The 288358-nt window shown below is 35.8% G+C and overlaps 1 protein-coding gene and 1 pseudogene across 2 annotated transcripts; one reads left to right on the forward strand and one right to left on the reverse strand.

The window, feature by feature from the left end:
• Positions 1-21439: 21439 nt before the first annotated feature.
• Positions 21440-231865, reverse strand: IGSF11 (immunoglobulin superfamily member 11). Of its 2 annotated transcripts, XM_051985330.1 has the most exons (8): positions 231530-231865; positions 60125-60288; positions 56271-56478; positions 53481-53636; positions 37942-38064; positions 35408-35558; positions 26978-27105; positions 23657-23902 (listed from the first exon to the last, which is right to left on the reverse strand). In XM_051985330.1, exons 1-8 carry the CDS (start codon positions 231579-231581, stop codon positions 23739-23741), a joined length of 1146 nt encoding a protein of 381 aa, XP_051841290.1. In that variant the 5' UTR covers positions 231582-231865; the 3' UTR covers positions 23657-23738. The 2 variants fall into 2 exon arrangements, with proteins under 2 accessions (XP_051841289.1, XP_051841290.1); XM_051985329.1 differs by lacking the exon at positions 26978-27105 and having other exon boundaries at positions 21440-23902; positions 231530-231860.
• LOC127553369 (protein cereblon-like) lies at positions 204660-208268 on the forward strand (annotated as a pseudogene).
• Positions 231866-288358: the final 56493 nt, after the last annotated feature.

Below are 288358 nucleotides of genomic sequence, written 5' to 3' on the forward strand. Positions count from 1 at the left end.
CACTCCAAGGAAAATCATACCTTCTTTGTGATAAGCTGATCACCTGAAATTTCATCAGTATGCTGATTAACTCAGTTTCTGAGACACAATCCCTTATCTCCCCTAGCTGCCTCTCCCCTTTGATTGGAGGGTTCCAGGGTAGAGCTTTCCAAAGCTTTGCTTTATACTCAGAACTTTGCAGGTAACTCTCCATTTCCTATCAGCAATTCTACTTGATTTCCATTCTATGGAATATTATGCCCCTCTCCCAGGCTTCTTTTTTGTGTTTTATCTTCCCCAATTAGATTGTAAGCTTTTTGAAGAGAGGAATTATCTTTCCTTTTCATATTTGTGTGTCCAGTGGTTAGCACAGTGCCTGGCACATAGTAGGCTCGTAATACATGTTTATTGAGTTGACTTGAATTGAACTGAACTTCAGGGAGAGTTGTTTTGACTGTCAATGGGCTCAGTTGTGAATCCTTTGCAGCAAGCACAGTTTTGGTAGGATGAAATAAAACCTGTTCTGTATTTAATTATTGATCTGTTTCATTGGAATAGAATTCTTGGCCCTAGGTCTTCCAGACTCTGAGGCTAGATCTCCATGCAGTATGCCACAATAGGAATGAATGAATGGATGAATGAATGAAGAATGTATTAGGCACTTATATTGTGCTAAGTGTAGAGTACAAAAAGTGAAAAGTAAGATAGTTCTGCTCTCTAGCAGCTCATATTTGAATAGTAGAGATAATACATACCAGTATATACTACATGCACTTTAAATATGTGAAACTGTTCTGCAAGGTTAATGGGAAGAAAGAAAGAAGTATTCCTTACTAGAAATATGGAACATAAAAAGTTTAGTAACATTGTTTGGGTCTTGCCTTAGAACTTTAATTTATTTATTTATTTTATGAAAAGATTAACAACTTAGTATTGAATATCAATGCAACTAATCAAACTTCTCTGATAATTATTTACATTTAAATTAATTTAAAATGTAAGGGCAACTTTTTAGTTACTTAAGTCCCATCAGCATTGTTCGTCTATTCATTTTTAGTCATGTTCCCTCTTATATAGTGTGTTATTCATTCTTCTAATTGTGATTTTTTTACTTCATATTATTTTGTAAAATATATATATATTCCAAATATTTTATATTCCTCATCTTTTCTTGTCTTGATTGTATTATGATATTCCATTACATTAATGTATATGTAAGTAGAGGCAGTAATAGATCAATTCACTCAATGGCTCTCACCCACCCTTATATTCAGAACCTACACTACATACATAATTTAACCATTCCCCAATTTTAGATATTTAGGTTGTTTCTAGTTTGGAGCTTGTTTTTTTTTTTTAAGTGCATACAATCTTGTCATGAAACATTGTTTAGATGGCTGTCTTTTGCTTTTAAGAATACTTTCAGTATTCTGTGTATGTGTGTATATATGTATCTCTTTGTTTCTCTGTCTCTATTTCTGTTTGTCTGTTTCTCTCTCTCTCACTTACTCTGTGTGTGTGTGTATGTGTGTGTGTGTGTGTCTCTGTCTCTGTCTGTCTCTGTGTGTGTGTGTCTCTCTCTCATTCACACACACCCCCACAGTCCTAATAATTAGAGCTGTCCAAAAATGGAATGGGTTCCCTCAAAAGATAGTTCTTCCTTTTATTGGTAGAATAAATTAGAAGTTTTTAAAACAATCATACTTTTTGACCAAATAATTCCATTGTTGTACACATATACACACACACATGCATGAGACATATATATGTTGTATGAGATGTGTGCATGTCTACATATGTGTAGGTATGGTATATATACATATACTATATGAGATTGCATTGTGTGTGCACACAATGAAATTATTTAGGCAAAAGGTATGATTGTTTTTAAATTTTTATTTCCTTCTGTCAAGAAGGGAGAACTCACTATGCCTTGAGAAAACCCATTTCACCTTTGGATACCTCTAAGTATTAGGAAGTTTTTCAGACATCAAGAATAAATTGATCTCTTTGCAAACTGCACCCATTGCTCCTGGTTTCCCCCTAAAGATAAATAACAAATCAAATGCACTTCAACATGACAGCCTTTCAAATACTTGAAGAGAGATATCATGTGTCTTCTGGGTCTTCTTTTCTTCGGATTAAATGTGCCTGATTCCTATAATAGATGACATGGACTCCTGGTTGCCTTCCTAGGAGCAATCTCCAGCTTCTTAAATGGTGATTCATAGAACTGAACACAATACTCCATATGAAATCTTTACAAAAGTCAGAGAACAGTTGGACTATAACCTTCCTATTTAATCAATCAATCAATCAACAAATATATATTAGTCACCTACATGTGCCAGGAACTGGGATGGGTGCTGGAATCCTGGAAGTTATGGAAACTTTCGTGCAATTCAAAATTACATTAACTTTTTTAAGATGCACATCACACTGCAGACTTTTATTGAATTTGCTTTCGACTAAAACCTCCAAATCTTTTTAAGAGTAACTGCTCTCCAGCCATGCCTCCTCCATCTTCTGCTTGTAAAGTTGATTTTCAGGACCCACACAGCAACAAAACAAGAAACTAGAGTTAGCCTGGCTCAAGTCATCATGGTAATGGAATCACCTGTCACTGTAGAAGAATAGGACCAAACCATATTTATGTCAAGGAGTGAGAGTTATCTTATCTGTAAGCAATCAGGTGTCAGCAGCTCAGCAGAACAATACACAGTGCCAGGTTAGTTTGTACAGCATTAGTAAGGTTTCTGCTAAAGAAGGCTCTTTTTGCCAGAACTAGTACCAAGGAGAGTTTCAAGGGCATGATTCTTTCAACAAGGTTCCTCTATTTAAACACCTTTAAACCTGTTTTCAAATTCTGCCTTAGATACTAATTAGCTGTGTGTCCCAAAACAAATCACTTAACCTCTTTCTGAGCATCATTTTTCTTATTTGTAAAATGGGGATGATAATAATAGTACCTATGTCACTGAAATGAAAATCAAAGAAAATAATATATGTAAAATACTTTTTTATTTTAAAGAAATGTCAGTTATTGTTATGACTATTATCATCACTACTACTCCTGAGCTTCTTTCTCAGCTATATTGTCATTCCTAGGGTAAAATTCTATTAGGTTTTGGGATAATTAGAGCAAGCTCAGATCTCCTTAGAAGGAAACATTTATTTCATTTACTGAAGAATCTTTAGAAGGAAATTGTCATTTAGATGTCCCTGCCAATGGTAAGTCAGTCTTTCTCAGGGGTTTACTGGATCAGAATCAACAGTCAGTCTAGGTTGTTCAAAGGGATCTTAGAATCAGGTCTCAAGTTCAATGACTTCCATTGGACTTGGGGGATTTCTGGTCAGGAAGACTATACTCCAAGTTCACTCTTGAGTTAGAAAGATCTACCTAAAACACTAGCTTTGTAATCCTGATCAAATTTGGAATGGTCTCCCTCTCTACTCTACATTAGAGAAAAACACCATTTGACACAGATACACATATCCATACACAATATTTACATTACAGATATACATTATAAATACATCTATCCATTTATACACATACACACATATATATACATACATATACAGACACACATATTTATTATGTATTTAGTTGTATAAATATAAAACCATACCATGCATACTTCTAGTCACCAGTTCTTTCTCTAGAAATGGATAGAATCTTCCTTCATAGGTCCTTTGTAGTTGATTTAAATATTTGTAACATTCAGAATAGCTTACTCATTTACAGTTATTCTTCAAATAATATTTCTGTTACTGCAAACAATATTCTCTTGGTTCTTTTCATTTTACTTTTCATTATTTCATACAAATCTATATTTTTTCTAAAATCAACCTATCTGGCATTTCATATGTTTTAAGTTTATGGACTCCTTTCTATTCATTATCAATTTTGGGAGGTCATATATCTTTGCTGCCTGGGCCCTATACCCTGCCACCAGTGAACCATAGACCAAGAAAATCTAACCAAAAAATAGCCAATTTACTATTTACATATTTATCCCACAAAATCATAGAATTCTAGATTCAGAAGTATCGTTAGAAATCATTCCAACCAAGTGTGTAAAACATATGTCCAATAAAATAAGGTAACTTCCCCAAGGATACATAGCCAAAAGGAAACATATTTGGAAACACACTTTCCAAAACACTTCTCCACTCTAAAATCTGCCATGTCTTTCAATTTGCCTGCCAAATAAAACCCAAATAAAGAATGACATTCAGAGACTTCACCATCTCAACCCAATCTACTTTTCCCATTTTACCTGGGATAACTCCCAAACATGGCTTAATTGAAGGAGGACAACAATTCAAATGGCTTAAATTAGAAGGAAGAAAGGAAGAAAGGAAGAAAGGAAGAAAGGAGGGGAAGAAGAGACAGAGACAGAGAGAGACAGAGAGACAGAAAGAGAGATAGAGAGAGACAGAAAGAGACAGAGAGAGACAGAGACAAACAGAGAGAGACAGAAAAAGAGACAGAGAGACACAGAGAGAGACAGAAAGAGAGACAGAGAGACACAGAGAGAGACAGAGAGACAGAGAAAGAGAGAGACAGAAACAAAGAGAGAGAGAGAGACAGAGAGACAGAAAGAGACAGAGAGAGAGACAGAGAGACAGAGAAAGAGACAGAGAGAGACAGAGAAACGAAGAGAGAGAGAGACAGAGAGACAGAAAGAGACAGAGAGAGACAGATAAACAGAGAGAGAGATAGAGAGGCAGAAAGAGACAGAGACAGAGAGAGAGCGAGAGAGAGACAGAAAGAGAGACACAGAGACAGAGAGACAGAGAGAGAGAAACAGAAAGAGACAGAGAGAGAAAGACAGAAAAAGACAGAGAGAGAGAGAGAGAGAGAGAGACAGAAAGAGACAGAGAGAGAGGCAAAAAGAGACAGAGAGAGAGATAGAAAGAGACAGAGAGACAGAAAGAGACAGAGAGACAGAAAGAGACAGAGAGAGACAGAGAAACAGAAAGAGACAGAGAGAGAGAGAGAAACAGAAAGAGACAGAGAGAGAAAGACAGAAAGAGACAGAGAGAGATAGAAAGAGAGGCAAAAAGAGACAGAGAGAGAGATAGAAAGAGACAGAGAGACAGAAAGAGACAGAGACAGAGAGACAGAAAGAGACAGAGAGAGACAGAGAGACAGAAAGAGACAGAGAGAGACAGAGACAGAGAGACAGAAAGAGAGAAAGAGAGAGAGAAAGAGAGAGAGACAAAGAAAGAGAGAGAGGGGGGAGAGAGAGAGAGACAAAGAAAGAGAGATAAAGAAAGAGAGAGAGGGGGGAGAGAGAGAGAGACAGAGAGAAAGAGAAAGACAGAAAGAGAGAAAGACAGACAGACAGAGAGGAAGAGAGAGAGAGATAAAGAGAGAGAGACAAACAGAGACAGAGAGAGAGAAAGAGAAAGACAGAGAGAGACAAACAGAGAGAAAGAGAGAGAGAGACAAAGAGACAAAGAGAGAGAGAGGGAAAGAGAGACAGAGAGAGAGAAAGAGAAAGACAGAAAGAGAGAAAGACAGACAGACAGAGAGGAAGAGAGAGAGAGACAAGCAGAGACAGAGAGAGAGAAAGAGAAAGAGAAAGACAGAGAGAGACAAACAGACAGAGAGAAAGAGAGAGAGAGACAAAGAGATAAAGAGAGAGAGAGAGAGAGAAAGACAGACAGAGAGGAAGAGAGTGAGAGACAAACAGAGACAGAGAGAGAGAAAGACAGAGAGAGACAAATAGACAGAATAGATAGAGAGAGAGAGCGAGAGGGAGAGAGAGAGAGAGAAAGAGAAAGACAGAAAGAGAGAGAGAGAGAGATAGAAAGAGAGAGAGACAGAAAGAGACAGAGAGAGAGAGACAGAGAGAGGGAGAGAGAGAAAGAGAGAGAGAGACCTTTCCACTAAGTTCCCAGCTTCAGAACAAAGCGACTCCCCAAAAGGCAGCTGTAATCAACAGTCAGAGGGCTGGCTGACAGAGGCAGAGAACACAAGGATCCTCTGGAAGCTAGGACCTAAAGACGGTATCACGAATTTTTCTCTAGGGGAACATCAGAGAACTAATTTCAAGAAACTAAAAAAGAAAAACAGCCCTTACTGCTTACAGCTGTTTGAATTCTTTGACTATAGGCCTGAAAAATTTGTTATTCCATTTGTTAAGAGCCGGTTACAAAGATCCAGGCTTTGTTAATAAAGAGCTTGATCTGGCTCCGAGAATTCGGGTCTGTCTTTTGAAGTCTTTTCACCAGCTACTTCTAAAGGGATCAAAGACCATTCAGCTGACGCACTGCATAGGCGCCATCTCGTGGCCAGTCGTCCGCATTGCACGCAATACCAGGAAGGCAGGAGACGTACCAGGAATAAATACAGTGAGATGGGAGCAGAATAGCCTAGATCTGTAATCGACCTCCAGCCTGCAACCCAAGCGCACTAGGATAATTTCTCCCGTCCAAGCCTTTACTCACACTGCCTCCTTTGTCTATAATATTTTCCCCATTTCTCTCTGCCTACTCCAAATGGGCCAGTCTGAAAAAACAGCTCAAGAAATCTAAATGATGATGAAAATGACAATAATTAGCATTCATAGAGAACGTTAAGATTTGCAAAGCAATCAACACATACTATCTGCTTTGATATTTGATTTTTTCATATGTATTAGCTCTATGATTTGGACATTCCTTTATATGATGCAGAGGGAGGAAGACTTGGGGCACAATCTAGAAGCAGGTCGATAAGATTGTAGAATCATGGATATAGTTTTGAGAATGGGAAGGGAGATGGTGCTTAGAGGTCATATAGTATAATTTTCTTTTACTGATACAAGAGATCCATAGGGGCTGTGATTTCCTTAAGGTCACCCAGGTAGCAGGTGAGGTAAATTTGTGAGCAGGTGAGAAATTTGAGATTTCATCCTCACATCAACTCTGTGATTTGTTCCAAATTGCCAAAGGAGTCCCTGATACAGACACAAAAATTTAAAAACCATTCTCTAATGTAGATTTTATTATCATTCTCATTTTATCATCCTGAATCTGAGAAAGGTCAAATGACTTATCCAGACTCATATGGTTAAGTATCAAAATTTGAACTTAGGCAAGGATTAGTTGAATTTCATGCTTCCTGATTCCACCACTCTATCCCTTGCACCCTATCTACAGTTGGACAGGATTTTTTGAAATCCAAGAAATCCTGAAATAGCCAAAAGCAAGTTGGATCCTTTGTATCCTAGCTTTCTTGAGCACATCTTTATGATTTCAAATTTAATATTTCATTCTGAATATGTGAAGTAGAAAGAACCCATGAATAGAAATCAAGAGACTTATCCCTTGTCATTATCTAGTTGAATGAGCTTGGGCAAATGACAAGCTCTCTGGGACTATTTTCCAAATATAAATTAAGGAAATAGAACTTCCTCTAAGTTACCTTCTATCTCTAAACTTATATAATTATAATTGTAAAGAATTGTAACAATTTTGCTCTCTAAGGCAAGGATTTTTAACCTGGGGTCTGAGAACCATTTCTCCCCCCTCCCTCCCTCCTTTTCCCTCTCTTTCCCTCCTTTGTTCTCTATGTGTACACACATACACACATACACAACTTTAAGAACTCTCAGTGTATTCTCATATGCCCATTGCCTCATTCACTGTCACATCAGGGATATTCATCATTGACTTGAATAGACTTCCATCTCCTGGCCAAGTGAGTAAAGGAGTCATCTTATCATAAGTCAGTCTACTTTAGGTTTGTTGTTTGGTTTGGTTTTGTTGTTGTTGTTCTTTTACTTCTCTGCAAGAATACCTTGGTTTCATCCTCCAGGGGTCTCTCATTTTCAAATGTTTCCTCAGTCATTCCTAGAAAAAGGAAAATGTTGCCAGATATAGAGGGGAAAATAAGAAAAAATGCTCTGGAGTTCAGAAGATCAGAGTTTTAATCCTGGCTCGGTCATCTCCTACTTGTGTGACCTTAAGGAAGTATGGGCCTCTTGTATCAGTAAAAGAAAACTATACTATATGACCTCTAAGCACCACCTCCTTTCCCATTCTCAAAACTATAAACATGATTCTACAGTCTTATAGACCTGCTTCTAGATTATGCCCCAAGTCTTCCTTTCTCTGAATTAAGCAGAGATCCTCAAACTTTTTTAAATAGGGGGCCAGTTCACTGTCCCTCAGACTGTTGGAGGGCCGGACTATAGTAAAAACAACAACTTTGTTTTGTGGGCCTTTAAATAAAGAAACTTCATAGACCTGGCTGAGGGGGATAAACGTCCTCAGCTGCTGCATCTGGCCCGCTGGCCGTAGTTTGAGGACCCCTGTAAAGTATAAAGGAAAATTAGTATAAGAGAATGTCCCTTCACTCACATTAGTAAAGAGCAGAAAAGTCCTAGACAGTCACCTGAGGTACATAAAGATTGAACTTAGCCAAAATTATAGAGTTATACTCATAACAAGTTGAACCTAAATACAGGTCAGGCCTTCCTGATTCCCAGCCAGGCATAGTAAGATACTTCCATCAAGAGGCCACTGGTGACCCTTAGGAAAAATCAAATTACCATTATGATATTTAATCCTTTTTGTGAAAGGGGTGAGGGAAAGGCCTGGATTTCAAGTCAGAGAAACTGGAAAAAAAATTCAGTTACTTACCAGCTGTGAGTCCTCTAGCAATGTATTCCACACCTCTGAGACTCAGTCCCCTCCCTGCCCCCACTAAAAAATATAGTATTAAAACAAATGTTCTCAGGATCCATTAGAGTAGAGAGAGTAAGCCTAGTCTTTCCCCATTCTTCCAAACAAAATACTCCCAGTGAACCGTTTATCTCTTTGTTTAGAGTATTAATATTTTTCCCAGTGTAAGACTAAACTGACAAATTAGTTCATTTTTTTTCAGTCAAGATGAGGGATTTTCTTTTTCAGTCATGTAGAATAAAGTAATTAGAGCTGTAGCAATGTGAAAGAGTTCCCCTCTCTCATGTTCTATCAACTGAGAAGAAACTCTCTTTACTTCCTGATCATTCTTCATCTTGAAATCTAACATTTTTCCCCACTGAGTGTGAGGCTGAAAACAAAGTGTTAGTAATAACACATCCTAAATATCTTAAGATGCCTTGTACTGATCTAAAAAGTTCATTGCTTCTCAGTGCTTTGTGAGCTGACATTCTAACCAAAAGAAATCTTTCCCTGAATAAATAATTAAAAAAAGAAAAAAGAAAAGTGAAGGATTTAAAACAAAAAGCTGTAGAAGCACTATTAGTGTTGTTCTTTTTTGGTTGTAAGTGCCATCACAAATCCATGCATTGTTAATGAAGAATTCTCCTTCCCTGACTTCCAGACTTATGTGTAGACTTACTCATTATAGTTGTCAAGGGCAAAACTTTTTAACAATGAGAACTTTCAGACCCAGTAACATCAAAAGTTCTCTGGAAAAGATGCCCTGTGAGAAAACCAAGTTCCCAACCCCACCCCCAATTCTCAGTCTTCCAAAAATAAATCAGATTCTTGTGAACTGGTGGGGTGAGGGGGTGGAAGTAATACTGACCCAAGTTTTTCAGCTCTTCCTCTGAGCTTAAGTGAGATTTTACCTCTTTTCCTTATTACAGAAGCTTGGGCATAAGGGCAACCTACTTAATCACATTGATTAAGCTGTTCACTCATCAAGAAGTCGGTCAATCAGTCAAGGAGAATTTATTAAGCTTTTACTATATCCCAAGCAGTGACCTGAAGTCTTAAAATACAAAAATAAGCAAAAAGAAACAGTCCCTAACCTTACATTCTATTGGGGAAAGACAGCACCTAAAATAGGACATAGGAAATCTCCCCTAAGGGAAGCTGGGGAATGCATGGAGAGGAAAGGAATCTGCCTCCCATGGAAATATGGGGGTGAAATCCAGAAAATCAAAAGTAGAGGTGGGAGAAGGATGCATGGTAGCATTCCTTAAAAGGAAGATTTTGTGAAGGACTCACCAATGTGAGAGTATGGCTCCAGGCTGGAGAGATTTTCCAGGGTAGAAAGATCACAGAGAATGAAGGAACTTCTAAGGTAATAGTTATATATTATTTAATGCATGATTGCTATAGTCAGTGCTGTCTATAGGAGTGGGGTTGATAACATGGGCTGGAGGACTGGGAATGGGACTTCAAAAGGAAAAGATACTGCCTTTGGTCCGGTTGACCTATGTGATCTTGGGACAAGTCTCTTACCAGGGCTTCAGATTCTCCATCTGTAATAAGAAGAGAGAATGGACTAGATGGTCTCTAAAGTTCCTAAAAGCATTAGATCTATAATTTTATGACATTTGTAAGGGAGAGGTGAAGGTTTTGGATATGGGGTTAGGAGCCAGAATGGAAATGGCCTGTTCCAGGGATGATCAAGAGAGAAATGTGCAGAGAAAGGTGATTCTTTTAAAGGTATAAGCTAAAGGTGGATTTTCAGTCACAGAAACACAAGGACTCTCAAAAAGCTAGGATTTACTGAAGTTACTATTGAAAATTACAATCCAACTCTAAGGGAGTCTAGTCTTTTAGACTAGTTTTCTTCGAAAGGAAATGCTCAGAATATGCATAGAGCCTTTTGAATGTTTCTGAAAGTATTTATTAATTATATTAATTTTATTAATATAATTATATACCATTACTTATTTAGATATTAGTGTTAAATATTAATATATAATATATTAAATATATTGCTCTACTAATTATAAAGCCATTGCCACTGCAAAGCTACAGACTGAGGTAGAGTGTTCATATAGAAGAGTGGTGAGAAATAAAATAAAGAAGGTTATTTAGGACCAGAATTTTTAAAAGCTCGAAAACCAGTCTGGTGATTGAGATCCATGATAAATACCACAAAATATATAGGGCAAACAACTGGAGGACTAGAGAGGCTGGGAATAAAGTAAAGAGACATAAGAGAGAGAGAATACTCCACACCCACTGCTACTACTGTTGAAAGAGTTCAAGTGTTATCAGCTACTGAGCCCTAGAACAAAGTTCAGATCACCCTACCCCAGTTACCACTTTGGTACTAGGACTTTATTTTTTAAGTACTGGAAAGCCATTCAAGGTTTCTGAAAGGAACTTGAAGAAATGACTGTCACATTTCAGAAAGATTTATCTGGGGCTAGCAAAGCCAACCCTATGGGACCAATGGGACTAATAAGTCTAGAGATTACTACAGATGACTCAAAGAGACTAGGACAAATCACACATTCCTACATTCCCTCCCCCTGAAGAAATTTTTTTTAATAAAAGTTAAATCAGATTAATATGAACATGTATGAGAGGAAGATAAGTCACAAAAAGATAATATGCATCTTGCCTTGGTGAGTGTGTGTGTGTGTGTACATATATATATATATATATATATATATACACACATATATATATTATATTGTATTATGCATTTTGTATTCTGTATATATGTATATGTATTTATACACACGCACATGTGTGCGCACATACACACACACACACACATATATATAGTATATTTATGGATGATACTGATGCAGTTAGTGGCAGTGCAGAGAGCTGTGAGAATTGAACGTGAAAGAATTCACAAACCCAAAATCTCTGAATGGCAGAAAAGGAAAGTTTATTGTTCACTAAGAAGGAGCTCTCTTAGCAGACAAATTCCTAATGAGGAATTTTGCAAAGGTGTGTTTGACAGACCCCTGTTTTATGAGCAAAATGTTGGTCCATCAATAAAAGACCATCAGACAGAAATCTTCAATTGAATGAAATCATTTTGAAGGCTTTTTCCCAGAGTCTGGGGAATTTCCTGAAGGGGATCTGGGCCACCCCCAAAAGATCAATGGAGGGTGACCAAGAATTCCAACTGAATGAGACTGCTTAACTCGGAGAGGGTGTTTTCTGGGAAGGTATGCTTTTTCCCAAGGGAGAGTCAGACCCCAAATCTAGTTTCAGCACTCACCTCCGTCAATGCAGGTTTACATAAAACTACCTCTATATCCTAGTTCCCCAGCTTTCTGTCTAGCACAGTAGTGCTGGCCTCCAGACTACCATCTCTGTCTTGGGCCTCAAGTGCCAGCTTGATCGTAGTCATTCAGAAGTAAAGAAAAGCTGGGAGCATCAACCTCGAAGCATCAGCACTATAGTTTCTGAATGGCTGGTGCTGGGAGTAAGGGACTCTGAACTGCCAGTAGTGGACCAGAGAACTGAGGAACAGAAGGAGTGGGACAAGTCACCAGGACATGACACTAAGCTTGTGAAGGACTGCGCAACATTGCACCAAACCTGAGGAAAAAAGCATAGTATCCAGCTGAGGTCAATTCTGATCACCCAAATCAATTGGGACAGAAACTGAGACTGGAGAACCAAGAATTTCCCAGTATGAAGAGAGAAGGTTCAAATGCTTTGAGATCCACCCTCTAAGGAAACTACAATTACAGGGGAGTGAATCAGGAAGTGAGTGATAAGGAAAATAAGATGGGGTAGAGAGGGGGTAGAGGGAGAGTATTAAAGTACCAAAGATTTCAGAAAGAATTCTCAAAGTCCTTTAACATAAACAGGTAAATCAACAGGAAAAAAAAACAGCAATAGCAGAAGAAAATATGGCCTTTAGATTTAGTAAATGAGTTCAGGCATTCAATGCCTGAATTATTATACATAATAAAGGAAAATGACTCTGCATTTGATGAGACAGAGGATCCTAAGGAGTCTGAAGAAAATGCAGAACTACAACATGCTCTTACTGAATAATTTAAATGAGAAATGAGAATCACAAGAGAGAATTTATGTCCTGAATAGCACAAATAATGAACAAAATAGAGAAACTTGAATCTACAATGGCAAGTCTTAGCAAAGAAATAAAAGAGAAAATAATAGACTGGGAATGCAAATATACACAAGTGAAGGACAGCCTAGAAGAAGAGAAGCAATAAACAATGACATTAAAAAAAAAATACATGTTCCCTGTTCAAACTCAGTGAACTCAAAGAGAAAGAGCACAAAGATAACTGAAGGATCACAGGTATCCTAGAAGAACATGACAGAACAACAACAACAATAACCAAAAAAAAAAAAAAAAATCAAAGACAATAATGAAGAAACTAATGGAAGAGAATTGACCAGAACTTCTAAACACAGAAAATAAAATTCCAATTGAAAGAAATCACAGATTGCATCCAAATTAATACCTAGTAATTAAATTTCATAATTCAAGTTTTACAAGCCATCATCAGGATAAAGATCTAAAAATACAAAGGAAAAGACATTGGAATAATAGAAAACTATTCTGCATCCACTAGAAAAAAATGAGGGAATGAAATAATGTGTTCTAAACAGCAATGGAGCTCAGAATGCAGTCTAGAGCAGCCTATTCTATAAATCTGTTATCAATTATACAGGATAAAATAATAAAGAAAAAATTGAAACAATTTTAGAAAGAAAACCAGAAATGAAGAGATTATTCAATTCTCAAACCAAACAATAGAAATGCGAGGAGTGAATAAATGTGGCATATCAGGATGGTAAAGGCAACAAAGTGACAACAGAGACCAGTAAAAAAAATCTTTCTAACTGTACACAAGCAGAAGGATGAAGGCAGAAATACGGTAGAGATAATGGTGAAGAAGAAGACGATATTTTGGACAGAAACAAATGAGACCTTGCCTTCAGGTAAAAAACAATGCTTTTTATAGTACAGAGAGATAGTGGGTCAAAGGAGATGAGGATCTTATACCTGGGGAATTTAGCGCTTGAAAAGTTTACTAAATCTAGGAGGCAGAGTTGAAAACTCTAGGGATAACTGGCACCTTTAAGGCTAGGAGAACAGAAGGGCATTTCCAGGGAAATGTAGAAAAAAAAGATCAATGAAAAAGGGTTTATAGTTCAGTGGTGGGCTGCATAATCAGGCATATGGGAGAAGGAAAGGACAAAGGTCCCTGGGGACAGTGTCCTCTCTGACACCTATAATAATTGGCACTGTCCTAGAAATGAGGCAATGGAAAAGGGGAATCAATAGGGTAAGTTATAGGAAGTGACAGAAAGTGTGGGGGAGAGGAGAAGGGAGAAGAGAAGCAAGAATGGATACCTGAGAAGCTTTAATTGCATGCAAAAGATAGAGAAAAGAGATCAGCTAATTTAAGAAGTCGTGAATCAGAGACTAAGAGTCTAGGGTAAACAGAAAGAGAAGATGGATAATAAAAAGAGAAACAAATCCTTTTTGGAAAAAAGGGGGACAAAAAATGGAATCTGAAAATTAAGGAAGTGGATTAGCTGAAGGGAAAGAGAGGAAGGAAAAATATATGAAACAAGAAGAATGCAGGGTTGAAAAGAAAACAGCCAATGGGAACAGGGAATGGAGTTACCTTTAAAAAAGAAAAGAAAAGAAAAGAAAAAGATTGAAGTAAAATAACTGAAGGAACATAATATTGTGTTTGCAATATTATGTAAACATAAATATTTATAATATTGTTTTTACAGCTGAAGAGGGAACCTGAAAATGAAAAGCTTCTGCACAGATAACATTAATGAAAAAAGGGAAATGGTTGAATGGGGGGAAAAATCTTTGTATAAAATCTCTCTGATAACAGTTTGGTATCCAAGATATAAAAACAATTAATAAACATATAGATATGTAAAACTAATAGCCATTCCCCAATAAGTAAATGGTCAAAGGATATGAACAGTTCTCAGAAGAACTGTAAAGTATTCACAGCCACATAAAAAAAGCTCCAAATCACTAGTAATAAGAAAATGCACATCAAAACAATCTTGAGGAAATAGGCACACTAGCACATTGTTGATGGAGTGTTGAAAATAGTCCAACCATTTTGGAAAGCTATTTGGAATGATGTAAAGTAACTAAAATGTCCATACCAATTGGGTCAGAAGCTCTATTACTGGGCTTGTACTTCCCAGAAGCCATTGATAAGAAAAAAAACTATATTTTTATATAACTAAGGATTGGAAATGAAAAAAAAATCTATCAGTTGAGGAATGGCTAAAAAAAAATTGCAGTACATAAATAAAATGGAGTATTACCGTGCTCTATAAAATGGTATGTGTGGTGAATAAAGAGAAGCATGGAAAATTGTGCTGAGTGAAATTAGCAGAGCCAAGAAAAGTAATATAAACAGCAACTATAACAATGTAAATGGAAAAAACACATATACACACATAAATAAAAAATAAATGAAACAAAAGTATAAAGATTAAATGGGAATCAAATGAAGAAATATGAAAAGATACCTCAAACCTACCCCTTTGTGGCTGTACATATTTTTGGACTTTTTCAATAAATCAATCAGTTGTGCTTTCTTTTCTTTTTCTTTTCCAAAAACTTCTATTTGTCATAAGAGATGGATATCTGGGAGGAGAAAGGGGAAGGATTTGTGGGAATATAAAATCTTATTTTCAAAAAAGAAATGATGAGGGGGATAGTTTCAGAGAAATCTGAGAAGACGTGTATAAACCAATGCAGAGTGAAGTGAAGACAATCAGAAATTAAACAACTTTGAAAGAATTAGGAATTGATCAGTATAATGACCAATCATCATCATTCTAGAGAACGAATGATAAAACATGATATCAACTTCTTAGTGGAAAGGCAAAGAATTCAAAATACAGAATGAGACAATTTTTGGAATGTGGCCAAAGTGCATATTTGTTTTGCTCAATTATACGTATTTAAAACAGGGGTTTTGCTTGTGTATCATTTTCAATTTGTGAGGTGAGGGTAAAGGAGGGAAGGAAATTGGAAGTTTGTGACTGAAAAAAAAATGTAATTTTTAAAAGTAATTATTTTTTTAATTAATCTAAAAATATTTGATAACTATATTTCAATATCTAAAACTGATTATTTGGGTCTAAAATAACATTACCTAACAAAACTCACATCAGTCACTGAAAAGAAATATAATGCTTCCAAAGCCAGGGGACCAGAACAATTATTTCTATCTATCACATTTTAGGATTGATTATAGCTGTTTTGCTGCAAATAATAGCCCATCAGTGGTTGGGGAGTCAATGCAAAATCACAACATATTAAGTTATTGAATCAATTCTATATATTAATTCATTTAGAATTTCAAGGGCCTTGTGCTAGATGTTAAAAATAAAAAGACAAACATTAAATAGGCCTTATGTCTATAGGTCTAATATCCTCTCAAGTGGCTTATATTATACTGGGGGGATACAACATTTACACTGATGAATATGATACAAAGTAAGGAAAAAATAAGGCAAGGAAGAGCTAAAGTATGTTATGGAAAATTTGGGACTGGCAGAAAAAAAAATATTTATATTTGGAAGGGTTATCAGCTCACTGATTTAGAGAGCTGAATAAGCCAATAGTACTTATCTAGTCAAACCACTTAATTTTATACATGAAAAAACCAAATCCCAGAAAGACCTACCACAAGTCACTGAACTAGTATGTAGCAGAATTGGAACAAAAATTAAAAGTATTCCCACTCTACCAGGCTGCCACTTTAGGAGATAGAAACCTCTAAATAAATGTGACTAAAGGATCAGTGGTAGAGCACAAGAGCAGTAGGTATAAGAAGATAGGTCAAGATCCTAGAAAAGAGCAGACTATAATTTCTACATTGATGATAATCATAATGTACTTGGGCAGTTGAATGTTTGACCCTAAGTATATGACTTAACATTTATTCCAATTTAATTTCATTTTTTGAAAATAGTTTGAAAGAGGAAGGGAATGGACAAAGAATGACATAGGAAATTTAATATGCTTTGCCTTTGTCACTGAGGCCGTTGCAAGGCAACTGAGTTTTGTCTCAGCAATTAAAATCTGAAGGTTACAAAATTCATGCTGATTTTTTTTTAAGATTATGGAAACATAGAAAAAACAAAATGGCCCTGGTTAATTCAACAAACATTCATTAAGCACCTTGTATATTTGCTAGGAATACAAAGAAATGGCAGGAGTTAGGAAGATAGACTATACTTTCTCTTTAATACTTTCTATCCCCTAAAATGCTGCTATGCAAGAATCCTGTACTCAATAAACTTCTGTTTTATTAAAGAATTTAGTCATAATACTTAGTTACGGTTGAGATACCGGTGAATGTATAGAACTGAAAATATGACCAAAAGTAAATTAGGGTTAACAATAATCAGGTAAATTTGAGCAATTAAAGTGGAAGGCACAGAGAATTCAAAGTTAACTATTTTCCCTTAATAATAAAATTTGGTAGATTAGGCTGCCCTCCCTGATTGATTATTATTCACTGAGAGTGGAGTAGTATGAATAAATGAATGAAAAAGCATTGATTAAGCATTATGTACTAAGGGGAGGCTAATAGTAAAGGAAGACAGTATCTGCTTTCAAAGAGCTCACATTTTAAGTTGGGGATATAATACAGTAAGGAGGATAGAAAGACCTGGTGATCTTAAAGGTGTAGTCTTAAAGGCCAGGAATCTTTATTGACTTTAGCAAATTATCTGGCTGTTCCTGAGGATGTGGAGAGCATAATAGCAGGGTAGATAAAGCCCTTTCACCTTCCTTGCTGAACACTGATTCTCACTCCCACGTCCCTGAAATGCGAGGAAGACATGAGGTAAAGGGAAAGGACAGTTTCTCAATTGTTTCCCACTGGGTCTGCTGAATATAGAAAGAGGACTGGTTTGTAACTTTTATCAACAGTGTGATGAGCAGACAAGTGAATTTACTTTTCTTCAGCTACCATTCCTTCATTTGTAAAATGGAGTTAATAATAATGACATACCTCACAGTACATCATAAGAAAAAATAATACACATTCACATGGTGCCTACTGTGTGCCAGACATTGTATTAAGGTCTTTTTATAAATATCTCATGCGAAGGAATATTGCCACTTTAAAATGCCAGCAAAATTATTTCAATGTTTCATTCACATATCATATATATAAAAATATATGTATATAGTTTACCTATAAATAAAATGATACAATAGTGAAATTTTTATTACTAACTCAATGCCTAAGAACACAATAGCCACATAATAATGACTTAGACTGAACCTTATCTTGTTCCTTTGAATAAGAATTTAAATTCACCATACCATAGCTTTCTCATCAGCAAAATAAGGCAAATCATACCTACTTCACAGGAGAGTTGTGAGGAATATCTAGAAATAGTAACACTGCTGGATTTACAAGGCACCTTTTTCCTCTGAAGGTTGTATTTATCTTTCCAGCCTTGTGAAATAGGAAGAGACAGGTATTTAGTTCACTTAGCACAGACTAAGTGATTTGTTCAATGTGATACTGCTAGAAAGTCTATATCTACCATTTCAGTAGTCTTTGTACCCATTGACCAAGAGGCACTGCTTATAAAAGGATGTAAAGTAATATAAAGTCTTTGTTATCTGGGACTTATAAAGAACTGATGTTTTGGAAGCATGTGTCCCACCCTGGCAATAGTGATGGACAACAGTTGCTGGAAAAGGTGTATATTTTTCAACATGTCCAATGTGCTAAATTAATTTTGCTTCACTATACTTGTTACAAGGGACAACTCTATTATGGAGAAAGAGAAGTCACTGAAAAATCTGAGGGATGGATGGGTGGAAGGAAGGAAGGAAAGAAGGAGTCAGGAATTCAGGAATCTATCCTGATTTCAAATCCAGACTCAGATATTGTGTCACTTGACTTCTGTTTAGTCATATGTAAACTGGGAATAATAATTGCACTTACCTTCCAGGGCTGTTGTGAGGCTCAAATGAGATAATAATTGTAAAAGTGCCTGGCACATAATGAGCACTAAGTAAATAAGTATTATTATTATTATCACAATGGAAAGAGAACTAGATTTGGCACCAGAGGAAATAGGTTTGGTCAAATATCACCTATTATTAAGCAACAATCACACTGAATCTCAACACTTCATCTATAAAATGAGGGATTAGAATTAAATTTCCTCTAAGGTCCCTTCTAGCTCTAACTCTGTGATCTGTACACTGAGATCCTGTAAAAAGAACATCAATAAAACATTTTTAAAAGAAAAAATAACATGCTTCATAAATAATTAATGTAGCATTCACATTCAGAACACAGCATCTCCAAGGACCAGGTTCTGTTTCCTTAGTATTATGCCGGAGGCTAGACCTCCAGGTCCCCACTTAAATCCCTGATGAACTGTCCAGTAACACAGCCTGGTATTGTGCTTCCAGGAGTGGCTGGGCTCTCTTTCATTGTAAACATTCAATGTTATTTTGGCCAAATCAATTTGTTAATTTAATTCAATAAATATTTATTGGGAGCCTATTTTCAAGGCATTTTTCTAGCTGATGTGGGGGCTAGCTTCTAGGTATCCAATAAGGACCTATGTGTACATGAAAGCCATGAGTGATATGAGCAGTAAATGCAATAGGAATTCAGATCCCTAAAAAGTCATTTCTAGCTATATTTTTCAGAGAAGGTGCTGAGGGAGAGTATTTGGTTTGGAATCGGAGTGAGAACACTCACACAAGATTCTGTTTAAGTAAGTCAAAGTTTTATTTTGCCAAAATGGGCAGGCAAAATAGCACAAAACAGCACAATTAGTCCTGTGATTAACTGGAAATTAGGGTCAGGAGGAAGAAAGGTTTTATGCCAAAGTTTAGGCTCCAAGCCATGTTAGGAAATTAAGGCTGCAAAAAACAGAATCTTTTTCAGACAATAGTTTAGCCATAGGGTCTGTTAAAAGCAGTTAGTCAAAACAGCAACTTGATTGCCTGTTCAAAGAACATTTTACAGGGCAAATGTTCCTTCTGTGTGCCCAGCAAATCTAAACATACTTATGTTAGTGATTTTAGAAAATGTTCATATTAGTAAATTTTCATAACTAGTATAGGGCTGAGAGTTAGGATCAAGCATGTCCTTGTCAAAAGCATCATAAAACTAGACCTTTAATGATAGCTAGATGGCACAAGACCAGTTAAGTAGTCCACGGATAGAGTGCCAGGCAAGACCTGAGTTCAAATCTGGCCTCAGACATTTAAAAGCTGTATGACTCTAGATATGTCACTTAGCCCTGTCTGCTTTGGTTTCTTCATTTAATGAACTGGAGAAGAAAATGGCAAAGCACTCCAATATCTTTGCCAAGAAAATTTCAAACATGACCAAAAAATGATTAAATAACAAACAGAAAGATGAGCTGAGGAGAGAGCAACTAGTTTTTAAGCAAAATATCTCCTATTCACGTGCCCTTTATAACCCTGCCACTCTGAATTATATACTCTTCCATTTCCGTGCTTTTGCACATATTTTTCTCTATCTAGAATGTTCTCCCTCCTCACCTCTTCCTCTCAGCATCTCTGGCTTTCTTCAAGACATCTCAAACATATTATCTTCTGCAGGAAAGTTTGCTTTGTTCCCTCAGCTGACCCTTGTAAGGCCAAAATTTTGGTACAAAAGTTTTAATACTCCTGACCCTAATTTCCAATTAGTTACCCAGGCTATTTGGCCCACCCATTTTGGCAAAATAAAGCTTTGACTTGAAGAAAATGCCGGGCAAGTATTCTCACTCTGACTCCAAACCAAAGTCTCTTTATTTACATACTCTCCATTAGAATGTAACTAACTCCTAGAGGGAAAGCACTATTTTTGCCTATATTTTTTTTATTCCTGACAAACAAAAAGTGCTTAATAAATACTTGTTGGCTATCTGTTCATCCAATTTGACTGTTCTGTGAAATTCATAAGGGAAAAATGGCTAAAAGGTAGAATATACCTTGAATGTCAGGCAAAGGATGTACATTTTATTCTGTGGTCAGTGGGTAGTCTGAAAAAATATTTTTGCATTGTGAAAAAGCATGAGAATAATTTTCTTAACAGTGAAGATGACTTTTAAAAAGTAATGACAATATCACTTTCAGGTTTGAATCACAGAAAGATATAAAAAACAAAAAGGAAAAGAATCTATTGATACAAAAATATTCATAGCAGCTCTTTTAGTTGTGGCAAAAAAATTGAAAATTTAAGGGATGCCAATCATGGAATAGCTGAACAAGTTGTTGCTTATGATTATGATGGAATACTATTTTATAAAAAATGATGAGCAGGATACTCTCAGAAAAACCTGGAAAGGCTTACATGAGCTGATGCAAAATGAAATAAGCAAAATAAGAACACTGTACACAATAACAGCAGTATTGTATGATGATCTACTGTGAATGTTAGCTATTTTCAACAACAATATTCTCAATTAAATGTTCAAAGACAATTCTGAGAGACTTAAGGTGCAAAGTACTGTCCATTTCAGAGAAAGAACTAATGGAGCCTGAAGACAGATAATATACTTTTTCTGTTGTTTTTTTTTTTTCATAGATAACTTTCATTGAAATGTATTTTGCATGACCATTCATACATAACCTATGTCAAATTGTTTGTCTTCTCAATTCGGGGTGGGGGAAAGAGTGAAGGAGAGTGAGAATTTGAAACTCAAAATTTGAAAAAAAAAATTAAAATTGTTTTTATATGTAGTTGGGAAAAATAAATTTAAAAAATAATGACACTTGTATATGAATAAACTTTTATTGAATTTTAGACAATTAGAAAGAATAAAGAAATACAAGAGAAGACTCTCTCTACAGAATGACCGATACAGCTTCCTGAACAATAGCTGACAGTGCCTCCTTTACAATGTCAGAATTTCCCATTTACTTTATAAAAGTATAGACATTCATTTCATTTATTTAGATTTTTACAAAGCCAAGAGCAGTCAAATGGAATAATATAAGTAGTACACAAAAGTAAATCCAAATCCATACTGATACTGAAATATCTGAGAGGATGAGGTTTAGAGTCTGGCCTTCTTAAAAACTTTTCTGGTGGCAGAAGGGATTTTTTTTCTCCTTTTTGTGCAAAGAAGGCACAATATCACATCAAAAAATGGCCCAGGAGACCATATCCAAAGATGATTATGCTGATCAAAAAGGATGTGTGTGATAGGGAGGATGAAAAAGGGTAATGGAACAGGAGGGTAAGAGACAACCTGGAAGAACTTGCTTTAAAATGAATTATGGGTCCAGTATTCTGGATAAGCTACATATTAAGTAATCACATCCCAGAAGCAGCTGCTTGTGCTTTTAGCAATCTAGTTTGATTAAGGCTCTACAGTTAGCAAAGACATTACTTGTGGGCAAGTCTACACAGCACAAAATGATGTGGAGAGTTGGCAAATTTCCCAGTGAATCTGGGCTGTGTAGAGACCCAAGCTGGTTCATTCTGGAGAAAAGGAATACTTTTACAGTCGCGTGAGATGCCTTTGGGTAAAACCCCTGTGCAAAATGGCAACCCTGAGCTGTCACAGAGATTGGGCAGGCCTTTCTTACTGTGAGCAGGAGCATATCATAAACTGGGAAAACAGCGCAATTATCCCATCTTCCCATTTGTCTCTGCCTTTTCTCTTTGCCAAAAAATAAATTTTTTCCTTAAAAAACAAATTAACTCCCCCCTCCCTTTTCATCTAATAATATCTATCTGTCAAGTGAAAATTATGTAATCTGCCTCAATGCAAGAGGTATTATGTGCTGTTCTCCCAGTGTGATAACAAGGGAGACCCACAGACAGCCCTATATAGAGAAAGTGCCCTAAATGCTACAGTCCTGGAAGGTGGCCTTCCCTGAACTGCATGAACCACAAAATAAAACAAAACAGCTCTTGGGTGATGAAAATGTTACCTAACTTACTAAGCATAAACACTGATTCTCAAACCTCTACTTTTTCTTGCTCAGCCTCACACCCTCCTATCCAAAAATAGTCCTCTTTTCAAAATATTTTCTTCCCCAGGGAATAATGAATAAACAAACAGCTGTGATGGCCACAGGCATAAAACCAATGCTAGAAAGAAAAAGTGGTCATTCATCTATAACTACTAGAGAAATGGTCTAAATATGAGATGGTTCAAGAGAAAAGATAAATAAATAAATAGAAAGGGAAACCTTGATGGAGCTACCTCCGTTTCTCCCTGCTTCTCACTAAGTATTGTTCTCTGTGCATGCTTTTGTTGCTGACACTCTGGGGGTGGGGGGGAGGGTCAATATGAACCATTTCTGCCTCACCCCCTTCCCCAAGGAGATAGTTAGAACATCACTTTTCTAAAGGAACCTTTCCTTCCAAAGTGGTTTTCATTATTCAAACACCACCTGGCACTTTAGTCTTTTTTTCAAAAAAAAAGAAGGGGAAAAAAAAAAAGGTAAATTAGGTATAGATTAGATAAAAAGCCCATCTGGACTGGAATTTGGATTTTACCCGCCCTCTTCTTTCCTGGGCTTGGCACATCTATGATATTCAATGTGGTGATAAGAACCCCATGAATCCAAGGGGAGAATGGAATCATCATGCTGGAAGATCTCCCCCCCCTCCTTTTTTTTTTTTTTTGTTGTTGTTATTCTTGCTAATCTCAAGGTGGAATCCTATTCAGCTCTTCCCACTGTATTTTTTAAATGATGTGAGGATGAAGAAAACAATCTCCTTTCCAGCATTCTACCCCTTCTATAATGAAATGTTCTTTTCCTGAACTCTCTCAGCTCTACACTAGTGAGCCTGCTCGACTCTGGGCTGGCACCATGACGGGGACTGCGCCGATCCGCTCCAAGGTGGTCTGGCTCACCGTGTAGGAGTGAGTGTGCTGGGGCCGGGGCTTCCGGCCGATGGACCCATTGCTCCTGGACACGGCCTGTGGCGAGGGGGTTTTGTTGGCCGTCACAACCAGAGTTTTCACGGAAGGTGGGACCAGGTGGCTCCCATTGGCATAGACAGCTGGCATATGGGCACTGCCTGAGTGGAGAGAGAAGGACTGGTGCAGGTCCCCTAGGTGGCCATACACCTCCGTGGCGCGATGAACTTTGGGGTTGTTGGTCCAGTAGCGACTATTGTAAGTGTTAGACGAGGTGAGCGTGTTGTTCTCTGAAGATGAGATCTCTGCGGGGAAAGCTTTGGCAGATGAAGTGCATTTCGGGGGAAGGTCATCTTCCCTGGAAAGAAACAATGATATGATTCAGAATTTAATCAAGATTTATGTTCTGTCATTACCCACAGGGTCGGCTCACTCATGCCCAGGCTGAAATCATCTGTGTAATATGAACCCTCTTGTTTGAGCCTCCATGGTTGAAGGACATGGATAACACTTGGGAGGGTCCAGAGCAGAGTAACTAGAATGGTAAAAGGCCTTGAGTTTATGGCAGAGGTAGAATAGTTGAAGAAAGTGAAGATGATTAGCCCAGAAATATAAAAATCAGAAAGGATACACATAGTAAGCACTTAATAAATGCTTTTCCCCCTATTATTCATTTATTTATGATAGCTTTTTTTAAGTAGTGGCAATATTAAATGATAACTATTACTTGAAGGATTGTCATGTGGAAAGGGGTTTAGATTTATTCCTCTCAGCCCTAAAGGGAGCAATGAGTAAAATTTACCAAGTGATAAATTTAGCCTTCATGTCAAGAAAATACTCCCAACCAGAGCTTTCCCTAAGTGGAATGGTCTGACTGAGAGAGGTGGTGCATTCCTCCTCAGAGGTTTTCAACCACTCATTGTTTATGTTACTTTGAGGATTCCTTTCATACAAGGCTGGAATTAAATGGTTGCCATTTAATTTCAAGTCCCTTCAAACTCTCAAAATCTGTGGTTCTGGTTCAATTTTCTATAACATTTTAGACTTACAAATAAAAGGGACTCAGAAGATCTGGGTCCTGCAAAGAAATCAATGAAAGAAGAAAAGAATCTATATATAAAAAAATATAGCAGTTCTTTTTGTGGGAGCAAAAAATTGAAAACTGGGAGAATGTTCATCAAGTGGGGAAAAGCTGAATAAGCTATAGTATGAAGGAGATGGTTTCAGAAATATCTGAGAAGACCTGTATAAATTGATGCAAAGTGAAGTGAGCAAAACCAGGAGAACAATTTATCAATATTAACAGTGTTATAAAAATAATCAACCTGAAAGATTTAGGAACCCTAAGCAACACAATGATCAATCACAATTTTGAAGGATTCACAGTGAAACCAGCTACTCATCTTCCAATAGGAGGTGATGAACATCAGATTGCAAACTGACCAATGCAATTTTCTGCAGCATGGAATAATCTGTCTGAGAGGTGATCGTTTCTCCCTCCTTGGAAATTGTGAGAGTGTGTGTGTGTGTGTGTGTGTCTGTCTGTCTGTCTTGTGTGTGTGTGTGTTTTTATCACTTTTTATGTTACAATGGGAATTTCTTTTGTATCCGAGTTCAATGGCTGCCAGAAATCAAAAAATTACATTAGCAATGGAAAAAAAATGGTTTTGCCTGACTATATATGAGTGTAACAGGGGTTTTGTTTTTCTTGCTTTCTCAATTAAAGGTAATTGGGAGGGGGAAAAGAAGTAAGGAGGAAAGAAAGCTAACCTTCATTTAAAAAAAAAATTTTTTTAAGAGTTCCAGTCTCAATTGTTTTTTTTTTAATGTGGAATTACTTTTTTTTATTATAGCTTTTTATTTACAAGATATGTGCATGGGCGATTTTCTAGCACTGACAACTGCAAAATCTTCTGTTCCAACTTTTCCTCTCCTTCCCCCCACCTCTTCCTTCCCCCAGATGGCAGGTTGACCAATACATGTTAAATATGTTGAAGTATAAGTTAAATTCAATATATGTATACATGTCCAAACAATTATTTTGCTGTACAAAAAGACTCAGACTTTGAAATAATGTACAATTAGCCTGTGAAGGAAATCAAAAACGCAGGTGGACAAAAATCAAGGGATTGGGACTTCTGTAGTGGTTCATAGTCATCTCCCAGGGTTCTTTCCCTGGGTGTAGCTGGTTCAGGTCATTACTGCTCTATTGGAACTGATTTGGTTCATCACATTGTTGAAGAGGGTCACGTCCATCAGAATTGATCATCATATAATATTGTTGCTGAAGTATATAATGATCTCCTGGTCCTGCCCATTTCACTCAGCATCAGTTCATGTAAGTCTTTCCAGGCCTTTTCCAGTCTCAATTATAATATTTACTCATGTCCTCTATCTTCCAGCTCAAGTAGCCTATTTGCTAGTCCTCAAACATTCATTGCCCACCCTGGCGCTTTCTTCAAAGGCCATTGTCCCTATGCCTGGAATGTGCTTCTCACTAGTGCTTTTTAGAAGACTTGGTTTTCTCACATGACACCTCCTCTGAGTTTTTCCTACTACCCCTTCATTACTGTCTCTGTTTTGGCATTCTATATCCCAGTAGAATGTAAATTCTTTAAGGTGAGAGGCTGCTTTTGTTTTGTTTACTTTTGTCTTTGTCTCCCCAAAACCTAATACAGTGCCCTGAACATTAAGTCCTCAATAAATATTTATTAGATTGGGTTGGATTGAACCAACTAGACCTTAAAGAAATAACCTAAACAACATTTTAATTTATAAGCTGGAAGAGATGGCAGAGATCTTAAAAGCTGAGTGATCTTTATTAAACAGGTACAAACATGATCATGTATAGGAGTCAGCCTAATGCTAAAACAGCTCAATTTGGGAGCAAGAAGGAGGTTTATATAATTTTCAGGCAAAAGAAGGTGGGCAATGGGCTGATTCAAGGAGGAAAGGGGTGTCTTATGGATGTAAACTGAGGCATGAGGGGATGAAGAGTTCCAGGAACAGGGGAACTGAATTCTTGGTAAACTAAGATAAGCACAATGACACAGAGAGTACAAGATTCAAATACAGACAAGAAGATGAGCAGGATATTTAGAAAGTTTTTTTTACAGGAAAAAAACAACCTAACAAACATACTGAAGATTACAGTAATGCAGTGACTTGCCTAAAGTCACACAAGTGGTAAGATGATAAAGTCACTCAAGTCTAAATCCCAGCACTGCAAATTCATCATCACCAATATCAATATGACCTCGGGCAAATCACTTCATCCCTTTAAGCCTGTTTCCTCATTTGAGGATGGACTAGATGATCTGAAAACTCCATTCTCAGTTTAAATTCCATGTTCCTCTTCTCCCCTATAAAGGTAGGATATGAACTTTGAGAGTTGTCCAGGCTATCTCCCAATTCAAACATTATTCCAATTTACCTTGTATAAGAATAGAAGAAAGGAAGGTGTTGGCCATCCCCATTCCAGGAGCTACTTGGTAAGTAGTATCGGTTAAGAAGCGATTAACTTTTTCTCTGGCTATGGCCAAAGGAACAATCCAAGTGGACCTGCAGGTGATTAATCAGATCAGGTATGTCATGAGGAAGTGATACTCCCTTTCTCTCAGCACTATTCACATCACAGGTAGTGTTGTTCAAGGGAAAGCACTCTGGATTAAAAGTCACAGGACTCTCTTCATTCTTCTTACTACTTGTGTGACTTCAAGCACATTATTAACGTCTCTGAGTCTGAGTTTCCTTAATTTTAAAAGAAGGGGTTGAGCTAGATGATGCCTAAGATTTCTTCCATATCGAAATCTATGATCCTCTGTCATACGAGGAAGTAACCAGAATTGAGAACAAGAAGAATAGCTAGCAGCTGAGTAACACATAAAGGTCTGCAAAGCATTTCAAATATACTACCTCATTTGATCAAGAATCCAACTGGTCTTATGGACCTATCCTTATTCTTAATTGTAGACCATCTAGCCAACTGAGTAAGACCATGATTCTCCTCAGAGAAATATGTGGGATCCATTCCAGGAGCACTGAAGAGGTAATCAAATCATTTTGATTTATTAGTAATAGTAATTATAATAATACCTATATAGTACTTAACAGATGCAAATTATTTCTATACCCACATTCTAATTTTTATTTACAATTCAGTTAAATTTATAAACATTCTGTACCAAGCACCATGCAAGGTGCTGGATACAGAGATAAAAATGAACAAAAGACCCTGCTTCTCAAGGAACATGCATTCTGCTGGAACATAAAATGTGCCAAAATATAAATATATTCAAGATAATTTGAGGAAGGAAAGAGCATTAACAGCCAGAGAGGTTCCATGAGATAATGAATATGAAGACACTTTTGAAAGTAAAAAATTATTTTAAAAGGTAGTTATTATGATGATGAAGATGAAAATGATGATAATAATAATAATAATAATAATAATAGCTCCCATCTCAGAACCACAATCATCTGTATGCAGAATGGAGTATGCAGAACAGGCACTGTTACGATCTTTTTACAAATGAGGATAGTGAATTTTAAACTACAAAGTCACTGATCCTAAGCTATATGTCTAATGAGTAACGTAATCAGAACTTAAACCCAGTTCAAAGTCCAATTTGTTAAAAAAACAAACAAAAAAAACCTTATACTTTCCTTGGTGTGCTCACATGCTTGCCCTGTCTTTCCCACCTAACTCGGGCTGATGGTTTTAGCATAGCTTTTGCAGGATATAAGAACATTCTTGAGTAGAACTTTTCTGGCTCCATTAATCACTATGGCCTGAGAAGAGCTCAGATATCAGTGAGGGTCTACTTTGTTGCCACTAGAATAGCAAAATATTTATATAACAGCTCAAAGGTTTGCAAAAGCACTGTACCTACCTCTATATTATCTTATTTGGTATTCACAACTCTATGGTACTGGAACTATTATTATACCTTCTTTAAAGGTAAGGAAACAGGATGAGAGAGGGTAAGTAATTTGTTTAGGATTACACAACTAGCAAGCCTCGAGGCAGAATTCAAATTTGAAGCTTCCTGGCAACTGGGTGGCAAATCAAATAGAAAACTGGACTTTGGCTTTATGAAGACCATGGCTCAAATTTTGTCTCAGATTCTTAATTGTACAACTCTAGTCAAAGTACAACCTCTCTCAGGCTGTTTCCTCATTTATAAAATGGATAATAATAGCACAAACCTCACAAGGATATAATGAGGATCAAATGAGATAACACGTATAAAGTGCTTTGTAAATATCAAAGAATTTTATAAATGCAAGATATTCTCACAATTATTCAAGACCAAATGCTATATATTATGTTGACACTGTGAAAGTTAGTTACTTATTGGTCCCATACCCTGAAAAATCAATTAAGCTGAAGTCCACCAACCTTTCTTATTTTACTGATGTGCTTAGAATAACTGGTATTTTATATATATTATACAGAGAGAGAGAAGGAAAAAGAGAGAGACAAAGAGAGAGAAAAAAACATTTGGACATACTAGGAGAAAGGAGCTTTATTGGTGAAGAATTCTAACGATCAAGAAGTCAGAAGTTGTCTTAAGGTCATATTTTGCCAATGGAAGCCATCTTGTCTCACCTGAATGAAAAATTCTGATAGTGACTGCCAGCAAAGAATCATTGCCACAGCTACTATCTGAAGCATAAGTCTAGTCTATTCAGACCCAGAAATGTTAATCATTTGCCCAAGGTCACATAGGTGGTAAGAAGAATGGTCAGAATTGAAGTCCAAGTCCTGTGACTTCTAATCCTTAAACAATATGACCAATAGTCATATGGTCTCTAATTGAAGATCTCTTGCAATGGAAGATCCATCATTTACTGGATCATCCTGTTTCAGTCTTTCTCAGTGTTAGGATTCTAAGTCTATATACTTCTTTTGATTAAAACTGGAATAATTTAGCATGATAAGTCATCTAAGTTTGGAATATTGAGTCTTTAAAGCCGTGCATGTATGTTATAAGAAATGATGAGCTGGGTTGATTTTAGAAAAACATGGAAAGATTTGAATGAATTAAGGAAAAGGAAAATGAGCAAAAGCAGAACATTGTATACAATAACAGCAACATAGTCTGAGAAACAACTATGAACAACCAAGTTATCCTGAATATTACAAATACCCAGAATAACTACAAAGAACCTATGAAGGAAGATGTTATCTATCTCTAGAGAAAGAACAAATAATCAGAAGAATGCATAGTTGATTTACATATATTTATAAATCTATGTCAAATGGTAGACTTCTCTAATGCAAGGTAGGGAGGGAAGGAGGGAAATAGTTTGGAACTTAAAATGTGACAAAAATTAATAAAAAATTTTAAAATAAAATTGTGCATACATTATAGTGAAATCCATCAAGAAATAAGCAAACCTCTGTTGATAGTTCTATACTCAATAAAATAATACAGTTACTTAAAATGATCACTGTCCTCAATAAAGTTTCTTAATATATCAAAAGGGTACAAAAATAACTAGTTTAAGGAACAAAAGCATAAATACACAGAATTTCACCTCTTTCCAGGCTCTATCTTTGAAGGCGCTAAATCAGAGGAACAATAATCAGTTAGTTGTAAAACCAAAAAGAGAGTTCAACTAGGCCCCACTCGCTAATTGGATGATCACTGATGGCCTTCACAAGCAAAGTGAAGTGCATAGTTAAATCTGAGTTATCCCTATAACTCAAATATCCAAAACACTATTACTGAAGGAAAAAAAAAATATGTGGCCTATACTGTCAAGATCTGTTAACTCTAGCTTGACATTAATTTACCTGTAAAATAAATGTGTTCCTAGAAAACTGCAAGTGAAGATCTATTATTATAAAATAAGATTTTTCCAATTAACTTTCAACATAATGAGTTTCCAAAGAATGGGAGGTGAGGAATATGGGAGAGGAATGACTCCAGGGTATAGTAAGAATCACACTTAAGAAATCTAACATTCACTTTGAGAAAGATACCATCATTATTGGGTTACAGTCTATATTGCATTTAATTCTTCCACACAACCCTGTTAAGAAATTTTATCCAAATGGACAATTAAGTCATTTGACTTCAACACATTCATTAAGCATACTATGTTTAAAAATAGGCCATTTGCTTAATTTCCATTTCACTGTGAGTTCTCATGGATAATAATATAGTACTTTTTTTTTCTTTTGCCATGCTACATCTGACTCAAAATCTATAGAGCCCAGTATTCTGTCTCTAATAGTATTATTGAAGAATAATTTGTTGGACAGATGATAGAAACCTCCAAAATTGAAGAATATATCCTCAAATCATATTTATTTCCCTTAACTTACGACTCTACCATCCACAAATTTGTACAGACCTTCCCTGAGCCCAATTATGTTTTCAATCTAAACTACCTGAGGGGGAAAATGAATATTAATATTATCCCACTTGGGAAGACCATCATATGAAAGGTCTAGATGTTATTCTTCATTTCATACATAAATTTATTTCATCACATTTGAAACTTTCTCTGAATAGTGATTACTGTTCTCCATAAGGTCACATTTGTGAAATACACCATATTGCATAACAAGCCATACCACAGTGCCCCTAATAGCATGATGACCAAGAGCTTAGCCAAGAGTTACTACATACAAATTCTTTTTCTTCCTACGTAAGTGTCTTGAAACTACTGATACAATAATCATAATGACTCAATTATATTTGGCACTTTAGGGTCCAAAACATTCCTTACAAATTGATAGTGTATAACAGCCCTTCCTGCTGCTTGACTGTCCTCCAAGCTACTTCCTCTGACTCCCTAGATAATTCTCCACAGCTAAATCATTTCTTCCTTTCTCAGGCCCCCAACTTTTCAGTTGGGAGACACTTTCCTTACCACTCATCCCTGACACTTATAACAAATTGATTTAGCCTTCTATTTCATTAAAAAGGAGGAGGCCATACTTAAATTGTATTTAATTTATACTTTAACATATTTAATATGTATTGGTCAACCTGCCATCGGGGGGAGGGGATGGGGGGAAGGAGGGGAAAAATTGGAACAAAAGGTTTGGCAATTGTCAATGCTGAAAAATTACCCATGCATATATCTTGTAAATAAAAAGCTATAATTAAAAAAAAAAGAAAAAAGAAAGAAAGAAAAAAAGAAAAGAAGGAGGCCATGCAAAGGCAAACACCAATTTCTCCTCCCCCTAAAATATCAGTAACAATATTAAGTCTCTACTTCTTTCTTCTGGACAAAGAAGTATTTCTAAGGCTAATCCCTTTACCTCTTTACTTTAAACTTGTTTTATGTCACAGACCCTTTTCAGCCACTGAAGTCTATGGCTCCCTTCTAAGACTAAATTTTTTATGTCAACTAAAACATATAAGTTGCAAAGGAATCAAGTATGCTAAAATACAGTTATTGAAATGTTAAAAAAAATTATAAGTACATGGACCCTAGGTTAAAGTGCTTCCTCCATATCCATGACTTCTTTCCTTCTATCTCTTTCTGAAGCTCAATCCAGCAATTATTCTTTTTCTCTCATTTATCTTCAATTTCTCACATTCCATTGGCTCTTTCTCATCTTCCCCAATCCTTAAAAAGCCATTCCTTGAAACTTTTACTCAATCTAGATATAGCCTTATAGCTCGCTTCTTTAAATACAATTTTTTAAAGTTGTGCACATATCCACTTTTTCAATATATACTTTCTTAATACATACAACCACTTAACAACCTGATAACCTCCCTCTCTGCCCCCATCATGCTGTTGAAAATGTCCTCTCGAATGCAAATTAAAACAACATCGAGGTCTCACCTTACACCTCTTAGATTGACTAAGATGACAGGAAAGAATAATGATAAATATTGGAGGGGATGTGGAAAAACTGGGACACTAATGCATTGTTGGTAGAATTGTGGAATGATCCAACCATTCTGGAGAGCAGAACTATGGAATTTGGAACTATGCCTTTGACCCAGCAGTGCCATAACTGGATCTGTATCCCAAAGAAATCATGAAGGAGAGAAAAGGACCCACATGTGCAAAAATGTTTGTAGCAGCTCTTTTTGTGGTGGCAAAGAATTGGAAAGTGAGAGGAAGCCCATCAATTGGGGAATGGCTGAATAAGTTATAGTATGTGAAAGTAATGGAATAGTATTATTCCATAAGAAATGAACAAACTGATTCTAGGAAGGCCTGGAAAGATTTACACAAACTGATGCTAAGTGAAACAAGTGGAACTAGCAATACAGTATACATTGTAATAACAAGAATGTGTGATGATCAATTATGAAAGAGTTGGTTCTTCTCAGCAGTTCTGTGATCCTAAGAAATCCCAATAAACTTTGGGTAGAAAATGCCATCTGCATCCATAGATATAACTATAGAGAATGAATGTAAATTAACACATGCTAAAGTTCAATTTTTTTTCTTTTTCTTCTGTTTTTTCTTCTCTTGTGGTTTTTCCCCTTTGTTCTAATTTTTCCCTCCCAACATGATTCATTAAAAAATGTATATTTAAAACAAATCACCTCAATTTACCAATCTGGAATGTGGACAATAAAAATGTTTCACACTGATTTGATAATTCATTGTATTAGGACTATTGGTAAAATTGGAAAAATGATAAATTCTTTTTAGATCAGTATTCTTTTGATTAAATTATTGTAGTTCTAATGCTAAAAAAAATTAAATATTGAAACCATTATTTTAAAAAAGAAGAAAGAAAATGTTCTCTCAAAGGAACATCACGTACTCATCAAACCAATTCTTTGTTTTTTGTTTTTTCTCTCTCACTCCCCAGGCTTTTTCTTCCCTGACTTCTCTGTAGCATTTCCCACTAAAAAACAAGTTCTTCTCTCAGATACTTTTGGTCTCCTGATTATAGGGGACTCTCTTCTGGTTTTCCAACTAGCTAAAAGCCCCTTTTATAACAAAGTTCCTTACTTCCTCCTCTTCTTGACCTCTTGACCCCATAAGGTGAATTATCCTTGAAGAATTATTTTTTGCTTTATTTTCTTCTATCTGTTCGTTTGGCAATCTCATTCATCTCCGAATTAGCCTATATTTAAGTATCATATCAACAAAGATAACTCCTGAATCTATCTTCCAGTCCTCATTTTTTCATGAGCCTTTATGTCTAATGATGAAAAAATATCCCCTCAACTTGTATATGCTTTAAGCACCAGAAATATATGTTCAAAACTAAGATTATCCTTACCCTATAATCATTTTTATTTATTTGACTCTTTGATGTTTCCGAGAAATACCTGTAGTATTTCTGACTATTTCCTCTCCTTTACTTTTCATAACCAACTTTATATCAAGGAGAAAAATATGACCCTAACAGAGTTGATAGTGAACAGGGAGAACCAAAAGTCATGATCAATCAACAAGCCAAGCAATGAGGACACAAACCCTACTCTTAAGCAGTTTATATTCTAATGATAAGCACAAAAAGTAGCGAGGTAATCCTTGACTAGGACTAAGCATAGGGCAGGGAAAGGGTACCCTCCCTGGGATATATGCATATTGCAAAAGAAACACTAAAACTAACTTCTAGATCTTCTGCTGGACTGATTATGCTTTTTGTTGGGCTGAGGAACAAAATCTGGAATTTGTCATTTGAAAGAGAATGATTATCTTATGTGATATACTCTTTCCATTGTCAGAACCTTGTGATCAAGAAGATAGCCAAAGCCCCAAGTAATCAGGGATAGAGGCAGCAAGACAAAAGGAAGCCATAGTGTTGCTTTTGCTAAGGGATTTTTATTTTTAAATAAATAAAAATATTCATTTTTAAAGTATAGGCCTGGTGGTCAACACAATGAAGAAATGAGAAGATGGATCTATTTTAACAGAAGAAGCAGGGATCATAGGAGTAGGATGTTACAAATGCCATCAGATAAAGTTGGAAGTTCTGGTTGGTTTTGTTGAATTAAAAAAAAAAAACCTATTTGAGAAAAGGGAAAACTCACTTATGGGACCAGTGGGGTAGCATATTGTAAAGGAATTTGACAGAAGAAGAAAAGGCAAATTAAGATAATGTAGCATGGTGAATAGTACACTGGCCTCAGATCCTAGAAGAAATAGTTTCTAGTATAACTCTGAACACATATTAGCTTTACCTTTAGACAAAGCACTTCACTTGTCAGTGTTCTACACAATTTTCTTAGATTTAATTTGCAAAGAAAGTGCCAGCCTCCAATGGTATGGAGGGAATTTTCTCCACTAGGAGCTAGTTATCACAGATCTTGTCCTTATCCCTATTTGTTTAAAAAAAAGTTTTTAAAACAGATGAATAGAGTAGTCTCAATATTGTATTGTCTGACTCATGCTTTACACCGGACTTATGTCCCATATCAGTGATAGATTCTAGGCATCAAAAATTGTCCCTTCTGATATTCTGATTTAGAAAGAGAAAGGACACCAGAAAAGTTCACTTAAGCAGGATTTGCAGCCATGTTGGATAATTAAGAAAAAAATACAAATTTGATGATGACATTATCATTTGAAAATCCAACCCCAAAGCTACAAAATAGTCAGCAACATAGGATGCAGTCACAGATTTAAAATAGCATTTTTTTTCATCATGTCATGAGGTATGTGGGTGGGATGGTATGGTCTATGCATAAGAATCTTGCAAGTTTGTCCTAAATAAATCATCCTAAGGATATTGACAGTGGTCACAAAATCTGTGCTAGGACCTGAAAAATTATACACGGGCATTAATCACTGTTATAATCTTAAAAACCATCCATGGCTGAAAAACCAGTAAGGAAATTTTCATTACCAAAGCAACAAAAATATAAAGAGACAACCAACCTGTAGCTAGCTATGTCACCAAGTCCAAACTTTGACAAACCTTATCTCATTAGGGATCTCTTCCTCCTCTTCCTCTTTATTTCTGTTTCTCCAGTAAAAGAACGCCACAAGCATCAAGATAAGACACAGGATAACGACAACCGCAGCACTACTCACGACTCCTGCAATGACACCAATACTCCTGGGCTGGGCTGTGACATGCATTGAAAAAAGAAAAACAGCATTGGCTCAATATTGTAAAAACACAAGAGATGCCACCAAGAAAGCACCTAACACTCAGGATGTACAGTCTGTTTCATTCACACACACCGGAATCTCCACTAATGAGCTGTCTAGGATTTTCATTCCATCTTTATGTTGGGTCCCAAGTCAGGAAAACTCATTTTCATGGATTCAACTCTGGCCTCCAACACTTCCCAGCAATCACTGAACCCTGTGTGTCTCAGTTTCGTTACCTATAAATGAGCAGCAGAAGGAAAAGGCAAACCACTCCAGTATCTTTGCCAAAAAAAATGTAGTTATGAAGAGATGGATACAACTGAAAATCACTGAACAATAATGTCAAGGATTCATTGTAAGGATGGCAAAAATTCAGCCCAATTTCCTACATTTTCTGTGGGACAGTAGTTGAATGAAAATTAATCATCATAATGTGACTTCTGCCAGGGTGACATGGAGGAGAGAGCTGGTTTCAGAGTCGAGAGGTCAAGTCCTACAAATGACATATCCTGTCTGTGTGACCTCGGGAAAATTTCCAGACCCTGAAGAGTCCACTGACTGAACCACAAGCTTTTCAGTCCAAATGACCCCATTTGGGGTTTTCTTGGCAGGGATACTGGAGTGGTTTGCCATTTCTTTCTCCAGCTCCTTTTACAGAGGAGGAAACTGAGACAAACCGGGTTAAGATTCTCTAGGACTACAGGTTGTAGAGAAGGTGCTGACCTACCATTCTCCTCCTACTCTATCTCTCCATTCACCCCTTCCCCTAGGTGCAGGGGTGATCACACAAGTTATGATGAGATAGGAGTTACCAATTCAGTACTTCCCAGTGAGACAGAGGACAACCACACCTTACCACCTGACCTGGGTCCCAGATCCCAAAACTGTCACCTGACTTGCTGATGTAAGGAGAGGACCTCTCCCCCCAAATTAAATGCATCTACTATGCAGTTGAATTTTCCTAATTATGAGTGCAAGTTCTTTGAGAGCATTAATGTGCTCTCTTTGTCCCTCCCTTCCCCTCTCCCTCTCCCTCCTTTCTTCCCTCCCTTATTTCTCCCTTTTGTTTCCCCTCCCTCCACCCCCAGTGCTTTGCATAAGATTTGGCCTATGCAGGGGCAGCTGGGTGGCACAGTGGATAGAGCACCAGTTCTGAAGTCAGGAAGACTTAAGTCCAAATCTGGCCTTAGACACTTAACATTTCCTAGCTGTGTGACCCTGGGCAAGTCACTTAACCCCAATTGCCTCAAAGGAAAAAAAGATTTGACACATACAAAGAATTTAATATTTTTGCATGCTGCTTCTCATTCAGAATAGGGAGTTTCCCAGCCCAGGACATCTTTCCCAGTGAAACCATAGGGCCCATCTAAAAGAAAATGGGATAGGGGATATCCTGTGTAACCTTGGATAAGTCACTTAATAGTCTTGGGCCCTGGTTTCCCAATTTTTAAAGGGAGGGAGTTGGATTAGATTATCTCTAAGGTCCCTTCTAGTTCAAAAATCTATGACCACTCTAAATTCAGTTTCTTCCTCTGCAAAATGAGGGAACTGAACTAAAACAGACTCTTGGGTCCTTTCCAATGCTAAATATATGAATCCACAATGCTATATCCATACCAATGAAATCATTTGTTGTCATTCAGTCATTTTCAGTCCTATCAGACTCTCCTTCACCCCGTTTGGAATTTTCTTGGCAAAGATATGGGATGATTTGCCATTTCTTTCTCCAGTTCATTTTACAGTTGAGGCAACTGAGGCAAATAGGGTTGGGTGACTTGCCCAGGTCACATAGCTAGTAAGTATCTGAGGCTAGATTTGAATTCAGGGAGATGATTTCCTGATCCCAGATCTGGCACTATATCCACAATTCCATGTAGATTCTGTGTGACCCATGGATCATCCTGTCTATGAGGTTTTTGGGGCAAAGATGCTGAAGTGGTTGGCTATTTCCTTCTCCAGTGTCTGAGGCAAAATAGCAAGTCAGAGGTTCCTCACTCCACATCCAGTGCTGTATCCTACTGAGCCACCTAGGTGCCTATTGAAATCCTGTCTCAGAAAAATTTTCAAGGACAATTGGCAGAAAGTATATTAACAAAGAGAAGAGTTTTCTCTCTAACTCTAACATAATCATTAATTAACTTATTGCATTATATTAGGAGCTTGAATCAGGAATTTTTTTTTACTTCTTTTTGTATCCCCCAGAGCTTAGCAGACTGTCTAGTATATAGTAGATAATTAATAAAGGTTTACTGACCAACTAATCAGACTACCCTATTCTTCAAAACATCTGACTGAATCCATGCTTTCTTGTTCCAGAATCAGGAAACACTAAACATTGGGCTTGGATTGACTCACGTGAAATGACCTGAAGATCCAAGAGACAAGTACTGGTCCCAATGGCATTAGAAGCCACACACTGGTACAAGCCAGAGGAGACAGAGCTGATATTACGAAGAGTGACTGTTCCCTGGATTTGGTCTGCATGGATAATGACAAAAAGAATATTTAGGAGTGGAAAAGAAAAGGAGAATTTAGAATAGAAAAAAAGCAGCTTTGATGAGAATTCTTAATAATCCTCCTTATAGATCCTCCATTATTTAGCCATACTGTCCTCCTTGGTATTTCTCAAGGCATCCAACCTCCCTGCATGTTTCTTTGCCTTTACAGAGGTTGTCCAGCCTCTAGCATGTTCTTCCTCCTCACTGCCATCTCTAGGAATCCTTGGTTTTCTTTTAAGATTCACCTGATACTTTCCATATCAAATTCTTCTCAGTTCTCTCCAGTTGCTAGTGCCTCCCCATTTAAGATTACCTCACATCTGCTTTAGGATAAAATATAAATTCTCTTCTCTATTTGGCTTTTCAAGCCCATCACAATTTGACTCCAACCTATCTTTCCTATCTATCTGAGCAGATATCACTCTTCTTGCAATCTATACTCATGCCAAACTCTTTTCTGTTCCTGACCCACAGAACTTCATGTGGTCTACATGACCTTTATCTCTATGCACTTGCACTGGTTGGGATGCACTCCCTCTTTCCTCTCTGTCACTTCTTTCAAAGCTCAACTCAAGATCATGTTCTTTATATCTTTGCTCATCTTCCAATTACTACTTATTTCATGTTTACTTATATAAGTACATGTTGTCTCTCCTCACTGCTCCTTAAGAGCAAAATTTGTTCATTTTGGTCTTCGTAACCCTCCAATGCCTAGCACAGGTTCTTAATAAATTCGTCCTGATAGATCTGACTGAAATGCTAGTTATATGAGAAATAATAAGAAAAAAGACCGGAAAGGTAGGCAAGCAACATTAAGAAGGGCTTTAAATGCCAGGTTGAGATAATGTTTTAAAGGAGAATATAAATTACACTTTCCTTTTTTTCCACTGAATTTTTTTTTAGAAAATAAAAATCAAAACCAAATATAAACACCACAAGGAAACACCCAAACTGAAATTCTTGAAAGGCATAAATAAATAAGTGCAAAAGCAAAAATATAATCTTAAGATGTGTACCTAATAAGGAATCTTTTCTAGAACATCTAGGACTTTCAGACCTCCTTGCTATCTTTTTTTAAGGAAGCTCATTCTACTCTTTAACTGCTCCAATTGTTAGGGAATTTCTTCCTTACATCAAGCCAAAATCTGCCTACAATTTCTATTCATCACTTCTAGTTTTGCCTTCTAAGGGCAAGCAAAATAAGTGGATCTCTGCTCTCTAAAGATTTTACATGTCTCAACCCACCATTGTGTATATCAACTTGGTCCCTTCATCTTCATTTCCATCCTACTCCTCCCCTTCCCCAATTTTTACAATGTTAATATAGGCACTTTTGTAATTGATTTTCTTAAGCTATAATGTAGAGCTTTACTTTCATTCCTATAAATTCTCCTATCATTAAATTTGAGCCATCATTACAGTTAATTTAAATCTTTTATAGTCTCTCTCTTTTGTCATCCAGCATATAAGGCATCCCTCCTGCTTCCTGTCATTCACAAATTTGGTAAGCAGATCACCTCTGCTTTCATCCAAGCCATAGATAAAAAGCGCTTAACTGGACTGGAGCAAGGACACCAATCTATGACATTTCCACTAGAACCCTCTCTCCAAAAGGTCTGTGAGTCTAGTCATTCATTCATATCTAAATCCACCAATATATACTAGAATCTAGCCCATATTTTTCTACCTTGTCTATAGGAATATTGTGAAATTCTCTGCCACATACAGACAGGTAGAAAGGTATAAGTGAAAAAGCAATCCGGAGTCAGAGGGATGAGTTCAAATACAACTTCTGGCATTTATCACCTGCATGAAGTTAAGTAAGTCACTTAAGCTAAATAGTCTCAGTTTCTTCATCTGTTAAAACAAATAAAAAGCTGGAACTGGACTACATGTTTTTACAGTCCCTTACAGTTGTTATATGACCTGTAGAAACCCAGAAATCCTCTGTCCATGATGTCTACATTATCAATCAATGTCATAACACCATAAGGAAGGGGGGGGAAAGGTAAGTTCAAAATTAAATTAAATAATGGAAGAAAACTGACATTTCATAAGATGCTGCAAGTCTCAGTCCAACAAAATTAAGGCAGTAATAACAAATTTCAGTTATTAACTAAGTTATATAGAGAATGAGTTGAATTAATTATAACAATTTTCACTTGAAACATCACTATGCAAACTGGTGTTCTAGAATTCAGGATGTTACTTTGTACCCCGATACTATTATGGTATTATTATTTTATCAGTTTCAATAATGTAACATTTCTGCAAAACATCACTATTTGCATAATTATTGTCTTCCCAGTGACTGTAATGAAAATAATTTCTTTTTAGTAATAATCACTAATTCACCGGTCATAGCTTTAGGTAATTCGATTGTCTGAAGTCACCACAACCTGGAAGTTAATTTTTAAAAACTTAAAAATGACCACTAATAAAAACAGAAGACACAAAGTCTAAGCATTTTATGCCTAAGAAAGAAGTGCAGTAATGTTCTTTTAGTTTGATAGTTCTGATATTTTATTCATGTTTCAATTCCATGTTTAGTTAAGTCAAGTGATCAAAAAGCATTTATTAAGTACCTAAGCCCCAGAGATACAAATATAAGCAAAAAGACAGTTCCTGACCTCAAGGAGGTTATATTCTAATGAGAGAAGCCAACATATAAAAGGGAGCTCAAAGTACACATACTGTGTCCAAGTCCAAAGAGTCACAAGCAAGGTCAGGAAAAGATGAAGGACAACTGGCTACTGATCTTCCACAGAGAGTCTATTTGCTGTGTTGGGGCCTTCCTTTAGCTGTCAATACCAACTTCTGGATAACAGTGATTGAAAACACAAGATATTGGTCAGTTTTCCCTCATTTTCATCACATAACCAGAGGATTTCCCTTTTCAGTCATAAAGCTTCTTGATAACATTCTTTATAATCATAATTTGTGGCTGGCAATGTCTTATAGACTATTCATGTTCCTCTCTACTGCTCTTTGAGTGACTCACAACTTTAATCCTTTGGAGATCATGGTATTCAATGACTTAAAACTATTCAGCATCAGTAGGAGAATGCTCTGACAGAGTTTACTGCTCATCCAGTTTCTATCCAACATATAGATATTCATGATTAATGAAAATACCTTCTCCCTACTCAAAGTAACTTTACATACAAAACTAAGGTTTGTTTATCTGACTTCCCTTGGCAACCTTCAGTTCTTTTGTTTACCTTTTTAAAAAATTATTTTAGGTTATGAAATAAAACAAGTATTTCTATTACATAATATAATAAAAAAGATAATTGTACATGAAACTGCAAATTTGTTATATATAGCTTGCTATTCGTTTTAAATATTATTGAAGTTATCATTTAAATTTCTTTTTTTCCTTTCCCACCCCATCTATCAGACACAAACATATATGTGTGTGTGTGTGTGTGAATATATATGTGTGTGTGTGTGTGTGTGTGTGTGTGTGTGATTATTCTATACATATTTCTATTCTTTCTCTGGATGAAGATAACATAGATTATAATAGTCAAAATGACTTATTTGCTCAAAGTTGCTCTTACTATAACATTGCTGTTTTTGCATATAATCTCTTCTGGTTCTGCCCCTTTCATTCTTCATTATTTCATTCAAGTCTATCCATGTATTTTCTAAGATCATCAAGTTCATTATTTCTTACAGCCCAGTAACATTCCATCACAACCATATGCAAAAAATTTGTTTAGGCATTCTCCAGTTAACAGGTATTCCCACAATTTCCAATTCTTTGCCACCATAAAGAGAGTTGTTATAAATATTTCAGAACATATAGGTGTTGTTTTTTTTTACCCCTAATCACCTTTGGATATTTGCTTTCCAAAATGGCTGGATCAGTTCACAATTCCAGCAACAATGAATTAGTGTCCCAATTTTTCTATATTCCCCTCCAACATTTATCACTTTTCCCTTTAATTGTTTTAGCCAATCTGATAGGTATAAAATGGTATTTCAAGACTGTTCAAGTTTCCATTTCTCTAATCAATAATGATACAGAGCATTTTTTCATATCTCCAATTTTCAGTTCTATCCTGATCTATAAATGGAAAGGGGAAACAAAATGCAGAGGTCATAGAAAGCATATTGAAAGGGAAGGGCTCAGTGAAAAGCAGATTCTTGAATCTAACAAACAAGATTTAGACACAGGGAAAGAACTGAATTAAATACTAAGTAGGGTAATAGAGCAGTGAGGGAATTCAAGGAAAGGGCAAAGTGAGTATGAAGTATTTCTAAACACCTTTGGGGATATCTATAATGATGACCCTGAATCATCAAGAAAAGGTTAAATTGTGTTTAATACACTTTATTTACAAAATAAAGAAAAGGAAAAGTTAAAGTAAAGTTTGGACACCTAAAAGGTTAGACTTTGATTAGATTATGAATTCATTTACTCAGAATACCCCATTGTCCCCAGAATGCCTGATAAATAAGGTTTGTTGTACAATGGAAATATTAGTTGAATAATGCGTTTTTTTGGTGAGTTTCTCTCTTTTGTTTGAACAATGTTTCTGCTTTTTTAAAGTAGCTTTTTTCTAGGTTTTAGTGTTAGGATCCAAGTGAGATATCCTTTTCCTAAGACTAAGGACCTCCCTCTCCCAAAAAAGAAATGTGTCTCTTTCTGACTATTACAATGACCTCCTAATTGGTCTCCCTGTATGAAGTCTCTCCCAACCTTAATCTATCCTACATAAAGATGACAAAGTGATTTTCATAAAGTACAGATCTGACTACCTTGATCCCTTATTCAATCAACTCTAGTGATTCCTTATTATTTCAAGGATAAATTACTGTATTTAGTTTTTCACAGTCAAGCATTAATCTACTTTTTTTAGCCTTTTTACTTTTTTTTTTCCCTTCACCTACACTACAGTTTAGTCAAACTGGCCTATTTTCTATTCCTGATACACAAACTTCAATTTCCCACCTCTGTGGACTCTCCAGTCCTACCCCCATCTTTATTCTCCCAGGCCTAAAATCCACACCTTCTTCCACAGCCATCCAGTTTAATACTCAGTTCAAGTGCCAACTTCTATTCAAAGCATTTCCTGATTCTCCCAACTACTGTGCTTATTTCCTGTCCTATTACTTTATACACACACACACACACACACACACACATACATATATATACATATATATGTGAAAAATATATATTGCCTCCCCAACTAGATTGTGAGCTCCTCACCAGCAGTATTTCTTTTTTTGTCTTTGTAATCCATGGATGAACTCCCAAAGATAACTCTTCTTCCTCCACACCTTCTGCTTTGCAGCAAGTATTTACCCTTTTCTCTCCCACAATTCTCTTTATTTGTCATCTTCTCTCATTAGAATGTATGTTCCTTGAGGGTAAAGGTTGTCTTGCCTCCTGATAGTCATATCTCCAGTGTTTAGGACAGTGACTGGCACATATCTCTTAATCTTGTTCTATTCCTCCCACTTCCACTTCCCCTATCTCTTTTCCCTTGAGCCCCACTTCCTACTTTCTTTCCCCTTCCCAATACCTAGCTCCACAGTATCTGGCACAGAAACAAATACTTATTGATCAAGTGAATAAGAACTTCCCTGGAGCTTTAGGTAGTCTTCTCAACTCCATTTCCCACAATTAATCATCTCCTGGAAAAGTGGAAGACTTGGGGAGTCTCCATCAGATGATATGCCATTGCCTTCCAAACCAGAAAAGATCCTTTTAAAGTGAATCCAGTAGAGCCATCTCAAACAACCTTTCAAAAACCTCAATTACCAACAAGGCACTTCTGGTAGACTTATCAACCCCTCTGTCATCAACCCACTATCACTATTTTGCTTTCCTCCTTCCTCCTTCTCTTCCCTCTCCCCTCTCTTTCTCTTCCTCTTCCTCCTCCTTCTCATTATCAACATGAATTCATTAAACACTCAGTAAGGATCAGGGGATAAAAATAAAAATAGGGCCCATTATCAAGGAGTTTGCATTCTCATGGAAGAGACAGCATGCAAACAACTATACATATAAAAGATATCCAATAGATAAATGAGAGGTGATATCAGAAAGAAGGCATTTTCACTGAGGACAAGAAAAGGACTCCTGGAGAAAGTAAAATTTAATCTAAGTCTTGAAGAAAGTCAGGGAGACCAGGAGATAGTAGCAAGGAGAGAGAACTGTACATGAAGTACAGCCAGTGAAAATGCCCTTTCAGGAAATAGTGTCAGGTTCAAGGAACAGTAAGAAGGCCAGTACTGCTGGATCTTAAGAGCGTTCAGGAGGCATAAAAGACTAAAGAGGTAAAAGAGAGCTGAGCAGTAAGTGCTTTAAAAGTTGAACAAGGGATTTTAGATTTAATCCTAGAAGTAATAGGGATTGAGTAGAGTTTACTAATGAAGTAAGGGAGGGAATTTGTATGACATGGTCAGTGCTCTGGTTTAGGAAGTGACAAACAGAATGAAGAGGCGAGAATCAAGAAGCAGGGAGCCCAATCAGGAGGCTATTATAATAGTCCAGGTGTAAGTTGGCAAGAGCCTTGTACCAGGGACGCATTTTATTGAGGAGCAAGAAGAGGATTATAAAAGGGATGTTATGAAAGTAGAGAAAATGAGACTCGGCTATAGAATGTATATCTCAAGTGAGTGGATGGAAGAAGCTGGGATGACAGCTACATTGTGCCTCCTCTGGCATCCAGAGCCTAGGGATGTAGGAATTCTAGGTAGGATTAGAAAAGTTCAAAAGAAAGTAGAATTTGGGAGTTAAGTTGATGAGTATGTTCAGTTTTGGACATCGTGAGTTTGAGATGTCTATGGAACATCCAAGAGTTTGTAAAATGGAACCAGAGGGCAGGAGATAGATTATGGCTAGAAAAACAGATCTGAGAATCTTCTACATAGAGATGATCTTTGCATGCACAGGATCTGATAAATACTTTAACTCACTCAGCTTCTTTTGCCCTCTGATTAGAAGGCCAGTACAGGGAGCACTAAACTCCTCCCAAAGACTTCCTTTATCACAACCTAGAATCTGAACTTTTCAGCTGTCTACTTTCTATCAGTAGCAATACTTGGTTTAAACTCCATGAAACAAGAAAATCTCCCTCATCTTTTCTTACCCCCGTTACTCTCCCCCTTTACCCCATCCCCCTGCTGTTCTCTAGCATCCTATATAATCTTTCCCCATTAAATTATAAACTCTCTAAAGGCAGGGACTGCCTTCATTTTTCTTAATTATATTCCCAATGCTTATCACAATGCCTGGCACATAACAAACTTTTAATAAATATTTATGGAATTTGATGAGATCACTAAGTTTGTAATATTGGTCCTCCCTCATTATCTAGGATATTCCCATTGTTAGAGTCTGTTAAGAATGAATAAATAAGAAATAACCTACTGAGTACTTATTATGTACCAGGAATTATAATAAGAACTGGTAATATATGTATAAGCAAGATTGGCCTGTTCTAGAGAGCTTACATTCTAATAGAAGAATTACAACCCATAAATTAGAAGAGGGGTCGGGGTGGATTGAGACAAATGGTATGGAAGTGATTAGGAAGTGATTGTGGAGGCCTAGGTACCAGGCAAGATAAGGTGAAAATTCTGTCTATAAAAGGCCAGCCTTCAAGGAACAGAATCTAAGGTTCTTGTGGAAGGGTAATGAGGATAGTCTGCTTTAAAATCTAAAATCTAACTGTGTTTCTAAATCTAACTTCCAATGGATAACTTCTGGTTCTAACAAAGATAAATAAAACTTCAAAATGTATGGAAATATCATTGCTGTAATTCTTATTAATACTATCACCATATAACTATACCTGTTATAATTCTAATTAATCCATCATTAAGGATTAAATACATACCTACTAATAATATGTGCCATGAGAGGTACTTAGAACATAAATAAAAGAAATGTAACAATTCTTTCTCTAAAGGAGCTTCTATTCCTACATTCTCTCCTTCCCTTCACCCCAAAGCTACCAGCTGCTTCAGTTCAATAGATCTACCCAAAGGACAAACTCAAACCAGCTTTATTATTTATACCTGACTGTTCCTAACCTGATAATTCCCCAATCATGCGAAACAGTGTAGCTCCATGTCATCTACCTTCTCAATTCTTTGTCCTGAGTATATATACCAGGGTTCACTATAAATTTGTGCTATTTTCTTCAATTTGGCCCTTAATGCTATTTAACAATCTTTTTGTTCATTTCCGACAGACTCATAGAACTTTAGTTTGGACCAGAAGGTGCTACCTTAGAGATTGCCTAGACCAAGATGTCCTAACCTGATGCCTATGAATTTATTTTTAATAATTTTTTTTGATTCCTGAATTTCAATCTAACTAGTTTCCTTTTTAAGCCTATGTATTTTATTTCATGCATTTAAAAACATTACTCTGAATAACCTACAAGTTTCACCAGACTGCCAAAAGAGTTCCAAAAAAAGAAAAAATTTTAAAACCTCTGGCCTAGTCCAACATACTCATGTTAGAGGGATAGAAACTAAAGTTCAGAAAAGTAAGATGGCTTCTCCTAAGTCATGTGGCTAGTTAGTGATGGTCAAGACATGAATTCAGGTATTCTAATTCCACTACAATATTTGCTCCCCATAGCAGCTGTTTCAAACTGTCTCTTGTCCTTACAGTCTCAAGCCTACCCACTCCTCCTTTTCTTTACAAATGAGTTCTTTACTTCTTCACTAAGAAAAGTAAGGCCATCCTTCTGATCCCTTCCTCGACAAGGTGAACCTTATCAATCAGTGATCTAGTGGGGTTAATACTACCACTGTCCTTCCTAGAACACCTATAAACTTGCTCTCACTTTAGATTTCTCCAAGGGCCTTCTCTTCTCTTTATATGCTCTCTCCTTTGGAGATCTGATCACCTCTCATGTCTTGACTTACTATCACTATTATTATTTCCCAAATGGGAATATCCAGGTGTTAGCACAATCATGGAGACAGAGTAGTGATCTTTGGAGACAGCAAGCAGCCGCTGCTGTCAGTGGTAGTCACTGGCCTTCCTCTCAGACGTTTCCTTTAGTCATCAGGCAAAGGACCAGACATAAGGATTGGTGTTTGGGACACTAATTGCAAACATTGTTATTAGAAGATGGGAAAGCTAGATGACACAGTGAATAAAGCACTGACTCAAATCTGTCCTCAGACACTTAACACTTACTAGATGTGACCCTGGGCAAAGAGGAGAAAGAAGAAGAGGAGAGGGAGGAGTACTGAAGCAACCTAAGACCAATTTCTTCCAAAGCAGCACACATCTGGATTTCCTGGATGGTTTTCCCTACCTGTGTCTATGCTCCAGATATCTCTAAGAAAATTTTGCACATCAGAATGTGCTGCAAGATGCCTAAAGTTTTATTTGTCTAGAACACAATTATCAAGCAATGTTGATTCTGTTACAAGCTACATGACAAATGCATCCTTGAGCATTTTAAGCCCTTTCACACTCTCTTGCTCCTTGCACTGACTTGAGAATAGGAAAGACTATACCTCCCATATCTGAATTTCTGAAATATCTATTTCTGGATTTCCCACTAACCCTTCAAATGTTACATATGCAAAATGAATTTGTCATCCTTCTGCAAACATACTGTTTCTCTTGTTTCCCCATCAGTCCTGGTAACATTACTATCCCATACCTCATTTGAGATGATTTCTGCAACATCTTTTAATATTCCTTCTCCCCTACCACTCATTTAACACCAATTATCAATTATTTCTTGACTCTCCAATCTCTGAGCAGCTTCTCACCTATGTACCCTTATCTCTGTGGTTTTCTTTTATTGGAAGATCATTCCACTTCTGCAGTTCTATCTTCTCATGAGGTCTTCCACTCCTTGACTCCTCTCATCAATCAATCAATAAATACTTAATAGGTACGGACTATGTGCCAAGCTTCTCTTACATGTCCCCACACAAGAGAAGCACTTCTTTGTGGGGGAATACTTTATTACCGTCTATTAATATTATTTGAACTTAGCTTTATGTGGTAAGATATTGTTTAAATCCAGAATGTCTCACTGGCCTTGGAGACCCTCCAGGGAAACTGAAAACTGTTGCAAGAAATACTTAGCTTCCAAGGTCTAACCAAGATGCTTGTGATTCAGGTCTCCACAACAGCTTTTTGGGTTAGTTGAATGGGTTTTCATTGAATGTTTATACTTACCAGACAATAAACATTCTATCTTTCCTATATGCTGACCCCCTAGATGCTTTTCCTTACACCTTGCTTGAACTCTACTCTATGTAAATCTCACAGACAGTATAGAGGAGTCACACTTTTTTCTGGCTCCCTCCTCTGCTGAACCAACTTAATAAAATCTTTCTAATTAAAACATTTTTAGGTTTGGGAGTTTGTTCTCAGCTGACAATTACTGTCAAAAGGAATTCCTAATGGACTCCTTGAGTAAATGTGAAGATTCTCTGAGACCACAGAAGCTAATAAGTCTCTGTGATATGTAGATTGAGTGAGGGCAGACCAAGCAATATGGAATTAATTTGGGCACAGGAAGAACCTGGTGAATACCAAGACTGGGACCTGGGTGTTCTGAAAACTTAACTGACTATCCTTATCCTCAAAATAACAGTTCTCTGTGAGTATCTTGAAGTTCAGGCTAAATAGTCAAGTAAAATAAAAGAGCTGTGTTTAAGCTTGGCTCAGGGACTGAGGAAAGTTTGAATTAGCCAAGTTGCCCTGGTCCACAATTTAGCAGTCCCCTCAGATAGATTACTGAAGAGCTTGATGGGCAGTTCAAAACAGATTAGAAATTTGGTCAGTTCTTCAGCAGAGCTTTCTCTCTTTTTCTTTCTCTTCTTGTATTTCTTCCCTTAAACCTTCTATGATACTTAGTCTGAGATCAGGCATCTAAGCCACCCCAATATCCCGGTGAACATGCCATGATCTAGGACTCAAAAACAAAAATTGCTACTGCATAAACTTTTTGACCTGTTGAGAAGCAACCATATTTATCAGATACCTGTGTAGCTAACTGAACAACTCTGATGAACTGATTGAATTGGTGACTGACACCTTAGCCCTAGACTTTTCAGTTCTTATAAGCAATGTCGTCCCCAAATGAAATGTATCCTTGAGAGGAGAGACTGTCTTTTTTTGGCCTGTATTTGTAATCCCCATGGTTAGCCATATTTGGCCCTTGGTAAGCCCTTCATAAATTCTTGTTGATGCTTATTGACTACTTCTACAGAGATTGAGCAACAACCTGGCAAAGAGAAGTTTTAGAGACAATCAATCGTACAATAGGATGACAGATCACAGATCTAGAGATGCAAAAGTTCTCAAAGACCATATAATCCAATCCCCTCATTTTACAAATGAGGAAAGGGACAAAGACACAGAGCTATTAAGTATCAGAGCTATAATCTGAACCCAAGCCATCTGACTGCAGAATCAATGCTCTTTCCACTGGAGCATGCTGGAACCCACATAATTCAAGTCTCCATGATTCCTACCAGAATGGGTAGGAGTTCAGGATAGGAAGGGGCTTGCCATCCTTATACCACTATCCCAACTCTCAAATAACTACTGTTCTAAAAGTTTCTTCCCAAAACAATTATGGAGAATTCAGAATGCATTTTCAAAGATAAATATTAATAAAATATTAATGTTAATTAACAATTTATTAATATTAATAAAAATCCACTGATTTGGGAAAGGCTAAACAGATTATGATACATGAAAATAATGTAATAGTATTGCGCTTTAAGGAATGATGAATATGAAAAATACAGTAAAGCATGGAAAAACATAAGCAAATGCAAAAGGAAGTTAGCAGAACCAAGAAACAATAAAAATATAACTATAACAATATAAGGGAGGAGGGAGGGAGGGAGTGCGCGGGGGAGCGAGCAGGAGAGAGGAAGAAAGGGAGAGAAGGAGTAAGGGAGTGAGGGAGGGAGGGGGACAGCAAGGCAGAGAATGAGGGAGAAAGCAAGGGAGCGAGGTAGAGATGGAGGAAGGGAGGAAGAGGGAGACGGAGGGAGGGAGGGAGAGAGAGCTGGAAGGAGAGAGAGAGAGGAGAGAGAGGAAGGGAGTGAAGGAGGGAGCGAGGGAGAGAGAGAGGAAGAGAGAAGGAGAGGAAGAGAAAAGGAGAGGCAGAGAGGAGGAGAGAGGAGAGAGCGAGGGAGGGAGCAAGGGGGATAGCGAGGCAAAGAACGAGGGAAAGAGTGAGGGAGAGGGCGAAGGAGAGAGCGAGTTAGGGAGGAGCGAGAGAGCGAGCTAGGAGGGAGCAAGGGAGTGAGGGAGAGAGAAGTTGAGAGAGAGAGAGGTGAAGAAGGGGAGAGGAGAAGAGAGGAAGAGAATGAGGGAGAGAGAGAAGGAGGGAGCAAGGAAGGGAGCGCGTAGGAGAGCAAGTAGGAGAGAGGAAGAAAGGAAGGGAGGGAGCGAGGGAGAGAAGTAAGAAGCTATGTGTTTAAAACACTGAATGCACTGCTAGACACTGGTGAATGTTTTTGCTGAACTATTTTTTTCCTTCTTTCTATTTTTCTAACAAGGGACTGCTTCTCTGGATGTATGGAAGAAAAGTATTTAAATAAAAGTAAAATCAAAATTAATTTTAAAAAAACAATATAACTTGTGGCTAAGTTTCTAGGATTACCTTAAAATTTTATTGAATATATAATTCTATCAGAATACTGAAAATCTGCAATTAAAAATAGTAGGAAGCAATGCCATTTTAATAAAATTCATCTAAAATAGAATATTTACTCCAAACAATATTTTCTAATATTTAAAGGAAAAAAATTTTTTAAAAGATGGAGAAAAAAGGAGATAAGCATAATAGACTGAATATATTCTGAAGGAAACTTCTGAGTTCATTTTAGGCTTAAGACAATGCCTTATTGGTTCTATATGTCTAATTCCATACTAAATCTTAGGTCCTTCCTTTTCACTGAAACAGTCATATACCTAACACTGCTTTTACACTTATTGGCCACAATTAAGATTTTCTTTCTGACTCACAAACAGAATAAAGAGCACTTGCCAAGATAACATGGTGAAAGTCTGAAAATGGAGGAAGGATAAAGAAGATTTAAAAGGATAAAGGAGATTTAAAAGGACGTGTTAATGTGCTCAGTAGAAAGACTATCCAGCTATGAGCAATGAAAGAAGAGTACAGTGGATTCCTTAGAGAGGGGAAAAAATGGGAGGAGGATGGGGAGGGGTGCCAAAGTAAAACTGGGAAAGTTTTCTTGCCACCAGGTGGCACCATTGGCCCAAGACAACTTGTTTACTATATAAAGCACTTTGAAGGTAGTTGGACTTTTGTGTGAAAAGTTAAGTTAAGTATCCTTAATTCAGAGAGTGCCTGAAAATATTTTATGAAATATAATTGTAACAATGCAACAGCACACAAAATTAAATGGAAAACAAGATCCTACCAAACATTTTGGTTTTATTTCACTCTAAGTGCTTTTTTAAAAAGTGTATTTAATATTTTCCTTCAGTTACATTCAAAATAATCTTTTAAACATTTGTTTTTAAATTTTTTGAGTTCTAGATTCTCTCCCTTATCTCCATACACAATTAAGAAACTACATATGAAGTTATGCCAAACATTTCCATAAAAGTCAAGTTGTGAAAGAAAACATTGATTTCTTATCCTAATGAAAATTTAAAAATCTCAAGAAAGGTTGTTTTAATGAGAGAGAGACAGAGAGAAAGAGACAGAGACAAACAGAAAAATAGAGAGAGAGAATGAGAGAGAATGCTTCAATCTGAAACACAATCAGTCCCTTCTCTAGGTATGGATAGGATTTTCCATCATAAATCCTTCAGAGTAGGTATGGATAATTGTACTACTGATAACAGCAAAGTCATTTATAGCTGATCATCCCAGAACATTGCTGTTACTTTTTATACAGTACATTTCACTTTGCTTGATTTCATGGAGGACTTTCCCGGAACTCTAAGAGCCTTTGACATACTCCTGTTAAAATGAACTTTATTACCATTCTTAAATTTCATTTTGTCTTTGTCTATTTTTCTTATTTGATTTAGGCTAAACAGGATTCTCTTCTACCTCTTCCATTTGTTCATCTCCATCTGCTGAAATGTTTCCCATACTTTAAGGCCTAGCTCAGGTACTATCCTAAGACCCACCCCCAACCCCAATTAAAAGTGATTTACTTCAATTTCAAGTCTCTCAAATCATAGATTAACTCTTCTTTTCACTTTAATCTATTATAATTTTTTTTTCATTATTTGTGCCCATGTCTTAACTCTCCCATTAGACTCTACATTCCTTGAGGATAGCCATTATCTTATTTCATCTTTATAACTCTTCCTTGGGTTAGACACACTTTTCACATGGTGGGTATTTACATATTTGTTTGAGTTCAAATATTACAGTGAATTGTGACTATATGGAAAACAAATCTAAGTAATTTAGGGCCGACTCTTATTTAACCCTAATCCCAAGTACTCTAAATTACTAGAAATGGTTAAATCAATAACTCACCTTCCCTAGATGAGCTACCAATTTCCACTTCCTTTTTTGCTGTATCAGCTTGACCTGAGTTTTTTACCTAAACATTCTATGTATCAAGGAATATGCAGCAATCAGGATTGCTAAATCTTCTCTTCTCAAAGTAGCAGATTATATCCATTAATGGTAAATTCTCTCTTATTTCCATTCTATTAAAGAAACACACTTTTTAAAAAATATATCAAACTAAAGTTTCCAGGTTTAGCAGAAGAATGGTGGCTATTTTATTCATTACTACCCATTTTCATTTTACTTTCAGCAAATACTTGAGTCGCCCCTTTCAACATTTCTTTTCCAGACTCTTTCTTATTCTGAAATTTTCTTTTTCTGGATTTAAGGCCTATGAGGGCAGGAACCTGTGTCTCACCAAAATGTTATATCATTCTCAGAGCCCAGAACAACATACATGCTTGATGAATTTCTTCTCAATTTCACATACTTCTTTATTAAATAAAAATTTGTGCTAAGAGAGAGTGCCCTCTTTTGCCATGCCCCAGAAAATATAAAGTAAAGCTTAGCTTTAGATTTTCATTTCCATGGAAGGAGAAAATTGATAGGATTATAATTTCGATATCCATCTATGGGTAAATCTTCACTGTAATTATGGGTCTTAAGACATCACAGACACCAAAGAATATAGATGGTAATTTCATAAATATGACATATGTAGAGATGAAAGAATACAGTTTTTCTCAAAAAAAGGTTAAGCATATATAGAACAATAATAAAAACAGTATCTCTGTGAACTCTTATATAATATTATTTTTCAAAAACTACATGGCAAAACCAGCGACAACTGAACGTTACTATGATAAACTTGTGGTACCAAATGGTAACATTTGTGCTTATAGCAACAGCACAGGCTGTCTGCAAATACCTTGTGTAGCAGATGGAGGTAGCCTGGGGATATTATCCAGCTTTTCCCAGAGATAGGTTGGCCGGGGGATGCCTTCTTCTGAACTACAGATCAGTATGACGTCACTACCTATATCCTGGGATCCTTGAATTCGACAGAGTGGAACAGAAGGGGGAACTGCAAAAGGAGAAAAAAAAATGACATATTAAATATCCTCTAAGTCACAGTGAAGTAATAACCTGTGAAATACCTCCTAATTACATATGTGCACTGGAGCTTATACCACAGAAATGATCACTTCCAAGGTGAGACTGCCTTATAACTGGGTTATAAAATCATAGAAGGAGAGCAGGAAGAAATCTCAGTCTCACTTAGTCCAGCCCCTCATCTTACAGATCTACATCCAGAACTGAGGTCCAGGTAGTTAAATTAGGCAACAGTAGATAGAGAACTACTACTAATTCTTAGTAGTTCTAAGAATAGAACTTATTCTTTGAAAAAGTTATTTATTCTTATTTTGCATTCTACTCATAGAGTTAGGGAGACCTGAATTCAAATCCAGCCTTAAATATTTACTAGCTGTGTGACCCTGTTCAAGTCAATTAACTATTGTTTGCCTCCGTTTATCCAACTGTAAAATGAGGATAATAGAAACCTCTACTTCTCAGGGTTGTTGTGAGAATCAAATGAGATAATATTGATAAAGCACTTAGTGCAGGGCCTAGCACATAGTAAGTGTAATGGAAATGTTAGCTACGGCTATCATCATTATCATACTTGCTCCAGGTCATTTAGTAGCAAACATCAGAGATGATTTATGAATCTCATTCCTCTGACTTTTGAATGAATTAGGGCTTTTTCAAAAGTACTAAGATACTACCTTGTAAGGTAAATTTGCCTTATAATTAATTCTTTTTAGATTAGTTAACAATGCAATAGTCAGAACCAAGTGTATTTATTTGCTACCAACAACATTCTAGGTATTTTATGAACATCAAGAAAAAGGTTGGCTTTCAATCTAGATTAATTAACAAAGTACAGATGATACAAAGAAAAACAAAAGAAAATATTTAGAGAAGAAGATAAGAGATGACAGAACTGGAATAGGGTTATTAGATGCAGTTCCCAAGTCAGAGAGAGCAGGACAATACTGTTTCAAGTACAATTAATGATCACATAGCTCTACTGGCTTTTCGACAACTCTCATTGCCTCTGTTTTCAAACACCAAGTGTTCCTCTAACTTTTATCTCTCAAATTTGTGTTCCCAGTCTTATAGAACACAAGCAAGTGGGTAGATAACTGGGCACAAATCATTACCACTTAAGGAAAAACAACTCCAGGCACAAATGTACTGCCTATGCCTAATAGAGTGAGGATGACACATAACTACCCTAAGAGCTGCCATATCATCTGTGAGCTTACATCACGTTATTTACTTTCATGTTTCTTAAAGATGAAGAAAGAGAGGACAATGGGAAATTGGGCTGAGGAGGAAAAGGATATAGATAAATTCTAATTGAACTATGAGATCAGTGACATTTAAAGAAAAGTGATAAGTCTTTTTAAAATTGCATAATTGTACATTTCATAAGTATCTTGTCCATTTGGGGAGGGGGAGAACTATCATGATTCTACTTGAAAAATGAGTAAAAAGCAGTTCAGGGAAGAATGCGACAAACTGGATTTTCGTGTCACAGAACCCGGGTTTGAAACTTGGCCTTAGATATTTACTATCTGTGTGGTTTGAGGAATATCACTTACTCTCCTGAAAGGCTAACTTCCTAATATATAAAATAAGAGATGATCTCTCAGGTACCTTCTAACTCAAAATCCTTTGATCCTACACTATAGTCCCTCTCCAAAGAGGGAAGACAGGACACAGGTTGAATACAGGGGAAAGGATAGAGCAATGAAATAATACTTCCTGACTTAAAGAAACTCTAAGTATCCAGATCCTGATTTAGTGAAGTCAGAAAAAGACTAAAAGAGAAAGGGGAGTTGGGAGGCATATAGATTGAAAGAAGGAGAATGAGAATAGTCAACAAATATCCAGCTTAATTCAGTTAAGAGAACAGAGAATTTACTAGAAAGTCTCTATTCTCATACTGCTATACTCATTTAGGAGTGCTTCAGAGTTTATAGGGCGTTTTGACCCATTTTATCTTAATCAACCTCATCTGATACTCACTACCATCCTGTAAAGGGGAAAGATATCACTAAGTTCAGTCCCTACAATTAGAAAGTATCCTATAGGAACCCCACCAATTTCACCAAGCCTTCAGTGGCTCTCCCTCCTCATTCCTACTATCAGCATGCCAGATAGTTCTCTCTCTGATAATCATCAACTTGAGTAATATTTTATGTTGGTTGGAGGGAAACCAAAAGATTAAAGTATAATTTCAGGGAATTTATCAGACCTGTGACTAAAATCTATTCTAGCCAGTGGCATGTGATGGTTGTACTCCCAAAGGAGACTTCTCCTTTGGAGGTGATATTTAATCCAAGGACCCTCCCTATGCTTCTCCTTATCCTCTTAGCAGGATCTTATTTTCTGACTTAATTTTCTTCATCAGAAAGGTCAACTCTAATTTAGGAAGAACACAACTAAATGATAAGTTTCAAAGAGGCACTTGGGAAATATTATGGCACAAAATACAGGAGACACATGGGAAAAATATGTCCTAGAGATGATAATGAAAAAAAGAAGATATAGAAACTATGTATTGAGTAATCAAAGTAATCAACAGAAAGAACAATAACTAACTTATAAGTAAAGACAAAAAAATCTTTGATTTCTTTTTAAAACCCACCTAAAACAGTAAGCCCAGTGACCCCAATGTTTCTGCCACCCCTGTCCGGAAGATTATTGACTAAGCACTGGTATGTGCCTGTGTCCATCAGCTGGGTATTATTGATGAAGATTGAGACATTAGTGGCTGGCATGGTGCCTGTAAATCCTACCCTACCATGGAACCGTGGGGCACCATCAAACATCTGTCCACCCTGATACAGAATGACCTGCAATAAAAAAAAAGACAGAAAAAAATTAAATCTGCAACTGAATCTTCTCCTGGACTATGACAGAAGCTGCTAGGGTGGCTATAGGTATTAGTACATATTAGGAAACTTACTTCCTTAAAGTCAGTTCACAAAACAAAAATAACAGATTCTGTTATTTGGTTCCTTAAGGGCAGTGGTTCTCATAAACTTTTTGGTCTCACAACCTCTTTACATTCTTAAAAATTACTGTTTGAACATGGTGTGTATGGAAATTTATTTTGCTTGACTATAAGGGTTTTGTTATTCTTTTTCAACTAGGAGGAGAATAGGGAGGGAAGGAAAGAGGATAAATAATTACTAACTAAAAAGTAAAATTAAATCTTCAAAAAGTATTGGGAATGCAAAAAACTTTTATGTGGAATATGCTTTTATCAATAGTTACTGTATTAGGAATTAAAACTAAATTTATAAAAATATTTATTAATTCATCTAAGAGTCAAATAGTAAACCCATTACATGTTAACATAAATAACCTATTTTTATTTTTTAAAAACCCTTCATTTTCTAAAATGAAACAAAATAACAACTAAGAAGAATGACTATTTTACATAGTTTTAGAAATCTTTTTTTGTCTGATTTAATAGAGGACTGCTGGATTCTTCTTCTAATTTTTTTTTGTTTGATGTATATTAAGAAAATCTGTTCCCAAACAGATATACAGTTGAAAAATGGAAGAGCATTTTAATAGACAAATAAAATCTTAGTAAGTTATGAGAATGGTTTTGACCTCAAAGAACACCTAAAAGGGCTTTGAGGACTCCCAAAGACCTCAGAAAATTTTCTGAAGAATCGCTGCTCTAAGCCTCAAATACTCATATATCAAATGAAGATAACTTCTTCCAACAACACAAGAACAGAGATTAATATCCTTATGTTTACCTTAACTATAATTTCTAAAAATGTTTTTAATCGCTCAAAAAAATCAACACAACCTTTCCCAGGATTACTGGATCACAGAATCATGACTATAGTTAGAGATTGAATGCTGACTAATATCCACAGCAAGGAAGAACAATTAATAAATGTATGACTTCTGTCTTGTTCTAATTTTATGACCAAAAATAACTGTTCCAGTAATAGGTCCTTACTTCATAAGCATGTCTGAATTTCATAGCACAAAGATAGGTTCATCAAATACTTTCAGGTGCTAACATATTTGAGTGAGATAAAGATCTTATTAAAAGCAATTATTATTTTTAAGTATGGAATTATAAACAAAAGTATAACATTAATTTTCAACTTCTTTTTTCACTAAAATGAACATTAACCAGTGTGGATCTTTTACTAAAAATAGATACATCTAGTAGTAATAAGTATTAGTAACATGAGCAAGTAAAATATTAATTTAGTGAGTCATAGTTTCAATTTTTATTTGCATATATACCTTTTCTTTTTAAAAAGACCCTGCCATTTCTTTCAGACTATAATTCTAGCTGATTTTCTTGAGTGCTTTAATGCACTTTTGAGAACTTTGGAAGAAATTTGTTAAATAAATTTGAGTGGCATTATTATCACTACACTAGTTCTTTTTTATGTTATACATGTTAAAATATATGTTAAATTCAATATATGTAAACATATTTATATAATCATTTTTCTGCACAAGAAAAATGAGATCAAAAATGGAAAGAAAATGAATAAGAAAACAAAATGCAAATAAATAAAAAGTGATAACATTATGTTATGATCCACACTAAGTTCCCACAGCCATTTCTCTGGGTGTACATGGCTCTCTTCATCACAAGATCATTGGAATTGGTCTCAATCATCTCATTGTTGGAAAGCATCACATCCATCAGAATTGAGAGTTGTATAATATTGCGGTTGCTGACTATACTAATTCTTTATTTCTACTGCTATAACTAGCAATCTTTCACCTCTTTCTGAATGTAAAACCACATTTTGTTTTCAGAATAATGCTTTTTCTTGAAGGTCTTGAAACTCTGGCAAGGTCCTACAAAGTTGGACTAGTTTTGAGGAAAAGGCTGGCAAATGATTATTAGTCTGCTGCCCAAAACCAGCGTAGCCAAGGACAGAATGGCTTATCACCAGAAGGTTGGAAACTCGCAAATAATATGACAAGATCTCAATCCATATCGATGGATAGTATGACCCACAGCAATGAAATCATAGTTCCTTAAATATCATACTTATAACCTAACTTCATTGCCTGACTCCTTGAAAACAAAATGTTAAAGTGACATAAGATAGTTGGGGGAGAAGGAGAAGATAGGGGGAGAGAAAAGGAAAGCTAAAAAGGGAAGCAATTAATTCCAAAGAAGCAATGTTATAAATGTTATCATTAGGCAACCAGTCAAAACACAGTACAGTGATGTTACCATAATACTAATTGAAGTCTGATGATAATGCATTAACAATATTATTGAGAAATGACATCAGTTGGGGGTCACATTATTTAGAGATTATCTGCATTGAAATACAAAGGTCTCTTATTTATCAGTGCTCACTGGCCCCATCTTTACAAAGATATACTTTATTTTTTCTTCAGTACTCATACTTCTTACCAATTCACATGGAATACAAGTAATAAAAATTTCAGAAAGGGTCCTTTTATTCTTAATTAATTTCAAAGTTGGTATCCAGGAGAATGGGTCTATTCTTCTGGTAAAACACACACACACACACACACACACACACACACACACACACACACACTTTCCTACAATGGTTAGAGTTGCTTGAACACAATTTCCAGAAATGTTACTTGTATCAAATTGGATAGTTCATTAGCTCTTGGTAAATACCTAGGAGATAGGAGGTAATCCAGATCATATACAATGATATCATTACACTGAACAACAGTACCTGCTCAGCAATCTGGAATTATGCCCAAAAAGTTATCAAATTGTACATATCCTTTGATCCAGCAGTGTTTCTATTGGGCTTATACCCCAAAGAGATACTAAAAAAGGGAAAGGGACCTGTATGTGCCAAAATGTTTGTAGCAGCCCTGTTTGTAGTGGCTAGAAACTGGAAAATGAATGGATGCCCATCAACTGGAGAATGGCTGGGTAAATTGTGGTATATGAATGTTATGGAATATTATTGCTCTGTAAGGAATGACCAGCAGGATGAATACAGAGAGGCTTGGAGAGACCTACATGGACTGATGCTAAGTGAGATGAGCAGAACCAGGAGATCATTATACATTTCGACAACGATATTGTATGAGGACATATTTTGATGGAAGTGGATTTCTTTGACAAAGAGACCTGAGTTTCAATGGATAAATGATGGACAGAAACAGCTACACCCAAAGAAGGAACACTGGGAAACGAATGTGAACTATTTGCATTTTTTATTTTCTTCCCGAGTTATTTTACCTTCTGAATCCAATTCTCCCTGTGCAAGAAGAGAACTGTTCGGTTCTGCAAATATGTATTGTATCTAGGATATACTGCAACATATTTAACATATATAGGACTGCTTGCCATCTTGGGGGGGGTGGAGGGGAGGGAGGGGAAAAAACGAAACATAAGCGAGTGCAAGGGATAATGTTTTAAAAAATTACCCTGGCATGGATTCTGTCAATACAAAGTTATTATTAAATAAAATAAAATTTAAATTTAAAAAAAAATAGTACCTGCTCAGGTTGGTTAGCATTGGAGAGTGGGATGACCATCCAAATTACATTAAGGTTAATTAGGGCAGCACTGGTGGTAAATGTACAAGGCAGCACTGCTGTCTGTCCCCGAGCTACTTGTATACTCCCAGGGCTCTCTGAAACATCTAGAGATGAGGCAATCCCTATAAAACAAGAAACACAAGAGTCAGGTTCTTCTGTCAACTTCAAAAATTTTTTCATTAACATAATAGAGATAAGGACAAAAAGCAGAGAAGATAGTTTTGATTATATGAAACTGAAAAAGCTTTTACTCAAATAAAATTAGCATTTCTTAAGGTAAGTGATCACCAGGGCAAAAACTATTTGTATTGCATCTGTTAAATACAAATAAGGTTTTGATATCCAAGATATATAGACAACTAACAGAAAGCTATAAGATTAAATATCATTCCCAATAGATTAGTGGTCAAAGAAAATAAATAAGCATCTTTCAAAAGAAGTATCACAAGTTATTAGCAGTCTGTGCTCCCAATCATTAATAATAGGAGAAATGTCAATCAAAATTTTTTCTGAGATTTTATCTCATACTCTCGGCTAACTGACAAAAGATAACAAAAGACAAGAATGGTCCCTGTAGTGAGGACTGTGGAAAGATGGGCATAGTAATGCACTGCAATGGTAGAATAGATTGGTATAACCACTCTGGAAAGTAATTTGGAATTACACAAGTAAAATAATTAAAATGTCCATACCGTCTGAGATCTCTGCTAAGCATTTACTCCAAGAAGGCTTCTTATAAAAGCCACCTCAATCAGTCTGTAAAGATTGACTTTGGCCTTATTCACTCTAAACATAAAAACATTCTATTTCAGAAATTTTTAGGACCAGTTATTTTACTGCTTCATTAAGTAAAATATTAAGTGTTCTTAAGTATAGTCAAATTGGGGGAAAAGAAAAGAATAAAACTAAGTACAAGGCAAAATCAAAACAAAAATGTTGATTACATGAAACTGAAAAAGCTAAGATCATGAAGTTACATCATATCCAGATGACTCTCTTCTTTTCTCTTTCTATTTATGCTATCAGATTTGGTGATCTCACAAGTAAGTGAAGTCAATGAATCTTCATTAAGCAGGTACTATATATCAAGAATTGGGAATGCAAACATGAACAAAGAATGATAATCCTTGTCCTCAAGAAGCTTACATTCTAATAGAGAAGAAAGCACACAAAAGGAAACTGAGGAGAGGGTAGAATGGAAAGAAGAAATGGTACGAAAGACAACTCTGAGATACCACTACATACCTGTTAGATTGGCTAGAATGACAGGGAAAGGTAATGCAGAATGTTGGAGGGGATGTGGGAAAACAGGGACACTGACACATTGTTGGTAGAATTGTGAACGAATCCAACCATTCTGGAGAGCAATTTGGAACTATGCTCAAAAAGTTATCAAACTGTGCATTCCCTTTGATCCAGTGGTGCTACTACTGGGCTTATACATAACCCAAAGAGATACTAAAGAAGGGGAAAGGACCTGTATGTGCCAAAATGATTGTGGCAGCCCTGTTTGTAGTGGCTAGAAACTGGAAAATGAATGGATGCCCATCAATTGGAGAATGGTTGAGTAAATTGTGGTATATGAATGTTATGGAATATTATTGTTCTGTAAGAAATGACCAGCAGGATGGATACAGAGAGGACTGGCGAGACTTACATGAACTGATGCTAAGTGAAATGAGCAGAAGCAGGAGATCATTATATACTTCAACAACAATACTGTTTGAAGATGTATTCTGATGGAAGTAGATTTCTTCAGCAAAGAGATCTAACTCAGTTTCAACTGATCAAGGATGGACAGAAGCAGCTACACCCAAAGAAAGAACACTGGGAAATGAATGTAAACTGTTTGCATTTTTGTTTTTCTTCCCAGGTTATTTTTTACCTTCTGAATCCAATGCTTCCTGTGCAACGAGAACTGTTCAGTTCTGCACACATATATTGTATCTAGGATATATGGTGACATATTCAACATGTATAGGACTGCTTGGCATCTGGGGGACGGGGTGGAGAGAGGGAGGGGAAAAATCGGAACAGAAGTGAGTGCAAGGGATAATGTTGTAAAAAAAAAAATTACCCAGGTATGGATTCTGTTAATAAAAAGTTATTAAAAAAAAAGAAGAAAAGAAACCATCTTTTCATTATTTAAAAAAAAAAAGAAAAGAGAAAAAAAGAAGAGATGGTACGATGGAAAAGTCCAAGGAGTACAGTCAGGTGAAAAACCTTCCATGGATTCAATTGATCTCTATACAAATGACTTAGATCTATTTTTCTAGCCCTACAATCTCTCCAACCCTCTGTAGTATCAAATCACAAACTGCTCATTACATATTCCAAACTAGATATTGGGTAGATGTAAACTCACCATGCCCAAAACAAATCTTTCCCCACTCCCCATAACCCAAAGACTCTCCTCTTTTGAGCTTACCTACTACTCTCCAGGTCATCATCATCACCCAAGCTTGCAACCTAAGGCATCATCCTCAATCCCTTCAGTGTGCTCATCTCACAGAACAATCTATTGCTAAATTATATGGTTTCTACCTTTACAATATCTTTGACATATACCTACTTCTGCCCTCTGATAATGACATCACTCTGGTACAGGCTGTCATCTTGTCATTCCCAGATTTTTTTAATATCCTGGATTTCCCATTCTAATCCATCTTCCACTCAAATGTCAAAGGGATCTTTCTAAAGTTCAGGTTTGACTATATCATATACATACCCCACTCCATTAAATAATTCCAATGGCTTTCTATTATCTCCAGGATCAAATATTAAATCTTGTTTGACTTTTAAAACCCTTTTCAATCAGGCTGCTTTTTATCATTCTGGTTTTCTAACAATTTACTTTATTTCCTTTTACTAATTCTATCATCCAGCCTTCCTACTGTTCCTCAAACAGGATACTCTTTTCTTAACTCTTTGCCTTTCCTCTGACTGTTTTTCAAGCCTTGGAATGTTCACTCCTCTCATCTTAGCCTCCTGGATTCCTTGGCTTCCTTCAAAATCAGATTAAAATCCCATGTTCCCCAACAAGCCATTCCTATTCTCCCCTCTTCCTATTATTCATTCTTTCCCTCTCATATTACCTCCAACTTTATTCTGTATATTTCTTGTATGTACACAGTTGTTTGTATGTTGTTTCCTCCATTAAAATGAGACTTCTTTAAGAAAAGATACTAATTTTATATTCTTTTTATTCTCAGTACCTAAGAGAGTGACGGATACATTTAATGTCAAATCCATTTTCAGCTATATCCAACTCTGTTACACTATTTGGTGTTTACTTGGTAGAGGTACTAAAGTAGCTTACCATGTCCTTCTCCTGCAAACAGAGTTAGGTGAGTTGCCCAGGGTCACACAGCTTGTCAGTGTCTAAGGCTAGATTTGAACTCAGGAAAATAAATGAGTCTTCCTAACCACAGGGTGGGCACTATATTCACTGTGTCACCTAACTGCCCCAATGTGTCTGGCACATAGTAAATGTTCAATGGCAACTAATTTATTATTTGGGAGCATGGCTTTTCTTAAAATCACAAACATCATTCAGAACACAGACTAAGTAATATTTTAAAATTATTTTCAAAATATTTATATGTTAACTGATAGAACACTGAAAGAACTGTAACAGAAGAAATAATGACCTTTCAAGTTTTAGGTCAAGATCATGCATAAAAGAGAACTCTAAAAGAGACATCTAAGCAGAAGAAGAGCATATTCTAACACCAATTCCATCCCTTTCCTAAATCCAAAAATTCAATTTATTGACTTTCTTTGAAATATTTACTCATATTTGTGTTGTTAAAAATCAGCTATCCAACTTATAATAAAGAAACAAAACCCTATGAAAGTAGGACTATTGTGCATGTAATCTTACATGTGCTAAAAGCCAAATAAGAAACACTGACTTTAGAAAAAAATTTTTTAAATGCTTGCCTTTTTCTTTCTATTTCAAATTGGAACAGGTAAATTGTACTACTATGCTGCTAAATGAACTAACCATATCTGAGTGTGAGGAGATGCTCTCAGCATGCACAGAGGGCACTCAGATAGGTACTACATTAGACTGTGAACTCCTTGAAAGAAGGGAACTCCTTGGCTCTTTTTGTATCCCCATTACTCAGCACCATACCTGGCACACAATAGACATTTAATAGATGTTTTTTGATTAAATGATATATCTTTGTTCCCTTGTAAAATGAACAGACTTGAACTTGGCTAAGGTCCCCTTTAGTTCTAAATCTATGAGCTTATGATGCAGTAAAAAGGCAGCTACATTTGAAGTCAGAAAACCTAAGTTCAATTCCAATCCCAATCATTTCTATCTATGCAATCCTGAAAAGTCACTTAAATTCTGTGGGCTTCAATTTCCCCAAATATAAACTGGGGGAGGAGAAGCTAAGATGAGAGGATTAGATGATCTCTAAGGTCTAAAAATATGATCCTAGGGCTCCATTCTACACTCTCTCTAGAACTCATGCCTAAGTCTCCCAACACTTATTGATAAGGGGGCTACTGCTGCTGCTGCCACCAACACCAACACCACACTTAGTAAGGACAGAGTAGCAACCTCCTCCTCTCCATGAGAACATCCTCCTGGACCAATTTCACTTCCACCAAGTTCCAGAGACATATGAGTTAGTTTTAGTAGATATTTTAAAAAGGGATTAACACCAAGGGGGAGGGGAGAATTCCTCAAAGGAAAGTTCTAGCTTTCTGAATTTTTATGGCTACAAAACAAATATTATCTAAACTGTGTGTTTAGGTAGGTTTGGTTTCTGTTTTCAGAAACTGCAGATTCATTAATCTATCTAAGAGATTAACCTAAAAGGGCTCTTCACTGAAGAAGGAAAATTAACTGAAAAATAAATATAAAATCATTTGTGCTTTGTTTTTTGTGCCTGGGGATGTGGGGAGGGAGGTGGATTGAAAACGGTTCTATTTGTTTTCTTTTTTTTTTTTTGGACACATATAAAGAGGTACTAAAGGATATTTTTAAAATGCATTCAACATACTTTTATTCAAGAAATAATATATATCAGTTCCACAGTATATTCAGTTATGAAAAAGGACAAGCAAAGAAGAAAAGGGCAAAGGTGAGAGGCCAAAAAAAATTAAAATTAAAAAAGAATGAAAGGATGTTTAGAGAAATTTGTGGGAGCTGGAAATGTGATAAAGGTAGAGGAATGAGGGGTGAAAGGAGAAGAAAAAGGTTTGTTTTCAAGGCAACTGTACTGTAGCAAGAGTAATACTTCCCACAGTACATCTATAAACAAGTAGGTTCCTATATTTGGGATGCAACCCTTTTTCACCTCTGCTTTTCTTAAGAATCTTTAGTTTCCTTCAAGACTATCCCAAGATGCCCCTCCTACTGGGAGCTTTCTCTGATGTTGATAATTGTGGGTGCTTTCTCCTTCCTGAAATGACACTTTGCTGTGTCTATCTCTAAAAGAATATAAACTTCTAGAAGGGAGAATTTCCTACATTTTTCTTGACATTTTTAGTACCTATTAAAGTGCTGCCATGAACAAAATAAACATTTAATAAATGATAGTTTATTCAAAATTATGAGAGTTGGGAACAGAGTCAAGATGGAAGAATAAAGTAATTCTGGTTAAGCTCTCTGAATACACCCCTCTAAACTTTAAAAAAAAAAAAAACAAAACATGTCAAACTGAATTCCAAGTGGATAACCAACAAAAAAGTTGAGAGCAATGGCCAAAATTTTCTTCAGATCACACCACTTTGGAAACACTAAAAACTTGCAGGCCACCAGACCAGCTGTGAAAGCAGCAGGATATAAAATTCAGACAATCAGATCAGATACACCTCCCACCCCCAGAAGTAAGCAGAGCCCAACTCTAAAGTAAAATCCAAAGTCAAAAAATAGACTGGAAAAATAAGCAAACATTAACAACCAAAACAAACTAAAACCCACAGCTTATCTTAAAAAGCTACTTTGGTGACAGGAAAGTTTCAGACACAATTCATAAAATATCTACAAAGTCTCAAAGAAAACTGCAAAATAAAGAATTCTTAGGGGAGAGAGAGGAGAGAGAGAGAGAGAAAGAGACAGAGAGACAGAGACAGAGACAGAGAGACAAAGAGATTTTTAAAAGGTTAAAAAAATTAATCAAATAAAAGCACCAGTAAGAAAACGGGGAAAGAAATGGAAAACAATGTAAGAAAATTATGAAAAGAGAATTAACAGCTTAATAAAAGAGGCACAGAAAGGCAAAAATTAGAGCAAAAAAAAGAAAAGTAGAAATAGGAAACAAAAAAATGAAAGAAAGTTGAAAAAAGCAAAGGAGAGCTGGGAATAGGTGATAAAGGTGGGTCATGGGGTAGATTAAAGGGAAGAGAAAGGGTTTATTCCCAGGCAGTAGTACTGTAGTTAGAGTAATATCTCTGGTCACATAGAAGAAAATAATTCCTTAAATATTACAATTGGTTCATATAGACTTTTTTACAAAGTAACTCTTTGTAACTGAAGAAAGTAACTCTTCAAATATTAGAATTGATCAAGTGGAAGTTAATGACTATAAGACATCTTGATACAATAAAAGAAAATCAAGACTAAAACCATAGAAGGAAATCTGAAATATCCCAGAGCACCTGGAAAATAGATCAAGGAGAGATAATTTAAAATGTTTTTATGTGATGTTGTTAAGTTTTATTATGTGATTCTGATTGAGTCACTTAACTTTCAACAACCTCAGTTTCCTCATCTATAAAATGGAGATATTATAGCACTTACCTCCCAGAGTTGTTAGGATAAAATGGGATATTTGTAAAGTGCTATATAAATATTAGCTATTGTAATAATTCATATAAAGTTACACATTAGTGTCGAAAGAACTAATTTTAAGTATGGAAAATGTTTGGTTAACTTTTTATTTTATTTTTTTCCTCCATTACATATTGTTGGAATCCTTACAAAGTTACGTCATTAGAGTTGATAGAAATAATGTTTAAGAGTTTACACATTAGAGGTCACACATTAGAGCTCACACCTTTAAAAGAGTTTACACATTAGAGCTCACACATTGGAGTTCACAATACGGGAGAATCACAAAATTAACTTTGTAACTTTGTGAATTCACACCTGCCATAATCCCATTCTTGGAGGAGGAGTCAACCTTTGAGTTTACACCTCTAAAAAAAGCATAAAAAGAGCTGAGCTCAGTCAGGAGAGTTCAATTGAAAAAGACTGAAAGCCAGAAGTCAGTGAGTTCAGAAGATTACCAGGAGTTGAGCTAGAGGCAGAATCTGGCAGAGGCAAAAGACTAGCAATGAGAGCTCTCGGAACCAAAGACAGCTAATTGGGCTATTTTGGAAGAGACAATAAAAGACTGTACTTTAATCCCTGGCTGCGTTTGAGGTGATTATTACTTGGAATTGAAACTAAGGCTGCCTCCAGAAAACCTCCCTGAGAAACCTGCTCCCAGAGAACCATCATATACTATAGAAGAGAACACCACAACATATAAACAAAATTTTTTTACATTTGCTTCTTAAATTTTTGAGTTTCATTTTTTTTCTTTCCTCCTCCTCCCCATCACTAAAGCAAACAATTTCAATAGAATATACAAATCCAGTCATAGAATACACTATTGTAAAGAAAAACTGGAAACAAAGAAGCTATCCACCTCTTGGGATATAAACAAATTGTAGAGTATGAAGGAAATGGCATATTACTGTACTAATAGTAATGTTGAAATGAACAGCTTCAGAGGATATATGGAAAACATCTATGAACTGATACAAAATGAAGAAATAACTAGAAAAACATTTTAAAGAATGACAACAGTTTAAAGAAAAACAACCTTGAAAGAGCTCTTACCTAGGCAATGACCAATCATATTTCCAAAAAAATCTGTGATGAAACATATTATGCCTCTTCTGTCAGAAAGTCACTGGAATTAAAATGAAAATGAGGCAATATCTTTGAACATGGCAATACAGGAATTTGTTTTGATGGATTAAACATTTTTTATAAATTTTTAAATTATTTGTGCAGGGGAACTGAGAGGAAAATGTAATAAATGCTCATAAAATAAATCAAGAAATATGTTTTTTTAAAATAAACAATAGTTTTTAAAAATATCACTGTTTTAAACATAACTCTTCTTTCCCCTGCTTTGCTAGAACTGGTGCCAAATTCAAATGAAAACAGGGAGCCATTAAACTATACCCATGAGCCACTTGCTGACATGATGGTACTATTACTTATGTTACATTGTATTTTTATTTATTTTGTTAAACATTTTCCAGTTACATTTTTAATCTATTTCAGACCACACTCAAGAAGTGTTGTGGAGTGCATATTTGACACCTCTATTCTAGAACATAGAAGTCATTAAAATTGTAAGCTCCCATCACAGTTCGCTGCTATTATTATAATCAACCCAGATACCATATTCAATTATTTGTCTTTAATCTGTTACTATTACAGAAGATCACAGACTTAAGAGATGAAAGGAACATTAAAGTTTTCCTAATCCAACCCTCCCATTTTCATAGGTGAGGAAACAAGCCCAAAGAGACTATTACTGAACAATAGGTTCATAAGTGAACCTATTACAATCAGCAAGACAATTTCAGAGAAGCATGGAGATACTTACATGGACTTATCCTAAATGAAATCAGCAGATCATTATATATGGTGATTATACCATGATCATTTCTGATGGACATGACTCTTTTCAACAATGAGATGATTCAGGCCAGTTCCCAAAGTCTTATGATAAAGAGAGCCATCTACATTCAGAGAGAGGACTGTGAGAACTAAGTGTGGATCACAACATAGCATTTTCACTCTTTTTGTTGTTGTTTGCTTGCATTTTATTTTTTCTCACTTTTTTTCCTTTTTGATCTTGTGCAGCAAAATAAAAATTGTATTAATATGTATGCATGTTGGATTTAACATATATTTTATCATGTTTAACATATGTTGGATTACTTGCTATCTAGGGGAGAAGTGGGGAAAGAGGGGAGAAAATTGGAACACAAAGTTTTGCAAGGGTTAATGTTGAAAAATTATCCATGCATATGTTTTGAGAATAAAAAAGCTTTAATAAAAGATGAAAAAAAACTAGTCATTCTACAAGCAAGGATAAAGAAGAAACACATTTCAGGCACACAGGTAATCAGTAAAAATGAACAGAGATGGGAGATGAGGAGATGAGTTGAGGGAAAACAGAATTAAGGATGAGGAGAGGAGGGAGGGAAGCAGAGGATCAGGTTGGGGGAAAGCAGGTAAAAGGGGGGAAAGAGAGAGACAAACAGAGAGAGACAGAGAGAAGAGAGAGGGGGGGAGAGAGGAAAGGAGGGAGATCTTAAGTAAAAATTAAATGGGCTCTTAAATGCCAGGGAAATTTTTCTGAGCAGAAGAATGTCATTGTCAAATTTAAGTCATTGAAAGATTATTTTGGCATCTGTGTAAAAGAAATCCTAGAGAAAGGAGAGACTGGAAAGCAGGGAGATCAATGAGAAAACTATTACAACAGACCACAGAAGTGATAATGAGGGCCTGAAAGCAGGCCCTGTGAGTAGAATATTATTACTTCAGTTACTTTTAACAACATCCTTGGGAATTAGAATTTTAGAGAAAAAAATTAAATAACAGGGAATCAGTGAAATGCAAAGCATTTTATATTGTGTACAAATCCCCAAAAGTTGTGCCAATGCTTCTCAGATGCTATGTCATTTGTTTCTTAAAATCAGTCTATGACGTTGTCAGTACTGGTGTTATCATCTCCATTTATATGAGAGGAAAATAAGAGTCAGCAGATGTAAATGATTTGTCCAATGCCCAATGTCACAAGCCCAACAAAAGAAGGAAGAGAGGCCTAAGTATTGAATTCAAGTCCAGTTCTCTTTCCAGTGAGATAATATTTATAAAGTATTTAGCCCAGTGCCCAGTACAAAGTCAGTGCTATGTAAAAGGGTATTCCCTCCCCCTGCTTTTTCCTTCTTTCTACTGTGCTTTGCTGCAGTTCACAAGATCATAGGATGTAGAACTGGAAGGAGAATTTAGATTGGCTATAAACCCATATTCCCATCTTACAGATGAGTAAGTTGAGGCCATTGGAAGTAGAGGTGACTCGTCGAAGATAAAAAGCTGAAACATTGAAGAGATGGTATATAATCACAGAAAAGAGAAAGAAAAGAATGAGGAAATGAAATTAAATCTAATTGTGATGCAGAAAAATTGGATTTAAACATTTTAAGCAAGATTATGATGAAAATGGCATTGTGGGCGTGCACTGAGAGTAGACCTTAGGTCAAAATTAACAGGAACAATAATACCTTCAACCAAGGACTCTCAGTCCCTATTAATGACTAGTAACAAAAAATTCCCTTTGTGATTAAGAAAAATACTCATTAAGAGCGAAAATAGGGTAAGATCTAAAAACAAATTATTTGAGGAACTCTACACATGGAGAGGAAGACTATGGATAACAGACTTCACAATCTTGCCAAGGTCAAATCCAATCTTGTCTTCAAAAAATAAAATATCCCAGAAAAGTTGTTTTCAAAATATGGAAACATTCTTGCAGGAAAGCACCATGACTCAGAAAAACAATGACAAAGATTATCCTTTCGAAGAAGACTGGTAGAGAGGAATAGGAAGAGAAGATATTGTCTAGTAAAAGCAGGTGGACAGTAGCATGAATCTAGAGTGAACCCTGCAATTTTTACAAAGAAACACCCTATAACTGCCATACCTCCAACACCTCATTTAAAAAGAAATATTTCATATGAGAAATCTGGGGAAATCCTCAAGCATAAACAAAATTTCCTTGGGGATAGAGGAAAGGAAATAGGTGCTTTTGCATTTTATATGCTTAAGAAAAAAACAAACTACAACAAAAGCAAAACACCAGCTTACTGAAGACAACTAAAAACTATTCCTTTTAGAATAAAATTCACTCTCTAAAATTCCAGACAAGAGTTTAAATTTTAATGCTAAACAGTGGATTAAAAATTCATTGAAAATATCTTACAATTTGCAATATTTACATGTAAAATGCATAATTTAAGACCTCAGACTAGTGGCATTCTGCAGGATTGAATATTTTCTTAGTACTTTCCCCTAGAAAATTAAATCAGCTCATGAACACTGAATGACCCTTGGCACTAAATGGAAAAGACAGAAAAAAATAAAGTGCCATATTCCTTCTAAAGAATTAAAACTATAACAAGTATTATACTGTTCTCATTTCTTCTATCAATTGTTTCCAAGGTTTAAAATAGAATCTCAGATCAAGAGAACTATGTTGGAAGGTAAAAAACAAAAATGAAAAATTGAACAAATAAGCATTTTTATTTACAAAAATAAACATTTTTGTGTTTCATTTTTTAATATTTTTTTTAAGTTTTGAGTTCTCAGTTCTATTCCTTCCTCCTCCTCATTTTCCGAGAGGGTAAACAGTCAGATATAGATCATACATAGTCAATCATAAAAATATTTCCATATTAGTCTTTTTGTATGAGAAGATTTAAATGAAAGAAAAAATGAGAGAAAGTTAAAAATAGCATGATTCAGTCTGCATTCAAACAATACTAGTTCTTTCTTTGGAGTCAGTATGCTTCATCATTTGTCTTGGATCACTGTATTACTGATTATTATTGCTGCCACTATGTACAACATTTTCCTGGTTCTGTTCATTTCACTTTGCATTGGTTTATGTAAGTCTTTCCAGGTTTTTCTGAGATTATCCTGCTTTTCATTTCTTATAGCACAGTAATATTCCATTATAATCACATACCACAACTTATTTAGTCATTTCCTAATGATCAGCATCACTTCAATTTCCAATTCTTAGCCACCACAAAAAGAACTGTTAAAAAAATATTTTTAAGCAAGTAGATCCTTTTCCCTTTTTGGATATCTTTGGGATACAGATATAGCAGTGATATTGCTAGACCAAATGGTATCAATGTAGTTTTATAACTCTTTGGGCATAGTTCCAAATTTCTCTCCAGAATGGCTGGATCATTTCACAACTTCACCAACAGTCGGTTTTCCCATATCCCCTCCAACATCCAACATTTTGCATTTTTGTCATATTAGTCAATTTGATAAGTGTGAGGAGATACCTCAGAGTTGTTTTAATTAGCATCTCTCTAATAAATTTGGAGCATTTGTCATATGACTAGACATAACTTTGATTTCTTTATTTGAAAACTGCCTATTCATATGTTTTGACCATTTATCAATTTGGAAATGACTTGTATTTTGAATAAGCACTCATTAAGCATCTACTATGTGTGAGGCATCATGCTTGACACTTAAAAACACTAATACAAAAGTGAGATAGCCCCTTCCTTCAAGAAACTAACATCCAGCTAGGGAAAAATAATATGTACAAATGTAGGCATAAACAAAAGAGAGAAAAAATAATTTAAGGAAAGATGTAATAGATGAGAAAACCAAATAAGGGTCAAATAAGTAGAATGTTCTGTTTTAACTGAACCTTGAAGAAAACTATAGATTTTAATAGATAGAGATGAGGAAGAAATGGTTTCCAGGTATGAGAGCCAGCTAGTGCAAAGACAGAAGAGACGTGACAAATTGAGCGTCATGAACAAAGGACATTAACAGGAGGGCAATTTGACTGGGACTTCTGTGTGCATGGAGAATAATAAACAAAAAGTCTAGAAAGATAGGAGAGTAAGTTGGAGCTAGACTATAATAAGCTTTAAATGCCAAAAGAGATTATATTTTTCCTAGAGACAATAAGGAGCCACTGAAGTTTAGGAAGGGGAGTATCATGGTCAGATATATACTTAATGGAAAATCAGTTTGGCAGCTGTATGAAGAGCTATATAAATTGTATGAAGAGAGGACAGAATTGAGGGAAAGAAAGCAATTTGAGGCTCTTACAAGAATCCAAGTGGAAGGATCTGATCTGGAATGATAGCTTTGTGAATGGATAAAAGGGAACAGATGTAGTGAAGATAGAAATAAAAAGATTTGATAACTGAATGAATATGCAAAGTCAGAGTGAAGAGTCAGGATGGCACTAAGTCAACAAATGACTAAAAGGATGATGGGGCTCTCAAAAGATGGGTAACTGTAGCAGACAGAAGATAATATATTCAGTTTCACATATGCTGAGTTTAAGAAGCTTATATGGTATTGAGTTCAAAGTCCATTAAGCAATTAGTTATGTGGGGCTAGATTTAGAAAAGAATAAGAGAAGAAAAGTAAAGGCAACAAGCATGAACAGTTTTCTCAGAAAGTTTGATTGGGAAAGATTGGGGAAACATAGGCCTAAAGTTTTTGAGGACAGCAATGTCTACTGCGAGTTTAGGATAGGTGAAGATATTATTATATTTGTAGATAGCAAGGAAGGAATCAGCGAAGGAAGAAAGAATGAGGATGAGAGAGATTTAAAGACATAAAGATTTATGTGGGTAAGATCAAGAGCACATGTGGTGGGAATGGTTTTGGCAAGAAAGGATACCTCTTTATCAGGGACTGAAATAAACAGGAAAGAGAATGTGGAAGAATGTCAAAGAATTGTGAGATCAAGAGAGGAGAAGAAGAAGTTCGTAGAATGGCTTCTTTTCTCAGTAAAGATGCAAAGTCTTCAGCTGTGATGGTTGGGGGAAGAAGTGATATGGGAGTTTTCAAGAGGCAAGAGAAAGTTTGAAACATCTGTTGTAGGAAGTAGAACTGAGAATCAATTAAAAAGAAGTAATAGAATTTCTTTGTCTCAATTATGGCATAATTGAGATAACAAAAATTTATATTGGACTCAATTAGCATAGTTGCCAGACTTTTTCCATCCATTTTAATATGATCAGGGTAGAAAGTGGATAGTGGGGAGTCAGGCCGGAGCCAAGATGGCAGAGAAGACATACTCGACTTTCTAAGCTCCTCTTATCCCCTCAACGAACTATTAAATTCAGCCTCAAAAATAGCTCTTCACTACCAAAATTCATGAAGATTAGAAGCAATACAATTTAACAGCTGAAGATAATCTGGAAGATTGCTAGGAAAGGTTTGTCATGAGGGGCCAGGAACAGACTAGCGCAGGCAGCGAGAGACTAGTGTCCTGAGCAGACCAGGGGCAGGGGTGATTTCTGTGGCTAGAGAAGTTATAGAGACGACTCTGTTATACGCTAACTACTCTGCCTTGATTACAAAGCAGTAAACTGGCAGAGAAAAAGCCTAAAACAGAGGGTACTCTAAAAAAATGCCAGAACCTAACAAGATCTGGCTTTAACCACCCAAACTGGAAGTGTTTATTCAAAATACAAGTCATTTCCAAATTGATAAGTCAGACAGACCATAACACAGCCCTGTAGCCACATCCTGCAGTTCGGGGCTTTTGTGGAGGCAGGTACAAATCTGTACAGCAGGGGGGCGGCCTGAGCAGCCTCTAATCTGCACAGTGAGGGGCTCAGCCTGGGGCAATAGAGCTTCCCTAGCAGACTGTGCTTCCCAGGGCAGAGACACTTCTGGTCCCTGCAAGGCCATTCTCTGTTCAGCTGCTAATACCCACAACCCCAGGGTGGGATTTAGCTTGGGGTAGTGAAACTCTCACTGATCAGTGTCTAGCTCCAGGGCAGTCATTATCCCATACAGCAAGGGTTCTTTGCAGGGCACTTTGGCCCTGCAGGTCTGAGTTACTTCCGGATGGGGAACTCTTTCCCAGAGCACTCCAGTACCTCGCTGTTTTTTGTAGCCTGCTGGCAAGGCAGCTACCCGTCCATACACCTTTCATTGCTCTGCAGAGGAACCTAGTAACCTCCTGGTCCTGAAGGCAGACCCTACAGGCTTCAACAAAATGAGTAAAAAAAAAAAAAAAATCAAAAGGACAATTGATAGTTTCTATACAGAAAGAGAGCGGCTTTTCAACACTAAAGAGACTAATAGCAGACAGTCTCCAGACAATTGTTGGTCCCCAATACAAAATGCTCTCCTAGAAGAGACTATTAAAAACCTGAAAAGAGAACTAGAAGAAAAATGGGGAAAGGAAAGAGAAGCTATGCAAGAGAGCAACAACTTCCTGAAATGTTGGAATTGGTATTGGTGAATTGGAAAAGGTAAAAAAATTCCCAAGAAGTACAGGGACACAGAATTTGTGAATTGGAAAAAGAAAATAATTCACTTAAAAAAAATAGTGAAATGGAAAAAACTCCATAGAGCAAAACAACTCATTTAAAAACTCAATTGAACATATACAAAAAGAAGTAAACAAAGCTAATGAAGAAAATAACTCACTAAAAATTAGAACTGAACAAATAGAAAAGACTGGTTCATTGAGACATCAAGAATCAGTCAAGCAAAACCAAAAAAATGAAAGATTGGAAAAAATGTCAAATATTTATTTGGAAAAACAACAGACCTAGAAAATAGATCTAGGAGAGATAACCTGAAAATTATGATGAAAAAAAGAGCCTAGATACTATTTTACAGGTAGTCATAAAAGAGAACTGCCCAGAAGTAATAAAACCGGAAGGTAAAATGGGCGTTGAAAGAATTCATTGAACACCTTCTGAAAAAGACCCTAAAATAAAGACTCCGAGGAATATTGTGGCCAAATTTCAGAATTCTCAGACTAAAGAAAAAATATTACAAGCAGCCAGGGAAAAACAATTCAAATACAGAGGTGCCACAATAAGAGTCACTCAAGATCTGGCTGCCTCAACATTAAAGGATCGAAGGGCCTGGAATCTGATATTCTGAAAGGCAAAAGAACTTGGAATGCAGCCAAGAATAAACTACCCAGCTAAGCTGAGCATTTTTTTTCATAGAAGAAGATGGACATTTAATGAAGCAGAGGAATTCCATTTGTTTCTAAGGAAAAAACCAGACAAACAAAAAATTTGATCTCCAACCACAGGACTCAAAAGAAGTAGAAAAAGGTAAAAGGAACTCTTGAGAACTGTATTTCTGTTGTGAATATACATAAAAACCACATGTATAATTTCATTTTACTAATATAAAAAAGGGAAGTAGAAATGGAAAGGGGATAGTGTCAGAAAAAGGGAAAACGGGAGATAAAAAGAGGGAAACTACATGCGACAATGAGGCAAAGGAAACCTATCATATATGAGGGAACTTAGAGAGGGGGAGGAACATTGTGTGAATCCTACTCTCATCAGAGTTGGCTCAAAGAGGAAATAATTAAATATTTGTTATTACAGAGAATCTTCTCTCACCTCATTAAAAAGTGGGAGTTGCAAGAAGAAATAGACAGCAAAACTATAATAGTGGGAGATCTCAATCTTGCACTCTCAGAATTAGATAAATCAAATCAGAAAACAAATAAGAAAGAAATTAAAGAGGTAAATAGAATATTATAAAAATTAGGTATGATAGATCTCTGGAGAAAATTGAATGGTGACAGAAAGGAGTATACTTTCTTCTCAGCAGTTCACAGAACTTACACAAAAACTGACCATATATTAAGACATAAAGACCTCAAAATTAAATGCAGAAAGGCAGAAATAGTAAATGCTTCTTTTCAGATCACGATGCAATAAAAACTACATTCAACAAAAAGTAAGTGTAAATAGACCAAAAAGTAATTGGAAACTAAATAATCTCATCTTAAAGAATGATTGGGTGAAACAGCAAATTATAGACATAATTAATAATTTCACTCAAGATAATGACAACAATGAAACATCATAACAAAATTTGTGGGATGCAGCCAAAGCAGTAATAAGGGGAAATTTTATATCTTTAGAGGCTTACTTGAATAAAACAGAGAAAGAAAAGATCAATGAATTGGGCTTGCAACTTAAAAAGTAGAAAAAGACCCAATCAATTACTAAACTTGAAATTCTAAAATTAAAAGAGGAAATTAATAATATTGAAAGTAAAAAACTATTAAACTAATAAATAAAACTAAGAGTTGGTTTTATGAAAAAAAACAATAAAATTGATAAACCTTTGGTAAATCTGATTAGAAAAAGGAGAGAGGAAAGGGAATAAAGGACTCCTACCAAATTCCTTTTACAACGCAGACATGGTACTGATACCTAAACCAGGTAGGTTGAAAACAGAGAAAGAAAATTATAAACCAATCTCCCTAATGAATACTGATGCTAAAATCTTAAATAAGATATTAGCAAAAAGACTACAGAAAATCATCCCCAAGATAATACACCACAATCAAGTAGGATTTATACCAGGAATGCAGGGCTGGTTCAATATTAGAAAAACTATCAGTATAATTGGCCATATCAATAATCAAATTAACAAAAACCATATGATCATCTCAATAGATGCAGAAAAAGCATTTGATAAAATCCAACATCCATTCCTATTAAAAACTCTTGAGAGTATAGGAATAAATGGACTTTTCCTTAAAATAATCAGTAGCATCTATTTAAAACCAACAGTAAGCATCATATGTAATGGGAACAAACTGTAATCATTCCCAATAAGATCAGGAGTGAAACAAGATTGACCTCCAGAAAGCAAGCCCAGGCCCCAGACAAGGAAACTAGACTGAAAAGGAGACAATAAATAATTTGGACTTTATCCGTGGCTATTCTTGTGGTGATTACTCTGTTGAAACGAAGGCTGGTCAAAGACCTCCAGAAAACCAACCAAACTTTACATTTTGACATCCAAATGTGGGGCTAAGGATCTACATTTGTGACCCAGAAATTAGGATGAGTAAAAAACAGACAAGCAGGAAATTTTATTATGGGCTAAACTAGTATTTCAACTGAAATGCGACAACTGTTTAGAAAACAGTCCTCTCTACCACAAGGAAAGTGAGTAGAAAGCATAGTTAGACTAATAAAAAACCAAGGTTTGATTGTAACTTGGAAGCAGATCATTGGGCTTTTAGAACCATTAAAATACACATCTCCTTGGTTCTCTAAGGAAGAAGAATAAAGGCAGATAAATGGAAATTAGTAGGAGAGCAACTAATAGAATATTGCAATGATAATGGTCCTGATTCAATACCTAAAGAAATATTCTATACATATAACTTAATATAATTGGGGAAAAAGAAGAAAGTGCAGGAGGGAGAGGGTACTAATATAGCAGTTGAAAAGCATGAAGAATTAGACAAAAAAGGAGTTAAGTACAATGCTGAGGAAATTAAGGAGTGTGGTGCTTCACAGCAGGAGCCATTAGGGCATTCCCCATCTTATGACCTCCCCCTCCCCAATTAACCCTTCATGGGTGGAGGGAGGAGGAGGGGGAGGACCAGTAATACCATCAGCACCATCCATGAAGCAGCTCTGTCCACTCTCTATGACAAGATTACAAAAGGCACTAGTTAAAGCTAAAAAAGGAGGACAGGATACGTCCTGTTATTCAAGAGTTTGACTCTTCAGGTCAACAAAGGAGAAGATACACTCCTTTTGATCTGGAAAAAATCAAAGATTTGAAAAAGGGTTGCGCTCTTTATGGGGCTACATCATGTTATGTTAAGATGGTATTAGAGAATTTGGCTTATGAAATTTTAACCTCTAGTTATTGGAAATCTATAGCAAGGACATGTTTAGAATCTGGACAAAACTTGTGACTTTTAAAGTATAGTAAACTATGGAGAATACAAAACCAGTAAAATAGGCAAACTGGAGTTAATATACAGGTCACATTTGATCAACTAGTAGGTAAAAATCAGTATGCAGATGCTTTAGCACAGATTAATTATCCTTTGATAGCATATGAACAAATTGCTGCTGCTGCTATCAAAGCATGGGGCACCCTCCCAGCAAAACAAGATAGAGGAGAAGCCGTCACAAAAATAGAGCAAGGTCCAAATGAACCCTTTGCTGATTTCATGGCACTGCAGACAGCTGTCATACAAATGATTGGTGAAAATGCAGCAACAGGAATAATGATCAAACAATTTGCTAGAGAAAATGCTAATGAGGTTTGTAATAGAATTATACTAGGACTATACAAGGATGCTCCTTTAGAAGAGATCACAAGACGCTGTGCCACAGTGGTCACAAACACCTTTTATACCCAGGCTATGATGCAGAACATGGGAAGATGGGGCCCTCATGGCAAGGGACTTCCAGAGAGACTTCTCAATGCTTTCAATGTGGTAAAGTAGGAAATCTGAAAGTTCAATGTAGGTATAGAGATAGAATGAAAAGACAGGGTGAGAAAACAAGACCCAAAACCCTATGTCCAAAATGCAACAAGGGCTTCCACTGGGCCTCAGAATGTAGATTGACCCAGGGAAATGAAAGGCGGGGCCCAGCTCCAAGACTTCAAATAAAAAACAGATGGGGCATGATGGCAGCCTAGGTTACACCCAGAGAGTCTTTAGAAATTCAGTACTCTGATATGATCAATCAGCAGAGAAGCAATCAGATGGGAGAAAGGGATTATAATTGGGGAGAATACAGGCTTTTTAATTCGACAGAAGGGCAGTGTCCAGTGCAAGCAGCTCCAATGTAACTGCTAGATGCTGTGAAGAGATCCAGAAAATGGTGAATGGAAGGGACCAGATAGGTTAACTGCTTGGGGGAGAGAGTTTGCTTGTATCTCTACAGATGGAGAAGGAATCATATGGGTGCCAACAAGCTATATTCACCTTGTCCATCAGAGAGAGAAAGAAAAAGAGAAAAACCTCAAAACAAAGGAGAAGACCTAAAAAACATCTGATGCTGAAAGAGCATGGCTGAGACTGTTATAGAACTTTAAAACTTCAAGAATCATTGGATTCCTTGAGATGAAAAATTGTTGATAAGGCTATGGCAGAACTTCAAAACTTGCAGGAATCATTGGATTCCCTGACACATGATAAGACTATTACAATTCTTCAAAACTTGCAGGAATCATTGAATTTCCTGAAACATGACGTGATGGACAATAGATTGGTTGTGGACTATTTCTAGGACTTATGAACATGAATAATTCCTCATGTTGATTCATGTTCTTTGTTACATCACTACTAGCCTGTGTTACTACGTGCTTCTGTAATATCTCCCATGTTGATGGATTTATGTATACCTGTTTCAAGTGAGACCCTTCAGAAACCTGCTAATCTGGTTTGACTCCCCATTTTCCTTTGGTGTTTTCATCTCCCTTCCTGAGACATCAGGGATGGCATGATCACCTCCTTTTACGGTGTTTTCATCCCTTTTCTGAGAAGTCAGGAAGGGCATGATCACCTCCTTTTATGGTGTTTTCACCCCTTTTATGAGAAGTCAGGAAGGGCATTACCATTTCCTTTTTGGGGTTCTCACCTCCCTGAGAAGTCAGGGAGGGTGTGACCACCTATATTCTAAACCAAAGAAAGCTGGAGATGTAGAGGGCTGAAACTCTGCATGATTGATTTAAACAAGGTGTTAACTCAGTGGAATTGATAAGACAATGGTTATCTAGTTTAGCATGGTGATTAATAGTTCTCTAGTTCAGTATGATTGATTTAATCTTACAACAAATAATGGTTCCCTAGTGATATAATGATTGGTTTATACTCAGTATACTGCATATAAACTGGGACAAACTTATCCAGGGAAAGACTCAGAAAGGGCTTGGAGACAGACTCGGAGAAGACAGAAGACTGCAGGCTGGAGCACAAGCTTTTGGACTGAGACAAGACTTCAAGACAGAAACCATGGTTCTGGTCTTCCTGCCACCCCTACAGAAACCAAGACACATTCCTGAGGACCTTTAGAAAGCTAGTCTGGGCCCTGGGCAAGAAAACTAGATTGTGAAGGCGATAATAAAGAATTTGGACTTTATTCCTGGTTATTCTTGTGTTGATTACTCAGCTGAAATGAAGGCTTATCCAGAGACCTCCAGAAAAAGTGTAGAACACTACATTTTCCACACTACAGTAGAACTGCATTTTGGCATTCTCCTGAAAGATGTCAGTTAGGACACAGGCCAATGCCAGTGATTTGTGCAATTCTCCAATCCTGAACTCAGTCTGTGTAAACTTAAAGCTGTAGTCCTGGCCTATGGATAACAACTTAGTGGTTTATGCATGGTGTTTATGAACAAGTGTTCCAGAAGAACAGAATCAATGGATTTTGAAAGAGGTTTTAAAAATATGTCCAAAATTTTTTCCTCTTATTTTTGTTGGTAGTATTTTTCCATTTTATTTTGATTAGTTATTTGTGGTTTTAAATGTTTTCTTTTTGCTTTATTGCTGTGGCATAGGGACCAGAAAGCTTTCAATATCATGAATCCCTGGGTTTAGACAGCATCCCAGCAAGCACTCAGATTGGCCTGTATCTGGCCGAGCACGGCATACTTGGACTTTGAATGTGGGCAACCAGACTTATGGAAGTGGACTTTAGGAACACCTAAGAACTGTGACAAGGATTACTTATTGTGACAGTACTAAGACATTAGGCTGCTGTGGACTCTTTAAAAGGAATGTAAGATGCCCGGGGAAATGATTCAGGAAAGAAGACAATGCACTTGCTATAACAGCCCATTTACTTTGGAGCCATTCTTTGATATAATACTTTACTTACTTGATATAAGAGTGTTCCAAATCACTATTGATCAGAGAAATGCAAATTAAGACAACTCTGAGATATCACTACACACCTGTCAGATTGGCTAAGATGACAGGAAAAAATAATGATGCATGTTGGAGGGGATGCGGGAAAGCGGGGACACTGATGCATTGTTGGTGGAGTTGTGAACGAATCCAACCATTCTGGAGAGCAATCTGGAATTATGCCCAAAAAGTTATTAAAATGTGCATACCCTTTGATCCAGCAGTGTTTCTATTGGGCTTATACCCCAAAGAGATACTAAAAAAGGGAAAGGGACGTGTATGTGCCAAAATGTTTGTAGCAGCCCTGTTTGTAGTGGCTAGAAACTGGAAAATGAATGGATGCCCATCAATTGGAGAATGGTTGGGTAAATTGTGGTATATGAACGTTATGGAATATTATTGCTCTGTAAGGAATGACCAGCAGGATGAATACAGAGAGGCTTGGAGAGACCTACATGGTCTAATGCTAAGTGAGATGAGCAGAACCAGGAGATCATTATACACTTCGACAACGATATTGTATGAGGATGTATTCTGATGGAAGTTGATTTCTATGACAAAGAGACCTAACTGAGTTTCAATGGATAAATGATGGACAGAAACAGCTACACCCAAAGAAGGAACACTGGGAAACGAATGTGAACTATTTGCATTTTTGATTTTCTTCCCGAGTTATTTTTACCTTCTGAATCCAATTTTCCCTGTGCAACAGGAGAACTGTTCGGTTCTGCAAATATGTATTGTATCTAGGATATACTGCAACATATTTAACATATATAGGACTGCTTGCCATCTTGGGGGGGGGGGGTAGAGGGAGGGAGGGGAAAAATCGAAACATAAGCGAGTGCAAGGGATAATGTTGTAAAAAATTACCCTGGCATGGATTCTGTCAATACAAAGTTATTATTAAATAAAATAAAATTAAAATAAAAAAAAAAGAAGAAATGGTGATGGACACTAACCTCTGCAATAAGAGTCGAGAAAGACATTAAAGGAATTAGAGTAGGCAAAAAGGAAACCAAACTATCACTCTTTGCGGATGATATGATGGTATACCTAGAGAACCCCAGAGATTCTACTAAAAAGCTATTAGAAATAATTCATAATTTTAGCAAAGTAGCAGGATACAAAATAAATCTCCATAAATCCTCAACATTTTTATACACCACCAACAAAATCCAAGAGCAAGAGATACAAAGAGAAATTCCATTCAAAATAACTGTTGATAGCATAAAATATTTGGGTATCTACCACCAAAGGAAAGTCAGGAATTATATGAGCAAAATTACAAAAAAGTTTCCACACAAATAAAGTCAGACTTAAATAATTGGAAAAATATTAAGTGCTCTTGGATAGGCTGAGCGAATATAATAAAGATGACAATACTTCCTAAACTAATCTATTTATTTAGTGCTATACCAATCAGACTTCCAAGAAAATATTTTAATGATCTAGAAAAAATAACAACAAAATTCATATGGAACAATAAAAAGTTGAGAATCTCAAGGGAATTAATGAAAAAAAAAAATCAAATGAAGGTGGCCTAGTTGTACCTGATCTAAAATTATATTATAAAGCAGCAGTCACCAAAACCATTTAGTTTTGGCTAAGAAATAGATTAATTGATCAGTGGAAAAGGTTAGGTTCACAAGACAGAATAGTCAACTATAGCAATCTAGTGTTTGACAAATCCAAAGATCCTAACTTTTGGGATAAGAATTCATTATTCGATAAAAACTGCTGGGATAACTGGAAATTAATATGGCAGAAATTAGGCATGGACCCACACTTAACACCATATACCAAGATAAGATCAAAATGGGTCCATGATCTAGGCATAAATAATGAGATTATAAATAAATTAGAGGAACATAGGATAGTTTATCTCTCAGACTTGTGGAGGAGAAAGAAATTTGTGACCAAAGATGAACTAGAGACCATTACTGATCACAAAATAGAAAATTTTGATTATATCAAATTAAAAAGCTGTTGTACAAACAAAACTAATGCAAACAAGATTAGAAGGGAAGCAACAAACTGGGAAAACATCTTTACAGTTAAAGCTTCTGATAAAGGCCTCATTTCCAAAATATATAGAGAACTGACCCTAATTTAGAAGAAATCAAGCCATTCTCCAATTGATAAATGGTCAAAGGATATGAACAGACAATTTTCAGATGATGAAATTGAAACTATTACTACTCATATGAAAGAGTGTTCCAAATCACTATTGATCAGAGAAATGCAAATTAAGATAACTCTGAGATACCACTACACACCTGTCAGATTGGCTAAGATGACAGGAAAAGATAATGATGAATGTTGGAGGGGATGCGGGAAAACTGGGACATTGATGCATTGTTGGTGTAGTTGTGAACGAATCCAACCATTCTGGAGAGCAATCTGGAATTATGCCCAAAAAGTTATCAAACTGTGCATACCCTTTGATCCAGCAGTGCTACTACTGGGCTTATACCCCAAAGAGATACTAAAGAAGGGAAAGTGACCTGTATGTGCCAAAATGTTTGTGGCAGCCCTGTTTATAGTGGCTAGAAACTGGAAAATGAATGGATGCCCATCAATTGGAGAATGGCTGGGTAAATTGTGGTATATGAATGTTATAGAATATTATTGTTCTGTAAGGAATGACCAGCAGGATGAATACAGAGAGACTTGGAGAGACCTACATGAACTGATGCTAATTGAAATGAGCAGAACCAGGAGATCATTATACACTTCGACAACGATATTGTATGAGGATGTATTCTGATGGAAGTGGATTTCTATGACAAAGAGACCTAACTCAGTTTCAACTGATAAATGATGGACAGAAGCAGCTACACCCAAAGAAAGAACACTGGGAAATGAATATGAACTATTTGCATTTTTGATTTTCTTCCTGGGTTATTTTTACCTTCTGAATCCAATTCTCCCTGCGCAACAAGAGAACTATTTGGTTCTGCAAACATATATTGTATCTAGGATATACTGCAACATATCTAACATATATAGGACTGCTTGTCATCTAGGGAGGGGGAGGAGGGAGGGAGGGGAAAAATCGGAACAGAAGTGAGTGCAAGGGATAATGTTGTAAAAAAAATTACCCTGGCATGGATTCTGTCAATATAAAGTTATTATTAAATAAAATAAAATTAAAAAAAAGAAATGATGATGGAAACACTAGCACCAAGGAGAGAGAAAGAGACCATTTCAAAAGGCTTTCTCCACCTACTTCTGCATTCTTTGACAGAGATTATAAAACTACTGGATATAAGGATGAGGAAGGGAGAAGAGTGAAGTCAAAGAATCAACACAGAATTCAGTTTGACTGCCAGAAAATTCCTTTTATAGCAGAGGTGTCAAGCACAGAGACTGGCCTAGAATACTCCCAAATGTACCTGAATCAGGTTAAAATGTAATTGGCAAATATTTAATAAAATAAATAAAAATACAATAAAAACAGAGAAATGATACTTACATATGGTTTTCTAAGTCAATATGCAGCCCACAGAGATCATTATGTATGGTTTAGTGACCCCTATTTCCACATGAATTTGATATAACTGCCTTAGAGAATTCAACCTGTTTTGAGGAAAAAAAAAAAAAAAAGAAAGAAAAAAGCTCATGGAGCCTTCAAGCTCCAAGCTCTGTGTTTTTCTTTTATTATAACACAAGAAGCTACTAAGGTGATTACTAATAGGGATCCTTTATTATCATTATTTCAATTTAAGAAATTTGGGCTATTTCTCTGAATATGAAGGATGTTATCAAAAATGAAACTAACTTATATGAAATCTGTCTCATTGTCAACCATCTGATCATAATGTATTTCAAATGACAGAACTTCCTGTCATTTCCTGGAGAATTTAATATAAGAATAGAAAAGGATGATATTTTAATGTATAAGATTTCAAAACAAATCACTTTTCTATTTCTACTCAGACATTTTTAAATGTAAAAAAGTCACTAACCATAAACTCTAACATTATTAAAAAAAAAAAAACTTGAACATTATCTTATGGAAGAATTAAAATGATGACAATCCAATTACCTATTAAAGTAGATTTTACCTTGGTCTACAAAACACAAAATGAAGTGAAGATATTGCAATTACCTGGTTAATTTGAATAAAATCAGTGGGAGAAAATTATCATCTCCATGAATCAGATTAAAAGACATGTGCCAAAGTTCTGTTTCACGTATGTCATATAAAACAAAGTCCCTTCCAACTCCAAATCTATGATTTGAAGATTCAGAATATGTATGCAATTAGGGAATATACTACTATTTTGCTTTCTTTTCAAGTGAACATAAAATTCCTGGAAATCGAGAGTTTTTATTTTTTGGTCTTTGTATCTTTGAGATCTAGGATAATTCTTGGTGCATAAAAGGTGCTTACTTGACCAACTGATTTTGCCCCTTTTTTTTACTATCTAAATCTGTGAGCATCAAATAACATAAAAAAACAATACTTTCCATATAACCGAGTAATTAATCTTGTTCTGCCACATTAATCCTCTTATATTGCTATTTTACAATGTTACTCAAATTTCTATATGTTTATAAATCATTATTCTTCTAACTAGAAAGCAATTTCCTTGGAGGCTAGAGGATATATCTTAGGTTTATTTATATCTCACAGAGAAGACCTGAGTTAAGGTGATCATGATATGTATGGAGAGAAAGATACAAACTTGAAAAGTGCTGGAGAGGAAGAGTCTCAGCAGAGAGATGAAGTCTGGATAAGATAGACTTGAAAGTCATCTGCATAGAGATGTTAATTGAAACCATGAGAGCTGATGAACTCACTGAAGGAAAATAAAGAGACAAGGCTTTGGTTATCACATAGCAAGCAAGATATGGTTGACAATTCTGCAAGGATTTAAGAAGAAAGCCTCTCAGAGAGTTAGCAAGAAAAACTTAACAAAAAAATTCCATATATCTGTCCTAATATAGCAAAATGCAATTCCTCGTCCTCTAAAGAAGACAATAAAAGAAGGGAGACAAGTTTCCAAGATGTCCCTTTTTATCATGTACCAATCTTAATACTGCCAATCACTACCCAAATTAATTAGTACTTTTATTATTTCATAAATCTCACTCACTCTGCATACCTCAAATGGTAAGTACTTCCCAAATGTCTTCTCCCTGAGTAATCTTTACCCTACTATTTCCAGTCTTTCTTCTCTCACAATCAAGTGACAGCTGAGGTTTAACAAAGGCTCATTCATCCCAATGCAAAGGGTAAAATCTGTGAAGTATACATCCAGTAATATCAAGAGCTAAAGTGTAAATAATTATCAAAAATCAAATCTGCCTCTGCCTGAAACAGAGTTTGCCAAGATTTCTAAGCATATACTTTGAGTAGGAAGCTGACTTCATACTTAGTGACTAATTAACTAATCCAGCCCTTTCTTGTTCCGCAGAAAGGTATCTGTCTGCATGGGAGGGTAGAATAGGTCAAATAAATATGCAGCAAAAAAAGAAAAAAAAAGGAAAAGCCAGAAAAAATTTTCTAGCAATAGCTCATGGTAACGTTGGATCCCATACCAAGCATGTCCTTGGGTCAGCCCTATGACCTTTCTTCACATATCTATATCAGACAGTATAAGGCACTGCCCAAGAATAATAAGTATCTGACAAATAAGTATCTGGTCATTAGACCTGATTTATAATATCAAAGTCTTAACACTACTTGTAATCCAATAAAAAATATATATCATTTTGTCCTAATCCCCTCTACACAAAGTCCCCACCTATTATCTGAAAAAGCACTGGGATCTTGGTAAGACAAACAGCATATACCATTGTCAGATGTCTTTGCCTTGCCGCTAGATGGGCATACACTAAATGTCTGGAAACATCACAAAGGATAATTAGTAAGCATTTCTCAGAGCCCTAGGCCCTGTCACACAGAACTGCTCAAGTGGAAATGTTAAAATTTTGCACACTGAGTTGTTTCGGGTTTGGAATGGTAGTAAGACCCCTAGGGTGTGCTGTATTCTGATTGGTTGCTGAACACAAACTAGAGGGATCAATCAGCTAAATCTCCACAGTTCAGCTGAAAAGTATTTAAAACAATTATGTAATGTCAAATTCAGATTCCTTTGGTTAAAAGGGAATACTAGAACAGAGTTGTATTGGACATGGCATAAAGAAAGAGTACTGGTGACACAAGAGATTTACCCTATTATAAATCACTTCTCCCCCACCTCAGTCTTGCTTTTTTAAGCAAACTAAGGGGGAAAAAGTCAATTTTCTACACAATTTTTTTTCTTTTCCACATTTATACATAGCAATGTTCCTTTGGAGGATAATGAACTTTTAAAAAATGATTATGGCAGTAAATATTTGAGGCAAATGTGTAGCTATCAATCCAAAAATCCCTTAGAGATATGGAGCAACAAAGGACCAATCCAAAAGTCCTAGATGTGAGGCTATGGATATAGTTCCCAATCTCCTCTCAAATTCTACTACTAAATTAATAGTGTGATTAACATGATCCCCTGAGATACTATGAGGGGATCTAAGGTTTGCACTTAAATTCATATGAACTTTGGATAAGTCCTGTAAACTTATTTAATAATTCTTAAGGAGAGAGGAAAATCAAATTAGTAGTCTTAAAAATGAAAAGGGAGAACTTTCCACCAATGAAGAGGAAATTAAAGAAATAATAAGGGGTTACTTTGCCCAACTTTATGCCAATAAATTTGAAAACCTAAGAGAAATGGATGACTACTTCCAAAAATATAGGCTTCCCAGATTATCAGAGGAGGAAGTAAATTGCTTAAATAGTCCCATTTCAGAAAAAGAAATAGAGCAAGCTATTAATCAACTCCCTAAAAAAAAATCCCCAGGACCAGATGGATTTACATGTGAATTCTACCAAACATTTAAAGAACAATTAGCCCCAATGCTTTATAAACTATTTGAAAAAATAGGGAATGGAGGAGTCCTACCAATTTCCTTTTACGACACAGACATGGTACTGATACCTAAACCAGGTAGATTGAAAACAGAGAAAGAAAAGTATAAACCAATCTCCCTAATGAATACTGATGCTAAAATCTTAAATAAGATATTAGCAAAAAGACTACAGAAAATCATCCCCAGGATAATACACCACAATCAAGTAGGATTTATACCAGGAATGCAGGGCTGGTTCAATATTAGAAAAACTATCAGTATAATTGGCCATATCAATAATCAAATTAACAAAAACCGTCATGATCATCTCAATAGATGCAGAAAAAGCATTTGATAAAATCCAACATCCATTCCTATTAAAAACTCTTGAGAGTAAAGGAATAAATGGACTTTTCCTTAAAATAATCAGCAGCATTTATTTAAAACCAGCAGTAAGCATCATATGTAATGGGAACAAACTGCAACCATTCCCAATAAGATCAGGAGTGAAACAAGGTTGCCTACCACCACTGTTACTATTTAATATTATATTAGAAATGCTAGTTTTGGCAATAAGAGTTGAGAAAGAGATTAAAGGAATAAGAATAGGCAATGAGGAAACCAAATTATCACTCTTTGCTGATGATATGAAGGTATACTTAGAGAACCCCAGAGACTCTACTAAAAAGTTATTAGAAACAATCCACACCTTTAGCTAAGTTTCAGGATACAAAATAAACCCACATAAGTCATCAGCGTTCTTATATATCACTAACAAAACCCAAGAGTTAGAGTTACAAAGAGAAATTCCATTTAAAATAACTACTGATTGTAAAAAATATTTAGGAATCTATCTGCCAAGAGAAAATCAGAAACTTTCTGAGCAAAACTACAAAAAACTTTCCACACAAATTAAGTCTGATCTAACCAATTGGAAAAATATTAAATGCTCTTTTGCCCAATCGGGCAAGCAAATATAATAAAGATGACAATACTACCTAAATTAATCTATTTATTTAGCGCTATACCAATCAGACTCCCAAAAAACTATTTTGATGACCTAGAAAAAATAACAACAAAAGGTCATATGGAAAAACAAAAGGTCAAGAATTTCAAGGGAATTAATGAAAAAAAAATCAAATGATGGTGGCCTAGCTGTACCAGATCTAAAATTATATTATAAAGCAGCAGTTACTAAAACCATCTGGTATTGGCTAAGAAAGACTAGTTGATCAATGGAATAGGTTAGGTTCAAAGGACAAAACAGCCAATAACTTTAATAATCTAGTGTTTGACAAACCCAAAGACCTCAGTTTTTGGGATAAGAATGCAGTATTTGACAAAAATTGCTGGGAAAATTGGAAATTAGTATGGCAGAAACTAGGCATTGACCCACACTTAACACCATACACCAAGATAAGGTCAAAATGGGTTCATGACCTAGGCATAAAGAATGAGATTATAAATAAATTGGAAGAGCATAGAATAGTTTTATCTCTCAGACCTGTGGAAGAGGGAGGAATTTATGATCAAAGAAGAACTAGAGATCACTATTGACTACAAAATAGAAAATTTTGATTAAATCAAATTGAAAAGTTTTTGTACAAATAAAACAAATGCAGACAAGATTAGAAGGGAAACAATAAACTGGGAAAACATTTTTACAATCAAAGGTTCTGATAAAGGCCTCATTTCCAAAATATATAGAGAATTGACTCTAATTTATAAGAAATCAAGCCATTCTCCAATTGATAAATGGTCAAAGGATATGAACAGACAATTCTCAGATGAAGAAATTAAAACTATTTATAGCCATATGAAAATATGCTCCAAATCATTATTAATCAAAGAAATTCAAACTAAGACAACTCTGAGATACCACTACACACCTGTCAGATTGGTTAGAATGACAGGGAAAGATAATGCGGAATGTTGGAGGGGATTTGGGAAAACAGGGCCACTGATACATTGTTGGTGGAATTGTGAACACATCCAGCTATTCTGGAAAGCAATTTGGAACTATGCTCAAAAAGTCATCAAACTGCTCATACCATTTGATCCAGCAGTGCTACTACTGGGCTTATACCCCAAAGAGATAATACTAAAGAAGGGAAAGGGACCTGTATGTGCCAAAATGTTTGTGACAGCCCTGTTTGTAGTGGTTAGAAGCTGGAAAATGAATGGATGCCCATCAATTGGAGAATGGTTGGGTAAATTGTGGTATATGAATGTTATGGAATATTATTGTTCTATAAGTAATGACCAGCAGGATGAATACAGAGAGGACTGGCGAGACTTACATGAACTGAAGCTAAGTGAAATGAGCAGAACTAGATCATTATATACCTCAACAATGATACTGTTTGAGGATGTATTCTGATGGAAGTGGACCTCTTCGATAAAGAGTGCTAATTCAGTTTCAATTGATCAAGGATGGACAGAAGCAGCTACACCCAAAGAAAGAGCACTGGGAAATGAATATAAACTGCTTGCATTATTGTTTTTCTTCCCAGATTATTTATACTGTCTGAATCCAATTCTCCCTGTGCAACAAGAGAACTATTCGGTTCTGCACACATATATTGTATCTAGGATATACTGTAACCTATTTAACATGTAAAGGACTGCTTGCCATCTGGGAGAGGGGGTGGAGGGGAACAGAAGTGAGTGCAAGGGATAATGCTATAAAAAATTACCCTGGCATGGGTTCTGTCAATAAAAAGTTATTAAAAAAAAAAAAGAAAGAAAATCTATCCTGCAAAACTGAGTATAATCCTTCAGAGAACAAAAAGATGGATATTTTATGAAAGAGAGGACTTTCAAATATTTCTGATGAAAAGACTAGAACTGAATATAAAATTTGGCATTCAATAAAAGGTAAACACAAAAAAATAATAATTTTAACATCATAATTATTCAAATATGTTGAGCATTAGTTTCCTTATGGCTCTATGAAAGGAGAAAATGCAAGAGGCAATGGATAAGAAATCTATCTCAGCCTTTCTCAGTGCCTGAAACTACTGAACAACTTCCTCCTGGATCTTTCCCCTTCCTGGATTTTTGTAGCACTTTTCTATTATGATTCTCCTGCTATCTATTCTGACAGCAAAATGAGGCAAAAGTTTAAAATATTTATCAAGACTACAACTTAGAAAAACAAATTTCCAATATGCCTCCCTCCCATACTACATTTCCTTTAAAAAAAGAAGAAATCGTGGACAGAGTATTAGCCCTGAAGTCAGGAGGACCTGAGTTCAAATGTGGCCTCAGACATTTATACTTCCAAGCTGTGTGACCCTGGGCAAGTCACTTGACCCCAATTGCTTCAGCAAAAGAAAAAAAAAAAGGAAGAAATTGAGCATCACTAAAGGAGTTTTTAGAATTTTCTGAAGGTTCCACTACTGCCTCTAAGGGACTTCTAGTTCCTCTACTGTAATCTTGCCCTATGTCTCCTTCGATATCCAACTCCCCTTTTGGTTTTTATCTTCCCCTAGTGGAATATAAATCCCAACTCAAGAACTAGTAAAACTTTTTCTTTGATGGTTGTATTTGTATTCTCACTATTTAGTGTAGTGCCCATAGGACTTAATAAATGCTATATCTCTATATATAAAGAGAAGACAGGAAATGCAACATGGAATTAAAGTATACACAGAGAAGATCCTTGAAAGGAGAAAACATATTCATGAGGAGAATTAAAGGATCAATTCAAAAGATATCTGAAGGAAAGGAATGTATCAAATGTCAGACCACTATTAATATACACAGTGAACAAGAAAATATTAGCAATACTTACTCATATACCTACATTTCCATCTACATATAGTTTTCATGAAAATAATACATACATATATTCATGCTATCTTCAAAAAGGGTATAGTGGGGACCAGGAAGTCTTTTGCGAACAATATTCCATACAGTGTGCCTTTACCATCACCCAAATGAATGAGAAGAAAAGAATCACTACATAAAGAAAGCATTTCAGGAAACAGAACCAGTATATTCAGCGCAAGGATCTAAATCTGGAAGAGACCATGGGGATTGTCTCATCCAGGGATGGGTAATCTTTCATTCTTCCAAAGGCCATTTGGATGTTTATAACATCTTTCACAAGCCATAAAAAATTAACAACTTATAAAACTCAAGTGACAGAAAGTCACTGACATGGCTTTCAGCTGATCATCGCCTGCAACTGCCTTAGCAAATGATTTCACAGGCCTCAAGATATACACCACCACCACCCCCCCCATCTAGTCTGACACTAATTAGCACAAGGGATCGAGTATTGGGCCTGGAGTCAGAAAGGCCTGAGTTTTAAAAAATTCAAATCCAACTTCTGATACTAACCATGTGGTTCTGTCTAGGTCACTTATTCTCTGTGTGTCTTAGTTTCCTCAATTACATAGCAAAGATAATAATAGCACCCTTCCCTCAGGGTGGTTGTGAGATCAAATGAGACAATATTCACAAAATATTTGTCATATAGCTGGTGTTTAATAAATGCTTCTATTCTTTTTTGTTTTATTCCTTTCCTCTATGAAAGGTTAAGCAAGAAAGCAAGAATTTGAACCTTGTTCTTATATCAGATCTAATGATCTTTCCATCAAATTACAAAATCTGTTGTGATTGTTTTTAAGTTCTGACCACATTTAATTTTTACAATACTTGTATTTTTTAAAGTTATCCAATGTGTCATCTTTTAAATATGTAATTTACTTTGCTGAATGTAAAAATAAATCCATTTTTAGTATGTGCTTTGCTATAAATACAAGTGCAGCAGCAAAAAACAAATGGATAAATTTTTCAGCAGGAAAAAATGTTTCAAAAGAGACAAGAAATGGTACAAATGAATGGTGGAGACACCTGAAGAAGGATGAAGAAATGACACATTGTTAATAGATTGATACGGAGATGAAAATGAAAGAGAGAGAAGATAGTGTGGGAGGAACTGGCAAATAAAACTGAGGGGAGATTTGAGGAGAGGCAAAAGGAGAAAAGAAGGGACAGTATTGTTGACAGCATCTGATCTACCGATTAATGTATTTCTAAGCAGATTAACCAAATCCCAACTGTTCTATGTCAAGTCCTTCCACTAAGCTTCTCCTCCCTCTTTTCAGCAAAGAAAAAATAAATACAATTTATAAACACATACATGAAACCTATAAAAGAAAAAAACACCCATACAATACATAATTAATTTCCCAGGCTGACTGTTCACCCAAATATGCTTATTCTTTTTTTCCAATCTGTGCTTATATTCTAGTCATCAAATGTATAAAGGGGAAAGAAGAAATTCGATCTTCCATGTAATTTTTCTTAAACCTAGTATCAAGCTTTCCTCCCTTCAGCAGCATGCATTAGATTATTGAAGATCATATATCAGCACAAGGGTGAGGGGCACAAAAAAGAGCTGGCGGGGGAAGGGTAGTTATTTCGTCCCAGTTGCAGAACTTCTTCAACCTTGTTATGCTCTTATCATAACCTTCTCCATAGCAACACAGACAATGCAGTTCCCTCTCTTTGTCTCTATGTATCTCTCTGTGTGTCTCTCTTTTCTCTCTCTCTCTCATTATCTCTGGCAGTCTCTTTCTCAGTTTTTTAGTTTGAATGAGCTATGACTTCATTAATATATCTTCTTTCTACTCAGAGATTATTCTGTCTTTTTGTTCATTCTCTCTCTCTCTCTCTCTCTCTCTCTCTCTCTCTCTCTCTTTCTCTCTCTCTCTCTGTTTGTCTCTGTCTTTATCTCTCTGTTTCTATCTCCTTTCCTCTATTTTTTCTACTTTCTCCCCCCTCACATTTCTTTCTTCCCTCTTTCTCCTCTCGGTATTTTTTTCTCTCTTTCCCTCTCTCATAACATACTCTCATTCTAACATTCACACTTACTCTCTCATATCCTCTCTCAAACACACAAACTCTCATCCCACACATGCACACACTTTCTTCCTTTAAATAAGTCATGGAGAGGAGCAGGTTTAGAAGAAAGGCACTAGGGTTGAATTCTAATTCTATAATGGACAATCCTTTCCCCACTGTGAACTTTACTTTTTTAATCTTAAAAATGAAAAGTTGGATTAGATCATCTCCAAGCTCTGATCCAGGTCCAGACCTTATGATCTTGTCCTCAAGTTTACCAAAAATCTTCCACAAAACATGTAACCCTGGCATTTATGACTGTATGTGGGAGGGTATTAATCTTTTAAAAAAATGCATTTGGGTAATTTAGAGTTGAGCAGTAGGGCAACCAGAATTAATTCATTATCTCAAAAGTTAATAAAGTTGATTATAATAAGTTAAAAAATTTGTACAAACAATACTAATGCAGACAAGACTGGAAGGAAAGCAATAAACTGGGAAAACATTTTTAAGAGTTCTGATAAAGGCCTCATTTCTAAAATATATAAAGAATTTACTCAAATTTATAAAAATTCAAGCCATTCTCCAATTGATAAATGGTCAAAGACTATGAACAGACAATTTTCAGATGAAGAAATTAAAACCATTTCTAGTTATACGAAAAGGTGTTCTAAATCACTATTGATCAGAGAAATACAAATTGAGACAACTCTGAGATACCACTATACATCTCTCAGATTGGCTAAGATGACAGGAAAAGATAATGATGAATATTGGAAAGGATGTGGGAAAATTGGGACACTAATACATTGCTGGTGGAATTGTGAACAGATCCAGCCATTCTGGAGAACAATTTGGGAACTATATCCAAAGAGTTATCAAACTGTGCGTACCTTTTAATCCAGCAGTGTTTGTACTGTGCTTATATCCCAAAGAGATCTTAAAGGAGGGAAAGGGACCCACATGTGCAAAAATGTTTGTGGCAGTCCTTTTTATAGTGGCAAGAAACTGGAAACTGAGTGGATGCCCATCAGTTAGAGAATGGCTGGATAAGTTATGGCATATGAATGTTATGGAATATTATTGTTTTATAAGAAACAATCAGCAGGATGATTTTAGAGAGGCCTGAAAAGACTTACATGAACTGATGCTAAGTGAAATGAGCTGAACCAGGAGATCATTGTACAAGGCAACAACAAGATTATACGATGATCAATTCATCAAAGGTAATAAGCATCAAAGACCAAATGTAGACTGAGTTCCTTGATGTCAGGGCTATGCTTTCTCCACTGTATTATATTACCTGCATCCCTCAGCTTCTCTGTGATAGTCAGTAGTCTGAAGGTCTTAACAATAACAACAGAATGTGAGGTCCTTGTAAGGGCTATTTCATTCTTTGTGCTTAGATCCCTACCTAACACAGTGCCAAGACCATAGAAGGCACTCAATACTTGTAGACAGATTAGCTGGACTTTGACAGTTCTTGGGGTTAAAATATGAGCTATATATTTCTATAAATTGAGATAAAGGAGAGGTAATATTGGACAGTAAGATAGAACAGCCAAATACCAAAAACATCCTGAATCACTGATAGCATGGCCAATGGCTAAGGGACAGAACGGAGAGGAGACATGGAATTGTTGCCTCTATACTTCTGAGGTTTTCCTTAAAGAATCTCTTTTTTTCTTTTCCTCCCCACCTCAAAATCCTCAACAAGAAGGTTGGGCTAAATAATATAAGGGATTTCTTCCAGTTCTGAGTCCCCTGATCCTATGGAGAAAAAAGTCACTAATATGCAAGGACCTAGTATTTAGAAATCTAGAACCAATCCCCCTCAATGAATAACAGCTGGTTTTATCTACTTAGTTCATGACAATAGATGCTTTACTTAGATTTTCATTGTTATAACGGGCAAAAATACCCACTTAATTAGGAAAGCAGGAAGAAAGTGAACTTTTAAAGTCAGTTCTCAAAGACCTTCTTGTGATGTTGCTGTTAAGAGCTGTCCTCAGAATGAGATTCATTCAAGTCTTTCAGAAAATGTCAAGCTTTTGAGGTCAAAGACAAGCCACTGGGAAGCCATGCTAATTTAAGATTGTCTAGAATAATTCCTGCTTTCAGAAAGGCTCAGACTTTTGGATCTCTTGAGCTAGGAGTTCTGAGCTAAGTGGATTAAACCAATTGGGTGTCCCAAACTATATCAAGTATTAATACGGTGAGTCCCAAGAAATAAGAGACTGCTGTCTAAAAAGTCAATCAGCCCAGACAGGGAAACAGAGTAGATTAAATCTCCTGTGATGACCAAAGTAAGGACTAACCCCATGAATAGCCCTTTTAGTTCTAGCCTGGACAAGGTACTGAAAACTCAGTCTTTAAAAAAAAATCAGTAAGAAGAATAGGAAAGAAATTAGTGAACTAGAGAACTGGATGCAGAGTTTAAAAACTCTAATATGAATTCTGACTGTGTCACTTGTTACTCATATGATCCTGTACAAATTACTTCCTCTCTTTAGGCATTGACAAAAATCATAAGGTTGGACTAGGCTCCTTTCAGCTCCAAAATTTATTATAGTAGGTTTCTGTCCCCTAAAATTAGCCAGTTATCCTCTTCTTCATTATCAGAATAAATAGCCTTCCAAGCTTCCATAGTAAGGGGTAGATAATGCTCCAATGAAGACACTGGGCAGAAGATTAAAGTACTATCTTTTCAGACACTTAAGCTTGCAGAGACACCAAGGAGAACACCAAAAATGACAATGGTATACATTATACCCTGCCAAACCCTGAATCCATGAGCAAATTCCAAGTCTAACACTGGAAAAAAGCATGCACATCCCAGTAAGACAATCATAGCATTTTAGCACTCATAGATTATAAATTTCTTAAGAGTGGGAGCAATTTCATTTGTTGAACCTCTGAAACTGACTGATTGGCTTGAGCCCAGCAGATACTGCTCTGCTACCTCCTTTCCCTAGTATGACAATGTGACCAGCAACAGCTAGTCCCCAAAGGCAGTACATGAAGCAACTACAAGGAGAGGGGACTGGGAGAAGAGTACAGAGTGCAGTAAGACTAACTTTGAACTTCACAGTCAATAGAAGGTAAGCTTTTCTTTACCAGAGGCTATATGTGTATTTTCATATAAGAGATGTTTAATGTATATTTTTTGAATTGCATTGAATCCTACTGTCTCTACTGAACACCAAAGGGTCAGAATAAGAAGGGGCCAAGTGGATGAACAAGAGGAGGAAATATTTTTCCTTGTGTCTTGGAGACCATGGCTTCAGCTGAGTGCTGAGCCAATGGAAGCCTAGTCCTGCAGCCTTGCCCAGTTTCCCTACCTCTGTCTGTGCTTTCCAACTCTTATTTTAATGAAGAATTTATCAATCCGGGAAGAAGATGGGTGGACATTTATCTTCTCCTCAGTGGGGTATGGATGGATATTTTAACTTGGTCAGCAACACTGTCCTAGAGAAACAGGAGACACTCTATTGAGTTCCCAGCACTATGACTATTTTTCTAAAATAGTTCAATTACTTTCTATATGTGTGGACTGATGCCCTGGGGATAGGACTAGAGGTACTAAAAGGGCCATGTACCACTAAAAGAAATCCACACCTTCTAAGGCTCAGCATTACTTTAATTTTATAAATAGTTCAATGGAATCCTCCTTACTGCCTCCCTCTGATACACACACACACACAACACACACACACACACACACACACACACACACACAGCTTTCAGGACTGGACTGAATCCAAAGAATGCTACTGTCCTATTTCCCTCCCCCATCTCCATGCCTGCTCTTACAACTATGGGCCAGAGCTCAAATCCTCACAGAAATTCTATAGATACAAGAAGGCAATAACGAATGGCTTTAGAGAAGGGAACCAACTTTTTAGGTGTCATTGGACCTCTTTAGCAGTGAAATAGACCCTATAGATTCTTCAGAAAAAAACATTTTTAAATGCATATAATAAATATATAGAATTACAAAGGAACTAATTATATTGAAATGCAATGATCAAATTTTTTTAATCCAAATTCATAGACCCTAGGTTAAGAATCTCTGCTTTAGAATGATGTCTGGCCCACAGCTACATTCACCCAGGGATGAATAGATGAGTTAGCTAAGTTAGCTAAGTTAGCTAAGCGAGCTAAATTCAATTTACAGCACTAGAAATAAGAGGAAAAATGTAATCAACATAATGTGATAAATTTATTGGACGGAAAATGGGAGAAGAAAAGAATTTGAAAGGAGAATGCTTCCAGAAAGAAAAAAGTGAACTTTGAGCTGAAGTTCAGTTAGAGAAGAGACCAAAAATTAGTGATTCTGTTTTTAACTCAAACAGTAACATTTGTTTGGGGAATTTAGGCGTTTTGTGTGTGTGTGTGTGTGTGTGTGTGTGTGTGTGTGTGTGTGTGTGTTTTTAAGTAGGGATGAACAGATGTTATATGATCATAGATATATCATGTAATCTTTTTTGCCTATTTCCTCATCTTCTGAATAGAGTTTCCTCATCATTAGAATTTGTACTGGATGACCTAAGAGCCCTTTCCAGTCCTAAACTGATGAGGGGAGCCTGAAACTAAAGGGGGACCCTAAAATTCTCTCTCTGTGAAACTCCTTCAAGGAGAAAGTCTCCTTGAATCCTGGCCTCTGTAAAAAAAAAAAAAAAATCCCACCCCGAGGGAAACAGGACAACATCTTCATTCTATTATCCTGAGAGATGGGTACCACCCCCATTGATAATACTCCCTACTAATTAAGCTCCCTATTGAGGTAAAGATTAGCCCAGAGACACTAATTCAATTCTAAGATTCTCTATTCTGATTCCAGCTCAAACTGCACCCACCCTCATCAAAAGCAACCCCCAACTACTAGCCTTAAAATGAACCAACTTGGGGCTCAATAGGAACCTCTCTCTCCCCCTTGGCATAGCAGCAACCCTCTGCCCGCTGAAATGACATTCTCTTTCAGCATTACCCCCTCTTTATCTCTTTCTCACCTATTTCCCTAACAAGACTTTATACTTCTCTGTCAGGATTTCTCTGCTAGAAACTTTACTTCTCTGTTGGGACCTTGCCACCAAGGAATTCAGACTTTCTATTCATGCATAACTAAAGCTGACTTCCCAATGCCTGTAATAAACTTCTTTTACCAGTCTAGCTTTTCGGGTTTGTAAATTCCTTTACGAAGACCTCTGCACCACCAGAAGGAGTTCCCACAACTCCCTGTCCCGTACTGAATTTTAGGAGAATCAAGGGGACCCTGCGCCAAACCTCATCATTTGGGGATACAACCCCAAACTTCTTCATTTGACTCCCTGATCACCAGGAATTGAGGGCACTCAAACCTCATCAAAACCAATAAGGAACACTACTTGGAGATCTCCCCAATTCCAATATTTACTGACATAAATATATTATTATTATTTACTTGTCTTGTGGGTCCAGAAGAGCTCAGTGAATAGGTCAAAAATACCAGAGATTTGTATTTCAGTCCAGTCTCTGAAGCACACAAATTTCATGACCCTAGGCAAAGTTGCTAAATCTGAGTTTCAGTTCCATTATTTGTAAACTGGAGATAATAATTCAGTACTTAACTTCACACAGTTACTGTGAGGGAAAAAGCTCTACAAAAATGTAAGCCATCCCCTATGATCCTGGGTTGCTATTCACCTACATTATCACTGATAAAGATTCTAACCTGGAAAGAAACTAGGAGGAAGATAATGATCCAAAGAGCCTAGAAAATCCATAAACTGAATAATGAGTTTCTGAATAATTAAATTATAATTATAGCCACTCTATAAACATAATAATGATGAACATTCTATAGGCTTTGGGAATTTTCCTGAAAAGCATAAATCTGATGGAAGCAACTGAATGCTTATCCCATAAAGACCAAGTGCAGGGGATAAGCAATTGAGTTTAAAATTAATAGAATTTTTCCCTTCCCCCCATTACTGCCCTTAAATCAAAATTGAATATGTAATAATTGGGCTCTTTATCTTTCTGCTTTCCCTGAGAGCATGACAGTAAGGTCCTTGAACTGTTAGCCCCAAAGCCCTAATATCAGAGCAGGTTTTATAATAGATGTGGGGGGTGGGGGAGTTGGAAAATGAAGCTTAGTCAACAACCATTAGTGATGATGGAAAGAAAAGTGATCCATCCCCCAGTCCAGCTCCAGTAATAAAGAAGAGCTCTGAAAGGAATATTTTCAACATGTAGATCACCTTAATAAATCAAGCAAGTAAACAGCTAAATTATTCAATTCGCTATCCAAAATACTGCAAATATTTGCAAATCTGACCTGATCTTCAAGCCTTTACAAGTTTTCATTTACAAACAGTCTTTTGGGGAAGGGGGGGAGCCTTGAGCTAAAGGTTGCAGATGCATGATAAAAAACTCTATCTATCTATAAAAGTATCAATTACCCTCCTAGTATTCAGAAAACCAACCCAGAGACAAAATGGCACGTGCTCTTAAGGTTCTCTCAGTCTGTTTTCATTAACTTGGGACAAACCAATTTGCACCTAAAACATACTTATTCAGGATTTTCTCCAAATCATCTTCTGGTTTGAACAACTTTCTCTGACTTACAAGGACTCAAAAAAAAAAAAAAAAAAAGTCTTGGCAATCAATTTAAGGCCCTCGGGATCAAACTTGATCACAACAGTTTTATCGTGTTTTTTTCCTCCTTCCACTAGCTGCCAGATGCAGGACCCCATACATTCTTAAATAAACAGTGCTGAACCTCAGGAAATGATTATTTCGAGTGCAAATTATTCAGTCCTTTTTCTTCTTCCCCCTTCCAATCTGTTCTCTATCTCATTTCATTGCTCATTTACACATCCACCAAAAGGGAAAGGAGAAAATGAAAGGAAAGTCAATAAATTTTGTTTCTAGTTAGCAACTTCAGTTAAAAAAAAAGATACAGGAAAGGGGTTAGTATTATAGGAGAGAAATTACATTAAAGCAATTATTTGCAGATTTTACTTACCCATACTATCTATTTTAGTGCTGGGAACTGAAAATAAAAAGCTGCATAATAATGAACTTAAGAAATTGTGGAGAATTATATGACATGAACATAAATAGATCTAAGGTACATGATAATGTGGGTTAAGAAGAAATCCAGTAGAACAATTTAGAAAAATGTAAAGTAAAAGAATATTTTGATTTGGGGGGATGGCAATGGGCACAAGAATCAAGGAGGTTTTCATGAAGGTCACACTTAAGCTTAGACTTTAAACTGGAGAAACATTCACACCATGAGGATAAGAAATAAATTTCAGTTATGTTAAGGGATGGCCTGTGCAGATGTAATAAGGTGGAAGATGTCCTGCTCAGTTTCAAAAACAGGAAATATTTTGTTTTGGCTAGATATGAGGCTGGAAAGGAATCACACAGTAGAGGCCCTTATGTGCCAGTTAGAGATGTTTTATTATATTCTAGAGGCAAACAGGAGCCACACTAAGGTTCATGGGCAAAGTCTTTTTTCTCCCCTCCATTTTCCATTCTCACTAGTTTAATACACACCTCATGGATACATAAATATTCACTGAATTGAACTAAATACTGTCATTAATGATGCAGCATCTGTTCGCTTGTTGTGTTGACAAGTGCTTCAAACTGAACTTGCCACATGAAGAAGCTTACTTTTTGCAACAAAAACAGTCTGAGAGTGTTTTGGGGCCTGCTGACTACCTTCTTGCTTCCACTTGAAGAATATCAGATTACACTATGAAAAAAATCCAGAATTGCCAAATGTAAAATAAGCAGTGACTACTTCCAAAACAAATGAATTAATATTCAATTTTTAAGACCATAACTCTTATGGCAAACAATACATCTAAAACATAGTTCAAAATGTTTTTTTCCTTCAAGGCAACCTTTCTGAATCAATTTTTCATAAAGTATCTTTCCCTCCAAGAGTTCTAGATCTACATTCAAATACTGCCCCAGTACTTACTGGCTATAGCACTATGGGCAAATATCTCTTACTCTCTCAGACCCCTACTTTCCTTAATTATAAAATGGAAATCATATTTCCACTGATTACCTAGCACAATTTTTGAGAGAGAAATATTGTGTAAACTTCAAAGCACAAAACAAATGTGTTATTATTACTTGATATGTACTCATTTTACATTGCAGTTACCCATGCCTGTATGGAATCTTCATGGAGCAAGTACAGATTCTTATTTATCTTCATGTTTTCTATTGCATAATACAGGTATGCCCCCAGCATGTATTTTATAAATATTTAATTAAAAGTAGATTAGTACTTGCTTCCTGGATAGTCAATAAACATTCTTAACTCCATTATAACTTAGAGAATGATTTCAAGAGTAGCTATGAACAAAAAAATTTTAATCACTGTTCTGTGGTTAACTTAGGCTGGCTTATCTTGGACCACAGGTAGATGGCTCAAAATTAGGTCCAAAATCAAAGCCCTTCCAGCTGAGTAAGGATTTATCATGACTTCTGATTCTTCAAAAAGCCATGTGAGCATCTTCATGCCACAAAAAAACAAAAGTAAAGTACAAATATTTTGACAGACTTAGATATAAGTTCTCTACATGGGTTTTCATATTAATTCAAATCCTAACTCTAACCCTGTGTGATCCTCATTTGTAAAATGAAAGCTTAGAATAGGAAAAATGCAGGTCACGAAACAGCTAGTTAGTCACCACTAAGGTATTCCTTTCCCCATGCCCTTAAGCCACTACATTTTGGAAATGGATGTAGTCTTGTCTTGTTGGCTGGTAACTTAGAAACAGTGTCTACTGTCATCAGAAGTATTGCTTGTAAATATGATTTGTAAATACTATTTGCACACTCCTATGGCAAAGAACAGTGACCTAGAAATCAAGACCTAGCATTTTTCTTGGTCATTGAGGGGCAGGAAAAAGGAGGGGAGGAACAAATTATTATGTTCTACTATGTTCTCCTCAAATAGAGGGGGCATCAGGCTGGTGAGATTACTTAAACTTCAATGAATCAATGGAAAATATTTATTAAGTATACAATATGTCAAGCTCTATTTTGGACACTGAGAATACAATTTTTACTTTTAAGGAGTTTATGTTTTGACTCTTATCAGCAGAAAAAAATGATCATTAAAAAGCTATAGAATAAGACAACCAAAAATTTAGGAAAGGCATATATTTTTACTAGCTACTGAGCTTCATATAGCAGAAAACCTACATGAAGCTCAGTAGCCAGTTAAAATTCATAAATTTCTAACCATGCCTATTTGTATCAGCTTTGACAAGATTTTGCAGATAACACTATGTCTAATTTATTGCTAAAGCAAACATTTTATTGGATGATACTGAGATGTTGCTATGGTGATTCAGAATGGAGAAATCACTACTAAATAGTATCAAGAGCATATAATAATGGGAAAGCTAGTTAATTATAGGTGGAAAATACATATTATGAGTAATGAAGCCACCAGATGTGTAACTAGAGGATGGACCTCCTTGGCTGTTGTAGATATTAGTAAATTCAAAAAAAACCTCAGTTATCAATTTTTTAAAATGAACAAAAAAAAAACAACACCAACAAGCAGTGTATCACTAGGCTTTCTTCTTTGAGCAATCTGGAATGATTCCTAAACAGGAAGTAAATCATCATCATCTTCATCATCATCAATTCAACTGATGGCAAATCAGAAGTCCCTAGAGCACCCAGCAACACAGAAAATAGCAAAGAAGAGCCAGAAAATTACTCGCACTACTTTGTTACTGCTCAGTTCATTGATTAAATGGAAAGGAACATTCAGAACATTAGATGATGCCTATAAATGGCAATCTTTGCCCCCCAAGAAAGACAGAAGGTACAAGGAAAGTCACAGGAGACGAAAGAGATAAGAATGAAAGGAGACAAAAAGGCAGAAAGTAGAGGGGTAAGAGTGGGGGAGATTAGAAGCAATAAAGATTAGAAGTGTTGACAGGGGAGCAGGCAACAGACATTCTCTGACAGTAGTCAGTGACAAATGAGACAAAGAACAGAACCAACCACCCTCTTAGAAGAAGATGCAAAATGCCATCTGAACCAAAGTTTAGGAGAGGTGTGTGTGTGTGTGTGTGTGTGTGTGTGTGTGTGTGTCTATAAGTGTTAAATAGCTACATCTACCTCAAAAGTACCTGAAGAAACAAATAGGCAAAGCTGAAATTACTCTAACCTGTAAACTTCAGCCATCTGGGAAGGACAACAGTTATACTTTAACAAGCTAAGTCAAAGGATTGTAGAAGGCTTTAGTATAGTCTCTAAAACTGACTACACAAGGGACACAAACAAAGCTATACCTGTACTACAGAAGTCATTCTATACCCTGGTTTCTAAATTTCTGATGAAAGGCCAAAGCAGAATTGTAAGAAAATCTTGCTAACACTGAAAAAGAGAACAGACATCTTTAGAAGATTTGAAAAGGGCAAGCACAGGAGAAAGTGAACCCGTAGTTCATTAAACATGACATCAAAGCTCCTAATAGTCATTTGTTCAAATTCTTTAAAGATTGTAAGTCACTTAAATCTATTTAGTAGCACTGTCATTCATGATCACTTAATTAAGGCATTAAGAACCAGATATTCATGATTTTCAGGGTTTTTTTTTTAAATAGATCTCTGGGAGATCTCTAGCTTAACACTAACTGGAAAAGCAAAAATTTTATTTATTTTCAAAAGTAAATGTAGCGTGTATTGAGCAAGTATTGAGCAATATATAATTTGAAATTATGGCCTTGGTATTTCAAAAACCATATGGCATGAACTAGCTATATTGTAATGAAAAAGAGTTGGGGTTTTTTTTATTTTTTTGTTTTTTAAAAAGGCTCTTGATGCTCCACAAATGTCCTAATCCAATATCTAATGATGTGGAGATGAACCCTGGGTTCTGGTAGACCAGTGGAGCACAAGTTCTTTAATGCTAGAAAAAACTTCCAATATAACCCTGAAAACAAGACTATTTTCCAATGTCCAGCTGAACTAATCATAGAGAGGTACAACACCTGTAGGCTAACCAAATTAACAAAATTTGGGGGGTCATGGAAACCCATGAAGTAGGGAAAAAAATAACGACCCTCAGTTCTGTGCTTCCCTCTGTTTCTGCAAAGATGGCAGCAGAATACACTAAAAGCCATATGATTTTTAGACATTCAACAAATTTCAATTTGACTGCTGTCATTATAAACTCCTGGTCCAATGACCAAAAAGAGATCCTATCGCTAGAGAGGTTGAATCATATTATTCTGGAGAAAAAAGAAGGCAACTGTAACTATGTAAAAGATGATTCTTAATTTCTTCTGGGAGAAGCAAAGAAAGGATTAGGTAGAATGTGCTCTATCCTATGCCTAAAAGCTACACAAAATTGGGCTATCTGATCATCATATACTGAAATTCTAATAAGAAACAGTGTAAAAAGTTCACCATGAAAATAGTTGCAAATTAAGCACAAACCTTGTAGAAAACAAAGTGGTAGAGAAATCCTATGAAGAATTTGATAAGACCCTCTAAATCAATTAACATGCAATTTGATAATTTCATGACAATTGTCAGTGAATAGTAAAACTATCAACTTACCAGAACTAAAAACCAAAATTTATAATAAATAAGAATAAATAGTAATAAGAAAAAAGTTGATAATTAAGATTTAACCCTGAACTATTTGAACAAGTTATTGAAAAATCAAAAATATAAAACAGACAACATAAATAACTGCAATATCAATAAAAATATTTCATCCAGAAGTCAAACTAGTCTCCCCTAGCTCTGATAGGTAAGCTTTTGCCTTATCTTTTCCTGGAACCATGTTTTCCATACCACTTTAAGGATATCTATAAACTATATCTCTCTATACACAATGCCTTCCCTTTCCATTTTCCTTTTATGTAATGTCTTTTTCCATTAGAATATAAACTCTCTGAGGCAAGGGCTATCTTGCTTGCTTGTATTTATATCCTGAATGCTTAGTACACTGCCTGGCACATAGTAAGCATTTAATAAATATTTTCCCTATCTAGTTATTTAAATTAATTATTAAAACAGGAAGCCAAAAGATCACACAAAGCACTTTAGTCAGCAAACATCATCTGACTTACCTGCCAAATAGGGAGAAAAAAGCTGCCAAAATACAACATTATTCCTACTGGATTAGGAATATAAATTCATTTGTAAAAATCTTACATAGACTCATGGACCTTTATGAACAGTATCACCTCATAAAACAACGGGAAGAAGTAGAGGTAAAACCAGTCCAAAAAAAAAAAAAAGCTTGATGATAGCCAACTAAGCAAAATCATTTCAAAGACAATCAAGAATGAAAACAGAGAGCTGTGAACAAAAAATGGAAAAGATTTGTTAAATTTTCCCCTTCAAGGACAGAGGAATAAGGGGGCAGCTAAATGGCTCAGTGGATAAAGCACTGTCCCTGAGGTCAGGAAGACCTGAGCTCTAATGGGACCTCAGACACTTAATATTCCCTAGCTGGGTGACCCTGGGCAAGTCACTTAACCCCAATTGCCTCTCAATACAATGAATAGAGGAATAAGCATATTTAAATCCTAACACTATAGTCTTTGAGGTCCTTATAGATTAACTGTACTACATAAAAAATGGATCTAAACTGGATCAAATTTATAGAGAGGAAATCGTATTCAAGATTATATGATTGTGGGGATACTAGGAGATTTCACAATTTACAAAGTAAATACTAAAAGTATAGAAAAAAAATCTTGGACTATGTTGACCCTAAAAAATAAAAAATAAAAAACTGAGAAAACTATTAACCTATATATCTATTCTTCCATCTAAGCAACATCTTTATAAGGGTAATATGCACATTAATTCACAACATTCTGAATGAGGATTATTAAGCAAAAAATAAGGTATCACAAATAATATGTAAAAACATACCATAATTTTATCAACTCCCATAAAATCCCACTGTGATGATTGTATTTGACTACAAAAAAGCATTAAACCCTGTAGGAAAAAAATGACACATTAGTCTCTTTTATAAGAAGTTATCTCCCATCTTTATATTGAAATAATTACATATTCCTTAAAAGATTTCACAATATAAACAACCTATTCAGTGATTTGCCAATAAAGAGCATTAAGCAAGGCATAAAACAGGGAGATATCTGCTTGCTAGAAAGATTCACTACTGTGGTAGAAGAGCTTTAACTCAGAGTCTATATTGATGGATTCTCCTTTGATGGTGAAATCCTTCAGATGCTTCTATCTGGTGAATGATTTTATGTTGACTGCATAAAACCCCAACACACTGTGGAGTATCCTGTAAGAGATCTATAATCACCCAAAAGACTTTGGTCTGTCCATCAACAATAGAAAAAAACAAATGGACATTTTTTTAAATGTCCAAAGCCTAAGCATGATAATTGTGTAAATATCTATAGAAGAATTGCATGTGTTTAACATATATTGGATTACTCACCAACTAGTGGAGAGGGTGGAGGGAAAGGAAGGAAAAAATTTTCAGAGGTAAGTGTTGAAAATTATCCATGCATATGTTTTGAAAATTAAAAGCTTTAATAAAATACATAAATAAATATTAAATTACCAAAAAAATGTAGGCAAGATCAGAAAGAAAGCAGAAAATTAGGGGGAACATTTTTATAAACAGATTTGCAGTTAAAGATGATATCTCAAATAATTAATTTTATTAAATCTCTAAAATATTGTTCTATGTCACAGATTTTTCTGTATCACAGACTCTCTAGGTAGATAATATGATACAATCGATGTGAGCATTCATGCCTTCAGAATGTGACAAACTCTACAAATCAGACCTTGATTTATTGTTTTACTGCTTGTCTATGCTTAAGAAAGTGATGGAGAAATTGTTAATAAAACAGATTAATTTTTTTTAAAAATACTCAACACCCAGATTTCAGAATGTTTCAAAATCAAGGATCCTTAACCTGGAGTCCTTGAATGTGTATGTAGTATTGTGTTTTTTTAACATATATTTTGTTCACTATATTTGAATATAATTGGTTTTCTTTGTAGTACTGTTTATTTTATGCATTTAAAAACATAATTCTGAGAAAGATTCCAAAGACTCCGAGGGGTCTATGACACAAGAAACATTAAGAATTTTTAATCTAAAAAGACTTCTGCAGAGTCTATCTAATACTAAAGTGTAGAGGGCCACAGATAGCGGGGGAACTCTGGATAAGATATAAGGCCCTTAAGTCCAGAGAGAATCTGCTGACAATGTCTGGTTCGGCTCCCCATCTCCCCTAAGGGCTCCCAGCCTTCCTGAGAAGTCAGGGAGGACATGATCACCTGTGTTCTACTTGAAGCAAGGGATACTTACAGTAAAGATGCATTTACCTATCAATACCAGGATGCTTATAGTCAGTACTTACATGGTGTGCTGTGGTGATGTAATAGTTCTACAGTTGGCACATGCTCAGTGTACTGTAGTGATGTAATCCTACTAAGGTATTTAAGGGCTGAGAGGACTTGAAATAAAGGACTCCATCTTTGACCATCCTCTTGAGTCTTCTACCTTCATCACTCCTCCACTAAGTGGGCTGGTCCTGAGATCCTCCAGAGAGCTAGTCTGGATGATATATTTTGGCATCCTACCATGGGGGCTCTAGAAAGCACAATACCCTAAGGGACAATAAATTCTCATGGAGTTAAAAGAGAGAGAGAGACAGAGAGCAACAGAACTCTAGATTGCTTTCAGGAAACAGAAAAGCATCTTTACGGATCTCAAGCATTCTAGAACAGCAAAAGCCCATCATTTCAATACATGGATTTTATCAGTTTTGCTATACTGATATGTAGCAATGAGACCTGAAATACCACTGCCTCCAAAGAAATAAAGAATAAGTATTAGAGAATAATGGAAAGGCACATAGCTGGGGGGAGGGAATGGAAGAAGAGGGGATAAAAAGATTGCAACATACAACCAAGAAGGAACCTTTGAGAATATCAGTAAAGGATGTTATTAAAAAAAAACCTGTATGACAGAAAAAGAAGTTGGGCTGGACATGCAGTAAGAGTGAGAGAGGAATGACAGGTAAAAAGCTGGTGTTCTAATAGGATCACTGGTGATGTTAGAAGAAAGCAAGAAAAGCTTCCAGCACAATAGGGGAACTCCCAGTACTAACTTTTGTGAAGACACTGACAAGAGTTATAAAGGATTGGTAGACATGCCATCATTAAAGGAAACACCTGGATTAAAGTCACAGACCCATTTGAGTACTTGAGATGTTATGAAACAATTTTGTGGGGTTTTTTAGGGAACTCATTTTTGAGCTTCTGAACAGTTTTAGAGTGCTAATAAAATAGGACAAATGCAGGTGAAGGTGAAGTCAGGGTCCCCAAATTTAATCAGAGGATGTAGAACCTCATTGCCTTCTGTGGCCTTAGGCTGCAACAACAATCTTATAAAATAGAATCTAGGCTTCCTGTATTTGTTGCTTACAGTAAAAGTATGAGTAAAAAAATTTCACCCTTCATATCTTCAGTGAAAACAGAGACATCAAAACAATCCTCTTCTGGATGAATAAATGTAAAGTCCGCCATGAAGAAGCAGTATTATAGTATGCTGACATTTTTATTATTTTTCTACTTGCTAATATAACCAATATGCCAACTGTGACATGCAATATTATTATAGGAAAAAAATTCAGAAGACATTGTACAAGACTTTCAACCTTGTTATAACATTAAAGATCCAACTTTTGATGTTGTTTGTCCCTGGAATTAAGTTAAAATTCAGACATTAAGAAAAACCTGAAAGGGGGCAGCTGGGTGGCACAGTGGATAGAGCACCAGCCCTGAAGTCAGAAGGATCTGAGTTCAAATCTGATCTCAGGCACTTAACACTTTCTGGCTGCGTGACCCTGGGCAAGTCACTTAACCCCAATTGCCTCTGGGGGAAAAAAAAACTTAGAAAAAAAGAAAAACCTGAAAGAAAAAAAAAAAAACAATGACTAGACATCCAATCTATAGAAACATCACCTTTTCAGGATGAAGAATTTCAAAATGAAAAATATGATGAAACCGTTTAAAACTGGTTTCCTTACCATTATGTCAAGATTTAGAATAACCAAGCATTCTAATTCTTTAAACAGTCTTGATGGATTGTAAGTAATCTAAAGCTGTTTAAGAGTAGCATTATTTACAATGGCTTTACTAAGACATTTTGTATGATATATGACCACAAATCAAGGCAGATTCCTAATCCCTCTAAGCCCTGTGGAGTTGCTGTAGCCAAAAAAAGATTCATTACTTACAAACAGACTAAAAATGAATCTTTCTAAATCAGTAGTCCTTAGACAATTTTTTTAAAGGCACCTAGTTCATCATATTTCATGAATGTTTAAAATGTGGAAAGATCAAAACCCTCAGACTATTCAGGACATTCGCTTCTCTAGAACGAAGCATTCTCCACAATTCTAGATACCAGATTTCACATTTGAGAGATGGTAAAGAAATTAATTTAGTTCTCATAGTGCAACTTTAAGAATAACTTTGATAAAGTTGTGACTACAAACCATCAGACCTAAAAATCACAGTTAGTAATTAGCATTTATAAGTACCTAATATGTTCCAGGAACTGTGCTAACAATGGGGACACAAAAGAGGCAAAAAAAAAAAAAAAAAATAGCCCCTGTTTTTACATATAAACACAAAGCTATTTGAAAACAACTACGACAAATAAGATATATGTGAGATAATTTGGAAAGAACCAACAGAGAGAAAGCATTGGGGGATCTGGAAAGCCTTCTTATAAAAGATGGTATTTTATCTAGGATTTAGTCCAGATATAAGGAACTAGACCAAATCGAAAGCAATGTGAGAGAGTGTGAGACACCAAAGTGATAGCAATGTGAAGAGGTGGCCTACATGAGAGATGTTTAAAAAGGCAGAATCAATAAGATTTGACAATTGAATGGGGGAAGAATGAGAATGTAAAATCAATGATGATGACTAGGGCACTAGTGTGGATAACAGGGAGGATGGTGATGTCAACAGTAATCAATAATAGGAAAATTAGGAAAAGGGCTTAGAGGAAAAATGAGTTCAGTTTTAGATATGTTGAGTTTAAGGTGTTCATCGGATTTAAGATGTTCATTAGGCACTTGGTGATAAGAGACTGGAGGTCAACTGAGAGGTTTGACCTAGATAAATAGATTTGAGAATCAGCATTTGGATGGTAATTGAATCCCTAAGAGCTAATGAGATCACCAAGGGAAATGGTGCAGTGGGGACCAGTCAAAGCCTTGAGAGAGATCCATGATCAGTGGATGTAACCTAGATGAAGATCCAAGTAGAGGGAGAAGAGGGAAGATTGAGAATGAATGCTCACAAAGGTAGGAGTAGAGCCATGAAATAATGTCAAGAAAACCTAGAAGAAAAAAAATAATCAAGAAGAAGGGGGAGATCAATAATGTCAAGGTGAGAAAAATGAGGCCCATAAGAATGAGACAGGCCCAAGATCATAAAGCCAACAAGTAGGAGAGCTAAGAATCACATCTAGACTCTGAACTTAAATCTATGGCTCTTTCTACTATACCAAACCATTATGGTTAAAAGGTAGATATATATTCAATCTGTTAATCTAAAAAGAAGTATGCATGTTGATCTGGTTATCAACTAGGTGGCACAGGGAACAGAGCTTTGGACCTAGATACTCCTCAGATACTTGCTGTGTAATCCTGGGCCAGTCACCCTCTCTCAACTTCAGTTTCTTCATCTATAAAATGAAGATGACAGTAGCACTTCACAGGACTATAACAAGGATAAAATGAGATAATGCTTATATAAAGAATTTGTACAAAATTTAATATACTATATAAATGCTAGTTGCTATTATTTTTGTCCCAATGGTAGAAACATTGTAAAAACTTTGTGAAGGCACCCTCATTCTCCAGTGGTACAATACTCAGGCACCGAGAAAAATCTTTTGGGTAGAATATCATATATGGATCAAGTTTCCTACTACATAGCCATATGGGTCAGGATCAGGATTATTCCTAAACAAAATATCAAGGGGTAAATGTTGTCTTTGGATCCATCTCATCTTCCCATTTTATGTCTTGCTCAAACCATCTTTTTTTTAAATTAGATCAACTATCTTCACTAGTGCACCTTATCTTGTGGAATAATCTACTCTGAGAACCTTTTCTCTTTTTCTACCGTCACTAATAAGTTATCTGGTTTTTATCTTAAGTCACTCAGAGATATGCTGGGCTGTCAGTTCATTAATCTTTGATAAATTCATCTACTAGAAAGATATTGATGGATAACAATGGCTAGATGTGTTATGGAAAGTTTGAAAGGATATTACTAGAAACAACATCTTAATCCAAACATCCGATTACCATTTGTGGGATATGTTAAAGTAAACATGGCCTGAACTCTATCACCAGTGGGATCACTTCCAAATCTAAAATTCTGTCACTTTGTAAAATTTTAAGTAGTACAGCAACAAGCTGGGAAAGGATTAAATTTAACAAGAAAACTAATTTCACAGCCCTAAAATGTTTTTCAATGACAAGTTGGCAGGAAATAGAATCAAGAGAGTTCATGGGGACCTTTGAGATCTTCATTCCAATTCCATCATTTTAATGATGAGTGACTGAGACAAGATCCCAAAGAGATGAAGTTATCTACCTGACCCACAGAATCAATGAATGCTCTTTTCATTATGCTTATTCCTGGGGGACTGCAATAACCTGCAACATGAACTGCCATCATACAATCAAGAATAGATGTTATAAATGTGACCGATGCAAAAGAAACAACAAAGGCAACTTGGGTCAGATAATTTCTATAAATTAAATTATTGCAAATAAAAAAATTGTTCTAAATAGGTCAAATTTTCTCATCATTGTACCTTCATGCTTTAAAAGAAAATTTGCTTTCTCCTTTTTAAAGATAGATACTAGTTTAAAAAGCACATATAAAAATTAAGCATTAAATCTGACAGAATTACTCATATGTTCTTGTTGAGTCACTTTCTATTTTAGACATTCCTGAAGAGGAAATTGCCAGGCCTAGAAAGATATATCCAGGGATGTGTTGGAATAAGCTATAATGGACTCTCCAGCCAATTGTTAAATTTTCAGTATAAGCATTTACACCTCAGAACTGGTAAATATTACAAATCAGAACTTGATTTATTGTTTTGTTGATTTGTCTATATTTATAGAAGTGATGGGAAAATGTTAATTTGTTCAGTTGTTTAGTCATACCCAATGCTTCATATCCCTATATGAAGTTTTCCTGGCAAAGATACTGGAATGGTTTGCCATTTCCTTCTGTACCTCATTTTACAGATGAGAAAACTGAGGCAGACAAGGGTGAGTGACTTGTCCAGCTACTAAGTAGCTGAGTCCACTCAGGAACTCAGGAAGATGGATCTTCCTAGTTATCTACAATCTAGTTGTACTACCTGGCTTTTCCCAAATGCTATTAAACTTAAAAGTGTGTTATGTGGGTATTTTTTTTTTCCAGAGAATGAATTGTTAAAACATTTACCATGACATTGTTGGATGCACCTATTTGGATGTAGACTATTTGTCTAACATGTGTTAATAAACCACCATATATGTAATGGAAAGGGCACTGGGATGACCTGAGTCTGATCCTCCCACTAATTACTATGAGACCCTGGGCAATTCTGTGAATCACAGTATTCTCATGTAAATTAAGTAGTCTGAACCAAAAGATCTATAGAATCACTTCAGTTCTCAATTTGATAATCTCTTCCAGTTCTAATGTTTTCTGAATCTAAGCCTCCCACTAAAGTTCTTCTAACATGAGGTTTAATTTTGTGTGGAGTTAGACTCTAGGAGTCCAGTTCAAGATAAAGGTTAGACTGGATTGGAAAAAGTAGTCTAGGATGAACTGAGCTACAGAAAAGATTTATATTTAAACCCATGACTAAATCAAGCTACAAGAGAGACCTGTATCTCAATATGAGACTGTCAAGCCACTTTTTCTTATAACATTATCCTCAAGCTGTTTCTCCACAAATATGACAGCTGACTTTGCCTTAATCCTCATCCCCATTTCCCCAGTCCTAATCCATAATTTTATTTTAAGTAAAACGGTTTCTCTTAGGGCAACAGTGGGTTTGTTAGTTTGTTTTTTATTTTGTTCTGCTTTGTTTCGGTTTTTGGTCTAAATCTATTGCTCAAGGGATCAGACTCTCCATCACGCTTCACTGCCAATCTTTTGCTTAATGAGCCATCCCAGAAAGGTGATGCTGTTCCTCCTGGGAATGCTAGGCTCCAACAGGCAACATATTTTCTATATCAAGAATGTAACACACGGATTTCAAAACAATTTCTACTAATTCCTAACCACTGGTTAATAGTAAAGACCCTTATGCAACTGGTATTTGCAAGAATAAATGAGAATCTTGCTCAAAAGGAGCATACAAAGTAGATTGGGACACAACAGAAAGATCATGCAAAGACCTGGACAGACTTTGTCACAGTTGTATTAATACTGGACAAACTAGATGCTATAGGAAATTCTGCAGCACTAGCACAGAAAATTCATATAATTAACTGGAGTGTTACTCCTCAGAAGTATTGCATACACTTTTACAGGTATGTTCTCTTTTATATTCCTTCCAGGTAACTGAGCATTGGTACCATTAGCTCCTCCATTATATATGAGGAGAAAGTTAGGAATAGATTTTTTGGGTAGCTTGCCTACAGGCAGATTTTACCTATTCCTTTTAATTAGTTCTGCTAAAATAACAATGCTGGATGAAAAAAAAATTACTGGGGCAGTTAATTACACCATCTGATTGGCAACTTAGGAAGTCAGTCCAATGGTATTACTACTATCAGCATTTTACAAGAGATGGCTTTGATTAAAAAGTATTAATGATGACTCTTTACACTTAGTAGCCATATGGCCCTGAGCAAATCATTCTCATTCTATGAACTATTTTTCTTCATCTATAAAATGAGGACAATGAGACACAATATATGGAAAACTTTCTGTAAACCCTGAAGCACTATCCATAAATACCATGTAGATATTGGCTGGTTCAGCATCACTCAAGGTAAGAAGACTATAGTTCAGGACCAACAAACTTCCATCATATGATATTTAATGGGTTTCTCCCCCCACCAAAACACATGACTACATGGGATTTTTTTTTTGACAGAACCCATGCCAGGGTAATTTTTTACAGCATTATCCCTTGCACTCACTTCTGTTCCGATTTTTCCCCTCCCTCCCTCCACCCCCTCCCCCAGATGGCAAGCAGTCCTTTACATGTTAAATAGGTTACAGTATATCCTAGATACAATATATGTGTGCAGAACTGAATAGTTTTCTTGTTGCACAGGAAGAACTGAATTCAGAAGGTATAAATAACCCGGGAAGAAAAACAAAAATGCAAGCAGTTTATATTCATTTCCCAGTGTTCTTTCTTTGGGTGTAGCTGCTTCTGTCCATCCTTGATCAACTGAAACTGAGTTAGATCTTCTCTTTGTCGAAGAGATCCACTTCCATCAGAATACATCCTCAAACAAGATCGTTGTTGAGGTATATAATGATCTCCTGGTTCTGCTCATTTCACTTAGCATCAGTTCATGTAAGTCTCTCCAAGCCTCTCTGTATTCATCTTGTTGGGCATTCCTTACAGAACAATAATATTCCATAATGTTCATATACCACAATTTACTCAACCATTCTCCAACTGATGGGCATCTATTCAGTTTCCAGCTTCTAGCCACTACAAACAGGGCTGCCATAAACATTTTGGCACATACAGGTCCCTTTCCCTTCTTTAGTATCTCTTTGGGGTATAAGCCCAGTAGAAACATCGCTGGATCAAAGGATATGCACAGTGTGATAACTTTTTGAGCATAGTTCCAAATTGCTCTCCAGAATGGCTGGATGTGTTCACAATTCCACCAACAACGTATCAGTGTCCCTGTTTTCCCACATTCCTTCCAACATTCCGCATTATCTTTCCCTGTCACTCTAGCCAATCGGATAGGTGCTACATGGGATTTTCAAAGATAGGATCACATAAATTCATCTATAAATCATAATGTCTATGATTACTTCAACTTTAGAAAAATAACGTCTTTTTTAAATCTATATCAAATAATTGAAATTAGTTCAATCATAAAAACCAGACTCAGTTCTCCAGGCCAAGGCTTAAAATGAATTAGCTCAAATCTAAGGGGAGAGGGGAAGAGGGAAGAGCATTCTATGGCCAACTTTAAATCTTAATTTTAAAAAAAACTGAAAAAATGACCTACATTAGTGACATTATATCCATCTGTTCCAAAGATGAAAATAAGAGTTTTCCTAGGGCAAATGGAAACCATTACCACCATCCCCAATGCACAAATATTTAACTGCTGAATAAGCAATATGATGATAGTACTTGGTGAAACCACAACTGCTCTTCTCTGCCATCTACTGCCAGCTTCCTACATGGGAAGTAAATCTGTCCATCTCTCCTCCTCTGTGTCTCTGGTGTCTCTTTCTTTCTCTCTCTCTCTCTCTTTCTCTTTTTCTCTTCTCTCTCCTCTCCTCTCTTCTGTCTGTTACTCTGTCTCCATGTTTTTCTCCTTCTCTCCTTCTCCTTTTCCCTCTCCCTCTCTCCCTTTCCTCCATTTCTTCTCCTTCCCTTCCTCCCCCCTCCCCTTCTCTCTCTCTCTCTCTCTCTCTTCTCTCTCTCTCTCTCTCTCTCTCTCTCTCTCTCTCTCTCTCTCACACACACACACACACACACACACACACACACACACGCACGCACATACACACTCATATAATTTTTCTCTTTGTCTCTATCTCTCTGTCTCCCTCTCACACACACAACACACACTTGCCACTCCTCCTTGCTCCCTTTGATCAGAAAATATAAGTGTGAACTATGTTAGGAACAGCCAGAGTTGCAAGTCTGGCTATTCATCACCCAGGTGGCCTTATGTGACCTAATCTGTACTTTCACCCCCTTTAGTCCATATCAAGCTCCTAATAGGCCTTACCAGTCAGTTTCTTCCTCTGGTCGACCATTCACTCCCTCAAGATGCAATTTAAATGCATGTAGACACCAATAATACATAGTTCTAAAGGTAGTGCCCGGGGTAAGATTTGAATAGGAAATTGCCATAAGGTTTTTCCAAGTGTGGATAGTGTGTTTTTCCTTATTGAATACAAGAATTTTGTTCTGTAGTGTCTCCTCCAATTTATATTGAAAAAAGAAGAAGAAATGCATAAGACAGCCTAATTCTTCCCTTCTTATATGAATCAGGAAATCAGTCATCAGTCATAACTAGGGCAAGGTGAATAGGGCTCTGACAGCATTTGCACTCTGACAACAACTCCCACTCCTACAGCTGTGGAGAAACAACTGAGCTTAGCACCTAGTTAGCAAAAATAATTGGTTAAAATAGGAAGCTACCAAATGTCTCCCCCATCCCCCAGGCATCTTTTCCCAAATGCAGTCTTAGTTTTAAATTACCCCCAAGTTCTATGCTCGTGGATACCAGTGTCTCCCAAAATGAGGTGGTATCATGGGGTCCACCTAAATCTGACTCTTAAAGTGGATTTAAGAGTACGTTTTGTACTAACTTTCTCCAAGTTTCAAAATTGCTTGTTATAGGAATGTCGGCAACACCAGGGTCTCGGATGTCAGGAGCTTAGAGGAAAGGGGAAATCCTCTGTCAAAACCTTTGCTGAATTCTTCCCTGAAATCAATGTAATCCTGGTGGTAAGACCTTAGGAAGCTGCTCCCAAGGAGTATAGCACTATCTGAATTCTGTGATCTCTGAAATTAAGAGGCTAGGCAAAGTAAATCTCAGCCCCCATCTTTAACACACATTAGCAACATCAAGGCATGACCTTATATAATAACTCATTGATGCATCCCCAGTCAGTGGATATGGTGACATACTAATGTGGGAAAGATTCCTTTCTAGATTCCCATCCCCTCCTAGTGATGAATGTAATTATCCTTTAACTCACAAATACCGGTCCCTTTGAATTCCAATATAAGATCTGATCTGTTCCCAGCCCCACCCGGATCTGAGCCAACTTTGGGGCTACATCCCAAAGCCCCTCGAGCTAAGTCTCCTATTATAAAAAGGCCACGCTGGGAACCTCTCTTTGCAGAGATTCCAAACATGCTAGCCATGTGAGGACCTCTGTTCACTGGACCCTCTGTCTGGTGCCCTCCTTATCTCTACCTTGAAACTTTATACTTTACTTACTTTACTATACTTTTACTATACTATACTTTATACTTTGTATACTATGCTATACTTTACTTTATACTTATACTATACTATACTTTAATTTTGCTTACCCAATAATAAACCTCTTTTATCAATCTAGCTCTCGGGCCAATAAATGCTTTTATTGGGGACTTGTGCCACTACGAGATCCCATTTACCCCCGTATCCTTGTGCCGAATCCAAGGGGGTTGCAGGGGAGCTTTGCTTGCCTTCCTGTACCCCAAACCTGCCACCAGACCTCATCTAAACCCTAATTTCATTTAGGTACCCCAAATCTAGACCCCAATAATACCAGAATGACAGACAGCAGGCACTAAAATACCAAAGACTTCAAAGTATACATATTCTCATTGAAGCCATGACTTCATCCACCATTGCAGAGTAATCCATACAAAGCCTTCCTATACAATTAAAAACACAGTACAGCAGAAAAAAAAAATTGGCTCTGGAGTCAGGAGGAACCAAATTCAAATCAAACTCTGATACACCTTACATGCTTTACACAAATCATTTATCCTCAAGGGCTGGTTTAGATTAGCTATGATCCTATGATGATTTCATAAGTCTTCCCATATGAGACCTTCCCATTATGCATCCTTTGGCTTTTTAAATATTTTAGGGAAAGTGGTACAACATTCAAGTTGTTCATTCTTAATTCTCAGCAAAAGGTAGGTCCAGAGAGCCAGTGTGGTGTAGTGGGTAGGATACTGAACTAGGAGTCAGGACAAGAATTCAAATCCTACTTCATACACTTACTACCTGTGTGTCTTTGAACAGGTCACTTGATCTTTCTCTGATTCATCTGTAAAACAAGGGACCACTAAGGTCTTTTGCATCTCTGAATCTATGACCATATGACTTGCTCTTCCAGCTATATATTTCTGATAATGTCTTCTCTAAAATGCATTTCCTGCATACAAATCATCAGGTAATAAATTATTACCTATTATACCTGTTATATATCTTTCTGCAATTTTTATTTTAGTAAGAACATAATGTTCCATGAATTGTCGTCCTATAGCACCTTTAGAAAATCACTGTTGTTGTTGCTGTTTTAATCAAAATAGTCTTGGATGGTAAGATCACTGAGAGATCTACACATTTTCCTAAATGTTATTCAGCCCAATTTAAACTTTCTATTCAACTCTAGATCAACTGAACACACTTAATCAAAACAAATACATATTCAGTGAAAGAATAATTCAACAGACAGACAATTAATACCAAAGAAAGTTTTAGAGACACTGTAATTTTTTAATCAATTTCTAAGCTAAATTATTTATTATCAATTTACCCCTCTTGTAGCTCCTCATTTATTGGTTTTAGTAGAGGGGAAGTGGCCAATGAGGCTCAGCCCAGGAAGTGTGTATACCATGTTTCCCCGATAATAAGACCTATCCCGAAAATAAGCCCTCCCCTGACTGTGTAAGATTTCTCTAAAATAAGCCCTCCCCCGAAAATAAGCCCTATTGAGATTGCTACTGTAGTGAAGGTGATCCCCTGTGCTACACGCTACATTACAGTACCCTCTGTATGCACCATCCCTCCCCCTCCCTCCCCCCAGGGTGAAACGCACGCCGCGCTCCAAGCTGCATCCAATCAGAGCTGCAGCAGTGAGCGCGTCATCCTGTTCTTCCCCAGTGATTTGCTTGCTGGCGCCATTGAGAGCAGTGCCACAGAGGAGAGCTGAGGCAGGACAACATAAAAACCCGGTATGTAAGTGGGAGTGAGGGGGCATGATGGAGGATAAAAGAAGAACTCAGGGGGCATCATGGAGGATAAAAAAAGAACTCAGCCAGCACTCATTGCGCTAAAGAAATGAAGAACTTCCTTGCAGAGAGAAGAATAGATCAAGTAATGATTCCTGCAGGAATGACTGCCTATCTCCACACCCTTGATATTGCAATAAACAAGCCATTCAAGGACCATTTGCGCATGGAAGTCAATGACTACATTGAAAATAGAATGGGAAGAAATCAGCGTGGAAACTTTGTGAAGCCCTGTCCGCAAGAAGTCGTGACTTGGGTAAAGAAGTCATGGGATAAAATTACTGACAGCTGTGTCGCCAAGGCACTACGAGCAGGTTACCTGGACAAGACATGTTCATTTAAAGAGAGCTATATTGCTGGACATGACAGATTGGGTCCACTTCTTCTGAAGGAAATAGAGGCGCAAGACATGCAGGACAGAATTCAGGGTATGGACACTTATGACAATGTTGTTGAAGAAGATGACATGATCATTATTGAATAAAGGTACTTTTTTTTTTTTCACATTTACCCGTTTATAAAAATTGCTGTCGATGTTCATTAAAATAAGCCCTCCCCTGAAATTAAGCCCTCTGGTGTTTTTCTGTCCAAAAAAATTTTAATAAGACAGTGTCTTATTATCGGGAAAACACGGTAGTAGAGGCAGCTAAGTGGTGAAGTACATAGAGCACCAGCCCTGAAGTCAGGAGGACCTGAGTTCAAATGTGATCTCAGACACTTAACACTTCCTAGCTTATGACCCTGGGCAAGACCTCTAATAGCCTCAGCAAGAAAAAAGAGAAAGGAAAATGAAGCATGTACAATCTTAACTGAATGCTACAAAATATAGAAATGTTTTTTTTTTTTTCTTAAGATCCTTTTGATAACTTTCATACTGGCAAAAAATTAAAAAAAGATAACACATTCACATATTTTAAACCATGGGATTCTTTTTTTGCATATTATATCTAGCAAAATATGTTCATCCTCCCAGATATGACACACAAGAATAAACTCATTGATTTTTTTTAATGTTTTCCCCACATGACTAGTCCCATATCTTTTTTGTTTGTTTCTTTTTTCTTCTCAAATTCAGAAACAGCAGTTTATTTTTTTTTTTTAAGCACAAAAGAGCTTTATCTTTTTTAGGACATTTAGGACAAGATGGAGGAAATTTGATATAACAGAATCATTCCATTTGAAGGAATCTCAGAGGTCACCTAGTTACCCACTCAGGTATTGTCTTTTCAACATACCTAACCAGTAATCATCTCACCTTGTCATGTAAAAAAGAGAATTGTTTAATCAACCAGAACTTCAATGTGAGGCAAGAATAGAAAGCATTTACTATTTAAAAAAAAAAAATCAATGGAATCTTAAACTGCATTTAAATAAACCCAGAATAAAGGAGAATAACTGGCAGATTGGGTTCAATTCTATATGACAAATTTTACAGGACACTGGCAACCTGGGAACTTGTCCTAGATGACTAGGCTGGTTAAGGATCTCAAAGCTGTATCATATGAAAAACTAGACAAGTTAATCTGGTAGGGGAAAAAAAAAAACTTCAGGAATACCAGCTGTCTCCAAATATCTGAAGCTTTGTCATGTGGAAAAGGGATCAGAAAAGGTTTTTTTTGTTTATTTTTGTTTTTTGCTTCAGGGGAAAGAGCCAAGTAATTAAGTCATAAAATTTGAGTTTGAGTTCAAGTTTAAATTCTGCCACTTAATAATGGTTTAACTTTGAGCAAGTAATTCTATCTAAGTTTCAATTGTCTTATCTTTCCTTATCTGTAAAATGACTTTGCTATCCTCCTTGACAGGGTTCTAAGATTAAATTGAAACACAGTGTACAATCAGGTGCTTTGTAAACAGCAGCACAGTATTTATTTCTTTACTGTCAGACTTGTGATTTCCTTGGCTAAAAAACTCCTAATGAAGAAACTCAACTCTTATCAATGCAGACAGACAAGTATGTAGCATTTGAGGGTCTTTAACTGGGGTTCTTAACATCTTTAACATCATTAGTGTCAAATTGAAATTTAATATTTCTTCCAATTATCTAAAACCATTACTCTTAGGAGTCATTAAGTGACACAGTGGATACAGCACCACCCCTGGAGTCAGAAGGGCTTGGGTTCAAAGTCTATCTTTACATAGTTACAAACTGTGTGACCCTATGCAAGTCACTTAACCATGACTGACTTTAAAAAATACTATCCTGAGAAGTTCACAGACTTCATAACTTCCAAGAGTCCATGACACAAATAGGTTAAAAACACCTGTCTTAGTGATCTGATGCACTGAAAAACCATGTGACTTACCCCACACCACAAAGCCAGGCTATATCAAAGATGAAATTTCAACTTGGTTCTTTTTTATTCTAAGACTAGCATTCTCTCCATTCTTCAGTGCTGCCTCACAATATATTACATGCACATGAACTGTTAATATTATTATTTTTATCATTATCTGAGTAGTGCCAGAGAACAGACCAGGGATCAAAGGATGGGAGTTCAAGGGACACAGATTTGAGCTCAATATTAATAATAATAATTTAGATAACATGGTGACTATAAAACTTGTGAACTCCTATTTAGAGTATTCTACAATTCTAAAGGAGCAACTTTCTCTTGGCCATAGTCTAGATAGGGAGAAAACTAGCCCTTACCTAGTTTTTGTTTATTACATTTTCCCTACATGCCTTGAGCTAAAATACTGGCCTTTTTTAGCTTCCCAACATATCTCCCACATAAAGGAAAGATCAATGTAGCACCTTCTCAGAGATGCTCAGGGGTAGCAAACGCCTCCATCAGGTATCTCCCACCAAGGAAGTGTCTATCCCAGAAATGGGGGCTAGAGATATAGGTGTCTGTGAGATCCTACTTTCCTTGCTCTTAGCCTCCTTCAAAAACACTTTTTTCTAACAGTAAATCTAAAAAGGAAAAAATAAATCTGATACAAACACTCCTCTTCAGTCATTCACAAATCCTTCTTCTGAAGATCCCTTTAGTCTTTTCCCTCTATATAGTTTCCTTTTTTTTTTTTCAAGAAATATTAAGGCAAAAAAGAAGTGTGAGGGCCAAACTTCAAATACCTGTAAAATCAAAAATGACAATCTCAAAAATTCACAAGGAAGAAGTTCCAAGTGTGGCAATAAACCTTGCCCAAATACATAACTTCCCCACTACATTCCTACCCTTTTTAAAGAGTAAAATTGGGGGAGAAAAGGAAAGAGAGGGTCAAAGGGAAGGGAGAAGACAGGGAAAGAGAAAAAAGGAAGAAGAAAAGGAGGTGAGAAAAATGAAGGGGGAATAAGAAAGGGGAAAGAGAAAATTAGTGTTGAACAAATAATGGGGGGAGAGGGGACATATATATCCATAGAGTGACTTTCGTGAATATAAACATTCTATAGCTAAGACTATATCCTAGTGCTTCCATGACTTGAATTGGAAAAAAAAGTCTATATTTAATTGTACTAGGCAAAAAATGAAAAAAAAAATCACAAGACTGGTAGGAGATATGCTTTTCAACATTGGTTCAAAATGTATTACTGTAATAATATAATGAAAAAGATACAAAGACATTCATTCCATCAATGACCATTTACTATATTAAGGGCTGGTCTATTCTTAGCACTATGATGGACACTGAAAGGGATATAAAAGTGGTACAGATTTTCTACATTGAGGAATTCATTATCCTTCATTTCAAATATTTCCTTTGCCAAGCCATGATATCCACCCTAGTAATAGCTTGGTTTCTACTGAGCCTCATAGGGTAGTGTCACTTGCAAAGGTAATTAATGGGGAAAAGGGAGAGCAGTTCAGCTGCAATGATGAAATAATCTTAGTTCTATATATTTAACTCCCTAGAAAATTAGAAGAGGGGAATGGGAAAAGGAAGGAAGAGGCCACTTAATGACTGCTATAAAAGTAATATTTTTTTCTTTGTTTTTCTTTAAAAACAAAACAAAACAAAACAAAACTAGATCTCCCTATCTCACCATGGCAAAAAGTATAGTGGACTCTTACAAACCTGTGGTATAAAATCTTTAACCTGTTCCATTTTTCCAACCTGGGCTTCTTTATCCTTCCCTAAGACAGTTAGGTAGTGTAATGGATAGTGCACTGAACCAAGAGTTAGAAAGACTTGAACTAAAATTTAGTCTCAGACATTTACTGGCTGTGTGACTCCAGGACAGTTCCTTAACCTATGTTTGATTCACTTTCCTCACATGTAATATGGGAATAATAATAGCAGCTATCTGTCAGGATGGTTTTGAGGATCAAATGAGATATCTGTAAAGCACTTAGCATAGTGCTTGGCATATCCTAGGTGCTCTATAAATGCTTGTTCCCTTCCCATACATACCCTCTTTGGATAGACTGGGGAACCTCTGCTCAAGTGGGATCTTCATATTAATGCTGGGATAAGTGCAAATACCAGTTTCAGTCAACTTGCAGCAATCAATGCAGCAAAGCAATGCAGCTACAATCTACCCGGGCCATAAGGGTTATTAGACATAAACTACCATCCAAGGTCCCCCAAGTAATAATCTTAAAGCACAGGTCTGATCCTATCATTCTTCTACTCAAGAAGGTCCAGTGATTTCCTGATGCATCTAGAATCAAATATCAATTTCTATTTGGTCCTACATGAATGCTTTCAATCTACTATCTTTCTAGCTTTGTAATAAATTAGTCTCTTTTATTCCAAGCAGAGCTGCCCTTCCTCAAAACTGATATTACATATTGTTGTTCCACATGAGTGTTCCTCATTCATATATCCTCTGCATCCTTCAAAGATCAGCTCCAAGGATATCTCCTACATGAGGCCTTTTGCAGTGTTCTTTCCCCAAAATTATCTAGTGTTGTTTTCACAAATATTTTGAATATATAAAGGGACATTATGGAGTAGTGGATAGAGAACTATAGTCAGAAAGAAGTATACTGAAGTTCTACCTCTGACACACACAGACTCAGTAAATACTCCTTCTAAGGCTACTTCTTCAATTCTTACTCATACTGATATGCTAAATATCTGAAGGATAGCTAATATTAGTGCTACAAAAGTATTTTTCTATATAATTTAAATAACATAAAAATATAAAATATTTTTCTTTTGAAAATTTAAAAACAAAATAAAACAAAACTCTGCAGAGTTCTAGTGATAGTTATAAATGGCCAGAATTTCTAGTACTGTTGTTCACAAGCCCCCACCAATGTCTTTCTCCATTAATTATAGGCCAGATTGCATTAGTTTCATCAAGATTATTTACTAACTCAGTGGAACAAGGACAATGAATAAAAGAACAACATAGACTACCATCTGCCTCCTCTCCATCCCCACAAAGAGACATACTCTCTCTCTCCTGACAAATATAAAATCCTTTGGGAGAATAGACTCAAACTTACAAAGCATATGTAGCCAGAGAGCAAAGCCACAATTCACAACTGCAATATCCATGAAGTTCCCTACAAATGTGGGCTTCTATTGGGCTCAGAGGGTCTGTGCCCTCATAGAGTCACAAAATTGCTTTTCCTCAATGTATCCAATATGACGTCAGTGTTTCTCAACCTCCAAAGCAGATGCTGTTGTAGAAACACTGCTACTAGGCACTGCAACAGATAAAGATCTGGACCGGGAGTCAGGAAGATGAGAATTCAAATCTGACTGCAGATATATAATTGTTGTGTTATCCTGGGCAAGTCATTTAACCTGTCTGCCTGTTTCTTCGACTGTAAAATGAAGATTATAATAGCACCTACTTCACAGGATTATTGTGAAGATCAAATGAGATAATATTTGTAAAAAGCAATTAGCAGAGTGTATCACATAATAGATGATACCGTGTTTCCCTGATAATAAAACCTATCCCGAAAATAAGCCCTCCCCTTACTGTGTAAGATTTCTCTAAAATAAGCCCTCCCCCGAAAATAAGCCCTATTGAGATTGCTACTGTAGTGAAGGTGATCCCCTGCGCTACAGGCTACATTACGGTACCCTCCGTATGCACCATTCCCTCCTCCCTCCTCCCTCCTCCCCCACCCCCCCGGGTGAAATGCACGCCGCGCTCCGAGCTGCATCCAATCAAAGCTGCAGCAGTGAGTGCGTCATCCTGTTCTTCCCCAATGATTTGCTTGCTGGCGCCATTGAGAGCAGTGCCGCAGAGGAGAGCTGAGGCAGGACAACATAAAAACTCGGTATGTAAGTGGGAGTGAGGGGGCATGATGGAGGACAAAAGGGGCATGATGGAAGATAAAAGAAGAACTCAGGGGGCATCATGGAGGATAAAAAAAGAACTCAGCCAGCACTCATTGCGCTAAAGAAATGAAGAACTTCCTTGCAGAGAGAAGAATAGATCAAGTAATGATTCCTGCAGGAATGACTGCCTATCTCCACACCCTTGATATTGCAATAAACAAGCCATTCAAGGACCATTTGCACATGGAAGTCAATGACTACATTGAAAATAGAATGGGAAGAAATCAGCGTGGAAACTTTGTGAAGCCCTGTCTGCAAGAAGTCGTGACTTGGGTGAAGAAGTCATGGGATAAAATTACTGACAGCTGTATCGCCAAGGCACTACGAGCAGGTTACCTGGATAAGACATGTTCATTTAAAGAGAGCTATATTACTGGACATGACAGATTGGGTCCATTTCTTCTGAAGGAAATAGAGGCGCAAGACATCTAGGATGGAATTCAGGGTATGGACACTTATGACGATGTTGTTGAAGAAGATGACATGATCATTATTGAATAAAGGTACTTTTTTTATTCACATTCAATGTTCATTAAAATAAGCCCTCCCCTGAAAATAAACCCTCTGGTGTTTTTCTGTCCAAAAAATAATAAGACAGTGTCTTATTATTGGGGAAACATGGTATATAGATATTTATTCGCTTTCCCCAGCCTTTCCACCCTATGCCCCATCTTGTTCCCATTTCCTCGTGAACAGTTATCAAAGTAGCTTTAGGAAATCCAGAACTTCTGACCTTTCAAAGTTCACAAGGTTATTAACAGATCAAGAGGGAAGCAGAAGAGAAAACAGGACCTCTTCTCCACATCTCTACCAGGGTATTCTCTCTGAAAAGTCCTTCACCACTGGATTCAACTACCACTCATTCTACTGTGTGACATGATCTGACTTCAACCAATGATCAAAGCATGCTATTCCTCATAAATTGAGGAATTCACTAGTAGTTTGTGATTCTGATCAAACTGAGTGATTCAATCTAGGGTCTGTATCCCATCTATTTTTACCTTAATAGGAGCATATATATTCTGACACGCTATTTACCATAACAAAAAGGAAAGGGACTGCTTTCTTTCTGAATTTGATTCCCCAGTGCCTAAAATAAATTAAACACTTAATTAATTAATGACTATTAAATACCAAAAATCTTTCTATGAGACATGAATGAACAAGATTCTCTTCAGAGATCCAAATGCCCCCTGGAATTATGAAGCCCATTCTCATTCATACTACATTATTTATTGGACTCTCTCTGTTCACAGTTCCTCCTGAGCACAGATCTATTGAACACCAAAATCTTCCATGCAACAAAAGCAGATCACTCAACACCTAACTAACAGCCTCAGATATTAAAAGCTTTGATGGGAATAGTAGGAGTAAAGGAGAAGGGGGGATTAATTTTAGAGTACAGAATCAAGTATAACCTTTGTAAAATGCAAAGAATAGTATAGGGATTTGTATTTTACAGTAGTGAGAAATTAAGTGGTAAAGGCAAAGATGTTAGATCTGGAGGGAAAAGTAATGGACTTGAATACTTAGGTGAGCCCTAGATCTGTCACTTACTAGCGTGTGGTCCCAGACAAGTTGATTCTCCTCTCTGGGCCAATTTCCACAGCTATACAATGAAAGTAGCCTAGGTGTTCTCTGAAATAGTGATATCAGAATCAAAAAGAACAGTACTACCAAACTACAAAAGAATCACTATAAATTACAAACTGACTTAGAAAACCATGTTAATATTATCTCTGTTCTAGGGTACTTTATTTATTTTGTTAAATATTCCCAATTTACATTTTAATCTGGTTCTGGCTATATTATGGAGCTTTGCAGATGTTTGGCCCATATATCTGATACCACTATTATAAGGTTCTTTCTAGTTCTAATACACTATAATAAAAGAACACCTAATTAGGACTGAAAAAATGGGTTCTGGGCTTCCAATGAATGCTCCACAGATCAATGTGGCAAAAACTATACATAATAGAGTAGAAAGTGGAAAATTCATTTTAGAGTCAAATTCTCTATGGGTAAAATGAGGTGGAATATGAGTAAAGCTCATTTTGAGAGTATAGCTGCCCCTATTCCTCAATGTCCCTGCCAACAATGTATGAAATTAGCAAAAGAAAGTCATCGTGTTTTAAAGTCACACTAGAATCCTGGGAGAGATTGTACTGATAGATCCTACATGACAGAAATTGTTTCATTCTTTACTTTGTATCCTCAGCCCCTTGCACAGTATTAAGCACTCAGAAGGTACTTGATAAATGTTTGTTAAATGACTGATTGCCTATTTAAAAAGTTGGAATAGACAATACCCCTTTTCTGATCTTGGGATTTCAGCCCTTGCTTAAATGTATGAATGTAAATTTTCCACATTTTATCCTCTTCACAAGCTGCAAATTTCTAAGGGCACATTTTAAGAGATGTAGAACCAGACACAGATCAGGAAAATGTTTTAAAAGGGGAGCTTTCTCTCTCAGCTCATTCTCTTTGGAAAGTCCTAGAAAAGAATCAACGGCGATAATATACACCCAAAATGGCTCTAAGGCTTCCCTTGGCTTATGTAATCCTAGAATCCACAAAGAGCTTCAGGACTCTTTCTAAGAGATATTGAATAAGAAAATATCAGTGAAATCTTGGTGGGGAGCACTGAATATGTAACAACTAAGAATAAAACCAAAGCAAAAAAATTACAACAGATGAACCAATGGACAAATATCTCAAGCAGAGCTTCTATCAACTATGCTCTTAGTTTGATTTTATTTGGTTTTCCTCCGCTTTAAACAAAGAGGCCAGTCAAGGGACAATTTTAAAAACATTGCTCTGCATATTTATTATGGACCTGTATAAGTATAATAATTGTCAAAACTTGGGCCAGCTGCGAGGGGAAGGGACCTAAGTGGCTAAAGAATATGGAAGCTACATTCCTTCATAGCTGAGGAAGGGAGGCATCATTGCAAGAAAAAGAAATAGAGACAGAGAGAAAGTCAAAGACAGACATTGAAAGACAAAGACAAACAGAAACAGAGAAAGACAGATGGAAACAGAAAGACAAAGAGAAATACACAGAAAGAGAAGAGATATACAGAAAGAGATAGAGACAAGTACAGAGACAAAGAGAAAGAGAAGGGGACAAAGAAGGGGTAGATTAACAGGCAGTCTTATGTGGCTTTTTCTTTTCCTGAAATTCACCAGAGTGACTGAATTCTGCCTTCTCAAAAAAAAAAAAAAAAAAAAAAAAAAAAAAAAAACCCTGCTGGAACAATGTCCTATGCTATAAACTTCTTGAAAGCAAGACTTAATTTTTTGTCTAATCTTTGTATCTTCACTATCTGGCATGTAGTAGGCATTTAATTAAATGCAAATTGACTGATAAGGTTCAATCTTCTCAGCTCTGTTTTTCCCTTTTACTGATATATCCAATGGGAAGCTGGATTAATTACTGAGAATTTTTTCACTATTTTACATTTTGCTCCCTAGTTATTAACATTTTTAACATTTACTAGATAAAGGTAATTGTAATTGCACCTTGCTTTACACCAAAAAGTAAATTCGTGTAAGTCTTCCAAGTAATATTTTGTAAATGAAACAATACCTTAGATATAACAGAGGAATTCTATAATGAAACTCTAAAATGAATCCTTTTCAAATCAAATTCAGACAATTTCTCCTTAATTTATCTGTTTTATAAATGTGAATTTTCATATATTAGATCCAAAGCATAGTTCTATTATCTCCAAGTGCTGCATAATTAAATGTATCCTCATATTTTATCTTTGGACCTTAATACATATTAATTTTCAACTACCTTTTGGTAGCTACTATAAAAAGAAAAAGGAAAAATCATTTGAATAAAATAATTTTATTTTTAAAAAATTAATTTCCATTTCTAAGAATTTTTTTTTGTTTTAATAAAATCTTTGAGTCACTTCAACCTTCCCTGGATCCATCTTTTTATTTTTAAACTTTCAGTATTTCTTTTTTTTCCGCTCAGTTTCAGGCACAAAAAAACTTTTTTTTGGTTATACATGTTCATTCTTTTTTTAAAAAAAACATATTTTCTTATGAATCATTTTGGGAGAGAAACATCAAAACAAAAGGAAAAACCAGAAGAGAGCAAAAAATAACAGGAGGGGGAAAAAAAGAGGAAAAAAGTGAATACAGAATATGTTGATTTACTTTCAGTCTCCATAATTGTTCTCTTTCTGGATGTAGGTGGTGGTTTCCATCCAAAGTTTATTGGGATTGCCTTGGATCACTGAATTGCTGAGAAGAAACAAGTGTGTCATAGTTGTGGAGCCATCTTTTTTTACATGATTGTACAAGAAAAATCTCACTATTTAAAGCAAAATTGACATGAACAAATTCAAATTATGGAAGATTTAAACAAATATAGTTCAAATGTATTCAAGTGTACAAAATAATAACTCAAAGTAAGTTAACATACTTTCTACATTTTCTCCAAATGTTGCCAAGCAGGAGTCTTTAGAGTATCTATTTTAATAAACATGAAAAAAAATCTAACTTTCAAATTGTATAAGTTTAAAATATTTAATACAAATCCAGGTCAGAAGAATAAGAAGAGAAAGTGTCAAACGTTAAAGAGTTTCCTAAACTTGTCTTTTTGAGTTACCATATGCTATAATCATAGTTTTTAAAGCAAAAAAACTACAAATATGTAAATGGATTCAGAGGGAAAGAATAACATTTCAAACTTTATATTAGATTATTATTTTGTTTATCAAAACATAAATTGTTATTATTCTAGAATTTTATTTGTGGCTTTAAAAAACAGAAGAGAAGGGTTTAAAAAATAAAAAATTAGCCTCATTATCAGAAAAGACCTAAAATCAAGTCCCACCTCTGACACATACTAGCATGTAACCCTTGGCCAATCACATAACCCCTTAGAACTTATTCAGGAAACACCCTAAGACCCTAAATTGCAGCAGGAATATCAATCCACAGTGATAGAGGGAGTTTCTATACTGGGGGCTCTTCAGACTAAAGAAATCACAAATCCAAATCCCTTTACCCTCCAAATTGGAGAGATTGATAACATATGTTGAAAATGTGTTATATATGTGTTTTTAGTGTTATATTTAGTAACAATTTTTAATCACAAGGAAGAATTTATTCTCTTAAAGATAGTATCTCTGCAGTCCTTAAACTATTAAGTGTGCTTTATGAAGAAAGAGCTTCATAAAAGTTAAGTCTCAGTCAAATAATTGTTGCAAATTACAAATTAATGGAATTCAAAACAAGTTTTCCATTATGTTCAAGACTACATTAGATATTCATATACTGACCTGTATCAGAAATAATGTCTACATCATGCAAGCCTTGAGATTGTTTAAATCTTTCATTTACTGGCATTTAAATCCATCCTCTGCATTTGAATAATACTTTTGAGAAAAATCGAATTTTCAAGAGTTTAACTCCAAAATTGTTCTAGTTTAATGTCTCAAATGAACATCAAAAATAAGAACTAATATAACTGAATAACTCCCAAGCTATCTATAATACTATGTAAACACCTGTGCTTGCAATTACACAGCAGGAATTTAAGTACTGTACACAACCAATTCTGGTAATGTTTTCTGATAGCTGTCATCCAGAGAATTATTTGGAAACATAAACTAGATCAATTAAACATCTGATCTTTGCTTGCCACTTGAGGGCCTTGGCAAACACTATGTTAGCAATTATATAACTATAGGCAATAGGTGTTACTTTGCATGAATCACCTGGTACAGTTTGCATTAAATTAAATGGTACATTTTTAGTATTCTCTAAAATTACTTTGAAGCTGAATTATTATAGGACACAGAATGGAGGAAAGGCATCTTGGCTTGAAGTATTTTAATTTAAAAGTACCAGTAGAAGAGATTGAATTTAAGGATAATCAGTTATGAGGCTTTTCCTGATGCCTCAAATATTGAGCATTTCCTACCCCCTGAAATCATTTTGCATTTTTGTACCTTGTACACATTTTGTACATGCTCATCTGTATTTGTGTGGTATCTTCCCAGTAAAATGAATTCCCTTTGTGTAAGAACTGTCATTTTTGTTTGTCTCCCTAACACCCTTTTCCTCTCCACCACCAGCAACCATTGTTGAGTAATTGACAGATAAACACAAAGAGCACCACTAGACCACTGACCCAGCCCTAACAGGAAAAGGGGGGAGGGAACAAGCATTTAATAACCACCTACTATGTGCCTGGCAGTTTATACATATTATTGCATTTAATTTTTCCCAACAATCCTGCACTGTAGATGCTATTATGATTCTCTTTTTACAGATGAGGAAACTGAGGCAGACAAAAGTTCAATCTCTTACCCAGGATCACAAAGTACCTGATGTTACATTTGATCTCAGGTCTTTCTGATTCCAAGCCCAAGACTCTATCGCACTACCTAAATACCATCATCACAGCCATCATCCACAGAAGCAACTCTTAAAAGAAAAAGTACTAGTCATCCCCACCAATTGCCCATTTCTTGCCACTCAAAGGAGGCAAGCCAGCCTAGCAGAAATAGCTAGACATCTCAAGGAAGAGATAGAAGACAGCATGCACCTGCTAAGTCAAACCACTGCAGCATCCCCTTTAGACTCCCAATGAAAAGAGCCCCAAAAGAAAAGAAAGTTCTTGCCACCAAAGTCTTTTGACACTGTCACATGGTTCAACAACATTAAAAGCTAAATAAGATTTTCTATGTATGTCTATGTAGCTTGTACACATTTTTGTACATTTATCTGTATATATATAGATATATAGATATAGTATCTTCCCAGCAAAACAGTCATATTTCCCTAACATATTATAACCCTAACTTTGTATCTCCTCCAGTATTTCACATAGGGCTATGCACAGAAGTAAGTATATAATAAATATGAAATGAATTACTGAATTGAATCTGGATATGAAAATTAAGTCAGAATCTAGAAAAAAGGCTTAGAATGTCATATTAATGGAATTCCCCAAGAAGGGCAAAGGAGATTATTTCAAGGTTTAAAGGTTCCAGTAGAAAAGAGATTCAATTCTCACTTCTCTAACAAACCAAGAGAACAGGGGTAAAACTTTTAAGAAGCCAGAGCCAAAGTAACTTTGAGAGGGGAAAAGAAACTACACACAAAACCAATCAAGCTGACCCAGGAAAGGAATTGGGGAGTAGAACTAAATAGAGTAAAGTATAGAGATTCAATAGGGGGTCCCATTCCTGGAGAAAAATTTCGCAAAGAGAATCTAGAAGGCTTGCTGTTACTGTTCAGTCATTTTTCAGTCTTGTTGAGGTTTTCTTGGCAAAAATACTGTAGTGGTTTACCATTTCCCTCTCCATCTCCTTTTACAGATGAGGAAACTGACAAATAAGGTAAAATGACTTCCTCAAGGTCACACAGCTTGTAAGTATTTAAGGCCACATCCGAACTCAGGAAGAGTTCACGACTTCAGATTTGGCACTTTATCCACTGTGCCACCTAAGCAAGATAACTTTGCTGATGGAGATCAATCTTAGGGAAGGGACTTCCAACCCACACAGAATTGGTGGCGGGCCAATTTTAGGACAAAAATTTTAAAAGCAAATCAATAAAAGTCATGGCACTGCTACCTACTAGGTGATTACAACTTTAAACAAGTCACTTCACTTTTGAATCTCAGTTTTCTCATCTGTAAAATTAGAATACTAAACTAGATGATCTCTCAAGGATGTTCTGACTTTTTCATAAGTCTACAACTAAAAATTAGGCCTACCAACTCCAAAAATTTTTAAGATGTCATTTAGTTTTCTGAAGTGACTGTCACTTTTTTCTATTGTTTACCATTTAGAAGTTTGCTACTAGCAATAAAACCCTTAAATCTACAGGGATCCTTTACCTTTTTCTATCACAGACCCCTTTATCTGTTAAGTTTATAGACTCCTCTGCTGAAGAACTGAAGTAGAGAAGGAGTAAAATTGAAAGGGAAGAATGATAGACTGATGTCCATGCATCTCAAAGAAAGCATGTAAGTGGCTCTATGTTCACTATATAGAAGAAAATTGGGCACTATTTGCTGACTATGTCTGAATCTGCAAAAAGTCAATCCCAGAATGTCCAAACTATAAGGTTTCAGAAATCACTTAGTTCATCTCCTTTACTTTACTTTATAGCTTTAGGAACTGTGGCTCCAAAAGGGGAAACAATTTGCTCACTTAGTGGAGATCATCATTAAGTGTTAGAACCAGAATACTGAGGCTGGACTTGTTATGATCCATTTTTATTATATTACCTATTTACTTTTCCCAGGAATAAGAGCACTAAGACAAGTTCCAATGGGTAGTAGAATTCTTTAATTTAAAAGGAGCCTGGTTATAGCTGACAAAACTAAATTTTTACTCATTGTATTCTTTTCACTGACATTTATTAAATGAAATCCTTAAAAGGAAAACATAAGAAGTTTAAAAAAAAAAAAAAGGTACCTTTCAAAACTAAACTATCTGCACTCCAGAATCCCCCTCATTTTTCTCTTCCACAAGAACTCCAGTTTTGTCTCTGAAATGCTAGGTTCCCAAAATGGAGTTTCCACTCATTATTTCCACTCATTTCTTGTCCACGGGAATACCATTCCTCCCACTTTCCCTATTTCCTAGCTTCCCTTTGTGTATAGTCTTCCCTCTTTAGAAGGCAAACCCTTCCAGGGAGTGAGGGCTTTGATTACTTGTCTTTGTATATCCAGGTTTTAGCACAGTATCTGGCCCATATAAGTACTTAATAAATGTTTTATCATTTATTCATAAAGTGGGATGGGGGCACTTGTTTCTAGGTTTTAATGGTAGTATTAATTGCTAAATTCATGAAACTTTAAAACATTACATTTATTTCTTCTAAATACACTTGTTAAGCACCTAGGGTTGATTAGGTTGTGAGTTCTTCGTAAAGAAAAATATATTTCAGTTAGTCACATGCTTTTCTTTAGGGAAGCTGTCGTTTTAATTAATATTTCAGTAATTGGTATTGACTTTAATTGACTGATGATGGTCTTATGATAAGTCATTCCCTGCCAAATTCTCTTTATCTGTATGCCTGAAGGCTAGGAGCACCAGCCCCAATTAAATGAAATCTCTTATTAGTTTTGTTTTGTTGCTGTTTTTTTTTTTTTTTTCTCTTCTCTTCCTGAACCACATATTGTTATTTCATAGTATTTTGAAACTAGAGTTCCTTGAGAGGTCATGGAATTTGGCCTTTTAAATCATTTTCTAAGACTCTTAATGGGCCAAAAAAAAAAAAAAAAAAACTAATTAACCCACTCAATTTGCCTTAGCCTTCCCCACCTTTAGTTTATCCTTTAAAAGAGAGTTTCTTCTCTTTTTTCACTTTATTCCTCTAATTCAGAATAAAACATTTTAAGGGATTGTGAAATCCTTTGCCCATTTTGGGGCAAGAGTAAAGGAGGAGATAATCTCAGTAGAGAAGGAAGTTGAGGGACAGAGACTAAGATATATCTATATACACACATATTCATACATATATATGTGTGTGTGTGCATATTATACATATATATATGGAAGTATCTATATTAATATAACCTTATGGCCTGAAGGTCCAGCCCTTCTGCTTGGTGACTACCTGCTAGGAATGCTTTCCTCTGGATACTCCAGCAATGTTCCACCCCACTTCTGACTCAGTTCTCCATATTTTACATCTGAGGAAACAGATTCCAAGAAGTTATGAGTGGAAAAGTTCCAGGGCTAATAAGAATATGAGGCAGAATGTGAACTCAGGTCTCCTGATTCCAAGCCCCCATTCTTCCTCTCATACCATATCTTCATTGTAGAGAAAGCTTTTACTATGCAACATAAAGGTCTTCAATTCTTCCTTCTCAAAAGCAAAATCACTACCAAAGCACTTATTTGGGGGGAAGAAAGGGATCACCATTACTTCCAGTATTATATAATTTGGAATTATAACAAATAGATAAACCCTGTTTCCTCCTCCACATTTTGATAACCCGCAGGTAGCAATTATAGAAAGAAAAAAGGGAATTCAGGGAAACATGGGCAAAAAGGAGAGTATTCTGAAACACACAAGATATCATCAGCACAGGAGAATAGGTAGGAAAAGAGATAATCAGAAGAAAGCTAGAAGACAAGAACTTGCTTATAACAGGCAATTCCTTATGACTAACAGACTCAAATATATTAATCTGTCCTTCAGATTTTATTACAGGAGAGGAGAATCTTCACCCAAAGATTGAAAGAGCTCTTAGAGAGAGTGTTATCTGACCTGCAGAGTGATGTTGCTCTGGTTACCTCCTGCAGCCTACAGAATGATCTCTCCATTGGGAGGGGAGGGGGGTATTGGAGGTGACCCTTCAGAATCAGACAAGCAGAAGAGCTTCTAACAGTGGTTAATCGGCTAATTAGCATTTCAAAGAGAAATGATAAGAGGTGTTAACACTGGGAAAGTCAAAGCCCAAGTGAACTGGCAGAATCCCAAAGGTCTTTCAAGTTGGTCAGAAGCCCAAAAAATCCCAAGGGAAGGCCAACTCTCAGAACATCCATATATTCTTGTACTCTTCTCTATCTTGCCCTATTCTAGAATTTCAAAATAATCAACCAAGCTTAAATATAATTTATTCATTCTACATTCATTTTTTTGTTATTTCTTAAATTTATAATAAAAAAGAAAATTATCTTTGTCAAAATTTCTTAAATTTATATTAAAAGAAAAAAAATTTTTAAATAAGCATTTATTCCGCACCTTCTATCTGCCAGGCATCGTGCCAAGATGCTTATCAGATTGCAAAAAAAAAAAAAAAATTGGGCCTCAAACCTCTTGAGTGGATGGAAGAATAGGACAGCTTCAAATGTAATGCCAGAGAAACTGAGGCAAGATAGAGATTAGAGAGTATTTAATAATTTATTTAAAAGGTAGAGATTTAGTGGGACCAAATGGATCCATGGTTTGGTCCCCAGACTATCATTTCCAAGAATTCAGAAAACAATGTGAGTTCTCAAAGACATATATACATGGCTCACATATAGGAAGTAGACCGAGGCAGGGGCAGAGTCAGGTTGCTAAGAGGGGGAACGGGACGCTAAAAGGGGGGGAAGGCGGGAGATGACTTAATGGGGGGAAGCACCCTGGAGATAGGAAGAGGGATAAGATGATATCTGACATTCTAGTAGCTTGGGATGGGGAGAGGCACTCAGATATTCTAAAATATAAGATCTTTTATCCTTATCAAATATTCTGATGATTAGGAGGGGTGGTTTTGCAGGATTGAGCAGAACAATTTTGGCAGAACAATTCAGGGACAATTTAGGGAAACCAAGTCAGGACAATTAGAGAACTATGGCACAACATTAGGACTATATGAAGTTGGCTACATGAACAAAGTACATAAGCAAAATAAGTATAAAGGGGAGAAAGTCATAAAAGCTAACAAGGGAAAAAGCACTTTGCTTGGAATAAAGATAAGGATTCTAAGTACAAAAAGGAGGAAGTGCATTCCAGGCACTCAAATCAACTAGTGTTCACTAGATCCACCAAGATTTAGAGCTAGAAGAGACCTCAGGAAACATTTAATCCATACCCCTCTCTAAAGAAGAAACCCAGACAGCAGAAGAGACTTACCTGAGGCTACACATGTTATCTTGTGAGACATTTCAGCCACACATGATTGAGATTTGAACTTTGGGAATTAAATTCCCAAATTCCTCAAGTTCTAAATTCTCAAGGTCCTCAAACTTGGGTAACTCCAGTAGCCTGCTGGTCTATTTACTTCAAGTCTTGGTCCATTCTAGTCTATTTTCCAGTTAGTTGTCAAATAGATTTATCTAAAGCATCTGGCCATATCTCTGTCTCTAGCTCTCTGCCTCTGTCTCTCTTTTACACACACACAAACACTTCCTCAATAAACTCCAGTGACTCCCTATTACATCCGGGATCAAATAAACTGCTCTAGCATTTAAAGTCCTTCACCACCTAGCTCTGTCCTACCTTTGTAGTTTTTTTTTTTTTTTTTTTTATGTTATACCACAGCCCCTTTCTCCCCATATACTCTGCAAGTAAGTGATAATGGCCTTTTTTGCTAATCCTTGAATAAGACACATTTCATATCCCGACTCCTAGTAACATTTTCACTGGCTGTTCCCCGGAACTGAAATTTTCTCCCTCTTCATCTGTCTCCAGGCTTTGCTAACTCTCATCTAATGCAAAAGCCCTTCCCAAACCTTGTTAATCTTAGTGCCTTCTGAGACTACCCCTAATTATCCTGCTTATATTTTCTTTGTACAAAGTTGTTACATGTTTTCTTCACATTGTGAGTGCCTTGAAAGCAAGGACTAGTTTTTACTTTTCTTAGTATTCCCAGTACATAGCACAGTGCCTAGTATAAATGCCAGTTGATTGACTGATCGTTCTTTAGATCCAGGATTTGGGGCAATGTTGAAAGAGAAAAGGAATCACAAAAAGCAATTGGTAGTCTCAGGAGGAGGTGAGGATGAGAAATGGCCCTATATTAGCAATGGAGAAGCACCGAGGTGATGTGCTTATATAAGCTTCCAGGTTTATTTATTGTTGTTGTTTAATCCTCTACCTTTTGGAAGGGATCAAAGCCTTTTTTCGAAGTCTGATGAAGTCTATGCAGCCTTTCTCAGGATGTTTTTAAACACATAAAATAACATATTACAAAAGAAATCCATCATATATAAATATAAATTCAATTAAAAAGTTATAATTTTTTAATTTATTGGAGCCCTGAGACAGATTTATATAATTTATATTTACACATTTTTACATATTTATTATTTGTATATATTATGTTATATTACATATATATATTTATTTATTTATTATATCATGAGCTCATGATATCAAAATTCCTAAAACACCTTAGGATGAGAGTCCTTAATCTAGGGACACTATGGAAACATTTCAAGGGATATATAAACCTGAATGGCAAAACAGAAAAAAATTACATCCTTATTTTCACTAGCCTCTAAATGAAATTTAGCTTTCAGTCATGAATTTTTAGAAAAATGTCTCTGAAAAGGGGTCTATAGGCTTCACTGCCCAGAGTCCATGACACAAAGATAAAGAATCCCTTCTATGAAGCATCCTTATGAGACACACTACCACTTTTAAAAGATTAGTAAGGGACACAGAAAAACTTAGTAGATAAGAATTTGTATTGCCTAGACTTGCAGGGGTCCTCAAACTCTCAAAATAGGGGGCCAGTTCACTGTTCTTCAGACTGTTGGAGGGCTGGACTCTAGTAAAAACAAAAACTTTATTTTGTGGGCCTTTAAATAAAGAAACTTTATAGCTTTGGGTGAAGGGGATAAACGTCCTCAGCTGCTGCATCTGGCCCGCAGCCGTAGTTGGAGGACCCCTGGGCCTAGAGATGGAGAGCCTACTGGATCATTCCTCTGGTATCTCTCTCTCTTAACCAGGCACAGCAGGACAAGTGAGGTCTAGAAATGACTAGGACAACATGCTGGGAAACTGTGGCACTTATGACAATCTGGAATCCTTTCTGGTGTCAAAGCATAAATTAGTGACAATAAAAGTTTCCTGATGAAGCTATGTAACCACAAATCATGAACTTTTGTGATTTTTTAATTTTTGTAGGGAATTTAAAGGACCTCCTAATGACAGACCATGAGTTATAACATACAACTGCCTATCACAAATGATAATGTGAATGTAAGTGGTATAAGATGCATAACACTGAATCAGACTCACAGAGTTAGAAGGAACCTTAGAATTCTCAGTGGTGGAGAAACCTCTCTAGAAGATTCCCAACATATGAGGATCTAACTGAGGTCTAGAAGGAGAAGGGATATAATTGAGGCTACTTTCTAGAGCAGTCCATTTTATATTCTCCCATTCTTCATAATCTTCAGAAGATCACTGAAAGTAGTTCAGGAATCACATCCTTTAGTATCCTGAGATATAGACTATTTGAATCTAAACCCAACAAGTCAGTCAATTGTTTTCTCAGTTTCCTCTCTACTTATTTTGGGTATCCACTCTCTATTTGCTATACTTTATCTGTCCTTTCCAATCAAAAGACCATTCTTGGAAAAGAAAACATAAGAAAAATAAAAACCAAGCAGCTCTATGAGCTTCCCTCTCCTGTCAATTATCATTATACTGTCCACCCCAAATGTCCTATCCTTCTTTGACTCTCCTCTTTTCATCAATATGCATTTTTAAAAGTCACCATTAGCTATGACTTTTCTGTTGTCTGTAACTTTTCTCATCAGATAAGGTCAGCTGATTTTGAACTTTACTCTTACATTATTCTGACAAAACTGTGTCATGCTTTTGTAGTCATTATCTATCATATGAATTTAGGTTTGTCTTCTATAAATGTCTTTTTAAAATCTAATTTGATTAATAAGTCCTCTGCATATCCTCATCAATCTTCATTTTCTTCTATATCATAATTATTTCTTTTTGTGTCTTCAAAATTTCACTTCTGAGAGTTTTCCATTCTTCCTGTAACGTCCCCCTATATAATTTTAGTGCATAAAATCTATTCTCTGAACATTTTAAAATTTAACTTTATGTCAAACTACACCTGTTTTTTCTCCTGTCCTCTATCACAAGGTTTCCATAACTATTTCAGCAACCAATCTAATCTCTCTTTATCAGTGAGAATCAGATTCAAAAGAAAAGCATATTCTAACCCATATTAGCTCCTCAACCTTTCAAAGGATGAAATTGTCATTACACCAAGTTCATAACTTAAGTGCTTTCTTTGAAATAAAGAATTCCAGCAGATAAAAATTTTGAATAACTGATTATCCTATCTCCATCACTATTATGATTTTCATCCAGATGTTCACCATGATTCCCTTTTCTCGTAACTGATTTATCTCCCTCAAGTACATAGTCTTAATATATAATGTTATTTATTCCCTCTCCTATTCTTTCTTAATTAGGCATAGTATACTCTTTTTCAGAGTTATATTCCAATCATGGGTTTCATTCTTTTAAATTTTAATGATATGATAAAGCATATAACCTGTATTTCACTTTGCATGTTATCCATACTTTCTGCTTTTGTTCATAGACATCTGAAGCAATGGATTTTATTGCTGAATACTTTCTTGGAATTTTCTGTCCTGTGTCACTACTACTATTCTTATTCCTAGGTTGTAGCAACTCCTGCTTATCTTATTTAGTAGATGTAGATATGTAGTAGTTTTCTTCATTTCTCTTGTTTATCCATTGAAAACTGAAGCCCTTGTTAGATATATTCCATCCCTGGACAAGAGATTATTATCACTATGTTTTAAACCATAGTCCAGAAATCCAAATTCCTTTCTCATACACTATCTTAACTAACTGATCACTTTCCAAAGTAGCCTGTCTTTAATAAGCACCAATGATGAAAATATCATCTGTGTTCTTAAAACTTTTGTTTCCTTGCCTCAAACTTCACAGTCTCTACCAATTACTCCAATTACAATTTAGCGCTAGCTCAGATCTATCCACCCTAGAACCATGATGCCTATCTCCCTTTATATTTTCTGATCTTCTACATGGTACCTATCTACCATCCAAAACTGGATTAATTGGAGATTATGTCTGGAGGGAGCTAAGCTACTTGACTATGCATTCATTGGAATCATTCCTCTTCATCTGGGCCATTTTATACCATTCCTTTTTACATCATTCTCTGAGAACTGTTATGGATAAAATATGAAACAACTAAGAAAACAAAGGTTCAAGCTCCTGAGCAAAGCAATTTATTAAACAATGTATGATAAGTGCAAAACAAACTGAGACCAAACCTCCTCAGCGTGGTATTGAACTCCAAATACAAGGGGAGACAATATTATGTACTAAGAACAACAATTAACACAAAGTTGGGTAATCTGACTAATAATTGAAGAAAAGATTAATTTTTTTTCCAAATTGGAAGAGAGATGAATAAATTTTGAGAGCTGGGAGGAAGGAAGAAAAAGTAGTAGACCTTTGTGAAACTTAATTCCCATGACTAGCAAGCAGTTGAAATATACAGGAAAATGAAACCTTTTGTCTCAAAATAGTCAGTGCTAATGACTGGGAGTATAAAGACTGTTATGATACGAAAGTCATATGCCAGTGGCTGCTGGAGGTCTAACTCAGACCTGTAGAATGGATCTCTTGATGTGAGAAGATGATGATGATACAAGGAGACTGAGAGGCAGTTGCTGTTCTCTGACCTCTCTCCTCTTCCCTCTTGCCTCCAATTTATTTCATTCCCAGTCCATAAGGAATATCTGCGTCAGCAAAAACTGCTTTGCATAACACTTCAAGTGTTATGATTCACAGCTGTGGAGGCTCTTGGAGAATTGATCTGCCCTTCATTTAGGCATGGTCCTTAACAAAATACAATACCTGGCTTTAAAGAACTCACATTCTAAAAAGGGAAACAATATGAACATAAGAGCATGTATACGATATAAGGATATGCACAACATGTACAAAATGAATACAAATAGATTTTGGGAGATAGTGCAGCTATGGGGAATGAAGAAAAGCTTCATGTAAAAATAGTGTTTGAACTGAGTCCTGAGGAAATTCAAGAATTCCAAAAGGCAAAGGCGGGAGAACTCCTGTGTTCTAGCCAATGCAAAAGCACAGGGTTGGGAAATGGGAGAAGAGTGGACAGACAATAGAGCTGGATTGCAGATTGTGAGGAGGGAACTAAAATAAGCTTGAAAACAGAGAAGTCAGGTTGTAAAAAGACATTAGCATCAAATAGAAAAGTTTATATTTTATCCTATAGGCAAAAGGCCACTGGAATTTATGGGAAAAGGTAGAGGTTGGGAGGCAGGGGGGAAAGAAGGGAATGATATGATCAGATTTGAGATTTAGGGAAATCATTGGTTTCCTGTCCATTGGTTACCTATAGGGTATATAAGGCTGAGAGAACTTTGAATAAAAGAACTCCTTCTGTTTAATCATCTTTGAGAGTTCCATTCCTTTACTCCTCACCCATGATCAGGATTCGGGCTGGTACAGAAATCCTCTAGTAAGCAGGTGTGGACATATATATACATATTCTAGAAAGACAGGAGATCAATCTAATGCTATCCTTAAGTCAACTTAATACTGCTTAAATGCTTTTTCAACAGGAAATCACTATTACTTCCATCTTCTTGCTACAACCTTTACTAGATGAGCCTTTTTCTAATAGTATCTTAGCTCCGAGTATCCGGTGGTCCCTCTTCCCTTTTTCCTAAGTCACACATTCTTCTAATCTCTAACCTGATAACACAGATTAAGTTTTCCTTCTCCCTCAAGACCCTTTATAATTTTTCTCTTATTCCAGGTCTTCCTTTCTTCTTTTTCTATATGCCTTTCTTCCACTTAAAAAAATTTTTTTCCAAGATAAATTGAAGAGGCATTCCTTAAATCCTTTAACATTCTCTTTCTTCTTAAGAGAATGCTATTATACTCACAATTTTCTGAGGGATAATTTTTTTTTAAGCCTGTAGTTCTCCATCTTGTGCTCTTTAATCTTTGGTGATTTATGCATATTTTATTATAATGCTTAATGATTCATTCAATTATTCTTTGCTGAAATATAGGAATTTATGGAATATTCTGATGGTTTATGGAGACAAATCAACCAACAAGCATTATTAAGTGCTAGATATTGTGAAGAGTGGAATGTTTGAAATTTGGACTTTCCCATAAAATTTGGATGACCACTACCTAAAAAATCCACCACCACCCATTCTCTCAATGTGTCCAGCCTAGCAGAGAAGTGGAAAAAAGTTTCATTGCTAGCAGATTGGCCACATCCCAGGTTCCTATTAGCTATGCTACCTTGCCATTTAATGTTAAGTATGGCTCACTGAGGACACTGAAACTCTTTAAAAGGTCATATGTAACAATAGCACATTCAGATCTCACAGCTATAAAGAACTGCAAGCCATTTGAGGACATGGATCTTATTCATCTTTGTATCCTCCCTCCTGCTCCCTCCCAGCTATCCAGAAGAGTGTAGGTACTTAATAAATATTTATAAAACCAGAATTTTAGTACTAATATGAATCTTCATTATCATCAGGTTCAACTATCCCTCCTTATATTACAGATGAGAAAATTAAAGTTTCTCACATATTTCATACATGTATCAATTCTTATTTCACACTATGCTTATCTCTGTAGCTATATAAGACCTTCCTAAAGGACACAGTACCTAGAATGTTGGCCCTAGAGTCATAAAGACCTTAGTTAATGCTTATTTCCTTCTTTCCTTCTTTCTTAGATGGCAAATTCCACAAGGCCTAGGATTTACACTTTGTAACTTCCCCAGTGCACAGAAGTAGGCATCTGTTTATTTGAAATGAATGACTGCACAAAGAAATAAGTATAGAACGCTAAACACTATACCATGCTGTGAAGGTCCAGATTGCTGCCATGTTGATTTCACAGCTTTGGTTGGATCAACAATTTACCATATTAAAATTAAATGTGAAAGATTATTTTTCAGATTCCACGTCATACCAGGCTTCCTAATTCCTTTTGTATTTCCTTTACACTGGATAATGGACATTGAACTGCCTCAATAGAAAAACCCAGTAAAAACTTTCAACTCCATTTTAGCTATGAATTTTGGAATGCTACAATGTTTTCTACGTATAGACTAGTTCATGAAGCAGTAATTCCAAACATTAATTATGTGACTATATGAAGCCAGATTACACCAATGAGATTCAGAATCAGTTCTGAAAGGGTCAGAGGAAAATGTAACAAGTTATATTGTATTTTTGCCATCAGTTTTTTGTGTTATAGCAAAAGCACTTCTAAATGATCCACATCCTCCCTTTGCCCAATATATCTATAATATATATTTTAATGTTAAGATTCATTTTATAAAAAGAAATATAGCAAATACAGCAAAACCATTCTTTCTAATAGATCAGGGATTCTTAATCTTTCTTTAGTGTCTTCGATCCTTATGGCCATCTAATGAAGCCTATGGACCCCTTTTTGGGATAGTGTTTTTAAATTTACAACTTAAGATGCATAGGATTATAAAGGAAACTAATTCTATTGAAAAACAATGGAAAAAAAGTTTGAATTTGAAATTCATAGACTCCAAGTTAAGAACTCTTTTCTGAGAATTTTCTGTATATCAAAAAGATTTAACAGCAAAGGTAGAAAAAATAAAAAGCAAACAATTTAAAGAGATTTTAAAATATCAATCCAATTATTTAAAATCTGTTTATTATATGCAAGAAACTATATAGTTTTTGCATATAAGCAGATTTTAAAAAAAAAAACTTAAGGCAGAATATGATAGAGGCAAAGGAGAAATCCATACTCCATTTTTGTTTTTTGTTTTTTAAATGAGGAAGAAAGAAATCAATTTTAGCTGGGCAGATCAGGAAAGGCTTTGTGAAGAAGAAGCCAATAAGACAGAAAATTAAAGGAAGATTAAGTATTTTAACAGGAAGAGATGAAGAGGGCATGTATTTCAAGAGTGATGGGAATAGGAAAAAGATATCATTTGTGAGTAAGCTAGAGTCAGATTTCAAGGATGTTAAAGATAAGGTTAAGATATCTACATTTTATTCAAAGACAAAAGGAAGCCATTGATAGGTTTTTTGTTTTGGTTTTGAGTAGGAAGTTAGGAAGCCTATTTTGACATCTTAAGATGGCAACAAAAGAGAAACTAGAGAAGACAACAAAATGAGTCACAACTATTAGGCAATAGTTTAAGATGGGATGACTTAACCCAGAGAAGTAGAAAGGACATTTTTTGCAGTTTCAAAAGTATTAGCACAGACCATTTATTTACCAAATAAACGTTTTAAGTACACAAAAAGGAAGAACAAAATTTCTGAAGCAAAGACAAATATGAGAAAATCCACTGACATTATCCTAGAGAGAATGCAAACTTTATAAATTCTATTAACCTCTGGTAATCTTGTAGTTTGCCCCTGGATTTCACACTTCCAAATTCTTGATTTCATTTTAAGAAAACTTCCAGACTTCTATCTTATCACAGCTTACTGACTACATAATCACAGAAACCATAAAGAAAGGAAATTAAAGAGAGATATTTATTCCCACGCAAGATTTTATCTATATTTTTGGAATAATTGTATTCTGCATAAAATGTGATCATAACTCTAATGATCTATGGTAAAGAGCAGCTAGGTCACGAGGCAGATTAAGTGTCAGACTTGGAGTCACAAAGATCTGAGTTCAAATCCAGATTTAGATGCTAATTAGCTGTATGACCCTGAAAAAGTCACTTCATCTTGTCTGCCTCAGTTTTCTCATCTGTAAAATGAACTGGAGAAGTTCTAGTATCTTTGATAAAACAAAAATCTAAATGGAGACACAACCAAAACAAATGAACAAGAATTTTAAAAAATTACTGCAACACATTGTTCAGTACCCCATCCTTCCTTAAGCCATACCATTTCTAGTGCTTTCCTGTTATATACTCAACATTTTTTGTTTCAAAATGAAAACTACTTTTTAATAAAGAAAACAGCATGCACTGGAAATGGATAGATCTTTACCAAGTAGAATCAGTTCTGTTCACAAATAGGCAAGTGAATCCACTAATAAGGGGTTCTTAATTGGGGTCCATCAATGTTCTTTTCATATATTTTGATAAGAATTATTTCAATATAATTGGCTTCTTTTGTAATCCTAAGTATTATATTTTACATATTTAAAAATACTACTCTAAAAAGAAATCTATTCATAGGCTTTGCCAGATGTCCCAAAGTAGATCAAGACACAAAAAAGATCTATTTTGTAAAAGTGAAGGTGAAGAACTTTTGCCCTGGTAAGTAAGGGTCTGCTTATCATTTAGATATGTAAGGCCAGACAAACTGAGGCAAGATAGAGATTAAAGAGTATTTAATAATTTATTAAATAGGAGAGATTTACTGGGACCAAATGGATCCATGATTTGGTCCCAGGGCTGAGACTTGTCTCCAAGACAATCCAGCATAGTCTCCAAGACTATTGTCTCCAAGAATCCAGCAAACAATTTGAGTTCTCAATGACCATGGCTCAGATTCAGGGGGTAGATTGAGATAGGGGCGGAATCAGGGTGCTGAGAGTGGTAACAGGACTCTTGACAATGCTGAAAGGGCATAGGGGATGGGATGACCTAATGGAGGGAGGAACCCTGGAGATGGGAAGGGACATCTTGATAAGATGGTATCTGACATTCTAGTAGCTTGGGATGGGGAGAGGCATTCTGATATTCTAAAACATAAGATCTTTTATCCTTATCAAATATTCTGATAGAGAGGGGAGGTTTTGCAGGACTGAGCTTTGAGCTGATTATAAATTGAAGCAGAGAAACTGAGTCAGGATTGGGTCAGGATAATTAGAGAGACTGAGTCAGGACAATAAAAGATAACTGTGCATCACAGATATATATGCTGAAATCTAGTATGGTGAATGTCTAAAAAATGTTTGTTGAATAAATGAACAGTTTTAACAACAGTGTTTACTGGTGTAGTTGGAATGAGCCTTCCCATAAAAGCATACTTTATGTCACAATAAAATAAATAAATAAACTACATTGGAGCTTCTCTATAACAATGGGTCTTTGAAATCTCTACTGTGGGTCAGATCTTTTGGGCAATTCTAGTAACAGAGTCCAATATAGTTTGCCTTTGACCAAAGGTGAAACTTATAATTTTAAGGATTTACAAAGCAATTTCCTCAAAACAAAAGGGTAAGAGAAGTAATATAATTATTATTCTATCCACTTTATAGGTGAGTAGATTAAAGCTTAGATAGGTTAAAATGAAAAATTCATTGTAGATAAGAATTGTCTCAATGATTGTATTCCCAGCTGCTTAGCACACTGCCTGGCCATAGTAGGTGCTTACTAAATACTTGTTGCTAGTTGATTTCTTCCATTCATTAAGAGTTGCCCACAGTTACTGAGCAAATATGCACTGGAGAGCCAGGACTCAAAGTCTGAGTCCAAGTTGTGTTACAATGAAGCTGCAGAATGTTTCACAATCACAGGACGTTTTATGTTGTTTTCTACATAGTTGGCTATGTGTTGCTTTAAAAGAAACATCAGAAGACATATTTCTGGAAAAAAAAATAACAGATCAATGATATGTATTATTAACTAGGAGTCAATGCCCTACTTCTACAAGAAAAGGCTTTGTTGTTTTCCTGGGGAAGGAAAAGCTGACTCAAGGGAATCAGGGAGGGAGGAAGAATAACAACACTGTGTTAGTTGTCTGGCTAAGCTTCTGCTGCTTCCTTCTGCCTATCTTCTCCCCATTTTGCAGCCAGGTTTGTGTGTGTGTGTGTGTGTGTGTGTGTGTGTGTAGTTTTCTCAGTCTCTCTCCATCACTTTCTGTCTCTATATCTCTCTTTATGTATATGCTTCTCTGTCCATTCCCCCTCTGTCAATGTCTGTTTTTGTCTCTCCCTCACTTTCTGTCTCCCTTTTTTTGTTCTGCACATCGAAGAACAGGTTGCTTCTATGATCCCTCACAACAGTTGATCGGTAGATGGGGTACTAGAAAAGAAGGGCTTAGCTTCTATTGAGTAAGTTCAGTGTACTGGAATGTACTGGCATCTAATTCATACGATTCTCTTGAGATTCTAAGTGTCCAAAAAAAAAAAAAAAACCACAGGTTTTGCTAAAGGTCAACACATTTCAATAATTAATAATTGCAAGCAAGTATATCAAATTTAACATGGCAGTTGCTTCCTTTAGCCTTTTCATAACCTGAAAGATCATTTGGCCAAAAGGCAAGCGTTAGTCCTGTGACTCCTGCCACCTAATGCCAGCATTTATAAAGGAGTTCAGCTGCATTAAGAAACCCTCAAGACATTTTTTTAGCCACTATTTAAAAAGTAGTTATAAATGGGCCCCATCAAGGTGGCTAAAAATAGAACAAAACTTTGTTTTCATTTAGAGACAGACAAGCACAGTAATACAGCTTACTACATCTCTGTTTCTAGTTGTGGGTCAGTAGAGAGGAACTAAAGAGTAATATCAGAAATCCACTCCAACCTCCACACCTCTTCATCTGCCATTCCCACAAAGTCAATCAAGAATATTCCTGGAAATAGGATGATTGTACAAATGTAACCTATATCAGATTTCTTGCTGTCTTGGGGAAGGAGAGGTAAAAAAAAGAGGAAGAAAAGATCCCAGCTTTTGGGATAAAAATTCACTAACAAAAACTGCTGGGAAAATTGGAAGTTAGTATGGCAGAAATTAGGCATTGATCCACACTTAACACCATATATCAAGATAAGTTCGAAATGGGTCCACAAAGAGTGATATTATAAGTAATTCAGAAGAACACAGGATAATTTACCTCTCAGCTCTATGGAGAATAAAGGAATCTGTGACCAAAGAAGAACTAGAACTCATTATTGAACACCAAACAGATAATTTTGATTATATTAAGTTGAAAAGTTTTTGTACCAACAAAACTAATGCAGACAGGATAAGAAGGGAAGCAATAAACTACAAAAACATTTTTACATTTAAGGGTTCTGATAAAGGCCTCATTTCTAAAATATATAAAGAACTGATTCAAATTTATAAGAATTCAAGTCATTCTCTACTTGATAAATCATCAAAGGATATGAACAGATTATTTTCAGATGAAAAAATTAATACCATTTCTAGTCATATGAAAAGGTGCTTTAAATCACTACTAATTAGAGAAATGCAAATCAAGACAACTATGAGATACCACTATACACCTCTCAGATTGGCTAACATGATAGGAAAAGATAATGATGAATGTTGGAAGGGATGTGAGAAAACTGGGACACTAATACATTGTTGGTGGAATTGTGAATGGATGCAACCATTCTGGAGAGCAATTTGGAACTATGTTCAAAAAGTTATCAAACTGTGTATGCCCTTTGATCCAGCAGTGTTTCTACTGGGCTTATATCCCAAAATATTTTAAAGGAGGGAAAGGGACCCACATGTGCTAAAAATGTTTGTGGCAGCCCTTTTTGTAGTGGCAAGAAACTGGAAATTGAATGAATGCCCATCAGTTAGAGAATGTCTGAATAAGTTATGGTATGTGAATGTTATTGTTCTATAAAGAAATGATCAGCAGGATGATCTTAGAAAGGCCTGAGGAGACTTGTATGAACTGATGCTAAGTGAAATGAACTGAACCTGGAGATGTTTGTATATAACAACAAATAAGATTATATGATGATCAATTCTGATGGGCGTGGCTCTTTCCAATAATGAGATGATTCAGATCAGTTCCATCATCTTGTGATAAAAAGAGTCATCTACATCCAGAGAGAGTACTATGGGAACCGAGTACAGACCACAAAATAGCATTTTTACTTTTTCTGTTGTTGTTTGCTTGCATTTTGTTTTCTTTCTCATTTTTTTCTTCTTGATCCAATTTTTTTTGTGCAACAAGATAATTGTATAAATATGTATCCATATATTGGATTTAACATATATTTTAACATATTTAATATATATTGAATTACCTGACATCTAGGGAAGGGGGTGAGGAGGAGAAGAAAATTTGTAACACAAGGATCAGTGTTGAAAAATTATCCATGCATATGTTTTGTAAATTAAAAAAAAAAGAGAGAGAGTAAGGTAAAAAAGAAAGAAAAAAAAGAAGACAGGAAGAAAAAAATGGAACTGACAATCTTACACAGATGAATGTTGAAGGAAAAATAAAATTATATTGAGGGAGATAAATTATATTGGGGGCACTGCCCAGTATGACACCCAAGACTGTCTCTATGAAGGATAGAATGAAAGCAAACAAAGCTACTGGTCTTACAGGACAACTGGGAAACCCATCAGATAGTTGCAGCAATAAATAAATGTGTGTAATCAAGTTTTAAGTAATGGTGAATCAAAGGTAGTTCAAAGAAAGTGAGAGGAGGGCAAAAATGCTCAAGGAGAAGCTGTACATTCTAGTAAAAAGGCCAACCAATCAAGATGAACAAAGGGTAACAGGACAGAGATGGTAAATTCATCCAAAGTGAATTTGGAATAAATACTATGAGTGACTATGAGGAGAAAGATACACCAAAAGCACTGGCTTCTTGTTGGGGACTGGTGGGAAATAGGCGGGGTGGCATCAGATAAGAGAAAATTTTGAAAATTTACATGTAAATGAACTTAAACTTGATGGAAAAAGATAATTTGAAGCCATTATAGATTCTCCATCAGGCAGATAAGAAAATGAAAGCAGTTTAAGATTAGTTATACGGGAATAGGAAGAGATTTAGAATGAGAGACTTAGGGAGTAATTCAGGTCATTCAGAAAAGAGCTTTTATAATCATAAGATACATAGAAGAGGCCCGCATAATAAAAGTGAAAAGTGCACCAAATATGGAGTAAGGAGTGACCCGAGTTGTGCCAGTCTCTTTTATTAACTACATGATTATGGGCAAGTCACTTTGCCTCTAAATCTCAGTTTCTTTACCTATACATTGGTGATAATGATACCTACCTATAATGCCTATCTCAAAAGATTCTTGAGGGGATTGCTTTGAAAGCCTCAAACATTCTATAAACATCTATTATTATGATGGTAACACTGGAATAGAGAATAGACAATGAATTACAGAAGCATTTTGAATGAATAACCAATGAGACTTGGTGACGAAAATGGAATGTGAAGAGAAAAGAGAAATCAAAAATGGTTCTAAAATCTCAAGTCTAAGAAAATAGGATAATTAATGACAAACAGGAAAGCTGCGTAAAGACACTGGTTTGGTGGTCTAGAAAAGGAGAGATATATGAAATTGTCGAAAATGATGAAAGCACAAGATAAATACAAATAAGACTAAGCCTTGCTTAGTCTACTAATTACTAACCTGGTTAATATTAGTGAATAGTTTCCCCACAAACATTACACTTGATGAGGTCCTTTGTCACTAAGTGGGGCTGGCAGAGACTCCCTGAGGCAAGCAGGGAATGGCACTGAGAGGGATCAGTTTAAGATTATAGTCCCACCCTCTGTGAATGTCAAGGGTAGCCCCACCTTGCTGTGTCCTGCAAGATATCCAAGTTATGTCAAACCCCCAAGGTTAAATTTCTCCTGTAAATCTGTCCATGGCCCATCTTTGCTGAACCCCTTTTGGGTTAAGCCCACCACTGCATTCTGCTTTGCGATGTCTTCCCTCTTATTCCCTCACCATGCATCATGACGTCTTTCTCCTTCTTATAGCTAACTAATTCTTATAAGATACTAAACTCCTCTGTGGATTTAGCCTGCCAGTCAATGTATACTCCCACCTCATGGCATATTCCTTTAATGGGTTCTTTCAAACTTCTTTCCTTGGTAATCCTATTGCTCTCCCAACTCTATTTCATATTTACCATTCCTGGGACCTATTGTATCTCTTCATTTTGTCTGTAACCTGTTCTCATAAATAAACCTACCTTTTGCCAAAGAGAATGGCCATTGTGAATTCTTTACATAACTGAACCCCAACATTTGGTACTTATATCAATTCTATCCTTTGGTGCTAAATATCAATCACATTACATTTACTTTCAAACATTATTAACACGTCTTCTAAGTTTCCCCAATAATAACAAGAGTTAAAACAAGCATCCTTGGTGGAACTATAAAATAGTATAACCATTCTGGAAAACAAATTGGAGTTATGAAAATAAGGTGACCAAAAAGTCCATGAATGAAGTGAGCTGTGAAAGTTATCTGACAAGATGGAGACAGTGTTCCAAAAATTGAGTGAGGTCAGCTGTGCCCAAGACCCAAGTTTCTTTTTCCGGCGATCACATGGTTTTACAGGCTGTGGGACCACATAGGCCTTTTCTTTGTGAGACTAAGTTAGGACCACCTTGGCAATGAAGCTCCCATATAAGTTAATTTAGTAATCCTAAAGATGTGGTGGGGCTAGAAGTTTTTCCTCATTTATCACTTAGAATATGAGGTCATTTGTCCTGACTAATCAAGCAAAGATCTAGCCTATAGAGAGTGTTACCCCAGACCCTTATATAATCCTTGTCTGTTAACTGGACCTTGCCTCTCCTTGCCTAATTGCTTGTAGGGAGGGAGATGCCCTTTCTCTCAGAAATTGTAATAAAATTCCTTTCTGCTTTTACTTTGAGAAATCTACTTTATTTATTTGAGCCAGTGGTCTTTGTATCACACATCCATATTCTTTCACTCAGAAACCCCACTACTTGGTATATACTCCAAGAAGGTGATAATAAAAAGGAAGAGGGTACTCTATTTGTAGATGCATTTTTTTTTTGGTAGCAAAACTTCAGAAAAAGTAAGAAATGACAAATTATAGAGAAGCACAATAAGATTGCGTACTCTAATGTAGAATAGAGAAAACAATCTATACAATGATTACAACAATATAAATGGAAAAAAGACATAAAACAAATGCAGCAAAATTACAAAGAACCAAGAGAATGCAAAGAAAATATATGAGAAAACATACTCCCCCAATCCTTTGCCAGAAGTGATTTGTGCTGAACACTACATAATTGCCATATTTTTTTTTCAATGTTTTGATTGGATATATATATGTTACACACATCTTTTTGTTTTCTCTTGTCTTTTACTCTTTAAAAAAAATGTTGGTTAAATGAACTGGCTCTCCAGAAGGAGGAAGAGCAAGGCATATAAGGAGGGGGGAGGTATTAAAACAATGGTAAAAAACAGATACAAAAACATTTATTTAAAATATCTCTTATGTCAGATTTTACAATTACAACAGAATTCTTCCAGGTCAGAAATTTCAAATTTACAATGTACAACAGTTATAATTTTATGCCCTACAAGGTACAACTAATAATTTTTTAACAGCACTGAAGATAAAATTTTAAAGCACTAGAACGGGAGTTCTTAACTTTTTGTGTCACAGATCTTTTTGGCAATCTGATGAAACCTATGGGTCCTTTTTTTTAAATATATAAGATAAAATGCATAGGATTACAAAGGAAACCAAATATATTAAAATAGTTATCATATTTTTTTTTAAAACAATTCACATTTCCCCAGGTTAAAAACTCTGCAATCAAATGTACTCCTAAATTTCTAAGTTTCTAAAGAAACCTTTCATGAAGCAATGTGACAATCTATATCTAGTCTATGAATTCTGTGAAAGAAAGATTAGATAAAAAAGAAACCAAGAATAATAAAACAAAAAGGAGATTCCTGAGGCTAGCTAAAAGCAGCAAAGATAAACTTGACAACAATGAGCCTCTGCCCTTTATTTAACAGACACCCAACCAATTCTCAGAGGGAAATCAGGTTCCTGGTCTGTCTTGAAACTAAAAGCAAAGCTCCAATGATAGTGTCCTGCTTGCCCAGATTATAATTTGCAGAGCTTCAAAGAAAAATGAATGATGGTCTTTAGGGGCAACAAGGTAAAAAGGATAGGGCATGAACCTGTAGTCAGGAAAAGCTGGATTCAAGTCCTGTCTGACACCATGTTGGCTGTGTAACTCCAGGGAAACCAAATTCCTCATTGCCTAAGACAATTTCTTAAGTTTTCATTTTCATTGGCAAAAAAAGTGTCCTCACTGGGAGATCTTTATAAAGATGAAATTAAAGATCCAATCTCAAAAAGCAAAAAAACAAAACAAAACAAAATAAAAAAAAAAGTGAGGGAAGAACAAGGAGAGAGGAGAGAACAATTAAGTAAAGGAAAGAATTCATTTTTTTCAAGTCTTTAGAAGATAGGGAACAAAAAAGATATTTTTACTTTATTATTAGATCTATAAAGTCAAATAAGTTAAGGTGGTATCCCTTTCAAAAATGCAAATTTTGATAACAAAAAAAAGTCTAAAGAGAGACATAATTACGTAAAAGAGAAGAAAAAAGGAAGGTATAATGAAGACTTGAGACATACTTCAGAACTAGTCCACCATGTATACATATATTGTATTTAACTTATGTTTTAACATTTTTAACATGTATTGATCGCATGGACCCACACCAAGATAAGATCAAAATGGGTCCATGACCTAGCCATAAAGAACGAGATTATAAATAAATTAGAGGAACACAGGATAGTTTATCTCTCAGACTTGTGGAGGAGAAAGAAATTTGTGACCAAAGATGAACTAGAGACCATTACTGATCACAAAATAGAAAATTTTGATTACATCAAATTAAAAAGCCTTTGTACAAATAAAACTAATGCAAACAAGATCAGAAGGGAAGCAACAAACTGGGAAAACATCTTCACAGTTAAAGGTTCTGATAAAGGCCTCATTTCCAAAATATATAGAGAACTGACTCAAATTTATAAGAAATCAAGCCATTCTCCAATTGATAAATGGTCAAAGGATATGAACAGACAATTTTCAGAGGATGAAATTGAAACTATTACCACTCATATGAAAGAGTGTTCCAAATCATTATTGATCAGAGAAATGTAAATTAAGACAACTCTGAGATACCACTACACACCTGTCAGATTGGCTAAGATGACAGGAAAAAATAATGATGAATGCTGGAGGGGATGCGGGAAAACTGGGACACTAATGCATTGTTGGTGGAGTTGTGAACGAATCCAACCATTCTGGAGAGCAATCTGGAATTATGCCCAAAAAATTATCAAATTGTGCATACCCTTTGATCCAGCAGTGTTTCTATTGGGCTTATATCCCAAAGAAATACTAAAGAAGGGAAAGGGACCTGTATGTGCCAAAATGTTTGTAGCAGCCCTGTTTGTAGTGGCTAGAAACTGGAAAATGAATGGATGCCCATCAATTGGAGAATGGCTGGGTAAATTGTGGTATATGAATGTTATGGAATATTATTGTTCTGTAAGAAATGACCAGCAGGATGAATACAGAGAGGACTGGCGAGACTTACATGAACTGATGCTAAGTGAAATGAAAAGAAACCAGGAGATCATTATACACTTCGACAATGATATTATATGAGGACATATTTTGATGGAAGTGGATTTCTTTGACAAAGAGACCTGAGTTTCAATTGATAAATGACGGACAAAAGCAGCTACACCCAAAGAAAGAACACTGGGAAACGAATGTGAACTATCTGCATTTTTGTTTTTCTTCCCGGGTTATTTATACCTTCTGAATCCAATTCTCCCTATGCAACAAGAGAACTGTTCGGTTCTGCAAACATATATTGTATCTAGGATATACTGCAACATATCCAACATATAAAGGACTGCTTGCCATCTAGGGGAGGGGGTGGAGGGAGGGAGGGGAAAAAAATCGGAACAGAAACGAGTGTCAATATAAAGTAATTATTAAATTAAAAAAAAATACATGTATTGATCAACCTGCCATCTGGAGAAGGGGGTAGGAGGGAAGGAAGGGAAAAACTGGAACAAAGGGTTTTGCAATTGTCAATGCTGAAAAATTACCCATACATATATCTTGTAAATAAAAAGCTATTTTTAAAAAAAAATAGTTCACTCAAAATTCAGGCATTAAACGAAACTACATACTTTTACCTTTTATTCTGAGCTCTATTCTCTGGCTGTAATCTTTTTAGTTATCTCAAGAATAATGGAAGGAGACAGTGTAATGTAGTGGAAAGAGCACTGGTCAGAGATCTCGCATTCTAGTCCTGGATCTACTACTAACTTGCTGTGTGACTGTTTACTCATCTGAAAAATGAGACTTCAATCAGATGTTTTCTAAATCTTTTCTAGGAATCTATTAACTAGAGATAGAAAGACATAGAAATTTTTTTTAAATAGCTTTTTCTCTGCGGTACAGTTTATGAATTTTAAAATGATGAATTAAATCTGTTTTATGAGTCATCATGGCCAAAAAAATTTACCAGGTTTGTGATGTTGAGTCTCTCCATATCTGACTGAAATACCTGGGCTGGGTAGTAAGTATTTCTTTGCAAGCACCCAAAGGAGTCCATAAAACACCTACCAGATCATAACCTCTAGCATATCTAAATGATATTTTAGTGTTAAAAATTATCCTTTCCACTGCTTCCCCAAATGATCTTCCAGATAACCCAACCCTATCTCTTTTCAGAATTCAATACAAATGTCCTCCTCCCCCTTCTTCACCTAAGGAGCTGCTCTAATTGGATAAAGACTATAGTAAGATGCAGACAGCAGATGGCCAAGGATTAAACCTCCTTCAAAGACAAACTTCCTTACTTTATCCCATTCTTAGTTAGAAAATTTGTACTCTAAAGCCACACATCTCCCCTAAAGAGTTACAATTAAACCATTTTATTGTATAAAATTTCAATTCTGTGGTATTCCATTTTTACTATTTCTTTTAATTAATATGGTTCCTGTTTACAATAACCATCCTGATACAATGTAAATGGAGAGACAAATTTAACAAAGGGTAGGGTGGGAAACTTTTTTTCTGTCAAGGACCATTTGGATATTTATAACATGCTCAAGTCATATAAAATTATCAACTTAAAAACTCAAGTAGTTTGTGTCATAGCCTGCAGTTCCTTTGGTAGGGCCAGAACAAATGATTTTGCAGATAGTCTGAGGTTCAAATGTTCAGCACCCTGACATAAGGGATAGGCAATTACTAGCTAGATGACTCCTTTCCAGACTTCTTTTGTTGTTTAATAATTTTTCAGTCATATTTGACTCTTTTTAACCTCATTTGGGGTTTTCTTGGCAAAGATACTAGAGCAATTTGCCATTTCCTTCTCCAGTTCATTTTACAGATAAGAAAACTTATGCAAACAGGGTTAAGTGACTTGCCCAGGTTAAGTATGAAGCCACATTCGAACTCAGGAAGAAGAATCTCCAGGCAGTACACCTAATTACCCAGTTCACCATAAATAAAATGAGAATGTTGAACCAGAATGCCTAGAAGTTTCCATAATGATCGACCTTGGTCCCAAAGAAGAAAGAAGAAAACTCACTTTCTCAGTTGACTGAAAAGTGAAGGGATCTTTCCACTTTTGTATCTGTATCCCTAGTGATGAGTAAAATACTTGGCACATAGTAAGAGCTTAATAAATTATTTCTTCACTCATTCATCTATCCATACATTCATTCAATCTTTCTTGCTTAGTCACAAGGAAAGGCAAGAAGGAAGGTTATATATATAACCTTGTAAATGAAGTTAATTTAAAACCAAAAATATCAGTAATTTTTAAATATCTAATGAGCAAAAAAGCAATTAGTCACTTCTTACTCATTTAAATTTAGTTCTTTATTCATTAATTATAAATGCATATACATCTTTTTTTTTTATTCCTTTTGTGTTAACTCTCCATGCAGTTCAACTAATGTCTATACAAGTTTCCCAAGATACTGATATCCTTTTACATACAAGTACTTAGGGATGGGCCTTAATTAAGGTACCACACCAAAAAAAGTTCAAAAGAAATTGTTTACAGTAGAAAAAGGCTAGATAGAAAGTCAGAAGAATCAGATTTTATTTTAATTCTGCCTCTCTACTTACCCTGTGACCTTGGGAAAATAACTTCCCCTTTTTAGATCTATGTGTAAAAATAAGGCAGTTTTAAATTACATAATCTCCCTAAGATCCCTTCTATCTCAAAAATTCTATTAATCTATAAAATAAGTGCAAAGCATATCAAATGTTTGCTTTATGTTTGTTTTATGTAATCTTTATTATACAAATTTATTATAATTTTAGCAAATATATATTAGAATTTTTAAAATATTTGTTTAAATATATTTGTTGTATTTTAAACATTCTTTCCATGGCAAAAAAAAAAATTGAACTATGAACAAAAATGTTTATATGTGCTTCTAAAAGACCTGAATCAGGAGAGACTGTGAAGTCTCAACATCGTCAGATATCAATCTCCAAATTCTATCTCCCCTCCTAATCCCAACTGCCTTCTGATCCAAACTGCCTTCAGAATATAAGGATATTAGGAATTAGATCAAAATGACATTTGAGATGTCATATAATTCAATCCCCTCATTTTGCAAATGAAGAAACTTGAACCCTAGCCAAGGTCACAGTTTCCAAATGGCAGAGCCAAGATTTGAATCCAAATCCTTTGACTCCAAAATCAGTGCTCTTTCTTCTGCTTCCTACTGCTCCCTCCAGGAGCAACAAACAGGTCTGATGTTATATTCCTTATGTCCAAGGGGATTACTTTGTCAATCACAATGTAGTGGAATAAAGCAGGAGAGCTCCCATCCCACATGGCTAGCTGCCTCATAGGTGTTTATAGTTATCTCAAACTCAGTACATTGAAAACAGAACAGATGGCCTTCTTTTCCCAAAGCCCATCCCACCTTACTAAATTCCCTGTTTCTGCTGAGGCACCATAACCTCAGCATTGAAATACAATTGAAATAAAACAAAACAAAAACATGGAATTTGGAAATCCTAGGACCAGGATTCAAATCCCAGTTTTCTCACTGGATGTTTCATGCACTTTGAGTCTCAGTGTCCTTAATTACTTAATGAAGAGGTTGCATTAAATGCCCTCTGACGCCTGTGATGGAGCTTGTAATTGATTCTTCCAATCACCCAGTTTAGCAACTCTGGAATCATCCTCAATTCCTCTCTCCCTCATCTCCTAAAGCCTTCCCCCACAGTCTCTAGACATCATAACTGCCTTATTTTGCAACATTTTTCAACAGACTGGATAACTGAGCAAGTCTGTGGCTAGAGAGATTAAAAGTTTTTTCAAATTATCAAATCTTGATAACTGATATTAGATATCAATTACCAATTCATTTTTTAGATTTGATATCTAATTATCTATCAAATCACATTTTTCCCATCCATCTTTTTTTTCTCTATTAATAAAGTTACTACCCTATTGCAGACATTCATCACCTCTTACTAATCACTACTCAATTATTTTCCCATCTGGTTATCCATTCCAAAACATTTTTCCATCTCCCCCAACCACTGATCTACCACTTCAGGTCTCCTGTGATGGCACCCTCTAAAGTAGACTTCCAGAAGTTCTAGTCTATGGACAGTTAATCCACTCAGCTTTGGAATTTCTTCGCTAGGGTTGAGCAGTCTTAATTGGTCATCCTTTTACTCTTTCCATCACCCATAAGTGTTTATCCCAAAATTCTTTTGTTTGATCACAATCTCCTATTAGTTTCCCTTTTCCTCTACCTTCCAGACATTTATTGGCACTCACAGAGACTACCAATTTTTCCATCCCTCCATTCTTTCTCAGACCATCATCCCACAATGACTATAGTTTCTTCCCCTCTCTAACATCTTGGTGAACTAACTCAACTCTATTATCTTCTACAGTGGAGTCTTCTGCTTGCTTATCATATCACTGATAATGTCTTGCAAAGCCCCACTTCTGAATTATTCCCACCATCCTCTGTCTCTTCTCCTATTCTTATGCTGCCAAATGGAGCTAAAGAAAACCACCTAACAGTGCTGACTGGGTCTATTACAAATTTATGTTACATGAGCTCAACTAAGAATTCACTGCAGCAAGGCATTACTTTGATATGTTTCTAATCATTTCACCACAGAGGTTCTTCCAAACACTGTGATCCCTCCTCAAGTCTCATGTGGCTCCCCTTCTCCCACACTCTCAGGAGAAGCTTGCTTCACATTTCACTGAAAAAATCGACATTATTTGCCAGAGCTTTCTCTAGACATCACAACTGCCTTATTTTGCAACATTTTTCAACAGACTAGATAACTGAGCAAGTCGGTGGCTAGAGAGAATAAAAGTTTTTTCAAGGATCCTTGAATCCTTAATGCACCCTTCTCTATCATTTTGTTTTAAAGGGCTTGATTAAGGGTTAGGGATAATTAATTCAACACATAAATATGTGAATTTGTGAATTTTTTTTAATTAAAAAGAAGTGTTTCAACATGACACTAAAGTTTGAGTTTCAATCTAACAACAATCATTTCTCAAATTCCTTCTGTGATGAGATTTTGGATATATAGATGAGAAGAATGAGATCTCTACTCTTAAAGCATTATCAGTCAATGACCTAAAGGGTGAATCAGCTATGCATAATCTTTGACATCCATGTCACCAACATACACCACTAGCTACATGAGCTGAGGGAAAAGTGTAAGTGAACATCTATTACTACTGCTGGAAATAGGTGATGAAGTAAAATAAATCAGAGCTTTCACCTTGGAATCAGCAAGAGTTCAAACCCCACTTTAGATATTTATTAGGCATGTGACTCTGAGCAGGTCACTTCAGCTCTCTATATCTCAGTTTCCTAATGGAAAATGGGAACAATAAGAACACCCACCTCATAAGGTGCTCAGAGGACAAAATTAAATAATGTGTATGTAGTGCTTTGCAAACCTTAAAGCATTACATAAATGGGAGCTATTGTTACTGTTATTAAAATATGTGCTCTCCTTACAGTGTTTTAGTGCTGATATCTACCTACAGCTATATCTATCCATGACTTTCTTTACTGAGAGACAAGAGACAGAGATAGAGACAGACTCAGAGAGAGACAGATTCAGAGATCGAGATTTCCTCCAGTAGATGGGCTTTTTTCTGATCTGAGCACATTAAACTGTATCTGGGAAATAAGAGAATCAAATATAATAAAGATAGCAATAAACTTAAGAGTTAGATTCCAATCAGTTCTGGATTTACAACTTAAATAACCTTGAAAAAAATATGTCATTTTGGGGGGCCTCAGTTTCCTCATCTGCAAAATGAGAATGTAGAAAATCTTTGAGATTCCTTCCAAATCTAACATTCTGTGATTTTAAGGGTCCATAGTATATCTAATAGGTGTTAAGACTTCTCGCCTTCTCTACAGAAAGCTCAGGAGAGTTGTTAGCCCTTCAAATCAGCCCTAATTTACTAACCTTCATCTGACACATACAGAGATTAATTAATATTATAATGGCATAAGAACTGGAGGATAAGAACAATGAACAATGATAAGAACTATAGGCACAGGAGGAAGAATACACTTACCACCCTGGGAAGTCTAGCTTTTGCCAGTCTCGGGAATTTGCTTTCCATTCCCTATGGAGGCATGCCAATCCTGATAAAGATTTTAACATATTAAAATAAAATGTTTGTAATTCATCAGAGGGAGTTAAAAATTGTACAATTCAAGGACATCTTATCAGGAGTATCCTTGAAGCTTCAGCAGAGGGGACTGGGGTGGAGAAAGAGTAAAATGTAGCAACTCAAGAGTCAATTGACTTACTTGTGGGGAGGAGGTTATGGTATATTTTCATAGTCTTTGCTTCCAAAGGCCAGAAAGGTGCACACCAAGTAATATAAAACTATTTCTTCCACTAAAAATTGGGGAGTTTCAGAAGCAAACCTAATAACAGGATATTCTTGGGAAAGGTATGTTATAAATTAATACAGCTATAACTGGTATTTCACCATTTTTTTTAAACCCTGCAATATGCTGCTATAATATACTGACTGGGAGAGGAGCAACAGAGTTAAGAAAACAGAGGCCAAAATGTCAAATATGGGCAAGTTAGGTGGCACAGTGGATAAGAGTTATGTGATCCTCAACAAATAACTTAATCTACACCTGCTTCAATTTTTTTATTTGCAAAAAATGCAAATAATATACAAAATAAGGAAGCAGGGGAAATATATAAATAATGCACATAATTTAGACATATAATTTTATATATGTAATTGTTTGACATATAATTTATAATTTTATTAAATATATAATTAATGCCAATAAGGTCAATGTATTATAGGTATAAATTACACATTTTTAAACAAAATCACAGTAAGTGGAAATATGTGTGTATGTGTATATGTATGTGTGTATATAGAGAGAGAGAGAATCAAAAACAGAGGGAGAGACAGAGAGAGACACAGAGAGAGAAAGAGAATCCACATTATTATTATCTAGTATATAAGATATGAACAAAACTTTGAAGAAAACACTGTGAACAGAGAGCACAGGGAACAATTCATGGAATACTCAAACACCAAAGCATATGTAGCAATGTGGATGGAAAGGATAGGACAGTTCTTGGTCAGGGTCCACAGCCTAAAAGGTACTCATGGAAGTCTGAGAATAGATGCAAATCCAATAGGTCTAAGAAAGACAATGGATAAGACAACCGACAGGGAGAACACAAAGACACTAGATGCTAGGAATTAATGAAGAGAAAAGAGTAGAAACCAAACAAAAATAGTTCAGCAAGTCTCTAATTTTTTCAAGAGGAATAGACAAGAAGAAAGTAAGGGAAGAATATGTAGTGATGTGAGCTCTAGTTTCCAGCTACAAATTATATTTCAGGGAATTCAAGGAATTTGAAATATTCAGATTAGGTTAAATAAATGGACTTCTTTGATACTTGAGGTCATTATAAATTTATATTGGTATAGTTTAGGTCATATTACATATAGAGTAAGACAATACCACTGATCTCTTAACTGACAAATCTTATGGCCTTTGTCTAGTCCTTTTCCTTTTTTATCTCTTTAAAGCATCTGACATCATCAACCTTTCTATCCTCTTGCTTACTTACACTTTCTCTTTTTTCCTGATTTTCCTCCTGTTTATATGACCATTCTTTCTCAATCTCCTCTGCAGGTCCTAAATCCACATCAGGACCCATAACTAGAGATGTATCCCAAGGATATGTCCTAGATATTCTTCTCCTTTCATATTCCCGCATATCTTCCTCTCATTCTCACCCACAAGTGAGAATTATCATTATCTCTATACAGTCAATCCCCCAGCTCTATATATCCATCCCCACATGGTTGTTTTGTTGTTATTTGGTCATTTCAGTCATGTCCAACTCTTTATGACACTACATGGGGTTTTCTTGATAGAGACATTGGAATGATTTGTCATTTCATTCTCCAGTTCATTTCACAGGTAAAGAAATTCAGGCAAACTGTTAAGTGACTTGCTCAAAATCACAGCTAATAAAAGTCTGAAGCCAGATTTTAACTCAGAAGGATGAGTCTTCCTGATTCCAAAACCAGCTGGACTCCAGTCACTGTGCCACTGTCCCACATCACTGACCACCTGTTATACATTTAAAACTGGATGCCTCAGAGACATCTCAAGTTCAAATGTCCAAAAGAGAACTCATTATTTTTCCTTTCATTATAATATTCATCTTATTTTTATGTTTGCATAAACTTATTTCTGTACATATTGTCTCCCTGAATAAAATCAATTAACACATTTATCAAGCATCTATCAAGTATCACAGTACTGGCAAGAGTGAGGATTGTTTCATTTTTTATCTTTGTTATACCCGGCACCTATCAATAACAAGACCAGGAATACAATAGGTGTTTATAAATGACTGATTTCACCCAAAACTCACTTTTCTTTCAAACTTTCTCTGTTACAAATATCACCATCCTTAGAGTTTCCCACCTTTACCACTTTATCCTTGACGACTCATTTTTTCACACTTTAGATATCTAAACTATTGTCAAATTTCGATGTTTCTTGCTCCATAACATCTTCAATATTTGTCCTTTTCTCTCTATTCACACATCTGTCCATTTCTCTCTATTCATAGTACTCCTAAGTCAGACATTCATCATCTCTTGCCTGTACTACTGCAATGACCTTTTAATTGGTCTCTCTGCCTCAAATATTACCCTCCTCCAATCCACCCTCCACAAAGCTGACTAAATAATTTTCTTTAAGTACATGTTTAACCATGTCACTTCTTTACTTAAACTCCAACACCCTAAATCATTTCTAGGATCAAATATAAACTCTGTTTTTTTTAAATTGAGCCCCAAGCCTATTTTTCTTGCCCTGTTATACATTTAGCTCACATTTCTATATCCCACAGTCTACCTAAATTACATTCTATTGTTACTCACAAATGATGTTCCATCTCCTATCACGATGCTTTTAGACTGGTTATACCTTGTTATCAGTACCTTGGAGAATCCCTTACTTCAAAATTGACCTCAAATGCTATTTTCTAACAGAATTCTTCCTGATATCTACCAGTCTCTCTTTCCTAAATCATTTTGTGTATTGTGTATCAACATGTATATTCAGATATACATATGTGGAAATACACATGCAATGTATGTGGAGATGGAGATGGATGGAGAGAGAGAGACATATGGATACACACTGGCTATCTCTCTATGACCTCCCTGAAAGCATAAAATGCTTTTCTTTTGTCTTTGTATCCCTTGGATCTAGAGAGTACCAGGCATAAAACAGGTGCTTAAAAACTACTTGTGGATTAAATTGTTAATTGATCATCAGGAAGGACAACAATCATGCTGTGATGTTTCAATAAAGAGATGACTTCAAGGGCTATTGATTTTTAATAAAACTAACGTTTTTTACCTTTTTATATTTCTCTTTTTACTTTTTTAAAAATGTCTTCTCCTAAGTATCAGAGCTTTTCTGAATGAATCACAAGCAGAAAGGAGACATCACTATTAGGAAAACACTGAGATTAAGCAAGGTGTTGTTTTGACTGCTGTGCCTCCTGGGAATCTCCTTCTGCTGGACTCTGACCCTATCTTGACTCACTCCCCAGGGGAAATGGATTACCAAACCTAAAGCTACTTATATCCATTAAGAAAGGGAAATTTGTTTACTTGAACTCTAGACTTTGCCTTTGGAGATATCCTGCTACATTTTTCCTTGGCTTTGATCTAAACGAGGCTTCCACAAACCTGGACAGCTTGTGCTTTGTCTTTTTGTTTACATTCTCTCTCTTTAGGCAAATTGCTCTTGAGACCTCAAAATCTGAGTTGGAAAGGACCTAAGAAAGTAGTGTATCTGACCCACACATAACCAAAAAGCACCTCTACAGTATCCTTAACAAGTGGTAATTACAGCTTTCATCTGAAAACTTCCAGGGAGAGAGAGAAACCTCCTCCCTCCTAAAGCAGACTGTGCCACTCTGGGATATTTGGAAGTCATTTCTTTACAAGTGACTAAATAACTATCAATACCTTCCACCCAATCCTCTTCATTTTATTCTCTGGAGCCATGAAGAAGTAGTGTAATATCAATCAATACATCAACAAATACACCAACTATGTACCAGACACTAAAACAACCACTGAGGGACAAGAACAAAGAATAGTTCTTAGGTTTAATTACCATTTCTATGCTAACAATTTCTATGCTAACAATACTGAAATCCATCTTTCTTGCTCTAATCTCTCAGCTGACTTCCAATCTCACATCTTCAACTATTTTTCTGATATCTTGAACTGGATATCCAATAGACATTTTAAAGTTAACAAAGTCAAAACAGAACTCATTATTTTTCATCCCCACCCCAAAAAAAAAAAAAAATCTTTCCCCAAATCATTCTAACTTTCCTATTACTGTAAAAGGCAATACTATGCTCCCAGTCCTTCAGGCTCACGATGTATAACTCATTCTGAAGTCCTCACTATCTTTCACTACTCTCTATATCCAATCTGTTGCCATGACCTGACAATTTCATCTTTGCAACATCTCTAGAATACACTCCCTTCTCTCCTCTGACATGGCTACCACTATAGTGAAACTCCTCATCACCTTATAAGTAAACCATTGCAATATTCTGCTGGTGGGCCTGTCTGCCTCGAATTTCTCCCCTCACTCCAATCCATCCTCCATTCAGCCACCAAACACATTTTCCTAATGGGCAGATCTGATCATGTCACCACCCTCCTAATCAATAAACTCTAGTAGCTTTCTACAGTTTCCAAGGTCAAACAGAAAATCCTCTGCTTGGCTTTCAAAACCCTTCATGACTTAGCTCCCTCCTACCTTTCCATTTTTCTGACACCTTACCACCTACCATGTTCTCTATGATGCAGTGACATTGGCCTCTTGGTTGTTCCACAAACAAGACACTCCACTCTGGGCATTTTCTCTCCCTGTCCCTCTGATTGGGACACTGTCCCTTCACCATCAAGACTACTGACTTCTCTAGCTTCCCTTAAGTCCCAACTAAAAGCACAACTTCTGCAGGAAGCCTTTCCCAACTCCTCTTAATTCTAATTCCTTCTCTCTTAATTATTATCTTTTTATCCTGATTATAGCTTATTTGTACATATTTATTTGCTTATTATTTCCTCCATTAAATTGTAAGCTCCTTGAGGGCAGTGACTATCTATTGCCTCTCTTTATGTTCTTCAGTGCTTAGCCCAGTGTCTGGCACATGGTATGGTGCCTGACACATAATGTGGTGCTTGGCACATAACAAATGTTTAATAAATGTTTATTGCTTGATGGAATGTTAAAAAAAAAAAAAAACCTCTACTCTCAAAGAGACAACAGATACACATGTAAGTACATAAAACATAAAGTTTCTAAATACAAATATATACAAAGTTCAATATAAGGAATTTGAGAGGGAAGGAATTGAAAGTTGGAAGGATAAGTAAAGGCTTCATGCAAAAGACAATATTTGAGTTGCATCTTCTAGGAAGAGAGGAACCAGCACTGGTTTTGGAGTCAAAAGACCCAAGTTCAAATCCCACTATTGATTCTAGGCAAGTCAACAAGATTTTGTTAGTACCTACATTGTGCCAGGACTCTGCTAAGTGTATGGGATGCATGTTGAACATACAATGAAAGGTAAAAACAAGCCATTAGCCTTCTTGGGCCTTCCTTTCCTTATGACTTCTGAGGTCCCTGCCAGCTCTTTATCTCTGTTTTCTAGACTTGTTTTCTTCCAGGCACTAGGTATCCACTATCTGTCAGATTAAACAAATATTCCCTGGCCATAGCAACAATGTCATAAAGTTTGAAAAATCTAAACTAATAATCTACAAGTAAAGTAAACCAGATCCAGTCACAGTTAACATTATAAACTGAAAACACATATACATGACTTTGTCAAAGTTCTTTGTTTCTTGTTTTATTTTTAATTTTTTTAGTCTAGTCCTATGATTACATTAGTGCAGGAAATGCTAAGAAAGGAAACTCTTAGCAATGCAGGATGGAACAAATTCCACAATTTAGATTTTTCTAATGTCATATAACCAATATATACTACTCCTATTCCAAAAACTCACTATAACAGGAAGATGATCCAGAAAGTCCTACCAATCAAAACAGGCTTCAAGTCCTAGCATAAGAACAGAATCAAATAATCCATCAATTAGAAGTGAGCACTTTCTGTGTACCAGATCCTGTGCTAGGAATTAGGGATACAAGTACAATGAATGAGACAATTCTTACTATCAAAAAGCTTATATTCTTACAACAAATCATGCAGCTGTTGTCCAAGGACTAAGTCTGGAAAAGATCATCATCAGGTTGGCCAGAAAGTGATTAACTTTGCAAGCCATGGTCATTTTTGCAGACCATCTATTAAAGTGTAGATAATTGTAATCTTCAACTAAGAAAATACACTAAAGAAACCACCAAAGATTCTTCAAGTATTGCTGTATAGATTTACATATACATTGTGACTACCAAAGCAATCTGACTGGTCAAGTAATAAAGAAAACAATATATAGCATATTATTTTGCTGCTTCATAAAAATTAAAATTTACAAATTATCTATTATTTACCCTGTGCCACCAGGTATAAAAGTGCTAACAGCAAAGAGAACATTGGTCCATCTCTGTGTGTAGGTCCTGGCACAGGGCAATATTACCCTTTTAGAAAAGAGAAGGAACATTGCCACTGCCTGAGCATATGGTGAGTGGGGCAGACAGTCCAGGATAATTCAGCTCAAAGATCCACATGGTTTCCCTGGTTACTGACCATTTTGGCTCTTCCCATTCTGACGTCTGTCTCTATCTCTGTCTCTCCATGACTCTGTCTCTGTCTCTCTGCATTCTCTGGATCTGACTGCCATCCAACTAATTCTAATTGCTCCAGAATTTAATCACCAACTTTAATTTTGCTTGCTCTGATGAAGTATTAACTCCCACTCACCATCTTTCAGGTTTTGGGCCTGTCTCCAATTAAGACCATTGTTCTGCTAACTTAATTCCTTTTTCTAGCCTCCAAATCTCTTCTTTATGTAGTATACGTCTGTACCAAACTGCCAATGATCAATCAATCAAAAAGAATTTATTAAGGACGTACTATATGCCAGGAACTGGGATACGATCTAGGAACACATAGACAAAAATTAAATAAATCACATGCTTACATTTCATCAGAGGAGACACTTCCACAGAGAATTACAAGAAAAATAAATATATAGAAGTGAAAGACTCAAGAATGTCAAATGAAATATATATACTTTCTTTTTTCTTTTGTATATGGACAATGGGTATATTTGTTTTATTTTCACTATGCAAGTTCATAACACAAGTTTCGTTTTTCTTTTGTTTTCTATTGGAGGCAGGCAGAAGATTCTTGTTAACTGACAAAAAATTCAGTTTTAAAACAGATAATAGATCAGAAGAGTGAGAAAAAAATAAATGCAAATTTATACCTACACTTCCTTACTCTGTGTGTGGCACAAATGTACTCAACAGAGTTTAATTTCTAATGAGCTAAGGGAATATGACACCACATAGTAGGCACTTAATGAATGTGTGTTGAATTGAATTAGGCATTTGGAAAAAAAAATGCAGCAAGAAGTTGAGTACACCCAGAAACAAAGCTCAATGCTGTTCTATCCCCCACCCTCCTGGCACCCTTTATAAGTAAAACATGTGTGTACAATGGATCCCTCTTTCTGACACTGACATTACAGGACAAGAGAAATACCCAACTTGCTGTCTAATTGTGTTTTCTCAGGCTTTTAAAATAAGCAGTTGTCCTGCTCTGGAGACATGATTTGACCATAGTCTATAATGAGCTAAGTTATAATGGACTTTTACTGTACTTCGGCCATGCGCTGGATAAATGGCCTCTTTTGTCATTTTGATAAGCTATACTATTTCATTTTCTTCAAATACTTATAATTACTTCTAAACAAACCAAGAAAAAGAGAGAGTTTATCAATTATCTAGGGCAGTTGATCAATGAATTTGACTAGCCAGCATAAGCCAGATTAAAAAAAAAAATTCCTGTGCTCTGCAGCAAGTGATTATTGCCTGAATGATACAAATATAGACTACTACTTTCATACATCAATTCATTCTAAAAAGATATGACACTGTATGAAGTGAAGGTACAAAGCTAGTTAGTTCCACAAGAACAATACTATAAATGAAATTTTGGCTAAATGACATTATTGTGGAAGCTTGAATACTTTATGGGAAAGTTTAATCATGATTTATTTATTCATGATATCATTAATGTTATTAGTGTGAAAAATCTTGTGCAAAGTATGCTTGTAACAACTTTTAACTTTTTATTTCATTTTCCTAAAGAGGCAGAAAATAAATTTCTGGATATATGTTTGAATCCCAGCACTGAAACTCATCATAAATAAGTTACTTAACCTACTAGTCTCAGTTTTAGCTTCTGTAAAATGGAGATGGTAGCACCTTTGGAACATAGCTCATGAAGCTACTATAAGGTTTAAAGGAGACAATATATGTAAAGCACTTTATCTACATTGAACATCTATATACAAGTCAGCTATTACTCATTTAGATACAGCATACTGTCTACAAATTTATGTAATATTACTATTAAATTTAAGATAAATATACACTCAAACACCCCAAAAAAAGAAGAAATTTAAAATATATCCCAGTAGTAATTATTGCCATTTCTGATTTAAATTAACTAATTAATAAATATACACTGAGCATCTCAGAAATCATAAAAGTGCAAAGAAGATAACAAACTAATTGTTTAATATTAGCATTATCTGGAGCTGAGGAAAGGAAAAGCTCTCTCAGTTCAAAATCAGGACCCTCCAAAAGTTCAATATAATGCCTTGGCATAGAAAATGATGAATAAGCTTCATTGATAATAGTGTGATACGTCATAGCTGGCTGAACATTCAGTCCACAAACAGTAGACTTCTTGTTTTCTGCCCTCAACTACAGGGAAGTTTTAGCAGAAACACTGTGGCATTCAAATGGAAATGAGGACTGCACTGAGAATGGACAATTAGCAATTCCTCAAACTGGCACGAAGAGATTTTTTTCCTAATGGGGAAAGTAGGGAAAAAATTTAGACAGCTGCCCAAAATAGTTACAAATTGCTTATATCCCATAAATGGACATCCAAAATGATTAGTTAAAGGTTTGGAAAATTTATCAGGCAATCCTTATATATGTTTTTCTCAGACCAATGTTACTCCCTGCACACTCCCCCCAAAGCCTTTCCATTATCCATTTATAAAAAGCTAAATTTCTTGCAAATTTACTAAATTCCTTTTCCAAAAAAAAAAGAAAAAGAAAAAGAAAAGGAAAGAAAAGAAAAAGAAAACAAACAAAAGAAAAAACTCTGCTATATATAAGTTTAAATTTCAAACTTAGGTTTTGCCAGAAACACCACATGGATACTTTCCTGGAATATTTAGCAAATAAGAATTGGACAATTTATACAAGGTTTCAATCTGGACAAAACAATCCTTTATAAACAAGATCAGTGTCTTTTGCTTCATGAGCCAACCATGTGGCAAAATACCACTGGAGGATGGTAGAGCAAATGATGCTCTGACTGCCCCACACCCATGGGCTGATTTATGGTCTAATTCCTAGGGTTCTAGATCTGGTCTGGAATAGTTACTAAGTCTGATACAGACTGGTCCTAGGTCATCTCCAAATCAGAAGATCTCAAATGGTCCAGATTGACTCCACAGCCATTTGAAGAGGGACCAAGCTGAAGTCAAATCAGCTTAGAGAGACTGGACTGAAGCAGGTTTTCAATTCAATACATGTTCATTGTATACCTAGCATTTGTTGTACAAAGAAGTGGTGCAGCAGATTAAGCATTGGATCTAAAGTCAGGAAGACCTGAGTTCAAATCAAGCCTCAGACACTTACTAGTTGTTTAACTCTGGGCAAGTCATTAAAAAAAAAAAAAGGCTATCTGCCTCAGTTTCCTATATGTAAAATGGGGATATTAATAGTCCCTACCTCCCAGAATTTTTATGAGGATGAAATGAAACAATTGTAAAGTGCTTAGGACAGTGCATGACACATAGTAAACACAATATAAATGTTAGCTATTAGCTACTGACCTTGCCTAGTATCTGCATAGCACTATGCTAGGGAGACTGAGGGATAGATAGAAAGATGAATAGTTTTAAAGCTGACATGGATCCTCAGAGATAGACAGTTCAAAACTCTCTTTTACAAAGAGGAAATTGAGACTCTGAGAATTTAAGTGATTTGTCCAAGGATATGCTAGCAGTGATGATGTAACCAAGATTAAACTCACATTTTCTACCTTTAAATCCTGCATATTTGAGTAGAGCCTTTTTCCTCAAGGCACTTACAATCTAAGAATGAGATTTGAATTATAGAAAAATTCCAATAACAGAGAAAAGAACATGTCAAGTACAAAAGATGGATTTTAAGTGCCATGAACCATGAGCCTAGTATTTCTTTCAAACTGCTTTCAAATCCATCAGTAGCCCTCTTTATTTTCTGACACCAATCAAGACTCTGGCTAATTGTGCTGTAGAACTCACAGGACCTTTAAATATAAACCATGCCCAGCCAGGCTGCTGACACATGACCCTGGACAAGAAGGAACTAGCATACCTAGTGAGTGCAGAAGCAGTAAGCAGAATGGGACACTTCTGGAACAGGCACTTGCAAAAGAGTGAAGCTTTTGGGTTGGGGTTCCAGGCCAGAGGGGACAGGTGAAGCAAAGTCAAAGACACCATTCCCCTCCACCCAGGATTAAACAGGTGTTTAAATTAATAAGTTCTCATTTGAAAAAAAAAAATGAGCAGGCAAAGGAGAGACCAACCACAGAAAACTGCAATAAGACTAGAGAAAATCATGGTTCATCCTCAGAGGTGGACATGGAAGTAAAAAAAAAAAAAAAAAAAAAAAAAACCTACCCACAGAGTAACATTAAATGGTTCCCTGCCCAGGAAGAATTTACAGGAAATCTCAAAAAAGACTTTTAAAATCAAATGAGAGAGATTGAGAAAAAAAATTTTTTTTAAATTAAAGAACCATCCAAGAAAAACAAAAAAATTGTAAAAAGAAAGTAAACCAATTAAAGAAGGAGATCCAGAATCTTAAAAAAGAAAATAGTTCTTTGAAAATTAGAATTGGGCAAAGAGAAGCCAATGAAGGTATAAAAAACCAAGAAATAACAAAACAAAACATAAAAAATGAAAAAATTTAACAGAATTTGAAATATAACAAAAACAACAGATCTGAAGAATAAATCAAGAATAAAAAACATAAGAATAACTGAACTATTTGAAAGCTGTGACCAAAAAAAAAAACCCCTTGACACAATATTACAATAAACAATCAAAAAAACTATCCTAAAATGAAAGAACATGGAAAGAAAGTAGAAATAGAAAAGATCCACCAATCATCTCAAAAAAATCCTACAAGGAAAACACATAAGAAATATTATTTCTAAATTTCAAAAACCCCGGATCAAAGAGAAACAAAACAAAATTCAAATATGCTGGAGCTATAATTAGAATTGCATAGGATTTATCAGCAGCTACAATAAACGACCACAGGTCCTGGAAAATTATATATCAACAATTAAAAGAACTAGGTCTACAGTCAAAAATGTCATATCCAGCAAAACTAACCATAATACTGAATAATTTTTAAAAATGGACATTCAATGAACTCATAGATTTTCAAGATTTTGTCTCAATCAAATCTGAATTCAATAGAAAGTTTAATATATATGAGCCAACATCAAAGACTAATTCAAGTGGAAATATAAACCATATGTCTAAAATCATCATCAGTAACTAGGTAGTTCAAAAGAAATAATGGGCAGAGCTGAGTTAAGATCTGACTTTTAAAAATAAAACTGTCTAGGAAAAGGTAAAAATAGTAACTATGCTGTAAAAATAGTAATTATACTATATGAATGAGATATAGAAGGAAAATTGACACAAAGACATTAGATGGGGGAGAAGGACTAGTAGTTCTGAAAACCTAGTCACATCAAGAAGGAGTTAAATAGGGAACAATACCATAAAGGGAAAAGAACGCTCCAAAATCTATAAAGAAATAAGGGAGATGGAATAGGATAAGATAGAGTATAGAAAGGTATGTAGATTTATGATAGTGTGATAAGATATATAGATTAATGGGGAAGAGATAAAGAGAGAAAGAGTGAGGGGAGAAGATAATGGGGAAGGTTAAGAAATAGCAAAGCAAGTTAAGGAATAGAATTAAAGAGAACCATTAGCAGAGATAGAAAATAAGAGATGTATATAAATACAATAACAAAGATTAGGAGGAGAAATTATTAGAAAAAATAGGGCTAGTAATCACTAATCTTAGACAAAGTCAAACTTAAAGATTTAATCAAAGGAGAAATCTATATTATACATCAGTCACATTAATATTTAGGTGTATAGACATGCACCTAAAATGTCTACATATGTGAAAATATATATGTATGTGCATGTGTGTATGCATGTGGGTTTATGTGCATATATGTATGTATGTGTGTATACACACACACACACACACACACACACACGGGTGTGTAATGTGAATATGTGTGTATGTGTGTGTGTGGGTATCCTTACTTAATTGGAGCCTGCCTAAGGGAAGTGGAAGGGGAGGGGATGAAAAAGGAAAAAAAGAATAAGGTAAAAAGTACACAGTAGAAAACAAAAGAACTACAAGGAAACAAAGAAAAGATGGATAGTCATGAATATGTCTTCTACTATCACATATACTTTCTTGAAATGAAAATTTATTGTGTTCAATATAGTGACTCTTCCCTGATGAGTTCTACTGAGCACATGACAATCTTTTGTTTTGTTTTCCTTTTTTTTCTTTATTTTTCTATTTTGTTTTTTCTTATTTTATATTTAGTTTTAAATAAAGATTTGGGTGAGGAAAGAAATACATATCTGTTCATTTAAAAATTTACTCTTAGAAATCTTAATTAATACTTTAATTAATGATGAATCACTGCCTTGAGTAGTGACTCCCCACCTCCACCCACTTACTATGTTGTTCTCTAACTGCTATTCCAAAAACTATGTAATTCACTGTTTCAGAACTACACCAAGCAGTTATCTGAGGCAAAGAAGGCTAAGAATATCCTGGATAATCATGAACTAAGTTAATAAAGCTTAAAGCAAGCTCAGCGTTTTAGGACAGATTAAAGTACATGCTATGGACTGATATTCAGTATAGTAGATACAACTATGTTATTCTGGACCAACTCTGAGTTAAAACCTCAGATATACTAGTATATAGTGACTCATACAGCACAGGGTTTGGTGAGGGGGCATCTACTAGAAGCCATTTTGCAGCATAATCCATGACTGTATTACCTTTGAAGTACTTTCAAATCACTAGGGCATTATCCTATTTCCACCTTAATATCCTGACAAGAATCACAAAAATTTTTAATGATTTTGTTGCTTACCAATCATATGTTTTTTCTGAAGGCTTCAGAGGAGGCATATGGAGGAAATGCAACGGTGTATACAGATATAATTAATATAGTTGTAGAATTTACAGAGATGGGGCAGCTAGGTGATGCAGTGGATAGAGCACAAGCCCTGAAGTCAGGAGGACTTGAGTTCAAATCTGACCTCAGACACTTAACACTTCTTATCTGTGTGACCCTGGGCAAGTCATCTACCCCAATTTCCTCTGCAAAAAAGACAAGAAAGAGAAAATTTACAGATTGCACAAAGCTGAGGTAGATATCTTGTAAGTCATGAGATCACAGATTTAAAGCTGGACAGGACCTTATTGGGTTCTATTCCCTCAATTAAAAATAAGAGTTTCTGTTGTTGATCAGCCATTTTTCAGTCATGTCCAACGCTTCATGATCACATTTGAGGTTTTCTTGACAAAGAGATTATCATTTGCCATTTCCTTCTCTAGATCATTTTACAGATGAGGAGACTGAGGCAAACACTGTTAGGTGAATGGCCCAGAGTCACACAGATAATAAGCACCTTGGGCCAGATTTGAACTTATGAAGATGAGTCTTCCTGACTCCAGGTCTGGCATTTTATCCAATACTGTACCTAGCTGTCCTAATAAATGAGGAAACTGAAGCATAAAAAGTTAAGTGACTTTCCCAGAGTTAGACTGCTAGTAAATTTCTGAAGCACAATTTGACTCCAGGACCAGAACTACTTCTATTATATTATGTACCTGCTTCTCAAGATCCAAAAAGATCTTGAATTTGGGGCTAAGTGTCAAAAGATTAAGTTTAATAGGAATGACTACAATGTCAGGTATCTGAGTCCACAAAATCAATCTAAAAGCACAAGACTCAGAGATATGACTTAAAAATAATTGATGTAAAACATGATTAAGGATTTTATTGTGCTCCCACTAAAAAGTAAGTCAACAGTTCTATGTAACAGTAAATAAAAGAAAAGTGATTGTGCCATTAGGCTATATTAAAAGAAGTATATCATTCAGAAACCTAGAGTTCTCTGTCCAGGTTATGCATACCATATTTAGATGGGCATTGAGGAACTGGAACATATTCTTAAGAGAGTAACCAAGATGGTAAGGACTTTTAAAGTCATGCTACATGAGGACTATCTGAAGAAGCTGAAGATGCATGCTGAGCCTGGAGAAAAGACTTAGCAAAGAGAGACAGTGAGATAATCATTGTCTTGAAATATGTGGAAGACTATCATGATAAAGAATTAGATTTTTGGCTTCAGGAGACCAGAACTATGACTAATAGATTGCAATTACAAATTTAATGTGAGCAAATTTCAGCTCATTATAAGAAAAAAAATCCTAATAATTGAAACTATTGGAATGTTGCAAAAAGAAGAGCTCCTTGTCTTTAGGTATTTTCAAAGACTAGAAAATACCTTGTTTCAAATGCTATAAAAGGATTTTACCTTTCATAATAATTTCATGACACAGTTATTCCTTCTACATAATTGGAGGAGTACAGCCTCGAAATCTGGAAGATCCATGTAAAATTTTTTGACCTTCTCTTTGTACCACAGAATAAATCTGAATTTTTAATAAGGTATTTACAGTAATTTATTTTAAAAAGTTAAGAATTTTTCTGCATTATCTGCAGCCTTAAAAAAACTCCCCCAAAATTCCAATTTAATTTCTTATGCTGGCCCATGATATATCAAAACTACAATGGGGAAAGTCACAGCATAGAAGGGATAACTGTCGATCTCTCATGCAGTCTGGTTTAGGACTGGTACTATACTACTGGATTAGAAGACCACTAAGGTCACTTCAAAGGTTGGTGGAAAGATAGAAGCTAATAGAACCATCTTTGGAAAAATAATGTTCTGTCAAAGCTCCAGAGAATAGAATTGGAAGGAAGGAATCGTAATTATGACATGATCTAAGAAAAAATTTCCTAATAATTATAACTACTTAGAAATAGACTGTTTCCCCTCACTAGATATTTTCAGGCAAAAATGAATAATCATCTCTCCAGCATGCCATTTTGTTTCCTACTCAAGGGGGCTAGATAATTTCTGAGGTACCTTTAACTCTGAGATTTAATCATTCTATGAATAGAAGAGATAGAAATGTTTTATGAGAGTTATAGTTCCATCAGCCTCTTTTTCTTACCAAGAAACCTTTCTATAACATCCCCCAACAAATGTTTTCAAACCACTATTTAAAGATTTCCAATGAGGAGAAGCCTATTTCACTCTTGGATAGCTCTTGTAAGGAATTGTCTTCTTTTTTCATACTTCAAGCCTCTTTTTTACAATAGCTACAATATGAAAAATGCTGAGGCCAAGGAAGGAAAGAATGTAATCCTTCTCTCTTTCAATTGCTTGAAGAAAATAGCTTGTGTCCCCTTCAAATCTCCTTTTCTACAGGCTAAACAAGATGGTCAGCCTCTTCCTGTGGCCTAGTCTTTAATTTTCTCACTATATTGTTCATTTTCTTCTGATAGTGTTCCAGCTTCAATCAAGCTATCCAAAAATATTTAATAAGTGTGTACTATGTGCCAGAGACTATGTTAAGTGCGAGAAATACAAAAAGAGGCAAAAAAGTCTTTTGCCCTTAAGTCTAAGCTGCCCTTAAGGAGCTTACAGTCTAGCAGGGTGACACAATATGCAGAAAAAAATATATTCAATGCACATACACACACACACACACACACACACACACAGGTATATATGTGTGTATATATATATGATTAAAAGGAAATAATTACAAGAGGGAAGGTCCTGGAATTAGAGCAATTGGGAAAGGCTTCCTGTAGAAGGTGGGATTTTAGTCATGACTTAAAGAAAAGTTTAGAGCAGTCAGAAGTCAAATTAGAGGAAGGAAATGATTCCAGTCTGAGAGGACTGTTATAGAAAATGCCTAAAACCAAGATAGAGTATCTTGCTTGTAGAACAACAGTGACACTGGATCAAAGAGTAGGAGAGCAAAAGAGTTAAGGAGTAAGATATTAATAGACTGGAAAGATAGGACAGGGTAGGTCAGGAAAAGGTAGTCTTGTGATTTTCCGAAAATATGGTATCTATAACAGAATACAAACAATATACTATCAATATTCTGACCAGGGGAGAGCACAAACTACAATCTTCCTCATTTTGGACTCTATGTCTCTATTAATGTACCTTCATATGGCAAGCATCTTTTTGGATACTATGTCAGACTATTGATTAATACTGATCTAGAAATTCTCTGTAATCCACAGATCTATTTCACTATCACTATTTCCTAACCAATATCCACCATTACCTATTTTGAGGATTTTTTTAAGCACAAATGTAAAATTTATTCAATTCAACAAATGTTTATTAAGCACCTACTACTTAAGGCATAGGCACTGAGGATAGAAAAACAAGGAAATAATCATTATCTTCAAAGAGTTTCTATTCTCCTGAGGGAATGTGGCATATACACTGACCCCTTGGGCAGGGATCTAGAAAGGTGAGCTCTCTGTTTTATACCATCTGCAAGTCGGATAAGCACCTCATCTATGCCTTCATCCCAATCACTGATAAAAACATTGAACTCATGTGCCCTTTGCTATTTACAGATTTTGTATACCCATCTTGTTTCTCCTGATAGATTATTAATGAGGACTGTTTTATCTTTATATTCCCCCACAGCATAAAGTAAGTATTCAAAACAAATCAAATGATTAAATAAATGAATCTTCTAATTCTATTTCATTACTAAGTGACCTTCCTTTATTTCTACAACCAAGAGCATAACTAAACCAATAGCAGTTGCTGTATAACATACCATCTATCTTGAACACAGAGTAACCCTGTGTCTTATTATTGTGCCACAGTTTCCTTTTATTGTTTTGTCTCAGTTTCCCTAAATTGTTCTGCCTCAGTCCCCCTGGTTGCAACCCCCTCCTTCTTCCTGACCAATTAGGAGATAATTAGGGCTGGGAGCCCTGACCATTAGCATTCCATAGAGTCATAAATTACAAATGAATAACTGGGAGATATGCTTACATATCTCTAAATTCCAGACTTTCTGGCTCTAATGACTACCCCCTTCACTCTCAGTCTATCAGAATTCATGGTCCTTACCTCCCACCCTGTCTGAATCAGACTGATGGTCCATTTCTGGAAATTCCAGGGCTCACCAGAGTTCAGACTCGACCCCTTACCTTTGTCTCCCCAATAGCTTAGAGCCACATATAAAAATCATTGGAATCTCACATTCAAAGCTGGTGCTGAATGCTTTAAGACATCAGCACTGGGATCAAATGGATCCTTTGGTCCAGACAAGCTTTCCCTCTCAGAAACCCAAATAAAATATTAAAAGCTCTCTAATCTCTGTCTTGCCTCAGTTTTTCTGGCATTATATTTTAGAGGATCCCCAATGAGATATGTCACTGGCATTACAGTATGACTCCCAATACCCCCAAAATACCTCTGCTTTAATCAATAAATTAAAACCTGAGAATAGTGCTAGAGAGATACTAGGATGCTGAGATAACCAGAAACAAGCCTGCTATTCCACCTAGTCATAAGCTACATAATATATGTAGCCCCTGAAAGCTCTGATCATCCAGAAACTAATGAAATAATGATCTGATCAGAGATCAACCAGAAGGTCAAAAAGAGTGGTAAAGAATGGAAATTTCCCAATCCAGTCATGGTCATCATTTTAGTAAAATCCAACCACGAGCCATTTAGATCTGTATTTATCTCTGAAGTATTTTATAGTTTATTAAACAAAAAAATGTATTAAGTAGGCTCCCAAATATTTTATAAAAATTAGTTATCTTTGCATTTCTATCACATGTTGATAGGATCTGTTGATAATATATCGAAAAACTGATGGCATGTGAGTTTATTTTATTAGTTGAATCTTTACAATTATCTAAGTAGACTATAATATATTCATATATAGCCAAAATCTAATTCTTTATCATGACAGTCCTCCACATATTTCAAGACAATGATTATCTCACTGTCTCTCTTTGCTAAGTCTTTTCTCCAGACTCAGCATGCATCTTCAAGTTCTTCAGATAGTCCTCATGTAGCATGACTTTAAAAGTCTTTACCATCTTGGTTACTCTCTTAAGAATATGTTCCAGTTCCTCAATGCCCATCTAAATATGGTATGCATAACCTGGACCTTTTTATAGGTAAAAAAAAGAAAAGCGATTGTGCCATTAGATTATATTAAAAGAAGTATATCATTTAGAAACCTAGAGTTCTCTGTCCAATTCATATTTATTGCCAAAACTAGAATTTCTAATACAATATTGAATAGTAATGGTGATAGTGGGCAACCTTGTTTCACCCCTGATGTTACTGGGAATGGTTCCAGTTTATCCCCATTACAGATGATCTTGCTGATGGTTTTTAATAGATGCTACTGACTGTTTTAAGGAAAAGTTCATTTATTTCTATACTCTCTAGTGTTTTTATTAGGAATGGGTGTTGGAGTTTATCAAATGCTTTTTCTGCATGTATTGAGATAATCGTATGATTTTTGTTAATTTGGTTACTGATATAGACAATTATGCTAATAGTTTTCCTAACATTGAACCAGCCTTACATTCCTGGTATAAATCCTACTTAGTCATGGTGTATTATCCTGGGGATGATTTTCTGTAATCTCTTTGTTAATATTTAAGATTTTTACATCAATATTCATTAGAGAGATTGGTCTATAATTTTCTGTCAAATTGATTGGCATAAAATTGGGCAAAGTAACTCCTAATAACTGCTCTAATTTCCTCTTCATTAGTAGATAGTTCTCCCTTTTCATTTTTGAGATTAACAATTTGATTTTTCTCTTTTTTCTAATCAAATTACCTAAATATTTATCTATTTTGTTGATTTTTTCATAAAACCAACTTAGTTTTATTAATTCAATGTTTTTTGCTTTCAATTTTATCAATTTCTCTTTTTATTTTTAGATTTTCAAGTTTAGTATTTGATTGGGGTTTTTTAATTTGTTCTTTTTCTAGCTTTTTTAGTTCTAAGCCCAATTCATTGATCTTTTCTTTCTCTATTTTATGCAAGTAAGCATCTAGCGATATAAAATTTCCCCTTATTACCGCTTTGGCTGCATCCCACAAATCTTGGTATGTTGTCTCATTATTGTCATTCTCTTGGATGAAATTATTGATTGTGTCTATGATTTGCTGTTTCACCCATTCATTCTTTAGGATGAGCTTATTTCATTTCCAATTATTTTCTAATCTATTTTCCCCTGGCCTTTTATTGAGTGTAATTTTTATTGCATTGTGATCTGAAAAAAAAAATTCATTTACTATTTCTGCCTTTCTGCATTTGATATTGCTTCATTATCTATGGTTCCCTTCAGCAAGATATAGTTTCCTTCCTTAACCTCTTTTAATTAGATCAATTTTTGCTTTTACTTGATCTGAGAACAGGATGGCTACCCCTGCTTTTCTTTACTTCACTTGAAGCATAATAGATTCTGTCCCGCATAATTATGACAACTATTTTAACTATTATTTTGTACATGTTTACAGTAGATTTTGAACTGGAAGTTCTATATCTGACATATGGCACTCCTGGAAGTTTTCACTTTGAATTTTCTTTCTAGAGGTGACAGACAGATTCTGTTTTCATTTTTCCCTTACATTCTAACATATCTTGAAAGTTTTCATTTATGATTTCTTAAAATATGGTGTCTAGGCTTTTTGTCTATACATGATTATCATGGAATCCAGTAGTCCTTCAAGTATCTTTCCTTGATCTATTTTCCAGACTGGCCAAGTCAGTTGTCACTGATAGCCCTATTACCAAAAACATTTTTTCTTCTATTTTTATTTTATTTTGTCCTACAATTTCTTGTAGAAATTGTTTTGCAATATTCTTTGCTGTGTTGTAAGGAATTTGTTACTTTGTTTTTCTCCAATCTGAGCTATTTTCCTTCCAATTCTTTCTTCTCTTTTACTTTTTTAATAAAATTTGCTTTTCTCTTGCTTCATTTCTTCCATAATTAGGATTATAGTTTTAATAATCAAGATATTTTTTCTCATTCTTTTCTTATAATTCTTGGCCATTATTCTCTTATCTTTTTTTGTTTCTCTTAATCCATAATACTTCTTTAGAATGATTTGTATCTTCTTCTGTTTACTAACATCACCAGCTTTAGTTCCTAAAATTTGAGAATTTGTACCAAGGTTAAACCCCACACCTCACTCCTGTACTCTTAGAAGAGATGACAAGGCTCTGTGCTCAATTATCTGGATTCATACTGCTACTTTTTACTTCCCCTAAAATGTCTGTACTCATAGTGCTAGTAGGTGTCAAGCTCCACTAAATGGTCTGAGTACAGAATAATGCAGTTCTCAGTGCCCTGAGAATTATCTCAGTTCAAATTGCAGTGGACTCCTGATTCTTCTGGGTTATCCTAACCAGAATACTTTAGGATTCTAGTCCAATATTTATGGCCAGAAAGTTGTAGTTTCCAGTCTTCCTTCTTGAAGATAGATACTAACAGGTTAAGAAGGAGAAATGGACTATATTTTAAGTTGGTAAATTATAGAGATATATAGTTCTGCTGCTAGCTATCAATATGTATACATAATCTTTTTGAAAATGTGAAAAAAAGAAAATCCAACTTCTTACTAATATAGTACCATACATGTAATATTAGAATAAAATAAAATGCAAACAAATCATGTTCACAAGCCTGACTTTTAAACTGATCAGTGTAAAAATTAATATAAAGAACTCAAGTAGAGAAAGGGGAGCTATAACAATAACAGTTTGCATGAAGGAAAAAGGTTGAGGCTTTCTCGGACTTAATATTCAAAAAGTTTGCCATAGATGCCTAAAAGGCCAATTTGATGTTAGGCAGTGCTATTGGAAACGCAATATCCAAATAAAGAAGATAACAGTCTCACCTATTTCTGTATTTCTCAAACTACTGTGTGTCATTCTGAATGCCACATTTTAAAAGGAGTATTGAGCATATGAATTCCAGACAAAAGAAGAAAACCAAGTTGCTCAGTGCACTTGTAACCATGCCATATGAGGTTTTGTTGAAGGAACCAGAAAGATTTAGAAGGACATAATTACTGTCTGCAAATATTTGGAGAATGGAATTCGCACAGTATTCTGCTTTGCATTTCAGCAACATAGTTACTATATGACATTATGTGTTCTAAATATGTCATATCTTTCTAAAAGATTTGCAAAGTATGTGAGAACAGTAACTGTATCTTAAATTTTATCACTCTTAGTGCTACACAGTAGGCATTTTAAATGTTTGCTAAATTAATTAATTAATTAATTAAATGTTCTTCAGGGCCCCAGAAAGAACTGGAAGAAGTAGATAGAAATTAAAAGACAGGTTTTGGTTCAGTATAATAAAAAGCCTCCTAAAAATCAGCACTGCACAAACATGTAATTGGCTCACTCAGGCAATAGTAAATTTTCCATTACAGATTATCTTCAAGCAGAACCCAGATGACCATTTGCTAAGGATAATGCATGGTGCTAATATGGAAATATGTTTTGCATGACTTCACATGCATAATTGATAGAGATGGTAAGAATTTGGGACTCAAATTTCTTAAATAAATGATTTTGAAAAGTATATTTTTAATTTTTAAAAATAAATAAGAGGATATTGCATGGGGAAAGAATTATGTTTCAGATAGGGATGCTAGAAAACTTGTCAGGTTTCTTCCAACTCAAGGATTCTGTGTATGCTTTATTCATACTACCTAAGATACTTGGAACACTGCCCACAAAGCATTCTTCATTTAAACAAGGATACAGACTTTCAAGTACTTGCTAAGAGTTAAGCAAAGTACACCTCTTTTATTCTAGGTGTATGCATCTCTTTAACCCAGGACAACAGGATAGGGCAGTACTCAGGATTGTGATAAGCTAACAAATGAATATACACAGGTATCCCTCTAAATGAAAATGATACAATCTAAAAACTGAGTCTCTCAAAGATCTTCTCTAAGGGTTATCCAAGGGAACTGGGATGACTCCAAGTCAAACTCGGGAAAAATGAAATTGCAGTGAACTGGAATACTCAGAATTGCCCGTAAGTGGGCACAGGAATGGAAGTAACTATATCTTCTCATTAAAACATATTGACCAAAATATCACCCCAAATTTTTCTGAGAAGCTTTCTAATAACTTCCCAAACTATGAATATAAGTAGCTTAGTCAGTTTTTCTGCCAGTTTACACTGCTCTTTGAAGCTGAAAGTTATTTCTTATTGTGATTCCTAAATCACCAGTTCTCCAACAACACAGTTGAAAAAATAGTGATAGACAACTGGATTCTAATCTCATCTATTGCTAAAAAATCTTTTAAGACTTCCAGTTTTCTTCACCTATAAAACAAAGAAACCCATACTGATTCACCTCATCTCTCATCTATCTCTTCTCCTCGTCCCCATTTTGAGAAGAAAATAAAGGAAAATGTTTTTGCCACACCATTTCTCATATTCTTTATTCTTCCACTTTGAAGCTGCTGTTCATAAAAAATTAATTAAATTAAACCATCCCTCTGTGTTTGATTCTATCAACATTTATAAGGAACCTTATATCTTATACTTATATAACTTCAGTACATAGAAAAATAACAGTGTTAGAAACAAAATTCTGAATCCCAAATAAGGGAGTACTAAATGAACAAACTGAGTGAAGCAGTTTAAACTTTTAATATGTTCCTGCAGAAAGCAAGTATCAAACTCAAAATAAGCTCATACAAAAAAAAAAAAAAAATGAGCATTACAGAGGCAAGAACACAGCATTTTATCCCTTCTCCTAGCCACAAAGTCCCTCCCCCATGTCCCCAGTAGTTGGAAATATGAAGTTAACATTCTTTCCCAATCTTCCTACAACATATACCCTTTAATATGCACTCCCCCCTTTCACTATATACATTGAATGACCATTAAAATGAGCTTTAACTCCTGGGGAGGAGAAGTCAATATTTATGAAGCAATTAAACATATGTATTCTAGATGAGCTATAACCTTTGTCCTATTTTCAGCTTTTTTAAAATTAAATTAAATTTAAAAACTAGTTCTGTCCAGTTTTATCTAGTTTCAACTGGTTTCAGGAGGTTTCCTTCCTCTGGACTACATCCAGATCCAGACTTCCAATTTTCCTCCAGCATGGAAACATAACTATTTGTTGTTTCTCACAATAGTTAGGGAAATACATTTTTCTCCTTTATATCACAATCATGGACCTTGAGATGAGAGAAGAGAATGTATTTCTTTAAAAAAATCTATATTCTTCAACAAATACAATTTTTATTTTAGACAAAAATCACATTACAACAAATATCATTATAAAGAAACTTCTATGCAGTGTCTCAACATCACAATAGATAGTTTCATGAGAATTTTGCATTAAATGGCCACTGAAGATCTTCCAGCATTAGATTTAGATCACAGGACCTCCATGACAATTCAACTCAACAAATAGTTATTAAGCATCTACTATATGCTAGACACAGGGAATACAAAGTTAAAAATGAAATAATAATCTGATCTCAAGAAACAACACATACAAAGATAAATTAATGCAATATATATACAAAGTAATGGGGGAATTAGAAGAAAAAATATTTCTTGTGACCTGACAACCTGAACTGAACCATGAAGGGAGCTGGGTAGAGTTTCTTAAGTAGTGGGAAAGGGGCAGATACACATTTTATGAATAGCTGTTCAAAGGTATGAAGATAGAAGATAGGATGTTACATATGTAGAACAGCAAAAAGACCAAACAAAGTATATAAGGAATCCTGAGAAATAACTATAAAAATGAGTTAGATCCTGATTGCAAAGAGTTTTAATTGCCCAACAAAAGCATTTGAATTTTAGCCTAAAAACAATATGAAGTCACTGAACCTTCTTAAACAGAAAATATGGTCAGACCCATTTTTAGGAATATTAATATGGTAGCTATCCAGAAGAATGTTTGAAAAGAGAATAAATAAGATACAGGAAAACCATAGAAATTTTCAGTCTTGTACTTCTATAGTGACAGTATTAGTAATTCTATACAGTTAACATTCCCTCTGGCATGTGCATATGATAGCATTCTCCATAAAAGTGATGAGTGAATGACTGAATGAATGAGAAAACATTTAAAAAGCACTTAATGCATGCAATGCTTTGATATCCAATAGGTATTTGCTATTCTACAATCTCAGAATGAACTGGGAAACATAGAGTAATATTAGAAATAGTGGCCAAATGTGGTGCCATATGATATCCAAGATGGTGGCAAATTCAGTATAAGTTACTGATAATGATTTCCTAGGGAGGTCAAAAATGATAATAACAGTTAGCATTATATAATACTTTAAGGTTTGCAAAACACTTTGTATACATTATTTCATTCAAATCTAACAATCCTGGAAAGTAAGAACTATAAGTATTTATTATATCCACTTTATAGATAAGGAAACTGAAGATCAGTGAAGTAACTTGTCCGTGGATCACACAGTAGGAAATGATGGAAGAAGGATCCAAACCACATAACCAGACTCTGAAAGATGGAAGGCTTCTCAGTGGCCACCTCATGATCTTCATATAGACAGAACTCATTATGTCTTGAGGAAGCCCACCGCTATACAGCTTTAGTTATTGGGAAATAAACTTGCCTTATTAGAATTCTGCCTGTTGCTCAGTCCTATTCACTGAAGAATCAATTAATTTACAAGTATTTGTTTAACATCTACCATGGACCAAGCAAGTAAAAATTCATGAATTACTTACATTTTAAGGAATGGAAGATAATAATTATGTACAAAAATATATATACCATAAAGTGAATGAATACAAATATATACACAAAAGTTCAATACAAGATAATTTGGGAGGGAGGACACTATTAGCTGAGAGGAAGAGAGAAGGAAAGCTAAAAAGGACACAAAACTTAAGTTGTAACTTAAAGGAAGACAGAAACTCTATATAGATGAGGTAAGAAAGGAAGACATTTCAGGAACATAAGAGGACCAAAGCAAAGGCATAGAGAGAATAAATAAAACATATGTGATCTGTCCTCTATGTGACAGTCCTTCAAAAACTTGCAGAAAGCTATCATGTCTTCCTCAATCTTCTCTCTAGCTAAACATTCCCAATTCTTTCAAATGAACTTCATGTGACTCAAAGTCTCATCATGCTGGTCATCCTCCCCTCTGGGGGATTGTAAATCCAGATTGTAAATGTCTTTCTTAAACTGGGTTTTAAATGAACACAATACTCCAGAAGGGGTCTAACAAGGGCAGAATGCAGTAGGCACCAACATCAGCCCAAGATCCCATGTGTCCCTGACTACAAATTCAGCACCCTATTGTGACACCCTTATGCAGAGCATCAATTTACCACAGTGGTAGTCTTCACTTAACCCACCACGCCCCTTGCTGACAGCCAGACTGGACAGCTGTGTTCCACATTTTGAATGTGTGCCATTTGTATCATAGGCTGACAGAGGAAGAAAATATTGGAGCCACCACTGGACAATTTACAGCTATTAAGTCCTAGCTGTGACAGGGATATCAAGTAACAAACTGCCCTTTAACTCTTTCCCAATTCAAAACATCAAAACCATCCCCACTCACCTAAACTTTCAAACTGCTCACCTACATCAAAACAAATCAAGATAAAAACTAACAGAATGTGAAAATATCCTCAGGTTTAGAAAAAAGAACTGATCAAGGATAAAAAGATAAAGCACATTTACATTTACTACAGAACAGCAGGGTAGATCCTCTAGATGTTGAAGACTGGAAATATTTCTATTTAGCAACAAACTAATTTAAGGGAAATTCTGTTACCAAAAGAAAAACCAAGACTCATGATAATGTATAATACCAATAAAAAAATAAACAACTATACTTGTTTCTATGTTGTCATGCTATTTCCCTAGATTATTTTCAGAGGCATGTACTTTGTCTCTCCAATCAGGCTAGTAAAAATTGGATTTTCTTTCTTCCTCTGTGCCCTCCAACTCTCCTAGAAAGGTATTCTACAGGCAGTGGGTGCATAATAAATGTTAAATGACAATCCAAGTGAGATGGCTTAGACAACGCATCCATTAAGTGAAGGACTTTTAAATAACATGGTATTAAGGTTGATTATATTTAACATATGATCCTACTCATGCTCATTTAAAAAAAAATACCATATAGGGAGGGAAATGACTCAAGCTTTCATTTGGAAAAAGAATAAGCATGGCATAAAGGAAAATTTAAAATGAAAGAAATAATAGATATACAGCAGTGGGAGCTGAGATTCATCTGTCAGCAAATGACATCTATTTGCACTCGTTAGCACTGCCTGGCATGTGCTACACCACCCCCTCGGGTAATTTACATTTTTTTTAAGCACGTATTTCTATATTTAGGAGGTTAGGATAATCAGGGTGGAAAAGCCCATCTGTTTGACGCTCATTCCAGCTGCTGTGGATACTGAAATGAAATTTGTGTATTTTTTTCCCCTTGTCTATTTCATCTCACTGTGTTGGGAACACTAGGACATGTCAGAAACATAACAGTAGCTGTGGGCAGAAAATCTAATGTGCATTTTATGTATAGTATACCTTCATTACCCCATAACATACCCCACCAAAGAAGAAAATATTATATAGATATATAGATACATATGTATGTTTACTTATGTGAATAGACATATATACACACTAAAATTCTGAGACCCATTATTCTGATATATATGTGCATATAAAATATGCTTGATATACATAAACATGCACACATTAAGAGTTATAAATTCATTTGGTGACTCTTTGTCCCGAAGGCATATGGCACTGTAAGTACTTGGTACCATGAGATGTAAATAAGGAGCTACAAACACTGAAATAAGAGATTTCACTTCTAAAGAAATTTCAATTGGTCCTGATAAGACAGAGCAACCAAAAAACAATCAAAATAAACTAGCAGTATTATTTTCATCACTATGAAAGAGCATTGGTCTGGAAATTAGAGTAACTTTGTGCAGGTGAAATCCTCTTCAAGCCTTAGTTTTCTCGTCTGTGATGTGAGGGCACCACTAGATTTGATAACCTTTGCGAACTCTTTTGCATTAAACAGTGATTTCTATGCAAGCCTTCATGAAAGGTCATCCATTGATAAGGACAAAAATTACCAAATTTTGTTTTATTTTTTTAATAGAATCTTATTTTTTCAAATACTTGTAAAGATAATTTTCAACATTTCAGCAAAATTTCAACATTTTTGTAACATTTTGTGTTTTAAATTTTTCTTTCAAGACAGCAAGCAATCTGATATAGCTTAAACAAGCAATTTGATATGGATTAAACAAGCAACAAAAAAGCAATTATTTTAAATGTATTTCCGTTATTTGTCAGGTTGTGCAAGAAAAATCAGAACAGAAGGGGGGAACAACATGAGAAAGGAAAAAACAAACAAAAAGTTGAAAATACTATGCTTTGATCCACATTCAGTCTCCATAGTTTTCTCTCTAAGTGTGATTGGTATTTTTCATCCCAAGTCTATTGGAATTGCATTAAATCATCATTAACATGAGAAGAGCATGTTACTGTGTACAATGTTCTCCCGATTCTGCTCACTTCATTCAGCATCAGTTCATATAAATCTTTCCAAGTTTTTCTTAAATCAGCCTTAAATCTTAAATCAGCTCATCCTTTCTCATAGAATAATAATATTCCATTATCTTCATATACCATAACTTATTCAGCTCTAGTTCCTTGCCACTATAAAAAAAATCTGCTACAAATATTTTTGCACATATGGGTCCTTTTCCTTTTTTTAAATTATCTCTGGAATACAGACCTATTAGTGAGACTGCTGGATTGAAGTTTTATTGCTCTTTGGGCAGAGTTCCAAATTGCTCTCCAGAATGGTTGGATCATTTCACAACTCCACTAACAACGTATTAGTGTTCCAATTGTCCTACATCTCCCCCAACATTTATCATTATTTTTCCTGTCATCTGAGCCAATCTAAGAGGCGTGAAATGGAAGTCTGAGTTGTCTTAATTTATATTTCTCTAATCAATAATGATTTAGAGCATCCAAAGTTCATTTTCAACTTACTGAATAAAATCAAATGAAAAACTGGGTCTTGAGGCCTGGAGAGACTTACATGAACTGATGCTAAGTGAAATGAAGACCCAGGAGATCATTGTATATGGCAACAAGAAGATTATATGATGATCAATTCTGAAAAATGTGGCTTTTTTCAACAATGAAATTATTTAGGCCAGTTCCAATAATCTTGTGAGGAAGAGAGCCATCTACACTCAGAGAGAGGGCTGTGGGAACTGAATGTAGATCACAACATATCATTTTCATTCTTTTTGTTGCTTGCATTTTATTTTCTTTCTCATGTTTTTTTCCCTTTTTGATTTTATTTTTCTTGTGCAACAAGATAATTATATAAATATATATGCATATGTTGGATTTAACTTATATTTTTACCATGTTTAACATATATTGGATTACTTGCTACCTAGGGGAGAGGATGGTGAGGAAAGGGGGTAAATTGGAACACAGGGTTTTGCAAGTGTTAATGCTGAAAAATTATCTATGCATATGTTTTGAAAATAAAAGCTTTAATAAAAAAAGATACAGGAAAAAAAGAAAAAAGAAAAAACTGGGTCTCTAATTTATATTTCAAGTTTTCTTCTTAAAGAGGCAGAGTGTTTTGGTTTAAAATGATGACAAAATAATTAATTATTGTCTTTTTCAATGGTTGTTTTTTCATGAAAGGAAGGAAAATCATTACTGGCTGTCTATTTTTCTAACTCATCTGAGCCAAACAAACTCTTGGGGAGAGGACATATCATATCTTTCCAAGCTTGGTACCTATCCATTCTCATTGCAGCACACCAACTGCAATGAGCATGACCTACCTTAAGAGGGACACAGCAAACATTTCTAATTTTCTTTCTTCTGAGAGTGATCTGACCAGCTTCTTTATTTTATGGTTGAGGAAACTGAGGGCCAGAAAAGTTCAATGATTTGCTGAAATTTAGAAAATCTAGGAGTAGAATCTGAATCTCAACATGCTTTCCACTTTACTGGCATGGTGACAAGTCATCAGAAGAAACTAAGACAATGAAAAAAGTCCAACAAACAAGTTCTTTATTTCATTATTTCCACTCCAATTATGGTTTGATTTTTTGGACTAGAACATTATTTCAGTGGTATAGAGAAAGCTCAGTGAGGAAACACAATGCAGTTAAGCACATGTTCTGCAACTTACAGAATCATAAAGAGTTGATTGAGAAACTGAGACATGACCACCCAGACAGAGCTAGTACATGTGTCAGAAAGTACTCATTCCCAGAACTTCCTAACTCTAAGGCTGATCCTTTATGTTGTTTCACCCCAAATATGCTTTTCCCCACACAATATACTTACTTTCTAGAAGAAGGGGGGGAAATAAAAACATTTTTCAATTTCCACCAATCCACAAAGGAAATAATTTAATAGCATCATATTTTTGCATATAAATGTCAGTAATATATTCTTTGTATCCTTTAGTATCTTGCAATCAATCAATCAAACATTAAACATTTGTCAAAGCCTTACTATGTGTTTAATATGCTAAATACTAATGATACAAACGAGGGGAGAAACAGTCCCTATCTTCAAGGAGCTTATAATCTATTTCACAGAGTAAGTGTTAAATATAGAGGACAATGAAAGAAAGGAATCAATAGAGTATGAACAGTGACTAAAAAGTAGGAGAAAGCATCATACTAAGAAGAAAGAAAATTAGAAAGTCTTAATGCAAGGCTAAGTTGAGAAATAAAGAACAATAATTCTTTGGTATTAATTAGAGAGGAACAGGAACATGAAAGAAAGGGGAATCGGACTAGAAGATCATTAATGAAACCACTTTGAGAAGGCTGGAAAGAACAAAACAAGTAATTTGGAAAAGGCTGGTGTCAAACAAAGAAGTAGAACTAGGCAAGATCAGAGCACAAGAGAACAAGATTCTGTATGGGCAGAGAGCCAGGCAAAAGGGCATGGAGTTACACCAGCTGTAAAGTAGTAAAAAGAACTCAAGTTCAATCAGTGGGTTCAAGATCAAGAGGCTCTAAGTGCTCAACTACAGACAATGGATCATTCAGATTTGGGATCTGGCTGAAGAAGGGGGATAAATATAATGTTTGTTGTCAGCTTTGCAGTTTCCATCAAGTAGAAACTGACTTGAAAATAAAGGCAGTGTCATATATTGGAAAGAATACTGAATCATTGAATTTTAAGTCAGAATAATAGTAGATATAATAATAATAGCTAGCATTCATAATAGCATTTTAAGATTTGCAAATATTTTGCAAGTTTTGCAAAAACATGCAAGTTTTACAAATATCTCATTTGATCCTCACAGCCCTAGGGGGAAGGGAGAGAGGAGACTATCATTGTCTCTATTTTACAGATGAGGAAACTGACACAGAAAGAGGTTAAATAACTTGCCCAGGATCACACAATTAAGAAGAACCTGAGGCTGAATTTGAACTCAGAGCTTCCTGACTCTAGATCTGGCTCTCTATCCACTGTGCCATTTAGATAGATATTTACTAGTAATATGACTTTGGGCATGTCATTTAAACCAAGACTTTTCCCCTCTAGAAAACAAGAATACTATAAGAATAACATGAAATAATAAGTATAAATACTTTAAAATTTTCAATTATTTATTATATATATATATATATATCAGTAAGTCATGATAATAAGTTAACAAATTATGAAGATGACTTGGGATAATGCATCTGTTAGGCTCTGATACTGAATATTCATTTTATAAATCTATTTCTAGAAATAAGGAAAGAAGATGTATGATATTTAGCCTTCAGAAGACAATAAATATGATGAAAAACAAAACCCCTAAAATTCATATTTGCTAGATTTTTTTCTTCTTTTTTTTAAATTAAGAAACCCAACCATACCCAGAATGTGTCCCCTCATCCTTCCCCAATAAGCATCCTAGAATATGGATCAGACAACCAGAACACCAAAAAAATCTAAAGGAGAAAAAGAAAAATTCTTAAATAAGGCAATGTAAGAGCTTGAATGAATAAATAAAAAATCATCAAACTTATTAAATAGTTACAATATGCCAAGTATTAAGGATGCAAATAGAAAAAACAAGCTAGTCCCAGCCCTCAAGAAGTTCAAAAGCCACTTGATGAAGACAATACATATAAAAAATTCAGTGCTACAAGGAAGGAAAGGCCCAAAATACTAAAGATGTAGCTGTGATGAGAAGAACAAGTCCCCAGAATGATTAGAGTGCTCCAGCAGGTACAGTGGCAGAACATATGATGAAATCCACAGGCTATTTTCTACAAGAAATCATACCCAATCCCTCAATTCTAGTTTACTTCCTCTTTATCCTGAATATAACTTGCTTGTACACATTTGTTTTGTGTCCCCCATTAGATAACAAGGGCAGGTATGGTCTTTTGGTTTCCTTTGAATATCCAGTACTAAGTACATTGCTATCACCTGTGGTTTGCTATTTTTTGGTTATGTACAACTCTTTGTGACCCCTTTGGGGGTTTTCTTGGCAGAGACACTGGAGTGGTCTGCCATTTCCTTTTCCAACTCATTTTATAGAAGAGGAAATTGAGGCAAATACGGTGAAGTGACTTATCAGGCTTTTTTTGTTATTATTTCTTGCTTGTTTTTTTCTTTCTCATTCTTTTTCCCCTTTTGATCTGATTTATCTTATGCAACATGATAAATGTGGAAATATGAATAGAAGAATTGCACATGTTTAACATATATTAGGTTACTTGTTGTCCAAGAGAGGAATTGGGAGGGAAGAGAGGGAGAACAGTTTGGAACACAATATTTTATAAGAGTAAATATTGCATGTATTTTGAAAAGAAAAAGCTATTATTAAAAAAAAGAAGAAGAAAGAAGAAAATAGACATACTATGAGGTCTGGGTGACCCAAAGATTCCTTGGGGGTGGGCAGAAAGGGTAGACAAGAAAAAAAAAGTATTGAAGACTCTCTAAACCAATTCCTTCATTTTATAAATAAGAGAAGTCCAGAGAAGGAAAGTCATTTCTATAAGGTCACAAGGCTAATGGGCTCAGAGGAAGGACCAGAATCTACATCTCCTAATTTCCTAGTTCATGATCCTTTCTACCACAATTCACTGCTTTCATACTCATTCAGTAAAGCTCTGTTTAAGTAGAAGGGATCAGTTATAAAATTTCTTTGCATCATCTCCACACATTCAGATCTCCTTAAAGAAAGTCTTCAAATTGAAGATTTATAAAACTATACAGGAGGAAGAGTTACTCAATTGTTGAAAGGAAGTTGTGACAACTCCCAAGGGAACTAACTTCCTGAGAGGTAAACAGTGAGTGGAGCTTTGTTGAAGGCTGGAATGCTTGGCAAGATGATCTGGCTTGCTACCCTCTGGCACATTTGTTCACCTTTGGTGAGACAATGAAACAACTTCTAAAATATCACACAATCAATTCACTGTGGGTACTTTTGGACCAGCAAAATCTGTCAACACTCTCTAAAGGACTGAATGAATGAACAGATTTTCTTAAGATCATTTGTCAAAGGCTAAAGTAAATCTCTTATGATTTAATTCCTGCTACTCACACCTTTACCAGTACCACACATAAGTGGTGGTCTAAGACTAGGAATCAATTATATTAATTAATAAAACTCACATTAATTAAGCAACTACCATGAGCTAAGAATCAGAGATACAAAGAAAGGGAGTGGGGAATCCAGTCCCTGCTTTCTCAGTCTCATGGAGGGAGACAAAATCAAAACAACTGTATACAAGCAAAATATATAAGAATAAATCAGGGATTGTCTCAGAGAGAAATCACTAAGGGTATAGAAGAAGAGGAAAAGATTCTTCTGTTTGCTAAAAAGGGGGAAACTAGCACCTAAGCCCAAGATAAGAACACTTTGAAAGTTATATTTTCAGGATAGGAAAACTTTTATACTTATTTTAATTTATTTGGGCCATTACTTATGCAAGTACCAGCTATATTTAGAAAATTCAGCTAAGTAGTAACAGAAGATATAAAAATAAATAACCACCTACCTTCGTGGATCTTACAATCTAAGCCACATTGAGCACAGAAGGAGTTACCATAATAGTGAAATCAAAAAGAAAAAGAAAAAGAAAAAGAAAGGAAAAAACATTTTAAGTATATTTTAAAAATAGAAGGAATTTCAGGCAATATAGATAAGCAGGATAGTGTTGGTACCTCCAAGTTACATTTAGTATTTTTTAAAAGTTATACATAATGAAAATTTATGGAGTCATCCAGAGTTGTCCTTTTCTAATTCTAATTAAAATTTATCATTTGTTGATGTTTTTCAATTTCATCACACTAATTTTGAAAAAGATATCATCCACAGCCATGATGAAGTCAGCCCTATCTTTTTTCTCCAATAGTCATACTTTCTGTACAGTGTTAGATATCCTCAGAATTTCATGTCCAACCATATCTCTATGCTTTCAAACATACACAATGATTTCTAACAATACCATCATGTTTCACTCCTTCCTATCAACAATAAAGTGGAGCTCGATCATAAAAGCATAGCTTTAAAGATAGAAGGAAACCTAGGGAATCATTTAATTTAATCCCACTCTTACCAGAATGAGGATTAAGAAACTGAGGCCTGCAGACAGTAAGTCGGCCATGGAATTCCAGGTAAAAAGAATACAAAAGTCACAGAGATGGAGAGGGTAGTTCCACAGTGACCCTAATACATCTGTCTGGGTATGCTTAGCCTACCTCTTGGTAATGATGGTCAGTCAACACTAGAGACTCAATCTGTATCCATGAACCCAGAGTTTTCCCCCATTGCCAAGGTAATTTGGAATGAACTGGCCTCCTTAATCAATCAACAAATATTTATTATATGATTGTCATATGCCAGGAATTGTTCTGGAAGTATAAAAACAAAGATGAAACTGACCCTAAAAAAAGCTTATTTTCCAGTCTAAAAACAGGCATGCCAAAAAAAAAATTTTACACACACACACACACAAAATATATGTGTGTGTATGTATATGCTAACACTTGCTTTTTGGACTAGACCAGTGATTTTATCAGTATCCATTGAGGAGCTTCTTCTCTCAAGAAGAATGAAAACTTTCAATTTACAATCTTAGAAAGTTGCCTGGGACACTGAAAGTTGAACTAACTTGGCCAAGGTCACACAGACAGTAAATGTCAGATATATTCGATTTAAAGATTTAAAAACAGAAGGAAACCTAGGGAATCATTTAATTCAATCCCACCCCTACCAGAATAAGGATTAAGAAACTGAGGCCTGCAGACAGTGAGTTGGCCATGGAATTCCAGGTATAAAGAATACAAAAGTCACAGAGGTGGAGAGGGTAGCTCCACAGTGGCCCTAAACCCAAGTATTTTTTTTATTTATTCTATAATAACTTTTTATTGACAGAATCCATGCCAGGGTAATTTTTTACATTATCCCTTGCACTCACTTCTGTTTCGATTTTTCCCCTCCCTCCCTTCACCCTCTCCCCTAGATGGCAAGCAGTCCTATATATGTTAAATATTAAACCCAAATCTTGAACCCAAGTCTTCATGCCTCAGCAAGCAGTTCTCTCTATTCACTATGCCATGCTGCCTATCCTATATAAAAAATAAATACAGAAAAAAAGGGGAAGAGGAGGGATTCTTAGCGGCAGGTCAGAAGCAATTTAACTCCTGTTTCTGTGTATGATCAGCAAAATCAAAATCAAGGAACACAGAACAAATGAAGGAGTTTGGCCTATATCTTTAGTCTTGGAGAACCACTTCAGGATTATGAGCAGGTGCAGAAGATGAAAACAGAATTTTATGAAAATTCATCTGGCAGTAACACATCAGAGAACTGGGGGGAGAAAGGCTGAAGGCAGATGCAAGCATGGTAGGTTGCAAAGGAAGTAAAAGGAAAGGGACAGAGTTGAGAGAAGTGAGAGAGAAGAATCAATAGTGACTGATCAGATGAGGAAAATAAGGAGTCATGAGTAACTGAGATTTCCAGCCAGGCTGGCCAAGAATCTTCTTGCACTCAAAGAGAGATTCTATGATGCACAGATGAGGAGGAAGCTCATTTCAGGTATAAAGCACAGCCAGTGCAAAGATATTAAAAACAGAAGATGGAATGTCTTGTGTAAGAGGGGAGGCCAATTTGGCTGAACCATGGCAATATGAATTTGGAAAGAAAGTTTGGTGGCCAAGTTGTAAAGGACTTTAAAAGCTGAGTTTATATTTTCTATTATACATAATAAAGATCCAATACAGTTCAATAAGTAGAAGGAACTAAAAGAATCAAATTTGTATTTAATGAATTTTATTTTGACAAATGTGTAGAAGTTTTATTAAAGGTTTGGAGAGGAACTTGAACAAAGGAAACCAAATAGAAGAAATTGCAGTAATTTAGCCCAGACACATGAATGTGCTGTTGGTGGCGTCATAAAATACCCCAGAAATTATGAAAAGAAATTTAGAAATATTCCCCTAAAGTCAGAAATTATACATACCCTTTGACATAGTAATGCTAATAAGCCTATACATTAAATGCATCAAAGAAAGAGTAAAAGGACCCATATGTACAAATATAACAGCTCTTTTCATGGTAGCAAAGAATTGGAAACTTAGGGGGTGCCCATCACTTGGGGAATGATCTGAACAAACTATATGAATGTAATAAAACATAACTATGCCACAAGAAATGAAAAAAGGACAAATTCAAAGAAGCCTGTCAAGATTTGTATAAATTGATGCAAAGTAAAATGAGGAGGAGAACAATTTATAGAACAATAACTAAAAAACAACTTTGAAAGACTTAGGAACTGTTCTCAATGCAATAATTACTAACCATGATTTCAGAAGATTTGTGAAGAAATATGCTAACTGCTAAAAGATGCAATGGACTCAAGGTTCAAATAAGACAAACATTTTTAGACACAACCAAAAATGTTTATTTTGGGAATTTTATAAAAATTTTGATTTTAGCGTTAGGTATTTTTCACTGTAAATAATTCTCAATTTGAGTTTTAGACTTTTAACAAGAAATAGATACAAACTGGAGCAATCTGGAGGATTGCTCATAGACAAAAATAATGGACAACCACATTTGTGTTTTACCACTTTTATACATACAAAACACTGTGGGTGGAAGCAGTGGATGAACTTGACTGAATAAATATCAAAGAGATCCAGCGTGGTGTAAACAACATCAAAAAGTCAGGAAATGATTTTCAAAATATTTCAAAAAAGTGGAAGACTCCCAAAGGATAAATGAAACAGCTTTAAAAAAATTATAACAAATATAGGTGGCCAAAAGGATATTGTTAATCTCCAGATCATATGCCAAATTATCATTTCTTATATTTTTATAAGAATGGTCTCTGCACAGAGAATATTGTTCATGAAAATCTAAGAAAAAACACGCAGATTTTCACAGATGACTTCATGTTTCCAAAAAGATAGCTGACTGAGAATCTGTAACAAAACATGACCCCAGTGAATTTATTGTTTCAAGAAAGAAAATACTGTATTCACCTCATTGAAACCATGAATCTACTAAAGGATGTATAAGTCACTCTTGTTGTCATTGCTAGTATTCTAATATTGTTACTTTAAAATGACAGGACATTTATTCTACTCAGAAACAACTAAAAGCATTAATTTCACAATATTAATAAATTTTATTATGCATGTCAATAAATTTAATTACAAAAAAAAAAAACCCTTCGCTTTTTTTTCAAGGGAAGAAGGCAGTAAAGAGAGGACATGAATACTTGACATGCCACCCATCATTTTCATAAACATATAAATATTTCTGTATATACATAATAAGTATGCTGCATATATGTATAAAATATGTGTTTAAATTAAAATATCATCTATTTGAAAGGCAATGGAAAGAGACCTGTGAGACAAAAATTATAAGAAATGAGATATTTGTTCTAACCTTGCTTATATTTCAACTGATCTCAATCTGGATCACAAATGATAAAACTTTGACATTGTATAAGAAACTACATAAAGAGATACAATGTAAAGCTACACCCAGTGAAAGAACTCTGGGAAATGAGTATGAACCACTACATAGAATTCCCAATCCCTCCATTTTTGTCCACCTGCATTTTTTATTCCCTTCACAGGTTAATTGTACACTATTTCAAAGTCCAATTCTTTTTGTACAGCAAAATAACTGTATGGACATGTATACATATATTGTATTTAACTTATACTCTAACATATTTAATATGTATTGGTCAACTTGCCATCTGGGGGAGTGGGTAAAGGGGAAGGAGGGGAAAAATTGGAACGAAAGGTTTTGCAATCATCAATGTCGAAAAATTACCCATGCATATATCTTGTAAGTAAAAAGTTATAATAAAAAAAGAGAGAGAAATACAAGGTGGTAGGGCAGGAAGGGAAAAAAAAACCCATACTGAATTTGAAGTCAGCAGACCTATATTCAAATTCTAATTCTTCCATTTAGTAACTTCTCTTCTGTAAAAGAAGACAATATGACCTCTTAGTTCCCCTTTAGGTCCAAATCTATGATTCTATGGCCCTAAAAAAAAAGACATGTGACAAAGCATATGGGTAGTGAACTATACAGTGAATTAAAATGTTCTTTTCAATAACAGATTTTTCAAAGTTAAGCCACTCTTTTAAAATTTCTAAAATAAAATTTATAAATGAGATATTCTAAATTTAAAAGCATCATGAAAACTCCTAATTATTTACTATTTGGGACAATAACATTTTTACAAAAGTTTTATCAGAAGGGAAAGACTTTTACTTGCTCAAATTCTCAATCCTTAATACCAATGACAATGCTTAACTGCTACAGAACTATGCCATAAGTAAACTGCAATTATTCCTCTATAATATCAGCTATAATAAATATTCCAGTTAAGGATGAACATACATACATGTAAATGTATTCATACGTGGCTAGGTGATTAAAAAAGTAACACAAGAGACTTGGTAAGTCAATTAAATATATGAATTCAGTTAAACTGATGAAGATATTTTCACAGCAGTAAGTATTTGGGAGATGGAGAATATCTTCTTATGACTCCCTTCATGCTAATGCTTTTCCACCATTAAATACATCCATTTTATTCTGTATTAATATCTTGTTTGTATATAGTTATTTGCATGGTATCCCCCCGCAGATCATGCAATCCTTCAGAGCAGAGACTGGTTTTTTGTGTTTTTTTTTTCTTGGTGTTTTATTTCTGGTTTTGTCTTTCTTTATATTCCTAGAACTCAACACAGTGCCTAGCCCATATGAGACACTTAACAAATGCTACCTGATTTGACTTGATTTGATTTCTTCCCTTTAGATTTATTTTTGAGAAATTACTTAAAAACTGAAAAAGTTCTTGCAATCTCCAAGACTGCACCTTCATTTCTAATTTGTAAATTAAGTGTTCAAAAATGTAAAGATTTGAGTTAACAGCACATACCAATTTTAAGCTTTCCCACACTGACCTAGGCAAAAACAGTCTCTTTAATTTTTGATGTGTTTTTAAGCACTTTACTTAACTAAAACAATTTAGAGATTCAAAAAAGCAGGAGCTGAGAAAGTTATTTTATGTTCTGAGACTGAAAAAATTCGGGATATATAAACTAATCATTTTAGCTAAATAATTTAAGTACATGCTTTTGAAAAATAATAATAGCTGCCCTGCTAATATAAAGTAGTGGCATCTCTCGTAAATACCCAGAATTAAGCTGTTAAAATGGAAATGGCTTGCCTTCCAAAGATTTCACAAGAATATACTTTAATTCCTTTATTAACAAATTGTCAAACAACATTTCTTTCCTGACTTTAATAATAAAAGTTTCTGCTCTTGATCCCTCCTATTCTACAATATCCTGCTTGTATATTTATTGTATGGAGGTGGGAGTGGGGAGAGGGGAGTTTGGTATGGCAGAAAGAGCACTGAATTTGGAAGTCACAAGGGTTTGAACTCCATTTTCTCTCAATATCAGTAGCTCTTCTGAGACCATGAACAAATCATTTATGTTCTCTGAATCTGCTTTCTCATCTGTAAAACCGTAATAGTGACACCAAAACACTCCAATTTTACAAGGTTGTTGAGAAGATCAATAAGAATGTTATCAAGAGTACTTTGTAATCCTGAAAGCACTATGTGGATATATCTCTTATTGGTTTTGGTAATGTTCCAAGATACTTGTATATGCTGCCATTGTCTTCCCTTGCTAGATGCAGAGCTCCATAAAGGTAGAAACCTTGTCTTAATTAACTTTTATGCCTCATCAGTGCCCAGCATAGCTTTTTCCTCCTTGTGGGAGATAAGGGAAAATCTTCGATTTCATCAGCGTAGTGAAGTATAAGTGTGGAAAGTCCCTCCACTGATGCATATGAGCAACTCTCTATAACTCAGAGTTTGAAAACTGCAAAGCCTGAAGAGGTGATTATGGCCACTGGAAGGACTGCCACCCAGATCTTCCATACTCCCAAGATCAATCTTCTATGCAGATATCCCAGCTGCCACTCTGCTACTGTCTATCTTTTCCATGTGTACATCCTCTGTGCTTCAAGCACAATAGGCCCTTAGTAAACGTTTATTGACTTCTGATTTACTAACTTGTAATTACTTTAAATCCAGTCCTCCTTACTTTTGTTAATCCAAAAATGTGTTTCTAGTGAAATGTTCCAGAGGTCTGACTCTGTACTGTTCAATTATTTTACTAAATGCATGCTAATCAAATTTTCATAAGATAAGAAGATGGAAAGTATAGTTAACATGCTAGATGAGTCAAAATCTAAAAATGATCCCTAGAGCCTAAAAACAATGGATCAAATGTAATTAATTAAATTTAATAAACCATGACTAAACAACAACTCCTATAAGAGAAATCTGACTGTTTTAATGGATTACAAGCTCCCTATGAATCAAAATATTAACACAAATTAACAGCAGCCAAAATGAAGGGCTCAATAATCTCAGGCCCACTGTGCCATTTCCCTGGTCATCTCTCCCTCAAACTTGTTTTCTACTTCTGAGAATTAATAATCAAATCAACACTATCATGCATGGTTTATGTTGTTCTTTATAATTATCATTGTCTCTCACTTCCCAGTCCAAAACACAGTTGTCACGATTGCTTATATCTTAATCCTGCCTTCTCCCTTTGTTCCAAACCCAGACTAGCTAGAATCTACCTACAGGAGTATGACATAGTTTAGATGAAATGGAAATCACCAACTATTTCTTCTTTTATGACAGAGAACCATCAGGCCTTCCATGGCTCCCAAAGATTTACTATCCACCTTGTCTTTATTCTCTGCAAACTCCAGCATTGTCATCTGATGTACTGACAACTAAGGATTCTGAATTTTGTCAACTGTATCTCCATTGTCCCTTAGGACTTTTAGCTTAAATTTCTTTTATTTGTCAGCACCCCTAATTATAGTGAGAACTCCTAGAGAACAAAAGTACTGTCTCAATTTTTCTATTTGTATCCTTGGAGTTTAGCATAGTGTTTGGTACATAATAAACATTCAACAAATACTTTTTCAATCATTCATATTCTTTGTTGGTCAGATAACATGTCATTTTCAGGTACCATATTTAAGAAGTTCATCGACAAACTGAAACATAGAAGAATGAGCAAAAGCAAAGGACCTGAAAATCATGTCATATAAAGACTGGTAGAAAGAAGTGAGGCTCTTCCCTCCACGACTCTACTTCCTGATTTCTTTGGCTTTCTTCAAATCTCAGTTAAAATCTCTTCTTCAAGAAACCTTTCCCAGTTACCCTTAATGATAGTGTTTTCCCTCTTACCCCTAATGATAGTATTTTCCTGAGAATACAGTCTAATTCAATTCATTGCAAGTCAAGACATCACTCTCCTGATGTTTTTGGTCCTCTTCAAAAATGAAGGATGAACAATAATTTGTAAGTAGTAGGAGCTGCTCTCCTTGTGATCCAACCAATTGGTTCCAGTTGGGCAATATTGTTATTTCCTCCTTCTCCTCCTCTTCTTCATTACTCTTCTCCCTCTGTCCTCACAGGGAACCATACCCTTCCATGTGAGTGCTCTCTCCAAAGCAATATAAATATTGATCACTAATACTTCATAGGGTATCTTGGGGTTTGGGGGACAGATTTTTTCCTCCCTATTTATTCTATCTTTTTTATTTCAAAAAATTGGGACAATTAACTCTTTCTCAGGTAGCTTTCATTTATGATTTCTTGAAATATAGTTCTAAAAAAACAGACTTTGATAAAATCCATTGGAATTCAAATGGAGTTGCTTAACTATGCTTCAAACCCAAAGCACTCTGGCTGTCCCTGACTGGCCAATATTAGGTCCCAGCCCAAGCCTCACTTGCTCACTGTTAGGGTTTTAAAGGCTTAGAGTGAGTATAAGTAGCAATTATTTCTGTTCTGGCCAGAAACTAAGGGTCTTCCCTACCCAGACTAATTCTTTTGTGAAAACAAATTAGGCCATCTTTTGCCTTCATTCATACCTATTCTTCCTGACCTATGTCTTACCAATGGATTCTGATGATTCAGGAACAGAGAGTAAAGCTGATGACTCTGCACAGTTCTGTGATGACCACGTATTTAAAATCAGCCGGAGTCAGGGATTCAGGTTAAGGGAAAAATCTTCAATCTTTATTCTCAGTAGAGGTGAAGAAGGATTGTGATAGCAATATGGGCAGCTGCGACAGGAAGCCAGCTAGCAGAGAGGGATTGGAGGTGAAGGACGGTCGCAATAGCAATGCGAGCAGCTGTGACAAGATGCCAGCTGGCAGTCTCTCTGCTTCCCTCTCCACTCCCCTGCCTCCACCCACCAAAAACGTCATTTCCTATACATCAGGACTTGCACAAAGAGTGGGCGGAGCCATTTTTTCTCCAAGCATATATATTAATAGAGTATGGTCCAATTACTATTTAGCCTCACATTCTTGGGACCTCAGTGCATCAACTCAAGCCTATTACATCTCCCGCTTTCTTCTGTTTTAGAACACAGGTAGTCATGCCATCCCTGACTCCTCAGGGAGGTCAGAGCCCCCAAAGGGAGGTGATCACACACTCCCTGACTTCTCAGGAAAGGAGGTGAAAGCACCAAAAAGGAGGTGATCACGACCCCCCTGACTTCTCAGGAAGGGAGGTGAAAGCACTAAAAAGGAGATGATCATGCCCTCCCTGACATCTCAGGAAGGGAGATGAAAAGCACCAAAGGGAAGTGGGGGTTGCTAGCGGGTTTCTGGGCTGAAGGGTCTTATTAGAAACAGGTATGCACAAACCCATCAGCATGGGAGGTATTACACAAGCACACAGCAATAACGCAGAGGTTATTAGTGATGACTCTCCTCACAGTCAGTGCAGGCTTGATGTGGCGTAACAAACATCAATCGTACACACAAGTAATGGTATAACAAACAATATAAATCAACATTGTGTTGTAAAAGATTACCAGAAGTCCTAGAAGGAGAGTATGTAAACAGCAGTCACACATACGCCTTCTTCAGCAGCCAAGAGATAGTCCAAAACCAATCTATTGTCCATTGCTTCACATGTCATGTAATCCAATGATCCCCCAAAGTTTTTGAAATCCAGCAAAAGTCTTTTTATGTGTTAGGGAATCCAATGATTCCAGCAGATTTTGAAGTCCTGTAACAGTCTTATCATTTCTCAGAAAATCCAATGATTCCTGAGGGCTTTCAAGCCTTATGTCTCAGAGAATCCAATGATTCCTGAGGGTTTTGAAGTCCAACAATTGTCTATGTCCATGAGTCAAACGCCATAACTGCCACACTCTTTCAGTGGTGGGCACAATCAGCAACAGAACCATCCGATATTTCTTGGGTCTTCTCCTTTGTTTCAAGGGTCTGTTCCATCTCTCTGCGATGGACAAGGCGAATGCGGCTCGTAGGCACCCATCTGATTCCTTCTCCACCTGTAGAGATACAAGCAAACCCTCTCCCCCAAGCAGTTAGCCTATCTGGTCCCTTCCATTCACCATTTTCTGGGTCTCTCCACATCACCTGGTGATTATCTAAAGATAGTGGAGCTGCTCGCACTGGACACTGCCCTTCCAGTGGGTTATAAAACCTATCTGCCAGAGCCAGTGCATCTTTGTCAAAAATCAAGAAGTTAATAGTATAAAGGGCTAGATTTAGAAGTTCTCTAGGGTTACCTGTGGCTCCCCCTTTCTTTTGTTTTTGGAGCAGCGTCTTAATGTCTCTGTTTCTCCTCTCTACTATTGCCTGTCCTTGAGGATTAAAGGGTATGCCAGTGGTGTGTAAAATCTTATACTGTGCACAAAAGTGTGCAAAATGTTTGGAAGTATATGCAGGATCTTTGTCTGTTTTTATTGCTTGTGGCACACCCATAATGGCAAATGCTTGTGTGAGGAATTCAGTGACCACTCAGGCTGTCTCTTTTGTGGCCGGTATTGCAAAAGTGAATCCTGAAAAGGTGTCTACCATGTTGATTCCTGGACAAACCTTACTTCTTCAACTTTTTCATCCTCAAGAAGTTAGCATGGTGCAGAATTTAATTCAGAAAGACAGAACTTTTGCAGTTCTAGCGTATAGTAACATACAGGAAAGGGAAACACATTTTGGGACAACAACTGAAATATATGCCTATCGGGAAGAGCAAGACTTTGGAACTGAAATAGTAAAAGTGAAAGCTGTAGGAAGATAGAGGTTCAAAGTACTTAAAATAAGGACACAATTAGATGGAATCCAGCAAGCAAAAGTACAGATCCTTCCTGAACGAGTATTGCCTTCAACCATGTCTGCAATCCAGTTGGAATCTCTTAATAGGTGCCAGCTTTTTCTATTTTCAAAACCTGTATCATGGGAAGACCACTGTTCACCTCAGTGGTGGCAGAAGTATCAGAAGAGGAAGTTTTATTGTGCAATTCTGACTTCTTGGCCTCCCTGGCTCTATTCCTTATATGATGGAAAGAGTAAAGAGACAACTACATGAATGGAACAAAAATCTAAAAGATGAATCTCTTCCTTCAAATCCAATCGATTTTTCTTACAGAGTAGCTGCCTGTCTTCCTATTGATGATGCATTACAAATCCTTAAAACTGGCAGTGCTATTCAGCGGTTGATTGTGAACTAGATATTATGAATAAACATACCTCCCTTTGCTGTAAGCAATATCAGGAAATGGAAATCACAACCAAAACTGAAATATTCAGTTTGTCCTTATGTGGGCCTATGGTAGTATATGTGAATCCTCATGGATATGCACACGAGATGCTTACAGTGTACAAGGCTTGTAACCTCAATCTGATTGGCCAATCTTCAACAGAGCACAGCTGGTTTCTCCGGTATGGTTGGACTATTGCCCAGTGTAGAGTTTGCTCAAGTCATATTGGATGGAAATTTACAGCCACCAAGAAGGATATGTCACCTCAGAAATTTTGGGGGTTAACCCAATCTGCTTTCCTGCCCAAAATTCCAAAAACGTCATTTCCTATACAACACATCAGGACCTGCACAAAGGGGGTTGGGGAGGGGGGCATTCTTTCTCCAAGCATATATATTAATAGAGTATGGTCCAATTACTATTTAGCCTCATGTGCTTGGGACCAGTGCATCAACTCAAGCCTCAGCCCATTACACAGTTCTGCCTCCCTTAAACCCAATTCACTTGTAAGTTAAGACATCATCCTCCTGATGAAGGAGATGAAGGACAAACACCTCCTACTCTGACATTATTGGACTTTATGATCTCTACGTTTCATCTGTTTGCCTCAAGGTCTCTCTCTCTGATGAATTTTGGAATCAATTTCATGACACGGAAAACCCTGGCAAAAGACTGCCCAGCACGGTGAGCCCAAAGAAAAGAAGGTACTGTGCTCTGTAGAGCACATGAGAGAAACATGGAAAGTCCAAAGTTAGAGAATCTGCCCCAAATGTTCATAGGAACTATTTGTGGCAGAGCATTCTGAGCTCATACTGGTCTGACCAGCCACAGTCAGACAGCACTAATACTTTGACTCCAACATAGTAATAGCCTCTTCAAGAACAAAGGACAACAACCAATTAACCTCCAAATTATCCTGTATATAACTGGTTTATACATAATTGTTTGTATATTGTCTCTTCCATTAGAAGGTGAATTCTGAGGGAAGAGACTATGTTTTTGTCTTATTTTGGACCCCTTATGCTTAGAATAGTACCTGGCACATACCTGACTACTGACAGACTAAGAAGAAAAGATTTCGTGGAACCATGATACCTATCTCCAAGTATATGAATTGCTGTTTTAACTATCAAAAGACTTGTTTTCAGAATTAGGAGAAATTTGAGGGTAGAACTGTGTAGAGAGCCAGAACTCTGGAGAAGTATACTTGAAAGAAGTATACTTGAAACAAGGTGTTAACTCAGAGGAATTAACGAGACAAAGGTTATCTAGTTTACATATATACTTAGTACTTAGCATGGTGATGTAATAGTGTATAGGATTTCGATTCACCACTTGCTGGATCTCTCCTCATCACCTGGTGATTATATTGGAGCTGCTCGAACTGGATACTGCCCTTCTGGTGGGTGATAAAACCTGTATTCTCCCCAATTGTAATCCCTTTATTTCCATCAGGTTACTTTTAGGTGATTGATCATATTGGAGAACTGAACTTCTAAAAACTCTGGGTGTAACCTCAGCTGCCATCATGACCCACCTGTTTTTTGCCTGGGGACTTGGAGCTGGGCCCTGGAACTGGGCCCTGCCTCTTGTTTCCCTGAATCAGTCTACATTCTGATGCCCAATAGGAAACCTCTGTTGCATTTTGGACATAAGGTTTGGGTCTTGTTCTCCCACCCTGTCCTTTCACTCTACCTCTATGCCAACACTGAGCTTTCAGAATTTATGGAGAAATAGATTACAGCCTATCATAAGGTAAAACTTCCTAAGAATTTAGAGGGTCCAAAGTAAAATAGGCTGCTTGCCATCTTTAAGTGGAAGTTGGATTAATGAGCTATAATAAGTAAAAAGTACTTATTAAAAGAACTTTCAGCGGGACAGCTAGGTGGCAAGGTAGAAAGGGCACCAAGCCTAAAATCAGGAAAATTCATCTTCCTGAATTCAAATCTGGTCTCAGACACATCCTAGCTGTATGGCAAGTCACTTCAACAAATGTGCTTAGTTTCTTCATCTGCAAAATGAGCTGGAGAAGGAAATGGCCAACCCCTATAGTATCTTTTCCAAGAAAACCCCAATTGGGTCATGGAGAGTTAAACATGACTTTAAAAAAAAGTGACTGAAAAAAAAAATGTTGTATTAAAAGAACTATACCAAGTATCAAGGCCACAACTACAAAAGAGAAGATAGTACTTGCTCCACAGAACTTACATTATAATGAAGTAGATAACACACATGGGAATATCTGGCATTGGAAATCTACAAGAGTAATGGATGGAGCCACAGATTGTGAAGCCAGGGGATGGAGGGAAACAAAAGTGCAGATGATTAGGACTAACCTAAATATAATGGAGCACCAGGCAATCATCAATCAGCACAGCTAAGGCAGATATTTGCATTTGAAATGGTTAAAGATTATAAGACCCCTTATCAGGAGCAGCTCTAGAAGGAATTCTCCTTTAGATACAGTTGCAATAGAGTTGCATACCTAAAATAGGCATACAAATCAAACATTTACTACTGACAATAAGTCATAAAGAAAAGTATTTTAAAATAATGCTTTGGAATACATATAATTTTACTATTAAAGACAAAAGCAAAATTGCATACTATAATGAGATGGATGTGCTTGTTTATTTTTACATAAAGAATTAAATCTTGGTGAAATATTTGACACCTTTTATGGACGCCATTTTTTTTTTGTAGCCCCCACATTCAGTTAGCTTTCCAAAGCTTCTTAAACTAGGAGTCATGATCCCATATGGAGTTGCAGAACTGAATGTGGAGGTTGTGAAATTATGATTTATTATCAGTAAATATTTGATGTGTATATCATTTCTCAGGCAAAAAAGGGTTGCAAATGGAAAAAGTTTAAAAAGTCCTGCACTAGAAGACCTTTCAGTCTCTTCTAACTCTGGTATTATTTGATCCTGTGATCTTTAAGTTTCCTCTTTGAGCATGAAACAAAATCTGAAAATGTGCAACTGAGACCATTTTTAAGTTTAGCAACCTTTGAGTGTATATGTGAAACTGCAGACATCAAGCATATAGGTGTGGCTAGTCATATGAGAAGCCCTGTGACATTGTCTGCAGACCTGAAAATTCTAATACCTTCTGCAAAAGAATTTCAATTGTACTTTAATATATTATTGTAGATATTCCTACAGTTTTCCAAATAGAATGCTACTTCAGGTGGTACACCAACATTTCTACATTTTATTTAATCCTTGTACACCAACATTTCTACATTTTATTTAATCCTTGTTAACAATGAAAATGTAGTAGAATATATGGTTGTTAAATTTATTATATTGGAATATGTGGCCATTTAATTATTTTTAATTATAATATAATTTAACTATTATATTGGAGAAATGTTTTTTAAAATTTATAGAACTTGCCATGTACGTTGTTAAACTAGTATCAAAGGGAAGAGGAAAAGGATGTTGAAAAAGGTTCCTAAGAGCATAAATATTGCTATATCTATAATTATCCTTCTACTGAAACCGCATCTTACTACAAGATAAGATAAACCCAATAAATTAAAATTCTCCAAAATTCTGCCAGTGATTTTGTTCTGTGAGGATGTTGGTTGAAAAGGGCAGGAAAAAAGGGAAAAAGTATTTCCTATGGACCTGAAACAATGGAAGCAACAATAGGGCCACTGTCCCAAAATTGGATTCCATAGCACTTTTAAGATAAAGGGGATATCAAAGAGGTGCCAGAGCAAAACAGACTTGTGGAAATGTATAAAAAGCTAGATAAGAAATGGTAGAGACTGGCAGTTTAGAGTAAAGATCAATGAAGGTCAGATCCAGCAACTACAAGTCAGCTCAGAGGCCTTCAAGTCCGACACACACACACACACACACACACACACACACACACACAGTTACCATGTCATTAAGGGAACCCAAAATATTTAAGAGCTCAGCTTTTCTGGTAAATCTTAAGAAAGGATAGTGGTCATGGTCCCTTTATGATTTTTTCATACATATCAGTGGTAGACAAATGTAATAAGAAGTGTTGTTCAACTATTTCTATTTGCCCTTTCCTCATCGTACTATTTTGTTGGTTTTCTGGAGGTCTCTGGACTAACCTTCATTTCAGTAGAGCAATCACCACAAGAATAGCCAGGTGTTAAAGTCCAAAAGTCTTTATTGTCTTCTTCCTGGTGCTCAGCTAGCTCAGCCTTCAGAGGGGACTTGGTTTCAGTGGAGAAAATGCAGGAGGCCAGGCCAGCCACCATAAGACTGATAAAGATGAATCTCTCTCTCCTTGGTTCCAAGAGCTTGAGCTCCCGCCTCCAGTCTGCTTGTCTTCTCTGGCTCTGACTCTGGCTGAGTTTGTCCCAGCTTATATGCTCTCTTATAATTACATTATCATAGGTGTGAATCTTGTAGAACTATATTAAATACTAAGTACATATACTGAAGTAGAGAACTGTTAAGCACCACGCTAAACTAGATAATCATTGTCTTTATCAATGCCACTGACTCAACACCTTGTTAAGAATCCTTGTTTCAGAGTTCTTGCCCATAACAAGTACTAATTCTTTTGCCTTGATGAAATTTCCCACTTGTTGGAATCTTTACAAACTATTAACTCATTAGAGTTGATAGATTATTGATCTGATCTTACAAGATGTTTTGGGCCAGAACCTGAAACAAGGTACTAAGTAGAACTAATTGATACAATGCTTGTGTTCATACTTTTACTCATTGGAGTTCACAAGTATGGGAGAATCACAAAGTAAACTTTGTAACTTTGTGAATTCACACCTCCCTTGAAGCTCTTAGGGCCAGAGAGCACTATGGGAGAAAACCCATAATCCCGCTCTCTGATATATAAGAAGAAAGCAGAGGGCCAATTAGGAGAATTCAGCTGAATTACATGGAGAGTGGAGCTGAATTCAGATTGAGAGGGAAGCATCAAGTGAGTTCAGTCAGAAGCCCTCTCTGAGTGAGGAGTTTTACTTCGGAACATTGCCTGGGGTCGGAGAGGAGCACTCTGGGAGATTGAGAGCCAGAAGCTCTCTCTCAGAGGCAAGATAGATTCAACTTGGTGCTGGCTCTGGAGGCTGAAGAAAGCAGAGGCAGAAGCAAAGAACAAAGCTGCAAGAGCTCTTAGAACCAAGGAGAGATTGTATCAAGGATCTGTAATCCTCTTTATCTTTTTTTTTTTTTTTAATTCTTATTCTTAGAGCTATACTCCCAAAGAAAGTGCTTCTTCTGGCAAAACTCCTCAATCTATCTTAATCTTTATCTACCTTTCTGTCTTCTTTGGAGATGCTTCCCCACTTAAACGCTTTCTCCAAGTCTATTTTTTCTTTTGTCACAGAGACCTCTCCAGTCTCCTTAGCCATTTGATCCTTCCTCTCTAAAGTCACCTTCCTTCTACTCTGTACATATCTTGTACTTGTCTACTTATATGTTGTTTCCTCCATTAGACAGTAAGCTCCCTGGGGGAAGTAGCTGTTTTTGTGTTATTACTTTTCTTTGAATCCTGAGTGCTTAGAATAAAGAGTTTAATATATAGGCTTCCTGACAGACTGAAGCACAGATTAACAAATGCCAGTGGTAAACATTATTGATAAAGTAAATCTTTAAAACAGGGAAAAGTGAACAGTATCCAGAGATGAAGGTTTAGGCTTTCATGTAGGAACCTAAAGAAAGAGGAAAAATATAGAATAGGGAAAAGGGTAGAAAGGAGAGTTCATAAACAGTATTCCCTTATGCTAGATCAACCCAAAATGGCTCCCTAAAGCATCATGTAAGCTTCCTGTAGCTTCTCTTCTCCAGTTCCATGAATCTTCTGGTCTTATCAAAAATGAGTACTTTTTCAGCCTGGATTTCTGTTTGTATTGACTTTTAAAGGTCATCAGCCTATCACTATCCATCCTATAATGAATCTCTCTTATTCACTCAAAGGATATGTTCCCATCTCATAAAATGATACTCCAAAGGAAGAGGAGCCCTCTCTGACCATGGTGCCCTTTTCTAAATCATAGTGATCCATGTTTAACCTATGTTGGATTACTTGTTGTCTAGGGGAGTGGGGAGGAAATAGAGGAGAGAAAATTTTGGAACACAAAGTTTTGCAAGGGTGAATGTTGAAAACTATTTTTGCATATATTTTGAAAAATAAAAAGCTATTGTTACTTTTTTAAAATCACAGTGATCAAGTCTGACAATAGAATTCTATTGAAACCATATTGAAATCCATAACAGAGGAAACATTCACTATTAAAAAAAAGAAAAGAAAAGAAAAATAATGCCCATTCTCAATCCAACATGTGTCAGGACTAGGAGGAGAGCTGTGAAAGAAGGATGTGTTAGAAAATTTGTTAAGATAAGTGTTAGACTTTAAATCATAAAGACCTGAATTCAAATTCAGATTACTAGCTATGTGAACCTGAGTAAATCACAAGCTGCAATTAACTATAACTTCCTCCTTCCTCCTTCCAAATGGAGATAATAACAGTACCTACTTCTTAAAGTTGTTGGGAGACTCTGATGACATAACATATGTAAAATTTTTGGCACCTCTAAAGCATAATATAAAGTTAGCAGACTTTCAGGTCACATGAGGCAGAACAGGCAGCAGTCCTTCAAAAGCAAAAGCCTATAAAGAGGTCACAACCCCGTAACACCAGTGCTACAAAGCTCTGAATTGCTGGTGCTGGGTATAACAATCCCAAGCCAGCAGCACAGTAGAACTCTAAACTGTCAATGCTGAGTCAGAGAGATGTGGAACAGAGGAAGTAGGACAGGACACCACTGGGTTGGAGTACTGTGCAACCCGAGGAAAAGGGTATATCATTCAATTAGATCTAGTTCTGACCACCCAAAAGCCACTTGGGGAAAAAAAACCTAGACTAGTGAACTATGAATTCCCTAAGTATTAAAGGAGGCTGAATTAAAATCCCAAGGAAACCACAATCAGAGGAAACAGAGACCAGAAAGAAACAGGGGAAAATAAGGGGAAGTGGGAAGATAAACTGAAATTATCAAGGATCTGAGGAAAAAGAAAACTCAAAGACCTTAACATACAAGGAAAAATACAAAATTGAAGTAAATATGGTTTCCAGATGTCCTAACTGAGTCCTGAAATTGAGTTCAGGCATCTATGAATAGTGAAAAACAAAGAAAAGTGATCTAATACTTGATTAGTCAGAGGATCTTACAGAATGAGAGAACACAGAATCATAAAATACTGTTTCTAAGTAATTCAAAAAGATCTCACACCTCTCAGATTGGCTAAAATGACAGGAAAAGATAATGATGAATGTTTGAGGGGATGTAAGAAAAACAGGACATGATGGAGTTGTGAAATGATCCAACCATTCTGGAGAGCAATAGGGAACTGTGCCCAAAGGACTATAAAACTGTGCATACCTTTTGACCCAGCAGTGCCATTACTGGGTCTGTATCCCAAGGAAATCATAAAGGAAGGAAAAAAATTCATATGTACAAAAATGTTTGTAGCAGCTCTTTTGTGGTAGCAAAGAATTGGAAAATAAATGGCTGAACAAGTTGTGGTACATGAAGGTAATGGAATATTATTGTTCTATAAAAAATGATGAACAAACTGATGACAGAAAGGCCTGGAAAGATTTACATGAACTAATGCTGGGTGAAACAAGCAATACCAGGAATACACTGTACACAATAACATCAAGAATGTGTGATGATCAGCTATGAAAGATATGGTTCTTCTCAGTGGCTCAGTGATCCAAAGCAATGCCAATAGACTTTGGATGGAAAATACCCTCTGCACCAAGAAAAAAGAATTAAGGAGACGAAATATAAATTGACACATGCTATGTTCACTTTTTTTCTGTTTTTTTTTTCTCTCTCCCATGGTTTTTCCCTTTTACTCTGATTTTCCTCTCCCAACATGAATCATAACGTAATTTGTGTTTAAAATAAATAGAAACTCCCAAAAAAGACATTCTTCTACCAAAAAAAAAAAAAAAAAAAAAAAGTAGTTCAAACGAGAAGTGAGAATTAAGAGAGCAGAATTTATGGCCTAGACCAACAAAAACAATGGACAGAATTTTAAAAAAAACTGCATCTGTGCTGGCTAACTCATTAAAAATACAAAAGACCAAACTTTTAGATTCAGAACACAAATATACAAAACTGAAGGACAATCTGGATGAAGGGAAGTAAAAAAACAGCAATATTAAAAGAAAATATGCTCATTATGCAAAGCATCTTAATCTTGAAAACAGGGTACAAAAAGCCAATTTAAGGATCATAGGTCTCCAGAAGGACAGAAGTCAAAAAATTTTAACACCATAATGAAGGAAAGAATAGAAGAGAACTGCCCAGAACTTCTGAATGTAGAAACTGAAATATAAATAGAAATCCTAGATCATGTCCATTAAAAAAGCTATAAACTCCAAGACAGTAGGAGTTAAATTTAACAATTCAACTCAGAAATAAATTCTCCAACTTTTTCCAATAGGAAAAAGATCTTTGAATATAAAGGAAAGAAAATTTAAACACAAGAGAGAATGAAATAATGTATAGGGTCATCCATTCTCTGCAAATCTGAGTTTAACTATAAATGAAAAAGATGCATATTCAATAATAAAAAGATGTATGAAACATTTTTAGGGGGAAACAGCACTAAAAAGATTATTTGCTTCTTGAATACCCCAAACAACAGAAATCCAGAAGGAGTGAATAAGTGAAGCAGGCAAGGATAGCAATAGCAGTAGAGTAGTCTCTCTCGATCAGAAAGAAACATCTTTCTAAATACACATTAGTCTTTGCAGATGATATTATGGTATTCTTAAAGAATCCTAGAGAATCAACTAAAAAACTACTAAAAACAATTCACAACTTTAGCAAAGTTGCAGGATACAAAATAAACCTACATAAAACCCACATTTTTATATATTACCAACAAAATCCAGCAGCAAGAGATACAAAGAGAAATTCCATTCAAAATAACTGTCGATACTATAAAATATGTAAGAATCTAATTGCCAATGGAAAGTCAGGAACTATATGAACACAACTACAAAACACTTTCCACACAAAGTCAGATCTAATAAATTGGAAAAATATCAGTAGGCTGAAAACAGAGAAAGAAAATTATAGACCAATCTCCCTAATGAATATTGATACTAAAATCTTAAATAAAATATTAGCAAAAAGATTACAGAAAATCATCCCCAGGATAATACACTATGACCAAGTAGGATTTATACCAGGAATGCAGGGCTGGTTCAATATTAGGAAAACTATTAACATAATTGACTATATCAACAACCAACCAAACAAAAACCATATGATCATCTCAATAGATGCAGAAAAAGCATTCGATAAAATCCAACAGCCATTCCTAATAAAAATACTTGAGAGCATAGGAATAAAAGGACTTTTCCTTAAAATAGTTAGGAGCATATATTTTAAACCTTCAGTAAGCATCATATGCAATGGGGAAAAACTGGAACCTTTCCCAGTAAGATCTGGAGTGAAGCAAGGTTGCCCACTATCACCATTATTATTCAATATTGTATTAGAAACACTAGCCTCGGCAATAAGAGTCGAGAAAGATATTAAAGGAATTAGAGTAGGCAATGAGGAAACCAAATTATCACTCTTTGCAGATGATATGATGGTATACCTAGAAAACCCCAGAGATTCTACTAAAAAGCTACTAGAAATAATTCATAATTTTAGCAAAGTAGCAGGATACAAAATAAATCCCCATAAATCCTCAGCATTCTTATACACCACCAACAAAATCCAAGAGCAAGAGATACAAAGAGAAATTCCATTCAAAATAACTGTTGATAGCATAAAATATTTGGGAATCTACCTACCAAAGGAAAGTCAGGAATTATATGAGCAAAATTACAAAAAAGTTTTCACACAAATAAAGTCAGACTTAAATAACTGGAAAAATATTAAGTGCTCTTGGATAGGCCGAGCGAATATAATAAAGATGACAATACTCCCTAAACTAATCTATTTATTTAGTGCTATACCAATCAGACTTCCAAGAAAATATTTTAATGATTTAGAAAAAATAACAACAAAATTCATATGGAACAATAAAAAGTCGAGAATATCAAGGGAATTAATGAAAAAAAAATCAAATGAAGGTGGTCTAGCTGTACCTGATCTAAAATTATATTATAAAGCAGCAGTCACCAAAACCATTTGGTATTGGCTTAGAAATAGATTAGTTGATCAGTGGAAAAGGTTAGGTTCACAAGACAGAATAGTCAACTATAGCAATCTAGTGTTTGACAAACCCAAAGATTCTAAATTTTGGGATAAGATTTCATTATTTGATAAAAACTGCTGGGATAATTGGAAATTAGTATGGCAGAAATTAGGCAAGGACCCACACTTAACACCACATACCAAGATAAGATCAAAATGGGTCCATGACCTAGGCATAAAGAACGAGATTATAAATAAATTAGAGGAACATAGGATAGTTTATCTCTCAGACTTGTGGGGGAGAAAGAAATTTGTGACCAAAGATGAACTAGAGACCATTACCAATCACAAAATAGAAAATTTTGATTATATCAAATTAAAAAGCCTTTGTACAAACAGAACGAATGCAAACAAGATTAGTAGGGAAGCAACAAACTGGGAAAACATCTTTACAATTAAAGGTTCTGATAAAGGCCTCATTTCCAAAATATATAGAGAACTGACTCAAATTTATAAAAAATCAAGCCATTCTCCAATTGATAAATGGTCAAAGGATATGAACAGACAATTTTCAGATGAAGAAATTGAAACTATTACCACTCACATGAAAGAGTGTTCCAAATCACTATTGATCAGAGAAATGCAAATTAAGACAACCTGAGATATCACTACACACCTGTCAGATTGGCTAAGATGACAGGAAAAAATAATGATGAATGTTGGAGGGGATGCGGGAAAATGGGGACACTGATGCATTGTTGGTGGAATTGTGAACGAATCCAGCCATTCTGGAGAGCAATCTGGAATTATGCCCAAAAAGTTATCAAACTGTGCATACCCTTTGATCCAGCAGTGTTTCTATTGGGCTTATACCCCAAAGAGATACTAAAAAAGGGAAAGGGACCGGTATGTGCCAAAATGTTTGTAGCAGCCCTGTTTGTAGTGGCTAGAAACTGGAAAATGAATGGATGCCCATCAATTGGAGAATGGCTGGGTAAATTGTGGTATATGAATGTTATGGAATATTATTGCTCTGTAAGGAATGACCAGCAGGATGAATACAGAGAGGCTTGGAGAGACCTACATGGACTGATGCTAAGTGAGATGAGCAGAACCAGGAGATCATTATACACTTCAACAACGATATTGTATGAGGATGTATTCTGATGGAAGTGGATTTCTCTGACAAAGAGACTTAACTGAGTTTCATTGGATAAATGATGGACAGAAACAGCTACACCCAAAGAAGAAATACTGGGAAATGAATGTGAACTATTTGATTTTTGATTTTCTTCCCGAGTTATTTTTACTTTCTGAATTCAACTCTCCCTGTGCAGTGGGAGAACTGTTCGGTTCTGCAAATATGTATTGTATCTAGGATATACTGCTACATATTTAACATATATAGGACTGCTTGCCATCTTGGGGGGGGGAGGAGGGAGGGAGGGGAAAAAACGAAACATAAGTGATTGCAAGGGATAATGCTGTGTAAAAATTATCCTGGCATGGATTCTGTCAATACAAAGTTATTATTAAATTAAAAAAAATAAATAAAAATAAATAAAAAATAAAAAAAAATCCTCATGAATAAAATTAAAAACTCATCTTAGAAAATTAAAAAAAATAATAATAAATTGGAAAAATATCAAGTGTTCATGCACAGGCTGAGCAAATATAATAAAAATGACAATACTACCTAAATTAATTTACTTATTTAGTGCCATACCAATCAAATGCTCAAGAAATTATTTTATAGATCTAGAAAAAATAATAAAAAAGTTCATCTCTGGAAGAACAAAAGATCAAGAATTTCAAGGGAACTAATAAAAAATGCCAATGAAGATGGCCTAGCTGTGCCAAACCAAAAATTATATTATAAAGCAGCAGTCATCAAAACCATTTGGTACTAGCTAAGAAACAGAGTCAATAATTAAAGCAATCTAGTGTTTGAAAAACCCAAAGACCCCAACTTTTGGAATAAGAACTCACTATCTGATTTAAAAAACTGCTGGGAAAATTGGAAACTAATTTAGCAGAAAGTAGACATTGACCCTCACCTAACACTATATACCACAATAAGGTCAAAAAGGATTCATGATTTAGACATGAAGAGTGACATTATAAGCAAATTAGAAGAACATAGGATAGTTTACCTTTCAGATCTGTGGAGGAAGAAGGAATTTGTGACCAAAGAAGAACTGAAATTCATAAATGAACACCAAATAGATACTTTTGATTATATTAAGCTAAAAAGTTTTTGTACAAACAAAGCTGACAAAGAAGGCAAAGAAGGGAAGCAATAAATTGGGAAAACATTTTTACATTTAAGGGTTATGATAAAGGCTTCATTTCTAAAATATATAAAGAATTGACTCAAATTTATAATCAGTCCTCTTTGTTGTGGCCAGAAACTGGAAACTGAGTGGATGCCCATCAATTGGAAAATGGCTGAATAAATTGTGGCATATGAATATTATGGAATATTATTATTCTGTAAGAAATGACCAACAGGATGATTTCAGAAAGGCCTGGAGAGACTGATGCTGAGTGAAATGAGCAGGACCAGGAGATTATTACATACTTCAACAATAATACTATATAATGATCAATTCTGATGGACGTGGCCATCTTCAACAATGAGATGAACCAAATCAGTTCCAACAGAGAAGTAATGAATTGAACCAGCTACACCCAGAGAAAGAACTCTGGGAGATGACTATAAACCACTACATAGAATTCCCAATCTCTCTATTTTGTTTGCCTGCATTTTTTGATTTCCTTCACAGGCTAATTGTACACTATTTCAAAGTCCAATTCTTTTTATAGCAAAATAACAGTTTGGACATGTATACTTATATTGTATTTAATTTATACTTTAACATATTTAACATGTATTGCTCAACCTGCCATCTGGAGGAGGGGGTGGGGGAAAGGAGGGGAAAAATTGGAACAAAAGGTTTTGCAATTGTCAATGCTGTAAAATTACCCATGCATATAACTTGTAAAAAAAAAAAAAAGCTATAATAAAAAAAAATTCTTAAAAAAAAAAAAAAGAATTCAAGTCATTCTCCAATTGATAGTCAAAGGATATGAACAGACAATTTTCAGATGAAGAAATTAAAACTATTTCTAGTCATATGAAAAGGTGCTCTAAATCACTATTGATCAGAGAAATGCAAATTAAGACAACTATGAGATACCACTACACATCTTTCAGATTGGCTAAGATGAAAGGAAAAGATAATGACGAATGTTGGAGGGGATGTGGGAAAACTGGGACACTAATATGTTGTTGGTGGAACTGTGAACAGATCCAACCATTCTGGAGAGCAATTTGGAACTATGCTCAAAAAATTATCAAACTGTGCATACCCTTTGACCCAGCACTGTTTCTACTAGGTTTATATCCCAAAGAGATCTTAAAGAAGGGAAAGGGACCCACATGTGCAAAAATGTTTGTGACAGCCCTTTTTGTAATGGCAAGAAACTCGAAACTGAGTGGATGCCTATCAGTTGGAGAATGGCTGAATAAGTTAAGGTACATGAATGTCATGGAATATTATTGTTCTATAAGAAATGACCAGCAGGATGATTTTAGAGAGGCCTGGAGAGATTTACATGAACTGATGCTAAGAGAAATGAGCAGAACCAGGAGAACATTGTTCACAGCATAAAAAAACAATATAATACAATAATCAATTCTGATGGATATGACTCTTTCCAACAATGAGATGACTGAGGCCCAGTTTCAAAGATTTTGTGATGAAGAGAGCCATCTACATCCAAAGAGAGGACTGTGGGAATTGAGTTTGGATCATAACATAACAACTCTTTTTGTTGTTCATTGGCATTTTGTTTTCTTACTCATTTTCTTTCCTTTTTGACCTGATCTTTCTTGTGCAGCAAGATAATTGTACAAATATGTTTCCATATATTGGATTTAACATATATAACATATATTGGATTACTTGCCATCTAGGGGAAGGGATGGGAGGGTCAGGAGGGGAAAATTTGGAACACAAGGCTATGCAAGAATCAATATTGAAAAATTATCCCTGCATTAAGTTTTGAAAATAAAAAGCTTGTAAGATGACAGGAAAAAATAATGATGAATGTTGGAGGGGATGCGGGAAAACTGGGACACTGATGCATTGTTGGTGGAACTGTGAACGAATCCAACCATTCTGGAGAGCAATCTGGAATTATGCCCAAAAAGTTACCAAATTGTGCATACCCTTTGATCCAGCAGTGTTTCTATTGGGCTTATATCCCAAAGAAATACTAAAGAAGGGAAAGGGACCTGTATGTGCTAAAATGTTTGTGGCAGCCCTGTTTGTAGTGGCTAGAAACTGGAAATTGAATGCATGCCCATCAATTGGAGAATGGCTGGGTAAATTGTGGTATATGAATGTTTACAGAATATTATTGTTCTGTAAGGAATGACCAGCAGGATGAATACAGAGAGGCTTGGAGAGACTTACATGAACTGATGCTAAGTGAAATGAGCAGAACCAGATCACTTTACACTTCGACAACGATATTGTATGAGGATGTATTCTGATGGAAGTGGATTTCTTTGACAAAGACTCAATTTCAATTGATAAATGATGGACAGAAGCAGCTACACCCAAAGAAAGAACACTGGAAAACGAATGTGAACTATTTGCATTTTTGTTTTTCTTTCCAAGTTGTTTTTTACCTTCTGAATCCAATTGTCCCTGTGCAACAAGAGAACTGCTCGGTTCTGCACACATATATTGTATCTAGGATATACTGCAACATATCTAACATATATAGGACTGCTTGCCATCTAGGGGAGGGGGAGGAGGGAGGAAGGGGAAAAATCGGAACAGAAACGAGTGCAAGGGATAGTGTTGTAAAAAAAAAATTAATCTGGCATGGATTCTGTCAATATAAAGTTATTATAAAAATAAAATAAAATATTTAAAAAAAGAAAGAAAGAAAATGTGGAGGTAAAATCTAGATGAAAACAGTGTCATATTAAAAAAAGAAAGAAAAAAAAGCTTGAAGATGAAGGAAGAGGGGGAGAAGGAGGAGGAGGAGGAGGAGAATAAATAAATGTACATTAGGGGACTGGGGCAAAGGCAGAAGTCCTATGGAGGAAACAGTGAAAGGGCAAATCTAAGCATCATGAACAGAAACTGTTGGACCAAAGTTTTGCTTTGGGTTTTTGGTTTGTTTGTGACTTTGGGGGGGGCAGGGGGTTACATTACAACCTAGGAGGCTACATGAAAGAGGGAGGTGGAAATAGAGAGGAATATGTTATTTAATAGAAAAATCTAGGATAAGTAATGAGTAGAAACTGTACCTGTGGTATTAGAAAGAAAAATTCCTACAAGGCAGAGGATGAGGAATGGTCAAAGATTAAAAGGGGAAAGAAAAGAAGCTTTGCTTTTGTGGTAAAAAGGGGTCCCACAGATGAGTACTCCTATAGGTGAAGAAAGATGATTTGCAAAGGCAGATGGGGACCTTACACTGAGTGAGGCCTAGAGGATTTGTTAATTTAAAAGTCAACTTGTCCTACTTTGGGAGGGGAAGGTTGAAATTCCTGGGGGTAACTGATATAGACACATGAAGAGCATGGATGTAGGAAAATAATGTTGAAGCAAATGGGAGTAAAAAGATAAATGTGGAGGGCATAGATCAATCATGGAATACACAATCTAGGACATGGTAGGATAGAGTCCATAGAGCAATATCCTCTCTGATACCTAACATAATTGTCATTGCTATGGGAGTGAAGTCCAACAAAAAAGGGGAAATCATGGCACAAGTTCTACAAGACAGTGACAGAAACTGCCTAGAGGAAAGAAGGTAGAAGGAATACCTTAATTGCATAAGGAATTGACAGAAAAGAGAAAGACCAAATAATTATAGATGACATCAAAGAATAAGGGTCCAGAGTAGACATAAAGCACAGATAATGAAAGAGTGAGAGAAATCCTTTTATGGAAAATGGAGCCAAAAGCAAAAAGAAATTAAAAAAAAAAAAGACAAACCTGGTTGAAGGGAAATAAAGAATAAACTACTTAACTGAGAGGGAAAGGGGAGGGCAGGAGAAAGGATTATATAACTAGATGAAAGCAAGAAAAGAAAAAGAAACTAATAAGCAAAGTCACAAAAGAAAAAAAGTAACAAACTAAAGGAAGCGATGAAGGGATACCAAGAACTGGGCCATTTCAAAAAAAAAAAAAATTAAAGTAACTAAAGGAACATAATATTGTATTTACAGCAAAAAGGGAGGAAAAAACTTGAAAAAAATTAAAATGCAGCAAAATATAAAGAACAGTTAAAACCCAAATTTACAAATTATTCTCCAAAACAGAGGAAAAAAAGAAAGAATCCAGAATCCTTTTATGAGACAAATAATACCTAATCTAATACCTAAATCATGGAAAGATAAAATACAGAAAGAAAATGTTAATATCATTAATGAATATGGATTCAAAAATTTTAAACAAAATTCTGTCAAATAGATTCATCATAACTGAGATTTATAACAGCAATGCAAAGATGATTCAACATGAAGAATACAAACAAGATAATTAATCATATTAAAAAACAAAACATCATTACTACAGTCTTTAGAAAAAGGCTTTGACAAAGTATAGCACTCATTTATGCTAAAAATCCTACAAAGTAGAAGCAAAAAGGAATTTTTTTAATAATACAAAAAGCACTTATCTAAAACTAAAAGTATCTTATGCAATGAGGATATGCTAGAATACTTTCTAAAAATAAACCAATTAAATAATATGATAATAAATCAAAATCAATAAAAATTATTTTTAAAATACTATATAAAGTTAGTTAACATTATTACTATTTTTAAGTAGAAGACAGAATGGATTAAGGAAACAGAGAAGTGGACCTGGAGTCCTCAGGCCCTGAGTTCAAATCCAACTACAGGCACTTAATGGTTTTATAACCCAAGACAAGTCATTTAACTCTGTACGTCTCAGTTATCTTATCTGTAAAATGGCAGAGAAGCAGAGAATTAAACCTATCTCGCAGGCTTGCCATGAGGATAATATTGAGATAATATTTATAAAACACTTTACAAATCTTAAAGTATTATATAAATTCCAGCTAGTATAATTATTATTCAAAATATTAACATGAATAATGTACTAAAAAGTGAACATTTTCATAAGTATGTATATATGGATTGGTGATAGACACAGATACACACACACTGAAAAGGAAAAAAAAGGTCTCAATCAGCATGACTACTAAAACCCACAAAAGCAAGAAAGTTCTAACTATAAGATCAAATTTAAAAACAACTGAGATATGTCAAAGTTTTACCATCCAGTAAACTTGACTGAAGATCAAATTGCTGCTGAGCCTGCAGGTAACAAGCTGTCCAGAAACATGAGGGTACTCTCCTTTGCTATTCATTAGCCCATGAGCTCTACAACATCAAACCACCCCAACCCCAATTTTTCTAAGCCACATACTCCCTGAACTCCAGCTGCCCATTTAACCATCTTTCCATCCAGCAAAGAAGCTAGCCAGGGACTCTAATTTCTGCTCCTTCCTGATGCTTTAAGTACTAAATTTTACTTGTGAAGAAAAGGGGGTTAAATTAACTCCCCACCCAAAAAAAATACAAAGGAAGCTGAAGACCTTGGAAAATAAAGTTAAAGTTTTCTAAGAGTTTTAAAATTAATTCCTAAAAAGCCAAATCCATTCTTTCAAAACATTCCAAGATCTCCACTGGGGGGGAGGGGAAAGGAGGACAAATCTCTATTTCAAGAATAAAAAGAAGCTATTTGAGGATAACAGAGATACTAAGCACCATCTCATGAAAGAGAGCAAAAGGTCTCTAAGTACTAGATTTTAAAATAAACTTTTGGAGGGCTCACCAGCATCTGAAAGAATTGTGATAACTGAGTATATGACAGTTTCAAGTAGGCTGGCTGAAACAAACACTAACATCAGAAGCTTGGGAGGCATTTTTGAAAATTATTTTATTTGCCAGAATTCTTCTAATTTTTCCAAACAAAAATTAAACCCCACCATAGTAGAATTGCTTCAATGCTATTCCATTAATTTAATGTCACAATGTTACAAATATATCTAGTACCTTAATATTAAATGGAACCAACCACATCCTCCCCATCTTATCAGCTATTATTCTTTGACTTCAGGATCTCAGCTCTTTAGGCTTTCCAATCCAGCAACTGTCTACAAATCAGGAATTTTTTTTAAAGTAGTGCTACTGAGTTCTTAATAACTTTGCTGTTCATGCTCTTATCAAAATAAAACTTGTGTCTTAGAAGTGTATCATGATTACGCAGTGATTAGACACTTCTAAGTTCATGGTGTAATAGATCCTTTCATTCAATATATTATGTTATTGACACAGAAAGGCAGTCTTAGTATGAGCTACCTGAATGCCAGAATAGGAAAAATGTTCCATTTTCTAAAAGTGATCATTTTAATGACATGCACTAAAGCAAAATTCTGCCAAAAATATGGGGCAAGCCAGGGATCACAGTGCATACTGTGTCTAATATGAGGTCTCAATATCTAATGATCTCAAGTCAAGATAGCCTTGGCTCAAAGTTCAGCTGGGTTATTTATGCCAATATTTTTCTAGAAAAGTCACTGCACCTAGGCTCATCTGTAAAATGAAGATTGTTCTGAATGATTTCTAAGGTTTCTGGTAGTTCTAAAAACCGTATTCCACTTATGGCTCAATATTTAAAATGAGGGCTCCATTACCTTACCTTATCAAAACTTGTGTAATTTGCCACTTCTCTGATTCAGAGGTGTTACTAATGCAAAAAGTTATTATTATTTAGTAACAATTAGGAGAGGGAAGTAGTTATCCAAACATTCATGGGAAGGGGGAAAACCATTTCTCCAATACACTAAGATAAAATCAATTAAAAAGTTAATTCACAATCCACTTCGGGGACCATTATCTGCTGAAATTGGTTGAATTCTGAGTGTGTGTGTGTGTGTGTGTGTGTGTGTGTGTGTGTGTGTGTGTGCTCCTAACCTAAACCAGTGGCTCTCAAACTGTGACCCAGAAATCTTTATTGGGCTTCCAGATTTAGATGGGGGTGGAAGGAGGAGGAAAAGGGGTTGGTTCCAAATGCAAAAGTGAGATATGGTGGTGTCTGGATGAATTTCTTTTCCAGATCAGGGAGAAAGGAAAGGAAGGGTGGGGATTTTTATTCTAGGTTACTGTGATGCTGGAAATTCACCAGCTACAGCTTTAGAGCCTCAGTCAAGACTTGTGAGAGAATTAAGATCACATTTGCAGAGACCAGGATTATTTGGGAAAACTATCCAGAGACCATATGCAAACTTAGCCCCAACTTAATCATTGTTGTCAGTCCCTGTTTTTATATACCTCAACTGCATAATCTTATGCACTACCATATCACCTTATTTGACACCAAATCACATGGGTGAAGTATGAAGATTCAAAAGAGAATTTTCAGTATAGATGTTTCCACTATCAAAGTGTGATAACACATTTGAAAATCTGCCACATACTGTTACCAAGGGGGGTGGAGGGAGAGTCAAAACAAGTGCCCTTTATCATTGCATCATTGCCTCTTGTCTCTCAGTAATAAAGTATCATGTTTTAAGAAACCTGTGGAGTAAAAAGTTTTGTGGCTTATATATATATTGGTCACAATGTGAAAGGATAAATAAAGCTCCAATTTCTTAAAATTTCCAACCAAATTTGGTAAGTCACATGTGAACCAAGCTCAATAAATTCCAAAACTGATACTTAATGAATCTACAGGTGAAATTTACACTAAAATGCACAGAATTCTTTCTCATTTAGGTTTATGACTTTGCTCATTTGTATTTATAATTAAAGTCTCCAACACACTGAATAGACCTATTAAGGTGCCATGGTAGGAGAGCACAAGAATCAGGTATGAATGGATGGCAATCTGTACCTTTGGAGGAAATATTCACATTGATGAAGTCTCATGTCCATTTGAACATTATCTGACTACTATGTTTCTTTCCAGGTATGCCACAAAGAAGGTAGCATGGCAAAAGAAAAAAAAACACTAGATTTGGAGTAAGAGAGTTTGGTTTCAAACCCCAGCTGCACTGCTTTCCCATAAAATGAGGGATTAGAACTAAATGATTTTTATGATTCTTTTTAATATCAATTCTGAGACTTCTAAGTTCTTTGCTATTTTGTACCCACATGGAATTCTATAGCCATGGATTTCTCTCTTAAAGTTTTAAGTGAGGCCACTGAAATAAAATCAAGAGAAGCCCTCCAGGGATGAAAGTTTGACTAAATTTGATTTCCTAAAGATGAATTTTCTTTTGCTGATAATATTTCTTGCATTTTATTACTGATACAATATTACACATTTCAATATTTACCATATTTGGAATTCATAATGTTATAATTTCGAATCAGTCACATCAAAATCCATTACAACAACTGCTTTTTTTTCTTTAAATTTATTATGCCTTATATCAGGTACCCTCCCCACTAGTCTCAGTACTAGGCTTCTTTACCAGAAAAAAAGATAGATGTAGAAAATGTAAATAGGAGACCCAGAAACATGATGAGATCAATCAATCAATAAATAAGCATTTGTTAAATATCTACTATGTGCCAGGCTCTGTGCTAAATCCTAGCCATACAAATTAAGTAAAAGATGATACCTGTTCACAAAAAGTTTACAGTCTAATGGGGGAAGCAATATACAAATAACTATTTATAAACAAGATATGTATATTGCATAAATATACATAAATATATATGTATGTATATGTGTACATGTGCACAGGATAAACTGAAAATAGTCAACAGAGGGAAGGTAAAGATCTATAAAAAGATTTAGGAATTGAGGTTATTTTGTCTAGAACAAAGACAGTCAAAGATAAACATGGTGAAGGCTGAAAGTTATTAGATTAGAGAGACTAGCTAAACATTTCAACTAGAAATTTAGGCCAAAATCATAATAGAAATCTACTGGATATATTCCCCAAAATATACTCCCAATATTTCAAACCTATCTTTCAGTCATGTCCCATTACTCTGTTATAAATGACCTCCATTCATGGAAACAGGACTATTCCTCCATTCCCAAATCCACTATTTTAAATTCATGACTGTCATTCTCTCTGCCCCTCATTTCCATGGCCTATCTATTGAAAATTCTTTTCATCCTTCTAAGCTCACCTCAAAGTCCAAACCTCCTACCTGAAAAAGAATTCTTCCTCATCTGAATCTCCATAGCATTTCTCTCCTAACAACAATCAAATTTGCCTTAAATTACAATGATTTCTCTACATGTCTCTTACCTTCCCCTAGTAAATGTAAAATGCTTTGAAGTTAGGGCCCTTTATTCATCCCTGTAGTCCACACTGTAATGAGCATAGTGCCCTGGCATGTGGCCAATGCTCAGTAAATACATGCTAGATGAAGTAATTTTAGGGAAGTAGTGAAGAATACTGAAAATGGGTTAAGTAAGCCCAGCAAGGCATTAAAATGGGATAATTTATTAAATTACTAGTCCTAAATAAATGACTTTTTAAGATCCCTCTAGGAGGCAGCTAGGAGCCACAATGACTTGAGAGTGTGGACCAAAGTCAGGAAGACTTGAGTTCAAATCCAGTCTCAGACACAATGGGCAAGTCACTTACTCTATTTGCCTTAGTTTCCTCCTCTGTAAAATGAGCTGGAGAAGAACATGGTAAACCACTCCAGTATCCTTGCCAAGAAAATCCCAAATGGAGTCACAGTCAGACATGACTGAAACTACATATATAAATATATAGATGTATATATGTGCATGAATGTACATGCATATACTTATGTCTATAAATATATACATATTTTTATATTTACAGGATAAATTGAAAATTTGAATTCAATTGAATTGAGGTTATTTTGTCTAGAGGAAAGACAGCTAAAGGTAAACATGGTGAGGGATGAAGGTTGTTAGATTAGAGAGACTAGCAACTAGATGGCACGGAGGTTAGAATACCTGCCCTGGATTTAGGAAGACTTATGTTCAAATCTGACCTCAGACACTTAAAACTTACTAACTGTGTGATCCTGGGCAATTCACTTAACTCCATTTGCCTCACTTAAAAAAAAAATCAACTAAAAATTTAAGCCAAAACCCATAACACAGAAACCTACTGGATATATTCCCCAAATATACTCACAGTTTTAAAGAAATATCCAAAACCAAAATGCACAATACTATATTATTTCACCTTATTTAATATAATAAATTTGGTCAGTTATTGACTAAAACCTTGGGCTAGTGGGTGAAAATAGCAACAACAACAGCAGCAATTATAATAACTGCTATATGTCAAGAGCTTTACATTTCTCATCCCATTTGATCTTCAAAACAACCCTAGGAGATAGGTACTATTATGCCCATTTTACAGATTGAGGAAACTGAAAGTTTATGTGATTTGCCCAAAATCATACAACTAGCAAGTGTACTAGGCTAAATTTGAACTCGGATTTTCCCGACTTCAGGCCTGGTACAGTGAGGGCATTCTCTCCCCTTAACCAACCAGATGCCCCTGCAATCAAATCTCCCATGGTTCTTCAAAGGGGGATCTTGGTTAGTTAGAGAGGTCAAAGCAAAAGCCCACTCACTCTTCAGGATATAACATATGAAGAAAAGAAAAGTAACCAAGAGGAAAGCTGCTGTCTTCCACACATGGAGAGGAATTGCACCTACTCAAGCCATCTGGGAACACAAACAAATCTAGTTTAAAGACACAATATGCTCTACACACATACACACACACACAAACAGAAAGAGAGAGAGAGAGAGAGAGAGAGAGAGAGAGAGAGAGAGAGAGAGAGTTCATATTCACAAAATCATTATTAAACCTAGTTTGAAGACGCAATCTGATACATATGTAATTATATTCACAAAATCATTATTTGTGTATAATTACTGATTTAAACATATGGAGCTCCAGAAAAGTGCCTTGTATTTTGATATTTATGCCTTCACCAGTTTCTATGAGAAAAGAGGCTATACACCAAGAGCTTTCTTTTCTTCTTCCCTATTAAAAGAACCAATCACTCACAAGATAACAAGTCGGGAGTTGGTTCCCAGTTTGAAGACAAATTAGCAAACCAATTACAATACAATCAAGTCTCCCAGAAAATGCAGCAAAGTTATTTAAAACTTTTTTTAGATGAATCTTCAAAACTAATGTCATTAAATCTCCATTATCAATCAAATCAGAGCACAGAATCTGCAGAAGGTCAAGAAGAAAACAAAGAAAGGGTAAGGATGAAAAAATGCTTCATATAAGAAAAGTGGCATAGCTTAAAGCAACTTAAATGAAAACAATTGTTTTAAAAAGATAAATAGGATGAGAGAAAATTTAACATGGAAGCCTTTTAAAAGAAACTTTGGAAGGGAAGGCATGTGCTTATTCGGATCATAAATACCATATAGCAACTTACATTTTTTGTGGAATTTTAAAAAATGTATTCTGAACTTAACTTCAATTAAAATGAACACTTTCATACACTTTTATGAAGCAGAAGAAAGTCACTGTACGTGAAACAAACTATGCCTTGGAGCATCTTGTTTTTCATTTTAAGCAAATAAATTCATCGAGTCAATTTCAAAGCTGACCTGCTTGCAGAACTCACATTTCCATCTACAATAAAGATCAATGAATGTGTCAGCTCTGCATAATATTCTTAAAAGACTTGGGTAGAAACCCATACATGAAGTTTTATGAATTCATTAAAAAGCTCATCCTTGGACCTCGGAAGTTAGTTCCAAATACCGTCCCAAGCCATTCGAGAGTCATTTTAAAAGGGTTGCATTTCCAGTCAGGCAGTAGATTTGGGCAGAACGGTGTGAAAGGTAGAATCTAGGTCTCATGGGGGTTGGGGAAACCCACGATCGATCTTCAGTTAAAATAGATGAAAACTGGTTGGGAATGGAAGGTGTCGCGGATCAATCAGCTAGTTGGAATAGGCTGCAGAGATGAGCCCCAGCCCCGTTGGTCACTGTAGGCGCCAGGCTGACCCTGGATAAACCGACGGACAGCAAGACGGCCCTAGGAAAAGTTGGAATTCCCGGACCCGCTGGAGGCACTTGTCCTACTCGAGCCCAAATCACTTGGGAGGAAGGAAGTGTGGGGTCTTACCTTGTAGAGATAGGAGCAGCAGGGGCGCCAAAGGGGAACTCCTCGAAGTCATTCCGGGGGCTGCCGCGCGCCCGTTTCCCTGGCCCCCTCCCCGCTCCGCGTCGCAGCACTGGAGAGGGCTTCGGCTGGAGTCCTTGTTCGTTATCCCCGGAGATCACCTGGTTCGACTCCAGTGACTGCCTTCCGCAGGTTCCCGCAGCCGGTCCTGGGCACCCCAAGCAGAGGCAACAGCCCTCCCCAGCCGGTCCCCACAAGCAGCGCGCCCCGGGGCGCTCGGAGCCAGCAGCCGCTGCCGCCTGCTGACGGGCGCACTAGTGCGAGCAGCAGCAGCAGCGCCGCCGCTGCCTCGCGCTGCCCGGGAGCCGCCGCGAGGGCCCCTCGCGCTGCCCCGGGAGCCACACCCCCCAAGCCCCGCCGCTCCCTCCCGCCCCTCCGCTCTAACCATCCGGCACGCTTTTTTCCCCGAAGCACACCCCCGCACTGTCGCCCCGGCAACCGCGGAGACGCGACTCCAGCGCGACGCCTAGCGGCCCTCCGCAGGCCCAGGCGCGCATCTCCGACTAGCGGCCACCTGTGGACTTCTAGCTCCGCCCCTGCCTCCCGGGGCACCAATCACCGCTCCCAGCGGCGTAATTCAGCCCCCAGCCTCAAGACAGAGCTCCTATGGAACTATTTCGGGCTGAAAAAGGTTCATCCCAATTCCAGAAAGTACTCAACTTGGCATAAGAGTTTCTAGTCATGGTTCTATTTAAACAACCTCGGAGACCTATGAGCTTCCGTTAGGGCAGGGATTGTCTTTTAGAGGAAGCTAGGTAATGCAATGGCTAGAGCTCTGATCTTGGAGTCTTGAACAGTCAATTCAAAAGTAGCCTCGGATATTTACAAACTGTATGACCCTAGGCAAATCACTTAATCTCAATTTTATCTAATGTAACATGAGGACAATAGTACCTACCACATAAAGTTGTTGCTGCAAAAGTACATCGACCATAGTGGGATAACAAATTAGTAGGGTGAATAATGAAATAATAAGATTAATAAATGTTTATTGGCTGAACTTTTTAAAAAAATAACAATACAATTGATTTCTTTTGTAATCTTGTGAAGTTTTTTTAATGCAATTAAAAAGCATTTTCTGAGAAGAGGTCCATAAGTTTCACCAGAATGCCAAAGGAGTCCACTGACACACACACAAGTTCTTAACTCCTTCTCTAAAAGGAGTACAGCTCTATATCTTTTTCTAAATCCATGAACTTTTGCGCCCTTGAAGAGTAGGCATTCTTTCAGGAAATAACTCATTTGACTCTAATCAGATTATTTTCCTGCTGTAGTTTTCCAATATCTTCTTTTGGGTCTTACTTTAAATTTTCTTCAGATATCTTTAAAGTTGTTTTTTTTTTCCCCTTCAAGTTTAGCTTGTCTAGGCTACACACTTTAAAAAAGAAACAACTTTGACAAAATTGATAAGTAGACCAAGTTTATCTTCAACATTCTTCTCCTGCTTCCCCTTTCTGCATTTTTCTCCTCACCCAAAACCAGTTACTAATAGTAAGACATGTCAACCAGACCCAGACAGGTCTCTAATCTATGGGTAGCTGGAGTCAAAACAGAGCAGGGTAGGAGAGCAGAGAAAGAGAGTGAAAACACAAACAGAAGTTTAATTCATTTCAAAGGGAGGAAAATGAGACTTGCAAAAGAAAGCCCTTTCCCTTCTAAGAAGAAGGGCTTATTGCTGCTGATACTGGAGCCACTTAGCTACCAAGAAAGACGTTGACCCATGACATAATCATTCTTAGATCTTGATATAGTTCTCATGGTTGGCATTTCTTGAAACAATACAGGTGTCTTTGGGTCCAGTGAGAATGATCATTGTCTCACATCTGTGTTTCTGCAAGACACAGAACCAAAATTTTGTGAGGTGAACAGAAGTACTATCTATACATGGTAATGACAAGAAAGAAGAATTGTGAATATGTGATGGATGGTCTTGGAAAACGGGAGCTAAATCCCCCAGTGAACACCTGATGCTAGTCTAAGTAATATACTTTGCCAGAGGGTGAGGTCATCCAGAGCACAAAGAATTATTGTCATGATACTTCAGGGCACAGCATGCTTGCTGGGCATTATCTCTGAAAAACAGGATATCTCCAGAATATTTTGACAGACAGGTATGCATATAAGTAATTTACACCACTGTGTGAATTTAAACTTATTACTTTTCCAGGAAGTCTGCTTTTTATTTTAATTTCTAATTAAGGAATAAAGGCATTCATTAATTAAAGTAGCTTCTGACCTTCCTTGAACTCAAGATTTCATCACATAGCTAGGTGACTATTTAAGCTCCAATCTTATCCCAATTCCTATTAACAGTCTAATTAATATCTTAATAGAATGTGTTTCCCCTCTCTTTTCTCATTTGACTGATTTTCTACTGAAATCAGACAATTCTGCTCTGCCCAACTGATCATCTGAGTCCTCACTTACTCTTTACTGATGACCAACCTTCTAGAAAGAGTACTCAAACTCACTAACTCTATTTACCCCTTCAAACCTTCCAATCTCTAGTAAAATTACTCTTTCCAAGGTCACCAAAATTCTAAAAATCTCCAGATCCAGTAGACTCTTCTCTGGTCTCAGGCCTCTTGAATTTTCTATAACATGTGACATTGGTGACTCTTCCATTCATGATATTACTCCCTTACTTTCCATAACACTGATTTACCTTGACTACTACCACATACTTATTGGTGTCTCCTCCTTTTTCTTCTTAAAAGAATAGTATCTTGTTTTTACTTCACAAGCATTTACAATTGCCCCTTTCTGTATTGAACCCTTCCTTTGGACAAAGGAAAAAAAAGTAAAACCACCTAATACAAAAGTATCTGACAATGCTTACAATATTCAATTCCAGTAGCCTCCTTCCCTTCAGATCACCTGGGTAGCACAGTATCATGAAGAGGCATCTGGTCTCAGATATTAGCTATCTGGGTAAGACACTTAATTTTGTTTACCTCAGCTTCTTCATCTGTAAAAGGAGCTATAGAAGGAAATGTCAAAACACTCTAGTATCTTTGCCAAAAAAATCCCAAATAGGGTTACTATGTGTCAGACACAATTAAGTAACAATAGCCTCTCTCCCCATTCTCCTTACACACACACACACACACACACACACACACACACACACACCCCTCTGCTATGAAAAAGGAGCCATATTTCATCATCATGATCTAGGATCTGTTGGTTTTCCTCGTTATTAAGTTTGACTTAATGACATTTTTCATTTAAATTATTTCAATCATTACATGTAGTGTTCTCTTCATTTTGTTTTTTTCACTACAATACCTGCTCTAAGGTCCCATCTTATTCTGACTCCTATTCAACATGAATTTTTGTGCCTTCAGGGTTTTAAGGCAAGTAGTCCTTTGACTCTAATCATATTCATCAGTTCATAAAAATCTTCCCTTTCTCTGAAGTCTTCATATTATTTCTTCCTGCATGATTATATTCCATTGTCTTCATATATTATTTTTTTAATGTTTCCCTTTTGATAGATACCTAGTATGTTTACAATTCATTTCTTCCACAAAGAATGGAAAATATTAATATTTTGGGATACATGGGGTCTTTTTTTCCTACTTTGATTTCCTTAGCATATATATTCTTAGAATAGATATAAAGATCTGGAAGTTACTTATATGAAGAAGAGAAAAGAACCCTTAGGCATAGAAAAAAGGGCAAGCAATATAGACTAGTGAATGTTTGTTGCTCAGCTTATATGCTTGTCTCCTTCAACAACCTCTCTACCTCAACAGATTGCAAAAATGGATCAACAATAGAAACCCAGCAATTAAGTTTGGTTTTAACACTCCAGATTCCTCTTAAACTGGAGAAAAGAAAACATGGTAATATACCATGAAAAAAAATCTGGTAGTGAATTACAGAGTATGGATAAGTTAATTTTCTTATATGACTTCAAAGTGAAATCTGGAACAATTGAACCATTTTGCAGTTCCACCAATGTATCAGTATGCCTGTCTTCCCACAGCCTTCCAATCAATTTTTCCACTTTAATTTTCATCTTTGCCTATTATCATGGAGAAATTTTTCATTTCTCTTATTTTTCATGATTTGGAATATTTTTCATTTGGTCAATTTAGTTTGACAATCGTTTTTTGAGACTAGTACACATCTTTTGACTTCTTATTTATTAGGGAAAGATTCATAATGTTATAAATTTCTGTCGATTATTTTTATATTTTGGAGACTAGACAACAATAATATTGGGTGGGCTTATTTTTTTTCTCTACCACTTTCTAATTCTGTTTTCACTGACTTTACTCCAACAAAATCTTTTTTTATTTTTATGTAGTCAAAGTTTATTTTATCTTGATTATAGGATTATAGATTTGAAGCTATAAGGAACCTTAAAGAATACATAATCCAAACTTTTTATTTCATAAATGTGAAACTGAGGTTGGGAAAAATTAATAACTTTCCCAGATCAAAAAACAAAGAAGTATCAGAGCCTCTTTCCCTTATTTTCCTTCTTAGTCTATTTTAGTTTTTCTTTTTTCCAGAAATACAGTGTTTCATAAGACCTTCTTCTTAGTACTCATCTCTCTACATACTCTCCCTCTTGGAAATCTCATCCCATTTCCATGGATTAAATATCACTTCTACCAAGATGACTCCCAAATCTATATATTCTACTTTTATTTCTCCTCTGGTCGCCACATTTCCAATTATCTTTATACCTAAATCTAAACACTTAATTGGATGTCCAAATTGAACTTAACATCTTCTCCCAAATATATCGTCTCTCCTTCCTAATTTCTTTATTTCTGTAAATACCTATTTTTCCAAGAGTTAACATTGCTTTTTCCCAGTATCTCACCCTCCCTTGCCCTAGCTAATCAGTTATCAGTCCTGTATTTCTTCTTTTGAAATATCAAATGGTACCACTGCTACTATCTTAATTTAAATTCTTATTACTAAGTTCCTCTAATAGCTCACATTAACATAGCACTTTACAATTTACAAAGCACATTTCTTATTACAAGCCTGTGAGATAGTACTATTATCATTTTACTAATTAGGAGTGAAGATCTCAGAAAGGTGAGATGATTTTTCTATGGCTATACTGCTGTTGTTTTTGTTATTACTACTACTGGTGTTTCCCCTTCATTTTTGAAGAAGACCAATGACATCAGGAGGATGTAAGTGAATTGGATATATGTGTTGGGGAAAGGATTGAAACCCAGAACTCTACAAGTCCATTGCTTTTTTCACTGCACTACACTTTGTCGTTGTTTACTCATTTTTTTCAGTTAGGACCAACTCTTCATGACCCCATTTGGGATCATTCTTAACACAGAAACTACAGCATACTATCCCTACAATAATAATCCTTCATGACACGACACTAAGGAGTTTACATTAAAACTTTTGTCAGTTATCTAAGAAAAAGTCTCCCTCCCTTCTTTCCTCTGTCCTTATTTTTCTCCTCCTCCTTCTCTTCTTCTATCTCATCCCTCTTCCCTGAATATAAGTAACTGTTTCTGCTAGTTAGTAAATAGTCACTGTTTGGCTACTTTAATAGCAGAAGAAGGCAGCTGCATTAAACAGATCTCAAGAGGCAATCTGGCTATCCAAAAGGGACAGGGCAGATGGTTGGGGGGAAGGGAAAGGGAGAAAGGAGGGGGAGTTGTTGCTCAGAAGGAGGATGGATCATGGGAAAAGAAATCTCAGGGTGATTTATATATTAAGGCTTCAGGGAATTTTTTAAAAATCATTTTCTCTCATTTCCAAAGGTATTGCTAATGAAGTAGAGTTTGGGGGTTTTATATGTGGATGCTGATAGATTTCTTTGAGCCATTCATTCTTTTATCTTTTTTCTCATTCAACCTAGTAACATTTTATCAAATAATTTAACAGCACTGAGAGACATAAAGCAATTGATAGGCTGGCCCATAGTGTGTAATTCTAGTTGTTAAGCTGGAAAGGAGGGGATAACTCTGCCCAAAAGAGCCTAGGTTACATTTTGTGGGATGTTACACTTTCCTTGGCAGTCTAAGAGACTGGCACCAAACACTCATTAGCAAGCATACTAGTTACAGTATATAAGTTTTTGTTAAAAGGAAAAAATATCCACCAACATTATATATCCAACAACAAGTAATATGCTACTCTCAAAGACTCCAAGATAAATATTTCTTGGGGTTTCTCACATCTCCTGTACCTAAAACCCACTGTGGAATATATAGGTTCTCTCACATTATATGGAATACATATGGTATATACACACCTTCTGGAGTGTATGGAGTGTTTCAGGAGGAAAGATAGTACCTCTGGTGTGAGGGCTTGATGAACCCTCCTTAGGATTGTTTATCCAACTTTGGTATCTACCTGTCACCCAACTCTCACCAGTGGTTCCAACAAACTGTAGCATATGTAGCAGTCCTACTCTGGTAAAAAAAAAAATCATCTCAGCAGATGGGCTAAACCAGGTTGATGGTGACTGACAGACTTCAAACCCACTGGAGAGTCAGGGGAATGTCTACCCTAAGCATGTGAAGACTTACTTCTCACTCATCCCTAGAAGAGAGAGTGAGAACAAATTCTTCCAATGGTCTTAGTGGTTAAAGCAGGTTACCTTAAAGCTTGGTCAGATACTGAAGACATCAAAGTCTATCTCAGCTATCCCATGACTTTTGTTTTGCCACTAGTCTTTGATGACTCTGGAAGAGAGAGTGAAGCTAATGGATGACTTTATGCAACTCTGCCTCACTTAAATCCAATTCACCCATGAATCAAGCTATCACCCTGTGATATCATTGGTTGTCTTTGAAACTAAAGGATAAACAACATCTTCTGTACTGCTCTCTCTACCTAATTGATATCTTGTATCATATAATCAGATTACTGAGTACATAGCAATTAAGGAGCACTGGATTTACCCTCAGAGAACTTTACTTCAAATTTCACCTCTGCTTCTCACTACCTGTGGAACTTTAGTTGGGCAAGTCAGATAACCTCTTTGAACCTTAGTATCCCAATCTATAAACTGAGGGGTCTGGACAAGATGATTTCTAAGATCCCTTTTAACTCCAAAATATCATTTCCAGCAATAAATCTACAATCCTACAATTCTAGGACTGGGGAATGGGGAGCGGGGGGGGGGGGGCAGTATAAAGGCCTAACAGTGAGAAGATAAATCAGAGATTTTCTCTTATTGAGGCTTCCCTGCATTATCTACAATTCCTCCTTTACAAGCATTTATAGCTTCTCCAAAGAGGATATCTTAGCACCATCTCTAAAGAATCTTTAGACAAAAGGATAAAGGATAAACCCTTTATCCTTTGGAACTTATCTCTACATAACTGAGTAAAGGGAACCTTACCCTGGTTCTGAAGTTCTTCACAGCACTCAGACATTAGTCTTATGCAAAGTTGTACAGTGGAAAATATGCTTGATTTGGAGTAAGAGGATCAGGGTTCAAATACAGATTCTTCTACTATGTGTTTTTAGATAAGTCACTTCTCTGAGATCTCAGTTTTCTCATCTTTTAAGTGAGAAGGTTAGACTAGCAGGCCAATAAGGTTTATTCAAAAAGATTCATCTTCCTAGGTTCAAATCTACCTCAGTCACTTATTTGCTGTATGACTCTGGCCAAGTCACTTGTTTCAGTTTACTCATCTGTACAATGAACTAGAGAAGGAAATGGAAACTCACTCCAGTATCTTTGCCAAGAAACCCTAAATACGGTCACAAAGATTTGAACAAAACTGAAAACTACTGAACAACAACCAAGGTCTACTTGAACTTTAAATCTACATCTTTCCCAAGGTATATGCTCTACCAGTCCAGGGGCTAATAAGGTATTTGAATATTCTCAACTACTTTTGCTAAGTCATGGGAAGGGATTGAATTTTTTAATAATGTCAAAACACCTGACAGGACTATAGCTTTAGCATTTACTAAATTATGAATAAGAGTAATGGAGAGAACTGGAAATCAGGAAGACCTGGATTCAAGTCTCATCTCTGAAACATATTATCTATATAATTCTGGTAAAGTCATTTAACCTCCCAATGTCCCACATAGTTTTCTAAAACTATTTTTTTAAGTGCAGCACAATTGCTATTCTATATCAGAATGGATTCTCATCTACTATATCATAGAGATAATATTAGTGGTTGTTGTCCTTCATTACCAAAGATCAAAATGACATCACTATATTAGAGTCAAATTACAATGTCACTGACTGTGGCTGCTCAGACATATATGCTCTACCAGAGATTGAGTACAAATAATCCATGTGAATATTTGAGGTGAATTTTTGAAATTTGAACATCTTGTATTTTTTTTGAGCACACTACTTTCTCTGATGAGTGCGTGCCATGCCAGACAATCTTATGTCATTGCCTCCCATATCACACAATCAGTTCCAAAGTTCTTAAGAAAGACTTTGGGAATGTCTTTGTATCACTTTTTCTGACCCTCTTTGTAGCAGAATTTGAATGGGCAGCAATTTAGTTGAAGAAATGACCTCAAGATCTAATCCTGCCAGATCTCCAGAAAATTTCTAAAACAATTCAAATGGAAGTGACTCAATTTCTTGGCAATGGTTTTAGTAAACTATCAAGGCTTCACAATCATATAACAATGAGGTCAGCATGTAGACTTTCACTTTATAAGGTGGTCTAATATCTCTTCTTTACCACACTTTCTTCTGGAGCCTCCCCAAAACTGAATTAGCTCTAGCAATGCATGTGTCAATCTCATTATCGATGTGTATATTCCTGGAAAGTATATTGCCAGAGTAAGTGAACTTATCCCCAATATTAAAGATTCAGAAAAGTGCTCTAATCTGTTGATGTGAATTCTTCTGGTAGTCATTTTGTCTTGGGACTGCTGTTTTTTATTGGGACTCCAAATATTTAGCTCAGAGAGGATTAGTCTATGATCAGTCCAGCACTCTGTGCCACACATTGCCTTCATCACTCTCACATAGTGTTTGTCTTTTTTTTTTTTACAATTACATAATCTATCACATGCTAATGTTTGCTGTGATGGTACATACACAAAAGTTTTATCATGTTCAGGTAACAGAAAGCAGTGTTGGTGATGAAGTCATGAGATGTACAGATCTTCAATAGTAAGTGAACAATGCTTTTGCTGGCTCTGCTTCTGTTCCTCCCAAGGATTCCTTGCTATGTCTAGTAATGAGCCCATTCTAGCACTAAAGTCACCTATAAAATTTTTCTTTGACCTCATCAAGATTATCATGGTTGGGAGCACAGGCATTGAAGATGGTGGCATGGCATTTTCCTGCAAATAGTAATCTCATTGTCATGAGCCTATCACTTCTTTTGGTAGGCCTATAAGCTTGTTGAACTAGGTTCATTTTGATTGCAAAACTTTATCAGTTTCATGGCAGTACCCTTCACTGTAGCCACTCCAGAAAAATGTGTATCCATCATACATTCCTATAAACATCTGTATTATTATCCTCAACTTAACAGAGTATCTTATTCTTAGATGCTGGTAAGAGGTTTTTGTTGAATTGAAATAAATCAAATTGAATTCAATGGGAGGTTCCTCCTCTGTTCGTTTGCCAGACTGGTTTCATGCAGGGCTGCTATTTGAATGTGATACTTACTGAATTCTCTTCATAACAAAAGCTGTTCATCTTTCAGATTCACTGAATTTTGTATTCTCTACAAGTGTGTGCACATTTCACACACCAATAGTGAGTGGAATCATCTTTGCAGTTTTTGTACATTTTTTTGTGTGTTTCAATCACAGGGTAGCATCCCCACTTGCTGCAGCAATCAGACTAGGATTAGGAAAGCAGACAATTTTTAGGGCACCTTTTCTAAGTTCCTCTTTGCATCATGAAGTGAGCAGAAGATTGCTCAAACACTCAGGAGGTTGATGAATATCACTGCTGCTTCCAGTGAGAAGACAACTGGATAATCCAGGCCACCTGTTGTGGAGGTTTGTAACTATATATTCTAGTGTATCTATACCTGCTGTTTCATCACTTGCCTGTCACCATAAAACTTTGATATAGATACAAATGGTTAAATGGCATGGGTGATGTTTTTTGATTCATGCATAAATTAGATTTAAGTGAGGTATATTTGCACAGCCTCACTCTCTCTTCCAGAGGCAGGAGAGAATCAAAAGATTGGTAATGACTTTAAATGCAGTGGATGACCTTGGCATCTACAAAGTCTAACCAAGCTCTAAATACTCCATAGTACCTGCTTCAGCTCTCTTCATGACCAGTGGAACAAATTGTTCTCATCAGCCCATTCCACCAGGGGAAATGTTCACATGCTTAAGGTAGACACCCCCCAAATCACCAATGGGGTTGAAATCCCCTCATTTATCCTGAACCTAGAAATGATTTACTATAGTGTGGTTTTTTGGCATGCTACAGCTTCTTGGAGCCACAGGGAGAGTTAGGTTGATCAGATTAGCACCAAAGATGGAAAGCAGCCCTGAAAAGGGTTCAGCATCTCTCACACAAAATATACTAGTCTTCCTTGAACACTCCCTCTGCCCCACATTATCTACAGGGATAATATAAATTCAGATCACCTCACTACCAAAACAAAAATCATACATTCCTGTAAACATCTGTCTTATTATCCCCAACTTAATAGATTATCTTATTCTTGGATGGTAGTAAGAGGTTTTTGTTGAAGTGAAATGAATCAAATTGAATCCAATCAAATTGACTTGAGGAACCCATAGTTTTCAAAAACCAACTTGGTTTTTGGAAAGAGAAATAGGTAGAAACAGCAAAGAAACTTTCCAGATATGTAGAGTTATTCAAACGTGAAATACATTGCCTTGGGAGATAATGGGTTTCTCCTCACTTGAGCCTAGATCAAGTGTTGATCTTGTTGGGGGTATAACTAATGGCATTCCCAGGCTGCTCTCTATCCATTACACTAGGATATAACAGCACACTGTGCAAACAATAGATGATATTGATATTGCTTAATTCTTCTCTGTTCAGACTAGAGTAGTATATTGAATTCTAGGCATCATATTTTAGGAAAGGTACTGACATTCTAGAGAGCATCCTGGACGAACATGACCAAAATTGTGAGGGAACTCAAACTCACCAAAATCAGGAGGAAATAAAATGTAAAACTGTTATCCTCCAGATCTGAGTTGGAATCATTATCCTATAGATTCCTGATGTACAAATTTGGAATAGTATACATAGAAATATTAATGATAAGTATGAACAAATGGACAGTAGTTCATTAAAGGAAGAACAACATTCAACCTCTCTCACCCTCACCATCTATCTACATATGAGATAGCATACAATATGGTAGCTGGACACTTGGGATACTCTGGTCAAAGACATAGAGTCACTGTAGGTGAGGATTACATAGGTTTATATAGGATTTTTGCTCTGAGTCAGTGAGGTCAGGGTAGATAGATGAGTAGCAAAGGGAGTTCTCTATTAACATATGAAAGCCTCCTCAAGATGAAAATTATGTAATTATAACTGTGCTGCATCAGTAAGCTTGAAGGAGAATTTCAGCAGCCTGTTCTAAAGAGAACTGGGTGTTAACTCTGAATATTGGCACTGTGTAATAGAAGTCAGTCCTGGAACATAGACTGGGGCTATTCATATTGGTCCTCTAGAGGCAAGCCCCTCAAAAAAAAAATTTATAGTGATTAGGGACCCAGAATCATAAAATCATGTTCACAAATTTAAAATATTTGATATGTAAATAGATATAATTCTAAACCAAATACCCTTTTTAAAGACAGATGATCAAAAGAATAATGCACCAGTTTTGACTGAATTTCTACTGTTCACAAAGGTGGTAAGATGGTCTCTTAAAGACATGAAATAGAGTCTTTTTACCTCTATATATCATGCTATAAGTGAGGAAAGAAACTAATTTAATTTAATACTAATACACACACACACACACACACACACACACACACACACACACAGGAGAATCCATTGCCGAACTCATATATAGGACAGGAGTCCTACAGGGACATGTATTCACTCCCCAGTATGTGATCTGGACTAAGAATGAGAGATAGTAATCTTTAATGAGGGAGCTAACCTCCTTGTTCTCACATTCTTTGATTAAGTCCTCCACCCTTTATGATTCATATCTAGTTGTTTTTTCCCCAAGAAGAGATAGAAAAAATATTCAATATGTAATATTAATCTTATATAGGACAAGTAATTTATTCCTACAAACAAAAGAAATGTTAAACATAAATTTACATTTTATCAAAACAAATTTAAAACAGATCAGTAACTTAATACAACTACTATTATAATCTGCTACGATATTGATACTTTCAACCTTATGAGAAGATAAAACAATTTATAGGATTACTAAATATGTAATTTATATTTCATCTAGGTTTGAATTTCCAAATAATTCTTGGTATACAGCTGCTGGTCAAATGACCAGGTTTGGGCTAATCCGGTTATTGGCAGCTGGCCTTTTTCTACTCTTGGTTCCACTCCTGATTTTTCAGGCTTCTTTTTTATTCTTGACCCAACACAAGCACTTTCCCCTTTCTCTTCCACTTCAGCTTCCTTTTATGTGTTGTTTTTCATAATTAAGATATAAGCTCCTTGAGATCAAAGACTATCTTTCTTTTTTTGCCACTTGACTATCCATTTCCATTTTATTAGCATTCACATTCACATACACAGTTATGATTACTGTGTATTTCTCTCCCTTTTACTCCCCCCCACACTTATCCTTCTCTTTCTCCTTTCATGTTTTACTTCAAAAAGTATTTAGCCCCTAATCCACTTTCCCTTTTTTCAGCCCCATCTAGATCTTATTTTTCTCCTCTCCTACTTCTCTGTATAGTAAGACAGATTTCTATACTTAAATGAATGTGTATCTTATTCCCTCCTTGAGACAATTCTGATGACAGTAAACTAAATGTTACCCACAAATCTCTCTTCTTCCTACTCTATTGTAAAAGCTTTTTCTTGCCTCTTTTATGCAAAATTTTGCCCCATTATATTTCTTCTTTCCTCCTTTTTCCAGTGCCTCCTTTCTCATTCCTTAATTTTATTTATTTGGATATCATTCCTTCACAGTCAACTTTCACCTGCACAGAAGTCTATGCATACTCCTTCTACTTGCCCTTAGAATAATAAAATTCTTAAAAATTAAAAGTATCATTTTCCCATGTGAGAATATAAACAATTTAATTCTTTTGAATCCCTTATGGTTTGTCTTTCCTATTTACCTTTTTATGCTTCTCTTGAGTCTTGTATTTAAAAGTCATATTTTCTCTTCAGTTTTGATCTTTTTATCAGGAAATTTTCAAACTCCTTTATATCATCAAATATCATTTCAAACTCCTCCATTCATATAGAAACTAGAAAATCTTGTATTATCTTTACTATGGTTCCATGATATCTTAAATGTTTCTTTCCGGATGCTTGTAATTAGTCCTTGATCTGGTAGCTTTGGTATTTGAATATGACATTCATTGAAGATTTTTATTTTGGGATCTTTTTCAGGAAATGATTAGTGCATTCTTTCCATTTCTATTTTACCCATTGGTTCTAGAATAGTAGGGCAGTTTTCCTTGATAATTTCTTGAAATATGATGTCTAGACTATTTTTTGAGCATAGTTTTTAGTTAGTTCAATCATTCTTAAATTATTTCTCTTCTATTTTCCAAGTCAGTTGTTCTTCCAATGACATATTTTACATTTTCTTGTATTTTTTTATTCTTTTGATATAGTTTTTTCTTGATGTCATTAGTTTCTGCTTTCATGAGGTCATTAGTTTCCACTGGCACAATTCTATTTTTAATGGGTTTTTTTCTCTTTAGTGACTTTTTGTGTCTCTTTTCCATTTAACCTATTTTGCTTTTTAAGTTTCTTGTAAGTGGATTTTTGTTCTCTTTTAACAATTTGGTCTCTTCTGTTTTTTAAGTTGTGCTTTTTAAGTTTCTTGTAAATGGATTTTTGTTCTTTTTTTACAATTTGGTCTCTTCTGTTTTTTAAGTTGTTATTTTCTTTAGTATTTTTTACTTCTTTTACCAAGCTATTGACTCTTTTTTTCATGATTTTCTTGCATTACTGTCATTTCCTTTTCTAATTTTTCCTCTCCCTCTCTACTTTGATTTTTAAATATTATTCCAGATTTTTTTAAACCTAAGACCAATTTACATTTTTCTTTGAGGCTTTGCATGTAGCTGTTTTGACATGTTATTTTCTTCTGAGTTTGTATTTTGATTTTCTTTGTTTGCTCTTTTCTAGTCTATTTCTTGACTTTTAACTTTATATAAAAGTTTGGCTCTGCTTTCAAAGTAGAGGGAGCACTGTCCTAAACTTCAGGTTTTTCATTCTGTTGTTTTGAAAAGTGGCTCCAAGAGTCTATAAGTTTTTAATTCTTTCAAAGATCTAAGGAGAGGTGCTCCCCTGGTCTGTGTGTGGATAATCTATTTTCCAATCTATAACTGTGTGCAGGTTTCTCACTAGTAGTGGTCCTCCTCTTTGCTTTGAGACTGTGAACTATGTATAGGAAATGTTCCCAGTGCCAATAAAAGGTCTCCTGTAATCTCCTTCTGACTAGTTGTACTACCCCTTTACCAACTGTGGGCTGAAAGGTCTGGAAGCCACTGATTGAGTTACCTCCAAGGCCTGCTGCTAGCTTTCTAGGACACAGCCAGCAATAGGCTGCACTCCAGTCTCACCCCAGAAATAGAGACTTTTCCTGCCTACCTTCTAAGTTGTCTTGGATTAGAAAATTGTTTCACTTCTTTCTTTTGTAAGTTCTGCTGCTTCAGAATTTGTTCTGGAATATTTTAATGTTGTTTAGAGAAGAACTTGGGAGAACTCGGGTAAATCCTCTGCCTTTACTCTGGGCATCTTGATTCTGCTTCTAAGGCATGTGCTTTAGAGATTCATGGCTATCATCAGCTGGAACTAAAAGACAGAACGAGTCTCCTTTACCTATCCTGCTCCTTGGGAAGCATCTGGAAACAGTCCTGATAGAATCCATAGATAGAAAGGAAGAACTATGAGCAGGTTTAGATTAATCCCTTTTGTACACTCTTCATCAGCTCTTCCTGCTCTATAGCCCAAAAGGAGCCAAGTGTAAGATCTTGAGTAGCAAAGCCCACATGCCAGAAACAGATCTTTCCAAAGTTTTCATATGGGTACAGAACAAGGAATGGTGACTCTTACAATGCTGCATGAAATAACTCTTGTTATCTATACTTCTCCCCCTTTGATTTGAATTATTTCCCTCTTTAAACTCCATCTTCTGCCCTTCCTGGCTTCTTTCAAATTCCAGCTAAAAGCTCACCTTCTTCACAAAACATGGAGAATAGTCAATGAAATGCCTGGAATTGAGAGATAGGATGTCTTATGAGAAAAAAAAAAGGAAGCCAGTAACACTGAATTGCATTGTACTTGAAGGGAGAAGGTACAAGAAAACTGTAAAGGTAAGAGAAAGAAAAGTTATGGAGGGTTTTGAACATGAAACAGGATTTTGTATTTTATGCTGAAGGTGACAGGACAACTGAATCTTTTTGAGTGGGGAAAAGCTGATGATTTAGTCAGGACTGTAATTAAGAAAGGTCAATCTGACAAAGTGAAGGATGGACTGGAATGGGAAGACACATAAGGCAGGGATATCAACTATCAGACTATTGCAATATTCCAGATGTGAATTGATGATGGCCTGCATTGGAGGCAGGGAGGAAGGAGAGGACAGAGTCTCAGGGAACATCTACAAAGTATTAAGCTTAATAGCTTAAAACTGCATTAATACTTTGGGAACATCTTGAATAAAAATTATTGTAAAGTTAGAATTGACTGGTCTTGGCAAGGGATTAGATATACAGGGTGAGAAAGTGAGGAGCTGAGGATAATACCTAGATTGTGACCTTTGGTGGCTGGGAGGTTGGTGGCATCCTCCACAGGAAAAGAGAAAGACTTGGGAAGGATGAAAAGGCCTAACATAACTTCTAATCTTCCATCTACAACATGGAAAAGCTTTACGTAAAAGAAGACAAAGCTACCCAGGGATCTGAATAGCCTATGTAATTGGTCTTCCACTGCAGCTTTCTCCCATATTTCCCTCTCACTTTCCCACAGTCAACATGGAGTAAACCTAGGACAAAGTCCCTATCTCTGGGACTTGACTGAACCCTGCTCCCCTGATGCAGGTTCCCAGCATCTAATAGCAAGCAAAATCCCAGTCATGTGAAATGTAGCTCCCTCTTATGTGCTAGATTTCAAAAGGCCACACAAGTAACTTTATCTTTCCCTAACAACCAATTTCCAAATGGAGATGAAGGAGGCCATGTCCAGGGAAGCTCAATGCACTTGTATCCTTGTATATCTTTGTAGTGTTAGAACAAAGTAAACTCCCTTATGTTAATATGTGCAATGATTTGAGAGTTCTTCATTTCATTCCAACATTGAATCTGAACTTACAGAAATGTCATTAAATCCATGCTTCACATCGGGTAAAGATGAGTTCATTGTTGGGTACAATGAATTTAAGATATCTCCATGGCATCCGGTTGGGATGCTCATTAGGCAACTAGAGATGGGAGACTAGAAGTCAGAAGAAAAGTTGGGACTAATTTAAGAGGTAAATTTTAAAAGGAATTGAGCATCCTAAGGGATGGAGAAGAGAAGAAAGTACATTCCAGGTAAAAAGAGAGTCTGTGGAATAGCAAATTAATTGGAAACTAAAGTCCATGGAAAAGTATAATATAATGATAAGCCTGAACAGATAAATTACAACCAGATTATAAAAGGTGCTGAAAGCCAACTTGTGTTTTATACGGACCCACTAGAATGTTTTGAGCTAAAGAATGACAAGGTCAGAGCTGGACAACAGCCTGGTCAGATAAGGGCTTTAAATTCAAAGGACCTTGTGTATTTGTCATTGTTTGATTTAGCACTTCCTATCTGTCAGCTTCATAACACAATTTAGGAGTTGAAATTTTTCTAAGCCCTTCTTGGTGAAAATCTCTAGCTAAAATTTCTCTAGCTAAAATGGGTATTTGTTCATTTCTATGTTGATCAGTGAACAAGTCATTCATTGATTTAAATGATACAAGTTATATAATTACACTTCTCCACTAAAAGCAAAAATTATTTGAAAAAAAGCCTTTCATTTCTTCAGTGATTAAATAAAACCCAGTTTATAAATGCTGTTTATTTCTATTCCAATACAACCAAAAATAAACCTTTAAAATTAGGACTCAAAATAAAATTCTTGAGAGAAGTCATGTTTCTATGGTAACACAATGAGAAATAATTAAATAGCCTGAAAGATCTGCTAATGCTGATAAATTGGTACACTATATTAATAACATTCATGACATATTTCTGATAAATCTTTGTGGTTTATTATCATATTTTCTTTGATATTTGAAAGATCTACCATTTTATTCCTGTGGGATCTGTAGGCACTACTATTACCAATGAAGATTCAAAGCTCACTCTTCTTTGAAGAATTGTTATGGCATACAAAACTTTATCACCTGGTGACCAACCTTTTACTGATAAGTCTTTCCAAATTTTAGCGGATTGGTTTTCAAACAGTAGTCCATTACGGTCCCACACTAAAAGACTTTCTTTGCCAGAACTGGTGTTCAGTCAACATAGTATTTGAAATAGTTGTCTTTGACATTGAATTATCCATAAGTGCTTAATAAATGCTTGTTAGCTGACAGACACATGCCCTTGACCACTTACAAATCATATTCAAACTGTGGGTCAGTTGAATTTTCCCTGTTTACTTTCTTCCTAACCTAAGACTTCTGACTCATTCAGACTACTCATACAAATAGTTCTATTATTACTGTTCCTGGATGCTAAAATGACTATGAGATAAGAAGTGAAAACTAGAGAGTAGAACCCAAGGTTATATATTCAAAGCTTCATGCCCCAGCCTCTACAGTTCCTGTGCTCCTGAAAATACAGGTTCAAATTCTTGACTTTAGAGAATCCCAGACTTCCATAATAGCTCCATAATTCCTCTCTTTCTCATCTCCAATTGTTCTTCCTCACAAAAGGACACTGTCATACTGGTTATGAACTCTCTAACTCTTGTTTGACTTTAATCACTCAATAAGCAATCTGAGCTGGCCATAATCAGTCCAAGGTCAAATCTTCCACAACTTTGTGAAATATGATCATTAGTATCAAAAGAACTTTTTTTTTCTGCCTGTTTCTTTTTTACAGTGGGAATTCATAGGCAGCCCTGCCTACCTTTTGACTCTAATTAGTAGTAAGTTTTTTTCTTATGTCAAATGGAAATTTGTTGTTGTATCCTTTTCTGCTGTTACTTCTAGTTTTACCCTTTGATATAATTGTGATGTTGGTAGAGAACTGGTAAGAGAACTTCAAGAGGCCTTTTTTTTGGTTTTCTTTTTAAAGTTAGTCATTTTTAAATATTTTTTTCAATTTGAAAAATCTTTCTTTTCCCCTTCCTACCCTCCCTACTTCCCACTGAGACCAAAAGAAAAATGAAACTTCTATTATAAACACATATAAAAAAAATTTTTAAATGCCATATTTGCCATATCCCAAAGGAGATACACACACACACACACACAATGTATATAACCACATATAAGTACATTTATATATTAATTTAAATACATATATAAATGTATATGTATTTATGTCTTATTCTGTTCTGAGTCCATCTCTATTAGGAAGTGTTTCATCATTAACCCTTTAGAATTGGGACTGATCATTAAATTGACCAGAGTTCCTAATTTTCTCAAAGTTGTTTGTCTTTGCCATATTGTTGTCGTATGATTTTTTTCCTGGATCCATTCACTTTACTTTGCATCTGTTCATACAGATTTTTCTAGGCTTCTCTGAAGCCATATTCATCATGTCTTCAAGTACAATATTATTCCATTACATTTCCATAATCTAACTTGTTCAGACCTTCTCCAAGTTATGGGCACCTCCTCAGATTTCCATTCTTTGCTAACTTAAAAGGAATTATAAATGTGTTGGCACATTCTTAAAGTTTATTTTGTTTAAGACTAATGTCACCTTTAATCTACCTTCCCTTTAATTCCCTTTCTCCCTTTTTCTTCCTATTTTCATGCTGAGTGAAATATATTTTCTCTGTGTGTGTGTGTGTGTGTGTTTCTAGTTAAGTTATTCTGTGCCTTTACCTTCTAGAATAGTGTATCAAAAGTGCTCCACTCCTTTATTATAATAGCTTTTGTTGTTTTTCAATCACATCTAATTCTTCATGACCCCATTTGGGGCTTTCTTGGCAAAGATACCATAGTGGTTTGCCATTTCATTCTGTAGTTCATTTTACAGATGATAAACTGAGGCAAACAGAACCCTGTGTTTTTTGTGATTTGCCCAAAATTACACAACTAGTAATTATCTGAGGTCATAGCTGCAGTCAACAAGATGATAATAGTGGCTCCTTTGCACTTTGTGGCTGCTTATAGCATTTTTTTTTCTTTGACCTGGAACCTCTGGTTTTTGATTGTACTATTTCTGAGGATTTTCATTGGGTTTTTTAGGAGGTTATTGGTGATTTCTTTCTATGTCCACTTTGCCCTCTGAATCTAAAAGGAATGGGCAGATTTATTGAAATATGATGTGTATTGGTCATGTCATTCAGATAGCCCAGTGACTTATTTTTTTTTCCTCTTCACTGTTTTTCAGGTCAGTTGTTTTTGCTAGGAAATGCCTTACATTTTATTTTATTTTTAGTAGTTTTTTTTATTTTAAATATTTCTTAATGTCTCATAAATCATTGGTCCATTTTAATATACAGAGAGTTTGTTACTTGAGCAAGGTTCTTTTAATCTCTTGTACCAAGCAGCAAGTTCCTTTTTTTAATTCTTTCTTCCATATTTCTTATTTTTAATATTTTCCTTTGCTCTTCATTTCATTGACCAAAAAAAAAAAAAAAGATTCTTTTTAAAACTCTCTGAGCCTTTTCTTGTAGATTTTTAGAGTCATTCTCTTCTACATTTGTATGTGGAGCTTCCCTCCACAATAATAACTTTAAATAATAGGATTATTTATTTTTGTTTGCTCATTCTTCTTGGCTTATTTCTTGACTTCTGAATTGATTTTAGTCTGAATTTTCTACAATTCTAAATGGAAAGTCTGGATTGATCTTGTTACTGTTACTGTTTGCTTGGGGTACAGAGTGTCATACTATACCAGGATCTCAAGGACAGCTCAAGCTAGGGATCTGAAAGCTTTCAATAATCTCCAAATAGTCATACTGGTTATGAACTCTCTAATTCTAATTCAGAATAAAATCTGATCACTGTCCTCCTAGTCTGAGTTGTGCAAGTTCTTCACTTAAGTTTGTATCTGAGCATTAGTAGACTGTTGCTGGATTCAGTCACAAACAGCCAAATAGGAAATTCTCTTGATTCAAAGTGACAGAAGAGGTTCCTTTTTCATTTGGGATTACTGCCCTGGTTCTTCTGCTATTCTCTCTTTTTTTTCAGTTTTGCTTCTGACTATCCCTCCCCTAATTTGCTCTTTATACTATCAGTCCCTTTTCTTATCCCATTTTCCTCCTACTCTACTGTAAGATAAGAAAGATTTCTACATACAATTGATTATGTATATTATTCCCTCTCTGAACCAATTCTGATGAGACTAAGTTTCACCCATTTCCCCTTACCTCCCCTTTCTTTCCCTCCATTGTAAACGTTTTGTGGGCCACTTTTTTTGTGAAACAATGTACACTATTCTACCTCTCCTTTTCCCTTTCTCCCAATACATTCCTTTTTCTTACCTCTTAATTTTATTTGTTCAGATATCATTCCATCTTCTTCAACTCACACTTATGACTTGTTTATATAGACTCCAAACTACCCCTAATAATGAGGAAATTTTTATGTTATAAGTCTGATCCTCCTATGTAGGAATGTAAACAATTTAACTTTATTAAGTCCTTTATGATTTCTCTTTCCTTTTTACCTTGTTATGCTTCTCTTAAGTCTTCCATTTGAAAGTCAAATTTTCTATTCAATTCTGATCTTTTCATCAACAATGCTTGAAAGTCTTCTATTTCATAGAATATCCATTTTTTTTCTCTAAAGAATTATACTCAGTTTTTCTGAGTAGATGATTCTTTGCTGTAATCTTAGCTCCTTTGCCTTCCAGAAGCATATTCTAAGCCCTTTAATCCTTGAAGGTAAGAGCTGCTAAATTTTGTATTATTCTGTGGCTCCATGATGCTTGAATTGTTTCTTCCTGGCTGCTTGCAATATTTTCTCTTTGACCTAGGAGCTCTGAAATTTGACTATAACATTCCTCAATACCACTTGGAAGTGGTATGATCTTGGAATTTTTATGTTGGAATCAGGAGATGATTGATATAGTCTTTCAATGTCTATGTTATCCTCTGGTTCTAAAATATAAGGACAATTCCCCTTGATAACTTTTTGGAAGATGATGTCTAGGCTTTTTTTGGTTATGGCTTCCAGATAGTCCAATATGTTTTAAATTATCTCTTCTGAATATTTTTTCCAAGTCAGTTGTTTTTCCAGTGAGATAGTTCAGATTATCTTCTATTTTTTTCATTCTTTTGGTTTTATTTTATTGTTTTTTAAATTAAAGTCATTAGTTTCCATCTGCTCAATTCTAATTTGTAAGGCATGATTTTCTTTAGTGAGCTTTTGTCCAATTTGGCCAATTTTACTTTTTTAAGTTTTCTTCTTCAGTGAATTATTGTGTCTCTTTTTCCATTTGGCCAATTCTAGTTTTTAATACATTTTTCTCATCATTTTTGCCTTTTACCAAACTGTTGACTCATTTTTCATAATTTTCTAGCTTCACTCTCATTTCCCTCCCCACTTTTCTCTATATATCTCCTACGTGATTTTCAAAATCCTTTTTGAGCTCTTGCATGATTTGAGACCAGTCTATATTTTATCTTGGAAACCTTGAATCTAGGGGCTTTGACTTTTTTATCTTTTTCTGAGAGTGTGTTTTGATTTTCTTTGTCTCTATAGTAACTCTCGATGATCAGAATTTATGCTTGTTCATTTTCTCATTCTATTACTTGACTTTCAACATTTTCTTAAAGTGCTCTGCATCCAGAGTGGAATATACACTGACCCAAACTTCAGGCATTTTGTGCAGCTGTTTCTAAGGAAATTTTCAGTTCTTCAAAGGTGGTATGATCTAATGAGAGGTGTTTTCTACTCTTCTGGTCTATGCTCTGGTCTGTAAGTGACCACAAGCACTAGATTTCTACCCTGGACCTATAAGGAGGTCCCCAATCCACTTTGGCTACAAGCACTGGTGTGTTAGTGCTTCTCCTCACACTGAGAATACTAACCAGGACTGCAACAAGGTCCAAGTATGGGCAAAACAACAGATTCTTTTCCCCTAGTGTCAGCAAAGAGACCCTGTCATCTCTTTCTGGTCAGTAGTTTGACCCCCTTACAGTCTGTGGTCTGTTCTGGAAGCAGCTGCTTTCATTGCTGATTCAATGGCTCCAGAGGCCTGCTCCTCATTTGCTGGGGTTGGGACTGTGCTGGTGTAGCCTGTGCTGGACTGTGCTCCACTCTGACCTTCTAAGTTGTTTTCAGTGTCTGTGGTCTGAGAAAACCACTACTCTTGAGAATGATTCAGTCAAATCAAAATCTGCTCCTGGTTTGCTTTGGCCCCTTCTACACTGCTACAGCCTGCACTGAACTGTACTCCACTCTTACCCTGCTGCAACAAGCCTTTCCTACCGATCTTCTAAATTGTCTGGAGCTGGAAAATTGTTTCACTCCATATTTTCATTTTTCCCCTCTAGAATTTGCTTAGCGTCATTACTTAAAGGCATTTGACGATCCTTTTAGCTCTGCCCCTCTGTATTTTCTCTAGCACACGGTATGCCCTCTATTAACAACACGGATCATAACCAAGCCATGACTTATCAGATAAATTGTCAGAAACTGTTTGAGTTAAGTGATTTGCCTAGGGCTCCAGAGCTAATGAGTGTTCAAGACATGATTTGAACCCAGGGCCTCCTAACTCCAAGTCTATTCTAGCCACCATTTAAGGCTATCTCTATATATGCATTAATAAGAGACCCAATTTTCAGTTTTGCATAGCATTTTCCTCTTTCAGAGAGTAAGATATCATGTGTGATTTCTGAGATGGGGAAAGAAATAGTCCTCATTTTTCATTACCATGACTACAGAAACATAAAAGTGAAAACTTTCCTCCTGACACAGTGAGTAACTGTTAACAAGTAGCACCTTTTTAATTGGTGGCAAATGTGTGATTTCTTTCCTTCTTCCTCCCCCTCCATTTCAACCAGTTTCTCTTTTTCTGTCTATCTGCTCTATGAGGATTCAGAAGAGAAAATGATTATTGATTTTCCACTTGCTTTGAAATTTGCAATAGCACCTAGTAATTTCATATCAGAAACTTTCAAATTGCTCTGCTCCAGATGAGATGAGACACTTAAAGTTTTACTATGATCTGAAAATTGCCACTTTCTTAATCAATACATGCATTTATAGCATCCTGAAGTCACATCTGCTCACCTTTCTGATAGCAATCACAAAATCATGAGTCCAGCAGGATCATTCAGTCCATCCTCCCCACACCTTTAGTTGAAATTACAATCAAACCATTCTAGCTATTTCTCTGTTTTTAAAATTGTTTTTCTTTTCTTCTTTAAAGCCTTCAAGGGAAGAGACTCTGCAGTCTCCTTTAGTAAGTTTCTCATAGTAGACATCTCAGCCTACTGAAATTTAAACCTGGTTCCTATTAGCTTGTCCTGAAAAGAAAATTATTATGTCTCACGTTGTCCAACAAACACCAAAGTAAATTTAAAAATAGTTAAGATTTATGTAGTGCTTACTATATGCCTGACACCATGGTAAGTACTTTACAGTTACTATTTCGTTTGAGCCTTACATCAAACTTGACAGGTAACTGCTATTATTATCCCTATTTTACAGATGAGAAAACTGAGCCAGAAGTTACGTGGCTTGGTCACATGGCTAGTAAACTTCTGAGGCTGGACTTTAACTTAACTATTTTAAACCCCAGGCCTAGCATTGTTTTTTTTTTCTACTGAGCCACATAGCTGGGTTAATATCTCATATAGATGCTATAGTAGAGGTGAACCCTCACTTATATCATGAAGACTAATCCCCACCCTCAACCAGAAAAGAGACAAAGACTAGCTATAGAAGAAAAATGGGGTGGGAAGGTAGAGAAGAGAAAGATAGGTGTACACAGCTCCTTGGAAACCTTTCCAATTAGCAAGAGAAATTTTAATTTCTTAATAATGGAATCTTAATGTAGCCATGTTCCTCCTAAGAATTAGGGACTTATCTAGATCTGATTTACTTTCCAAAAATAACTGAATCATTCAAGCAGTCAAAAAATAATGTCTTTATTAAGTTCCCACTATATGCTTAACACTGCTAGTCTCTGCAGATACAAGTTTAAAAAAACTGAATTCCTCCTCTCAAGGAACTTAAACTCAACTCTGAAAGACAAGTATATCTATAAATATAGATTGCATGACTATAAAGTAAGTATAAGTATATACAAAATAAATGCAAACTCTATTTTAGGAGGAAAAACACTAACAGCTGAGGGTGGAAGGGGGAAGATCAGGAGAGATTTCATAGAGAAATTGACTCTTGAACTGCATCTTAAAAGAAGTGTTGGCTGAGCTACCACACATCATCCTGTCTACTGAAGAGGCTGAGAGGCTATTGGATCATTGAATTACAGAGTTATAAGTTATAGTAGGGTTAAAATTCATCAGGTATTTCCATTGAAACACTTCATATTGGGTGTCCCCAATAAATCTAGAACCAATGTAGTGAGTTTGAGGAGGGACAAACCTGTCCAGGTTGGAAATAGAGAAGATCAAAGTTTCTGTGCTGTCTCAGCAGTGGGAACAAGCCCTTGAGTTACCTGTTGCACTCCCAGTCTGGATGAGATAGGGAGATCTAGTCTCAAAAGAGAGATGGCAATCAGACAGACAGAAATGGCTTCTATGTGCATTTGTCACAAGGCTTCATGATAATGGTTAGTTTACTTCTATTGGCAGTAAACTCATTAATCTTCCTCATCCTTAAATCCCTCACAAAAGGCCATCCCTCTATGACCATTATGGAGATCCAAAGAAGTATCTCAGTCCCATTCACTTAGATCAATCCTATGTTATAATACTGAGTCAGCTCTCTTCTTTCATATTGTTTTCTGACCCTAATATGCCTCAGATTCCCTAGTGGCAATGTCTCCTTCCTGGCCATTAGGACTGAGATAATTAGGGCTGGGAGCTCTGGCCACTAGCATTCCAAAGTCATAAAATTCCAGAAAGCTTATCTCAAATACCTAGATGGCATTCCCCCCTCTCCTGTTCCAGACATCCTGTCTCTAGCTTCTTCACTTATTAGAATTTATGATCCTTCCCTCTTTACCCCCAACTTGTCAGAACTGAATTTATTGTCCCTTCCTGGAATTTTGACTCAACTAGTCTCCCTTCCTCCTACCTATCTCTCTTGCCTTTGTTTCCTTGATTGCTGGAGCCCTATAAGAGTCTCTGGAATCCCTTGCTTGTTGCTGGATACTTTGAGATAAAGAGTCTGATTCAGCCAACTAGTCCAAGCTCTCCATTAATAAAATATTAAAAACCCTTAATCTCTATCTTGCCTCAGTTTCTCTGGCATTACAACCTTGATCATAGTGTTAATATAAAACAAATAATGACTACTCCATGTTACTGAATACATATCTACTTATTACTGGAATACAGAGTTCTTTCCTCATTTTCCCCTGGATCCCTTCCCACATACATATCTTTCTCTTGAACTAAATACTTCTTTGTTTTTTTTGTTTGTGATTTTGTGGGACTAGGTATTCCATCTACCAGCAATAGAACACAACCTGTCTGTGCCATCTCTTCTTGAGCTGATCTTTGTGTAAGTAATCCAAAGAAGATATGACTAAGGCTTTGAAGGTCTTCCTCTGGTTCTATTTGTTCTGTCATTTTTCAGCTGTGTCCAACTCTTTGTGACTTCATTTATAGCTGGAGATACTTTCTAAAGATCCATTTTCTTTTTCCAGATCACTTTACAGTTGAGGAAACTGAGGCAAACAGGGATAAGTGCTTTGTCCAGGGTCACACAGCTAATAAGTGCCTGAGAACATATTTGAACTCAGGAAGATGAAGCTTCCTAACTCTAGGCTCAAGGCTCTGTGCACTATAGTGCCACCTAATTGCCCTCTGGAGTTATTAGCATTTTGTAGATACTAGAGTCTCTTGAATAATCCATCTTTTATCCTTCATTCTGGTTCTATGGCCATTCCACTCCCTTTTCCAGTCATATATATTTTTATAATGTCTTTTATTACATTTCCTAAATGTAAATCATGCCTTTTTTTTTTATCATTTTGACATTATGCAATAGCTCATTTACATTTGTCACAAGTCTTTGCATTTCCTCTGAATAATCTTCACTTAGGGGACTTCTGAAAGCATTGCATTCTATTGAACATGACCACATAATAACAATAGTAAAATATTATTGCTACAAAAGATTAGTTTTTTCATCAACCAGCAACTTGGTATCATTTTAAAAATGATGAAATTTCCAAAACAAAGTCCAACCCAATCTCTTCCTCATAATCAATTTTGAACTAATACTTAGTATACATCGATAGTGCCTATCCAACTGATAGATGAATTCAATGGGTGGCCCAAGATGGTGTCATGACTTGAACAAGATGCCTCTTCATCTCCCTTGTTTTTTCTATGCAGATGGCAGGGCTAATCTCTTTTAAATGATTATGGATATGCTACTATCAAACAGTGGGCAGTAAGTGAGGGAGGGGTAAGTAAGTGTTATTAGGAGATTTGCATTTCTCTATTGTTTTTCTCTAATTTGGGTTCATGGTGTCCCAGATAGCTGAAATTGCTTTAACTCTCGAGAATAATTTCTATTTTGGAGAGACTTGAAAGGTTTTGCGGATCCAAGAAAATGTCTAATATTCCATCTTGTTAGCCACATGACCCAGAAGTCCTATATAAGTTTTCATTCATTCTTCCTGTTTTTATGAATCTCTCTTTTGCTTATCTTTTTGTGAGCTAGCTTTATTCAGATTTTTTTCCCTTGGTCTTTTGGTTTTTCTTTTAAATTCCTAGGCACTTGGGGACAGAGTGAAGACAGTGGAGAGGACATACGCATCATTCTAAGCTCCCCTTCTACCCTCCCTACTAATTACCAAATTCAGCCTCAGAAATAGTGCTTGACTGGTAAAATCCACAAATATTGGAAGTACAACAAATTATCAACAGAAGATAATCTGGAAGATTGCCAGAAAAGGTTTGTCCTGATCTGCAGGAGAAGGCCAAAGCAGACAGGGAAGTAGAACACGGAGGCTAGCACACTGCGGACCAGGGCGGGTATTATTTTCACATGTGGAGAATTTACAGGGAGGACTCTAACACAGGTTTGCTGCTCTGCTTTGGTTTCAAAGCAGTAGATCAGCCGAGAAGTCACACAAACGCTAAAGGTAGCGCATACTCCAAAAAACGCCAGAATTTAACAGGACCTGGCCACACCCACCCAGCACCAGAAGTGGCTCAACACAGATCACAGCATAGCTATGCAGCCACACTTCTGCACAGAAGGGGCAGGGAGAGAGAGGAAGGAATGGGTTCTGCCTGGGGCAGTGGAATTTCCACAGCACGGGCTACATTTCCCAGGGCAGAGACACTTCCAGTGTGGGCCTCTTTCCAGGGCACTTCCACAGCTTGGCCACTCTTTGCAGCCCATTTGCAGGACAGCTACTGTCTATATATCTATCCCTGTTCTGTAGAGGAAGCTGGTAACTTCCTTACCCTGAAGGCAGACCCTAAGGGCTTTTAAAAATGAGTAAAAAAGCCAAGCAAACTTTAACTATTGATAGCTTCTATACAGAAAGAGAGCAGGTTTTCAACCCCAAAGAGACTAATAGCAGACACTCTCCAGATAAAACCCCAAAGGGGGATGCAATCTGGTCCTCATCATGAAAGGCTCTCCTGGAAGAAATTATAAAAGATATTAAAAGAGAGCTAGAAGAAAAATGAGGAAAAGAAAGAGCAGCTCTGCAAGAGAGTATGGAAAGGGCATGTAACTCACTAAAAGAAAAATTTGATAAAGTGGAACAAGAAAACAACTTCCTGAAACGTGAAATGGAAAAGGCAAGAACTCTCAGGGAAATAGAATTGGTGAATTGGAAAAGAACTCCCAGGAAAGTAGTATTTGTGAATTGGAAAAAGAAAATAACTTAGTAAAAAAAAAAAATTAGTGAAATGGAAAAAAAAATTCCATGGAGCAAAACAACTCAGTTAAAAATTCAATTGGACATATACAAAAAGAAGTTTTAAAAAAAGCTAATGAAGAAAATAACTCATTAAAAATCAGAACTGAACAAATAGAAATGAATGATTCGTTGAGACATCAAGAATCAGTCAAGCAAAGCCAAAAAAAAAAAAAAAATGAAAAATAGGAAAAATATTAAATATCTACTTGGAAAAACAACAGACTTGAAAAATAGATCTAGGAGAGATAATCTGAGAATTATTTTACTTCCTGAAAATTATGATGGAAAAAAGAGCCTAGTTACTATTTTACAAGAAATCATCAAAGAGAACTGCTCAGATGTAATAGAATCAGAAGGTAAAATAGGCATTGAAAGAATTCATCAAACACCTTCTGAAAAAGACCCTAAAATAAAAACTCCAAGGAATATTGTGGCTAAATTTCAGAACTATCAGATTAAGAAAAAAATATTACAAGCAGCCAGAAAAAAAAATTCAAATACTGAGGAGTCACAATAAGGATCACTCGGAATCTAGCTGCTTCCACATTAAAGGATTGAAGGGCCTGGAATCTGATATTCCAAAAGGCAAATGAACTTGGAATACAGCCAAGAATAAACTACCCAGCTAAGCTGAGTATTTTCTTCCAGGGAAGAAGATGAGCGTTTAATGAAACAAGTGAATTCCATTTGTTCCTAATAAAAAAAATAAAAAAAAAAAACTAAACTAAACTAAAAAATTGATCTCTAACTATAGGATTCAAGAGAAGCAGAAAAAAGGTAAAAAAAAAAAAAAGAACTCCTGAGAATTGTATTTCTGTTATAGACATACATGAAGAGTATGTGTATAATTTGATTTTACTGATATAATATAAAGAATGGGAAATAGAAGTGAAAAGGGAATAGTATCAGAAAAAGGGAAAAGGGGAGATAAAAAAGAGGGAAACTACATCCCACAAAGAGGCAAAGGAAACCTATCATATCTGAGGGAATTTAGGGAGGGGGAGAAACATTGTATGAATCTTACTGTCATCAGATTTGGCTCAAAGAAAAGATAATAGACATATTTGGTTTATAGAAAAACTTCTCTCACCTCATTAAAAAGTGGGAGAGGAAAAAGGAAAAAGAAAAGAGTAATAAGGGAAAGCTATAAGAAAGGGGAAGAGGCTCAAAGGGATGGGAGAGATTCTAAAGAGGGAGAGCTGTGTGAGGCAAGTGGTGCCCATAAGTTTAATACTGGAAGAGAGAGGTAAGGGGAAAAGAAAAAGAAAAGCATAATCTGGGGATAATAAGATGGCAGAAAATACAGAATTATTAGTTTTAACCATAAATGTGAATGGGATGAACTCTCCCATAAAGCAGAAGCAGATAGCAGACTGGATCAAAAGCCAGAATCCTACAATATGTTGTTTACGGGAAACACATTTAAAGCAGGATGATACAAAGTAAAGGTAAAAGGCTGGAGCAGACTCTATTATGCTTCAAGTGAATTTTTTAAAAAGTAGGAGTAGCCATCTTTATCTCAGATCAAGCAAAAGCAAAAACTGATCTAATTAAAAGAGATAAGGAAGGAAACTATAGCTTGCTAAAGGGTAGCATAGACAATGAAGCAATATCAATACTAAACATATATGCACCAAGTGATATAGTATCTAACTACCTAGAGGAGAAGTTAAGAGAGTTGCAAGGAGAAATAGACAGCAAAACTATAATAGTGGGAGATCTCAATCTTGCACTCTCAGAATTAGATAAATCAAACCCAAACAAATAAGAAAGAAGTTAAAGCGGTAAATAGAATATTAGAAAAGTTAGGTATGATAGATCTTTGGAGAAAACTGAATGGAGACAGAAAGGAGTACACTTTCTTCTCAGCAGTTCATGGAACCTATACAAAAATTAACCATATTTTAAGACATAAAGACCTCAAAATTAAATGCAGAAAGGCTGAAATAGTAAATGCATTCTTTTCAGATCACAATGCAATAAAAATTACATTCAACAAAAAACTAGGGGTAAATAGATCAAAAAGTAATTGGAAACTAAATAATCTCATGCTAAAGAATGAATGGGTGAAACAGCAAATCATAAATACAATTAATAATTTCGCCTAAGAGAATGACAAAAATGAAACAACATACCAAAATTTATGGGATGCAGCCAAAGTGGTAATAAGGGGAAATTTTATATCTTTAGAGGCTTACTTGAATAAAACAAAGAAAGAAAAGATCAATTAATTGGGCTTGCAACTTAAAAAGCCAGAAAAACAGCAAATTAAAAACCCCCCAATCAAATACTAAACTTGAAATTCTAAAATTAAAAGGAGAAACTGACAAAACTGAAAGTAAAAACTATTGAATTGATAAATAAAACTAAGAGTTAGTTTTATGAAAAAAACAACAAAATAGATAAATCTTAGGTAAATCTGATTAGAAAAAGGAAAGAGAAAAATCAAATTGTTAGTCTTAAAAATGAAAAGGGAGAACTTTCCACCAATGAAGAAGAAATTAGAGCAATAATTAGGAGCTACTTTGCCCAACTTTATGCCAATAAACTTGATAACCTAAGTGAAATGGATAACTATCTTCAAAAACATAGGCTTCCCAGATTAACAGAGGAGAAGGTAATTGTTTAAATAGTCTCATTTTAAAAAAAAAAAAAGAAAGAAATGGAACAAGCTATTAATCAGCTCCCTAAGAAAAAATCCCCAAGACCAAATGAATTTACATCTGAATTCTACCAAATATTTAAAGAACAATTAACTCCAATGTTATATAAACTATTTGGAAAAAATAGGGAATGAAGGACTCCTACCAAATTCCTTTTACGACACAGATATGATACTGATACCTAAGCCAGGTAGGTTGAAAATAGAGAAAGAAAATTATAGACCAATCTCCCTAATGAATATTGATGCTAAAATTTTAAATAAAATATTAGCAAAAAGATTACAGAAAATCATCCCCAGGATAATCATTCCCAAGATAATACACCATGACCAAGTAGGATTTATACCAGGAATGCAGAGCTGGTTCAATATTAGGAAAACTATTAGCATAATTGACTATATCAAAAACCAAATTAACAAAACCCATATGATCATTTCAATAGATGCAGAAAAAGCATTTGATAAAATCCAACATCCATTCTTATTAAAAAAAAAAACACTTGAAAGTATAGGAATAAATGGTCTTTTCCTTAAAATAATTAGTAGCATCTATTTAAAACCATCAGTAAGCATCTTATGTAATGGGGACAAACTGCAACCATTCCCAATAAAATCAGGAGTGAAACAAGGTTGCCCCCTATCATCACTACTATTTAATATTGCATTAGAAATGCTAGCTTAAACAATAAGAGTTGAGAAAGAGATTAAAGGAATTAGAGTAGGTAATGAGGAAACCAAATTAGCACTCTTTGCAGATGATATGATGGTATATTTCAAAAACCCCAGAAATTCTACTAAAAACTATTAGAAATAATCCACAACTTTAGCAGAGTTGCAGGATACAAAATAAACCCACATAAATCATCAGCATTCTTATATATCACTAACAAAACCCAACAGTTAAAAAAAATAATAAATTCTTAGGCACTTGTGACTGGTTACTCTACACTATTTGATTTCTTCCCCTTGGCTAGCCCTGAGGCTAGGTATTCTCAGTTTACTCAAATTGAGCATTGGGATGCAGAAGCCTAACCTAGGTCTTTGCCCAGATTAAATTCTTGGGGGAAGAGGACTAACCTCAGTGAACTTCCAATTCCATCTTCTGTAGATAATGGAAGCTTTTTAGTTTTGATTAACTCTGCATTCACACCTCTATCTCTTTTCTCCATAGGTAGAATCAGTGTCTACCACTTGTGGGATGAGGGAAGATTCTTCTGTGAAGGAGGGAGAAGCAGCATAGCTAAACCCTGAAGGTCAATTATACTCACTGTACTCCATGTGTAGAATAGTATTGGCTGTGCTGAATAGGACTTCTAAAAAACAAATCCTCCAATGTTATTTCATGAATTTTTTACTTTGCCCAGTATCTCTGTTTCCAATCTTATAGATTCAATTTTATTTACTCAATATTTTGCACAGAATACTTTTATTTGGATGGAAAAAATTTAAAGCAAAACAATTCTTCTGCTCTCTTGCTAGTCATGTGATCTGTTTTATTTTTAAAGAAAAAAACGTATCCCAAATTTCATTTTTTGTGATGCTTGTTGCATTTTGTGTCTAGCACTTTCTGACTCCTTTTGAAGAATATATTCATTATATACTAGTATGAGGATTTTGACTACTCTTTAATCTCTTCATTTCTTAATCCTCAATAATATTTTTCAATATATTTTCTTTCCCATCCTATCCTATCCTTTTACACTGAGGTTACTGAGTATCAAGAATTTTGTTGATTTGACTTGGCAGACCTTGTCTAGTTAATCATTGGCTTTCTCTACTTCTTTATTCTCTGTAATAAGTGCTATGAATAACTCTTATTACCCTTCAGATAATTTGTGAATGAAATGATCTCTCAAAACCTTCATAATTGTATTGCTTCCAGTGTAGATCCTCTTTGAGCCATCTTTGGTCTAAATGGGCTAATTTTCCTGGCTTTTGTTCCCATTTCTATCTTTTCTATAAACATATTCAACACTGTGACTTTAGAATTGCAATCTGATGGCTCTGCTATCCTCAGTAGTCAAAAGAGTTTGTTATAAACATTTCAGCAAGAAGACCAGCCAAGCTGATCGAGTAGGGGGAAAAAAGCAGTTCAATTCAATTCCAACAATAATTCACTAGCTCTGAACTGAGATTGGAAAACTGAAAAAGAAACTATACTGGGTCATGTCTCCAGCCCATGATCACAAATTTAACCTATATACAAGTTACCACCACAGGAACTGAGGAACGGAAATGGGCTAGGATCTGAGCTCAGCCAATGCATAGCTTCCAGACCCAAGCCAATAGTGCAGGTGCTCTTAGGGGCCGAGAACATAGAATCAGAGCCCAGAGCCTTAAGGTAGGGCAGCAGCACAGGGATGTCCAAAATTTGTCTCAGATTGAATCCTTGAAATAGGTCTGAACTGAGAGGTCTCTTAATGGAACCTAGAACAAAATGTCAGTGCTGGATTGGCCAGAGTAGATCTCTGGAACAATCACTAAATATGAAAAGATAGTTATTTCTCACATGATAATAACTGCTAAAATCTGAAAAATAATCTCAAAACTTCTAAGAAAAGTACAGATTAACACAAGAAAAAATATAATTCCTAGGAAAAAAAGAAGTAATAATTTAAAATTATTTTTAAATGGCATAAATTAAATGATAGCAAGAGATGAAAGAATTGGAAAAGAAATGGAAGCTATGAAGGAAACAAAATAGAAAGGTTACAGCTTAGTACAAACTAAGCTTTGCCTAAAGCAACTAAACTCTGCGAATTAAGTTGGACTAAGCAGAAGTTAATGACTCTAGGAGACAAGAAATATTTAAATAAAGTCAAAAGAATGAAAATATAATGAAAGAGGGTAAAGCCAAGATGTTGGAGTCAAGTCAGGAAATTGCTCATGCTCTCCCAGCTTTCCTCAAAAACCAAAAGGAATAAGCCTCTGAACAATCTGATGGAATGAAACCACTCTCTACCTCAAGATAATTGAAAAAACTTCAAGAAAGATCAGTCTTACTGGGGTGAAAAGGTATCTAGCCCAGATCAGATAGATCCTGGGAAAGGCAACGAGAGGGTCTTAATCACAATAAATCAGCAACTAAGAGCTTCAATCTTGGCTCAGTTACAAAAGTTACAAAAGATCCATAAGACAGCTTCCAATCCCAGCTTAGAAGACAAATTCTGGGAAACCAGGCTACAGAGCAAGCAAAGCCATCCCTTACAAACACACAAGGCATCCCTGTGCTCAAAGCCAAGGTGCCATATTTACCCCAGGAGCAGAGCTCCACCTTAAAAGTAAAAAAAAAAAAAAAAAAAAAAAAGGAAATACCAAATGAAAAGGAAAGAAAATGATCAAGAAACAGAAAAGAACCTTGATGATAGAAAGCTACTATGGTGACAGGACAGACCAAAACACAAACTCAGATAAGGACCCAGAATGTCCAGAAAAGAAATCTCAAAAAATGATATAAATTGGTCTCAAGCCCGAAGAGGCTTCTTGAAAATGCTTATAAGAGACTTCAAAAGGCAAATAAAATAAGTAGAAGAAAAAAATGAGAAAAGAAATGAGAGGTATGCATGAGAGAAGCAACAGTTTGGAAAAGAAAGGAAAAAAATTGTCTGAAGAATACAACTCCTTAAACAGTAGAATAAACCAATGGGAAAAAGAGATACAAAAAAATAACTGAAAATAATTACACATTAAAAACTAGAAAGGCAAATGTAGACTAATGACTTTATAAGACAGCAAGAATCTGTCAAACAAACTAAAAAGAATGAAAAAGTAGAAGAAAATGTGAAATGCCTCATTGGCAAAACAGCCAACCTGGAAAATTATCCAGAAGAGACAATTTAAAAATTATTAGCCTACCTGAAGGCCATGACCAAAAAAAGAGCATAGCCAACATTCTTCAGGAGGTCATTAAGGAAAACTGCCCCAATATTCTAGAAACAGAGAGGGAAATACTTATTGAAAGAATCCATCAATCACCTCAGGAAACAGAACCCACAAGGAAAATCCCAAGGAACATTGTTGTAAAACTATAATCTCAAGATAAAAATACTATAAGCTGCCAGAGAAAAACAATACAAATATCAAGAAGCAATAATCAGGATTACCCAAGATTTGGCAGCTTAAAGAATAAAGGATCTGGGGGCCTGGAATACCATATTCTGGGAAGCAAAGGACCTGGGGTTACAACTAAGAATTAACTACCCAGTGAGACTCAGCAACATCTTTCAGAGGAGGAGATGGAGTTTCAATGAAGTAAGAGACTTTCAATATTTCTATTGAAAAAATGAAAACTGAACAGAAAATTTAATCTACAAACCCAAGACTCAAGAGAATCATAGAAAGATATACAGAGGAAAATATATATTTAAAGTTTAAAGTGTTTACATCTCTAGGTAGGAAAACAATATCTATAACTCTTAAGAACTATATCTGTCCCCTCTTAGTAGTGGCCAGAAACTGGAAACTGAGTGGATGCCCGTCAATTGGAAAATGGCTGAATAAATTGTGGTATATGAATATTATGGAATATTATTGTTTTGTAAGAAATGACCAGCAGGAGGATTTCAGAAAGTCCTGGAAAGACTTACATGAACTGATGCTGAGTGAAATGAGCAGGACCAGGAGACCATTATATACTTCAATAACAATATATATGATGATCAATTCTGATGGATGTGGTCATCTTTAACAATGAGATGATTCAAATCAGTTCCAATAGGGCAGTAATGAATTGAACCAGCTACACCCAGCAAAAGAACTCTGGGAGATGACTATAAACCACTACATAGAATTCCCAATTCCTCTATTTTTGTCTATCTTTATTTTTTATTTCCTTCACAGACTAATTGTACAATATTTCAAAGTCCAATTCTTTTCATACAGCAAAATAACTGTTTGAATATGTATACATATATTGTATTTAATTTATACTTTAACATTTAACATGTATTGGTCTACCTGCCATCTGAGGGAGGCGGTTCAGGGAGGAGGGGAAAAGTTGGAACAAAAGGTTTTGCAATTGTCAATGCTGAAAAATTACCCATGCATATAACTTGTAAATAAAAAGCTATAATAAAAAAGGACTCTATCTGTCACTGGGACATATAGAAGGGGGCATCACCTGGAATGAGGGTGTGATTGTGAATGGATTCTGATGTGATGATATCAAAGAAAAAGACATTAAGAAGTGGGGAAAGGTCTGTACTGGCAAAAGAGGAATGGGGGGATATAATGGAACAATTAGTTCAAATGAAGAGGTGCAAAACATCTATTACAATCCAGGGAAAGAAGGGATAGGGATGAGCATTGCCTGAAGCTTGATATTATAAGTTTTGGCTGTAAGAGGAAATAATTAAATCATTCAGCTGGGTATAGAAATTTATCCAAAAATACAAAGAAATAAGAGGAGAAAGAGGAAAAGAAAAAGGAGGGACAGGACAGAAGGGAGGACAGAAACACTAGGAGAAAGGGTAAGAGAAGGGGGAAAGAGTTGATACAAGATAAGATAGTGGGTGGGGTTGGCTAAAAAATAAACATACACACCTAAGGACAGGGTGGAAAGGGAGAACAAAAGCATATATGGAGGAGAAAATAGGATGGAGGGAAATACAGATCTGGTAATGATAACTGTTAATGTGAATGGGATGAACTCACCCATAAAAACAGAAGCAAATAGCATAATGAATTTAAAAACAGAATCCTACAATATGTTGTTTCCAAGAAACACATTTGACACAAAAAGACACAGAGAGAGTAAAGGTAAAAGACTAGAACAGAATATATTATTCTTCAGCTAAAGTTAAAAAAAAAAGGCAGAAGTAGCTATTCTTATCTCATATAAAGCAAAAGTAAAAATAGATCTTATTAAAAGAGATAAGGAGGGAAAGTACATCTTTTTTTAATATATAATAACTTTTTATTGACAGAATCCATGCCAGGGTAATTTTTTTACAACATTATCCCTTGCCCTCGATTCTGTTCCAATTTTTCCCCTCCCTCCCTCCACCCCCTCCCCTATATGGCAAGCAGTCCTCTATATGTTAAATATATTGCAGTATATCTTAGATACAATATATGTTTGCAGAACTGAACAGTTCTCTTTTTGCACAGGGAGAATTGGATTCAGAAGTAAAAATAACCCGGGAAGAAAAACAAAAATGCAAATAGTTTACATTCACTTCCCAGTGTTCTTTTTTTGGGTGTAGCTGCTTCTGTCCATCATTGGTCAATTGAAACTGAGTTAGGTCTCTTTGTCAAAGAAATCCACTTCCATCAGAATACATCCTCATACAGTATTGTTGTTGAAGTGTATAATGATCTCCTGATTCTGCTCATTTCATTCAGCATCAGTTCATGTAAGTCTCTTGAAGCCTCGCTGTATTCATCCTGCTGGTCATTTCTTACAGAACAATAATATTCCATAACATTCATATACCACAATTTACCTAACCATTTTCCAACTGATGGGCAGCCATTCAATTTCCAGTTTCTAGCCACTACAAACAGGGCTGCCACAAACATTTTGGCACATACAGGTCCCAGGAAAGTACATCTTGATAAAAGGTACTATAAATAATGAAGTAGTAATGATACTAAATGTGTATGTACCAAGTGGTAGAGTGGTACCAAGAAGATACCAAATCCCTAGAGAAAATTTTAAGCCAGTTATAGGAAGAAATAGACAGCAAAATTATTGTAATAGGAGACCTAAACCTTCCCCTCTCAGAATCAGACAAATCTGACCACAAAATAAACAAGAAAGAAACAATGGAGGTTAATAGGATCCTAGAAAATCTAGATATAATAGACCTCTGGAGAACTGAATAGAGACAGAAAGTGATACACTTACACAAAAACTGACCATGTATTAAGACATAAAGGCCTCATAATCAAATGCAAAAAGGCAGAATTAGCAAATTCTTCCTTTTTGGATCACAATGGAATAAAAATTATATTCAATAAAGAGATAGGGAAAGATAAACTAAAAATCAATTAGAAATTAAATAATCTCCTTCTAAAGAATGAGTAAATCAAACAACAAATCATAGAAACAGAAGGGGAAATAAAATACTTAAATAGCAGAAATGGTTCTATAAAAAACGATGAACAAGCTGATTATAGAAAGGCCTGGAAATATTTACATGAACTGATGCTGAGCAAAACAAGCAGAAATGGGAATACATTGTACCCAATAATAGCAAGAATGTGTGATGATCAACTATGAAAGGCTTGGTTCTTCTCAGTAGTTTAGTGATCCAAAGCAATCCCAATAGACTTTGGACAGAAAATACCAACTGAGCCAGAAAAAGAATTAATGAGACTGAATGTAAATCAACAAGTGCTATGTTCACTTCTTTTTTCTGTTTTTTTTATCTCTCCCATGGTTTTTCCATTTTGCTCTGATTTTTTCTCTTCCAACATAATTCATAAAGCAATGTGTATTAAAAATAAATATTTTTATTACAATTTTGAAAGGGAATGAAAATATAAAAGAAAATAAAATCTGTTAGCAAAAACAGCTGACCTGTATCAAGGAAAGATCATTTGAAAATCATTGAAAATCATGACCTTAGATATCATATTTCAAAAAATCTCAGAAAAAAACCCAAACAAACAAAACACTACATCTCTCAGAACCAGAGAGCAAGGTAGAAATAGGAAAAAAATCCATTGGTCATCTCCTGAAATATAAAACAAAATGAAAACTCCCAAGAAATTATAACTAAAATCTGGAGTTTCCAGATTTAAAAAAAAATGCTGCAAGCAGCCAGAAATACTCAGAAATCTTAATCAGGATGGCCCTATATAGCAGTCGCCATTATAAAGGAAAGGAGCATTTGGAATATGATTTTTCAAAAGGCAAAGCATAGAGGTTTACCCATTAAAATTTGCTATAATTCTACAGAAAATAGACCTTTAATAAAATAAAGGAATTCCAGGTATTCCTAATGAAAAGACCAGTAGAAAAGACTTAGCAGAAACTTTAATAAACAAGCATGAAAGTAAAAAGAAACATCTACGGAATACTATTGTTCTATAAGAAATGATCAGCAGGATGATTTTAGAGAGACCTGGAGAGACTCATATGACCTGATGCTAAATGAAATAAGCAGAACCAGGAAATTATTTTCCAACAAGATTATACAATGATCAATTCTGATGGACATGACTTTCCAACAATGAGATGATTGAGGCCAGTTCCAATGATCTTGTGATGAAGAGTGCCATCTACATACAGAGAGAGGACTGTGGGAAATGAGTGTGGATCACAACATAGCATTTTCACTCTTTTGTTGTTGTTGTTCATTGGCATTTTGTTTTCTTTCTCATTTTTTTTTCTTTTTGATCTGATTTTTCTTGTGCACAAGATAATTAATTGTATAAATGTTTACCTATATTGGATTTAACATATATTTTAACATGTATAACATATATTGGATTACTTGCCATCTAGAAGAGGGGGTAAAGGGAAGGAGGGAAAAATTTGGAACATTAGGTTTTGCAAGAATCAGTGTTAAAAAATTATCCATGCATATGTTTTGAAAATAAAAAGCTTTAATAAAAAATGTAAAAAGAGAAACATAAAAAGGTAAGTACAAGCAAACAAACTGAAAATATTTTATAATTATAAAATGCCTAAATTCTAATAGAGTTTAAGGATGATATAAGTATCCTCTGAGAACCATGACATCATCAAGGATCAAAGAGGGAGTCAAATAAAATAGAAATTTGATAATCTCAAAAAGAGAGATAAAAGAGGGAAGAAATGGATACAATAGGAAAGAAAAAAGAAAGGAGAGGGAGATTTCTTATCTCACATAATTGAGGGTATAAATAGAAGGCTACACAAATGAGGAAAGGTAGTAATTGTTATCACTTGAACATTACTTTGATCTGACAGAGAAGTGAGCAGAATCAGGAAAAAAATTATATAATAACAAAACAATGAAAAAGTGACTAATTTTGAAAGATTTTAAAACCATGGTCAATACTGCTCACATTCTAACAAAGAGATGATGAACTAGATATATAGGGTAAGACACATTTTTGGAAAAAATAATATTGGCATTTGTTTTTCTTGAGTATGTGTATTAGTAGAAGGGTTTTGTTTTTCTTTTTTCTTTCTTCAATAAGGGATAGTGGGGGGGGGTTATTCTTGATAACTAAAAAAAACTTTTTAAAAAATAAAAATGAAGTTTTACAGTCTTCTATCTTCTTCTATTTGTTGTTTTTCATCTTTTATCTTTGAAATAATTTTGCTTAATTGGGTCTCTCGCATCAACTTTTTGTAAACTGTGAAACCCTTCATTGCTTTCCTATCCTTGAAGAGGTCATAAAGCTTATAGCCTTCCATCACTCTTCCTTGTAAGACTTTATATTCTCTGCTTAACAATTAAGTCAAGTATTTGTTAAGGTTCTCTTTTGATCTCCAATTTAGGCAACTGATTTATATTGACCATGCTTCAGCATAAAGCTATGACAATCAATGTTGATTTTTTTCTACCATATATTACCCATTTTATTATTATATTTCTGACCATATCATGATTGAGTTTTTTTCAGTTTCATGCTGTACTTTTTTCTCATTATTCTACAGCTGTTGATCTTTGCTTGAATAAGTTATTGGTCTGACTAAACACAGAAAACTATTTCAGGAATGACTTCCATATCTGAAACAAGTCTTCTCCTAACTGTTAACATAAAGTATTCCTGGGAACAGCTAGATGGCTCAGTAGGTAAAGCACTGACTGTGAAGTCAGGAAGACCTGAGTTCAAATGTGATCTCAGATATCTCCTAGCTGTGTGATCCTCCACAAGTCACTTAACCCCAACTGCCTAGCACACACACAAATTAGTTAAGAAAGTATTCATGATCTAAACATATAAGGTTTGTGTAATCTATAAGTCTGGTCTCTTTCATGATTCATCAATCACCCATATGTTCCCAATATGTTTCTCTCTATACTAATCAATTTCCACCTTTGCATTAAAGTCAGCAAGAATCAAAGCATATGTTGATTTTTTAATCCAAACATTATTTTGGTTATGTTTTAAATTCATAGAGTTTCTCTTTGTCTTCAAACTCTGCAACCCACAAAATGCATTAGACTACAATTATTTTCTTGAAAGTCTTTTTGCAGGTACTTATCATGAATCCTGCTAAAACATGATAGCCAAATATCTCATGAAATTGTATTTCTTTGGGGCATATAACAAACCCTACCAATTCCTTTCTTTGTTTTCTCTAAGTACTCTTGACAGTAATAGGGAAGTTAGGGAAATGAAAGAGGTTAGGGAAAAGATAAATTCAGTTTTGGATATGCTGAGTTTAAGATATCTATGAGACATTCAGTTGGAGATGTCCATTAGGCAGCCAGAGATGCTGAACTGGAAATTAGTCAAGAAGTTAGGGCTGGACAAATAGATCTGAGAATTATCAGCATAAAGATGATAATTAAATCCATGAGACCTAATTAAATCCCCAAATTAAGTGGTCTAAGGGAAGAAGAAAAGAAGTACCAGGACAGAATTCTGTGCATTATATTGTGTCACTTAGTGAAGATCCTGCAAACAACACTAAACATTCAAATGCTAAATTCTTCAGGTTTTAATTATATAAATGGAACATATGGATGAATATATGTATATATAGAAAGTGAACATATATATTGCATACTTATATTTGCCATAAAAATTAATCTGATTATATTAAGAAAGAATTGTAACATTTATACAAAATTAAATACATATAAATGTGATACCTTCATTAAACCCTTCTCTGATTTCTCCTTGCGATGGGGTGGTGACTGTTCTCAAAGACTGCTAATGGAGTAAAATAAGCTCTAATAGGTTTTACTAGTGAGAGTGTAGGGATCAACTGAGCCAATCAATCATTCCATCTTAAAAGACATAACTCCCTAAAAAAATACACATATATATTTATTTATTTACACATACACACACACATACATATATATATTTGCATTCTAAAAAATTTAACCTGATCATATTAATATATAAATGTATACTATGCACTTTTGTATTTTCATATAAATATGCATTGTATGAGTTAACCATTTGTATAGAATTATTAATTTTTTATTTATCCATGTAAACTGGTGATTTTTTTCTATATGCCATGTTGCTAAAGCCTAGGAACTATCATTTTGAGATGGTCAAAGTGCAGACATAATGTCTAAGATGAAATAAACTGCCTCATATATCACTTTATAGATTTGATTTTTCAAGGTTAACAAGATCAAAGACCATAGAACTTTAGAGCTAAGCTAACCCTTCCAGCTATAAAATTCTATGATCTATGATCTATGCTAGACCTAACAAACTCATAAAGTAACAGAACACATTACACACTCATTTTTCAAATAATCATTTTTGTTGCTTTCCACTACAACTTAAATATGTCTTTTAAATTAATTTCACATATATTGCTAACAAATTAAATTCAACAAATATTTATGTTATGCCTACTATGTGATACAAAGAATAAAAAATGTTTAAAAAGCAGATTGCATATAAAATGTTAAGTGAGTGTGAAACAATGGAAAGATTAAGTTATGAACGTCATGGGAACAGTTTACAATGAGTTGATATGACATTGCTTTTTTAAAATGCTGTATTGACATTTGATGTCTATAAGTGATGGAAAATAAGAAAAGGAAAATTTAAACTAGAAATATGATGATAAAGGCAGGGAGAGAGAGAGAATATCAAATCTTTTAGAAGACTTGGCAACCAGAATTTCCTAGGAGAGTAACTTAATTTACATTTCTTGGAACTTTCAAGAGATAAAGAGAGTGAGCATATGGTAAATAGCCATTCCATGTTGCCTCTTGGTGAATAATTTAACCAGATTTTTTTTCCCCATTCATTAATTTGCATGATTCTTGCAAATATAGAATTAGAAAGCCTAAAAATTCATATCATAGAAATTTCTAGCTTCTTGTTTTTCCACACTGTTTTCCAGTGTTAATGAATATAAACTTCAGCAAATAAAACACCTCTATAGAAGCAGTATAGAGTGGAATGAATGAATGAATGAATGAAAAGCATTTATTAAGTGCCTTTTATTAAGTATTGGGTATCTGAATAGTGGTTATTCTTGGGACACAGGGTCCTATAAAGTCTCTTTTCAGCAATCCTTAATGAGTACCACTAACATCTTTTCTGCTTTCTTGATCCACTCTCACTTCTTCAGCAATTCACAGTTCTATTCATTTCAATAAACATTTACTAAGTGTGTTAAGTCTTCTATATGCAAAGCACTATGTTAATTGCTGGGGATACAAATACACATACAAAACAGTCCAAGATTTCAAGGGGCTTACATTCATACTTAGAGAAGATATACAAGCAGTGCCTAGAGTCAAGAAGATCTGAGTTCAGACAGTAGCTGTGTGATCCTGTGCAAGGCACTCTGCCTCAGTTTTCTCATCTGTAAAATGGGGATAATAATAACATCTACTCCCCAGAGTTGTAAGAATTAAATGAGATAATATTTGTAAAATTGCTCAGCACAGTGCGTGGGACATAGTAAGCATTATATGGATCCTATTATTATTATTATTATAAATGAGATGAACGGATACACAAAATACAAGGGCTTGTTGTGAGGAGAGGAAGGTCTTTGAGAATTCTGATTCTATTAGAGGGAGGTAGGTATTTTGGTTTTGAATTTTGATTATATCCCCTTTTGGAGATATTCTTTTGATCCAATCTCAACTTATCTCAGGTTCACATGACCTGAGGAGACATACCTTAGACCCTGGGGCTTGGAATCCAGTCCTACTTAGAAATAAGAGAAAGTCCCTGAGTAATATTAGCCTTGAGGTTGTCTCTAGGAACCCCATGTTTGAGAGTGTGGAGAACCAACTTCCTAGTAAGAGAAGGCAGGGTTCCTGGGCAGTGCTCATTTCTTGGAAAGAGAAAAGAATCCTGGCATGCAGCCTCGCAGAAAAAGAAGAGGAGATTTCCTGGAGAATATCAACCTCTTGAGGAGAAAAAGATAGTATGCATGCTCTCATAGCAAGAAAAATATTTAGAAACAAAACCATGAAACGATAAAGTAAAAGATCTGAATTTTATCCTGCACTATGAGAGAAGTGATTATTGAATGCACAAATTAAAATGCAAAAAGACTCAAAGTAGCCCCCAAATAACCAATACAATTCTCTTCCTACTCCATCCTGGATTTCCTGAGTTTATGTATTTATCCATACATCCTCTAAGGTTTTGGATTTCCCTCTGAAGTGAAATGAGTTGAGACTGCTAGAAGAGCAACCTTGGTAGAAATTATCCCCAAATAGTAACCACTCATCAGGTAACTAACTCTTTCCAATCCTGTTATCCAGGGAGCAATCTTTTTACAGCTGCAACCTGGCAAATTCTGCTTCAGGTATTGCAGTCCCCATCTCCTTGGCAGCCACCCAGAAAAGTACCACCAAAGTCCTTGGCCTGTTAAATGGTTCAGTATCAGAATGGCATGCTTTTACTAATAAAAGTGCCATGAGAGAAGGTGTGTTAGTTACCATCTGCCTTGCCACTGAATCTCAAGTATCCATGCTTCTCCCTGTTCCCCCATACCTACGCTCTTCTTAACTCTACAATCTGACTTCTGATCTCATCATTCAACCAAAACTGTCCTTTCCAAAGTTACCGATGATCTCATGCTAAATTTAACGGCCTTTCCTCCCTCCTCATCCTCCTTTCCTCCTTTCTGCAGTCTTTGACCCTGTCAATCAGTGTCTCCTTTCTTTGACCTTCTCTAGCTTTTTGTAACAGAGCTCTCTTGGTTCTCTATCTCCTTTAATGGATCCTCATCTATCACAGGATGATGTATCCCATGTGATCCTCATGGTGTCCCAGAGGACTCTGTCTTGGGATCTCTTCTTCTCTTCTTTTGTACTACTTCACTTGGTGATCTCATTGGTTCCCATGGATCTTTGGCATCCTTATACTGATGATTCTCAAATCTTTTTGTCTGGTTCTAACCTCTCTGCTGATCTCCAGCCTTGTATCTCCAATTGCCTATTGGATATGTCCAATTGGGTGTCTCATAAACACCTTAAAAACCCAACGTGTCCAAAACCAAACTTAGCTTTCTCCCGAATCCTTCCTCCTTCCTAATTTCCTATTAGTGTTAATATCAAAAAGATTTGATATTCTCTCTCTCTCCCTGCCTTTATCATCATATTTCTAGTTTAAAATTTCCTTTTCTTATTTTCCATCACTTATAGACATCAAATGTCAATACAGCATTTTTAAAAAGCAATGTCATATAAACTCATTGTAAACTGCTCCCATGACGTTCACATACACACACACACACACACACACACACACACACACACACATCATTGGCCTCCTAATAAGAAATTTCCCAACTCTTAAGCATTTCACACTCACTATTCCTAGAATTATGTCCCTCCTCATTTCTGCCTCTTGTTATTCTGGTTTTCTTCAGTTCCAAGTAAAATCCTATCTATAGGAAACCTTTCCCCATCTCTCTTAATTCTAGTGTTTTCTTTGTGTTGGTTATTTCCAGTATATAGCTGGATTTAGTTGTTTACTTGTTGTTTCTGTTAAATTAAAAGATCTTTTGAATTTTAAAAGGGATTCTCCTTTGCCTTTCTTTGTATCCCTAGCAATTAACACAGGACCTTGCATATAGTAGGCACTTAATAAATACTTACTGACTGACTGACAGAGTTGACTTAGTCTCAGAAATGTCTCAAAATGATTCTGCTACTTTGTATGTTGTAGAGTCCCTAACTCAAATTTACAGCCATATTCTTGAATGATTCGTCCTTTAAACATAACCTAAATTGGTCAAGAGAAGAAAATTTCCTGAGACACACCTTTGTGAGGTTGGAATTTCTCCCAGTCCATTCACTACAGAGGTTAAGAAAGAGAAAAAATATTCAAAGTCATGCTGGGATGATCCTGAAGATAGGATGAAACATTCTCTCCATTATTTGTTTTGAACTGGTATGGGAATGGGGATTGAGAAGAATATAGAGAATCATAAAATCATAAAACTTTTAAAATTGTGAGACACCTTTTAGTTTATCTAGATGAAGATTCTAATTTTTAGACAAAGAGACTGGATTCAGCGAAATGACAAGACATAAGGCTGATGTGCTAGTAAGAACACTAATATATGTAGAGCTGATATTTCAGGTAAGGACTCCTGACTCTTTGCACACCACAGCTGCTTCTGACATTCTTCCTTTACCTTCCTCTCTTCCTCTACCCCCAAGCACTAAGTTCCATTTTGTCCTGGTCTGTTCCAGATATCCTGTGTGTAAGCAAGTTGTGAATTCACTGAACATGGAAGAGCCAGGCCTCTGTCTTCTTGTCCCTAAACAGTGAAAAGGGAAGAGATCATGTGGTCAGGAGGGAAGGAAAGAGATATTCATCAATTCTCCTGTTCTTTGTTCATAGTTCCAGTAGATTCCTAGCCCTGCCATCCCTCTTTTGCATTGGTAATTTTCTTCTAGTGCCTGCATTTTAAGGACAAGTCCAGATTTTAAGGACAGGTTGTTTCACTTTCCTCCCTGTTGATTCTCCAGACTTCACAAATGTCCCTAAGCAGGTACTTTCCATGTCTTACCCCATTAGACTGTAAGTTCCTTGAAAGTAGTAACTACATTTCTTTTTGCTTGATGCCTAGTGCCCAGTTCATAGCCTGGTAAGCCTTTCCCTCCTTTCCACCCAGAACCAAGTTCCATTTTCTTCTGCCCTGTTTTAGATTTCTCAAATATTTCTCCTGTCTCCCTGAATAAACTCTGAACCATTAGAATTTCAACAACCAGGTCTCCTTCATCCTATCTTTCAATAGTAAAAGGAAAAAAGTGACATGGGAAGGAAAGAAAGCAGCCTTCTGGGTCCCTGGTCAGAGACTTAGTCATACCACTTTCCATTCCTAGGTTCCATTTTATTTCTGAATCCAAGAACAAGAGAAAAAAAGGAAAAAATTCTAGAAAATCAGAATATTCATCCTCTTCCAAGCTGAATAACTAGGCTACTAGAGCTCCCCATTGTCCTTTGCCAGCCTTATTTCAATTATCATTAATACACTGGGTCCCTGAGAGTGGAATTGTCTTGCCTAATAGTCCCACAGGTAGTGAAATAATTAAGGCAAAGCTGAAACTCAAAGCTCCTGATTCCCAGTCCAATGGGATATGAACCTGCCTATGTATACCGACATTAAAATTAAATTAATTAAAACAGCTATCACCTGAAAGCTTTCTAAGATTATAGAGTTCTTGATCTACTCTCCCCTATGATCATTGTCTCAACTATGATAGCTGAAAAATCATTTATTCAATTTTTAGAGATCTTAAGCCCATCACTGGAGTTTAGAGGGAGAAATAACATAATACAATGAGCAGAAAACTAAATTTGAAATCTATAGAAACCTGAGTATAAATCCCACCTCTGACGCTTACTATGGTCTCATAACAGCTATAGCAATAGAAGGATTTATACAGCATTTTAAGGTCTGCATAATTCTTTACAAATATTATCTCATTTGATTCTCACAACAACCCTGGGAGGTAGATGAGGAAACTGAAGCAAGCAGAGTGCTTTGCCCAGGGTCACATAGTTAATACCTGCATAAGGATGGATTTGAAGTCAGGCCTTCCCAGCACTTTATCCATTGTATCACTCAACTACCTAACCCACTTCACAGAGTTGTGAGGATAAAATAAAATGACATATGCTAAGCTCTTTGCAAACTTTAAAGCATGATACAAATTTTAGCTATTATTATTATTATACTTTTAGAACCTGACAATGTTCTTGTGAGAACTAAGTGGAATAATGCTTATAAAAATGTTTTTCAAACCTATATAAAAACTGGTTATTATTATAAAGAGGAGACAGTTCTGGCAATGAGGTTACCTGGAGATGGTTTCTAATAGGAGATAGGGTTTAAGCCAGGCCTTGAAGAAAGATTATATTTGGGTTAATAAGAGGAATGAGGAGAAATATAATGGGAGTGACATTTTAGGTAAAGGGAATGGCATAAGGAATAACATGATATGGAAAATAAGCTGGTATTTGAGGATAGATGGACTAAGGAGTCTGGCCTAACTGCAAGTCCACTATTGTGAAAAATGGTTAATCATTAGCTCCTAAAATCATAATGTGGACCTCAAAACAGTACATCATACATGAACTCCACAGCACGAAAGATACAAGAATGTACTGCTCTCCTATATCTATCTCATATACAAATAGTTGATCTTCATCCATGGTCTCGGGATAAGGAGGCCCATGATCTCTGAGTGCTAGTAAACAACCTTGTCTATTCTGAGAAAATTTAAAAGAATTCCAAGAAAAATTAATGATAAGATAGTTGATCAGGCCAGAACAGATGGTGCCCTGTTAATTCTATCCCTTATCACCCATAGAGACAGGGCAGAGTTGCCTACTCTTAATAGGCCTATCTATTCAATCTATTTTACACAGCCACATGCAAGGATACAATAATGTATTTCTCATCTTGTAAGAAGTTCTTTCAACTAAACATATTCAAAAGTCCTCTAGAAAGTTCTGCTCCATCTGTTGATGACTGTACTTTTAAAGTATAAATATAAGAAGATATGATCAAGGGAACTGATTGGTGTGCAAGGTTAAAGCAGAGCTATGGATTAGTGATAAACCTGCCAATGGAGGTCATATACTAGCTAGCACATAAGAAATCTCTCACACTCTTATACAGCTAAAGGTTTTATTGATAATAGAAAGAACTGAATTCTGCTGTCATGTCAGGCTGCCTTCCTAGTTCAATGATGATGTGATTGCTAAGCCCCTGACTGTTATGTGAAAAAAAAACAGTAGCAAATGGTAGCTACAGCAAACTAGGAGAGCAAAAGACCCAGTTTTCAAAATAATGGAAAGGAAAAAAGACAATCACTTTGTGTGTGTGTGTGTGTGTGTGTGTGTGTGTGTGTGTGTGTTGTGTCTCACTTTAGGACTTATGTTCCTTCAGGGCAGAGACCATCTCATTTTTTGTCCTCATATTCCCAGTACCCAGTATGGTATCTGGCACAGGCACTTAATACTGATGAACAGTCAGTGGTACATGGCTTGCGAATTGATTAGTAGAGACTAAAAACTACAGCCAGTGAGCTTGAATTTGATCACTACAGATATTCTAAGAGATGAAGGGGAAAAAATTTACTAAGCCCAAATATGTCCCAAGTATCATGCTATACACTTTGCAATTATCTCGTTTGATCCTTGCAATAACTCTGGCAAATAGGAGCTGCTATTAACACCATTTTACAGATGAGAAAATTGAGTCTAACAGAGATTAAGTGGCTTGCCCAGGGTCCCACAACTAGTAAGCATCTGAGGCTGGATTTACATTTTCAGATCTTCCTGACTTTAAGCACAGAGCTCAAACTAATGCATCACCTCACTGATAGAGAATAGATCATTAGAGACAGTGTAGTAAGGGAGGGGGGGAGCACTGACCCAAAAAGCAGAGGACCTGGGTTCAGATGCTGCCCCAGTCATTTATTATCTACGTGGATTTAAATAAATTCCTTAACTTTTCTGGCCTCAGTTTCTTCATCTGTAAAAATAACTATTTAGCCTAGATCACTTACAAGATGCCTTCTGATCCTAAATAGATGACCCTAAAGAGTATCTAGAAAAGAAATTGGTAATTACAAAGAGCCAGATTGGCTTCATTAAGAAAAGGTCATAATAGCCTACCCTTCTATTTCTTTTCTTGTCTAGGTTACTAAACCACTACAGGAATGTCATGGACATTGTTTATCTAGATTTTAGCATCACATGATAAAATATCTCATTTTATTCTTATGGAAAACATGGAGATGTATGAACAAACAAGCAATAATATAATTTGATAAATTTAGGATTGAACTGGTTCTGCTTGATAAATCTATAGTAGAGTAACCCAGAGATCTTGTGCTTTTTGACATTTTTATCACTGACTCAGATAGAGGGATGGAGGACAGTTTTAGAGGTTCATAGATGGTACAAAACTAGGAGGGGTAGCTAACACACTAGAGAACAATCAGGATGCAAAACCATCCTGACAGGCTAAAGCATTGGGCTGACTCTAATCAGTTGAAATTCAATAGGGATAAATGTAAAGCCTTACACTCTGGTTCAAAAATCAGCTAAGTAATTACAAGATGGGGAAGCAATTTGTTTGAAGGCTAGTGGGACAGATTGGTATTTATTAAGTTCAATATGAATTCAGCAGTATGATGTGGCAGCCAAAAATGCCTATGTGAACTTTGGATTCAGAAGAGAGACAGGAGGAGGTGGGAGATCATACTCTGCCCTTCCTGCTCCTCATTTGGTATACTGTGTCCAGGTCTGGATAACATGGTTTAAGAAGTATAATAATATATTAGGAGAGCATCCTAAGAAGGGCAACCAGAATAGTGAAGCTGCTTGGCTTCTTGTAATGGGAAGACTGGTTGAAGGACCTACAAATGATTAGCCTGGAGAAAAGACTTGGGAGATCCATGATGGTCCTTTTCAAGTATTTGTTATGTGGGAAAAAAAGGTAGATTTGCTCTTTATGGGTCTAGAAGTACCACCTAGAAGTAATGGGGAGGAAGTCGTAAAAAGGCAGTTGTAAATTTGTTATCAGAAAAAAAAAATCCTAACCATTTTGGCACAGTAGATAGGATGCTGGGTCTGAAATTAGGAAGACTCATTTTCTCAATTCAAATCTGGTCTTAGACATTTACTATTTATTTGACTTTGGGCAAGGCACTTAACTGTATTTGTCTCAGCTTCCTCATCTATTAAATGAGATAGAGAAGGAAAGGCAAACCACTCTGGTATCTTTACCAAGAAAACCCCAATGGACTAACGAAGAGTTGGACATGAGTGAAAACTACTAAACAACAGCAAAAGTAAAATGGAAAACTCTAGACAGAGGTCAAATGTGCAACTAGTGCACTGGAAACAAAATAAAATGTAATTGGAAAATATTTAATAAAATAAAGATACAATAGAACATAGAATATGTCAATATGTGATTTTCTAAGTTGTCTTGAAAGGATTCTTACGTATGGTTTAGTAGCATTGATTTCTACCTGAGTTTGACCCTATTTACTCCCATCAGATGGTGAATTACTCTTCCTTTGTATTACAGATCAAATGATCATAGACTTGGAACTGAAAGGGATCTTAGAGACCATCAAATCCAATTCCCTTATTTCATAGATGAAAAGCTAAGGCATTCAGAAATTGAGTGACTTCTCTAGAATCACACACCTAATAAGTATCTGAAGTAACATTCAAATTCAGGTCATAAATAACTTCAGGTCCAATAATCTAGCACCAAGAAGCAGCTGAATGGCCTTTGTTAAAGATCCTTTTTCATATATGGGTTAGATTAGATGGCCACTGGGGCTTTTCCAACACCAAAATTGTATTCTTCTGTGATGTGTGTGCTAGCTAATGAGCCCTGGAGCTATTGCATATCCCAAGCTAGTTTTCGATGTGACTTAATTCATCAGCTCCCATGTGTTAATTATCTCTACACAGATGATTCCCAGAGCTATGCATCTAGTCCTAGTTTCTCTCTTGAGTTCCAGTATCACCAATTGCATATTGAACATTTGGAAATGGATGCCCTCTAGGCATATCAAACTCAACATGCCCAAAACAGAACTTGTTATATTTTTCCACCAAACTCTCCTTTCATCTGAACTTCCTTATTAGTGTGGAGGCCACAACCTTCTTCTCAGTCACTCAGACTCATAATCTTATTTCTTACCTTTGACTTCACATTTTCTCACTACATATATTCAATCAGCTGTCAAATCTTGTCATTTCTACTTAATAATTACCATTTATATAGCACTTGTAAGATTTTCAAAAAGCTTTTAAAATGTTCATTTTTTTGTCCTCATAACAACTCTTAGAATAGATGCTATTATTATCCTCCCCATTTAGATGAAGACTTGTTAAGTGATTAATTTAGAATCACAGAGCCTGAGATGGATTTGAACTCAATTCTTCCCGCTAAAGGTCCAGTACTCTAATTACTATCCCATCTAGTGACCTCTAGAACATCTTTTTAAAATATGTCTCCTTCTCTCTACTTCATACACTACTATCCTAGTTTAAGTCCATAATTACCTCTTCCCTGAACTATTGCAATGGATCCCTGACTCTGATCTTTCCTCATTCTTCTATGGAGACCAAAGTTATTTTCCTAAAGTGTAGGTCTCATCATCTGCCTCCTTTGCAAAAAGCCCCACTAATTTCCTATAACCTCCAGGATTAACTATAAAGTCCTCCAACATTTAAAAAAAATTTTAATTTGTGAAATAAAACAAGAATTTCTATAATAGCATAATTTAAATTTTTGCACATGAAACCACAAATTTACAATGTACAACTTGCTATTCATTTTAAATATACAACAAAGTAATTATGTAGATTTTCTTTTTTCCTCCTTTTTTCTTCCCCCTACACTATTCTCAGAATTGGCTAGTATTAGACACAAATAAATATATGTATGTATGTATGTATGCATATATATATACATATATATATACAACACACACACACACACAATTATTCTGTGCATCAGTTATTTCTCTGAATGCAGAAAGCCTCTTTCTTAATATGTCTTTTATAACATTTAAAACATCAATCTGAACCCTTTCTACATGTCTAATATTCCTAACTATTATTCTCTTTGACACATTCTCTGGTTCAAGCATACTGGCTTACTTTCTGTCTTTGACACCCTCCATCCCCTATCTCCATGCCTTTGCCCTGTCTGTCCCCCATGCTGGAACACTCACCCTCTACCTCAAAATCCATGGCTTTCTTTAAGACTCAGCTCTAATACCACTTTCTCTTTCTCAATATCCCCAGCTGCTAGGACTTTCCTAAATAAGGTAACCTTGCAATTACTTTTGTATCAATTTGTATTGTATCAATTGTATCAATCTATTTAAATATAAACTGTCCCCTCCATTAGACTGTGAGGGCAGGTGCTCTTTTTACGTTTTCTTTGTATCACTAGTGCCCAGTCCACAGCCATAGTTTAATAAACTTGTTCCTACAAGACAAAAGAACCGGATAACTTATCCTATTTTCCTTGTAGCTCCTGTTTTCCTTCAACACAAATATCTTGTATCCCAAGTCCTGTAGAAGGAAACCTCAGAGAATTCATATATTGGCCGAGAAGATGCTGGAACCCCAAGATCCCAAAGCTAGGATATGAAATTCTCTGGATCTCAAATTACTCTGGCTTTTCTTGAACTAAGCAGGTTGGTCTGATAATCACCAGCATTAGACCCAGGTGTGATGGTACATTCCTAATGAGCAAGCTAGTGAACAATTAATAACAGTTTGTGGCACACCTGTAGTCTACTATCTATCTTTCTATGTGTCCCTGTGCAGTCACTGTATCACTCTATCTCTCACTCTACCATACATTAGTGTTACCTTTTTCATGATTTTCCTATGGAAGGAAAGACTGCTTATAGACTCCTCAAATACCTACTCTCTATCTCTTCTATCCTTCTTTGAGGACTTATTCTCCTCTTCATCATTTTTTGTCATTCTCTTTTCTCTTCCCAACTTTCCTTTTATGTTGTTAGATAGTATATAGCATTTTCTTCATTGCTGTATTCAGTCATTCTTTAGGTGGATCCTATTCTTCATGGCACCATTTGGGGTTTTCTTGCCAAAGATACTGGAGTGGATTGCCATTTCCTTCTCCAGCTCATTTTATAGATAAGGAAATTGAGACAAACAGGGTTCAGTGACTTATATGGGATCATATAGAAAAGTGAGGGTCTGAGACTGGATTTGACATCAGAATATGAGTCTTCCTGACTCCAAGCCTGGGATTCTATCCACTATGTCATCTCACTACTACCCTTGTCAATGCTAACAGTCTACTGATTGACAATTCCCCCCAAAATTATAACTAGAATAAAAGTTTAACCAGAGTTAAACAGTAGTGCCCTGTGTATATGTGTGTGTAAGTGGAGGGAGGCAGGGAGAGACAGAGAGAGAAAGACAAAGAGAAACAGAAAGAGAGAAAGAGGATAGAGGAGAGAGAGAGAGAGAGAGAAAGAGAGAGAGAGAGAGAGAGAGAGAGAGAGAGAGAGAGAGAGAGAGAGAGAGAGAGAATTGATTCCTTGCTTTTAGAAGGGGATTTAGAAGAAGTTGTCTACCAATAGGCAGAGAATGGCAAAAATGAAGTATAGTATAGTGGAAAGAATGCCATGATCTTGGAATCAGAAGATTTGAGTGACTTTGGGCAGTCATTTAACCCTGCTTGCCTCAGTAACCCCCCTTGTAAAATGGGCTAGAAAAGGAATAGAAAATAATTCCAATACCTTTGCCAAGAAAATCCCAAACGAGGTCACAAAGAATCAGGCACAACTGAAACAAATGAACAACAACATGTCTGGTATGGGAGAACTCTCTATTCCTCATCTGTCTGACAAGGAGGGAAATACCCTCTCTCTTCAGATATATAAAGCAGGCTCTCTGGAATAAATATGGATTTTAGAATACCTTATTCTATACCTAATTCCTTCATATAGCCTCAGGAATCTTCAGGGTACCCTGAAACCCAAGATATTGTCTGGAGGAACAAATTCCATTACTTTCTAAAACCAATAGTATTCTGGGTTTCATGGTCACTTAGCAGCTCCTCTGAAATATAGGAGTGTCTTTGGTTGGTAAAAGGCAACTAGATGTCCAGTATTGGTTATTCAAATGAATAAGTCAATAAGCATTCATTAAGCACCTCCTACATTACAGGCATTGTGCTAAGCACTGGGGATACAAATACAAAAAAGAAATATAGTCCATTCTTTCAAGGTACTTACAATCTAATAAGGAAATATCGTGGATTATTTCAATCCAATGGACAAGATATAAATCAAGAAGATGAGTAAATCCTTCAGGGAGGTAAAGAACAGACTGTATTATAAGCTTGCTGTCATCTTTCAGATATATCAACAGAACAATAGAACCACATGGGCTGCTATTGACAATTTATTTAGCAAAAAGCATTTATCACATAATAACCCTGTGACAACTATTCCATTTTATAAGTAAGAAAACTGAGCCTTAGCAAGTTTAAGTGTCTTGCCCCTAGTCGTAGTGAGATGGTATTGGTACTAAAATGTAATGCAATTCAACCAACATTTATTAAGTTTCTGTAGCCCTACAAAGCTCTGGGCTCAGAGCTCAGGATTCAAAGACAAAAACAAAGCAGTCACCATCTCAAAGAAGTTGCCTTCTTTTCTGCAAGTGGGGGTGGGAAGAGTGGGGGATAGCATGTGCACAGATAAGTAAAGACAAGTTAATTTGAGGGTAGAGAGAGAATACTAACGACTGAGAGGATCAGGAAAGTAGCAAAGGAGGTGGCATATTTTTGCTGAGCTTTAAAAGAAGCTGTGAATCCTAAAAGGAAAAAGTAAGGAAGGTTAGTACTGTAAATCCAGGCATAGAGGACAGCCTATGCAAAGGCATGGAGATGAGAGATAGAATATTCCTAATGATAAAAGTTTGTTGTAATTACTCATATTCTTGACTTGGTTTTCTATCCTTGTTGGACACCAACTAATGGACTAGTCTGAGTGAAATGTAAGATGCATGAAGGGGAATAATAGTATGAAATAAGACTACTAAAATAGGCAGCTGAGAGCCAGATTATGGTGCCTTTTGGTTCTCTCGTAGGTAATAGGGAGCCACTGAAAATTTTTGAAGAGAGGCATAAAAAGGTCAGACTTGATCTTTAGGTCTATTAATTTGGAGGATGGATTGGAAAGAATAGATGCAGGGAGAACAATTAAAGAGCTATTACAATAAATTTGTTGAGACTTGGTGAGGACCTGAACAAGGGTAATAGTCATATGAGTGGAAAGAAAGGGATGGGATGAAAGAGTTGTCATGAAGGCAGATAAAATCTGTTTCTCAAATCCAGATCTTCTGAATCTGAGTCATCATACTTTCTCTCCATTTCTTTCAGAATCAAAAATAAAATCCTCTATTTGGTTTTTAAAGCCCTTCATACAACTCTGAGTACCACACACCACTACAAACCTCTCAGATTAGTTAAGATGACAGGAAAAGATAATGGCAAATGTTGGAGTGGATGTGGGAAAACTGGGACACTAATTGATTGTTGGTGGAGTCATGAACTGATTCAACCATTTTGGAAAGCAATTTGCAACTATGCCCAAAGGGCTATTAAACTGTGCATATCCTTTAATCCATCAATGTTTCTACTGGGCCTATATAACAAAGAGATTATAAAAAGAAGATAAAGGCCTCACGTGTGCAAAAATGTTTGTAGCAGCCTTTTTTGTAGTGACAAGAAACTGGAAACTGAGTGGATGCCCAACAGGTGGAGAATGGCTATGTAAGTTATGGTATATGAATGTTAAGGAATATTATTGGTCTGTAAGAAATGACCAGCAGGATGATTTCAGAAGGGCCTGGAGAGACTTGCGTGAACTGATGCTAAGAGAAGTGAGCAGAACCAAGAGATCATTGTACATGGCAACAAGAAGAATATGTGCTGATCAATTCTGATGGATGTAGCTCTTTTCAACAATGAGGTGACTTGGTACTATTCCAATACTCTTGTGATGGAGAGAGCCACCTGCACCCAGAGAGAGGAGGGAACTGAGTGTGGATCACAACATAGTATTTTCACCATTTCTGTTGTTGCTTGCTTGCTTTTTGTTTTCTTTCTCATTTTTTCCTTTTTGATCTGATTTTTTTTGTGCAGTATGATAATTGT

Source organism: Antechinus flavipes, chromosome 3 (genome assembly GCF_016432865.1).
Source record: "Antechinus flavipes isolate AdamAnt ecotype Samford, QLD, Australia chromosome 3, AdamAnt_v2, whole genome shotgun sequence".
Lineage (NCBI taxonomy): Eukaryota > Metazoa > Chordata > Mammalia > Dasyuromorphia > Dasyuridae > Antechinus > Antechinus flavipes.

Coding starts and splice junctions, on each gene's coding strand:
- IGSF11 (XM_051985329.1), bottom strand. CDS start 231,581: ATGACTTCGAGGAGTTCCCCTTTGGCGCCCCTGCTGCTCCTATCTCTA. Junction 60,289..231,529: donor GCTGCTCCTATCTCTACAAG/GTAAGACCCCAC, acceptor CTTGTTTTATAG/GGATTGCCTCATCTCTAGAT. Junction 56,479..60,124: donor ATGCTAACCAACCTGAGCAG/GTACTATTTTTT, acceptor TTTTTATTGCAG/GTCATTCTGTATCAGGGTGG.